The 288358-nt window shown below is 37.2% G+C and overlaps 1 long non-coding RNA gene and 1 pseudogene across 1 annotated transcript, besides 7 other annotated features; both read right to left on the minus strand.

The window, feature by feature from the left end:
• Positions 10636 to 11162: an enhancer, noted in NCBI's record as "NANOG hESC enhancer chr2:14337206-14337732 (GRCh37/hg19 assembly coordinates)". NCBI's record gives its function as "activates a minimal SCP1, AML or CMV promoter by ChIP-STARR-seq in primed H9 embryonic stem cells {active_cell/tissue: H9 hESC(primed)}" and the evidence as "EXISTENCE:reporter gene assay evidence [ECO:0000049][PMID:30033119]".
• On the minus strand, positions 42428 to 214512 carry LINC00276 (long intergenic non-protein coding RNA 276). The gene is made up of 4 exons (NR_103814.2): positions 214397 to 214512; positions 130523 to 130657; positions 49444 to 49504; positions 42428 to 45618 (listed from the first exon to the last, which is right to left on the minus strand). It is a non-coding gene; the product is annotated as a long intergenic non-protein coding RNA 276 (long non-coding RNA).
• Positions 45302 to 45938: an enhancer, noted in NCBI's record as "OCT4-NANOG hESC enhancer chr2:14371872-14372508 (GRCh37/hg19 assembly coordinates)". NCBI's record gives its function as "activates a minimal SCP1, AML or CMV promoter by ChIP-STARR-seq in naive H9 embryonic stem cells {active_cell/tissue: H9 hESC(naive)}" and the evidence as "EXISTENCE:reporter gene assay evidence [ECO:0000049][PMID:30033119]".
• Positions 45939 to 46574: an enhancer, noted in NCBI's record as "OCT4-NANOG hESC enhancer chr2:14372509-14373144 (GRCh37/hg19 assembly coordinates)". NCBI's record gives its function as "activates a minimal SCP1, AML or CMV promoter by ChIP-STARR-seq in naive and primed H9 embryonic stem cells {active_cell/tissue: H9 hESC(naive and primed)}" and the evidence as "EXISTENCE:reporter gene assay evidence [ECO:0000049][PMID:30033119]".
• Positions 68359 to 68973: an enhancer, noted in NCBI's record as "NANOG-H3K27ac-H3K4me1 hESC enhancer chr2:14394929-14395543 (GRCh37/hg19 assembly coordinates)". NCBI's record gives its function as "activates a minimal SCP1, AML or CMV promoter by ChIP-STARR-seq in naive H9 embryonic stem cells {active_cell/tissue: H9 hESC(naive)}" and the evidence as "EXISTENCE:reporter gene assay evidence [ECO:0000049][PMID:30033119]".
• Positions 68974 to 69587: an enhancer, noted in NCBI's record as "NANOG-H3K27ac-H3K4me1 hESC enhancer chr2:14395544-14396157 (GRCh37/hg19 assembly coordinates)". NCBI's record gives its function as "activates a minimal SCP1, AML or CMV promoter by ChIP-STARR-seq in naive H9 embryonic stem cells {active_cell/tissue: H9 hESC(naive)}" and the evidence as "EXISTENCE:reporter gene assay evidence [ECO:0000049][PMID:30033119]".
• Positions 88176 to 88279, minus strand: RNU6-1288P (RNA, U6 small nuclear 1288, pseudogene; annotated as a pseudogene).
• Positions 146344 to 146543: a silencer, noted in NCBI's record as "fragment chr2:14472914-14473113 (GRCh37/hg19 assembly coordinates)". NCBI's record gives its function as "represses an EF-1alpha promoter that drives an FKBP-Casp9 reporter gene in an ReSE screen in K562 erythroleukemia cells {active_cell/tissue: K562}" and the evidence as "EXISTENCE:reporter gene assay evidence [ECO:0000049][PMID:32094911]".
• Positions 215357 to 215914: an enhancer, noted in NCBI's record as "OCT4-NANOG hESC enhancer chr2:14541927-14542484 (GRCh37/hg19 assembly coordinates)". NCBI's record gives its function as "activates a minimal SCP1, AML or CMV promoter by ChIP-STARR-seq in naive H9 embryonic stem cells {active_cell/tissue: H9 hESC(naive)}" and the evidence as "EXISTENCE:reporter gene assay evidence [ECO:0000049][PMID:30033119]".

Consider the following 288358-nt stretch of genomic DNA (forward strand, 5'->3'; position numbering starts at 1 on the left):
GGTCTAGTTTAGTTAGGGCAAACCTATGCACCAGGCTGCCAGGGACTGTCCTAGTTTACGCTTCCATCCTTCCTCCCAAAGGTTTATGTTAAGCGCTATGGTGAAACTAAAATATCGATTCATTCCTTCATTAAATTTTCAAAAATGTGCTAAACACTTACTCTGCCCTTAAGGGAAGTGCAAGAAAAGACATTTGACATAGATCCAGGCTTTCCATCTGTCCTTCACTATTAGTGTGACTGTGAGAAAATTCAGTAAACCTCCAAATCTTATGGGTCTTGGCTTGATTATTAACACCTTCATTGCTTTAAAAAATGTCCCAGTTTAGATGATAAATTATATTGTAGGCCTAAGCGTGGTGTCTAAGGATGTGTGTTCAACAAAGTTACGTTAAATTAATAAAGCAGTAGTGAAATATCCTGAGCATATTGTGACCTTTGAAAAAGAATAACCGGGGTTGAGTAGGGGCAAAATCAACAGAGAACTCCTCACTTGGGGAAGGGTCTCTTGGTGAACTATGCTGTCTAGAAATGGAATGATTCTTCCCTCTGAGCTAGCTTCCTGTAGTAATTCAGTTGGCATCCCTTGATGTAAGTGCTATTTTTATAATTATTGCAAATACACACACACACACACACACACACACACACACACACACAGGCCTACAAGCTAAAAGAAAGAAATAATTTTGAAATAATCACCTCCAAATCAGAAACCGAAACATGTTACTATTTATATCAAAAGGAAAAAACTTGTGTTAAAATCCTTGATTTGCACATTTGTAATCGACTAAAAAATAATGAGATATTTCCCACTCAAGCATCAAAATATATCAGTCAAAAGTACGGTAATTTGTTTACAGTTTAATTATGTTTTGACAAATAAATTAATAGCACCTCATACAAGTTTCAATATAAACAGAAATTTCTTATTTTTCCAATTAATAACAGAAGCTGTGTCCCAACATGTCCATGTGTTTTCTTGTTGAAATGGTACAGAAGCTCGCAGAAAGGAATGGCATTTACGTCTAAGAATGAGCAAATAGCTAAAATAAATGAGATTCAAATGAAATTATTACAAAATTCAGACTGACTTAAATCTACGTCTTTATCCAGGCAAATATGCTAAAAAAAATTGGCTTTACTTTTTAATGTCAAAATACCCTCCCCACATTCACAAGTTGCTCGATTGCTTTGAGTGAAGTAGTTCTACCGTACATTTATTATTTATGTCCTGACTGCTTCTGAACTGGACTAGAGGCAGCTTGCCCCAAAAATGCAAGTGTAAATGTAGTTTTAGAAACAGACAGAAATGTAGATATCAATGTAGATATAAAAATACCCACAGGAAAGTTCAAATAAAAATAAAATAAAATAAGAGAATTTATGAAGAAAGGAGGTGGTAGCTGTATCAGAAATCAATTTAAAATTTATGCAGGACTCCCCAGCAGCCAAGATAAAAAGGGAAAGGGAATTGGTTACATAACAACTAGGTCTCCCAGATTCATTCTGTAGAGTATTAATCATAATCAGTTCTAACAGGTTGTCCATCACATACTCCATGCTGTGTCACAAAAAAGGCAAATTTGAGTTGTCAGTCTTGGCTTTAGTGTTCTTTTTAGGATGACAATGACAAGTCCATGCATTTTCACTCTCAGAAAAAACAAAAGACAGAAACGGGAACTTAGATTCCCAAAGTGATTATAATTTGACATGAAACAGGCGCCTCTTCTGTCCTTACTATCTGGATATTCTTAGGAAAATCACCCAGTTTCTCAAAATAATTATTTTCCTCTATTCAAAAGTAGTGGCTAATAATAAAAATTCAATGGATTATTATCAAACCTATTCATGGAAATGTACCAGATAGCACTTTATGATCTGTAAAATGGTATGTAGATTTCAGTTGCCATTATTTTTATTGTTATGTTTATTAAGTTGCACAGAGGGGGAAGATCAGAAAGAGGATTGACGCAAATGTACAACTGACACAAATACTAGCGGTCGTCTCATTCAGCTAGGGCCCTGAGAACACTTGAAAAAGCTCAGATTCCACCAAACCTCAGTATGGAATCATCTCACTTAACCTGTCAGCTACACTCTTCTGTGAGAAGACTCCAGGCCTTACTTACACAGATCAGTTTTTTGAGGACGAATCTGGAGCTCCAGTCAGCATCTGCAAAGTGCAGAAGATGAAGGAGCGAGATGATAATCAGAACAAAGAACAACCTCATCAAGCCTGCCTGCCTCTGTATGCCTCTGGTATCTGTCTCACGCTGTCTCTGCATCTTACTTTCTCTCATGTGGTTCTTGCATTGGAATGAGCTGATATAAGTTAATTTGCCATTTTTTAAAGCAGCAGCAGGCCATTTCTTAATTTGATGTTCCGTATCCTAAAGTTCTGGGAGGAAGTGGATTTTGAAAGTGTACAGTCTTACTTCACAGAATGGGTGTACCTAGGTAAGCTTCATCAACCTTTACTGAAAACAAATGTACAGGGGTATATTCTGTAAGTAACTATTTTAATACTAATAAGTACTAACTGTCAGGTACTACGCTTGGTTCTTTATGTCCATTATTTCAGTTGATACTCTCAAAAGTTCTATCAGAAAGGTACTATTTTTCACATCTTACATGTCTGTAAACTGAGACTTACCGAAAGCCAGCTTAAATGTCACCTGTTAAGAAAGGCTTTCTCTAATATCTTATCTAAGGTGACATTCCTAAATTATTTCATATCACTCAGTTTACTTGCTTCATAGCAGTTATTAGAAGCTGTGTTGGTTCATCTGTTGACACACATTGTTGTGTATCTTCCCTACAAGGATTTAGGCCCCAGAAGCAGGATATATGCCTGACTTGTCTGCTGATACTTTGGTGTCTTCCACTGTGACAGTGTAGGCACAAAACAAATCATCAAATTATTGAATAAATAAATAACTGAATAAATGACTCCAAAGTGCAGGCACTTAAGAATATTCTTTCCACTCTAATTTATTAGTTTTTATTTTTTTCCTGCTGCACAAGGCAGACATTAAGCAAATTATGAATGTCTCTTGTGTGCTAGCAAGAGTATATTTTAAATTGGGAGCGAGAGCATAAAATAATTTTCTATAGGTCACCGAAGACACTCTTAATATATTCCTAAAATGAAAGATAGCTTTGGAATTTATGTGGCCACTTCATGATATTTAGCCCTTTGATCCTTGAAGTCTTTTAGCTCTATTTGATCCAAAGCATGACTGAGAGCTTAAAAGAAAATGAATTGTGCCAATAAATATTTACTTTCATCTCTTTTCTATATGCCCAAGGGCTTCTTCTTCTAAAGTGTTTTAAAGGTGGAAATTAAGTTTATCATTTGAATGGCTTCGTGAAAAGGCAAGCTAAAGAAAATCTTTTCAAGGTACGAATCTAAGTGTTTTTTGTTGTATTACTATGTATGAATTACTTCCAGATTGGTTTAAATGTAAGAATCTGATTTTAGAAATTCAGATGCTTAAGATAAAAAATCAACAAGCTCAATGAATGTGTTGTTACACAGGTAGTAAAAGCACATTTCTCTCCCATTATCTTTTGGTACGGAATGTTCTGTGTTACTTTTTGCCTTTGAGCTTTGTGCTACCTTTCCCATGACTTGTACATTCCTGACAACTGCCCCCCCCCCAACACACACACATCTTCCTGTGAATAAATCCTACTGTAGTTCAGGATATGATTCATATGTCACTTTCCCAAGAAAGTCTTGCCCTATTAGCTCCCTTCCCACGTTGTTTAGGCTCCTCTTCCCTCCTATTTCCATAAAACATTTTTATTGCACTCATAACACCTTGTGCCTTTATCTGTTTAACCCTCTTACTTATGCAAGATCACTTACAGCAACAATTATATCTTATGCATATCTGTATCCACAGTACCTAGCTCGATGCCTGATGAATAATAGGTTTCAATAAATATTTGTTGAATAAGTAATGAATGAGAAGGCTGAATCTAGTTTCTTTCTTGGAGAATGATGGATGGCCAATAAGTCTTGATAGAAGACATCCCATGAGATGCTATTGGGATGGCTCTGGCATGATTCTGGCATAATTCTGGATCCTGATCTTGAAATGAAAATAATCAAATGACAAGTGCCAGTTAAAAGGGCAGCGTGGGGCAGTAAAGTCACAGTGAGGGCGGAGGTCTGTGGAGGAATACTTATTTGAGTGTAGAATATAGGAAGTAAAGGGATCAGTTACTCCTGAATGGCAAAATAAATTTTCGGGTAGCTTTTAGCCTAGGAAAATTATTTATGTGACTGCTCCTCTCAATGCCACCAAAACAGGATAGCCTGTTGCTCAGAAGAGTGTCATTAGAAGAAGAGTGAGCATCTTTAAACTTCAACTTCTACAAAGTTCCCTGTGAAGAAGTATAGGGAAATAAGTAATAAAGGCTTAACCAGAATTGGGAATGTTTGTAGACAAGTTCAAACAGAAGGAATATGAATTCTTCGTGGTAATTTTCCAGTCTCATACAAAGAAGTATGACATCCACAGAGTTTTTACATTTTTTGCTATTACAAATAAATCTGCAATTAACCTGCTTATAACTCATATTTTTAAATATTTACACAGAATCTTCTGTAATAGCTTAAATGTCATTAAAATCACTGCTTCTTGAAATAATTTGCCTGTGAGTATTTCTGGGGCTCTTTATGTTATATTTGCCTCCATATTATTTTGGAAGTTGAAGTTCAAAGTCAATTGTGGTTACTATAATTCATAGAAAATTATGTATATCATGTAGGCTTTATCTGTTCAATGAGATTGTGTCTGTGGTTATCTTCTCATTTAATTCTTAATTTTATGTATATTTCACGCTTCCCTTTTACTACTTGCTTATATATTTGTTTTACTAATTGTGGGATTTATTTCTCAAGTCTCCTATTTTACCATTTCATAACTTATTATTATATCTTTATTGATTTTCACATTTTGTTCCCAATAGTCATTTTTACTCTACTATAAAATTCTTTTTGGAAAGTCAGTTAATTCATTTTTATTCTTTGTTATTATGAAATTAATGTTAATGTTAAACATTTTCCTTTGAATAATAACAGTTTAAATTGTCTCTTTGACATTAATGCTTATGATACTTTTAGTATTCAGTATTGTTTCTATTCCTTTCTATTTAATTTAGTATATCTATTAAACTTAACTTTTAAGTATTGTTTATTAGTACTATAGTTTTTTTTTTTTTTTTTTTTTTTTTTTGAGAAGGAGTTTCACTCTTGTTGTCCAGGCTGGGGTGGTACAATGGCTTGATCTTGGCTCACTGCAACCTCCGCCTCCCAGATTCAAGTGATTCTCTGCCTGCCTCAGCCTCCCGAGTAGCTGGAATGACAGGCATGTGCCACCACACTTAGCTAATTTTGTATTTTTAGTAGAGAGGAGGTTTCTCCATGTTGGGCAGGCTAGTCTTGAACTCCTGACCTCAGGTGATCCGCCCACCTTGGCATCCCAAAGTGCTGGGATTACAGGCATGAGACACCGCACCTGGCCTTGTACTATAGTTTTGTTCATATTTTAACCAACTGTGATTTCGAGAGTTAAGCTTATACTAACAACCTGCTTCTCATACACAAACACACACCTACACATGTTTGTGTAAGTGATTATATGTGTGTACATACATGGGCAAGTCAAGCTCTGTGTAGTGATTTAGCAATAATTGTGTCTGAGAAGTCAAATAAGATTGTACTTTTTCCTAATATCTTGCTTGAAGAATTATTACTTCTTTAATTGGAGAGCATACTAATTTTGTGTAATATTTTAAGACATTTTCTGAACAAAGATTATTATTGCAACTACTTACTCTTTGCAGATATAATTACCAATGCTATTGAGCATTAAATCCTGTTCCTCATATGTTAATTTCTTCAATAAGTATTTATTGAGTACCTTTAATCAGACCAATACAACGTACAGGGGACAAAATAATAATCACAAAAGACATTGTGGATCCAGTGCTTATGGTTAACCATTCAATGCCAGAGATTCCACATCAATGAGGAGTTATTTGGTTTCTGAGAGTTGATTTTTTTCCACTATGACATTTATTAGACATATTTATTTTACTACAATACTCTGGAAAACTCTCTTTTTGTTTTATGCCATTCCATGTGGAAATGGGGGTTTCTCTTCCCCTTCCATAGGCGGCTTTTTCCCCCAATGTGTTTGTGCAATATTTTCTTAATTCTTGAATTTTAATTACCTCACCAAATTTAATCTCAATCTCAATTTTTTAAAAATTATTTTTTCAAAAGCTAATGACGCCTTGCCCAATATCCTTTTGCCATATCTGAATTTGTCTGTCAGCACCGACAGTTTTCAGTATGCTTTCAGTTTCCCACCTCAATAACTTGGGTTTTTTTTTTTCCTCCTCTTCTCTTTCTAAAGGCTTTTGCCAGTGCCGGGAGGTGTTTGGCAACATGGGAAAGTTAATGTTCCCAGAATTCACCTCTGTCAATGGAGGATGGGAATCAGGTGCTAAATGGCTCAGTCTCCTTTCTGGTGGGATTATGCCAAGGTTTGTTGCACATTGCACTTCTGAGCCCAAGGGGTCCATTGTGGAAACATGCTCATTATAACACCTTTCCCCTGTCCTAGGTTCTCCACTTCCCTCCTTGTATCCTGAGATAATTTCTCCAATAAACTACCTGCACGTGTTTTTGTTTCAAACCATGATAAGTATCATGTACACGCATATTTTAGAAAAAAGCCTTATCTATTTGATATTTTCTACTCTAATAGTATTTTGCTTATATTATTTAATACTCACAATCTTTGTGGAAGCACCTAACTTCCAGGTAGTATGTTTTGTCTCTAATTGCTTTTCTTTTGGCTCATTTCAACTTCGTTTTTCAGAATATTTTAAAGCTAGTTCTCAGCATAACTGACTATATTTTCTTCAAGTCAATTGTAGACATTGCTGGTTCTGATTTGATTTTAAACACTACGGCATAATTTGTTTTAATTTCTTTCCTTAGTGCTGCCATTTTTCACTTCATCTGGAGCTCTTAATTTTGGATCTGCTATTGGATGTCTTGCATTTTGTCTCAGGCTGGATTCTTTAGGAAGCCGACTCTGAGTCAAGTTTAGCACAGAATGTTTATTGGGAAGTGATCTTGGAATCAACACCTGTGAAAGGTGGAGGAATAAGTCAGTATTGGGCAGAGGCAGAATTCAAGCTCTGCTGTAGTTTAAACAATAGTGTCAGCCAATCTCACAGGGAGCTCTGGAACTGAAATAATTCATTAGTGAGGACCCGTGTAGGGCCATATTGGGCAGAGCTTTATATTCTGACCATGGTTGGTCAGTGGATGCCGGCCACCCTGAGAACAGCTTGGATTTGTGCTAAATGGTTCTCTGCAGCCGAGGCAACCCCAGACTGCCAGCTCTTTGCTGTCATCATGACAGCAGCAAGTCCTGTCGGAGGGAGATCTGAGGGGCACATTTTCAAATCCATTACGAATCATCCTCCAATTATTAGTTTTAATTGATATGGATTTTCATTTCCTTGAGGGTGCAGTTAAGTGTCTGTTTAACATTTTCGTTTGTTTATTTGGATATTTCCTTAAAGAACTTCACCTTTCATCATTATTAGGAATTTGGTGTTCCTTTCTGTGTGGAGTGACATGTCTAGGATACTCCTCTAGACTGGTCACTTCTGCTTGTTATTTTATACTGAATAGGTAGGTTTTTATTATCCATCTCTTGTCCCAAGACCATTGTGAATCGACTTGTCTTAATTTTGCTCTCTATTTGCTTGGGCACCGGTTCCAATTGTTTTCTCTTGAAATTCATATTGAAGAGCTGGATATTGACAGTTTGGGATGTATGAGTAGTCATTATATCTGTGAGTGGACAGTGTGCTGTGAGTATCAAGGGATGGCCAATTGTACCAGTGACCAGCTGCCAGGAGCTTGTGTTGTTTACAGAAGCCATTCCCCTTGCCTGAAGCACTCTTCTTTCTGGTATTTACCTGGGACTTGCAGACTCATTCTTCAGCTCTTGGATCAGAAGTCACTCCTCAGGGACATTGTCCTGATCTCTCTAACCAGCTTAGCCTTCCAATTATAAATACAAACAATCTTGATGAAAGGTGGAAATGATTAATTAAACTGACCTTTAGTGAAGAAGTATTTGCCAGTCATTTGGTTGTCTTTGGGAATATAAAGCTGACTAAAACACAGAACATGTCTTCCACATTTTCGATTTTATTTTAACATGTTTTCACAGCACTTACCACAGTTCCCCTTTTACTGATTTTGGCGTAATTTTTTTAATGAATATATGTCTGTCACTGGACATGAGGTAAAAGACCAGCTCTGTTCACTCACCCTTGAGTCTCAGCATCTAACAGTGCCTGGCACTTAGGCGGTACTTGATAAAGTTCAGCTGAATGTAATATTTGAAAAAATTTGTGAATTTTAAAAACAAAATAAAACCACAAAAACAAGATTGTTCTGGATACCAAAAGTTGGCTAATTAGACTTCCAGATTCATATACCATCTTGCAAATGCTTGTTTCGTAGGCTGTGAAATGCAAACCTGTTTAAATGTACACTAATAAGGACATCATCAAATATCTGATAAAGACCTGTGGTATTCAATACTACTATTGGAAAAAGGTAAAAAGCATAGTCCTGGGCTTTGAAGAGCTTTCAACCTGAGATAAAACACTATCTAGACCAACGACACATCTAAAGAAGTGTGTGTCAGTCACAAACACCAGACAATTCATGCATATTCATCACACTGATGAATGTTTAAGACGGGTAGTGAGAAAATGTACTTATTTCTTATCAATATTTTCAGACTAATAAGAAAAAAATTAGATTATATGTTAAACCAATTTATCACAAAAGTGTCAGTGATTTTTTAGGTGATTGAAAAAATATGCTTTTGCCTTTTTGTTTTGTTACAGCTTGTGGTAAAACATCGCAAAAATCACCCAAGGGGAATTAACCCTTCAAATTTTAAATTTTGTGTTGTTAGATTTAAAATTTTTTTCATAGCCTTAAAAGAGTTTTTATTGGTGAAATCTGCACAAATAAATTTGTTTCTTCTAAAGTTGCATGTTTTCAAAATGGTAAGTTTTGCGCACTGTAAGATATATGCCCAATCTTAAGAAAGCTGAACTATCTTTACTGGTGAATGTTTTAAATATACGTATGTTCAGGTGACCTGAAAAAATATCTCACATTGTCCATAAAGGTATGTAAATGTCAAATACTCTGAAATATTTTCCAGAAAGAAACTGATGGTCTTAAAAAATCTTTATTTTGATCTTAAAAAAAATTCTTGAATCTCCTTCCCCTGGAAAATAATGGAATGCTCAGTTTATATGTTCTGACTATCAATCCTTTTTCCCCTGGAGCTCTTTTCCTTCCCAGACAACATCTCAAACTCCTTTTATTATATCACTCTGCATATTTCAATTACCATAAAAAGTGTTATTTTGTTCAAAATGGCAAATTGTACACCCCTTTAAAAATCACTTCTCATTAGAACTATAATCAAATCCCTTTTAAAAAAACATGAATTTCTTACTTCTGTGATTAACATATTTCTAACTTAATCAGAAATTCACTGAGTGGAGTAAGAAGTTTACTGTCATGTCATTAATCATCTGATATTAGAAAATCACTAATGAGTGTGAAATAGTTTCTGAAAAGTTGGCATGAGCCATTCTTTGCTTTTTTTTTAAATTCAAGGAACTCTTATTCTTATTGAAATAATTTCTAACATGAAGAGTCTTTAATGAATCTTACTATGATAGACTATTTTACTGCAATATATAGACGAATCAGCCAATTTCACAAGAATGAAAGTCCCAAAAAGAAAAAGTGACTTATTCAGTATATGAGAGTTATTAGTTACAAGCAACAGAGGCTAAATAGGAAAAATTTATGCAAAAGAATATTGAACTGTTCTCTGGAAGAGTAGGATCCCAGATTTTGGGGTAAAAAGTCAGGAAAATACCTAAAATCATGTCACAAAACTGGTTCACTAGAAAACTACCGTCTCTCCTGTTGGGCATATGTTACATAGTTTCCAATGCCAATCCCAACCCCTGGACACTGGGCAGGTCCCACTAGAATCACAGCCATTGCCATCTCTAGAAATTCAGTGCATGACAGCTGCTCCCATTCTCACTGAAATTGATTCTTTCTGGTCTCTGGTTCTTTGCATCTGCAGAGGATGATTCAAAATATGGGAAAGCAAAATCTGTCCCAGAATTGCAAGAAAAACCACAAAAATGGCTAGGCAGGTAATAATATAGAATTTTCCTGTTCTATAGTGAGTGGCAAGTTTTGTCTAATAATTTGGAAATTTCATGCAGTGCAATTCTACCAGTATATTAATGCCTATAGAAAGGGGGTTAATACACCGGATAGAATTGCACAGTAAGAAATATTCTTTCTTTCTCTCCTCCCTCCTTTCCTCTCTGTCCTCTTCTCACCTCTCCTGTCCTCTCTTCTGTCTGTTCCCTTCCCCCGCTTACTCTCCTTCTCTGTATCTACTAATAAGTTGTAAGAATGAGGCATGCTATATAAAGAAATGTCTTGTGTTATTTCAAGTTCCTGACGAAATTTGCAACGTTGATATCCAGAGGCTCCTGGAGCCCTGAATACACTCACAGCGCTATTTGATTGCCCTGATAACTACTCTCAGAGATGCTTTGTGAAACTAGAGAGGTAAAGATGTTTTAAACCTGAGAGACTCAGTATGAAACCTGGCCACAATACCAATAAAGAATACAAAAATGGGGGACTATACAGGATGAGAACACTAAGTATGATGTGAAAACTCAGGGAAGGAAAGCAAATTCATGCAGGAGAATCACCTTCCTGAAATACAAAACATAGCGTTCCCTAGGAGAAGTCAGGAGGAAGGAAAACTACTATCCATACCAATGACCTTGATATTCCTGTAGGAATTTTCACTTCCTCTTGTAGTGTTATGTTTATTTAATTAAAGAAGGGATTTCCTTACAAGTCACAGGGCTAGCAAGCAAAGTAGAGACCTAAGTAGGCCCTGTCGTTTTGGTTTCTTCCTCACTCCTTCTCTCTGCCCTCTTTTGTCAATGCTGGGTTCAGCCCATGTATAATTCCTTAGGCCTTGAACTTGTGTCTCCATCCTCTTTTACCAGGTTAACTCCTACTTACCCATCACCTATCTACAGCAGACTTTACTAGCATACCCCATTCCTTATTCTGGGTGAATGGCCTACACAAGACTAACAGCAGTGGAATGTTTGCAGAAGTTGTGGAGGTGAAATGACAATGCAGTTCATTTTACTGTGTCCTCCAATTTGTCAAATCATGTCAGAACAATTTTTGCCAAAGCCATCCTAAGTTTTGCCAAGGCTTTGGTTGAGTGAGCACAGGAATGCTGGCTGATGGACTGAAACACTAAAATAAGACAGTTTTGCCATTTGTCTGAGAAACAGAATATGTCGGTTCATCCAGAAACTAGCTTCAACGGATAAGCTAAATATCAAAAACTGTATAGAGAGAACAAAGCTGTAACAGCTTTCAAAATGGTACTAGCTTGGCAAAATGAGGACATGCATTTGCTTTTTCTCCAACTCCAAATCTAAAAAAATTCTTTTTAAAAAATTAAAATGACAAAAAAATAGAAATCCAGACTGGATAACCCTAGAATATGGAAGACCACCTGACTTTATATATTTTTACATATCTTATCCCTCCCCCAAAATAATTCTACATGGGATTAGCACTAGGCACAAATAAAACGGCCCATGATACAGCTTCAGCAATACTAAGAGATAGAGAAAGATTTAACATATTTAATAGTAAGTCTAGAATGGTAGGAACATGAATGCCATAGACAGTAGACACATATTATATGTACTGCAAAAGCAAAAAGATTGTATCTTTAAAAAGTCAAAAAGGGGATAGAACAAAGACAATAGAAAATGAGATAATTCAATACTGTATACATTGTTAAGTGGAATCAAAGGATGATATTTAGAACTAACAACCCAGATAGTAAATGGTGAAGGAAGAATAGAGGGGATTCAGGACACTTATAAAAGGCATCAATATGAAGGTAGCTGCTAGAACAGAAATACAAACATGACTAAATATCAAAAAGTAGAGAGAGAGAACAAAGAAGACACTCCACACAAAGAAAAATTAATATGAATAAAGAGAAATTATAAAATAAAATATTATGGTAGAGCTGGGACCAAATACTAGTCATATCAATAAGGATAAATGGGCTTACTTTCTCTACTAGAAGAAAATAATTTTCACATTTCTAAAAAGTTAAACTATCATCATTTATAATTGCAAAGTATTAGAAATGAATAACTGCCCAAATGTTGAAAAATTGTTGTTATAATAATAAAGTGTTATGCAACTGTGATCTCCAGATTGAGAAAAAAAATCTGTAAATTAACTGGCCTGCAGATCTCCAGGATATAATGCTTTTAAAAAGTTAAAAGAATATAGAAATAATTCTATTTTTACGCAAATAAAATCAAAAATAAGGAAATATATGTATTAGTTTTCAATGCTAAGAAAAAATACCACAAATTTAGTGGCTTATGCTTTTTTGTTTTTCTAATTTCTTATTTTCCATGGGTTGGGCATCTGGGCACAGCTAAACTGAATTCTCTGCTCAGGGTTTCACAGGACTTAAGTAGAGGTGTACTGTGGGCTGCATTCCTTTCTGGAGCTTGAGATCCTCTTCTAAGTTCATGTGGTAGTTGGCTGAATTCCTTGTGGATGACGGACCGAGGCCCTTTCTTTCCTGCTGCTGTCAGCTGGGGCCATGCCCAGCACCTAAAGGTCTCCACAGTCCCTTGTCGAGTGACACTCTCACAGGTCTTCTCACAATGTGGGAGGTCCTTGCCTCAAAGCTAGCAGGAAAATCTCTCTCTCTCTCTCTTTCTCACTCTCACTCTTCAGTTTTATATAATGTAACATAACCAAGGGAGTGACTGTCCCTTCGTCTAGCCTATGTTTATTGACTGAAAGCAAGTTAAAGATTCCTTCTGTACCTAAGGGGATGGGATTATATAGGGATATGACAGACTCATTGGGGGTCACCTTAGAATTCTGCCCATCCTAAAACATATCTCTTCTTAGTTCTGCTATGAACTGCACGCACACGTGTGCATACACTCACACACACACACACCCACACACACACACACACACACACGGAGAAAAGATAGATAAACCAGAAATTAATAATACTGGTCACTCAAAAGAGGCAAGGAAGGAGGGAGAGACAGAGTGAAACACAGAAAAACAGAAATACTTTTCCAAGTATACCTTTTATGTCACTTTTACTTTGGGAACCATGTTAATAGTTGACTTATTTGAAAAATAAAATTAAATCAACAAAAATGGGGAAGTAAATCCTAGAGCCAGATGCTACCAGACTCAGATTTAGTTTTACTTCAAATGAATAACAATTACACTGTGGAGGCAGAGGGGCTAAGCCAGATAACTTTGGAACTCCTAACTATGATTATATAACTTCAGTCCAAATAAAAGTATAAGAACATGAAAAAATCATGGACTCTTAATAGTAGTTTTATTTTTTGCACTGATATAGGTAAAGCAATTATGGTATTATTTGTATGTGTCAGAAGACTGAGAAATAAATATGCTTATGTTATTGAGAATCAAGGATTTTACTACGATAGAAGGAAGAGACAATATAGAAGGAGGGAAAAGATGCAACAACACTTTGGGGTTAAATTAGAATTAAAGGGAGTTCTCCGACTTCTGAACTCTGAAAGGGACCAGAATCAACAAGACTCCCATAGTAATGAGCACAGATACTGCTCAGATATTGGTTTCTTTTCTTTCTTTTTTTTTTTTTTTTGAGATGGAGTCTCACTCTGTCGCCCAGGCTGGAGTGCAATGGTGCCATCTCGGCTCACTGCAAGCTACTCCTCCTGGGTTCATGCCATTCTCCTGCCTCAGCCTCCCAAGTAGCTGGCACTACAGGCTCCTGCCACCACGCCCGGCTAATTTTTTGTATTTTTAGTTGAGATGGGGTTTCACTGTGTTAGCCGGGATGGTCTGGATCTCCTGACCTCATGATCTGCCCGCCTTGGCCTCCCAAAGTGCTTGGATTACAGGCGTGAGCCACCATGTCTGGCCTCAGATATTGGTTTCTATTAATAAATACTATTCCCCAGTAAAAGGAACCAGGAGTCTCAAAAAAAAAAAAAAAAGAAAAAAAAAAAAGGCTATCTCCATGTTCGAGGAACAAAATACAAGATGAACCTGGAACATGTTGCACCATTAGAAAATAAAAGAAAGCTCCTGAATGAACGAATAAATCAACAAGGACATATTTTTAAAACACAGAAGTCATTCTGGAGCAGTCCTCACTGGTAGCTGGTTCTGGGAAAATTTTAGCATAAAAATAAGGAAAGTAATAATGGATTATATCCTATTGTATCAAGTAAGAATCCAGAAATAAAAAGAAAACATAGATGATATACAACAAAAATCTCTCCTTTTTATATTTAGAATGCCAACTAAAAATATGTAAGAATGATAAATTTGATATTACTGTTTCGTAGCTATCATAGTAAGCGTGAATCAGGCATGAATCACTAGATACTAAGTCCAGGGAAAATAAAAGAGATTTTTACACTTATATATTTTATATTTAAATGTAATTTATATTTCTATATAGCTCTCAGTAAATTACTTTATAAAAGGAAAATATTAACTATACACTGAAGAAAATGGACAACAACACTCCTAACCATTTAGAGGAAAAAATATCATCCAGTACCCCCTGACATCAAACCCTGAGAAGCACATAACCTCACTGACGTGGTACCTCAGCCAAATACACCAAAATATCCAATCAAATTATAAAGAGACATCAGACAAACTCAAATGGTGAGACAAATACAAAAACAACTGCCATGGTGTCTTAAAAATGTCAATGTCATTAAAGACAAAAAAGGCTGAGGAATTTTCAGATTAAAGAAGGATTAAAAATATGCAAATATTATATGAAATGTGTAATTTGGATCAAATATCATAATGGAGGGGGAAAATGTTATAAAGGACATTAATGGGAAGTTTTTTTAAAATTGGAACGTGGACAATAGATCAGATAAAAGTTTTGTCATGTCAATGTTAAATTTTCTCAACTACACTTTACTGTATTTAACTAAAAGGATATCCTTGTTCTTAGAAAATACTGAAGATCAATACAATGTAGTAATAAATTGGTAAAAGCTATAAATATATATTCAACCTATATTCAAATAGTAAGAAAAAAATACAATAGAGGACCAAGGGTAAATAAATCTGGTAAAAATGTAAATGGGGATGAGATCTCTTAGTATATTCGTTCAACTACATTGCAAATTTGAAATCATTTCAAAATGAAAAGTTTTTAAAAGAAGGGCTAGAAAATAAGAGTGCCATCAGAGAAATGGAAATTTTAACAACCTTCTGCAGTATAGATTGATAAAGTAAATGTTATAAATACATTTGGATAAAGCAAACAAAACAACACAGCAACCTCTTAAAGGAAACCTCAGTCTAGTTCAGGCACAGGGGAATCTTCTGTCACTGGAGGAATCTCTTCAGAAATACCAAGGTAAGACACCCTGGAAGGAAGAAGGCAGGCTGGGTGTTTCAGAAAGTGATTAATTAAGGAGCAGCTTTTGGACCAGCTGGGTCATCAGCCCTTTCCCGTAACACATTTTTCCTCAGCATTGGAACTCAGAGGAGAACAGTGCAATGGGCAAAATGGCCAAATAAGTAGCACCAGTGTCCCGAGTTGCTATTTACTTTCAAAAGTGTGACTAGTCACCAAACCCAGGGAAAAAGCAACCAGAGAGCCATACACTGCAGCACAGACTGCACTCTTTGGAGACTGAATACAGCAACCAGCATCTAGATCCACACAAAAATTAGAAGGCGATCTCAAATAAAATGGTGAGCACCAAATCAAGACTAATCTAATATTTAATAAAAGAAAAAATACTTTGAAAAATGTACAAAATTCAGTAAACAGAAACTAAGACACTGACAAGTTGGTTTATTAGAGAAAAAAATATATGGCTTTCAAAGAACAGTATCCTTAAAGGGATAAAGAGGTATCTTCACTGTAAACAAGAATAAGTTGTTATAAAAAAAAGAATGAATTCAAGTTGGTAGAAATTACGAATATATACATAAAAAATAGGTGCTGAATAGCTGAATCATAGACTAAATATTTTAATGTCATATTATTGATCAGGAAGGTGAAAGATAAGATTCTCCTGGAGTATGAAAAATGACTTAAAAAAGACAAACTTAAATGATAAGAAAAGTTAAGAATTCAGTATTAACTCATAAACCCCAGCAAATGTTAACAGAAGTTCCAGGAAGGTAAAATAAGAAAGAAGGTGGGGGGGGGGGGTGGGAGAGAGGGAGGGAGGAAGGAAGGAATGGAGGGAGGAAGGAAGGAAGGAAGGAAGGAAAGAAGGAAGGAAGGAAAAAGGAAAAATGTAAGTGGGATAGAAACTCTATATTATTTCAACTATGTTGTAGATTTGAAATCATTTCAAAATAAAATTTTACAAAAAGAGCTAAAAACAAGAGTGTCATCATAGAAACAGATATTTTAACAGCCTTCTGCAATATAGATTGATAAAGTAAATGTTGTAAGTAAACTATATTTGGAAAAAAAAAAAACAACACAATAACCTCTTAAAGGAAACCTCCAGAAGGGAAAGGAAGGAAGGAAGGGTGGGAGGGAGGGAATAAGGAAAAAGGGATTATTCAGATATGGAATTATTATGACAGAGAGAAATTTTCCAAAACTTTCAAAATATCAAAAGACCTAAATTTTCAGACTAAAAAGACCCACTAAATGTCAAGTAGTATACATTTTTAAAAAGGCCGTGCCTTGCAACATGCATGTGACATTTAAGAACACCAAAGATAATATAAATTTCTGATATTTGGCAGAATATTAAAAAAATACAATTTGTGGGGACTTACCAGCAACACTAGATGCTAGAAGACTATGAAGTAACTTCTTCCAAAAAATATGATTTTTTTACCTGAGATTTTCAGTTATACCTAATTGTGAGTTAACTGTGGGGGAAAAATAAAAGACTGTTGTACATTCAATAACTCAGTAAATGTACCATTCAAGAAATACTACTTGTAAAATATGTAGTTCTCAAGGATATACCACCATAAAATGGTGGAAAAAGTCAACAAGCAAAGAGAAGTTATACAATAAAAGAAACAATAGATTAATGAGCTAACAATATTATAAATTATTTTCAATATAAGGAATGGTTGATGTATGATGTTAAAAATGTAATAACACTCTAAAATCAATTTTCAGATAATTTTAATGAGAAGTTCGATTAGGAGATTCCAGGGAAATGAGAAAAAAATCAATTCATCTTGTTTTATTTTTAGTTAATTTTAACTAAAGCTTTTATGTGATAAAATTCTGAAGGTAGCTGGAAGAATTGAAGAAACACAATATATAATTTTCATAACATTAAAGGTATAGGGGCAATGATGAGAAACAAAGTTAGCATAATCAATAGAGCACCAGAGTCCCTTACTTAGTGATCCACAGACCCCTGAGACAACAGCCTGGTAATGACGTATCTTTAAAATTAGCCATGTTATTTGCTCATTAGTTGGTGAATTTCATCTATCCCATTGCCTTGGGGCATGCTGTCATGCCCTTCCTATGTGTTCCTAGAGAATCTTATTTTCCCCGGGTTTATGATAGGGACAGGAGGCAGAGAAATTCTAGGCAGAAAAGAGCAGGTCCCTGGTGAAAGCCCCACCCTCAGGCCGAAAAGCCTGAAACCATGGCCCAAAGTGAGAACTTAACATTCCTCCTGTTCCTGCCTCAAAGTTGCCTTTTCCAAAACCACCCATGGCCCACCCCAGCCCCCATCCTGTGCCTATAACAGCTGGGCGAGAGAGGAGAAGCAGCTGGACATCGGAGGCTAAGGCTGGACATTGGAGAGAAGTGGCTCGACTTCAGAACGATAGCTTGATGGTGTAACTTCAGAGAAGAATCCAGCCAGAGACAGACAGACTGCAGGGGAAGATTACCTTCCCGCCCCATCCCCTTTTCAGGTCCCCTTCCCACTAAGAGCCACTTCTTTCATCAGCAATAAAATCCCCCACATTTACCATCCTTCAGTTGTTCATGTGACCTCACTTCTCCTGGATGCTGGACTAGAACTCGAAAACCATGAGTGAGGATGCAAAAGGCTGTCACACTGACCCTTTGCACTGGCTGGCGGAAGGCAGCCGACTCACGCAAAAATGCAGAGCATCCACTGAGCTATTAACACTTAAGCCATCCACAGCTAAAAGCACTGTAACACTCTTTCTGGGGCTTCAGGGGTCACAGGCATCCCCAGATGCTGCTACTTGTATCTGCATGGAGTTTGCTCCTGCGAGTGCCCAAAAACGCTCACCTTGGCTCCTGCACCTCTCACCTGTGTGCTCCCTCCCACAAGGGGTTGGAGTGCAGTGGTCCCAGTGAGTGGAGTTCACCTCTGCCAGTGCCGAAGTGGCCAGCTAGTTCTAGCATGGGAACCGTGCATTCCAGTTCCCTTGTTGTTTGCTTACGTGTTCCCTCCTGCGAGAATTTGAGGGCTGCGGGCTGAGTAAACGAGGCACCGCCTTCATGAGTCCGCCGAGGGGTCAGGAAAATATCCTGCTTCATTTATACTATTTACCATTCGACACTGGTTATTCTGTTTCCTCAGTAGACTGTAATCTTCATGAGGGGAAGGAGAGAGCCTGCTTACCAATCTTTTTCTTCAGTGGCCAGCCTTGTGCCTAGTAAAACTTTTTAAAGATGGAGAAATCAAAGTCATTCTATCTTAGAATCTGGCCAATGTGGATTGGAATAACAATTTTGAAACTTACTAACTGGATGACACTAACACAGCTGTGATTCACAGAAGGCATGTAAGAATTCTAGCTGCCACGACATTATGACCACAATCTTATCCGATTTCAGCATCTTCTCTGATCCATGCCACTCCTATCTTTCCTGCTCTTCTCTGGGTGCGGGACCTCCCTTGCACCCTGCTCCCAATACCCTGCATCCTAATGGCCTTTTCTCTGACATTTTCCCTAGACTATTCAACTGTGACTTCAATGAGGGCTTCTCTCACTAGAAATAATTGCTAAAAGTTCTGATTTTGAGAGGATTCTTGTAATAATTAAAAAATGTGTTTGCTTTTTGTCCTTGTGATAGTTTACAGAGAATGATGATTTCCAATTTCATCCATGTCCCTACAAAGGACATGAACTCATCATTTTTTATGGCTGCATAGTATTCCATGGTGTGTATGTGCCACATTTTCTTAATCCAGTCTATCATTGTTGGACATTTGGGTTGGTTCCAAGTCTTTGCTATTGTGAATAGTGCTGCAATAAACATACGTGTGCAATGTGTCTTTATAGCAGCATGATTTATTTAACTATCGCAAGGACAAAAAGCAAACACCGCATGTTGTCACTCGTAGATGGGAATGGAACAATGAGAACACATGGACACAGGAAGTGGGACATAACACTCTGGGGACTGTTGTTGGGTGGGGGGAGGGGGGAGGGATAGCATTAGGAGATATACCTAATGCTAAATGACGAGTTAATGGGTGCAGCACACCAGCATGGCACATGTATACATATGTAACTAACCTGCACATTGTGCACATGTACCCTAAAACTTAAAGTATAATAATAATTAAAAAATAAAAATAAAATGTGATGATCAGTGATCAAGTTTAATACTCCATTTGACAACTGGAGTACAAGGAATTAGCAAAGGAAACAAATTTCAGCAGGTTATGCAAACAGGATTAGATGCAGTAGATACAGTAGTCTATGTTCATATCTTAGCCCAGCTCTATATACTAGGTACTAAATGCAATTCCTATTATCACTTTTATTATAAGTGTTCCTCATGTTTATCAACACACAGGTACTCTGATTCCCAGTCTAATTATCTTTCTACTTGAACATCCCCCGTACAATTTCACCCGCTGTACTTGTTACGTTAACATCACCTAGAGAGATCTAAATTTTACCTATTCTTAAAGACCCAAATTAAACCTCCCTACCCCAAGGAGGAAATAGAAATAAAAACAAACAGAAAAGATTTTATTCATAAGATATTTACATATATCAGGCAGTCTTATAAGTACTTTACATATATTGTCATTAAATCTTCACAATAATTTTATTAAGTGGGGGTTTAATTATCATTACCAATTAAAATGAAAAATTGAAAGAGAATTTAAGTAATTCGCAAAATGGAAGCAAAGAAGTAGGAAGGCTATCTTGATTTACATAACAGCAACACCAAAAATAATTGTTTGGAGAGGGGAAGGCACCTCCTCAGATCTAGTTTATAATAGATACTTAGTAAATAGTTGTTGAATTAATAATTATGATAGAACAACATTATAAGTCATTTTAGTTATGAGCCTGAGTAAAGGCATAATAAAGGAAGCTGTAGCTTGTAAAAAGGAATATTACTTACCGTATGGAAGAAAAATTTGGGTTCAGCTAGGTTCCATAACATACTCAGAGCCAGGTCATGCTCCTGAAGCTTGCCTATGAAGTCCCACAGAAGATTTCACAGTCATACTACGTATGAGCTGGATCATTCTGCACTGAGACTATAGGTGTCTTCCAAACCTGGGGCACCAATGGGCAGCCACTGTATTTGTCTGTTTCAGTGAGATTCGGAAAGCTTGTGATAGTCTATGAGTGTCTCTTCTATTTTGATTAGCCACAGACCTCTCTCAACTTCTTATTCCAGCCCCAAGATGTAATATTGAAAATCACTTTGATTTTTAGAAGCATGTTTAAAGATTCAAAAAAGTAGAAAAACAACTGGTTAAAAGAATATCAGAAAAATGAAATAAATTTTGGCACAGAATATAAAAACACTCATTTTATTGTGGTTCAAAAGTTATCCCACAAAGAATCAGAAGAGAGGGTTTTTGATTTACCATATTGACCAGTTGTACCGTATAGTAAGGCCAGCTCAAATTGCCTTTCTGTGTAATAAGGCCCAGCTCTCCTCTAATAAACTTCTCATTTTTCCCCAATCAAAATCAATTTATCTTTACTTTGCATAGTGTTGGCTCTTTGCTTATTTTTTATGTTATAATAGTTTTTATTATCTCTTATTTTATACATATATGTTTGCATTTCTTTAACTTCTGAATACCAGAAAGTCGATCACATCATTTAAGAATTCACTGTTATTTCTCCTACACTACCTACACAAAATTATCAAGCTCCCACTACCATCCAAGACAAATTGTAGGTATTTAGTAAATGTATGATGTAAAATATCCTTAGAGAAACTTTGAAATCTCCATGCATCTCACACCAAAAAAATAGAGTTGTTTCCACAAAATTCACATTTTCCTGCTTCATAGCTGCAAATTACCAACTGCTTCATGCTTCCAAAAATTAATGGAGCTGATATTACCATGAAGTAACAGAAGAAAAAAGAGGAGAAAGGGGAGTAGGAAGATGACGGTAACAGGAATTGGAAAGTGCAAACCAAACAGGTGAAAACTGTGGTAATACTCAAGACAATGGCTAACCACCCGCAACCTCCTAGGCTTGCTTCCTGGGGTATGAGTTGTGAGAAAGGTAAAGAGTTGCCTTCACTATAAGCTCACCGTATAACTGAGGAACTGAAGAGATAGATAGCAGAGGAAAAAACACCACCACAACAATTTGAAGGAATTATATCAACACTAGAATTATGGCTGCGGTAGAATGGCATAGACACTTCTATCTGCAGAGGTCTGGGTCAGTTGCATTCTCTCTGCTTCAGTTTCTTGCTCAAAAACAATAGACTTCAAAATATTCACCTTTCAAAACTCTTGAGAGGATAAAATGGAAAATATCGAGGAAAAGAACAATCACAGGAGTTCTGTGCTGCTTTCTTTCTCCAGCTTCCTTCTATGTCAGGGGTACATTTTTCCATAAGGCACTGATTCCTCAAAAGCCACAGACTCTGTTTCTTGGCCCTTACCTTATGTTTTTATTGATGCACACATGCCAAGAGTATCTTCAGTCATTATCGCTAAAAAATATTAAAATGGATAAACACTCACCTGACATGCCACATTTTTGGAGGGCTGTGGGGGACTCTAATTTCTGTTTTCCTCTCAGTGAGACTCACTTATTCCTTGTCCCAAGAACCTTTCTGTGGGAGGCAAGAACTGCAGTAACTTCTGTCTGCATGTTGGCATGCTTGACTTTCAGCTTTTAGATCATTGATAAAAATCACGTTGTCTTTTCCCAGGAAGACTTTCTATTTTAACCTCCTCTCAAGAAAGTTCTCAGGGGCTCATTTCTAGCCTCTTCAAAATGTTCACTCTGCAAGGCGGCAAATTTTTCTTTAAAATATTTCCTAATATGCCATGTTGTCTGCTCAGCCCGGGATGTGATAACTCATTAAGAACTGCAGCTGGCAGTGCCACTGGGGGAAAACACAGCTACAGTCTCTGAATCCACGCAGAGAGAGCTCACAAGCCCATACCGGCAACTTTATCACTCTCCTGGACCTTAACAACCAATCCCCCCCCTCACCTTCCTAATCAAATGTGCTATTATTTGGCCACTGCAAGTACTTATATTTTATTAACCTACCTGGGAGTGTCTTGCAAGACTGCTAATACTGTAATCCATTTTTTTTTTAATTGTGTGCCCAAGAGCTTTGAGCAATGGAGAGATTTTTTTTCCCCATTTGCTAAAGCAAATAAAATCACAGTGGGCCAGATTCCCCTAATGTCTACTAAACTCGCTAGAAAAATCTTACCTGGGGAGCCCTAGATTTATAGCATCATATTTACCCAACATACTTTAAAGAATGATACTTTCCATCAGAGATACATGAATATTTTGTGTTCATCGGCACATCAATATATTTCATAAACTTGCGTTTAATAAGCCTTGGGGGTTTGCCATTCTAAGGACCATATTTTTTACATTGCTATTTACACTCACATATAAGGATGGATACACACACAGATAGTGCAGCTGCTGTGTTTAAAAAGACTTCCATCTCAGTAAGTGTCCTGTTTCATCATCAGCCGTGTAATACAAATCCAAGCTTTCCTTTGCTTTATGAAACTTACACACGTTAGAAATCATGCTTGGCATCAAGACATTTTTCCTCCCAAGATACTGCCTGCTGCTTAGAGTAGCGATTAGTAATGAGCGTAATAAACCAGGCTACAGTCGTGCAGGAGATGAGAATTAGCCAGGCTTGTTTTCTGTGGAAGCTGTTGTTTAAGAATAAGTTGTGGCCGGGCGCGGTGGCTCACGCCTGTAATCCCAGCACTTTGGGAGGCCGAGGCGGGCGGATCACGAGGTCAGGAGATCGAGACCATCCTGGCTAAAACGGTGAAACCCCGTCTCTACTAAAAATACAAAAAATTAGCCGGGCGTAGTGGCGGGCGCCTGTAGTCCCAGCTACTTGGGAGGCTGAGGCAGGAGAATGGCGTGAACCCGGGAGGCGGAGCTTGCAGTGAGCCGAGATCCCGCCACTGCACTCCAGCCTGGGCGACAGAGCGAGACTCCGTCTCAAAAAAAAAAAAAAAAAAAAAAAAGAATAAGTTGTTAGGTTTGTCTTAAAACCAGGAAAACATGGCTCCCACTCTGTTCTGCCCCCCTAGCTGGATGAGTGATGTTAAAGAGATTTAATTCACACCCCTTTACTTTTCTTGTCTATAGAATGGGATGACTGTCATCATCCCAGGTTTATTGTGAGGAACAGATGGCATGATAGATCTAAAAATATTTTCAAAGTACAAACTTCCTAATATGTATCTTTATGGATTATTTGAACATATATATATCATAATGCAAAAATATGTTTATTGTATCAAATTATATCAGTTTCTTTGTTCATACACAATGTTTTTGTTGCAACTATTTATTACTGTATAGTTTAAGTAGATGATGTTCAGCTTTTATTGTTGTGAAAAGAAACTAAAATGTAAAGATCCATCACAGACTGTCACCAATGCCTAGGTCTACCAGACAGGCTTGATTTCTTTCCTCTTCTGCTCAGAACATGTGATACCAAGTAAAAGACCAAATACCCCCCACTGCTCTGTGTAACCTGGATGGAGCTGCTGACTTTTCTGCTTTAAAAGGAAACAAACATAAAAACATAGCATCAGAGAAATGACAACTTCAGGTCACTCGGGACCCTGTTTATATTTTGCGGACTATAATGTTTCTTTCCCCAATCATTAGGAAAATGACATAGTGCAGTAAACCCAAAGGGAACCCCACTTATGACCAATGTACCACAAGCATCCATTTCTTTCTTACCAACTAAGGAAGAAAATACCATCATCTAACCCTATGACATGACAAAATTCTGTTCCACATTGCTAACTAACAAAAAAGCAGAAAGGAAAAATGTAGAACTCCTGTCTCCATAGTAGAAATAAGGATTGGTTTTGCTTCTTGCAGTGCTTCAGGGCAAGTTAATTATCATACATTATACCTCGAGTTTCATTAACCACTACTAGGTATGCTGAAAAGTTAACTTAGACCAGATAAATTTTTCTTAATAAGAGTAACTACAAAACAGAGTTTATAATTCTACAGATTTGCTCTTATAAGATACATTAGGTAAAATAAGTTCTTTATTTATCAAAACCAATAGTGTATGCAAACCAGAATTTTGTCACTAACAATTTGAGGGAGATATTCTGAGAGCCTTAGGGTGGCTGGAACAACCCAATGAGTCAAAAAAATCATTTAGTTCCTAAAAAAAAAAAAAAAAAATTGCCAGAGTGAATTGTTTAGGTCTTGGAGGAGAAGACTGTGAAAGAAAATACTTGAAAGTTAAATCTGAAAAAATTGAGGGAGGGGAATAGGTTTAGATAAAAATCTTGTAGTTTTAAGGCATAAAGTATGAAAAGAGAGCAAACAAGGAAAAACCTCAAAGTCATCATTTTATTCTAATGTTGACTTCCATTGAATTAATCTATTTATTAATTTGGAAATGAGTTACCTGTTTGCTCAAATCTCACATCTGGGTAGTGCCATGATTTTAGCAAAGTATTTAAATTTAATTGTTACAAAAAGTAGTTCATTTTTACCTGCATTCAGACTTAGTCTGAATCTTTGTGAAAAGTATATCTTCAATCTGATCAAGCTCTGAGGATAATGATCTCAATTTTCCTGGGAATAATGGAGTCCCCATATACTTAATAATTATGTAGAGACAAACAGTATAGCTAATATTTGTGGACTAAATTGCGTTTTACAAAACACCCCTCCTAACCATTACTTTATTTAATTGTGAAGCCTGTAAGAGAGGTACTTCACTGGCCATCAGAGAAATGCAAATCAAAACCACAATGAGATACCATCTTACACCAGTTAGAATGGCAATCATTAAAAGTCAGGAAACAACAGGTGCTGGAGAGGATGTGGAGAAATAGGAACACTTTTACACTGTTGGTGGGACTGTAAACTAGTTCAACCATTGTGGAAGTCAGTGTGGCGATTCCTCAGGGATCTAGAACTAGAAATACCATTTGACCCAGCCATCCCATTACTGGGTATATACCCAAAGGACTAGAAATCATGCTGCTATAAAGACACATGCACACGTATGTTTATTGCAGCACTATTCACAATAGCAAATACTTGGAACCAAGCCAAACGTCCAACAATGATAGACTGGATTAAGAAAATGTGGCCCATATACACCATGGAATACTATGCAGCCATAAAACATGATGAGTTCATGTCCTTTGTAGGGACATGGATGAAATTGGAAATCATCATTCTCAGTAAACTATTGCAAGAACAAAAAATCAAACACTGCATATTCTCACTCATAGGTGGGAATTGAACAATGAGAACACATGGACACAGGAAGGGGAACATCACACTCTGGGAACTGTTGTGGGGTAGGGGGAGGGGGGAGGGATAGCATTGGGAGATACACCTAATGCTAGATGACGAGTTAGTGGGTGCAGCGCACCAGCATGGCACATGTATACACATGTAACTAACCTGCACGTTGGGCACATGTACCCTAAAACTTAAAGTATAATAGTAAAAAAAAGAGAGGTACTTCAATCTCTATCCTATAGAGAAGGAATTTGAGGCTTAGAAATGCAAAAATGAGAAAAAGCATTCTCAGTCACATAGCTAATAAGAGAAAGAAATTAAATTTCTTGTCCACAGATTATACTATCCTTGCTATCCTTGTCCTTTTGAATACAAAGCAAATGTGGGGTCACAGGATGAAGGGGCAGGAGGAATAGCTGAATTATGCAGCACGTTAAACTTGCATTACCCCCATCTTTGCAAACTAAAATATTACCTCTTCTTCTCAATGCTTACTACTGTGTTATGCCACCTGTAATATCCTCAGATGGAAGTAAACTCGGCCTCCTCTAAATTCCCATGCACTTCACTAGTACTTTATTGGGCCTTTTATATCATCATTATTACAAACTACTTTTACATAGAAACAGCTAACATTTACCTAGCATTTCCTGTGGTCCAGAGTGTCCTACGTGCTTTACAGACTGTGGTAAGCTCAACAATGTCCCCTAAAGATATCTACATCCTAATGTCTGAAACCTGTGAATACCACCTTATGTAACAAAGGGACCTGGCAGCTATAATTAATGTAAGGATATTGAAATAGGGGGATTATCCTAGTTTATTCAGGAGAGCACTAAATGTAGTTATAGGTGTTCTTCTTACAAGAATGAGGCAAGAGGTGATTTCACAGAGAAAGACAGAGGCAATGCGAAGACTGAAGCAAGATGCTATGCTACTGGCTTTGAAGGTGGAGAAAAGATCAGAAGCTAAGGAATTGCAAGAAATGCAGTTCTAGGAGCTGAAAAGGCAATTGATTCTTCCTTGGAGCCTCCAGAGAGAGGCCCCAACACCTTGACTTCAGGTGATACATATTTGGACTTCAGGTGATACATATTTGGACTTACAACCTCCAGAACTATGAGAGAATGAAAAAAAAAAAACCGTATTAAGCCTTCCAGTCTATTATAATTTGTCATAGCAGCCACAGGACACTCATACATTGACATTAATTAATTTAATCCTCCTAGGATACAAACCCCAGATAATCTGCCTCCAGAATCAATGTGCTCAACCACAATACAATACAGACTTTTTGATAAATTATGGATTTTGTTCTATGATTATGTTAATTATTTTATCTTCCACACTTGCAATACTGTATTGAATCCTGTAGCAGTAACAGAATGTAACAAAAAATCAGCAAAGGATCCTAAGTTGTAATTCACAAAAGGGTGGAAGAGAGGTAAACAAACAAATGGAAAAATATGGGACTGCTCTATAATTAGTCATACATATATGCTTTTTCTTAAAAATAAATGTATTCATTTATGCTTTTAGCAACATTTTTGACAAAGTATTTTTTCTGGTCTTCGATGAAATTAACACTACTATACATTGCTTCTTTGCTGGGAAATTATTTGGAAAATAAGAAGAACCTTAAAAATGTGTATCTCCCTTAACCCCAAATTGGGCTTATCATTTTTATCTTAAGTATGTAATTTAGAATAGCATAAAAACATTTTGCAAAAGGTGTTTATACCATAATTTTTTCAATATTGCAAAAAATAGCATTCAATAGTTAAACCATTCATTGGAATGTTTTACTGTGATTTAAAAAGATAAATATAAAAATGGCCAGAATATTTGCACATCAATTTATACAAAAATGAATAATACATATATGAAAATGTGCTCAAACTATGTATTGTTCTGAGAAACATGATAAAAATATAGAGTTCTATTTTTATTATATTTTCAAAGACTAAGAAACAGAGTATAATATCTGGTGTTTTTAAGACCATAGGAAATATGATACTCCATGTATTATAGATTGAAGAATAAATCGGTACAACATTTTTAGAGAGTAATTTGTCAGTACCAACCAACTAAAAAATAGCTGAAACTGCTGACCAGAAAATTCTTAAGTTAACTCTCATTAAAAAAACACTCAGAAGAGTAGACAAGAATGTCTCTTGCAGCCTTGGAGCATCAAAATATTGGAGAGAACTTAAATGCCCATTAGTACATCAATTATAATATAAATGTTGCATATTTATTCAACAGACTAAGCTGTTTTGCTTAGTAAAATTGAAGAATGTCCATTATATGTTATTGAGTCAAAAAGCAAATTACAAGCCAACATATTGAGTACGATCCTATATTTGTGCTCTCTCTCTATCCTAGCTACTGCCCCACCTATCTTTTTACCCATTCTTATCTGAGAATCTGGAAACATACACGAGGAATTAGAAAAGTTAAGAGGTGAAAGCTTTCACATTGTAATTCTGTACTTCATATTTTCACTTCCACATATGTAAATTTGTGATAAGAATAAAAGAAAGGAAAAAGCTATCACATTCTGATGAGAAATTTATAGTATATTGAAAGCTCATATTGTTAAGTTTAAATAGAGAAGAATGAAAAATTGCTAAGTATGTGTAGAAGAATACACAATTCTGTATTGTATTAAGCCTGAAACTATATAAAACTAACAAAGAAATCTATAAGCATGAAACAGTACAGAAGAATATACACCTGAATACTAAATGAGCTTATTTCTGGGATACGAGGGTTAGAAATAATGGGTATTTTTTCTTTCTGTATTTTCCAAATATTGCATAATGTGTCACCATAAATGACTTTTTATGATGTTAAAATGTATCTAAAATGGTATTTTTAAAGCATTTAATTTACAGGAACTGTTACATTTATTTTTCAGAAAAATTATACATGTATGACTAATTATAGAGTGGTTGCACATTTTTCCATTTGTTTGTTTACCTCTTTCCCCCCTTTTGTGAATTACACCTTGGGATCCTTTGCTGATTTTTCGATTACATTCTATTACTGCTACAGGATTCCCATTTTTGTAGTGTTCCTGGGCTTTTTGGATACTGGATCATCAAAAGAAAAGAGCAGTTGTTCTGATAAAACTTTATTTAAGAGATGGTCAAGCAAATGCTCTTTAGCGGCTACTTCTGCTTTTTCCACACAACATGCACAGATAATCTACGTTTTACATTAATGCAGTTGGTTTATTTAAGAGGGATTTAAGTAGCCCTCTTAAAATAGCCAGGTGTCTAAAATTACTTATTGGGAAAACAGAAAACATCAAAAGACTGTATACACGTGTCCAGACCTTCAGAATTACCAGCTCTAAGGAGAACGGGCCTCCCTCCTTAAACATCTTCAAAATGCTATTTTTTGTTTTTAAATGTTCAAAGAATACTTCATAAAGAGATATAGAAAGGAATGGATATGGCATGTCAGCAAAGGAATCAAGCCCTTTAATGGCCATTTCATCTAAGAAGCAGCAGCAATGGCAGAGAAAGCCATTTCCCTGAAGTCATGGGACAGCAAAGCTACAGCCACAGAGCATTGACTTGAATCAGCTTATGACTTTGAATCTAGCATATTAAGCCTAGGAATTACATATATAATTAAAGAACCAGTTATAAACTATATGAGTTGAAGTCCTGATATATAATCATACAATTACAAAGTGAAAAACACATCTCAAGGCCCACTTGACTTGGTTCCATAAAACACTTAACTTGTACAGTAACTTGGTTTGGCATTGTTGGGTTAAATCTGCCAAAGTAGTGAAAAATGTCAGAAGAAACGGGCAAAAAAAAAAATTAAAGTTAATAGCCACTACTTCACATGATAAATATGTCTATCATCTTATCATTAAATAAACTTTAAAACACATCATCATAAATGCAACTTCAGGAAAGTTGCTCCTAAAACCCCTTAGACTTGTAGTGTGTGGGGAAATATAAGTTTCATTTCAAGTTTCCAAAACTAAAAAAGGTTTTCTTATTTAATATGACTTTATGGTTTTCAAATGTCAAAAGGAAAACACTCATGAAATGATGAAAAGCTATAACAATTTGAATATTCAAATTAAAATTGTAACTATTACAAGAGCAAAATGGGTAAATGAAAACAAGTGTTTTAAGCCAGTATAAGCCACCAAATAAATATATACAAGTTGCAGGAATATCATTGTCTTAAAGCAACACTACTCTATGCCCTATGATCCCAATCCCAATCATTTGTGGCATAGTAATGGGAAATACTGGATATTTCTCTCTCAATATGAAAATTGATTCTACAATTTTTGCTTCATTCGCTCCATGACCTATCTACCAAAGCAAGAGCCAGCCACAAAATTTCAAAGATCTTTTAATTGTTGGAAATACATGAACACTCACTGATATGGTTTGGCTGTGTCCTCACCAAAATCTCACCTAGAATTGTAATAATCCCTATGTGTCAAGGGTGGGGCCAGATGGAGATAATTGAATCAGGGGGCAGTTTCCCCCATATTACTCTTGTGGTAGTGAATAAGACTCATGAGATCTGATAGTTTTATAAATGGGACTTCCCCTGCAAGAGCTTGCCTGCTGCCATGTAAGACATGACTTTGTTTCTCATTCACCTTCCACCATGATTATGAGGCCTCCCCAGCCATGTGGAACTGTGAGTCAATTAAACCTCTTTCCTTTATAAATTACCCAGTCTCAGGTATGTCTTCATTAGCAGTGTGAGAACAGACTAATACACTCACAAACATGTGCATGCAGTGAATCCAGTATAGAAAGTGCAAGGACACTTAATGATGGTTGACTTGAGTTTGAATTGAGCTTCCCCATGTTTTTTAACTTGTAAAATCATGTGCAAGACTACTGAATTCAGTGATTCAATTTTCCAACTGTAGAAAGTGAAGATTAGTAGTAAAAATTATTCAATATGACACCATTGGAGTTTCTAAATACTAAGTAAATAAGATATATTAGTGCCTGAAGAAGTGTACAGAACTATCTGAAAAATAAGCTATTACTATATACATAATTGTAGATTTCAGTTAAAAGTACTCCTCTTAAATTGGGGTTATTTATAATGAGAAATATGTTTTCCAGTTCCATTTATTTTCTTTCAAATACGGTTGACCCATGAACAATATGAGAGTTAGGGATGCTGAGTCTTCATGCAGTCAAAAATCTTGCATGTAATTTTTTACTCCCCCAAAACTTAACAATTAATAGCCTACCACTGGCTGGAAGACTTACTGATAATGTGAATAGTAAACACGTATTTTAATATTCTATGCTTTATATACTGTATTCTTAAAATAAAGTAAGCTAGAGAAAAGAAAATGTTATAGAAAAATGTTATAAGAAAAATTATAACGAGGTGAAAATATATTTACTATTCATTAAGTGGAAGTAGATCATTATAAAGGTCTTCATTCTCCTCCTGTTAATGTTGATTATCCTGAAGAGGAGGAGGAGGAGGAGTGGTTGGTCTCACTGTCTCAGGGGTGGCAGAGGCAGAAGAGGTAAAGGAGGTAGAGGAGGTGGAAGGGGAGGTAGGAGAGACAGGCATACTTGGTGTGACTTTTATTAAAAACAATCCAAGGATAAGTGGTCCTGCATGGTTCAAAACCATGTTGTTCAAAGGTCAATTGTATGTATAATTTACTTCCTCAACTTTTTTTTGATGAAACGCAAACTTAAAGTTGAAAGAGTAGTACAATGCTTATGTACCCCTATTAGTATTGTAAATTCACCAATTATTAATATTTTGCCAAATTTTCTTTCTATAGCCTCTGTATCTGTATGTATGTTAATATGTATGTATGTAAAATTTTGTAAAAGTTGCAGACATTATTCTACTGTACCCCTATATCTCCTAAAAATAAAAACATGCTCTTGCTTAACTATAATATTATATTCACAACCTTGAAATCTAACATTAATACAATGATATAGTTAAGAAATAATTTAGGCACAATTTTTTTATCTAGAATCTAATCAAGTCTTTTGGTGTTTTTTTTTTTTCTTTTTTTAATATAAAATACCCCTCTTATTTTTATACCATTGATATTTTTTAGAAAGACAGGCCATGGGCATTGTTAGTATCCCACAGTATATACTTGTCTGATGTTTCTTTATATTCAGATTAAACATAAGCAAGGATGTTTCTCAGGAGATGTTAACTTATTCCCAGAGTGTTTCATCAGGAGGAACACAGTTCCAGTTTTCATTATTAGTCATATAGTATTTTAGCCCTCAGTTGTAGTATCTGCTACATTTCCTTCACTTGAGCCCAGGAGTTCGAGGCTGTAATGAGCCATGATCACACCACTGCACTACAGGCTGGGTGACAGAGCAAGACCCTGTCTCAAATTAAGAAAAAAAAAAAAAAAAAAAGATAGTTTGAAGACCTGTATTATGACCAAGCAGCACAGAGGGTCATGGAGGCCAGGGTCGAAAGAGATGTCGTTTGTCTTCGTATAGACGGAAATAGGGGGAAATCAAAAGATATTTCTTCATTTTAATTGGCTTTATTTTTAAGGAAAGGTTATTGTACGAATGACTGTGTTTTCAAAAGACATAAAATATTTTAAGTAACCTTGGGGAGTTTTGTTACCATTTTAGATAACTCAAATTGACCACCTAAATAAGAACTCGTGAGAAGTATGCAAATGAATCTATAGGTATCCATAAATGGTAGCAATGGACTGCAAATGTTTCTGAAAATTCTCTCAGCTGAATATATACAGACTTATTATGTTTCAAACCTTTGCTCCTAAGCATTCATGTAGGCTGACTTTTCAATTTCAAGGGATTTCAGTGCAGTTCCCTGCAATTTATCATGTGAAAGGAATTAACAAGAAAGAAAATTGGAAGCACATTTACACTTGCCAAGACATTTCCCTTCAGATGGAGAAAAACTACTGAATGAATAATAAAAGAAAGATGATTTTCGAGCATCAAAAACAGAAAAATTACTTAAAGTCCCAGTTAGTAAAGCCAGGCTTCCCTTTCCTACAGAGCATGAATAAGCACCAGGTACACAATAAAAATCCGTTATGATCCAGCTCATAATCACACAGGTTCAGGCATGCTAAGGGCTGCCTTCAGTGCCCTGCCCCCTTTACAAAACACTCTGATTAGCTAGGTACTACCACATGTCTCTACACATAAGACAAATCCAAATAAAATTGATCCCCTATTTTCCCAATTGTCCAATGGAAAAATTTTCCAAAATAAGGCTTTTTTTTCAGCCAACGTGAATATTTAAACTTGTTAAGCATATTTGAAATCTTTCATGTTGTCATTGCCCAGGGCTAATTTTTGGTTCTCTCATCTGTATTCACTCCCTGGTGTTCTATTGCCCTTTCATGGTTTAATCATAGGATATCTATATTCCAATGGCTCCTAATTCAATTAGTAACTTTCCCCAACCGAACGTAGATATCTCATTTCTACTCAACCTTTTCTGTTGGATATCTGATAGTTCACACATGCACCAGAACAAACTCTTCTCTGTGCCATTCCTAGGTGTTCTTACTTGCTACGCCCAGCAATCTTATGCCTCCTCTTCCCCCATGTAGCTTTACACAACTCAGGTAATGACAATTCAGGAAGCAAGCAGAGGGGAAAAGGTTTTTGAAAGATAAAGAAGGGTCATAAATATAGTACTCAGTCAGAAGATAATCTTGGTTTATCAGACTGTATACTACCATGATAATGTTAAATTCCACCTCCCAAATGGCAGAGAACCTTTTGTCATTTCAATGTCTTTCAAGAGATTTATACCAAGACTCAGTGAACAAGAAATCCAGAGCTGAATCAAGAGACCCAGGGCAGGAGAAATTCATCATAGGCAGAGACCGCCTTATGCAAATTCCTGAACCCTGAGCAATAACAGGAAGTCAGAGAAATCATAGCAATTAGGATGAGGTACCAGTAACACTGGTAATCTGGCATGCAGCAGAATGTGACAAGAAAATAGATCAAGTGGGTCAAAATCAAGAATATTCAGAACAATATAGCAAAAGTGCAAGAAGATCCAGGCCAAATCATTCAAGAGGCCTTTCCCTATCCACTGTTAATTAGCCCATCAAAGAGAAATAAAAATTTAAAATTGGAATTACATTTATGTGATTCTAGTGTATGTACTAATTTGTTATATGAATCTCTGCTTAAATTAGTGCTTACACTACTGTTCTACAATGTGAGTTTAGCTCGTCTCATTTCATGTTTTGTTATTAATGAACAAAGACCTTCCATTTTATATAATCTCCTTTTAGATTATCCAAATACCATCACATGCTATATTCATATAACTATGATCACAGAACCAGTAAAAGATATTATACATAAGAGAGAACACAGACCAATGTCCTACATAAACATAAAGATTGCTTTCAATTATTTCTATGTTTCCCTATAATTTTGCAAATAGAAGAGTTCCTCCTAGCATTGCTAAGAAGAGATACATGTCTAGGATTATAATAATTAGTACTTGAACAGCACCCCAAAATTAGGATGAGATAGCCCAAGTAAGAAACACCCGTGAGTAAATTCAGCTATTATCATTGTCAAAACGAAACACTGGTTTTTGGAACCAAGAAGTTTGAATAATCCAATCCAGAGTTCTTAAAAACTACTGAGATTTTAGTTTTTAAAAAAATTGTTGGGGAAAGAAAGGATTAAAAAGCAAACAAGTCAATCCTTGGCTCAGTTTCTGCCTCATATTTATGCACCCATCTGCCATAGCCTAAGGTTAAAAAGTACTCATTTTAATCATGGAAAACATATCCATCACAAGTTAGCCTGAAATAAATCACTCCCCACAGGAAAAGCAATTTAAACATGGATGGCTCTACAACAAAGTAGAAGAAAAAAAGAAAGAGAGAGAGAAACAATAGTTTTGTTTTTTTTTTTTTAACTCCCCAATTTACTGAAAGTTAAATCTCAAATCAGCATTCTCCAAACTCAACTTCCCCAAATATTTGATGAACAAAGCAATTACATTTGATCTTCTCAAACAGATCTTTCAAATTTGGGGATTGACATAATATTGCAATGTCATATAGCTTGCAAGCAGCATTTGAATGTGGTAAGGAAGCCAAAGTATATATTAAACGCACTAAAATTTATTTCCTTCAGCCTAAGAATGTTTGTTAGTTTGTGAAATAGACCCACAGATAATGTAAATATTTTGACAGAAAATTGGTAGTGGTGACTACGCGTAAAACTATCTGAGGACAAATGTACTGTGACTTGGAACATAAGATACAATTTTCTTTGCATAAAGGCAAAATGAAGTGATGACAGAGTTCACAAAACCTATTCTCCTCTAGAAATTGCATTCCGACTTTTTCTTTCATTGGGCATCTTTCAAAAAGAAAAACTTGACACTCCAAGCAATCCCACTGGCATTGGTTTGCAAGTAATCACAATTCCATAATTTACTTTTTTCCTTTTTTATACTCTTTTTACCTTCAAGAGTATTAAAAAGACATTCCTGCTCCTCCTGTGTTTAAGAAGTTTACTGTAGGGGAAAAAAATTAAGGTAGCCTAAACTGTACATCCCACTTATCTCTTCCATTTCCTTTATGATTCTGCATGTTCTGCTTCCTTCTTTCCTATCAGATAAATCCAACTGAATAATGCCAAGCACAGTGCTAGTGTGAGAATACAATTTTGGATTAGATGTTATTTCTGCTAACCACTTACTTCCTAAGTAGTGTCTCCCACATACTTAATTATCCTTTTTGTCCTAGAATTTCCTAGAATTCCTCTTTACATGATTCACATTCTAATGAAACTAAACTATCCCCAAATTTCAAACCATACCCTACAAATAGAGGCGCCCATTTGTGCCTCTTCTTAAGCTATCCATTCTGTCTCAGGTGTCCTTAGTCTGAATTTTTCCATGTCCACATTTGATACATTTTACAAGTTCCAGCCTAAATATTAACCTACTTGCAAAGTTTTTCCTCATCTGTCACCTGGAAACAGTTTTACTTTCCTCTGAACTCTCAAAATGCTCTATGAATCTCTCAAGTTATGTGACACGGTGACTTTTGCATTCAAGTAATTTACGCGCATCTCTTCTCTCCCTATTTGGATGGCTGCAATTTGGGCAATCTTGTTGTCTTTCCTTTGAATCCATCCCTGCCTGTCTCCCAGTACCTAGGCCCATGGAGCATTCTGTGCAGGCAATATGATATCCATGATTCTTTGATTTAAAAAAATGATCATTTATACTCTCCCAAATAAATGCAAAAGGCTTAGAAAATCTACTATTGACTAGGCCCCACTTCATAAAGTAGACTATAAAAAATGGCACTAAAAAATTCCATTTAAAAAAACAAAGAAGTTTAACTTACAGAAGATACTTGACTTCTGTTTAACGTTTCAGAAAGAATGTTTCTCAAAAGAAAACTCAAGTATGAACTATTGACTAAGCTAATTTGCGGAAGAATAAAACAACAGGCCAATTGCAGTATAACGTCTTAAGCAACTCAGTTCATTTTGGATCTTGGTATTATCACTTTGATCTTGGTTTCAAGTTAATATAACTTGAAAACAGGCTGGGATAAGAAGACAGAGGCACATGTTCTCATTGATTCCGTCATATGCTGGCTCGATGTTAAAATGTGTGGCATATGGTGGAAAAGTTTGCAGCAAATTCATTCTTCTTGAAGTCTTTAGAAAACTTTTGCATATAAAAACAATAAAAATTAAAAATCCGTGCATTACCAAACAACTGATGTGCACTTCTTATGTCCTTTGGTACTACCTGGGAACAATAAAGGGTATATAAAAAGCACAGAGAGTTTGTACAGACATACCTTCATTTTATGGAGAACAAGGTTCTCACATTTGAGACTCTCTGCAGTGCAAAAGACTTGGATTTTTGAGCAAATGTTCAGATAAAGCCAAAGGATGCATATTTCAATAAGAAATCAGCCAAATGAGAAGTGGGCCCAGGAAAAAAGCATGTTTGAAACCCCAGACCTTTGGTTGATAATGCTATGTAATTTACAACGAACATGAATATTTAACACTGTACCAAGCACGAGATTAATTATTAGTTAACTGATTCCTCAATGCCTGCTCTAAAAACCCACACTAATGAGAAAATTAATAATCAAAGATTTCAGAATATCATAAAATGATTAAACTTTGAGGAATATTAGAATTTCTCTAGTCCAATTCTTTCATTTTGTGATTTTAGATAGAGGCACAGACATTGGAAATGTCTTGTGTAAAGTCACTAATTACTTCTAGTGATGGGGCCATTACTCATTTCTTACCAGGGTATGAAGAGTTTACTTGCCACTTTCTTAAAAGGGGTTGCTGATTCAGAGCTCTCCTTGGAGTGGGCCAGTTGGTGAGTGATCAACAAAGCATATACTTTCTCCAGAAGCAAAGCTGCTAATATGTTCTCTGCATCTGCTCCTGGAAACACAGCGTTTCTATATCCTCTCTTTGGTGAGCTGCAGCTATGAGTGATCCCTAATGAGCTTATAAGTAAATTATGTCTTTAATTTATGCATCAATATAATAGGATCTTCCCCTTGATTTTTAATGTAACGATCACTTTTCAGGAGATGTAGAAAGAGGCACAGAATGAGTCAGTGGCTTAAGGTTTTAATCTGTATTTTCTCATGATGCTACCTTAGGCAATTATTTAAATTCCCTGAGCCTTGTCTCCTCCCACCAATAACATCAGGGCACACTGATAACTATGAGATAATAAAACTTACATTTATTACATGCCTAACATGAATCATAAATTTAAATGCCTCCTTTATTAAATCACAGATACCTATAACACAGGTATGATTACTATCTTCATTTTCCACGTGAGAAAACAGTGGTTAGCAATTTTAGGGAGGCAGTATAATACAGTGGTGATGAATACAGGACTTGGATGCAGAATGGGTTTAAATTCTGGCTTCACTACCTTCTAGCTATGTGATCTTAAGGAAATGACTTAACTCTTTATGCAACTGTTATCTGACCTGTAAAATGGCAACTATATTAATATAAAATTCATTTGGTTGTTGTAGAGATTAAATGGAAAAATATACACCTCTTAAAACATCCCATGAAACACAGTAATTATCAATAAATGTAGACTAATTGCCATCATTGTAATATATTGTCCAAAATCATAGTACCACAAAGTGGCAGACGCCAAATCAGCCACTGCTCTAGTTTAATAGGAGGAGCCCTGGATTTTACCTATCATGCTGTGCTCCTTAAAGATCTTCATTGTTTCTTTCAGATTTTATGACCCTGATATATAGGCTATATTAGGGAGACATTGACCCTTTCAACTTTTATATAATATGTTAGACATTTAAAGCTATGTGAATTTACTAATTGATATCCTATTGCTTAAGAGTATGATTTTTTTGCTTTTTTTAGTTATAAAAACCACAAAAAATACATATATAATTTTTATTCACCCAAATCCCCAAAAAGGGGTAAACTGACAATGTGTGCATTCTGATATGATGGACTGAGAAGGACACAACATCACTTCTGTGGGATTCTGTATACGTCACCTAGATGCACTCTTGAGGAAGCAATCAGTCTAACCCCATTGAGGCACCATACAAAACAACTGGGCAATGCTCCGTAAGTGTTCCGAGCCATGAGAAACAGAGGGTACTGAGCAGCTGTTCTAGAATGAAGTCTTGTGAGACATGAAAAAATTCAATGTGTATTTCTGATTGGATTCTGATCCAGAGCAAGGACAATAATGATAAAATCTACTCTATTCTGCACAGATTGTCTCATGTCCTGCTGCTGATCCTGAATTCAATTCAGGAATACATGAATCAATGTTATTTTCCTTATTTGATATTTCCTGATTGAATATTTGGAGATTTAGAAACTGTAGGATTACATAAAACCTCCTTTAGGTAAATAACATGAGAACATGAAGGAAAAAGTCCCAGCAACCATCCTGCAGATAGAAGACCTGGGCTCCAAATGAAGATTGGGTCTGGCACAGTGACTCACACCTGAGCCACTAATCCCAGCACTTTGGGAGACTAAAGCTGGCAGATCACTTCAGGCCAGGAGTTCACCACCAGACTGGCCAAAACGGTGAAACCCCATCTCTACTAAAAATACAAAAATTAGCCAGGCATGGTGGTGCATGCCTGTAATCCCAACTACTCGGGAGGCTGAGGCATGAGAATCACTTGAACCCAGGATGGGGAGGTTACAGTGAGCCGAGATCACGCCATTGCACTCCAGCCCAGGCAATAGAATGAGACCCTGTATAAAAAAAAACAGGTAGTTGCTTATGGTAAGTGGCAATTCTGGATTCTGTCTCTCATCTCTCAGACCAGTGCTCTTTCAGCTACATCAGACTGTTGAAAACATTCATGCCTTTAAAATATTGCCTTAGTTTCCTACGACTGCTTTAATAAGTTAACAAAAGTGGGTGGCATAAAACAATACACATTTTTTATTTCACTTATAGTTTTGGCAGACAGAAGTTCAAAATCATTTTCACTGGGCTAAAGTACAGGTTGTTAGCAGGGCTGTGATCCGGCCAGAGACTCCAGGAAAGAATCCCATTCCCAGCCTTGTCCAACTTCTAGAGCAGCCACTCATGCAGTCCTTGCTTGATGATCCCTTCCTCCATATTCAAAGCCAACAGTTTTGCATCTTCTTTTTCCATCATAACTTCACCTTCCCTTAATCTGCCTTAAGATCTCCCCCTGTCTCACTCTTATAAGGACACTTGTGATTTCACTTAAGGCTGGCTCAGATGATCCAGGATATTTTTTCAATCTCAAAATCCTTCGTTTAATCACAGCTGTAAAGGCCACATTACCATACAGTGCAATGTTCACAGGATCGATGGATTAGGACCTGGATAACTTTGGGGGTCATTATTCAGCCTACCACAAGCATAGAAAGTCATCTCCATTTTTGCTAGATTTTATTTTTATTCATATCCTCAAGTAGGCCTTGATTCCTGTTCAAGCTGGAACTGAAATTAATAGTTGGGAAGCAGTTAATTCTTAATCATCTTTTTAGCAACAAAATACTTACTTATGCTCTCAGAGTGTGTGTCTCACATATTTTCTAAGCTTTTGGTAATCTTATGTGTCTCTCGGGTGAGCTTCTTCGAAGGTAGAAGCATATTATATATTTGGCATATCTCCAGTGTGGTAGGCTGAATATTGGTCCCTAAAGATATTCAGATCCCAATTCCTGGAACCTATGAATGTCACCTTCTATGTGAAAAGGAACTCTGTGGAGGTTATCGGAGGATTTGAGATGGGAAAATTATTCTGGATTATGTGAGTGGGCCCTAAATGCAGTCACATCGGACCTTAAAAGAGCGAGTAGAGGGAAAATTGACACAGAAGAGGAGAACACAATATGACAATAGGAACAGAGAGTGGAGTGAGTGACAGGGCCATAGCCAAGGAAAATCGACAGCCACTAGAGTCTAAGAAGGGCAACAGAAAACAAATTATTTCCTGGAGATTCCCAGGGGAGCACAGCTCTGCCAACACCTTGATTTAGCTATGTAAGACTTAGTTTGGATTTCTGGCCTCTAGAACTGCAAGAAAATAAATGTTTGTTATTTTAAGCCACGAATTTCGTGGTAATTTGTTACAACAGTAACAGGAAACCAATATATCTAGTAACCAGCTCAGTACCTGACACATAGAAGGAACTCAACGAACGCCTGATAAATGTTAGAAAGGAAAAAAAAATGGAAGAAAGGGAGGAAGAGGGGGTGGAAGGAAGGATTAAAGTTATAAGAAAAATCAACATTTTGGATATTAAATTAATATTTGCCCTGTTTTCCTCAACTGGGGAATGTTACTGACCTCCCAATTGAGAATACTTAAGACTTTTTTTTTTTTTCCTTCAGTTAAATGTCTTCTATCGAAGTCTCAGGAACTGTATTTTTTAAATCTACATTGGGACAGGAAGACTACATGACATGTTTCACCTTGAGAGGATTTTTGCAGTTGAGTTATAAACTTCTGCAAGAAGAAGTTATAGTAAAAGCCAGAGGGGTTGTTTTCTAAGGGAGAGCTTGCAGGCCTGTTCCTGTAATTGGAAAGTGGTTGGAATTTAGAGGTGAAGGTACATCCTCTGACTGCCTTAAGAGATTCATTCATTTCTGTCTGAAATTTTTAGGCTGAAAACCACATCACTACAGGCAAAGCCACTTTAAAAAATGTTCTAACGTCTATTAGCCCCAGGCAAACAATTATTACTTGTTAGATTTAGTGATACATGAAATATGAAAATCCAGATATATGGCTTCACAAATAATATATCCTGACCCATATTGAACTCCTTAATTTGTGATATTTAGTGAAAACCTGTAAATGACTTAAAAGGAGCTAGATCTGTCTATAATAAAACACTGGGTGGTTTACTCAAGTGTGAAATTAAACAAAACTGAAGATGGAAAGGTTGCAGCAATTAAGCTATTATCCTGTAGACATTTTTCTGTGAGTCCTAAGCTAGGATTCAATTAAAATGAAGATGTGTTTTTTTTTTGTCTGAAATTATCATTGACTTATTGAGTTTGACAATACTCAACAATGCCTTAATGTTTCCCCAAGTGAAAGAAATCACTTTGCTCTGTCATAGAGATAAATGAGGTAAATACATCAGGAGACCCAACTCAATAAGAATATTGATGAAGTTCTGCTTGGATGCATAGACCCTTCAGTCATGAGAGACTTGTCAGATATCCAAAGTGAGTTCTGTGTTATTGTTTACCAAAAAATGTCTAAAATGAATCTAACCCCCCTATGCTGTAATTTCCTCAATTATTTTTCAGGTTATGCTACATTTTTCATTGCGAGCTGCATTAAACCCGAGCTTGAATGAGAAAGGTTTTAAATAAATAAAGTAAAAACAAAATAACTATCCAGCTGAATCCAGCTCTGTATTTGCTGACTTTTTACTCAAATAATATTTGTCATTTAGATTTTAAAACTAGGCTAATGAGTTATATGTAAAGTATTTCCCCTCATTTTTCAGGAAAATATTTTATACATTTTTCTTTACACATATGTAATTTTACACAGTATTCAATTACAGAACCGTATAATACACACTGTTTACTTAATGAGGCTAGCATTTATTTTGCTTTTTAATTGCCTGCTTCCTTCCTCTTTCCTTCATCTCTTCACCCTTATCACGACCCTTCTAGGTAAACCATGTTAACATCTTCCATACTTGTCTCTATACTTAGGTGTATCCAAAAATGCATTATGTATATATGCATACGTGGACAAACACATAAACCTAAATTTTAAAATATGTGCACATATTTGAATCATGACTTACAAAAATTAAAACATGTCATACACATTTTTCTTCACCTTGTTTTCTCAATACCTGATAAACATTCCTTCCAATAAACAGCTATAATTCCAATCCATTCTTTCTAATGGCTTTTTTTTTTCAATTTTTATTTTAGGTTCAAGGAGTACATATGCAGGTTTGCTACATGGGTAAACTGCCTGTCATGGGAGTTTTGTGTACAGATTATTTCATCACCCAGGTAATGAACATAGTATCAGATAGGTAGTTTTTCAGTTCTCACTCTCCTCCTACCCTCCACCCTCCAGTAGGCCCGACGTCTACTGTTCCTTTCTTTTTGTCCAAGTGTTCTCAATGTTTAACTCCTGCTTAGCAGTGAGAACATGCAGTATTTGGTTTTCTGTTCCTGTGTTAATTGACTTAGGATAATGGCCTCTGGCTCTATCCATGTCCCTGCAAAGGACATGCTTTTGTTCTTTTTTTATGGCTGCATAGTATTGCATGGTGTATAAGTACCACATTTTCCTTATCCAGTCCACCATTGATCAGCATCAAGGTTGATCCCATGTCTTTGCTGTCTTTGCTACTGTGAATAGTGTCGCAATGAATATATGTGTGTTCTTTGAGGAAGTTCTTTGAAAGATCTCCAAACTTCTTTACACTGTGGCTAAATTAATGTACATTCCTACTAGCAGTGTATCAGTTTTCCCTTTTCTTCAGGACCTCACCAGAATGTTATTTTTGACTTTTCAGTAATAGCCATTCTGACTGGTATGAGATGGTATCTCACTGTGGTTTTGACTTGCATTTCTCTAAATATTTGTGATGATAAGCATTTTTTTCTCATATGTTTTTTGGCCACATATGTCTTCCTTTGAGAAGTGTCTGTTCGTCTTCTTTGCACATTTTTGGATAGGGTTGTTCACTCCTTGTTTGTTAATTTGTTGAAGTTCTTTATATATTCTTCATATTAGACCTTTGTGGGATGCAAAATTTGCAAATATTTTCTCCCATTCTGTAGATTATCTGTTTACTCAATTTTTGTTGTTGTGCAGAAGCTCTTTAGTTTAATTAGGTCCCATTTGTCAATTTTTGTTTTTGTTGCAAAGGCTTTTGAAAGCTTTGTCATAAAATCTTTGTCAGGGCCTCTGTCCAAGGTGATATTTCCTAGGTTTCCTTTTAGAGTTTTTACAGTTTGAGGTTTTCCATTTAGGTCTTTAATCTATCTTGAGTTGATTTTTATAAATGGTGAAAGGAAAGAATCTAATTTCAATCTTCTGCATATGATTAGCCAGTTATCCCAGCATCATTTGTTGAATATGGAGTCTTTTACCTGTTGCTTGTTTTTGTCAGTTTTGTCAAAGATCAGATGGTTGTAGGTTTATGGCTTTCTTTCTGGGATCTCTAACCTGTTGTATTAGTCTATGTGTCTGTTTTTGTACCAGTACTATGCTGTTTTGGTTACTGTAGCCCTGTAATGTATTTTAAAGTTAGGTATCATGAGGCCTTCATCTTTGTTTCATTTTTTTTTCCTTAGGATTGCTTTAGCTATTCAAGCTTTTTTTTGGTTCTATATGACATTTGAAATAGTTTATTCTAATTCTGTGAAAAATGTAATTGGTAGTTTGATAGAAATAGCATTGAATCTGTGAAATTGCTTTGGGCAGTATGGCCATTTAAAAAATACTGATTCTTTCTATCGAAGAGCATGGAATGTTTTTCCATTTCTTTATGCCATCTCTGATTTCTTTCAGCAGAGTTTTATAATTCTTATTCTAGAGATGTTTCATCTCCCTGGTGAGCCATATTCCTAGGTATTTTTTGTATGTGGCTATAGTGAATGGGATTTCATTTTTGATTTTGCTGTCAGCTTGGATGTTATTGGTGTATAGAAATGCTACTGATTTTTGTACATTGATTTTATATTTTGAAACTTTGCTGAAGTTATTAGGCCTAGGAGCCTTTTTGCAGAGACTATGAGGTTTTCTAGGTGTGAAATTATATCATTTGTGAAGATAAATAGTTTGATGTCTGTTATGGTTTGGCTGTGTCCCTAGTCCAATCTCATTTTGAACTGTAGCTCCCATAATCCCCATGTGTCATGGTAGGGACTTGGTAGGAGGTAACTGAATCACGGGGATGGGTTTTTCTCATGCTGTTCTCTTGATAATGAATAAGTCTCATGAGATCTGATGGTTTTATGACGGGGTTGTATCTAATGGTTGCATTCATGAACATCCATGGTATAGATGTACCATAATTTGAATAACTACTTTATCATGTTTGGGTATTTTTCTAATATCTAATGCAAGAAAATTATTTATTCATAGGTCTCTACTAGTAACCCTTTGGTTTCTATAACATACATTTCTAGATATAAAGTATTGCTTGATGAAAAAGTGTATGTACATTAAATTTTAATACCCTCTTTATCATGGCTTAAAAATTAAAGATATAACAATGCATATTCACTCTAGGAGTTTTTAGAGTACTATTTTCTCTGCATCCCCAACAAAAATAAGTATTGTCATTTTTGCATGTGTTTCTATTTTGATATATATCAGTGATATCTTTTAATTAGCTTAACTTGTGCTATACTACTACATAACTATACTTCCACCTGATATTGTTACATTTCTGAAAATCATCATTCTTTAGTGAATTTAGAATAAGACAAAACAATTTATAAAGAGGAAAATGAAAGCAACTCCTATGCAGTAGATGTACGCCTCTGGATGTGAGTGGGAGGGGCACTATTCTCCTTTGGTTTGGGGGAAGCCCAGTGTCTTTCTGAATCCAAAGGAGACCTATGTAATATGGGAACAGGAATCATCTATGAGCTTTGTACTACCTAATCTTGGCAGTTCATTGTCTTTCTGAATCCAAAGGAGACCTATGCAATATGGGAACAGGAATCATCTATGAGCTTTGTACTACCTAATCTTGGCAGTTCATTGTTTATTCAATGTTTGCACATCCCTGGGAATTTGGAACTCATTTTATTTGAGTGAGTCCAGCTGGAGCAACTCTACTATTAGAAATCCATGTATCTGAAGAGTCTACTCCTTACTTCTACTTGTTGATCTTCAATTGTTTTCTTAACAAAATAGATGAAAAAAATCTAATCTCTCTTCAGTAGGAGTTCATTTAAACATAGTATTTGATGACACTTAGCACTTATTAAGAATTGTTTTCTTCTCTATGTATCTTCATGTATTTCAACCATTCCTCAGAAAAAAAAATAAAGTCTCACCACTGGCACTTCCATTTTCTATTACAGCTCTCTTCCTTCAGCAAATATTTAACTTATTACAAGATACTAAGAGAAAAAAACAACAACAAAATGAAAACGTCATATGATTCCATTCAAAGAAATACTTAAAATAGTATTTTACCAATTGTGTTTCTAGATATGAGGAACTAGGAAACAGTTTCCATGCCTGTCACAAATGTGAATTCTCCCACTAGAGAAAGCAGAAATTGCAGAAACTGAGCCCAAGAATCTGAAAGCATTTGAAAACCGCTTCCCCAGGTAATTATTCACAATCTCAGCATAGAGCTAGTGCCTTTAAGGCCTTTATCTTGTTCTTACCACCTGGATTGATTTAGGATGTCAGTCAGTTGTCAGAAACAAAGGATAGGAAATGCGCTAATTACCTATTAAACACCTCCAATTGGCTCGTAAGAATAACTTTCTTTTCTTCAGTCTGAGAAGCATGCATTTGGCCTCCCTTGCAGGAACCTCAATCCCTTGAGTGCTTTATTCATGCTGTGAGACTGTAGTTGAAATAAAGGTTTCCCTGAGCCTTAATTGACTTGCTCCCACTTTTCTCTTGTAACTGTCTTTCTTTCTACAAATTCGCTTCTTAAAGATGTCACATTTTTCTTTAAGAAAAGTTGACATTCAGTAACCAAACTCTTTGGAGAGCAAACCAAATCATAATGGCTTTTTCATAAAAAGGAAAGCCAAGTTGTTTATTTAAAAGAGAATGGATGAATCTCAATTTGAATATGAAGACATGTAAAAATGTCTTCATATTCATGTTTTCATTACCTATAGGCTATGGTATTAGAAGAACTTGAGTAAAGATCTTGTTCAGTGTCCTTTCAGCTTTGATTCTTTGGAATATTAAGGGTTTAGATATCTTAAAGCCCCGTATTGACTTATCTATGCTCCCTAGGTGCCCCAACGATCATATCTTAGCTAACATTGGAAAGCTTCTCAGAAATTCAACATGATATTGAGGCTGTAGTGGAGGTCATGCAAAACAGACAAGGAAACCAGAGAATCAAGTGGTTTCAAGAAAAACATTTACCTACAGCCTTGTCTGTACTTGGAGAGGACTTTGAGTTCAGAGCTGGAGAACTTGGGTTCCAGTGGTACAACCAAGTCCCCTAGGTATATAGACAAGTGATGTGTCCTTTCCAAATTCCTACTTACTTGTCTAAAAAATGCAATAATAATTATTTCCCACCAAAAGTTATTGCTATGGTGAAAGAAGTATCATAAAGTAAAATGGTAACTTATTTTTCACTGAAATCTGGACCTCAAGGGCCAAAATCTACCCACCTACACTAACCCAGGTATGTAGACTGATGGTCTGTATAATCTCATTATATAAACTTACCTAGGCAATATTTAAAACACTATGAGAAATAGTAAAAACTATAAATCTGGGTTGATCCTATATTTAGTTAACCTTTAACAACTGGTTAAGTGAGGTTGAAAGGGTTTTGCAGAAGCAGATCCTGAGATGAGGGTTTATGTGCAAGTGATTCTTAACGAAGTACTCCCTGGAGAATCACGTGAGGATGTGGGAGGAGGAGTGCAGGGAATGGGAGAAGTCCAGCCAGGTTGGGGCTTTAGGTGCAGTCGCAGCAACAACCTCAGAAACAGTAGAATATAACTTACACCTCTGGAATTTGTTCACCCTGAAGGTAAGGCAAATTATTTTTCATACCTCTGTATTAGCTTGTCCTTGGGTAAAGGCTAGGGGTGCCTAATGAAGATGTATAAACCCTCTGGCACCTTGGCTGTCTGTGAATAAGGGTGAATGAAGCAGGAGGCTCAAGGGATCCAAAAATAGTCCCCTGAAGAAAGTCACTGGTACAAGCCAGTAGAGGCAAAGCACAGAGAAGGTGAGGGAACTGGCATACAGAAGAATAAAAGGTGCATGAAGGGATCTGGGGAGAGTACCAACAGTAACACCTTCATTTGCCAATGCCAGTGCTGAGGCTCAGCAATAGTAAGAAGCATGCCCAAGATCACACAGCATATCAACGGCAAACTTGATTTCCCAACCCAAAACTCCCGGCTCAGTATCCCTTTCACATCGCCAGAATGCTGGCAGGTCTTTTCTAAGTCCTGATATTATTGTGCACATTCTTTATCCTAAACTGATTTTTTATTCATGTCAGAGAAAATTCCCCACCCCCATACAAATTGATATGTACCCACCACAGCAAGAGTCAATTATTTGTCAGACTATAAATAACTTAGGAAGCAGTTGCTGATAACAAATCCCTTGCAAACACTGCAGTGAGTGAAAATGCTGTCCTTATTTCCATAAGGAAATGATAAAGGGAATGAGGAGTGAGACACACTCCCTCAAATGTAAGAATTGTAGAGAAATCAGTTTTTCTGGGATGTTTGCAAGATTTCATATGTATTGGGCATTTCCATTAATACAGGACAAAACATTTAATGAAAAATAAGAATAAAAATAAGAAAGGACTTCCTGTCGTGCCAAACCCTGTTGACTCCAGTGGGGATGGCACCATGTTCAAGAGGCCAAGGAAGAGCCCTGGAGCCAGTGAATGTGACATGGGGTTTTATTGGGGGCTTACGTAGAGGGGAGAGAGTCCAGCAGTGGCAGGCTGGACAGGAGAACCATAACCCTTATAAAAGCCGTGCAGTTTATATAGCATCTTCACTTAACATCCTCCCCCTAAGAACCTCCACCTGACAACCTTCATTTAACCCACAACAAAGGGTCTTGATCCCCTTTACAGACCACAGTCCATGGGAATGGCTAGGGGCTCAGATGTTCCTCATAGATAGGGAATAAATCTCTGGGTTGTCTACTCTTGGATTCTCTCGCTCGGAACTCTGAACACACATTCAAGGGCATCTGCCATACAGAGTAGTTCTCAAGGTGAGCTCAAGTCACGTTATCACTTTGAGATGTGTTTACCACACAATCCCTACCATGATGAATGTGAACAAATTGCCTAATGATCTTGCTGCTTGGAGAAGGCAAATCTTGTTGCTTCATATTCAGAAAAGAATGCAACACACCCATCAACACAGAAGTGAAAAATACAGGGTTTCCTCTTTTATGATATCACCAAGAAATCAGTGACCAACACTGGTCTGAAACGAGGAAAAGCAAATTGTCAAAGGCTTACAGGATTTGTTAAGATGCCCATGAGAATCCACATGAAAGCGACCACTGCAACGTGGCTGTGGGAAAGCTGCCTTCTGCCGGATGCCTGCTTTAACAGCTGCTTCCTTCTGACATGGCCAGCAAATGTTTGGGCTCTTCTAGGTTCAACAAAATGGTAATTGGCTAACCAGAAATAAGAAATGATCATCATTTTATATTTTGGAATTTTATCCCCAGATATTCACAGAAGAATCACAATTAAAAGAAACCCACTTGAAAAGCATGGGCCATTTTCCAGTAATGTGCTGGCACAACCATTTTATTCTACCCTTATTTTGCCTTCACTTTCCTTTGTCCAGTGATGTTCCAAAAATAGAAGAGAATGACAAATAGTCATCCTGAGAGATTCAAAAGGTTACTACATCAAAGAGAAATTTGTTACAGTTTATTTCACTCCAAAAGGCAGCAGAATCAATAATGTAGATATTAAAGGATTCTATGCTACATGGCTTATATATCTGATATGGTTTGGCTCTGTTTCTGCACCCCAATCTCATGTTGAACTGTCATCCCCCAGTGTTGGAGGTGGAGCCCGGTGGGAAGTGATTGTATCATGGGGGTTATGTCTAAGAGTTTAGCACCATCCTCCTAGTGATGTCTTGTGACAGAGTTCTCATGAGATCTGGTTGTTTAAAAATGTGTAGCACTTCCCCTTTGCTCTCTCTCTCTCTCTCCTGCTCCACCATGGTTAGACTTACCAGCTTCCCCTTTGCCTTCTGCCATGATTATACGTTTCCTGAGGCCTCCCAGCCATGCCTCCTGTACAGATGGAGGAACTGTGAGTCAATTAAACCTCTTTTCTTCATGAATTACCTAGTGTCAGGTAGTTCTCTATAGCAATGTGAGGACTACCTAATACAACATCGTTACTCAATAATTCTGCAAATTTTGTGTCTATTTATATAACAGGTATAAAAAATACAACTTGTAGAGATTACAACCAAAATTTCTTACACATTACCAGCCCAAATCCCAACATCCTAATAACCCCCACAACCCTTCACACACATACACACCCGGGTCAGGAGACCATGTACCTGCTGTGAGATGACCTTCCTAAAAAGAGACTGATAGAAAGAAGTACAAAAGGAGACTGCAGAAGAACAGAAAAAGTGTCTCCAAAACAGATTTCAGGTGAAAAATAGGGACATTATTGTCTGTTTCTGAGCAGGGAGGCTCCTTAAGGAGGAAATGGGGAGAGAAAGGAGGATGTAGCTATCAGGTAGGAAGCAACTAGGTAAGCATCCTCACAGCCTTCCCCTCAGAGGCTATCTGGTCATACCTTAGCATATATAAAATTGATAAAGTATTTTAAATGTGTTACATCACTGCTCTGAAACAAACAGGGCAAGGGAAACAAACAGGAGAGCAAGTTTTCCTGATTTTTCCTGACTATTCATTCAAAAATATTGTTGTACTGGGTGACATTCCTTTCTGATTCTACCTCAAATCAAGAGTTTGTTAGAAAAGCTAATCTAAGCTAAATTTCTCTAGCATAACACACGTCTTAATAGTAAAACACCCTAGGGATTTTAAGCAGGAAGAATAGCCCACGGTGGCACTGAATTCAAACATTAAAGCTTTCCTTAAATTTATGTGCTTTCTTATAGATTCTTGTGAACTCTCTTAGTCATTGCCTAAATTCAGCCTCAAAATATGTCTGTGGAGTAATGAAGATTATTACTTTGTTCCAAAAAAGGAAAAACTGGAGCTTAAAGATGTAAAAGGGGAAACTTGTAACATTCAAAGTTGAACAAAGGTGGGAACAGTGAATGCCTTATTTAAGAAAAAATGCAAATAGACTAAGGGGAGAGGGATGGCTCCTCCCAGTGCTCTGGTTGGTGACCATTTAGTCTAACATTTTAGTCACAAGGTGAGAATTCATTTGGGTGTCATATGTATAACACCATAATTTGTCAACCCCTGAGTGCCTGTCTCTACTAAGTTACTTTATGTGTTATGATAATGATGAGAAATAGCAGTGCTCTCTAATAATATTGCACTTATTTAACAAGTTCCAGATGGGCAATTTTGAGTAAAAACTCTTATATATCTTAGACTATTTATCAATTGCTTCAAGAGAATGGCATATTTAAAGCTAGGGTGTTCACTTAGATTTCCTTTAAGAATTTCCAAGTTAATTATCCTTGTATAAGTGAGATTAGTGAAAATATTGGCTTTGCTCTTAATACTCATTGATGCTGTATAACAAATAAAATATATGAAATTATTGAAAAACGAATGAAAATTAGCATTAATGACAATTATATTTAAAAAATATTTCATTAGAGCAAAATATATGAAGATATATAAAGATCTAACTTTTATTTAAATGTGCTTTCATCATTGCTTGAATAAATGAAGCAATATCCTGCTTCATTTATTCCTGGGATTTTCCTCAACATAAAGAAGCATGATACTTTTGAACACATCTTGAATTTTATCATAGAATGAGGTATATTGCAAGACAACCTCTGGAACATAGGTCAAGGAGCTTCCTAAGATGAACTAGTTACCAAAACCACTCTCCTATAATAACAATATTTTTAAATTCCTTCTTGTTCATTGTTTATATAGCTTCATTTTTATTACTGGCATATGTCAAGGGAAATGAAGTGGAAATTGATAGCAATAAGCACCTATATAAGCAGAGAAGAAAGTTCTACAATGAATAAACTTAACTTCTGCTTTCAGAAACTGAATAAAGAAAAGCAAACTAAACACAAAGTAAGCAAGATAAGAAAAGAATAAAGATCAAAACAAAAATAAAGAAAAAATCAAAAACAGGAAAAAAAACAGAAAAATAAATAAAACCAAAAGCTGAATTTTTAAGACCAATAAATTGATAAACCTGTAACCAGATTGATCAGGAACAAAAGAGGGAAGAAAGACACAAGTTTCCAATAATTGATATAAGAAAGATGACATCATTATTGATTCTAAATATATGAAAAGAATAATAAAGTAATATTGTAAACAAAGTAATGCCAATGAATTTGATAATTAAGATAAAATGGAAAAATTCCTTGAAAGATACAAAGGATCAAAGCTCATTCGAGAAAAAACAGTTAACCCTAGTAGCTCTAGGCCTATTAAAGAAATTGAATTTGTAGCTTAAAACCTTTTAACAAAGGTAACTCTGGGCTCAAATGGTGTGACTGGTGAATTCTACCAAACAGGAAAAAGCACTATTGATTATAGATGTAAGAGACAAGGAAATAGTCTCTATGACTGTTACAAATGCACAAACTCTTCCAGGAAATAGAAGCAAAAGGAATACTTCACAATGAATTCTGAGGCCAGTGTTAACTTAATAACAAAAGCAGACAAATACATTGTAAGAAAATAAAACTACACATCAATATCCCTTGTAATCATAAATATAAAATCTTTAAAAAAATTTAGAATTAAAACAAAATTATTTTTAAGGTATATGATATGGTTTGGGTCTGTGTTCCCACCCAAATCTTATGTGGAATTGTAATCTCCAATGCTGGAGGAGGGGCCTGGTGGGAGATGATTGAATCATGGGGACAGATTTCCCCCTTGCTACTCCTATGGTAGAATTCTCACAAGATCTGGTATTTTAAAACCATGTAGCAACTCCTGCTTCACTCTTTTCCTCCTGCTCTGACCATGTAGGATGTGCCAGCTTCCCCTTTGCCTTCCACCATAATTGTAAGTTTCCTGAGGCTTCCTCAGTCATACGTCCTGTACAGCCTATGGAACCATGAGCCAACTGAATCTCTTTTTTTTTTTATTTTTTTTAAATTTTATTATTATTATACTTTAAGTTTTAGGTTACATGTGCACAACTTGCAGGTTTCTTACATATGTATACATGTGCCATGTTGGTGTGCTGTACCCATTAACTTGTCATTTAGCATTAGGTATATCTCCAGTGCTATCCCTCTCCCCTCGGACACACGAAGGGGAACATCACACACCATAAATCTCTTTTCTTTATAAATTTCCCAGTCTTAGTTCTTTATAGCAATGTGAGAACGGACTAATCCAGCATATCATAACCAATTTGGGTTTATCTCAGGGATGCAGACTTGATTTAACGTAGTCAACCAATGTATTCACCAAATCAATAAACAAAAAGTAGAAAAATATAAATATGATCTTCTCAATAGGTACAGATAAAGCAATTGTCAAAACTGAATATCCATTCCTTATAAAAAAAGCTCAGAAAACTAGAAAACTAGGAAGGACATGAAAAAAATCTATAGCTAAACACCATACTAATGTTGAATGGCTGAATGCTTTTCCTCTAAGGGCAGGTATGAGACAAACATGTTTGCTCTCACTGTTTCGAAGCCAATGAAACAGGGCAAAATAATAATAATAATAATAATAATAACAATAAATAAATAAAACATCCAAGCTGAAAAGAAATAAAACTGCTTTTATTCACTGTTTCTTAAAAATTGAAGCATACACCTATCATATATTCCACCCATCTCGCTACTAGGAATTTACTCAAGACAAATGAAAGCGTATGTTTATACAAAAGCTTGTATACAAGTGTCACATAGCACTTTAATTTGTAGTAGCCCCAAACTGGAAAAGACTCAAATTTCTATCAACAGATGAATGGTTTAAAATATCACGTGATGCACATAAAAACATAGGTGAATCTCAAAATAATTATGCTGAGTGAAAGAACATAGACCATAAACATTGCATAAAATATGATTCCATTTTTATAAAATTCTAGAAAATAAAAGCTGATCTATAGTGCCAGAAGGTAGATTAACTGTTACTAAAAAGTACCAGGTACTGGTGAGGGGGAGGAGTTCAAAGGGACAAGAGGAAATTTTGGGGGCGTCATTTATATGCTCACTATCTTGATTGTGGTGATAATTTCACAGACTTATATATTTGTCAAAACTAATCAAATTGTACACTAAATGTATGTAGTTCATTGTATGTCAGTTATACCGCAGTAAAGCTACTCATATTTGTTTCTGCTAATCAAAAAGTTGAAATCAAGGGAGAGGGAAAGATGAACCATAGGCATAAACAGAGGAATATAACAGCACATGCCTTGACAATTCATGATTATTCTCTCCTCCAGATCAAAATAAGAGGTCTTTTTAGGTAAATGAACCTATTTTTTATATTTTAAGGAAAGTTATATATTAGCTTGCAATGTTATATACTAGCTTAATATAATATTACAAATAATGAATATCCCTGTGATTGGACTCTTAGAACATTAGTTCATTTAGAAAACAGCACTCAGGCCGGACGCAGTGGCTCACGCCTGTAATCCCAGCACTTTGGGAGGCCGAGGTGGGCAGATCACGAGGTCAGAAGATCGAGACCATCCTGGCTAACATGGTGAATGAAACCCGGTCTCTACTAAAAATACAAAAATTACCCAGGCGTCGTGGCTGCCTGTAGTCCCAGCTACTCGGGAGGCTAAGGCAGGAGAATGGCATGAACCCTCGAGGCGGAGCTTGCAGTGAGCCGAGATCACGCCACTCCACTCCAGCCTGGGCAACAGAGCGAGACTCTGTCTCTAAAACAAACAAACAAACAAAAAAGCACTCAAAGAGTTGATTGTTATCAACAAGAACAACATGCAGTTAATTTTGCAATACACTGAAGCGCAAATAGGCTTTTTAAAGAATACAAAGAAGTTAAAATTCACTGACTAGATGTCTTTAAGTTACGACATTTTTCACAATATTCTAGCAGGAAAAATTATATTACCCTCTGGCATGAAAACGTGGTTTCTTAAGAATTTTAGACCTGACCTGAAATGTCAAGGTTACTCTCCAGATCAAATGATTTTCTGAATGATGGTCTCAAATGAGAGTGGCAATGGCCAAAACATCCTTTTATTTGTTTAAAATGCAAGCTAAGCATTCCAGAACCCGCTGCAATCTCTCCACCAGTTCTCTCACCTTAGTACATACATTGCACTGATTCTTACTCTCAACTCTTCACCACTGTGTATAGTCACAGGACTTTGGAATTGAAAGGGATCACGGGAATCAACTTGCTCATATCTTTTATTATTTTTTTAAGAAAAGAGATCAGATAGTCAGAAAAGAAAAGCGAGTGCCTCAAGGTAAATGGTTCAGTTGGAAGCAGGTTAAAATATATAATTTAGATCTCTTTATTCTCAGTCCAAAACTTTTCTTGCACCACTGGATTTCTTAAAATCCTCAACCCCTATCACACCTACACATGTGTGCATGCGTGTGCACACACACACACACACACACACACACACACACACACTGAGATACTAACATTTTCAGGATAGAAATCTTGATCTGAAAATATCATTATTTCATACCCAGTAATTTCATTTGACAGAACCCCCACTATTTTGTTTTTCTTCTGCAATTGATTCCAAGATACATTAAGCTCAGGTCTTGAATAGAGCCAGCTTAATTTGAGAATTAATGTTCCTGTCATCACCAATATGCTTCTTTGCAGTTTTGTTCTCTATATGGGAATACATATCTGACAATTATCATGTCTGATATCTTACTTTAGGTATATGTGGCCCAGCCTGAAGTGGAAACACCTGTGAAAGCATGGACAATGTTGGCAAGTCCTGGTGCATCTCCTCTATTTGATTTAGCTGAACTGAGACATATATGCAAGGTGATTAGAGTCTTACGATTACTCTCAGTGTGACAACAATTTTTAAAAATCACACCTTCATAAGATCTGTGAAATTTCACTGAAGACCACAGCCAAGATACCATCTCATCAATAAAATTCTATTTCTGAAATTTAATTTATTTTTTAAACCCTCTTTTATACGAGAGATGAAACAAATATGAGAAAGTTGTCATTGGCTTTAACCTAATACCTTTACACCAAGCTAAATTGCCTATAGTCTCTGGTGGTTGCTGCCCAAGAGATCCAGCCTTTTCCAGTCTGGCTCCTTTAAGCAATTTTCTTGACCTTTTGGATTTCCTCTGACTTTGTTATCACAGTTTGTCTTATTTAAGGGTTTACATGGAAAAAGAATCTTGGTGTTTTTTCTTTAGTCCCCATATCTACAGATATAACAGGTTCGATTTCCTTAGATTTATTGCCATGTGTTCCCAAGCACAGGCATGTGTATATCTGCTCCTCAACTTTGACAATTTGGGGAAATATGATCCAACATCAGCCTTTAGAGCCTAAAACTCGAAGTATAATAATAATAAAATAAAAATAAAATAAAATAAAAATATTTTTATTACACTATAAAATGGACAAAAATTTACAATATTGGTATTTGTTGTAGAGTAAAATAAGAAAACTGATGGTTTCAGGATTTGATTTTTTTTAAAGTAGTAGGTGACCTGTACAGAAGTCCTATGTGAGCTCATCATACGAGACTTACAAAAGACATTAGGATGAAAAAATAAGTGTTTTATCCTTTATTGGCCACCAACTTTTACCTTCTAAAGAAGTTAGAGAAGCTGAGAATAGAACAGAAGAAGAGGATATGAGGGCCCACAGCACCCCAAGCCTAGGGAAAGTGGCTTTCAGTAAACAACATGGATAATAATAACATGCTTGTTTCCTGAAGTTTGGAAGGCAGAGGGGATGAGTATTAGATCCACAGGCAGAGACAGAGAAATCTACATGGAGAGAATACATCTTGCTAGTTAGGCTTATAACAAAGCAAGTCACTGAAGTGGGATTGTCCAGAGCTCTGAGTTTGTCAAAGAAAAAAAAAGTGAGAATGTCTGTCATGAATCAGTTGTGCTCTGTACAAAGGGCAGAAGATTCCATCCAAACAAGGCACTTGGTGGGCTGAAGGACCTAAGCACACAGAATGTGCCCTGCTGAATGTTTAGAAGCTACAGAAGGAGTAGTCCGTGGCCATACAGAAGGAAATATATTTGCCAGCATTAAGAGAACACTACATGTGTTCCCTGGTGGGGAAAGGTTTAAGAAGATCAACAAACATGCTCCTGTGTGAGAAAGAGTAACCAAACACCTGCTAAGCCCAGGGAGACTGAAACCAACTCACACCACCAATCAATTGGAACTTTCTGACACCGTTTGTTGCCTCCCATCACCATTTTCCCATCAGAACCATTAGATAAGCCCACCTTTAAAACAAGTTCAATTTTTAAATTTACACCAGAAATGGATTGTTTATTATATTTAGGCTTTTCCTTTGGGGGTTGTTGGATTTAAGTCATCAGGCTTGTTGGTAGATATGTATCTACTTGTAACTTTATTTTTTACCATAATCATGTACCATTTTGTTTTCAAATATAGCTTTTAAAATATTGTAAACATTGCCTGGAAAAAATGTGTAGCACTGCTTTACTATGTATGAGTTGGTTAGTCACACCATTCAAACACCCCTATGTCTTGTCTCTCAGTCAAATATTAAAAAAACAGTACACACACAGTTACTACTGGTGAAATATGTACATATGTTGAACACAATCTAATCATATTTATTAGAATCAGGCTAAATGTAATAGTTTTTAATTTTTTGAATTAAATTTGTCAATTATTAAGTATTATCATTTAAATTATCTTATTTGATAGTAGCAACAGCCCTGTGGAAAACTGTATCCCTTTCTAGGCTTATAATTTGTTTGTTTCTATTCAGGGACCTAAAACTCAGAGATATTAGGGACTGTACAATGTTTGCTATTGTACTGTGTCCTTTTGATACCCAATGCAGATTTCTATCTTCAAAAATTTTGCAATATTGCATTAACTGTATTAATGTGAAGTAAAACAATACTAAGGAAATGTATTGATTTTATTGTCATATTAAAAATTAAGTGGTTATTATTATACATACCCACTCAGTTTTTGTGCATGTGTATACATATAGAGTATATTTATAGCAAAGACAATTCTTTAGGTTTTTAAAAATTGGTTTTGCTTTTTTCGTGTTGTCTTAACTTTGTATCATCATTTCAGTGCTCTTTTCATAAGATAACATCAGCTCTCCACAGAGGAATCCTAATGTAAGTTGTTCGTACAACAAAAATTTTATTTGGAGCAATCTGAAACTTGCATAGCAAAAGTGTGAATTCAGAAATAAGAAAATAGTTATCTTAAAGCTTGTATAAATTTGATATATTAAAGGGATCCTCATTCAGAAATTACTGATTCTTTGTTACTACAAATTATAATAACTGGTTTCCAGATTTTCTAAGCCATATTACATTTAAAGCACAAAATATAAATACTATTTGATAATTGTTTTATTAACTGAGTACTTATTGCTTAGTTGATACAGTTGAAGCCCTGTAGTAAGCTTCAAGTCTACAAAAACTTAGAACAGATGGCCCATGTCTTCAAATATCTTATATGTTTATAATTTCACATACACAAAATCTGTCAATCAGCATGCAGTTCCTCCATTCTGAACACATAAAAACCACAGACTCAGCCAGACTCACTCACTCGATGGAATGACCTGCCTGCGGATAGGAGCTATACATTTCAGATCTTCTGAGAGCTGTTCTGTCACTCAACAAATGTCCTCTCCACTTTGCTCACCCTCAAATTGTCTGCATACTTCATTCTTCCTTGATGTGAGACAGGAACTTGGGACTCTGAATGGCAGGACTGAGAGAGTTGTGACAAAAACAGGCTGACACATATCCCCCACCACTTGCTACATTGCAGGTGACCAGAAGCAGAGAAGATCTACAGCCCTCCTGGGAGCCCAAACCTAGGGGTTCCCTGAGCCAGGGTTGTGACATGCTGTAACTATCTCTTTGGGGCTCTGTGGTTGTGGGTGTCTCTGAGCTTTTGGACACCACTATGTTCCACTCATCCAGATGTGGGTGCCTGCAGTGGAAGCCACTTGTGGTACAGCTGGTCCGACTGCAGCCTTGCACAGAGCCAGCACCTGTGCCAGTGCCTAGAGCTGCCCACCCCACAGCAGCAGCCAGCATGATAGACTGCGCACAGTGTCCAGACCCCATGCTGGCATGCTTAAACATGCCTCACCACTCTGTGCCTGGCTTGCCGTTGGCAGGTGTGGAATCCATGTCAGTAGTATGGGCTGAGCACAGCCTGCCAGGTCAAGTGGGAAGAACAAACCCACCAGCCCAAGTAAAGTCTTCCCCAGCTACAGAGGTTTCCAGCTGGTGAAGTAGCAGAGAACAAATGCTGTGTCACTTCTATTACATTAGTCAAAGCCAGTCATGTGGAGAAACCTAGATTCAAGGAGTGAAGACTCCACCTCCTGAAGAAAGAAGATGCAACATCAATTGCAAAAGGGCAGGCATACTGGCATAGGAAGAATTTGTGGTCACTTTTATAATTTGCCTCAACAGACTGTAGATGGAATAGAGTATTCCTTGGTCAGTTGGACTAGGTGACATGGAATGTCTTCTGCACCCTCCTGATTTGTCTTTTCACTGAGTGTTCTGTTCTTTAATGGCAGAATCTTTCTCTTACTTTACTGTATCCTCATATTACTTAGTGCAGGGCTAGTCTTACCTCTTCTACACACACAGTGATTGCTGACTTACCATAAATATTTCCCACAGTTTCAATTGAGCTATTTCTAAGAGAATGTGGTCAGAAAGATTTATAAAAGTTTACAGAAGTCCATAATAAAAAGTTTGATAATTTTTATATGAATCTCTGTTAGACTATTAGAATATAATAAAGGTAGAATATTATAGACCATCAATAAACTAGAACTTATGTGTAAACTATTCACATTTAGACCTTATATGATGAAGGGACGCAGCAGAATGAAAGGGAGAAGTAGCTTCCTTCAAAAAAGAAAACAAAATATTTAAAAATACAAAATTCTTTAGAGTTGATCAGAATTGAGAGATAAAGCTCTAATTCTCAGTAATAAGAGTTTCTTTCTTTTTGTTGACAGAGGATAAAGAGATGAGTGTACTTAGATGGAACTCATATTGTCTGGGGACTTTCTGCAAAAGCCAGATGTGGCATGGAACCTCTCTGAATTACCACTTATGCAATATTACAACATATTGTCAGGGAATGCTGTGCTACAAAATTAAAACAGTTTAAAAAATTCAGTAAGGAAAGATGCCAAGCATGCTTATGCTGAAGCCAAGGGTCACAAGGAAAAAAGATCAAAACATAATGGCAGGTCAATCACTTATTTTTTTATTTAATCATTTGTTTATTGTTAATTCATATATTCCCTAATTCATCCAACCAATATTTATTGATAATCCACAATATATGAGATATTAGAGATAAGGAGATCATAAAAGAACAAATAGCAAAAGCAAATAGACAATCATTCAACAAAACTACCGCTGACCTATGCTTTCAAGGAGGCAAACAAGAAAACAGATAAAAAATGTATCCATAGCAAAGACACATACTTAATTATATATTTTTGGACACGGATAATGCATGTAAGCTGTAGAACAATACCTTTGTTTGTTGATTTGAAATGCATTTTTCTACTACAAGAGATGTCACTTTTTCTACATAATTTTTTTTAATTAATTTTTTTCAAATGCTTAGTTATATGTTTTTAATACATCTCAAAGGAAAACAGAAATACCACAAGAAAAAAGCATTATGAACAGTGATCCTCAAGAATTTATAATCATTAGACATAACTCTAATGGGCAAAATTTTTACCCACATGGAAGTAACTTTAAGCAAGTCATTTGTTCTTGTTATGAAAAATCTGTTCTGGGTGATCTGAAAGAATCTTGGGTTTTGTGGTTAGGCTGCCTATTTAGAATTTAAATAAATGTTTTCACTCAACCGTATTGAATTTTAAGATAACAGACAGAGAGCCAAATCATGAGTGAACTTCATTCACAATTGCTACCAAGAGAACAAAATACCTAGGAATACAACTTACGAGGGATGTGAAGGACCTCTTCAAGAAGAACTGCAAACCATTGCTCAAGGAAGTAAGAGAGAACACAAATAAATGGAAAAACATCCCATGCTTACGGATAGGAGGAATCAATATGAAAATGGCCATACTGCCGAAACAAATTTGTAGATTCAATGCTATCCCCATTAAGCTACCATTGAATTTCCTCACAGAATTGAAAAAAAAAAAAAAAAAAAAACTACTTTAAACTTCATTTGGAACCAAACAAGAGCCCACATAGCCAAGACAATCCTAAGCAAAAATAACAAAGCTGGAGACATCAAACTACCTGACTTCAAACTATACTACAAGGCTACAGTAACCAAAACAACATGGTACTGCTACCAAAACAGATATGTAGACAAATGGAACAGAACAGAGGTCTCAGAAATAACACCATACATCTATAACCATGTGATCTTTGACAAACCTAACAAAAACAAGCAATGGGGAAAGGATTCCCTATTTGATAACTGGTGTTAGGAAAACTGGCTAGCCATATGCAGAAAACTAAAACTGAACCCCTTCCTTACATCTTATACAAAAATTAAGTCAACATGGATTAAAGACTTACATGTAAGACCTCAAACGACAAAAATCCTAGAGGAAAACCTAGGCAATACCATTCAGGACATAGGCATGGGCAAAGACTTCACGTCTAAAACACCAAAAGCAATGGCAAAAAAAAGCCAAAATTGGCAAATAGGATCTAATTAAACTAACGCGCTTCTGCACAGCAAAAGAAACTGTCATCAGAGTGAACAGGCAACCTACAGAATGGGAGAACATTTTTGCAATCTATCCATCTGACAAAGGGCTAATATCCAGAATCTACAAAGAACTTAAACAAATTTACAAGAAAAAAAATAAACAACCCCATAAAAAGTGGGCAAAGGATATGAACAGACACTTCTCAAAAGAAGACATTTATGCAGCCAATAAACATGAAAAAAAGCCCATCATCACTGGTCATTATAGAAATGCAAATCAAAACCACAATGAGATACCATCTCATGCCAGTTAGAATGGCGATCATTAAAATGTCAGGAAACAACTGATGCTGGAGAGGATGTGGAGAAATAGGAACGCTTTTACACTGTTGGTGAGAGTGTTAATTAGTTCAACCATTGTGGAAGACAGTGTGGCGATTCCTCACGGATCTAGAACTAGAAATACCATTTGACCCAGCAATCCCATTACTGGGTATATACCCAAAGGATTATAAATCATTCTACTATAAAGACACATGCACACGTATGTTTATTGCAGCACTGTTCACAATAGCAAAGACTTGGAATGAACCCCAATGCCCATCAATGTTAGAATGGATAAAGAAAATGTGGCACATATACACCATGGAATACTATGCAGCTGTAAAAAAAGATGAGTTCATGTCCTTTGCAGGGACATGGATGAAGCTGGAAACCATCATTCTCAGCAAACTAACATAAGAACAGAAAACCAAAACCATATGTTCTCACTCATAAGTGGGAGTTTAACAATGAGAACACATGGACACAGGGAGGGGAACATCACACACCGGGGCCTGTCAGGGACTGGGGGGCTAGGGAAGGGATAGCATTAGGAGAAATACCTAATGTAGATGATGAGTTGATGGGTGCAGCAAACCACCATGGCACGTGTATATGTATGTAACAAAACTGCACGTTCTGCACATGTACCCTATAACTTAAAGTATAGTAAAAAATAAAATAACAAAATAAAATATACACACAAAAGAAGCAATTTAGGTAAACTTTTCAATGTTGTTTATACATTGTGTAACTATTACAAATTTAAGATTAAGATAATTAAGAGGATATTAAGAAGGTAATTTCCATCACTCTGTACATACTCTTTGTGTGACTTCACAGTCTCTAGAAATTACATTTGCCTTTTCTAGAGTTTCATATAAATGGGTTCACAAAATATACACTCTGGTCTATGGCTCCTTCACTCAGCATGTTTCAGAAATTCATCCATGTTGTTGTTATCATTCACTACCTCCATTATTCAGCACATTCAGTTGCTTATAGTTTTGGGATATTAATCCTCCTATGGACTTTTATGTATTATTCTTTGTTTAGACATATGTTTTCACTTCTCTTGCATAAATATTTTAATAGATTTTCTCTGTGTGTGTAGTGGTATCTCATTGTGACTGTAAGTTGTATTTCTGTGATGACTAATGACAAGGAATTTTTTAATAAATTGTATAAAAAATTGTTGTATTTCTGTGATGTATAAGTTGTATTTCTGTGATGACTAATGACAAGGAATTTTTTTAATATGCTTATTTGCTGTATCTTTTGTAAAGTGTCTTTTCAAATATTTTTTCACAGTTTTAAATGGGATTGATTGTCCCATAATTGAGTTGTAATTTTTTAAATTAAAATCTTTTATTATATGCACATATGCACACACACTTATGTAGCAAATATCAAAATATGCAAACTATTGCAACTACTTTTTCCAGATTGTGGTTTTTCTTTTTATATTTTTTTGGTGTTATACAAAGAGAAAATGTTCTTAATTCTAATACAGTCCTATTCATCAATCTATTTATTTTATGATTTGCACATTTTATGTCCTGAGCATATATGACTACCTCCAAGATCATAAACATCATTTCCTATATATTCTTCTAGAAGTTTTATAGTTTTAGATTTAGGTATGAGTATATTATCCATGTTGAATTGATATGTATGGCATTATTTAAGGATTGAGTTTTATTTTCAGGTGGATATTCAGTTGTTCCAGTAACATTTGATAGAAAGGCTTATGATTTCCAATTGAGTAACTTTGGCATCTTTTTGGAAAATCAATTGCACATACATATATACATCTATTCCGGGAATCTTTTTCTGTGCCCTTGTCAATGCTTGTTTCAATAAACACTTTTTTGCTTGGTGTAGTTTTATAATAAGTCTTAAAGTTAAGTAGTGTGACTCTTATTTTGTTTTTCTTATTTAAAATCACTTTGACTAACCAGTCTTGGTGGCATACACATGTAGTCCCAGCTGCTCAAGAGTCTGAGGCAAGGGAATCCCTTGAGCCCAGGAGTCTGAGGTGGCAGTGCACTATGATTCCACCTGTGAATAGCCAGTGCACCCCAGACAGGGCAATATAATGTGGGACTGTCTCTTAGAAACAAATGATTTGACTATTACAAGTCCTTTGCATTTCTACATTTATTTTATAATAGCTTGTCAATGTCTCAAAATAGACTGCTGAAGTATTTTCTGAGTTTGTATGAATTGATAGGTCAAACTGAGGAAGTGTGCCATTTTAGAAATATTGAGTTTTCTAAGCTTGGTACATGATATTTCTCTTAATTTACTTATATCTTAATTTCTCTCAGCAATGTTTTCAAGTTTTATTATAAAGGTTTTACACAAGTAGTGTTAATTTATCTATATGCATTTAATTTTTAATTGTATGTTTCATTAATGTTTTAATTTGAATTTCCATTTTTAAAAATTATTGAAAATAGACATACAATTGATATTTTGTGACCTGGTATCCTAAAACCCTACTAAATGCAGTTTTGAATTCTATTAGAATTGTTTTGTAGATTTCTTAGTGTTTTTTTTCTTTCTTTCTTTCTTTTTCTTTTGTTTTTGATGGAGTTTCGCTCTTGTTCCCCAGGCTGGAGTGGTGCAGGGGCATGGTCTTGGCTCACTGCACTCACTGCAACCTCCACCTCCCAAGTTCAAGCAATTCTCCTGCCTCAGCCTCCTGAGTAGCTGGGAGTACAGATACGCCACCACACCTGGCTAATTTTTGTATTTTTAGTAGAGACAGGGCTTTGTCTGCAAATAATGTCAGTTTTGTTTCTTTCTTTACAACTTGTTTGATGTTGATTCATTTCTCTTATTTTATTATGCTGATTAGGATCTCAAATATGGCATTTGATAGAAAAGGTAAAAATGAGCATCCTTTCCTTTTTTCTGACCTTAGAAAGTATTTGGACTTTCACAATAAATACAATATTAACTGTAGTTTTTTGTTTATTTGTGTTTTTGCTTTTATTTTTTGTTTTTTGAGACAGAGTCTTGCTCTGTCTCCCAGGCTGGAGTGCGGTGGTGTGATCTTGGCTCACAGCAACCTCCTCTTCCTAGGTTCAAGCGATTCTCCTGCCTCAGCCTCCTGAGCAGCTGGGACTACAGGTGCCCGCCATCATGCCCAGCTAATTTTTGTATTTTTAGTAGAGACGGGATTTCGCCATGTTGGCCAGGCTAGTCTTGAACTCCTGACCTCAGGTGATCCTCCCGCCTCGGCATCCCAAAGTGCTGGGATTAAATGCGTGAGCCACCACGCCCAGCCTATTTGTGTGTTTTTGTTTTGTTTTTGTAGTTGCCTTTTACCAGGTTAAGGCAGCTCCCTTTCATCCTTTCTTTCCTGTTTTCTCAGAGGTTTGTTTGCTTTTTTATGAATGGGCGTCGAATTTTGTCAATTTTTTTTTTTGCATCTTTTGGGATCCTACAGTCTTTTATTAGTCTGTTATAAGTGATATTTCATTGATTGTTTTTTCAATGTTGACTCGGCCTTGCATTCCTGAAGTATATACCATTCGGTCATGGTGAATCTTTTTACATAATGCTGGATTCAGTCTGCTTATATTTTAGGGATCGTTGCCTCTATGTTCACAGTATGTGTTTCTGTAGTTTTCTTGTGATGTCTTTGTTGGGTTTTAATATCGGGTTTTAGCTTTGTGAAAAGTTGGGAATTATTCCTCTTGCTCTATTTTCTGAAGGTTTAGTAGATTCAGTATTCAAAAAATATTTGATTGAATTCATCTGTGAAACAATCTAGGCTTAATATTCATTGGTTGGTTTTGTTCTTCTGTCTATGTCAGGGGACATGGTTAATTACTATTTCAATTTTAAAAATATATGCAGAGTTGTTAAGATTTTAATTTTTCTTTCTTTTATTTTGAGACAGGGTCTCACTCTGTGGCCCAGGCTGGAGTGCATTGGTGTAATCTTGGCTCACTGTAACCTCAAATTCCTGGGCTCAAGCGATCTTCCCACCTCAGCCTCCGGAGTAGTGGGGACTGCAGGCGCACACCACCGTGCCAGGGTAATTTTTGTATATTTTGTAGAGACGGGGTTTTGCCATGTTGCCCAGCCTAGTCTCGAATTCCTGGGCTCAAGCAACCCATCTGCCTCAGCCTCCCAAAGTGCTGGAGTACAGGAGTGAGCTACTCCACCTGGTCAATTTTTCTTAATTCAGTTTTGTTAAACCATGCTCTTCACTGAATTTGCCTACTCTAAGTTGTCAGATGTATTGAGATAAATATTTTCATAAAATCCTCTTATTGTGATATCAGTGTGTAAAATCTCAGTGAGGTTTTTTCATTCCTAATGTTGCTACATTTTATCTTCTGCCTTTTCATTTTGTTTCAATTCATTGAAGTTTTATTGTTATTCTTGCTTTTGTGTGCCGTTTTTAGTTTCTATTGCTTACGTTTTCTAGTTCATTGATTCCTGTTAACACACACACACACACAAACATACACACACACACACACACACACACACAATGCACACAGAGTTGATCTTGAACAACATGGGTTTGAACTGCATGAGTTCACTTACATACCAATATTGTTCAGCCTCTGCCACTCCTGAGACAGCAAGACCAACCCTTCCTCTTACTCCTCCTCCTTAGCCTACTCAATGTGTAGATGAGAATGAAGAACTTCATGATGGTCCATGCTTCAATTTAATTAATATGTTGTCTTATGATTTTCTTTATAATACTTTCTTTTCTCTGGTTTACTTTATTATAAGAATACAATATATAATGCATATAATGTACAAATAATGTGTAATCAGCTGTTGATGTTATTGGTAAGGTTTCTGGTAAACAGTAGATTATTAGTAGTTAAATTTCTGGGGAGTCAAAAGTTACACACAGATTTTCACTTGAGGGAGGGAGCCTGGCTCCTCTAATACCTGAATTGTTCAAAGGTCAAATCTGTGTGTGTGTGTGTGTGTGTGTGTGTGTGTGTGTGTGTGTGTGTGTGTATTTATAATTTTATTTTTTAAACTTTTTTAAATTTGCTTTTCTGTTTCTAATTTGTTAAAATGGAAGTTTAAATCATTTAATTTAGAATTTTATTTTTTTCTAATGTAACTTTTTGAAGTTACAATTTCCCACTAAGCACTAATTTAACAGTTAAATTATGTTATGCTATGTTATGTTTTCATTATCATTCAGTCAAAATATTTTCTAATTTCCCTCATGATTTTTTCCTTTGGTCCATGGTTTATTTAGTAGTGAACTGTATAATTTCCAAAGATCTTTGGCTTTTCCATGTGCCTTATTGTTGTTGCTTTCTGATTCAATTCTTACATAATTAGAGAACATATTCTATGTTATTTTAATCTTTTTAAATTTATGGAGAATGGTATTTTTCTATTTCTCCTTTTAGGTATGCTAATTTTAGCTACATGCAATTAAAAACTCTTTTATAGCATATTCAGAACCTAGAATTGTGTATCCATCTAGTCTATATCTCCTTTTGTCAGTAAGAAATTTCCCACTCTGTGGCTAGTAATAATTCTTTTTCTAAAGTCTACTTTGTGTTATACTAGTATAGGCATTTCAGCTATACTATTGGTTAGTGTTTGCACCATCTTGTTCTATTTGTTTACCTTTAGATTATGTGTAATTTTATATTCAAACCACCTTTTATGTAGTCAGCTGGTTGGGTCTTGCTTTTTTATTTAGTTTGTTAATATATGTCTTCTAACTAGAATGCTTAGATGATTTTATTTAGTGCAATTATTGATATGATTTGATTTATAACTAACATCAGATTATTTGCTTTCTCTTCATCCCATCTGTTCTTTGTTTCTTTTATTTTCTTGACCAAAGGATTAATTTAATATCTTTAAGATTGTATTTGATCTCTACCATTAACTTATTACTTGTAGCTTTCTTTTCTTCTGGTTGCTCTGATTTTAAAGAAATCCACCTTTAACTTTTAACATTTGCCTTCGAATGACATTATACTACTTTCCCTATAATGGACTTTCAAATCCTCCTCTGATTTTTAGACTATTGACTTTTCAATACGTTATAAGCTGCATAATACATTGTTATTATAATTGCTTCTAAAACTGAGTGATCTTTTAAAATAATTTTAATATGAGAAACGTATTATATACTTACCAGCGCATTTATTGTATCCCACACTGTAATTCTTTTGTATAGACCCAGGTTTCCAACTGATAACACATTCCCTTTTATTTAAAGAACTTCATTTGATGTATTTTTTTGTGGCTTAGATTTGTTGTCAATGGCCTCTTGCCTTTTGTTTGTCTGATTCACCCTCATTTTTACAAGAGATGTTGACAAGCTATAGAATTATAGTTTAATTTTATTATTTCAGCACTTTAAAAATATCATTCCATGTCTTCTTATTTAATAGTTTTCAGTCATTCTTATTTTTATTTCTCTGTACAGAAACAAAGCCGTTTTTAAGATTTTTGTCTTTATTATTGGTTTTCACCAATTTGAATGTAAATGCGCTTTGGTGTGGTTTTCTTTATGTTTCATCTTAGACTTCATCAAACTTCTTGGATCTATAGTTTCACAGTTTTCACCAAATATTTCAGCCATTGTTTCTTTAAGTATTTCTCTGCTCCTTCTTCCTTTCTGAAACTCAATTACACATTCCGAATGGCTTCACATATTCTTATATCCTACTTCCACAAATTATGTTTACTTTTGTTGTTGTGTGGTCTTTTTTTTCCTAGCATTTCATTGTCAATAATTATTATTGCCCCATCTTCAACTTTGCTGAACTTTTCTTTTGAACTATTTAATCTGCTGTTAATACAACTTTTTAATTTTTAATTTTTGAAATTTCAGATATTGTATTTTTATTTCAATAAAATAAAATGAGTGGGTAGCTCCTATCTGCAGGCAAGTCGTCTCGTTGAGTGAGTGACTCTGGCTGAGGCTGGGGTCTTATGTGCTCAGAGTGGAAGTGCATACTGATTAGTCCATGGGTGGCCAACAGTGGGCCTGGAAAAACCACCATTCAATTGGCCGAAATGTCATCAATGAAGTTCTCACTCTGGGCGTGGACTTCACTGGAACTGGCGGCCTGGCCCCCAGGCTTCAGGAGGTTGCTGGCTTAAAGGAGGAGTTTCACCAGGGTCCCACCCCTTTCCATCAAGGAGCCTGTCTGCTTCCCGCAGCGGCCATCAGTATGCTGTCCACAGCGCCCCGCCCCTGCTGATGGGCGCCTGCAGGCCTGCCCTGCCTCTCTCCAATGCTTGTCAGTGCCGGGGCCAAGGCAGCAGGGGGCTGGTGTGTCAGTGCCGCCTCAAGCACACGCACACCCAGCTGGGTGACAGCAGCACTCGCGCTCAGCCACAGCTTTGCTTCCTAATGGAGCTGGTGCTGTGAGCAGAGAGAGACCAGGGAGCAGGAGCCAGCACTTCTGAACCTATGGGGGCAGGGGACTTCCTGGGTCCCCGAGAGCACAGGGATGCCCGGGTCCAGAGCTGTAGCTGGGTGAGTGCAGCTGTGCCCAGGCTGCCTCCAGCCCTACCAACTCAATAGGGGGCAAGGCTTCTGCTGGGATTACTTGTTCTTGGCCCCCAACCAGCTCCGTGGTGGCGCCTCCCCCACAGCAGCCGGCATCTTTGCAGCGGCTGCTCCAGACGGGCTGAAGCTGTCACCAGAAGGAAATATAATAAAAGCAGAGACTTGAAAAGAATATATGCATTATTATATGCCCTCTCTTAATGATCTTGAGACTTTAGGAACAGGAGAAAAAGATCAGGCTACTCTGTCCGACAGTGAGAGAAATGTCAACCAGTCATCCCTGTCATCCTGATCGACAGCTTAATGGCTGCCTGATAAGTACATGAGGCCATCATATATCATACAGCCACAACCTGACCTGCCAGTTGACCACAGATATATGAGGAACATTAGTAGATATCTGTCAAGATAGCCTAGACCCAAGGGACAATCTGGCCAAGGGCTGAATCACAAGCTAAATAAATGCTTAATTTTATTTTTTAATTTTATTTTTGAGATGGAATCTCGCTCTGTCACCCACGCTGGAGTGCAATGGCACGATCTCGGCTCACTGCAACCTCTGCCTCCCAGGTTCAAGCAATTCTCCTGCCTCAGCCTCCTGAGTAGCTGGGATTACAGGCGTGCGCCACTACGCCCAACTAATTTTTGTATTTTTAGAAGAAACGAGGTTTCACCATGTTGGTCGGGATGGTCTCAGTCTTCTGACCTCGTGATCCACCTGCCTCGACCTCCCAAAGTGCTGGGATTACAGGTGTGAGCCACCATGCCTGGCCAATAAATGCTTACTTTTAAAGCCACTAATTTAGCGGCAAAAGCTATTTGATATAAATAGAAAAGAGTCAAAAATCTCGATTGTCTATGCATTTCCAGTTAAATATTTAAGAAACATTTATAGAGCCTAAATTCTTATAAGCTCACCTCAATTTAATAAATATGTATCAAGTGCTTATTTTTACCTAGAAAATAAAGTCATAAAGGCAGATAAGTACCAAGCATTCTATTTACATTAATATAACATGAACAATCCATCATTTTATGAACTATGTTTCCAAATATATTCTAATATGATTTTCAAAGTCACTATCCGTGTTAAAGATCTGCATGAGACCCCAGTGAAAATGTTTAAGTAGCTCATGGCTTTGGAAGAGAGGAGGTAGAACACATGATGTATTGAAGATATTCTTCCAGTAGGACAGAATTTCCATTTCATGTTTGCATTGTTTAAACATAGTGTGCACTAAATACAGAGTGCATTATTACTATTGTTTTCCCCTCATTAATAAGCAAAATTATCTTGTAAGAAATTGGAAAAGCTGTAAAGAATGCAAGTGTGCCAGATTGTGCTCAGTGAAGCCCCACCATCACCTCTTTCTGGGTTCTTCTTGGTATCACAGGAGAGAAGCCAGGAATGTTAATTCTCAAAATCCCTTGTACTTTAGATTCAGCTAATGAGTCGCTAGAATGCTATTTAGAAACAAGTGAGAAAGAAACGCTCTTCCCCCACAGAAGCTGCAGGCCGCTTGTAATAGTCACGTTGGATTCCTTGACTTACTGGAGTCCTCTCTGTTGGCAAGCAACAGAAATCATACCTATTGCTTGTAGGAAACTAAAAACATAGACGGTGGCTTCTCTTGGCTTCCAGGGACCTCCTGAAGAACATCCACTTTAGTCCTGGGAGCAGATGGTATCACCAACTACCTCTGATCCCTGTACTTCTACATTTCTTAAAGGCAGATTCCTAACCTTTACATCCCCAGCCCTCCAAATGACTGTATGAATTTCTAGTTCCATATATTAAATCTCTATCCAATAAAATTACCTATTATGCTTTTATTCCTGAAATACTTCAACTGATAATTTTTGTAACTGCAAATGATTCCAGGAAAATAGAGCCCCTCCACAATGACTGTGGGACTAGATTCTCAAATTCAGTTTGAAATGAAGGCAGAAATGACCACAACACCCGCAGAGAATGGGGCATATAACTACTTATAATATCACGGAATATAGTTACTTATAATTTCCCCTGTATTTACTTAGAAAGGAGAATCTATTGAAGGCAAGGTATAGAAAGAGCACATGTTGTTAAAACAGAATGTTATAAAGTATATATTAAGTGAGCTGCTTCTTACTGCTCTGAAGAGCTTGGAGAAGAAAGAAATGACATGGAGTTCTGTAACTTCTTGACCACATGTAGATCTACCGAGTCTCATGACTAATGTTAGAACTTGCAGGTAAGAAATATGAAAATTTTGGGAACATGAGAATTCAGAAGTTTAAGTAAGTGATAAAAATTACAACTTTTTTAAAAAACAGAGGATTGACCAGTCTTGCCTGAAATAGAGACAGCAAATTCTGATTCATGTTTTGCCTCTGTTACTAATTGTTGCTGTATGCCCTTGAACAAATTACTCAATCATCCTGTGCCTATTCAAAGGAAGTACAGAGATGAAGCTGGAGAAGTCCTCCTTTGAGCTCATAACAGAGAGCTTAAAATGAGTGAAAGCTTCACTCTAGTCTGGGTCACAGTGAGACCCATGTCTCAATCAATAAATACATAAATTAATTAATTAAATGGAATGAAAAAAGTAGCCTCTGTCATGTGTTTGAACTTAAGTGATACTATAAAGGTTTTCCACAGAAGGTCAGTTCTGTTTCTCATACACTCATAATTGGTTGTCTGCCCCTTTGTTCTAACTTGCCAAACCTGACAGATTAATCCTCTAGAAAGGCAGAACCTTTAAACCATTCCTCTCCTCAATACATGTCATGCTTTCCTGCTGCATACTAAATTAACCTAAACTCATCATCTTGGCATTCAAGGCTTCTAAGATGGGAATTATTGAATTAAAGTGCTATTATCTAACCCAGTTTTTTTTTTACATTGGAAAACAGCTGTTTTATTAATTGGTTCATTCAGTAATTCATTCAATCATTCAACAAACCTTTATTGAATGCTTTCAGTGTGCTAGTCACTGTGTGAAATACTAGAGAACAATGTAAATAAAGCACAGTTCCTACTCTCAAAGAGTTTATATGTTAGTAGAGAAGATATAAATATTGACAAAGTAGTATCACATGGTGTGATAGATGCTAGGATGTAGGCTTCTGCAGACAGGTATGAAAACCAAATGGAAAGCTAAGCAAACTAAAAAGACATGCAAAATGAAATTTTCATAAGGTCCGTAAGTTTTAGGTAAAGGAAAAGGGGACTAAAGATTTTTTAGTAACTAGGATATGACATATGTAAAACACAAAGACCAGAAGATCCTGGAATGTTTGCAATCTACCTCCATATGGCTAGAATTCAAAATGCTAAAAGGGACATAGTAAGATAAACTCATTAGGACATAAAACATAAAGATTGTAGCATATCATGTTAAGGTGTTGGAACATTATTGTGAAGATAATAAACAACCATCCAAGGGCTGTAAGAAGGGGAGAGAATCATGAAGACAGTAATTTCAAAATACTTGATAGCAATATGAGTAAACACAATTAGAAATGACAAACATTGCAATTGATCCCACAAAATTACAAAACATCCTCAGAGACTATTATGAGCACCTCCATGCACACAAACTAGAAAATCTAGAAGAAATGGATAAACTCCTGGAAACAAACAATGTCCCAAGATTGACTCAGGAAGAAATTGAAACCCTGAACAGATGAATAATGAGTTCCAAAATTGAATCAGTAATAAAAATAAACCTACCAATTAAAAAAAAAATCCCTGGACCAAATGGATTCACAGCCAAATTCTACCAGATATACAAAGAAGAGATGGTACCAATCCTACTGAAATTATTCCTAAAAAATCAAGGAGGAGGGATTCCTCCCTACTCCTTTTATGAAACCAATATTATCCCGATACCAAAATCTGGCAAAGATACAACAAAAAAAGAAAACCACAGGCCAATATTCCTGATGAACATAGACACAAAAGTCCTCAACAGGATACTAGCAAACTGAATCCAGCAGCATATCATAAAGTCAATTCACCATGATCAAGTAGACTTTATTCCTGGGAGGCAAATTTGTTTCAACATACACAAATCAATAAATGTGATTCACCATGTAAACAGAATTACGAACAAAAACCATATGATAATTTCAATAGAGGCAGAAAAATCTTCAGATAAAATTCAGCATCTCTTCATGTTAAAAACTCTTAACAAACTAAGAACCAAAGGAACATACCTCAAGAAAAAGAGACATCTATGACAAACCCACAGCCAACATCATACTGAATGGGCAAAAGCTGGAAGCATTCCCCCTAAGAACTAGAACAAGACAAAGTGCCCACTCTCACCACTCAACACGGTACCAGATGTGATAGCCAGAGCAAGTAGGCAAGAAAAGGAATTAGAAGGCATCCAGACAGGAAAAGGGAAAATCAAATTGTTCACTGATGATATGATTCTATACCTAGACAACCCTAAAGACTGCCAAAAGGCTCCCAGACCTGATAAATAACTTTAGTAAAGTTCAGAACACAAAATTAACATTCAAAGTATTTGATAGCAATATGGAAGGTAAGTGGGGGAGAGGGATAATGAAGACAGTAGGAGAAATTGGGACGTTTTACAACCTAGAAAATAAATGAAAAGCCTTGAATGAAGAAAATGAGAGTGAAGATGGAATGAAGAGGTCAAATTCCGTGACACTTCCCTGTACACATGGTTTTCAGTAGTCACTGGGCTACACTGCTGATGACATGGAATATCAAGGTAGATTTTCATTTCACTCTAATGCTAGATAAGACAAGCACTTCTTTTTTGGATCTCCAGAACTTTCACTGGAGAAGGCCCTGTGCCTTAAAATATATCATTCTGTTCCTCATTCCTGCCAAGGTATAATAAGTAATAAAGGAGGACCTGTACAATTTAGAGGCCTCAGCTTAGAGTGTTCAGGCTCCCAGATTGTAAACCTTAAATCATCTGATTTTTCCTTCTGCTTGCTAAATTGTGTATGAACATGTTGTGGGTGCAGGATTTCAGAACACTAATCTCTATCCCCACTCCAATTGTGAAAATAGCAGCTTGAGGAAAGGGATGAGGGGGAGTCAAGTAGCAGAAATTCCTCAGTTAGAAAGAAGAAAGTATTTGAAGGAATAAAAAACTTTACATTGTTTAATTCCATAAAAGGAATAAAAGAATCACTTGCAATTTTTTAAAATAAAACGTTATGTATTAAGCACCAAGCAAAGTCACTAATTACCATGTCACATAATATATTAACTTTAGAAATGGTCAATTAAAAAAAGCATTACTGTTGAGAGGTGATATTGAAATAATACTGCCATTTATTTATTCTTCTAAAGGAAATTGGGAATCTTAAGCAAACTTATACTCTTATTTTTATACACATACTATTATATTTAGTACTTAATCTGTGCAAATCCCAGAATGAGTTTTAAGCCTGGAATTTGAAAGCTTCATGGCCAAGAGCAAGGAACTGAAGAATGGGCTCTTGGGTCCTCAACTGAAACGTGGATATTTGAAGTAGGTAATGAACTCCAAGAGCCAACTTGCGGCCTACCCAGGTCTCATGTGTAATTTCACTGTCGTAAAAAGATGTCCTTCCTCCATATTTTCTTGAAACTGAAGGTGCTGTATGTCCAACTGCATTATAACCAAAATAATGTCCAGAAGATCAAATGTCTGGCCAGAGCTTTCTGTGATTGAGGGCCAGACAGTTGGATAAGTCCCTGAGTGCTTTAGTAGACTAAGCTAGAATATTCATACACTTCTGGGATAAAGATAGGATTCTTATTTCCAGAGAGACCTATGAAGAAAGTATAGGTCTCTGAGAGGCCACCTCCCATATCTTGCCGAAACCCCAGAGTCTTTTTCCTCCCATTTACACCCCGAGAATCCTACTCAGACCTTTACATTTTGTCGATAATTGTGACGTTTTTCACCCTTTTTGCATTTTCCTTGTCTAAAAAAACGTTCAGAATCAGATATGAGTCTGTTAAATTCCCTGGGAAGCTATCAAGATTCTTCCCAGTCTCCCTTTCCACCTGTACTAACTATATGGTCATATACATTACAGAATATTACAGAATGACATTTATAACTATGTTCTGAATGAATGTATAAATAAATACATCAATTCATTAAAGCATTAATTTTAAAGGTTGGTGGAGAAGTACTAAAAAATGAAAATAAAGTAAAATAGAAAGATACTTATTTCACTCCAATAAGACCCCTCAGAGGTTTATGAGCTCATTTCCTCATAGCAGTCATGGGGTCTAGAGTATCTCAACCTCATGTTAAGTTACAAATGCAGCATGCAATATCTTTTCTTTTTATTATCTTTGGCTGGTCTCATTGGGGGAATGCCTCTTTTAGAAAATATTTTTTGAAATTTTTCTACAAAATGTCACTATTTGGACATCAAACAGCCACATTCCAAAGCTAGTTTGTCACCTCAGAGGTGCAGCTATTTACAGTAAAGAAACTTCTCAATGGGAAAAATGCTTTTGAGTTGTCTAGGTCTTTTTGAGTTAGTTTATAATTGATCTTACTAATGAAGTATTGTGAACTTTGTAGGTACAGAAGAGGGTACAGAGAGACTTTGTGTCTTTGTAACACTGTAAACCTACCTTTTCTGTAGCACTTCTCATTTCCTACTATGATTATACATTTTTCTTTCTATCACCATACACTGTGAGTATGTGAGAAACATCTGCATGTCTTACTCCTCTCTTCCCAGCTCTGTAACCGAGAGAGTCAATGCTCAGTAACTGTTGAAGGAATGAACAAACTTGCTTATTTAGAAGAATACACATTATGGGATATTGTGATAGCACCAAGTATAAAAAGCAACATGTTCTCAGAGAAATGCCCTTTTTCTGAAGATGATTTAATCTATGTCTGCTTTGAGGGGGAAGTAGTTAAGGGAGAGGATGGAGTTAGTTTTGATGGAAAGTGTATTAGTCCATTCTCACCATTGCTATAAAGAAACACCTGAGAAAGAGTAATCTATAAAAAACAAAAAAAGAGGTTTAATTGGCTCACGTTCCACCGGCTGTACAGGAAGCATGACAGCATCTGCTTTGGGGGAGGTCTCAGGGAGTTTTACTCACGGCAGAAGGCAAACAGGGAGAAGGCAGCTTATGTGGCAGGAGCAGGACCGAGGTTTAAAAGTGTTTACATACTTTTCAACAACGAGATCTCATGAGAACTCCATCATGAGATAGCACCGAGGGGATGGTGCTAACCATTCATGAAGGATCCACCCCCATGATCCAGTCACCTCCCGCCAAGCCCCACCTCCAACACCGGAGATTCCAATTCTCCATGAGATTTCAGTGGGGACACAGCTCCAAACCATTTGAGAAAGATTCTGTTTTCTGACTTCAAACAGGAAAGTGATGATTAAGATGGTGACTCTGAGGCAGACCATCCACCTTCAAACCCTGGCTCTGCTGCTGATGACTCTGGTCCTCCAGCAAGGTTTTTAGCTTTTCTGTGGATTAATTGTCTTATTTATAAAATGAGATACTAATAGTAACTGCCTCATAGTATTGCTATATCAGTTAAGGAGATAATATATGTAAAGCACTTAAAATAGTGTCTGGTACATAATTCAGTACTATATGAAGGTAGTTGTTACAGTGGTGGTGTTTGTGGTTATGGTCAGGGTGGTTTTTATTATTATTTCACAGGTTAAAACTTGTGACATCCAAGAATACATGAGTTGAAAGGGCCTCAAAATTTATCTCATCTGAAACCCATGTAATAGGTTTGTTTAGTCCTTAAGATCTGAAAAATGTTTTGCATCCTCAAATTCTGTGGGTCCTTCAGGCCCCAACATCCAGTTTATTTTTTATCTGGGAATAGTTGGTCAGAATCACTTCCAGAGACTGAACAGTGAATGCTTATTTCAGTGTCTGTCTTTCCTGGAAGGATCATGACACATCGGTCCATGTGCTTTCTCTGTGGCCATGCTCTAGGGCTGGTGTAGGATAATTTGAATAGAAAACTAACAACTTCCCTTTACACTCTGCCCCCGATCTTGAAGAAGATCCTGCAAGTTGGATCTTCTTCAAGATCGGGGGCAGAGTGTGATGAGAAGTTGTTATTATTACAGTAAGTAGCACAGTAAATTTTACCCATTCTATACTGAGCACCCTCTGCTACTTACTGTAATAACAGTTAACAGTGTTAACAATCATCAATAGCTTTCAAAGTTATACAAAACTTCACTACTTTCAAAGTGCATTTATATAATGATCATATTTTGTATTCAAAGCCTTTCTGCAAACCTATGATTGGATTCCTAGTTTTGCAGAAGAAGGAATGAAGCTCTGAAAGAGTAAAGATTGAAGACAAAATGGCAGAGCCATATCTACCTGCTCCCTATCCAGTGCTCTCTCACTATAGCATATTTATTTTTTGATAACCCGAGAAAGAAAAGGAACCCATTGCCTGAATATTTCTTGGGCATCTGGGATTTGGAAAGCACTAATGAAAGCCTGTGATATGCACAGTGTATGCTCCGACTAAAGATAGAATACAGCCTCATGTCCACAGCAGGGAAGATCCATTGCAAATCCTCTAACTGATCATTTGTGCACATTTTCTTCAAGGACAATTCGTTGCATATATGAAGGCCTCCTGCCAGGGTCAGAGGTGATCCAAAATTAACATATTTGATGAGTCTGATGCCCTGGTGGGGAATGCCAGACAGGAAGGAAAAAGACCAGGAAAATAGCAGGAATCGTTCTAAACACTTTACATATGGGAACTCCTTTATTTCTCAGAGCACCCCTGTATGGTACTATTGTAGTCTCATTTTACAGATGAGAAAACTGAAGCACAAAAGTTAAGCACTTGCTCAAGATAATATTCTATGTAATTGGCAGAGTCTTACAGAATCCTTTAACTGTGGCTATTTCTATAACAGAACTCTAAATAGAAGCACAGCTGGAATACGCTGTCTTTTGGGCTTCTGTGATTCAGACATGGCCATCACATGCCATGTGTCCAGCCTGTTTTCTTTGGTATTTTAATTTTTGTGGGTTTTTTTAAACATTATGGGTAGCCTACTGATGGAGGTATCAAAAAAAAAAAAAGAAACTTCCCAGAGCATTTCATTATCATATTCAATCGGTATTATAATTAAGTAATTAAATGTTAACATTTTAAATGTATTCTAATTAGAATATCTACTTATATAACAAAATAAAATATTACATAAGAAAGCCTTTTCAGTTTGAGTTCCTTAATTGCTCTTAAGTGTCTTGTCATCGGTCATTGACAACATCAACTCTCTATGACTTGCTTTCCACTCACTAAGCCCCCAAAACCCTAGGATGCTCATGCCAGTCCTGAGAGCTTCACCTTAATTAGAGATGCGAGATGCATGTGCTGAACTGGTGAGATTTTGGCATATGAATTTAGATTCCCTCATCTGAGCTGAGACAGTGCCTTGCAGGGTATGAGTTCATTCATGCTGCAGCTGCGAGTGAGGCAACAGGGAACTCACCCCAAGATATTGGACAGTCAGGGAGGCCAGGCTCCAAAGAAGGCAGGGCACAGGAATGGTGTTGAAGAGAAAAGCTTAAAGGGTAGCTCTGGTTATGTCCCCCTTAGAATTCTGAATATGTAGAATAAACACGTAAAAAGCAAACAAAATGTTACTTGGAAGGTAAGAAATGAATTGATGAGAGCTCCAAGTGCCTTAGGTCGGAGGATCCAGATTGCAGCAGGCAACAAGCACAGGTTGATGTTGTCATTCATCAACAGAGGAGCAGTCGGGTAACAGACAGCCAAGGTAGCTAAGCAATGTGGGAACTGCTGAAAGCCAGTTGAGCCCACAAACCTTGAAGTCAGAGTCATCAAGAAGAAGACCTAAAGAAGGGCTGAAATATTGACAAATGAACAGGTAAATAGACAGTCCTTTTTATTTACAAGGACTACCTGCCTAGTCAGGTGTCTGTATGTGTATCTGCAAACTCATATATATATCATATATTTTATTATATACATATTATATATGTTACATATATTATATATTATATCTATCTTAATTATATACAATATACATAGTATATTGTATATTACATATACATATAAAAGTAATGTGTATATTATACATATTGTATACTATATATACATGTTTTATAATCATATAATATACATATAATATACATATTATGTATACTTGTAAATCTTAATATATACAGATACACATATTATATATCTTGATATGTACTGATACACATATTATATATTAATATAATATATTATATATAAATACTATATTGTCAAGCATATGATGAAAAGTAAACATACCTATGGCTACTGAACTATTGAAGTAAAATGGTCTGTTGGCAGAGACAGAATAATTAGATAATTACACCATAAACTTAAGGTAAAACTGCAATGCTGATAAGTGCTATACAGGAGAGGTCAAGGTGCTGTGAGAATACTTGATTGATAGAAGATTTGACCTAGGCAGAAAGGTCATGAAAGTGTTTCTAGAGAGAATAAGATTTGTGCTGAATCAGAAGCATGATTAGAGCTTACCTAAAAGGGGGAAAGAGGACCCTTGGATAGAGAGACATTTAAGTGCAAAGCCCGAGTGACAAGAAAGGGAGCAGGTGGACGGCTTAGACTGCTGGAGCAGAGAGATAAGAGGGCTGCATGGTTAAAACTGAAGCTGGAATCATATCTAGGGCCCTAGTGGGCACAGTAAGTTTTTCATACTGAGGAGTTTGTTCTTTATTTGAAGTGCCATGGAAGGCATTTAAGTGTAAGCAGAAACATGGGAGGAGGGGAAAGACAACTAATAAGATATGTGATTTGAGCAGAGCTCTCTGAACTGTGCATGCTGGACTGAAAGAAACCAGAGTATGTGTCCAAATGCAAGTTGAAAGGCAATCGATCTCGATGACAGGAGCTTCGCTAGGAAGACGAAAAGAATTGGACAGATTGAAAGCAACAGAAATTCTGTCATCTCTCAATTTCTGATGTCAAACCACCACAATTTAAACTAGCTGATACAATTTGATCTTATTGAACTTCCCTTCCCTGTAGTTTAGAAAAAATGTCATGGCAAAAACATGGAATTATGACAAGAATTTATGAGAATAATACTTCAGGAGCTGCATGGGTCATCCCAGACCTAGAAGGAAACTGAGAAAGAACAGCTAATACTTACGTAGCCCCAAGAATGACAGAGTGAGTGCTGTGAATAGTTTGAGAAAGGAAAAAGAAAAAGGAAATTGCTTTGAAACACTTGAGACCTTTGGCATTACTTGAGGGTTGAAGAGATTAGATTACAAGGAATTGAGAAGAGAGAAATTAATAAAACTATAGAGACAACATGGATAAACCACCCTCGGGAGATAATACTTTAGGGAAAGGGAGAGCTTAGTGAAAGGGCATCAGGTCAAGGGAAAGTAATAGGAAGGAATATTATCTTTAAGTCTAAACAGAATCTTTATTAAGTATGATGTTAGCCATAAGCTTTTTCATAGATGTTCTTTATTAGACTGAGGAATTTCCCCTTTATTCCTATTTTGCTAAGAAGTTTTATCAGGAATGAATGTTGAGCTTTTTTAAATAGTTTTTTCTGCATCTATTGAGATACTCATACTGGTTTTCCTTCTATTCTGCTAATATTATGAACTAAACTCATTTATCTCTCCAAATTTAAATCAGGCCGTATTTCTGTAATAAACCCTTTCTGATCTTAATTTATCTGCTTTATATATATTCATTACTTTGATTTACTATTTTCTTGGATTTTTAAATATGTGTTCATGAGAAGTGTTTGCCTTTTATTTGTTTTCTTTTACTTCCTTTTGTTTTATAATGTCTGTGTCAGGTTTTATTATCAGAGTGGGGTTGGCCTCTTAAAATGAGTTGAAGAGTGTTTTTCTTTCTTTCTCTTTCTTTTTCTTTTCTTCTTTCTTTTTCATTTCATTTCCTTTTTTCTTTTCTTTTCTTTTCTTTTCTTTTCGATGGTGGAGGGGTGGGAGTGCAGTGGCACCATCAAAGAGTGCTAAACCTCAAACTCCTGGGCTCAAGTGATTCTCCTGCCTCAGCTTCCTAAGTAGCTGGGACAATACATGGATGGCACTGCATCCCACCCCTCCATTTCCTGAAAAGTTTTCTGCAGACAAAGAATGCCGATTCTTTCTTCCTAAGATGTTTTATAAAATCCACCCATTAAAACTTCTAGGCCTTGAGTTTTCTTTATGTAAGTGTTTTCTCTGTAGAATATTAATCTATTTGATATGGTTGAACTTAAGTATTTCAGTTTATTATTAGTCATTTGTGATTTTCTTCCTCTATTCTTTTTTCTACCATCATTGAGATTTGAATATTTTTATAACTGCATTTTATTTTATTGATTTGACTTTTATCTATACCTTTTATTTTGGAATTTTTTGGTAGTTGCAAGATGTGAAATATATTGAGTTTTCAGTGTCAGCTTACAGCTAATTTTGTATCACTTAAAGGAAAAATAGAAACTTTCAATCACATACATTAAACAGGTCCATGTATCCCAACCCTCTTCTTTATGCTGTATTTGAAGATTATCTGGAGGTTTCTGGTAGGCATCAGCTTAGGAAATAAAGAAGAATATTTTTATAAAATATAACTGTAACAGTCATCAGAGAATTACATATAATTCTCCCATGTCACGATTCAGAGATGTAGATTGATTTTTCCAACACAAAACAATTAGCTGCTTGCCAGTGATGATTTTGAATCCAACCTTTATCAAGCTCCAACATTTGATAAAATTCTGTGGTGGCAGTACCTCCTCTGCCATAAGAGGAAGTAAAGGGTAAATAAAGATTTGGAAATATCCTGAGGTGGAGCAGAAAGGGAAAGAGAGACTTCATCTATCTGCCCTGATGCAAGGTGACAAAAGAATCATTCCCAACTCACACCTTAGGGAAGAGTACAGGCTCTGGAGACTGACAGGTTTTGGTGAATTTGTTGATGTAATGATATTTTTACTTCTCTTTTGTCCTCAACAGCATCAAGAACAATTCTTTATACAGGTCCACAAAAAGGAAATGTTCTTGGTTAGCTGACTGTGACAGATTCTCATGGGACAAACTGAAATGATTGAATATATGTATTTTATTGTTCTCAGAAGGTCAAATTTTGCTTGTTTCCAGCTACTTTGAATGAATGAAACAGACACTCTTCAGAGCATATTTTTTTTTCCTCTTTTTTCAAATTATTCACAATTCACAAAATCATTCAAAATGAAACAAGAAGAAATATGAATAGGACCAGCCCTCTTTGACTCCTACAGAGGGTATCGTTAAGAACCAGGGCTATAAAGAAGCATGATGCATTACAGGAAACAAACTGTCCAGTAACAACTTTTTTCATTAAGTTTAAGTGGCTCCCCATGTGGAGGTTTTCAGTGAGCCTTGCAGGCACCCCAGCAGTTAGATCCCAAGGAGGGATGTTTCCTGCCTTAATATTGACTATTGATCAGCTTTGGCCCGGAGTAATTCAGGGAATTTCTGAACTATGCAAGGAGCTAAAACTATGCTTTGTCCAATTACATCTGAATCCTAGTTTTGGAGAGGAACTGCTCACTCCTTTCCAAGTTTGTTCTTTCCATGTTCTTCCCATCAAGTGTAAAATATTTTAAAGTTCTCTTTAATTCTGTGAAGTTATTCTTGTTATAGTCATCAATAGTAATCCTTTATCTTTTTTTTTTTTGATGGAGTCTCTCTCTGTCACCCAGGCTGGAGTGCAGTGGCATGATCTCAGCTCACTGCAACCTCCACCTCCCAGGTTCAAGTGATTCTCCTGCCTCAGCCTCCTGAGTAGCTGGGACTACTGTCACGTGCCACCATGCCTGGCTAATTCTTGTATTTTTAGTAGAGACAGGGTTTCCCCATGTTAGCCAGGATGGAATGATCCTTTATCTTAAAATTATCTCTTTCAATTGCTTTGTAGTTTCTTTATCTTTATTGGACCCTGACTGATACAGAGCCATAGAACTGAGATTAACAGAAAAAGTCTTGATTAAAACTAGTGACTGCCAAGCTATTTACAGAGAAGCATTATGGGGAAAAATCAGAATATAAAATTAATTCAAGATTGGGGAAAAAGAATCAGATGAAATCAGAGGCTCTTGGGATACAGCCCAAGACTGTAGCATGAGCAAGAAAAATCCAATCAAGCCTGGGAGAATTGCAATTGATAGATATGTCTCAGCAAACTGATGATGTATTTCCAAATCTCAAGGTTTTTCAAACTGGCAATAATAAGATTTCCTATATTTGCCTAGGACAGGTATAAATAGCATAAAAATTAACAATCAGATTAAAATTGTCTGGCGTAAAAAAATAAAAATGGAATTAATCTCTACTAGAGTGTGTAACAGTTAAAGAAAGAGAAAAGAAACATGAAAAGCAGCTCAACAGTGAAAGATAGATTTATTTTGGAGAATAAACCTGAGAGGGGCTTCTGGCCGATTTTGGTTGGGACCATTCTCTCTTACAGACTAAGAGTATTTATTGGTGAGAGAGCTTATCACAAGCTTGGAATGTTTCTATTTGGGGGAGAAGTTTATGGCAGGATTGGAATGTCTCCGGTCAGAGGGGAGGTTATCTTGGAGCTGACATCTCTCTGGCCGGTGGGGGCGGTTATCTCAGGGCTGGCATGTCTTGGGTCAAGGAGGTTGGAATGTATCTGGTTGGAGATGTCATTTGTGGTTTACGGTCATGATGACCTTAGCCATTAGGCTGATGCCCTTTGGATTTAGGCAGTTTTTGATCAAGGAGGACTTTGGAATGGCAGTGCTTGTCCAAGATGGCAATGTTCCTGCTCTGTCAGAGTGCAAAGGAAAGCATACAATGCTATAGAAATCACTAGCAATAGGGAAGATTCAAACCAACTCAGGAAGGAAACATATAAGCAAGTAAGTCATAAAACTCAGCAATACAAAGCCTGTGTTTTATATTTTTGTTAGTTATCTGATTATTTAATTCTAGAAGAGAGAGCACTCATAGCATATTGTAACCATGACAGAAATCTGACTTAGGTGATACAGAAACACTGTGGTGATTTCAGAAAGGGTAAGGAAAGATAATACAGTCCAAGATGGGGCCCCTTCCTATCACACAGAGGAAAATCTTAGAATGCATAGCTGCAAATTCAGAAAGGTGGCCTCTGAAGATTGGGGAACTTAAGAACATTTATATTCACAAATAACACATCTACCTCCTGGAGAAACTCCCACTGCTGGTTTGAATATCACCTGAAGAACAGAAGGCTAAAGATTCCAATGTGTGGATTTGTAAAGTGACAACTTCCAGAGCTTCATCAGAAACTGAATGAATGAACACTAGCATAATAGGCATGCTGAGAAAATTCTTAAAAACATTTTTAGGCGGGTGGTCACCTGAGGTCAGGAGTTTGAGACCAGCCTGACCAATATGGTGAAACCCCATCTCTACTAAAAATACAAAAAAAAATTATCTGGGCATGGTGACACAGGCCTGTAGTCCCAGCTACTAAGGAGTCTGGGACAGAAGAATTTCTTGGACCCAGGAGGTGGAGGTTGCAGTGAGCCAAGATCGTGCCACTGCAATCTAGCCTGGGCTATGAAGTGGGACTCTGTCTCAAAAGAAAAAAAAAATAAGATTTTTAATGGATTCTTATTACCTTGAGTAAAATGCACTTCCAACTCCTTTTCAGCATTATTTTTTTAATTTGAAAAGCACTGTCCTTTAGTGTCATCAAGTTTTACAAATATTCAGATAGGGGCTTTAAAAATACCAGCTTTCATATATGACTTCTTGGAGTCTTTCAAGTGCGTGCCTGATGTAGGTAAATGCTGGAAATGTTCAAAGCTGTGATTTGTGTCAGAAGAGATACTGTTCCCCTAGCCAATTTCATTCTGAGCTGCTCAAACCCTTGTCCCTGGAGCCATCAGGTGATCAAAAATAACCCAGATGCTGAACCTCCACTTAATAACTCCACAGGGTATACAACTTGTCAAAAAATCAACCAGAATGATCCTTTTTACTATTTCTTTGCTTTTTATTCTTTTGCTTTTTAAAAACATTGACAGATATGTGATGAAATAAACATTAACCCAAATGTCAAGAGACCTAGGATTACATCTTGGCTTTGTGGCTATAGTAATCTGAGACTTTGGGGTTCACCTTACTTCTCTGGGCCTTAGTTTTCTTAACCAGAAATATGGACAGTGATGACATTTTCACGTAGCTATAGGTAGAAAGTCCCTTTAAAACACATGGTAGTGTGGAGAGAAAAGATAGTACTCATTTTTCCCGACAGCAAAAGAGAGTACAAAATAAGTCATTTAAGAAGACCTCTATTCTTCAGCCAATCCAAATTCAGTTGCCGAAGGCTCATTATGCAAGAAGAAATAAATAGTTTGCAGAGACAGAGACTTCACAAGTTTACAGGCTGAAGAGTTACCACTCTCTCCTTACACTCAGGTCATGGAAGGATGGCTAACTATGATTAGTGGAAAGAATTGGAGGCTGCTTTTTTCACCAACCAATAGAACAATGCCCGTGTTCACAGAGCTTTGCTTCTCACATGAACGTCGTGATAACTGACAGGTGGTTTGCCCTGTGTGGTAGCTCCAGACACAGCCCCACGTGTCCAGTGCCTGTTTCCATTCAGATTTAGGCTGAAATGTACAGGTCCTCCCCTTGAGTCTGCTCAATACCATCACAGGTCCAATCTTTGTGTTGGTTGGTCAATACAGCGGCAGATCTCTGTCCACTCAGAATATCATGGTAACCTTTACTTCCTGTCTGATACTATCCCACTGCATTCCTCAAGGTGAATTTCACCTGTGATCCCCTTCCACACTCATATGTATGGTAAAATCTTTAGAAAAGTACCTAGGAAGTATCATTAGCAAAAGAGGAAAATGGTGAAACTCACACATACACACACACACACACACACACACACACACACACTCCAAAATAGAGGAAAACAGCAATCCAGAGACCACATCCAGAAAGTACAAAGCCCAGGCACAAAAGTAAAGAAACTCTTACTCAAAATGTCCTGTGTTGTCACATGGTAAAAAGAGCAGAGGCTTTAACTCAGAAAAGATTTAGTTTCTACCCTTACCAGCTGTATCCCCTCAGATAAGTTAATTAACTTACAGAGCTGGTTAACTCGTCTATAAAATAAAGACGATAATACATGCTATAGGGTCATTTTGAAGATTACATGTTTTGTAAAGCAACTGGAATAGTTCCTGACACTTAGGGAGTGCTTGTAAATGTTTAACCTTTCTCCATGTTTTAGTACTCAAAGCAAACAGCAGTCTATGAAAAAAAGCAAATAGACCCTGTTATAACGCAAAGCGATAAGTGACTATATCATAAGTAAGAACAAGGTATTATGAGAATCAAAAATTTAGTCTTGAAGAATAAAGTCTCACCAGTGAGAGAAAATACATCTAATAAAGGCCATAGCAAGAGCCAAAAGTCTTTGGCAAGGCTAAGAGCACCGAGTTGCAGGGTAGTTGAAATGAAGGTTTTGTTTGAGTTTTCTCATAATGGGGTAGGGGTTGGCTTGGGGGTGGGATTGGAAAGGAGATTGGCTTGCCAAGAGATGACATTGCAATGTGGCATCCTCTACCGGGGCTACCCTGTAAAGGATCTAAAACATACCTCAGAGGCGTGGTAAAAAGAGGCTAAAAATGTGGATGTCCTAAGTTTATGAAACAAGATGGGCTAGAAGATAAATACCTTCAAATTCTCCATTATTCTCAGTGTTCTAATCACTGAATTTTTGGTTTGTGACCTCTATGATTAATCTTTAATACAGTCTTGGTGAGTTGTACATGAATTATGTATTTCCTTTTTATTTAAACATAACCACTTGAAAAAAATTTAGGTCTCAAATTTTACCATCGCATTGTACCTCTAGGAATTTGTCATCTTTTCTTCAATTTTTCCCCAGTTTCAAAGAAACCCCACTGAGTGTCATAATCAAAAATCTTTGTATTTTTAGGACCTTGAAAAAGTGGGATTGATAAAATACAATACAAATACAACTGTATTTTATTTCTCTTTTTTCTTATAACAATATATTCAGCAAGGAAATTCTTCAATTGCCCTGTATAAAAATCTCAGGAAGTTCCACAAATTTTCTGATTACTCACAGATAATATATAGATTCCAGGGTCATTTTTAACTGTCAGCACAACTCCAATTCTATTAAAAAGTCATTCTCTTCCAGGTATTTATTATAATTAACTACTCAGCAGTTTTAGGCCTCTTTCCTTAGCTTAAACTGAACAAAAAAAGAAAGGAATTTCATCTTTTTCTTTTCTCCCTTACTTGCCCCTCAACTTGCTAGGGGCTACAACAGACACTTCCGGGGCTAAAAAGTGAGAAACAAAGAGGTAAAGGAAATTCAAGTTTTTCCTGCCATAATATAACCTCATGAACTCCAGGTGTGATAGTCATTTATAGCCTACTATTTCTCTGGTTGATTCTCAAGTGAGTTCTTTGGAGGATCTCTTCCTGAGCCCCTCAACTTGCTACTGTCAAAATGTGAGTGAAGCAAACTTCTTCCAGCCTCTGCTTCTTCTTCAGCCTCTGCTGTTGTGAAAATATACTAGGAGTTCACTAGGCAAATTATGCAAATGAAAGAACTTCAGGAAAGAGATACATATGTGGAAAAATACTCCAAGTATGTTGAAGTCCAAGACAAGGGCAGCGAGAGATGAGGTTGAAGGCTAGCCAGAGGACAGCCCATGAAATAGTAAGCAAAAAAATAATGGCCACTCTCTGTTGAAGACTTACTGTATCTCAGATACTCTATTTAGATTTTTCACATATAAAATCCATTCAGTTCTTATAAACACATAAAAATATGAGGAGGATGAAGACCTTTATGATGATTCAGTTCCACTTAATGAACACTAAATATATTTTCTCTTCCTTTTTAATTTTTTTAAGTTTTATATGCACATATAATAGATGTGCTTCGTGATCCATGTGATATTTTGATGCAGGCATACAAAACTATAGAATGTTTCAAGAATGTGTCTGTCATCCTTGTGCAAGAACCATGCTAATCTCTGTATCATACTCATTTTAGTGTATGTGTTGCTGAAGTGATGACATAATTTTCTTAATAACATTTTTTCTCTAACTTATATAATTGTAAGAATATAGTATGTAACACATATGACATAAAAATATGTTAGTTGACTGTATATTGATAACGCTTCCAATCAACAGTAGGCTATTTTTTTGTTAAATTCAGGGAGAGTCAAAGTTATTCTTGGATTTTCTTTGTTTAAGTTTAGGGGTACAAGTGTAGGTTTCTTACATAGGTAAACTTCTGCCATGAGAGTCTGTTGTACAGATTATGTCATCACCCAGATATGAAGCCTCATACCTATTGGTTATTTTTCCTAATCGTCTCCCTCCACCCACCTTCTACCGTTCTGTGCATGGGTCAGTACTCTTCACTCTCCACATTGTTCAAGGGTCAACTATATATTAATTCTCTCTCTTTTCTACTCGTTCCCCTTTATAAAGTGCTGGAGGCAAGAAATCATCGATATTAACTGTCAAACAAGTTGTCTGGACATTGTTGATCCTCATTAAATGCTGGTTTCAATTCCCATAAATGAGGGGGGATTTACGATCCCAGAGTGTTCTTTAACAGCTACTAAGTCTTTACTGAAGAGTATTAAAGGTAAATTGGCCCAAACACTTGTATCAAACTTATCTAAATAAATGTTGGGCGACAGATTTTACAGCTAAACCTCAGATGTTCTATAAAACTACTCGTATGTGTGTGTGTGTATATACACATATTTTAATAAGAAAGAGAGAGCAGCTATTTGCTTTTTAACAAAGCTCATTTAAACAACTATAAGCTTTGGCCAATGTATTTTCATTGCATTGAGAATATGCAAAATCTGCTTTATGCTATATTCTAGCTGGTAAAGTATGTATTGAATATAATTACAATACTAAGCCTGAACACACAATGTTTCCCTTGGTTACCTTTTAATTATCTTGCCCATTACCTTTAATTATAAATCTGCACGAGCATTCAAAGCCCTGATCATCCCCCTTGACCCTGTTTATATAGAAGATGGGATTTCCTTAATGCCACAGCTACTTCTTGACTCTGACTTTAAGTAGCACCTAGAAGCAGTGATGTGCTGATAGATTGTTTATAAATAAGCTGGAGGGGAGGAAGGGGAATGATTTGTAGCATTTGCTGATTTCTGTGGTGTTAATATCCTCTCCTTGGCCAATTTCAAGGTACCAGTATGATGCCAATAAGCACAGAGTTGACAAAAGATGCCCAGCAGTACACATGTATGGCATTTTATCATATGGACACAATAACTGAAATTATCTAAAGAACATGTAAAATGATGCATGTAATATAACGTTTAAAAAGTGATGAGTTTTGAGTATCTGTTCATTTTATTTATTTATTTATATTTTGAGGCAGAGTTTCACTATTCTTGCCCAGGCTGGAGTGCAGTGGTGCAATCTTGGCTCACTGCAACCTCCGCCTTCCAGTTTCAAGCGATTCTCCTGCCTCAACCTTCCAAGTAGCTGGAATTACAGGCACCCGCCACCACGCCCAGCTAATTTTTGTATTTTTAGTACAGACAGGGTTTCACCATGTTGGCCAGGCTGGTCTCAAACTCCCGCCCTCATGATCCACTCGCTTTGGCCTCCCAAAGTGTTGGGATTACAGGCGTGAGCCACCGCATCTGGCCTCATTTTATTTTTAATGTAATTTATTTAACTGTAAGTTTATATAACTTACGTTTAAATAATGGTTGTATTAAACAACCAGATCACAAAATTCCTAAAAATTTTACAACTGGATCTCAGATCCAGCATACAAAAGCCTACAATTGTGACCTGGACATTGTAGGTACACAGTAAATACTTACAAATGGTTTGTTGAGAGTACTAAATAAAAATATTTAGCAAGTTGGCTCTATTCTCTTTCCTAGGGTATGTAATATAGATCAAATAAAACAAAGTCAAATGACTGAAGACCGTATAGAAGGTGAACCTCAAACTTCTACAAACGAAAAGAGACTGCAAATGCTCTGTAATTTGTCCAATTTTTTGACACCTAATTTAAAAAAAACACATCAATTTGACATGGAACAACTAGGTATACAGAAAGCATGATGCATAGAAGAGACTCAGAGCTTAATAAATAGAAGACTATGAGAGAAGTCCTGAACAGGACTCAGATAGGCCTGTCCTTTAGCTATACCTGAAAGTGAACATCTACAAATGCTTAAGATAGATATAAAAGTTATCAACAAAATCACACTATACATTATAGTTTATATTTAAATGTAAAAGAATATATGTTCTATTAATAAATTAGAATTTAATCAATTGCATATAACTTAAAAACCTTCTGGTACATATAGCAGATATATATATATATTTTCTAACTTTTAGTTTAGGTTCAGGCGGTACATGTGCAGGTTTGTTACGTGGGTAGATTGTGTGTCACAGATTTTTGTGTCCGATTATGTAGTCACTCAGTTAATAAGCACAGTAACAGATAGGTAGTTTTCTGATCCTCACCATTCACCCTCAAGTAGGTCCTGGTGTCTATTGTTCCCTTCCTGGTATCCATGTGTACTCAATGTTTAATTCCCACTTATAAGTGGAATATGTGGTATTTGGTTTTCTGTTCCTGCATTAATTTACATAGGATAATAGCTTCCAGCTCCATCCATCTCACTGCAAGAAACATGATCTTATTCTTTTTTATGACTGCATAGTGTTCCCTGGTGTATATGTACAACATTTTCTTTATCCAGTCTATGATTGATGGGCATTTAGAGTGATTCCATGTCTTTGCCATTGAGAATTGCGCTGCAATGAACATGTGCATACATGTGTCCTTATGGCAGAATGATTTATTTTCCTTTTGGCATATACTCAATAATGGGATTGCTGGGTCAAATGGTAGTTATATTTTCTTTGAGAAATCTTCAAACTACTTTATACAGTGCTGTACTAATTTATACTTCCACCAGCAGTGTATAAGCATTCCCCTTTCTTTGCAATCTTGCCAACATCTTTTTTTTTTAAATAGTACCCAATCTGACTGGTGTTAGATGATATCTCATTGTGGTTTGAATTTGCGTTTCTCTAATGATGTATGATGTTGAGCTTTTTTTTCTATCCTTGTCTGCCTGTGTTTCTTCTTTAAGAAATGTCTGTTCACATCTTTTGCCCATTTTAAAATAGGGTTGTTTGTTTTTGTTAATTTGTTGAAGTTCCTTACACATTCTGCATATTACACCACTGTTGGATGCATAGTTTGCAAATATTTTCTCCTATTCTGTAGGTTGTCTGTTTACTCTGTTGATAGTTTATTTTGTTGTGCAAAAGCATTTTAGTTTAATTAGGTCCCACTTGTCAATTTTTGTTGTTGTTGCAATTGCTTTTGGAGTTTTTGTCATAAAATATTTGTCAAGGCCTATGTCTAGAATGGTATTTCCTAGGTTTTCTTCGATGGTTTTTATAGATTGAGGTTTTGCATTTAAGTTTTTAATTCATCTTGAATTGATTTTTAATTAAAGGAGGGGGCCCAGTTTTAATCTTCTGCATATGGTTAGCCAGTTATCCTGGCACCATTATTGAATAGGGTGTCATTTCCCCATTGCTTGTTTTTGTTGACTCTGTTGAAGATCAGATGGTTGTTAAGTGTGTGGCTTTATTTCTTGGTTCTTTAACTTATTCTATTGGTCTGTGTGTCTGTTTTTGTACCAATACTGTGCTGTTTTGGTTAAAGTAGCCTTATAACATAGTTTGAAGTTGGGTAATGTGATGGCTCTGGCTTTGTTCTTTTTACTTAGGAATACTTTGTCTATCTGGGCTCTTTTGGTTCCATATGAATTTTATAATAGTTTTTTTTCTAATTCTGTGGATAATCATTGGTAGTTTGATAGGAAGCGTATTGAATCTATAAACAAATTGCTTTGGGCAGTACGGCCATTTTAACAATATTAACTCTTTCTATCCTTGAGCATGGAATGTTTTTTCATTTGTTTATGTCATCTCTGAATTCTTTCAGCAGTGTTTTGTCATTATCATTGTGGAGATATTTCACCTCCCTGATTAGGTGTACTCATAGATATTTTATTTTTTGTGGCTATTGTGAATGGAATTGCACTCTTGATTTGGCTCTCAGCTTGGACAGTGTCAGTGTATAGAAATTCTACTGATTTGTGTGCATTGATTTTGTATTCAGCAACTTTGCTGAAGTTGTTTATCAGATCTAGGAGCTCTTAATTTTATGTTTAAAAAAAACTTCAGAGCTAAAAAGAACTTAAGAGGTCATCTAGTTAAACCTCTTCTTTTTTATATAAAAATCAATGATTAGAAAAGTGAAATGATTTGTCTAAACACACTCAGAATTGAGCTAAGCTCAGAAGTGGAGCTGTACTAACTATGATAAGTCTCAAGTTATAAGAGGCTGAATCACTTCTACATATACACTCCAGATTTAAGGAGACCAAGTAGCTTATTATTATTAATTAATTTATTTATTTATTTTGAGACAGAGTCTCACTCTGTCGCCCAGGCTGGAGTGCAGTGCTGCAATCTCTGCTCACTGCAACCTCTGCCTCCCGGGTTCAAGCGATTCTCCTGCCTCAGCCTCCAAAGTAGCTGGGACTATGGGTGCATGCCACCATGCCCAGCTAATGTTGTATATTTTTTAGTAGAGACAGGGCTTCACTGTGTTAGCCAGGATGGTCTCCATCTCTTGACCTCGTGATCTGCCCACCTCAACCTCCCAAAATGCTGGGATTACAGGCATAATCCACCACACCCAGCCCCAGGTAGCTTATTTAAGATGGCATAGTGGATTATAGCTTGAGTCAATGTTAAGGGCCAAAAATCTATATTATACTTTTCTGATTTCTTGTTATCACGAAGTCATTATATATGTCATCTTTCCCCTCAGTGAGAGTTAGTGTTGCTATGTTGCATATGCATGTATTTATCCATTGAGTACACATCATTGTCCACCTATCAAGAACCAGGGAATAGAAGTTGGACAGGAGCAGAACCTGCCCCTGTCCTTCATTGCCATGCAAGCCTGTAATGGGGTTTAAATGTACATTGTCAGTAAGGGCTGGCAAGACTCCCATCCATCCTCCTCTTTGAGACCCCCAATCTGCAAACAAACAAACCTGGTCCTTGAAACACTCACTGGTAGTATCTCTCCTCCTAACCAGGCTCTAAATTTCATTGTATAGTCATTGTAACTAGAGCTTGTCAACAGGTCTTGGGACTGAAAAGGAAAGACACATTGCAATATTCTTCTCATAGCTAAGGCTCTAGCTTCACCATCCAAGTACATAGGCCATTGTTAACTGCTAGGCTTTGTCTCCCCTATAGGAGTCTCCTGGAAACCTAGCAGAAGGTAGGGATGTTTAATCTCCCATGTTTATAAAAAGTGTATTCTAGACACAGGGAGAAAAAAATATGAGACTATATTAAATCAGGGAATGAACACGTTTCACCCCACTATCCACACCCTCTCTGCCTCTTGCTCCAAGATTTTTGTCAGCCTGAGATACTCAAGTAGAAGAATAATTTATTCAAGCTATAGCACAAGATATAACAAATTTGTTTCTTTAATAAAAATCAAAGCATCCATCAAAAGCAATGAATGAAGTTCTATATATGTAGAAGCAGACTACTTCATGTCAAATGTTAACCTTAGAAGTAGGTAAAATCTATTGATGAGGGGATAACAAGTGTGAAAAAAATTCATACTGTAAATAGTTTCCATTCCTATTTACTGCTCATATTCCATGTTTCAGGAAGTGTGCTAGATTAGGGAAACTTTCTTTACTTGACTACAGTTATACCCTATACATTGCCATCCTTTGAAACTTATCCACCTAAGAAATCACAAATTCAGACTTTCATGCTCAGAAAACAATTGCTATACTGCAGACTTATTTTCTCAGTCAAGTCCACTGCACCCGAACTAGGCTAAGCCACCCTGACATATCTCTTTGCATACCCTTAATCTATTTGTAACGCTCACCAGAATTATGTCATACCCTTAATCTATTTGTAACACTCACCAGAATTATGTTCCTACTGCATTTTCTAGTAGACTATAAAGCATGATGAAGTGGAGGAATGTGTTTGTTTTGCCCTCATTGTAATTTAGCACTTAGCACAGTGCCTGGCACACACTAAGTGTTCAAATATACACATATGTATGATAAGTAAATAAGTAATGTATATGTATATGTATAAGTATGTATATGTATATGTATATGTATGATAAGTATATGTATGATAAGTAAATGTATACATGTATATTACATAGTCCTTCCCTCAAGATCCTTATGGCCTTATAGTAGGATACAGATAGATAAATGTAGGTTCTCCAATATGTAAGAGATACAAAGTAGAACTTCATAAATCTGTAACATGAGCATATAATTCACATAGAATGCAGAGAGAACTAATTTGACCTCAGTTAGTGAAAGGATCAGCAAAAGTGTTAAAAAGAAACTGATGCTGGAATCTAGAAGGAGTATTTGATGTGCTTTAGAGGAATAAAGAGTGGAGATAGATTCTTCCAGACAGAAGCAGAATCATGAACTTAGATATCAAAATATGAGAGCACTGTTATATCAAGGGAAATGCAAGCGAGTTAGCAGAAGCCACTAAAATTCATTAGGCAGCAGAGAAGCACGAACGGTGTGGATAATAGAAAAGAGCTAATAATTATAACAAGAATTATTAGAGAAAGTTTTATATGCAGATAATCTTTGAGATGAGTCTTAAAGGAGAAATCTCTGGAGAAAATGGGTAAAGGCATTCTAGAGAACAAGATATCATGTATACAGAAAGGAGGGATATGGAAATTTATGATGCAATTGGTATGAACCAATCAGGAAATGGTAAATAGATTGATGGGTAATTTAGGGTAGACTCTGTTTGGGTCAGGAGGTATGAATGAAAATTGAGCCTAAACTTGCAGAAGTATACAAATTGTGAAGACCTAATATAATGTTAAATTGTCTGTGTTCTAACCTACAGGTACTAAAAATGATCAGATAATTATGAGCCTAATGGGATATACTATATTTAGATTCTCTTATGGACTATGTTTGAGGTGAGAACTATATAAATCTGGAGAAGAGAGAAAGGGAAAAGACAATTAAGAGGAGAGTAAAGTTGAAGGAGAAGTGTACCCTATCCAACAAGATAACCCTGGGGGTAAGTTGAAGCAGAAAGAAAACTGTAGAAGGGGAGATAGGGGAATATGGAGAAGTACACTAAAAAGCACATAAGGGAATATGGAGAAGTCAACAGGAAAAGTATGTAAAGGAACAAGGAGAAGTGCAGAGCAACACGGAGAAGAGGAGAGAAGGCTGAGTTTTGGAGGTGGATACGTTTGAGTTTTACACAGAAACAAGGTCATATTTGTTTTTGGAAATATAATTTATCCAATACCGATTCTTTTGTTGTTTACTATTTTCTTCTTTGTTGTTGTTGTTTTCTTGAGATGGAGTCTCACTCTGTCACCCAGGCTGGAGTACAGTGGTGCAATCTCGGCTCACTGCAACCTCTGCCTCCCAGGTTCAAGCAATTCTCATACCTCGACCTCCCGAGTAGGCAGACTACAGGTACACACCACCATGCCCAGCTAATTTTTGTATTTTTAGTAGAGATGGGGTTTCACCATGTTGGCCAGGCTGGTCTCAAACTCCTGACCTTAGGTGGTGATCTACCTGCCTTGGCCTCCCAAAATGCTGGGATTATAGGCGTGAGCCACCGTGCCCGGCCTGTTGTTTACTATTTTTGAACCTAGTGTCTTACCGTCATGTGTACTGAAAAAATACTATTTTCAATAAATACTGTTTCTTTTGTTCCTTCAATTTATTTTTCTCTTTACATTTCCATAGTAACAGTTATCTCAACATCTGGGGTCCGTGACTAAGACAGTGACTTTCTTATCCACTAGTGTATTCTCAGTACCTCAAGGAAGTATCTTTCATGTGGTAGCTGATCAATAAACATTTAGTTTATTAATGAATGAAAAGATGTGAGCAGTTGATGGAACTGGTCCTAAATCCATATTTTGTATAGAAAACTCTGCAGAAATGTCTCATTTGAATTTATTTGTTGATGCATACTGTGTTAAGTAGAGCATTATCCCAAAGAAATGACAGTGTCAAAATGGGATAAAAACCCCAAAGCAAAAGTCCCTACCAGTTTAAGGCTAGATGATGATGATGGTAAATACACCAGAAAAGAGCTCAGAGAAAGAGAAATTGAGGCACAGTCTATCATTCTCAAGTCACTGGATGGACAGGGATCTTCCTGGTTCTGTTTGCCTGAGTGAATTGGCTGCAACCCAGAAAGAACACTCAAAAATGTACTGAACAAGGTCGGGGGTGGTGGCTCATGTCTGTAATCCCAGCACTTTGGGAGGCTGAGCTGAGCAGATCACCTGAGGTCAGGAGTTCGAGACCATCCTGGCAAACATGGTGAAAGCCCATCTCTACTAAAAATACAAAAATTAGCCAGGTGTGATGGCAGGCACCTATAGTCCCAGCCACTCGGGAAACTGAGACACAAGAATTTCTTGAACCTGGGAGGTGGAGGTGGCAGTGAGCCAAGATTGTACCACTGCACTCTAGCCTGGTTGACAGAGTGAGACTCCATCTCAAAAAGACAAAAAAAAAAAAAAAAAAGTACTGAATGTAAAAGAATGAAATATATATTGAGAGAATTTGGGGTGAGGAAAACAAAGCCCCCAGAAAGAGCAATGCAAAACTTAAGATCCAAATTCATTTTATACCTACCTGTAGAGAACTTCTGAAGATTTGTTAAATCTACTAAACAGTAGATTTAACTGCAATCACTAGACAGTCAGAAAATTAGCTTCTTCAATAGGTACCATTTTTATCTTCGCTCAAAAAAATGAAATGTTCTTCTTGTTCACTTTATAGATTCCTGACTGCAAATTCAGCAGGTTAGTGTGCCAAGTTCCAAAATACAGCGATCATAATCATTCTCTATATTTGTATAACACCTTTGTTTGGATGGAAACACATATATGAATTTTACATTTATTATTACTTCCCCCTGTGGTAAGGCAATATTTTATTATTAATCACACTACATCACTTAGAAGTAAAGGAGAAAAAGAGTTACCAAAAATGGAAAGAAAGAGAAAAAAAAGACACTTGAAAAGGAAGCTCACCAGTGATTTTTGATAGCAAGGGCATTTGATCCCAAGAACACTCAATTTAATAAGCAATAATGTGATTAATCAGAAGCTCTGCATTTTAATTTTCAGGACACCACCAAATTCACTGTAATGTTAAATTATTATTTAACCAGGACATGTTGCATAGGTTAAATATGTAAGATCCTAAAGTCTTTAGGAAGATTAACTAAAATTTTGAACTTAAAATACCTCCTGTTATAGAATCATACGTCTTTTGATGGAAATTTTTCTCAAATTATTTAAATACGAGTAACATGTGGAGATTTTCAGGATTCCCAAAACAGCTAGTCATACATGTTCTCTTCATCTATAAACTGTTCTCATTAGTTATTTATATAGCCCATTCATGTTTTTATGGAAATAATAAATTCTCTAAGATTAATAATTTATAAATGCATTCAGGATATAAGAAAGAGATGAGCAGAATCTGGTAGTTTCCTTTTAGGTTCTACTAAAATAATAATCTTTCCATTACTGCATCTATGATTTCCCCTGTGTCCTTGGATTAAGCACCTATGCCATCCATCCCATTAAATCTCCCCCATATATCACTTCTTGACCCTTTCACTAACTCTGCTTGACTATTATAACTGCTAATTTATAACCTTGCCTTGCCCTTCTAATTTAAGATGTGATGAGTCACTGACATTAATTTCCCTCCAAAAGATTTTATTTATCTCTTCATTGATTGATTGACTGGTTGATTCAATAAAAGTGAGTAAATGCCTTTATGTTCATCAATAAGAAGGGAAGAAGATAAATGGGATACTATCCCTCTCCTCAAAAATTTCTTACTGTAGATTGAAGTCCTGCATATAAACATTGCCAGCAGAATTAAGTTAACTTCAATATACTGAATTTCTAGAAAGTATTCCTCCCTCAAAGGAAGGACAGTAGAATGTCTTCATCTGAGAAATGGCATTTGAGCTGAACCTTGAAGAACTAGTATGAATTTTCCAGGGGCAAGAGAATTTAACTAGAATATTCTGCTTAGACAAAAGCATGAACTAAGGCATCAAAGCTCAAATTTCACCTTGTCTGGGGATATCTGAAGTTTCTTCTCTGGTTGTTGGGACAAAAAGTGGGGTAATGAACACTATCTCTGATGAAGTTGCAAAGGTTTTTGCAAAAAATAATTCCAATGAATGTGTGATATAAAACATATACGCCAGCCTTCTAAGCCCCCTCACCCCAAACTACATGTTTACTTGCAATTTCCATTGTCTTCCTATGCACATTGCATAAAAATTATATTAATTAGGAGAAAGAGTTATCTTTTTGAAATCAATGTCCAAAATTTTACCCCAGACTAATATGCTTGTTTATGTGACACAGGAATCCCTGTCAAATTTCACATTTGGTTGTACAGTCTAAGAGTCAATATTTTAAGTACCACAGCAAAGTTACACATAGGAAGTTCCATATGTGGAAATGTGATGTGGTAAACTTCTTAACTGTGTTTCTTAAAAGTTTGTTGGGAAAAAAACACATGGATAGCCAAAATAACAACTGCAGCTACCATTTGTTGAGGTCCACATTAGGCATCATATGACTTAACAGTAAAACCTCAAATCCTCAAATCCTTTCTGAGATAGATATCATTAATTCCATATTTTTTAATTAAAAATAACTGAGGTTCTAAAGGTTGGAATTGACCTACATGACACAGCTCGCAAGAGACTAAGGCAAGATTTGGAGGATGTTCTGACTCCTTCTACTATGCACCAAGAGCTCACTGACTTTACTAGACACGTTTTTATGTGTTTGTAAGAATTACAAGCTGAGTTAAAGGCTTGTCAATACACATTTACTTTAATATATTATTCTCAGTCAGTTGACCAACATTTTTGGAGGATACTAACATTCATTCCAAATTTAGTATGTGCCTGGTTCTGTGATAGATAATGTTACCTCTTGGATACCATTTTATCTTTATGCCAGCCCTGTTTAAATAATACTGTCTTATTTCATTCTTAGGAAAGAAATCAAGCTCAGTGAATTTAAATATGACTACATACACCTGAAGCTGAAATTTGAAAATATGTAATTGAATGGATCTAGCTTCTGAAGCTAGATGACTCATGGCTAATGAGTAGGGAATCACCTGCATTGTTGGCCATTGAAACTCTTATATAAAGAAAGTACTTGTTTTTCAAGGATTGTATTTACATTCTCTATTTGAGAAAGTACTGACCTTTGATAATGAAAGACTGCAATTGTTATATTCTATTAAGGAACTTTAGTCAACAGTCTGGCTTACAACGGACTGGTAATATTTTATGAAGGAAATGTACCTGATTGCTCTTCTTTCTGTACTGAAAGTGGCACAGGACTTATAGTCAAAAACCCAGGACTGGCTGAAAGCAGTGGCTCATGCCTGTAATCCCAGCACTTTGTGAGGCTGAGGTGGGCAGATCACCTGAGGTCAGGAGTTAGAGACCAGCCTGGCCAACATATAAGGAAACCCCTTATCTACTAAAATAATACAAAAATTCACTGGGCATGGTGGTGCACACCTGTAGTCCCAACTATTCAGGAGGCTGAGGCAGGAGAATCGCTTGAACCAGGGAGGTGGAGTTTGCAGTGAGCCGAGATCGTGCCACTGCACTCCAGCCTGGGCGACAGAGCAATACTCCATTTCAAAAACAAAACAAAACAAAACAACAACAACAACAACAAAAACAGGACTGAGCTTTTATTTAGCTTACTGTTAATTATTACTAGCATTAATTAACCTCTTCAGGGTACTATTCACAACGTTACATGCTTTTATACTTTTTGTCATTTAATCTTCAAATTCAGGTTCCTTTGTATTGTGTCTTTCCATCCCCATTTTCCAAATACAGAACTGAAGAAGAGACGTGTTAGTAGCTTGTCTTAGGTAAGTTACCCATTGACAGGCCAAAAAATTTATTTCAAGCCTGTCCTTGGAGACCCCATTGCTGCATCTCAAAATATTCACGGTTACCTTGAGCAAGCCACTTAACTACTCCAACCTTTTGTTTCTCAACTTATAAATTGGTAATAATAATATCTGATCTGAAGCTAGAATGAAATGAGGTCATTCAAGAAAGAATGAAATCATGAAGGAAACAGTTAATATTATTATCAGATACAGAAGTTGTTAACAACAAATCTTGTCATCTCATCTTGTATGAGAGAGAGAAGGCAACAAGATGTGCCTCCGAAAACTTGAGAGTATCCTTCAGATTCTCCTACAAGAAAACTGCTGATGATGGAAGAACTCCACCTTCCATGAATCTGCTGCTGATTTAGGCATTAACGATGTGACTCAGGCCTATGAAAGAGGAGCAAGAAGCACTAAGACAGAGAGGCATGGAAATTCTCCCCTGGGCCCAGCACAATTGTATGGGATTTCCATGTGGATTTTAAGTCTCCTTTTATCTTCCATGACACATAAAGCATCTCCTGGACCTATCTCCTCTAAGACATGTAACCTGACCCACTAGATCACTATTTACCAAATTCCTAAAATCTGTGGTTAATTTGAAAAGAAAGTTATCTCGTGGTGGCACAATGGGACACAATGCTAAAAAGTCTACATATAGCATTTATATATAGCTCAAAGCCAGAAATTGAGCTATATTGTATCAGCACAATTAAGTGGTTATTATAACTTTTTTTAATAAAAGAAAGGCAGGGAATATCACAGAAGTGTGTCTAGAAGACAGGAAGGGGTGTTGTGGGACTTCCCAGTGTTGGTAATCGTCATGGTTCAAAAAATCCCCCAAAACTCATGTTAAAATTGTATTGCTAGCTGGGTGCAGTGGCTCACACCTGCAATCTCAGCACTATGGGAGGCCAAGGCAGGTGGATCACCTGAGGTCAGGAGTTTGAGACCAGCCTGGCCAACAGGGTGAAACTCCATCTCTACTAAAAATACTAAAAATACAAAAATTGCAACGCATGGTGGTGGGCACCTAGAGCCCCAGCTACTCGGGAGGCTGAGGCAGGAGAATCACTCGAGCCTGGGAGGCAGAGGTTGCAGTGAGCCAAGATCGCACCACTGCACTCCAGCCTGGGCAACAAGAGCAAAACTCCGTCTCAAAAGAAAAAAAAAACTTGTATTGCCATTGTTATAATATTAAAAGGTGGAACCTTTAAGAAGTGATTAGGCCATAAGGACTCAACTTACTTTTCCTTGAAGAAATCTAAAAAGGTATTTATCCAATATTCACTGCTGCTTCTCTGCTTTCACCACCCCCAGGCACTAGGGAGAGCTCTGCATCTTCTTCTAAGGTCTCAGTAAGATCACCAAACAGGTTCCCTCTGTGTGTGCACAGTGAAATCCAGTGCCTTTGCCTGGACATGCACAACTGACAAAGAATAGCCCAGTCATGCCTCAGACGGTCCTGTCTCCAGGGAGCGAATGAAGGCAAACCTGTCTAGCACTCCAGAAGACTTGCAAAACCCTGGGATCCTCCTGTAGCAGCGTCTAGAGGACTTGCCACTGGGGGCTGAAGGCTTCATTGGTCTTTTGCACCTCCCAGTTATCACTCTCCCATGGGAATCCTTCAGGTCCTGCTGCGGCAGGTGGGGTTTTGAGAAAGACGTTCATCTGGAGATTAGCCAGTACCCCAAGCATGTGCATACAGGTCAGGTGCTGTCTTCCAGCAATGGGTGGCTGGGAGACCAGATTATGTCAGCCTTCAGTGCCACATGCTGGGCCAGGTCCCGTGAAGCTCATCAGAACCATGTTTATCCACGCGATGTGGGGAAAAGGAAACTCAGTCTCACTTTCACAGCTTCTCCCACAGGTTTTGACAACACAGGAAATGGGAACATACGACATAACCGAAGTTACTTTTTGACTCAAAATATCAAGGGTTGGTGGGGTAATCCTGATGAAATGTCTTCTTTCAGGCCCCATATCCTTCCTGGTCTTCAAAGTGCCAGTCATTTTTCAGTGATTCTTGTCCTCTGCCATCCTTTCCCTGCCCCACTGTCCCCAGAATCACAGGAAACTCAGCACAGCAAATTCCACTTGTATCCTCTTTTTTCATTCATCCTCAGCTCAAATTTCACCCCTATTATCTATACACAATCTGGACACAATCTTTGCTTCTAGTCTCACCACATATGAAATACAGCAATGCTTTCATCCCTGCAGAAATCTTGCCATCTCCTTCTCATACTTCCATGTCATTGCCCACCCAGGCATGGCTCTCAGCTTGGAGTTCTATTCACCCTTATCTCCATGTTACAAATCTGGACCATCCTTCACACACATGTCAAATGCCAGCTTCTCTAAGATGACCTCTCAGATCCCCCAGATAAAAGTGGTCTTTCCTCCTTCTGCCCTCCAAGACTATAGTGTCTGTCTCCCTCATGCCACTTCCTTCTAGAAGAATGTGTTATAGTTAGTAGTTTAATTATTTTTATCTTCTATATTATAATATGCATTTCTGTTGGATAGGGAGCAAATGTGAACTTTGTGAAATGTTACATTGAACAGGTTGTTAGAAATCATCCTCTTATGTCCTGTCCACTAATAGATGAGAAGGCTGAGCTCTAAAGAGAGTATAGAGAGAGAACAAAAGCACAAGTGCTCCCTTCCCATTACTCATCAGTCTTCCTCTCCAGATCTCTGCATAGAAGACAAAGCATTGAACACATCATTTTGAACTTGTACGAGAACCCCGAGTGATTAACAAATTTCTATATGGGGTTTAGAATAAATGTCCTCTGTTCTGTACATATCACCCATTCCCCCATCAACACATATAGCACAAACACAAACAAGGCCAATTTCATTGCACCATCTAGGGTAATATTTTTGAATTTTAAATATCATTAAATCATCAATTGAGCACCTAGTTGTGCTAGTCACAGTATCTGTTGACTTTGGTTTATTAACCCATTCCCTCTTCCTGACAATTCAGCAATTAGAAGAATTATTTCTGTTTTATAGCTGAATAATCTGAAGTTTAGAAATACTAAACAAATAAGCAAAAATCAACTTACACATTCCATGAAACCCATCAATGTTTCAACTACTCCATTCATGAAAGCCGGTTTATTTTTACAGAATTAGGTGTATAAGAGATGCTAAATAATCGCAGCAAGGAAAATTTCAATATTTGTTGAAAAAGTAAATCAGATCAGCCTTCTCTGTGGTCTACATGCACAACAACATCTGGATAAAGTTAACAACCATTTTCCCCTCAAGTCTTGGAAGGGGGACATGCAAATCTGCGAGAGGATCACTCTGACAAGCTAGAGAGTATGGTATCCTATCTATAAATGCAAATGTGACTCTTCTGGAGATGCTGAATCAGATCAGCAGTTAATGAAATGAAGGACATTTGGAAATGCAGAAATGATGAGCATTACTTTGCTCAGAATATCATCATTAAGATCAATTTTTGGTTATTTATGCCTCTCTATTTCCTTCTTGGACTTCTCTGGAGTAATTCTCATTAACTATGTAATTGGTTGCTACGTCTCTTCTTAAGGTAGACAAGCAGACTGCTTCCTGGAAAGGCCATGATCCACTCATTCTTTCTATTCTTCAAGTTTTTGCCGATTTGGGGAGGTTGCGTCATTCCTATTTTAACTCAGATGGACACTCCATTGAAGAGAGAAAGCATTTGCTGCAAAGGGGAGGCTACTGCGTTGGAAAGAAAACTCATTTGACTTAGAATCAAAACACAAAGGAGACTGCATAGACTCTGGGTGACGGGCAAGTTGCTCGACATCTCTGAGCCTCGGCTTATTTGACTTTAAAATAGATGTTATGACGCTGACCTCCAAGGATATTTTGAAGGAAATGCTGTGAACATTACGTAAAGCAGTGCTATCTAATATAAATATACAAGCCACGAATGAAATCTTACATTTTCTAGTGGCTGAATTAATTTAAAACCAGCTAACTTGATTTTAATAATATACTTTATTTATTCTAATATATAGCCAAAATATGATCACTTCAGTGTACAATCATGAAAATATTAAGTTCCATTTCCAAGATCCTTCCAGAGGTGTCTGTTGTAATTGGTGGTGATCTGAATTTAGTGCTTTCTACAATCTTAGTGGCATTGTCACACAGAGGTTTGAGATTGAACTTCGACCAAGTCAACACAAAAAATGGATGCCCTCAATCTTCTGCCTTTTCCAGTGCGGCTGATCCCTTTCATGTTGACTCCAAATGTAATTGTGTTTCTCTCTTTTTCATCTGAAGGCCTCCCTGTGGTGGTTTTGACATTTTTTTCAGTTATGATTTCACTTAAAAGTAAAAACAAAACAAGTATACAACAAGAGAAAAACATCTAGGAAGAGCTGGAATTAGGCAACACCTTCTGAAGCACAGCAGCATGTGTGACGGGAAAGGAAGGTAGACACTGGCAGGGAAATTATTCTGCAAACTTTACCTTGTGAGAAAAGTCCCCAAAACTTTTTTTTTCTTTTTTTTTTTTTGCCACCCAGAAACAGCCTTGCAGGCAACAGGAATTCTTCTACATTTAGGCAAGAGATTAACCAGGTTTTTCTAATTAACGCTTCGCTATTGAAAAAATGTATTAACCTTTACAAGATTTTCTTCCAAAATATACAAAGAGAACCTGGTGGCTTTGGGGGAGGGTGACATAGTGATGGGGCATAAAGCACTTCCCACCAAGCTAGCAAATCACTGTTTCAGTCAGGAAGACAAGAGAGTTCCACGGCAGGCAGAAAACACTAACACAGTCCCAACATGGAGGTCAGACACACTGAAAAATCTCAAATTTTTTCTCAGATTTTAAAAAGTTGAGCTGCTTGATTTGGCGAATCCAAATTGCATTTGCTGTCTCTGTAAGGGTCATATGAAATGTTCAGCTCACTTTATTTTAAATTATGAATAGAGGACATAATGCTTTCTTCAAGAAATGAAGTAAATTTTAAATGAAAGACAACTTTCAAATCCAAATTATAGTCAAATTGAGATGGGCAGTGGGGGAGGGCATGGGGGCAGATAGTAGAGAAAAGGAATGACCCAGGGACAGACAGACAGTAAGAAAGAGATAGCAGAAGGTGTTTTCGTACACATAGGTTTATATTTAATTATGTTTATTATTATTTGAATGCAGTATTTGCATTATGTGTTTCATACATGTTTATATTTATTATTTGTATGTATGTTTACATTTATATTTACACATGTATGTATATATTACATGTATATACATATGTGCATGTGTTTATATATGCATACATGCATGGGTATGCATGTATATACATGCATACATATATGCATAAATATAAATATAAACATACATGCAAATAATAAACATGATTAAATATAAATATACACACATACCAACTTTTTTCAGCCTTCTAGAGGGATAGAGGGATGGGTCTGTAAGGTAATAGGAGAGATTCAGGTTCAAAAACAGAGAATGCTGTTCTCACCTTCTCGCTGCCCAGAAGGCCCACGTTAATGCCCCTCTTTGCAAATTTCCACTCCCTTCAGGTCTCAGCAAAAGTTTCTTTCTGCATAAAATTTGCCTGATTTGCCCCCACTCCAAAATGGCTCCCTTGTCTATCACCCTTATTATCTCATACACGAAAGTGGTTTCTTAACAGTTACCACATTCCATGGAAACAGACACTCTTCATAGCAAATTGCACTATTATTTTTTGTAACCCTGAGAAAGAAAATCCCCACCAATTAAACTATGAAATAATGCTTTCTTATCATTTAAAAGTAGTATTTTAAACTTACTGAAAGAGGCTTTAGACTTATTTAGAGCTAGAAGAAATGACAAAAGGAATGGCTGTGGGTGACCATGTCCGTGATGGTGCAGGTCACCATAGCCACCTGACTGCTTGCATTTTTAAAAACAGCATTAATTGTAAGATTTTAATTTTAGACATATTAAAATGTAGATCAATATTGTCTCAAAATTGACAAAACGTGGTATTTTTCTGCTGTAATAAAATAGATTCTGAGCTTCCTGAGAGTATGGTTAGCGTGTTTGTCATACATACTACAAATTTATCCCTACAGTTCCTTAAAAATGCTGCTTACAAGGCATCATGATGTAGTGGAAATCTAGGCTTTGGAGCCACTCACTATCTGAGTCCTTTAAGCAAAGTCTACTTAATAGTGCTAATATGTAGTTAGCTGAAACAATGTACCTACATAATTTAATTCAACGCCTGTCACATGGTAGTCACTCAAAAATTATTAGCTTGTTGAAAAAACTGAATTGACAATAGAACTCAGCTGGGAGGGGGGAAATCATCTTTCTTTTCACCCTTCTCCTGTCACCATGTCTTGATATTTCTGAGGCTGAGCTGCTGAAGAGCTTGTTCCCAAGGGCATGTAGAAGGATAATGGGGTAAATTAGTCAGGCTCGAGCAATCCCTAGATAAACTTTAAACCCAAGGCCACAGGTGCCTTGTGGCTCTTTTGATCTCATGGAAAGGAAGAACAGAATATGCAGTAAACATAAACTATCCGTTGAAGCTTCCAAGGTCTGTGGACAAGAGTCCAGCAGTGTCCAGTGGCAAAAACAGGACCAGAGGAAGTTACACAGAAGGGTAAGGAACAAATAAAGGTCACTTTCCTGGCTTAAAAATAAAAAATCTCCAGCTGTCCTGATGTGATCCAATTTAACGAGGTGTAGAAATCCAGAGCTCTTTGAAATTTTAAAGCAATTACAACACAAATGACTCCAAAGCAGGACGATCTTATTATGGTGAGGCCATAAAATGCTAACTTCAGAATGTCAGGAAAGCAGAACTGTTCTTTGCTGGCATGTCAGAATATATGGGAAGTTTGTGGAATTGTCAGCACCTGATTATTCTTGGAGGCTTGTTTATTGCACCAAATGCAGGATTTCTTTTGGGACTGTTTTTATTATTATTACCAAGGATGGTGGGCACCTGTTTCTATGCATTCTGAAAAGTTTATTTCTGCATGGTGCATAGTTCAATGGAGGGAAAAACAATGACATTAGAGAATTGTATTTTCTGTTGATACATTGGGCTAAATTGGCTTATGAAAACACCTATCAGCTGCCCCACCCTTCAGGTGGTTGCACTAATAAGGTGGTTCGCAAAGTGTGGTCCTTAGCAGGATCAGCATCATATGGGAACTTATTTTAAAAAACAGACAATTGGCCTCACCCCAGATGTACTGAATTAGAAACACTGAGGGTGGCACCAAGCAATCAGTGTTTAAAAAAAAAAAAAAAAAAATCCCCTTCCCCCCCAGGGGATTCTGATGCCTGCTCAAGTTTGGGAACTACTGTATTAATGCATCCACAGTAAGACCAGCCTGATTACCAGACCCCTAAGCCTGCTTTGTTTAAATGAGGAACAGGCTCTTGGTTCCTCCACAGATGTCCAGTTTCTCCCTGGGGTCTAAATTTACCCCTGACTTCAAATGGGATTTAGGGATTTCTGGTGCATGATATCAAAACCAAGATTGTGTTTTTGCAGAAGAAAGAAGCCTCCTCAGTCACCCAGGGCCATTTAGAAAATGTTGCTGGAATAGGTAATATAAAAGTTCATAATAAAACATAACCTGAACTGTTTAAAGAGAATATTCTTCAGGAATTGTAGTGTTGTTCTGGTAACAGAATCTCTAACTTATGCCCTGTCTGAGATTCCCTTCTGATATCCAGACTAGAGTTTCTGTTGCTGTAAAGTTGGGAACTCCTTTCTCTTTGCAATTTATCTTCCAAATCCAAAACAGAACCACACGAAATTAGATAGGACTCGGCCCTAAGATACCGAGCTGTAGCCGCCCCTTGCACCTGGCCCTCTGAGGCTGTCTGATGCACCTGTGAGTGTTGCTCATGGCTGCCCATGAGTGTCCCACACCCAGACACTGGGTGCCGTTGTCACCCCCTGAGGACCCTCCCGGATGATACAGCTCACTTGAAAGACCATTTGTTTTCTGTCATTCACAGATATCATTTCTGTTATCTGTGGATAATGTGTTCTGCCTTTGAGAGCACATGCTCTGGTGTGACCTCTCCTCTCTCAGGTCTGTATTCAAGGCAGGAGTTAGTACTCAAGGCAGGAATTAGTCTGAATCCATCCATGTGCTAGGAAATATTTAACAATAGCTTTCCAGAAAAAGAAAACAAAGTCACCAGTCCCAGTTTGTAGCATTTGCTAGTAGTAGCATTAGTTTCATGTTGTACAAACTTCTATTATGGCTGATTTTAAGTAACCGACGGGACTAACTGACGGGACATCACAGCAACAGAGCTGGGAAGAGAACAGCACATATGGCAATCCCCAGTACACCCACATACCCAACCCAGAAATCTGCCCTGTCACATCACAATTAACCTTTGTTTGCCTTTATGTATCAACACATAGAACATGCAAAGCTGGTCCCTAAAAAAAATACCCCAATTGGATTTTCTGAGATTATCAAATGCATAGCTTATTTTTGCCAAAAGAGAAGACAATGGAATTCAGTGGTACCAGAGCAAGAGTTTTTGTAGCCTAGGCACTGCGTACAGCAAATGTTTATTTAAGTCTTCATTTTCCTTTGTTTAGCTGGCAGTTTTGAAGGGCTTGTGCTCACGTTATCACTGAAATAGGTTTGCGAACCCTGAAAAAGACCTGAAACTTTTGGTTTTCTTTTATTCAAAACTGTGTGGGGATGTGAGGAGGGAAGAAGCAGTTCTGATGGGAGGCAGGAAGTAAATGTGCAGCATGCATTGGGTACTCCTCTCCAAAAGTCTTAGCAGGGGCTGTTGAGGATAATCTCCGTATCGGGCCCTGTTTGTCCCTGATGCTATAAATGGCCAGCTCATATTCAGGTGTTGTCAGATTGAATCTATGATAAGAATGTAGGCATCTCACAAAGAGGCGATACTGCATAAGAGTCAGAGCATTGGAGTAGAGGCTATTGCAGGGAACAGGAAGGTTATATAGTTTCAAAGTCTCTCCAGCAGATTACTTCGTATTCAGAAAGGAAAGGTGTGCCTTTGCAATGGAGAGATTTGATAAAGCCCGTCTTGACCAAGTAATTAAATAGCAATAATAATGAGACTCTCTGACTTAGGAGCCTCCTGGTGATGAACAAGTATATGACTTAATTTATAAAATATTGTTGCCAAAAATGTTTAAGCTCAGTGGAATCAATGGGAAGCAAACAGATGCATTCAGATTGTGGGACAATCCAGAAGACAACCTGCCTGGACTCAAGAAACCAATGTCAGAAAAACAGACATGAAAAGTAGGAGAACTGTTCTAGAATGAAAAAGATAAAGAGACTAGAGACTGGAGACTGGATTGGAAAACAAACAAACAAACAAAAAAAACGGCTTGAGAATATTTTGAGATAATTTGGGAAATTTGTATGTGAACTCCGTATCAACTGATATCGTAGAGTTATTGCTAACTTGGGAAGGGATCGCATAATGGTTTAGTGGTCAAGTGTGAGATGGCCTTATTCTTAGGAGATACATGCTCAAGTATTTGGTGGGGGTTGGGGGTGGGTGCCAGGGATGGGGTGAGAGGAGCACGGCCTGATGTCTGTGAATGTTTCTGCAGGGAAGCCTTTCTCTAGATGAAGTCAGGCTTTTCAGCTACTTATTATTCATTATTCATTATAGTTATTCATGGTGGGATGCATCACATTTAGCGCACTAGAAGGCAAACGCGAGGAGGGCAATGTCGTAGTTTTCTTCCTCACTGTGCTCTTGGCGTTTGAAACAGTGCCCAGCAGAAAGTGGACACTCAATCAATATTGTTGAATCACTGAAGACATCATATTGCTGTTTCAGATATTGACCCTATGTTTGACACTGGCACATACTTTGAGCCTGATCAACATCAGAGGCTTTCTGGATGAATTAGATGAACTTGAAAAGAAAGAATTAAGAGTCAAGATGGAAGACTTAAAAAGGTTTTAGTTCATTCAAAGAAATCGTTGGCTTCTGCAGCTCCCACGGAAGTCCAGGAGACAATAAGCTCTCTTTTTGAGGTCTCAGAGATCCAAAATATTTTGCCCCCAATGAACACATGATTTAAAATCCATATAGGTAGCAATTATTTATTCATAAACCCTTTTTTCCTTTGAGGAATGTAAAAACAGAGATTTTAAATGTGATTTTAGATTAAACAAAAATATCTTCTAAAATTATTAAACTGGAACAAAGTTAGATCAGTAATATTTTCAGTTCCAGGTAAATATTGCATTTAAGAGTTGGAAGGAAAGTCTGAAATTGTTTTAAAATATTTCAAATTGTTCGATTCAGAACAAATGAATTGTTTAAAAAGTTTGAAATATGTTGAGCTGCAGTAGCCAATAATTTCTTTGAAGAAACTAACACCCTTTTAAGTCTTCCGTTTTGACTCTTACGTCTTTTCTTTTCAAGTTCATCTAATTCATCCAGGAAGCCTCTGATGTTGATCAGGCTTAATGAATTGTGTCATTCAGCAGTTTGCAAAGTGGATACCCTCCTTACGGATCCAGTAGTTCTTTTAATACAAACTTGTTTGGTTCGGACTTTTTTATAAGTCAGCAATATGACACTTCAAGTACTGTTTGCTCTATTAACTATTGTCTTTTGAGATGATTAAATTGTAGGTGTGTATTGTTTGCATTTTTGTTTGAGGCTGATGTATAAAACAAGGCTGAGCTTGTTTATAGAAAGAGTTTTTCATCATGAACTCTTCACACACCCTGGGTTTCTCAACCTGAATGTTTCTCAAATCCTTTGTTACATCATCTACCACAAGCTGGTAAAACCGGATTTAGGTGTATGTTGCATGATAGGTTAGATGATGTAGTCAAGTCAAAGTTTATAATCATTGAGACTGAAATTTTTATTCATTTATTTGAAAACTCCTTATCATGCATGACATGATTTATTAAGTTTTATAAGGCAAATAATGGCTTTGTAATTCACCTTTAAAAATATTTTAAAATTTTCAGTCATGATAGCATAATTTTCTGAAACATGCTTTTAAAAAATAAAGAATTAAAAATGTTTTAGGAAATCAGTCCCAGTGTGTGAAACATTTTAGCAAAATAGCACAAAAATAATTAATTTCCCACTCTTGGTTGGGTTTCTCCCAGGACAGAGTCTAGGGTTGAGTGTGTCTAGTTTTGGGATTGAGATTCACAAACACAGCTAATAAGAGGAGTATTATTAAGTTGACTACCACCAGCTTAATCCGACATGGAAGTTCTGCATTGCTGGAAAACACATGATTTAGAATGATCCCCATCAAGAGTAAGAGAGCTGGGGTTTTACATTCCCAGTCACTGACTAAGAGTATTTCCTTGAAAGAGACTATTTTCAACCAGTTCATGCATTCTGAGGACAGCTATCAGTCAGAGACTCAGATGGAGGTGATAAAAGAAAAACTTCATTCAAATTAAATTTAAAGGAGTTTAATTGATCAATGAATGATTTGCAAATCTGAGCAGCCCCCAGAATCACAGCACATTCACAGATACTCCAGCAGAGCCATGTGGTAGAAGAGGTATAGACAAAACAAGGGAAATGACATACAGAAATTAGAAGTGAGGGACAGAACGGCTAGATTGGCCGTTGTGCTGGGCTTAAGAGGAAGAGGAGGAGATACGATGCCTACTTGGTGCCCAGCCCCTGCAAAGTCTCAACTATTCTCTCTTAGGCTGCCTGTTCCTCTGTGAAATCTCACTGTCTGAAACTCTGGGGCCAGGAAAAAGTTCTATTCTTCATGAGGGTCAATTTAAAGATTTGGTAACTGTACAACCAAGGGGCCTTGCTATCTTCTCTGCCAGTTTAATAACCAGCCTCTGTCTCTTCCTTGTGCCCTAAGTTCCATTCTTTCACTTGGCAGGAACTTTTATCTGTCCCCTGCCTCCTGCTCCTAGTTTGGCTAATTATGGTCAGACACTGTCCTCTGTGCATGACTGGGCCTAGACTTCCTTGTATTTCTAGACCTGGGGTCCAGCTCTCTTATAGGACTCCATCTATCACCTCTGTTACCTGGTTTTCCTAAATCTTGCATTTCCTCTCAACAAGAAACTCAAGGCAGATTCCACACTGCAGGTCCTACCATATCAAACCACTGCCAATATCAAAGGTTCAGGGCATCTGGTGATCAGACACCAGCAGTACAAGGAAGGCTCAGAAAAAAGAGTAAACAGAAACCAGACCATTTTGGGACCAAGCTTAGTGGAATGGGATTGGCAGATTTTTGCCCTTGCATGGATGCAATTAGATTCCACCTTTCCCCATTCTTGTATTAGAGACACCTTAAGGGAAAGGCATACGCTAACATATGTTTGGGGTGAGAAGTTCTGATATGATTGATGTAGGCACATACTTTGCATTTGACTTTTATTCCCAGGATTAACATATCAGGTATAAATAGATTTTCTTTTGAAAGCTTTACCTTGACAGCATATGCTCATCACTAGAACTCTTAAAAACATGAGATTTTATGTCTCCCATCTAATAGTCGCAAGCAGCTCAAAGACCAAACTCAATGGAATAAATGTTATATTTTACATTCATCTAAGAAGTTTTAAAACTTACCTGCTTCTCAGTCTAATTGACAAAACTGTGAGACAAGAAGAGCACAATTTCAAGACACCAGTTAGGCCTAAATGCATTTAAAAAAGAAACTCAACAGTTTGTAAGCCTTGAAATTACCCTCCTGCGAGTGCTCCCTCATACCTCTGCTAAGGCAGCCAGTTCAGGTCAGACCTCTGGAGTCCCTGATTGTGTCCCCCAGTCCCAGAAAGCAGTAGGCTTTTAGCCTGAAGGCTTCATCCTAGTAAGTGTCTTAGCAGAATTAGATTTAGCTGGATTATTTCTTTAGGCAGCTCAAAACCACCAGAAGACCTTGTCTGGAATTAGTCTTCTTGTACCCAGCTGGTAAAAGGTGTGTTTGGATGAGCCCTTGGGTACATCTGTGCCCGATGAGCTGCACATTCCCTTTTACTCTAGTCCTTCATGGTTCTTCCTTGGCTCCTGACCACATCCAGGTCTCTCCTGGTGTTGGGTTCCTGTTTTAAATTTCATTTCCTTTCCTCTAGGGCCTGGGATATATTACCTGGCCTTTGCTATAATAGGTTCTCTTTCTGAGAGCTAGGATGTTCTGCATGCTTGTCTCTCACTAGCTCCCAGTTTCTTCCTTGTCTCTCCCTCTCTCTCCCCACTTCTCTCTGACCCCTTCTTCTCCCTCTGTCTTTCACTCACTCATAAGCACATACAGACTCACACATATACACCCACACACACATACACACACAACTCTCAGGTGCTGGCTAGGATGTTGATCAAAAGAGACAGGCTAACTGGAAACACTCTGCAGATGTCCAGACACGTGCAACCCATGAGCATGACAGCATGATTACATCCCGAAGGGCGTTGATACTGTGCACCATGATCTTGACTGGACTCCCTGGAAAGTGACCCAAGCTCAAAAGACACTCAACTTCTGTGCCTCCTTGGAAACAGTAATTGTGACGGTTGGTCCCTACTCATCAGCCAGTAATAGAACCAGGACAGTTCCTCCCGCTCAGGTCTGATTCTGCCTCCTCCCCATCAGCTGCTAATGCAACACCAGAATTCCTTGTGGATAAACCCACATGCACTTCAGTTGCATCCTTTCTCTCATTGCATCCACTGCAAGAGCCTGACAGGACATAAGAAGAAGTCTTATCAGCTTTACAAGTAATGCAACTGAGGCACAGAAGAGTACTCCAACATGCCCAACACCATTCATTGACAGTATGTGACCACAAACTGGATTTGGAAAAATTAAACAAAACAATTTCTTTTTTTTTTTTCCCCAGAGCCACCTGGGCCCTCAAAGTCAGTAGGAGTAAGAACCATTCCCTCTAGCAAAACCCACAGACACCAATTACTATTAAATATTTACAGGTGAAATAAAGTCTGCCCAAAAGCAGCCAGCCATTTCATATGCAGAAGCAGTTTAATTTAAGTTGGTTTATATCTTCTTTCCCATCAACACCTGCTCTTTCTAGGAAATATAAATCCATATGTCGGCACTGACTTGTGTTCATACCTAATGACAGGCTGGAGAAGAATAGCTAAAAAGAGCTCTATTTCATTTTTTAATTATGAAGCAAAAGTGACAGTTCATCTGGAATGTTGTCAAGCCAAGATAAAAAAAAATGATCGAGATTTGGTCTCTAAAATTATTTTTGGGAATGAAGAGGTTACTCTGAAACACACAAAGGCATTAAAGCCAAAGAGTCGTGCAGCAAGTTGTGCAGAAAAGTTTATTATTTGTTTGCACATGTGTTGTTTTGTTTGATTTACTTGTATTTTTGCATGACACAAACATCAGTTTCTTCCTGATCAAAGATTTTGCAGCCTAATGACTTAATGTTATACAGAGTGATAATGGTCTTGAAATATAGAAGCAGAATAGTGAGGCCTTGTGTTGTTTTATGCCTACTTTTACTGCTTATGCTCAGATTAAAATCTCTTAGCCAAGGCATCGGACACCATTTGCCTATTAGTGACTGCTGTTAAATGAGGATTGATCTAAAAAGATCTCCTGCCTGTGGTAGGTGCAATTCTCTAGCCTTTGTTAACAAAGTTAATAAAGGGTCTGTGCCTTCAAAAAATTTAGAGCTTAGGAGGAGAGAAAATAAGCAGCCTGGTGGAATGCGAAGCTATGGTGTGAGTGCATTCCTGGGGTATGTGGTGAGAACACAGAGAGTTTCAATGGAAAGTGAATGCTCAGCCACTGGGGCCAGGAAAGGCATTGGAGGAGGTCATCCTTGAGCAGCTTTTCCACTTTCCCTTAAAATCTCCATCTGTAAAAGCAGGTGGCAATAGATACTATCAAAATTCACTTCCAGCTACAGGGTGATAGGACATCAAGATTATACCTTGATGTCCCAACAGCTCAATCTGAAAAGACCTCTCCTAGTAAAAGAAGAATTGCACCGTTTTTGGATTTTACTTCTCGACACTTGATTCAGTTACTGACTCGACAGAAAGAGGGCCGTAGAGGGAACAGGGAAAAAATGAAGCCTAAAACAAATTAGAGGTGGTAAGAGTGAAATGTATGTAGATTTTTCTGTAATCCTCCTTATGGGAGAAGCTATGGTTGGCCATCTCCCCAACTCCTTAAAAAAATCCCCGTTAAGCTCTGAAGTTAAGTACATGATTTAGAGTATATGAGAGGGGGTCTAGGAGGAAAATAGAAGTTTTATACTGTGAGAAGGATTTGCCTACCATTTAAAAATACAAATATGCCCCCCTTTAAAAAGTCTATCTCTTAATACATGCGTGAATATAAATAAGCCACAGTAATAGGATTTATTGTGTTTCCTAACAGGACACCACAGCATAGTTGCCAGAAGTGGTACAAGGATTGCAGAGTGAGAGATGGAGACTGCCATAGGTTACGATGGACCACCAATAGCCACAGTAGCTATTATCTACAGGCCAAAACTCAAATTTGTTTTTCTGTGAATAGGTCCCGTTGCTATACAACAATATAGACAAATATGGCAATAATGCAACATCTCAATTTTCAAGACATTGTTATATCAATTATCTGAGTTGTACTTCACAGTTACTGTACCTCAGAGCAGCGTAAATCTGAACAGGACTCAGTTACTCTATCTGTGATATTTACTGAGGACAATTCTCCTGAGTAAGTAACACAAGTAGAGTAACTCTGAGTCCCCTACAGTTAGGGTGATTTGATTGAGTTCAGAGGTCCATATTGGGAGTACATAGTCTCTCGATATGAAGCCTAGAGATCATTTGACCAGAACTATCTCTAGATTTTTCCCAGGGGATGGTAACAGGTGAGAAATTCAGCAGATGTGTACCTGCTGAACACAACAAATTGAAATTTGGTTTACCCAAATGTGCAGCCTCTGCCAGAGACAAAGAAAGTGCCTTTAATAAATAGTTTCCTTACCTCATTTCTTTCCCCTTTCAAAAATGTCTACTCACTAATATCAGACTAAACATAAAATGATTCCTTTGGTATGTTTGCCACCTCCTTCACCTTTTGGAAATTAGAGCATTTTATACTGTCATCCTATTAATATGTTTTCATTTCCCTTCCTTTTTTAAATAACAGTTTTATTGTGATAAAATTCACACACCATAACATTTACCTACTTAGAGTGAAAAATTCAATAGTTTTACATTCCATAAAATTCACTCCTTAAAGTGTGTAATTCAATGGTTTCTATCATATTTACAGAGTTGGGCAACCATCACCATAATCAGTTTTAGAACATTTTCATTACCTAAGAAAGAAACCTTATACTCATGAAAAGTCACTCCTTAATTTTCCCCACTTTTTCACCTCATCGTTTGGCAATCAGTAATCTACTTTCTGTCCCAATAAATTTGCCTATTCTGGACATTATATAAATAGGATCCTACAATATGTGGGCTTTTGAGACTTGCTTCTTGCACCCAGGATAATGGTCTCAATGTTTGTCTATTTTGTAGTGGGCATCAGCACTTTGTTCCTTTTCTTTGATGAGTAACAATTCATGGTGCGGATTGACCCATTTTATTTACAGCCATTTATCAGTTTGTAGACATTGTGGTTGTTTCTACATTTTGACTATTATGAATAGTGTTGCTGTGAACCTTCAAGTAAAAGTTTTAGTGTAGATGTGTGTATCCATTCCTCTTCAGTAGATAACCAGAAGTAGGATTATGAGATCATATATGAAACTCTATATTTAGCACTTTGAGGAACTGAAAAACTGGTTTTGAAAATGACTGCACAATTTTACATTTTCATTAACAGTGGATGAGGGTTTCAAGTTTGCGACATCTCTATCAGCATATATCATTATATCTTTTTTTATTTTAGACATTCTATTATGTACAAAGCAGTATCTCATTGTGGACTATCAGTTTTTAAAAGTTTACCAAAAATCTGAACACTACAGGATACTAACAATATTAATTATCACTAATGTTTATAGGCTTAGTGATGATCTCAGAAGTTTTCTTTTAATAATTGGGAGAAAGGGAAGAGGCTGGGAAGAGGAGTTGAAATGAAGCAAGATGGATCATGAGTTATGAATCATTGAAGCCAGGTAACAGTCATTTAAGCACGCATTATACTATTGTCTCTGCTTTATTCAAGGTTTAAAGTTTTCTGCTCACAAAAGTATTTTTCTAAGTTGACTGGGATCTCTTAGTAAACACATTCAGTGACCTACTGTAAAATTCTTCTAGATTTGGAGAACTGGGCTTATTTAAAATGACTATATTCTCTAACATATTTCTTATCCATCTCATGTTAAATTTTTCTCCCCTAAAGCATTTGTTTTCTATTTCCAGCAAGCTTATCAAGTTATTTAAAGAAGTTAGTGGAAACAAAATGAGAATTGAATATGTTTTCCTTATTTCATTATTGTCTTTTTTAGATCCCATGGTCTATCTGTAGTTTCAAACCTTTGAAAAGATAGTGTTGCATGGATGATATTTAAGATAGGCAGAAGCTTTTATGCTTCTAACTGAGATGACTGTTGGAAATGCACTGTTCCTCACAACCCAGTACTCAAAGATACATATATTAACATAAAAAACATTTTCACATTGCTTTTCTATTATTTTATGTTCTATTATGTTCCATTCTAATACATTGTTTTTTTCTTAGCTCTGGTTATGACACACTAAGTTGACTTAATAAACAGAGTGACTCATAGTTCCAAAAACAGTGGCTTAAAAAACATTGTCTTAGATGGAGTAACAATCTATTCTCTTCTTGAAAAATCTAGTAGAAGTTTCTTGAAATTTCCCAAAATAACTGGGATTAATTAACATAATGATCAAATAGTTTTTCATAAATCAAATTGCATTATTTTGTACTTTATTTCACTCACATTTCTTCCTTCACTAACACTGATGTCTACGTTCATCTCTTGGTATTTAGAATTCTATTCAATCTTTGATTTAATTTATTTTCATGAATGGTATAGCATCAGAAGTAGCATAGAGACTCCAAGAATACTTATATACATAATCCAGTAAACTATCCCTCTGTGGCTTCAGTAAAACACCGTGGCCCAGAATTATCAAGTGATTTGCATAAAGAAGACACAATTAATGACAGCATTGGTACTAAAATCAAGGACTTCTCACTCCTAGTCTAAGACATAGTCTACTATACCAAGCTTTGATGAATTAGTTCCTGATAGGATAGACAATTAGGAGATGAAGGCCATTTTCATAGGATGGGATTACTATTGATGTAGATGCTTCAATTACTATTTCTTCTTTAAAGTCTGTTTGCAGCAGTAGCTAAATGGAAATCAACTAATTTTCAAAAGCATAGTCTGCCATAAGGCGGATTTATGAGAAAATGGTGAAAAAAATAATGTATTATTGATCTCAGGAAGCTATTTTTACATTTTTCTCTTTAAATAGTAAATGCACCATTTTCAAACTCACTTTTGCCATTTCGCCATCATTGTTTATGGGGAGCTGCCTACATCTTTAATAAAGTCTGATTTAATTCTACTGATGCCTTAATACTGATAAGGTGCCTACTATGGGTTGTGTCACCCCAAAAGATATGTTGAAGCCCTAACTCCCAGTACCTTAGAACGTGGTATCATTTGGAAAGAGAATCTTTATAAAGGTAATCACTTTAAAATTAGGTCGTTAGGGTAGACCCTAATCCAATATGACTGGCATCCTCATAAAAGGGAGAAATTTGGAGACAGAGGCACAGATACAGAGAGAACACCATATGAAGATGAAGGCGAAGGTCAGTGTGGTGCTTCTACAAGTCAAGGTATGGCAAAGATTGCCAGCAACTATCACAAGCTGTGGGAGAGACATGGAAGTCTCCCTCACATCTTTCAAAAGGAACCAACCCTGCCAACATCTTGATCTTGGACTTACAGCCTCCAGAACTGTAATACAGTATGTTTCTGTTGTTTAAGCCAGCTACTTTGTGGTGCTTTGTTAAGGTAGTCCTAGCAAACTAATATGGGACCTCTGCTAGAGAACAGAGATATTCCTGAATGTGTTCATTCTCCTTCACAAGTTAACCCTTGACTCTAAAAATTTCATGGATGAGCTGTGAAAAAATGGCAGTGGGTATTCAGTACAGCCTCAGGGAACTCTGTACCTCTCATATCTTCTCTCTAGCCATAATGACTGCAGCCTCACCCTGTATACCTGGGCTCCATTCCTTAGTCTTCAGCTGCCCCCCAACTTTCCAGTCAAATGTCCTACCATCATGTGTAGGTAATTAAGACTCCGTGTCCGTCCTTTTGTAAGAAAAATGAATCTTTGATTCCTTATTTATTTATTTTTTTGAGATGGAGTCTCACTCTATTGCCCAGTCTGGAGTGCAGTGGCACAGTCTCAGCTAACTGCAACCTCTGCCTCCTGGGTTTAAGTGATTCTCTTACCTCAGCCCCCTGAGTAGCTGGGACTACAGGCACCCACCACCACTCCCAGCTAATTTTTATATTTTTTGTAGAGATGGGGTTTCACCATGTTGGTCAGGCTTGTCTTGAACTCCTGACCTCTGGTGATCTGCCTGCCTGAGCCTCCCAAAGTGCTGGGATTACATGTGTGAGCCACGTGCACCTGGCCTTGTCTTTGTATCTTTAGGGAAATACCCTAAGCTTTACCAATTAGCCCAAGCATTCAAAAGTGTTTATAAAAACTCTCACGCAAATCGACTTTCAGATTCCTCATTATCACTTTCATTTTTAAATTGAGTAGCTAAGAAAACTCTTCTTTTTCCTACACTCTGTACTTCCATAAATGCAATTACATATGTAAAGTTCTCCCACTCAGTTTTATTTTATGCTCTCCTTCTATAAATGGGCCATGTATATTTTCATACAATTTGTCAATGCAAACATTGCAAAGGAGATAGTCCTGTAGCATGTCATTAACAGAGTTTCTCTAGGATGGCAACTGTCCATTTGCTGCCTTCACTGGATGAATGTTTAACCAGCTTTTAATCTACTGTCTTCATCTAGTCAATAGACATAGCCTGAGTAATGTTGTCAAATTCCTTTTCCTTGTTGGTGCTAAGATTCACCATGTTTTTGGTATTTTCTTGTTTCACTGAACAGAGAGAACATGAGAGAGAGAGATTTAAAAACTGTAGAGATGGATTTAAAAATGTATCCCCCTTGCAATGACTCTTCTGTCAGATGCCTCTCTGACCCTCTTTTCTTAGTTTTTCAAACATTTAACCTTGTGAATTCAGATGGGTTCCTTCTTCAGACCCACATGATGTTTTAAGGCAATTAATAATCTCTGTCATAGTGACAGAAAATTGTTTCTAGGAAGGACATTGATTTAAGTGTCTATAGTCTATTGCATAAAAATCTTACTAAATTCCATTCACTTAAGTTTAATCTCTTTGTGTTAAACAAGTCAGATTTTCCTTCTTTAAAAAACAGATTATTATATCTGCCTGTTATTTGGAGAAGAGACATGTGAAATCACCTATATAATCTCACTATCAGAAACTGCTTCTTTTCCTGCCACTGAGATATATAAATCACGTTTAGAGTTTTCTGAGAATCTATCAAAGCTGAAAAGATTTCATAAAATTGCTAGCTGCCTCTAATTGACTTCTACCAATATGGAGATGGTACAGTAGCAATTTTGTCAAAGATCATTATACCTAAATGTATCTACCTGTTCATTCTAATAATTATGGAAAACATATTCAGAATTGTGCTCTGTGCTGTGAGAAATATAAAGATTTACGAGACACTGATTATGTCCTTGAAGAGGACATAGTTAATTAGAGAAGAGGATATACATTTAAATAAGGTGATACAAGGAAGACCCTATGTGTCCATGAAGAAATGGTTGCATACAAGCGCCAAAGTTAGGTGTAAAAGTGAAATAACACTTGAATAATTAACAATGTGATAAATATTCAATTAGTGAGATAGAAAGAATAAAGTCTCCTGTGGAAGAACTCAAACCACTCATGATAGGAATATCTAGGAGCTCACTCTGGTTGGTATAAGAGCTACATGATGTTGAGTAGTTGGATCACACTGCTGTCATGCATCAAATCACATCTGCATGCCAAATAAGAAGGACGGCTTCTTTGTGCAGGAGATGGGTTTGCAATGAGGACATTAGAGTGGTGAAATTTATGACAGAAACATGAGAACATATCTCTGCTTATTCTTAGAACTTCTAATGAGCAACATCAGACAAAAGTCCAAGTTCTTTAGAGATTCCATTAGTTGAAAGCAAATTAGAATATTTTTATGGGTGCCTCGAGTAGTGCCATGATGGCCCTAAATATTTTTTTAAACTGTGGAGCCCTTACAAAATTAAAATTCCTACTGGGAAGAGACTGAGTGTTGGGGTTGGTGAGACCAGATTTCAAATGTGAACTCTGACTTTATGAAATGTATAGATTTGGGCAAATTACATGACCTCATCTGTAACACAGGGAATTAGCTATCTCTTTGGTGTGTGTGTGTGTGTGTGTGTGTGTCTATGTGTGTTTAGGTGTGTGTTTAACATATATCATGATGTAATGTTTTAAATAGGCCAGGTGCCGTGGGAGGTTGAGATGGGCAGATAGCTTGAGCTCAGGAGGTCAAGGCCAGCCTGGGCAACATGGTGAAACCTTGTCTCTACAAAAAAATACAAAAAATGAGCTAGGCATGGTGGCTGGTGTGCCTGTGGTCCCAGCTACTCAGAAGGCTGAGGCTGGAGGATTGTTTGAGCTTGGAAGTGGAGGTTGCAGTCAGCCGAGATTGCACCACTGCTCTCCAGCCTAGGTGACAGCTAGAACCTGTCTAAAAAAAGAAAAAAAAAAAAAGAAAGAAAGAAAAGAAAGAAAAAAGAAGGTATAAATAATATAATATGCCAGAGATAGCAGAGATGTGAAAGATACCAAAAATGCTCATAAATTCAAACTAGCTGACTGGTGTAAGATGCATGATATGCAGAAAATCTTAGAAGAAAGTGGTAAATTCCCCCACATTTTCTTTCCAGGAGTACTTGGAAAGAGAAAAAAATTGCATACATAGATTAATAGATCAATTATTTCAGATCCTGTTGGGAAGAATAGCAGCAAAATGTATGAGGTCTGGTGACATTTTTTTTCATATACAACAAGTATGGAATACAGGCTCCAGGAATAAAGGAATGGTATTGACATCTGTCTAAACACAGGATATCTGGCACACTTAAAAAACGAAAGCCCCCTCTCCTGCCTTTGTGTCTCCAACCATCCTGCCCCAGTGGATTGGTCCCCTTCCAGGAGCAGCCAGAGGCAACACTGAGGATATGATAGGATTGTCAGAAGGCACAATCTGTTGCTCCTATATAAAGTGAGAGGTAACAGCTTTCCAGAAGCAGACAAGGGACATCTTTATACAGGCCAGCTCAGCCCGTCTAAACTAGGTTTCTATTTGTTTTATGGTTCTGTCACTTTTCTTTCTAACAAAGCAAGTCTCTCCTTATCCTCAGAATTTATTTGAGAGTAAGGGTGCTTTATACCAATATTCACCTTCTATGAACCAGCAGAGAGTTTACCTTGAACCTAATGAACCTTAAACTCAGAGCCCCTCACTTTCTTTCTTTCTTTTTTTTTTTTTTTTTGAGATGGAGTCTAGCTCTGTTGCCCAGGCTGGAGTGCAGTGGTATGATCAAGTGATTCTCCTGCCTCAGCCTCCCGAGTAGTTTGGATTACAGTTACCCACCACCACGCCCAGCTAATTTTTGTATTTTTAGTAGAGACGGGGTTTCACTGTGTTGCCCAGGCTGGTCTCGAACCCCTGACCTCATGATCCACCCACCTTGGCCTCCCAAAGCGCTGCGATTTCAAGTGTGAGCCACTGTGCCCAGCCCAGAGCCCCTCACTTTCACAGATCTGCATTTAATTTTGCATTAGTACAAAATACAAATATAAATATTATTTAACTCATCAAAAATACCCTCAATCATATGAGCTTTAGGCCCCAGGATTCCCCCGGACATACAATATTGGAGTGACCAAGTAAATTCCCACTTTCATATCCTCCATCAACTCCACTCCCTATACATGAAGTACCAATGACTCTGGCCAACTTCCTCCACAAGACTCATCTGTTAACACTCCCTTTCATTCACCATTTACCCTTGTATCACTACTTGACCATGTCACTTTACATCCTGGGATTTCTACACCAACTTTTCTCTCTAGCTAGAATGCCATTTTCCCTGAATCAAACTGGAGGAGCCTTTCTTACCCTTCCTAATCTAATTCAAATGTTCCCTCTGCAGGCCAGGCACAGTGGCTAACGCCTGTAATCCCAGCACTTTGGGAGGTCAAGGAGGGCAGATCACTTGAGATCAGGAGTTCTAGACCAGCCTGGCCAACATGGAGAAACTCGTCTCTACTACAAATACAACAATTAGCTGGGCATGGTGGTGTGCACCTGTAATCCCAGCTACTCGGGAGGCTGAGGTTTCAGTGAGCTTGAACTTGGGAGTCAGAGGTTGCAGTGAGCCAAGGTTGCTCCATTGCACTCCAGCCTGGGAGACAGAGCAAGATTCCATCTAAAAAAAAAAAAAAAAATTCCCTCTGCAAAGTTCTCCCAGATCCTCTAGAGGAAAGCCTTCAATGCCTGATGTGCTTCCAGAGCACTCTTTACTCTCTATTCTAGCACTTGCCACATTGCCTTGTAATTAGCTATTGTGTGCCTTTTCCACACAGAAGCTCCAGGAGCAGGTAGCACATCTTGACTGCTTCTTCATTCCTGGAGCCTAAAGCAGTGCTCGGCACAGGCAGTGTTCAGTAAGTAGTAGCTGGTGGAGTGCCTGGTTTCAGAACCCCTCCAAGGACCTCCACACGACCTCATCATGTCCTACAGGTTAGAGTCAGGAGGAAAATTACTCACTGATCTTGCTCTCTACCCACAACCAAATTTTCATATTCTCTTAGGTATCAGCATTATCAAACCCCTTACTTTCATCTCTCCTCTATTTCAGTTGCAAAATCCTATTTCAGAATAATTTTACAACTTCATCTCCTCTTCTACAAGGTAAGGGCATATGCAAATTTGAGTTTAAAAAGTAAATGCTTTGAATACAAGTTTTCTGCAGCACAAAGGCCAATTGGTATTAGCTTGGCTTATGTTTGACCTAAAAGAAGTTGGGCAACTTCAATGGTCTTTCTAATGACCACATCTATCCATATATCTGAATAAGTCAGTAACCTTCCCATGTGTGGACATGGGCAGACACTGAACTCAGCAGAAGAAAAGGGATAGGGGATGCTGACCTCTATTTCCCTCACCGATTGATTTCTTCATCCAAACATTTAGCAAACATCTGTTAAATATTCAAAAAGTACATGCCAGGTACTGTGCCAGAAGTTGTGAGTACAGAAATTAACTAGACACAGTCCTTGCCTAATCAAGAAGCCTACAATTCAGAGTAAGGAGAAAGGACATGTATAAATAGGTACAGTGCAACTTAAGAAATGCTGTAATAGTGCTTCAGGGTGGGTTGATGTCCTAGTTCATTTTCTGTTTCTTATAACAGAATACCTGAAATGGAGTAATTTATTTTAAAAAGGAATTTATTTCTTACAGTGATGAAGGCCAAGAAGTCCAAGGTTGAGGGGGTGTATCTGGAGAGGGCGTTGTGGCCAGTGGAGACTCCCTGCAGAGTCCTGAGGAAGTGCAGGGCATCAAATGGCAAGGGGATTGAGTGTGCTAGCTAAAGTCTCTCTTTCTTTTCTTATAAAGCCACCATTGTCATTCTCATAGGGAGTCATTAATCCATTAATCAATTAATCCTTTAATTTATTAATCCATGAATAGATTGATCCATTCATGAGGGTAGAGCCCTCATGACTCAATCACCTCTTAAAGCCTCCACTTCTCAATACTGACACATTGGGGATTTTCAACATGAGTTTTAGGGACTCAAACCACAGCAGGTGAGTTGAGAAAGACTTAAATCTAAAGAAAATTTCTATTGAGTTTTGAAAAATGAATAAAATTTGAACTATACATAAGACAGATACCATAAGGGGTTTGGACTTTTATCTTGAAAGCATGGATATCCATTCAGAGGCTTAAAAAGGAGAGATACAATCTTTAGGAAGATCACTCTGGTAGAAAAGTAGAATACAATATACGGCTGTCATGGTGTGGAGAACAGTTAGAAGATATTTTCATAATCTACATGATAATCATGAAATTCAAAGGTATTTATAGGCACAAGAATCTATAGGACAATGTCCTGGTTGAATGGCAAATGTAAAGAAGGAGTCATCAAAACTGCTTCTAAGATTTCTAGTTGGCTCTGAATTAGAAGGTAGAGGGGATGAGGAAGATCTAAGCTAGTGATCATTCAGATAGGTGGAAGACAGTAGAGCCAGAAAGATAAATCAAATAATATCTAGGAAGAAGCTTACAGTCACCTTGGAGGAGCTAGGGCAGAAAATGAGGTTGAACATAGAAATGAATTTATGAGACAAAAAGCTTACACAACAGAGCAACAGGAGATGGGGGAAAGAAATGAATCTGAAAAATCAGTCCATGAGCAACATTGTGAGGTGTGAAGAGTCTGGTTTTATGTGATGCTAGCTCTGTGAAAGAGAAGATCTCACAAGCATGTCATTCCCCATCGTAAGCATATACATCTACCCCATCTCTCAGATCAAGACAGAGGGGAGGGAGCCTTCTGGTGAGGGCAGAGAATGGTGGGGTCCTGTTCTCATTGGTAGATCTACTTAATAAAATATCTGGAGTCGATGATTCATAAGATTTGGGAGTTAAAGTCAGCTTTATATTAGATATTTATCCATAAGTAGCAAACTGGAGACTAGGGGAAACCATCCTTGAGAAACCAGCTTCATCTGTAGAAAAACTGCACCTAGAGTAGGACACATGATGAGGGAGCCCACAGTTCATGACTGGGGGTGAGGATTCTAAGCATAAAAATTACTATTGTTAATGCCCACAGCAATGTTGATTAGAATGTTATAAGAAAGAGCTATAGAATTACACTACTGTGTAACTGGCCCTTTCATGATTTAGCTGTGTAACATTAATATTGCCACTTATTTCTGTTGACTTGGTTTTCTCATCTGTATATTGGCCATAATGTACTTTTTCTGAATGGTAAACAGAACTAAATGAGACTTAAAGGGCCTAATACGATGCCTCGTCCATAGTGAGTACTCAATGCTGACCATTAGTCCTTTTTTTTTTTTTTTAATCAATTGTTCATTGGTTTTACTATGCTTTGTTTGCATATGAACCAGCCCAGGCTGGGGTGTAGAGATGAGCTTTGCATTGGAACAATTCATAGCTCTATCTATGAAAGGCTGGGGATAGAATGACAAAGGCAGGGGAATTCAGTTCTGGGGTTGACAGAATTGGATTACTCACAAATTAATGTTTTCTTGAACTGAAAATAGATTTTCATGGAAGAGAACAATGAAAGACTGGATGTTTCTGCCAAGTCTTCCAATGATGTGCAATCCCTGAAACCTGAGGCTGTGCCATTAGAGAAGATTCAACATGGCCAGGGATGGCCCTTGAATATGACCAACTTCCTAACCATCCTGAGATAGGGCAATTACTTAATTTTTATGGACAGCTAATGCTAACCTAGCAGCTTGCTTGAAAGAAACCTCCTTTTCAATGCAAGCTGTGTAATGAGGGAGTTGCTTGACTAAGCAAATTTTGGGTTAATGAAAAACAGACGCTTCTGTCACCATGAACAGCGTCTGCCTGTGTTAAGACTAAATTGTGTATATTGCTGACTGCCCTACATTTTTGCATCAAAAAGAGAGTGGAGAGATGACATTTGCAGTAATTTGGCTAAGGGCTATAGCAACCTAATTAGAAATGTTCAGTTCTACAAGTTTACAAAATTGTATTGTGGCAATCGCTCTTGAAAAATTCAATTCTGAAAACGCAATAAACAAAACCCAAAACGGGTAGATAACACACTTTCTGAGGATAAGTTCTGTAATAGAAGCAAGAGAACAAAAGCTCTATGCCCATAAAGCAGTGAAAATGGAGCCTCTTTGTTCTGAAAGCCAGACTGTCCTGCCAGGTCTGCCTGGTTTCTGGCCACTGCAGCCCCTGTGCCCCCAGCCTGAGCCACTTTTATCTGCACGCAGACTTTCTCTCTATTTCCCATTTAACTCTCCTTCCCTTCCACATTCTCCCTGGGACACTGTCCCATTCTCCCAGGGACAGCGGTGCCTAAACTTCAGTTACAGTACTTGTGAATGACCTGGAATACTTGATTAAAATGTTCAGCCTCTTTGGATAAGTTTCTCCTCTTGTTCACTCAATGTATGATTTTGAATGTCTACTCTGCCAGGCACTATCTTCCTATCAGATTTCAACATTTTAAGTTACATTTAAGAAAGACCACTATAATTTTAATCACTGTGGCCACTACAACACCATGGATAATATCTCACACATGACGGATACACAGTAACTGTGAATCAATGTTTTTCTCTAGACCAATGATTCTCTGACTGATTATGCATGAAAATAAAAGTAGGAAACTTCTAAAACATACCAGTGCTTCAGCCCCATTTCAGATCAATCGAATTATAATCTCTGGGGTGAAGCCCAAGCATCAGTATGTTTCAAAAGCTGCCTGGATTATTTAATGTGTAGCCAGGTTTGAGACACACTGTGCTGCATCTCTGGATCTCAAATTTGAGTGTGCAGAGAGTCATCTGGAAGGTCAGATAGTTTTGCATACTCCCAGGATTCAGGTGTAGAAATTCCAGTTCAGGAGGTTTGACAACACAAGATCTGTTTATGTTATGAAGCTGCTTCTGGTGCAGGTGACCAATGGACCGTACTCAGAGAACTTCTCTTGGACAAATTCTGACTGCACAAGAAAGATTTAGGGAACTTGGTCTGATCCTTAAGCTTCTTTGCTGTTAAACATATTAGTCCCTCAAGCTAGACACACCTACTCATCTTCAAGACCCAGAATTTCCTGTAAACACTTTATGATGTACCCTCCCCATGAGTAATTAATCTCTCCCCTCTTATATCTTTATTGTAGCTATAACATAGTATGTAATCTACTCTGGGAAATTTGGCTTATATGTGAATCTTCCTTCCTAATCTTTGAGGCCCCCAAAGATTGAGGTATCTCTGTACCCTTACCTCCTGGTGTGTCTTAGAATATAGAGTAGGTGACTCTTAATACACAGATAGATGATTAAATGACTCAGGTTGGGGTCAGGGTTTCTATGGTCAGCTGTAACCTTGTGACTCAAGGAAGACGTATTTCTTCAATCTAAATACCTATCCTGGCACCCTGTCAAGCATCCTGGGACTAGGGTCTTTAGACGTCATGTCCTGGCTTATTTTTATCATCATGGAGACTGGAGCCCTGGCCTTAACCCTTAACTTGGTGTCTGGAACCTGACTATCCAGTAACAGACTTCACCAATACAAGCCTCTTTTCTGCATTTCTAAATTTTACCTGTGAGTTAGTCATCTTTGCTGCAGTAACCCATTACCTCAGAATCTCAATGGCTTATGAAAACTGAGTCTTACTCTCCACCTCAAGAAATGTGGGCTAAATGGCAGTGTGGGCCTGAATGTACTCCACATCTGAAATAAATGAGTGTAGACATTCTGTTAGCAGAAGATAAAAGGGAATTGCTGACAGAAGCATGAAATATTTCAGAAAGATTTTGATCCAACCTAGCATTACATCATGTGTGCTTAGATTTCATTAGTCAAAATACATCCTTTGGCTGAGCCTGATAATGCGGCAGGAACCATACTCCCATGGAAAGGTCCCAAAATTCACCAGGCAATGAACAAGGATGTGTAATTCTTTCACATGGAAGGGGAAGCAAATGTCTGGGTAATACAGTGAGCTACGTGTGCTTCTGTTTTCCCGGTCACGATGAAGTCTCTGCCTAGGACTCTCTCCTCATCCTTCCTATTAATGCTCATGGTGCCAATCATTTGGTCTACAACTGCAATTCTGCCTTTTGGACTATGCTCATTTACCTGTAGCTGGAGCTATCTTCACAGCTTTTTTGTAGAAACATCTTTCTCCAGTTTCTACCTTCTTCCAGTGTGTCTCCTTAAGGTAATCATGTCAGGGTTCAGCCAGGATCTAAAACAGAGGTTGCCTGTGGACAAAATCCAGGCTTCTCTCTGTTTTTGTACAGCCCACCCGCGCTGCTCCAGAGGACTAGCATTTTGAGTTGTGGAAACAAAGCTGGGTTTCCCTTTCATCCTGTTCCCCATTCTCCCCAAGGCTTTGCTACCCTGGCCAGTAGCTAAGCCTCACCATTGGTCCACACCTGCCCTAGTTGCCATCTACATGTTGAGGTCTCTGTCACTGGCAACGTCAGGCATGGGGCAATGAAATCTCTGTCTAGAAGTTGGTAACTCACTGAGTCTCCTTGCTCCAACCAGCTTGCCTAGTTAAGAAGGCCAGACTTCCCAAGAGAAGAAAGAGCATGCCTAGATCTGGTTGTCACTGGGACAGAAGCAACTAGGGACAATCTCTTTCAACCCAGGCCGGCATTCCATCTCCTCTGAAGAACGTCAGCCAATAGATGGACCCAAACCATGCTCACCAACCCAGAGGTCTGTGGACCACCCAAGGGAAAAAAGCCAGCAGGGCAAGCTTTGTCTCTGATCTCTCTTGTTATACAGCACTCATAGAGTATCCTCAATGTGGCCTCTTGGCCCACAGATTCAAAATATTTAATATCTGTTCCTTTAGAGAAAAAGTTTGCCAATTGCTTCTCCCAAGTACCATAGGCTCTCCTTTAAAAAGTAAACTTCAAAAATTGTTTCTGAAATTGGTCCCAAAGACTCATTGTGTTTCAATACCCTATCTGGTGCAATTGTTATGAAACAAGTATGAAATAGATTTCATCTAGGGCTGCTGGCTTCTTTTTCATTTTCAACATCTCCTGGGAGAATAGCTCCAGGCCTGTGGAGTCTCTGTCTGTTTTTCTAAGTACTGATTGAGACACAGGGTTTGAAAATGAAGTGGTGAGGAACAACAGAGGCTTTATTTGTGGTTACTAACATTTGCCAAAACAGTTTCAATTTTGTCTGGATTTGCTGAGGACCAAGTGTAGCTCTCCATGAAAGTAAATAATTGCACCAACCTGTCTCGAGGTGTTCTTGCTTCCTGCTCTCACTGGTTGGTTTCTTGGCCATCAATTGGGTGGATTAATCCTTTGCACTGGTAAAATCCCATGACCAGATTCTTGTTTCATTGCTTTCTAGAGAAGGAAATGAGTCTGCAAGGCATAAAAATGAATGGACCTAGTTAAGCTCATATATTTCCTTCAGGATATACCTGTGAGTGAAGAGTGATTGCAAGTGTTGGTGTTGGGTGAGGGCAAGCTTTCTGGCTCATGGAGAGCATCTTCTCACAGTATGCTCACATGGCTCAAGGGGCAAAAGAACTCTTTAGGGCCCTCTTGTAAAAGAGCATTAATCATATTCGTGAAGCTTCCACCCTCCAGACCTAACCATCTCTCAAAGGCCCTGCTTAATACTATCACCTTGGGGGTTAGAATTCCAAAATTCATGTATTGAAATCATATAAATTTTGGAGGAACACAAACTTTCATACCATAGCAGATCCCATCAGAATTTTTGAGACAGTTCAAAGAATGCTATTTCCAGAAAAATTTTTAGTATCCCTCTTCATTATAAGTTAAAAAAAATCACATTTACCATAGGTATCATGCCTGAGTGATTCATTTCCACAATGGCTTTTTATTTTTTTATTTTATTTATTTATTTATTTATTTATTTATTTATTTATTTATTTAATTTATTTTTTTGAGATGGAGTCTCACTCTGTAGCCCAGGCTGGAGTGCAGTGGTGCAATCTTGGCTCACTGTAAGCTCCACCTCCTGGGTTCATGCCATTCTCATGCCTCAGCCTCCCAAGTAGCTGGGACCACAGGGGCCTGCCACCACACCCGGCTAATTTTTTGTATTTTTAGTACAGACAGGGTTTCACCGTGTTAGCCAGGATGGTCTCGATCTCCTGAACTCCAGATCCGCCTGCCTTGGCCTCCCAAAGTGCTGAGATTACAGGCGTGAGCCACCGTGCCCAGCCTCCACAATGGCTTTTTACCCTTTTCTGTTGATCAAAAACTTATTCTTACAACCAGAAATTTCATTAATCAGCCAATCAACTAATCAATAAATTACCTGCTTCTGAGTATTTGCCAAAGTCATTTGTGTGATCTGTCATGCTGGATTTGGGTAGGATGAGGAGGTCTGTATTAGATGTTGTGTGCTGATGTTAGAGGGAAGACGATGGACTAATGCCTGAAGCAGGATTCATTCTGCCTCTGATACAGAAATATCCATCTCCAATCAGTTGAATATTGACCACCTGCTTCACTTGTTTCATGGGTCTCTGGAGAAAATGTCAGGGATAGAGAGCTTATATGCTATTTTCTCCCACTTGCACTGGATACCACTGAACCTGAGGGGCTATTTGGGTATCTAGACAACACTAAAATCTTGGGTGAAATACACAATGCTGTCTGTCAATTGCCTTTTTAAATTGAGGGAATAAGGGTAATCCATGAGTCTTCCAACATTTTGGCATTTATATTTCAGGGTTTGTATGACAAAGCAAACCCCAAGAAGATACATTCAATTTACAATCCTTACCAGCATTTTTAGAGTGCAATTATATTTACTTTTTCCATGTAGTTCTTGTAATTTGGTGTCTCAAACTTTAGTGATGAGGACATAATAACTTGATACATTCCCAGTGCCTGATCTCAAAGTGAAAATGCAATAAATATTCTTAAGCACCTATTGCATGCATTGAATGATGCTATGTCTTGGGCTTACATAGTTAAAGAAGCTGAAGTTTTCTCTATCAAGTAATTAAATGATTCATTGGATAAAGTTAGAAGATCTAGATCTATTCGCAAAGTTTATCTTCCGAGTTATTCTGCACAGGCTGACTTTATTATAAAGGCGACCTTTCACTTTCCAAGCCTTAGTTTCCTTGTCAATGAAATGAAGATAATAGTACCTCCTACCTTAATTAATTGTTGTTGGCTTTAATGATAATGTATATGTTATGTATCAATTCGGCAACTTTCACATTATTGGAACCTGATTAATATCAGGTACTGTTACTAGTAATCATGTTATTAGTAATATTATAGTGATCACAAATGCCATTTTGGTTTTTCAAAAGTATTTAGTAAGAAAAATGTTTCAAAAAAAGATATAAATTTAAAAATATAAAATTATCACCTCCCATAAAGAGAGTTATTTTGAGATTAAAAAAAAAAAGTGCACAACATATTCCAGGAGGGTTAGCACAATGAACTCCTACCAGGTAAAATAGCTCCAATTTCCCGGAGCTTTCACACCTGTTTTTCACAATGGCAAAAAGATTAAGACAGCTCAATCTCTGAATGTGCCAAGTGCTTTTTACTTGGAGGCTGTGGAGCTGGAATGTCAGGAGTTGGGGTGAGGAGTAGTCCAGGAGCCAGGAACAAGTGAGTTCTCCAAAAGTACACACGTCTAAGTGTACCCAATGGCAAACCATTGCTTTCCTGAGCCACATTTTTAGGTTCTTTTCTATCCCACACTCCATCTTCCATATACAAATGCCTGAGAGACAGCACAAGGAAAGGAATGTCAAAATGCAGTGCCTTTACTCCTGGACAGAGTATCTGTCTAGATCTTCCAGTTTCCCTAGCCCGGAAGGCCAGAAAGTAATCCGAAAGATGCTGTCTTCTGTTTTATGAAGCCCAAATCCAGACCTGAGCCACCAGTCTCTGCTTCTTTACTACTTAGTCTTGCCCCAGCCTCTTCCTGTGTCAAAATGGCCTCCCAATATAGAGTTTCTATTTTCTCCCACCATGTGTCTACTTCAAATGATAATTCAAGAGCCTTTCAAGACCAATTGTGTATCTCAGAGGACATCGTTGGACTTCCAATAAGAAACCCATTGAACAGTGCTGGGAACTACTTTTGGTACTCAATGAGTATATGGATGCATTAACACAAAAAATATGAAGGATTAAATTAAAACACGGCCTTATACCCTAATAGGAAGGTAAAACTGAGTTACTTAAGTTCTGTGTTTCTTCAATTACTTTTCTTTAAAACATACTACCCCTTCTCCTGATGAACCTATAGTTTTCTTGTTTCTGCTGGAGCAAATTACCACCAAATTAGTGGCTTATAACAATATAAATATAGTCTCTTAGAGTTCCAGAAGTCACATGACTAATAGCAAAGCATCCTCAGGGCTGCCTTCTTTCTGTAGTCTCTAGGAGACAGTTCTTTTCCTTGTCTTTTCAAGCTTCTAGAGGTCACCTACAATCCTTGATTCTGGGTCTCTTCTTTCATCTCCAAAGAGCATCATTCCAACTTCTAGTTTCATCATATCTTTTTCTGATGTTAACCATATGCCTCCCTCTCATAAAGACCCCTGTAAATTCACTGGGCTCACCAGGATTGTCCAGATGGTCTCTCAGTCTCAATATCCTTAACTTAATCATACCAGCAAAGACTTTTGGCCATAAAAGGTAAGATATTCGTAGGTTCCAGTAGGGTGTGGAGTCCTGCTGGAGTCTATTAGTTTACCTACCAAGGTCCTCTGTCTTATTAGAATTCTGTGAGAGTTACAAAAAATATAAGAATTAATGGTAATTGATTTTTTTTTATTTTGTACACCTATAACCAGAATGGATAAAAGATAAAACATAATTAACCTTTCTCCAACACATCTGAGATTGGAATATGGAAAGAAAAATATGGATTTTGCTTCCAATATTCCCAATACTTTTTTCTCTTAGTCCACAGAAGTGTTTAGAAAATTCTACTTTTAGCCAAGTTGTACGTGTTTACTCTGTCCTTGGAGAATAAGCCCCTGCTTTGGGCTTTACAAGGTCACTGCCCCACTATATGTCTCTGATTCTTATGCATCCTCTGGGGTCCAGAAATGGGCAAATCAATCCACTAAGAACTACATATCTAAGAGAGAATTAAGAAAAAATAAGAAGGTAAAAAAGGAGTTTTATCAGAAATGTTCTGTATTTTCTCTTGTATTGACTGTTGGGAGAAAATGTAAATAATATACTCCTTACCACTGAGTGAAGAAGGCTTGTTTATGCTTGACTCAGTGAACAATACATAATGGTTCAATAACAAATAATAAATATGATGCACAATTTTCATCTCAAATGGGAGGAAACTGTTAGAAATGGAAAAACTCATAAATTATGACTTGAAATACCTGGCCCTGGGCAAATCATTTAACACTTTTGAGTCTTGTGTTTTTCACTTGTAAATTAAAGTCATATTTTCCTTAACTTTCTTATATAGTCATTCTTCAAGTTGCCTAAGAAAGTAAAGAAAACATTTTGTAAATTATAGTAGTTTGGATACCATCTCCTTACTCATGACAGCATGAAATTTGGAGCAATATTCTTCCTTATTGGCCACTCTTGTGGGGTCTCTGAGGTGATCCTCCTGGATCTATTCCCTGGGCACATAGAAGCCATCACTTTGGTTTTTCTAGAACTGAAAAAAATACAACTTCTCTGAAATGAGTGTGTGATTCTCAAATCGAATGCTCCTGCATCATGATTTTAATGTAGAATCAGCAGAGGATGGGAGAGGCTGGGTAGCAAAGCCATTTTAGCCCTTCGTTGGAGTGGTAGCTGCTTTCTTTCCTCTTTTTTTGCTTAGTCATCATCTCATGCTGGGGTATTTTGATAGGCAGAACATGACTTCCAATCTAACTTGGAAGCTCTCTTCCCAAACAATTTGCCATCCTTCTTCCCTTTCGAGAATACATGATAAACATTCAACATTGGCATGCCACGGCACAGGGTGGAGCTCTCTAATCTATGCCTAATGAAAGCTTAGATTTACTCTACATATTCCATTTACTTACTTCATATTTGTTAGGAGTTATTAATTAATAACTCTATTTTCTGATCACCTTCTGGCAAAGTGTTAGAAGTTGGAGCAAGCTGTGTTTGTTCTTTGTTTCGAGTGTCTCTCAGAAAGAAGGGGTGACTATGAACACAACAGCCATGGCAAACTCACAACAGTTTTGGTTAGGTTAGACTGGGACCAAACTCCTTTGCCTTGAAAAGTCCAGCAGCTTGTAACATATGTAAGACTCTTGACTTCTATCTCTAGGGATGTCCCAGCCCTCCTTCCTTATTACCTACCATTCACCTAACAAATATTAAAAGAAGCATGCAATGATACTTATATTTTTGTTTCGGCATTGTCAGATCAAACAATTCTCCAGTAAAGAAATTTCTGTATCTCACTGTTAATAATAATTTTATTGGAAAAAGGGGCAATCTAAATGAGAAATAGCTGAAAATAACCACAGTATCAATATTTCATTTATTTTTTTTAATAATTAAAGTTAAACTTTTAAGGTAGATTAATGAGTAGAAATAACACTGATCTGAAGCAGAAAGTATTTTCGTCTTGATTTAGCTAGTTATTACCATTGCAACATAACACTTGATATTTATAACAGTCTAACCTTCTCACTGGCTGATAATACATATGAAATTAAGTGCTATGTAAGTGCTTTGTAAACTTTAAAATAAAATACAAATATAAAAGACAATTATTAAAAGAGAGTGAAACATGCTGTATGATTGGTTTTCTCCCCGTCTTGTTCCCCTTCCCCAGTCAAGAAAATATTTCTGGACCTCACATTTCACATCCATAAAAAGATGCTTGTAGAAAGTGAAACTAAGGTCCTTTCCATTTCTAACATTAGATCATTCTAAGTGGGTTGGACATTTCATCCAAGAGATTTTAAGGGAACAAAGCACTTTCTTAGTCTAAGAACTTTTCAAAAGAGAACACTTTGAACCTTTCTTATGAGTCATTTCACAGTTGGGGGACACCTTCTAATTTTATTTCCAACCATCACCAATCAATCACTGAAGGAAGGAAAATAACTGGAGTTAGAACTTTTAAAAATCCTTAACAATTCAGCCTAGCAGAAAATATCTCTAAGGTTTAGGGAAATCACTTATTTCCATAAGATTTGGAAATTCAGACTGTCCACTAAGTTGAGAGCATTTAAGGGCAAATGCAACTGAACAATTTGCCAGAAAAGTATATAAATAAGATATCATAACTGCTTCCCTTAAGAGATCATAATCAGCCCTAATTATAGCAGAATTATCCTCATCCTTGTCCTAAGGCAACTTTAAAGAAGGCATAAGGCTTCCAAGAACGCATTTAACAACACCTCCATTAATGTTATAGATAAGGAATAAGATTTAGAAAGATGAAGTGACTTATCCAAGGTCATACAGCAATTCAGCAAATGGAACAAAATTAGATACCAGTTATAACTCCAATTCTAGTACTGTTTTCCTATATAACATCTTTAATGGGAAATTGCATTTCTGGAAGATCCATATTCCCCATGCCTCAGAAATTGAATAGTAGCCAAAACCCCACATCTTAGAGTTTCCTGAGCAGCGGGTTTTGAATAGTCTGACTTGATTAAAAATGCTTTGGTGATATCTCTTCTCATGATGTGAATTTGGGGTAATTATAAATTATAGTTCATTGATTGATAGATCTCTTGTGTATACTGCAGAATTACAGAGAGCAGCTGCCTTCTAACCTTAGACTTTGGCTCTCCCACTGAACAACCCGGAGATCTTATATAAATTAGAAACTGTCATTTCCAGTTCTCATATCAAGCTAGTTATACTTGATATTGAAAGTGCAAATATTAGAAGGGACCCCAGAACTTTCTATCAGTTTTCTCACTCATGAGTCCCTACCCAACTCCTTCAAATCCTGTGATAATGATGTTGACACAAGTTATCGGACCTCAATGATTCTTAAGAGGCTCAATTCAGGATGCTGCTCAGTTCCTAACACTCTTCACTACTTTAGGAATGAGTTGTAGTGAAATAATGACCTCTACTTATGACTTCCCATAGTCTATTTTTCAGAATATCAGACCTGGAAAAAGAAATTTCTACTGTACCAAGGGGCATCAACCTTGTTATAACCAAGCAACTCTCTTTTAGTTTTGCGGAGAATTTTACATACGACTTTTAGAAACCAAATGTCTACCAAAAAAACTGCATTTATTCTATAATGGTTGACTCTTTTTAATTTCCATTTGTTATTGGGCAAATAAATATATAACAGCAATCAGCATGCTCTTGCCATTTGTAACCATTTCAGCCAACTTAACATTCCAGTAAATTTGTGTAATTTCATTGAGAGGTAATGCATAATATCCATCTTAGTATTAGACATATTGAAAAGTTGAATAGGGCTTCTCATATTACTATTAGCAAGTCTGAAGAATTCCTGCTAAAACTAGGAATTATGTCCCTACATCTCCTAGAGTTGAGAAAGTCGACTATGTTCTGATACTTCACGGAAAGACCTAAGTAGATAACTGGAATATATTCAGAATAAAAGAAAAAAAATTAAATACCAGGAAGAAACTGAGATATTCAGGTTTTACTCATTTTTAATTAGACTATACACTTTCAGGTGAAACACAGTTTCTTGGTTACATTTTGTGGGGGTGTTAATGCATTCTTAACTTATGATGAGTCAATAGTATATTTTAGGAAAATGTTGAAATTGTCTCCAGTAAAACTTGGGAACTTGGAGAACCCTGCGGTTTGAAGAGTCTTCTTTTAGAACTCCTGCCTCTAACCATATGGGTTGCTGAGTAATATATATTTTTATGAAGACAGCACATACTATATAACCATTTCAATTCTGGTAAAAATGAAGTGACTAACTCTTCACAGTCATACATAAGCAGCATTTAAAAGTCCTGTGCTCGCTCTGAGGGGCTTAGTTCTGCAACTCCAGGAAGCCCCTCAACATCTTCAGGACAGTTTCTCCATCTATCAAGTGAAAAGTTGAACTAAATTCATTTGAACACTTTAGGAAATCTGTACAGTCCTTTGCAGATCTAATGTTTTCAGAGTCACAGGTCTATATATTTTGTCCTCCAAATTTGGTTTTTCAGACATCACAATTCTTGCTTTCTGGAGCTGAAAATCATTTGACAAGCAAATATTATCAGTTATACAGTGTTTCACTTTATTTCATGTGTTTATGTATTCATTCCTTCACTCAATCATTCAACAACGTTTTATTAAAAACCTACTCTTTGCCAGGTACAGAGCTAGAAATTACAGACAAAGGAATTGTAAAGTCACAGATGCTGTCTTCAAGTAGCTTAGGAATAGTAGTTATTAACTCAAGTAATCAGGTAATTACAGTGGAATGTGTTAAGAGCCCTAACAGAAAGTCACTGGTGCAGGTGATCTACATGGTAGACACACTTACAGCAGGAAGGAAATCCCAGGAAAAAAAAAAGTGAGTCTCAAAGATGAATACCAGTTAGTTAGATGAAGAAGGGATATGTGTCATGGACACAGCCATACAGATATTGAAGGAAATGGTGAGAAGTTTACTGAAGTTGAAGGGTAAGGTGTGTGATGGGCAGGAGGGAAGTATTGGCTGAATACAGAGCTAAGGAATCAGACAAGGCATCTTGGGGTTAGAAGTGACTTTGACTTCCAGCTTAAATCAGAGGAATTCCAGCTTAAAGCTGAGGAATCAGACATGGCATCTTGGGGTTAGAAGTGAATTTGGCTTCCAGCCTAAATGTAATGAGGAATCATTAGAAATTTTAAGTGCATAGTGGGCTGACATGTCATATTTGTATACTGAACAGATCACTTGGGCTGCAAAAGAAAGGTAAAAAAAAAAAAAAGGGAGGAAAGAAGGAGAAGGGAAAGAGTGGTTGACAGCAGAGAAATTCATTATAAAGCTTTTGCTGAAATTCAAGAGAACGATTGAATTTAACAGCTGCAGGAAAAAATAAAGCCTTGAAATTTGAGATATATTAAAGGAAAATAATGGATAGAACACAAGGACACTAAAGGGTGAATGTTACAGTTAAACTCTTTGGATCTAAAACCTAGTCTCAAATCACCTTATAAATTAGAGCAAATATAATTGACCACATATTAAGCTTGTAGATATCCACAGCTGCACTTTGCATCTTTCTCTGTGGTCCTTCTACTGAGTTTTTAATGATTGGGAAAAAGCAGCATGACAAAAATCGTTTACTGAATGAAAATATTCCCAATCCCCATTAGACAGTATGTAATGAAATGTTCCAAATGGAGGATTACAAGGAAAAAACATAAATGACCGTAAGTCCAAGGGGAATCAACTCTTCTTTCCAGATTATAGTCAACTTTAATAAAGAAACTTAATAAGCTCATGCATTCCTGCCAGCTTTAGACATGGCTACTGCTGATCAATAGTATTTATTTCTAGAGAGAAAGGGGGCTAGGGAGGATGTCAGAGCAGCTTGTTGATGCTAAAACATGCGAGTAATGACACAGTGTGGTGGATAATGAAGATTTGATAGAGGAAACAGCCCAGCAAGCCTGTCTTTGGCTCGGAATATCAAACTGTGTGCCTCTCCTCCAGATCTTATTAACACCTCTTATTCTAACAACTGGGTTTTGAGCTTCATGTCATCTCAAAGGAAAACTAAAAAGAGAAAGCTGTTTATTTTTCCCTGGGTTTATGATTCTAAATAAAACCTAAAGCTTTGAATTTGGAAATGAAAGTTTTTTCTGAGATACATTTCACCTAACAGGAGGATGAACTTACAGATAATCAGAGTTGTCTCTCAATAACACAATCTGTCTTGAGAGAGAGAGACTGATTTTCTTTTCTTTTTTTTAAATTTGACTTAATAAGTTCTGGGATACATATGCAAAACATGCAGGTTTGTTGCATAGGTATACACGTGCTATGGTGGTTTGCTGCACCTATCAACCTGTCATCTACGTTGTAAGCCCCACATACATTAAGCATCTGTCCTAATGCTCTCCCTTCCCTTGCCCCCCAACCCCAGCAGACCCCAGTGTGTGATGTTCCCCTCCCTGTGTCCATGTGTTCTCATTGTTTAACCCCCACTTATGAGTGAGAACATGTGGTATTCAGTTTTCTGTTCCTGTGTTAGTTTGCTGAGAATGATGTTTTCCACCTTCATCCATGTCCGTACAAAGGACATGAACTTATTCATTTTGAAGAAATTTCTAAGTGAAAAAGAATTCAAGTTCCAGCATTATCGCTTACTACTTTTGTACCTTCAAAGCAGAAACTTAATCTGAGTTTGTCTTTTCATCTCTATAAAGAAAATGTTGATACTGCTTCCCACTTTGTTGTGAGTCTTAATGAAATGATGCAAACTAAAATGTTTTGTAAATTGTTATGACTCATGCACAAGTAAAGAGTTATTGTTTCTACAGCTTGTATATGAAAAAAAAAAATTTTTTAAAGTCATTGGGATTCTCACAATCAAGCTACCAATTAAATTCCCAAGGGAGCAATGCCTTTGAAATGTGGACAATATTTTTCTTATACAGAGCCATGTTCCATAGTAGTCTCAAGAATGCAGTAGAGAAAGAAAATATAGGAAAGAAAAACGGGCATTGCTACTTTTTCTTTACCTTTCTGAAGATTTCTGAAAAAAAAATCTAGAGATAAAGAATCACAGTAAAAGGGAATTCTGGTTATAGATACTAGTAAAATAAAAGAGAGAAATGTCATAACCCAGGTAAATCAACATACTGGAGGAATCCAGTCTAAAACTAGAAGTAACCTTAATGTCATTCCCTTATTTTCACAATTAGACTTTAAGATACTAGTAAAGTGTTTCTAGTGGCAAAGGCTAGAGAAGAAAGGTCTAAGATAAAATAAATTATCTAAGGCAAGGTAGAGTGAGGAAATTTTATGGCTGATGATCAGAAAAAGTGTTATTGTACAAATAGAGAAAAACTTCAAATAACCAGAAATTTCAATCAGCCAGAAATTATTTTACTTCACAATATATTTATGTAGAGATATTAGCAATAAAAGAGAATATACCAGATTACAGTCTGGGTCTCATGTCACCCTCATTCCAGGTTTCTAAATCTTCTATAGAACTGAAGCAATTGTATTTTTTTCATGAAGTCTTTCTTGATGCCAGAAATTGTTTTCTTCTCTTGTCTCAGAGACATGATTCATTGTTTCATCCCTCTCTAATGATCTGTATTCAATCCTGCCTATCTCTTTAAGTATGTGTACATTTCATTCATTTGGTCATTGACTCAAAACATTTTACCACACATATTCTATTATATCTTAGAATATCCCTATACCATATTGAGGCATAGAGAGGATATATTGCTTAGGAGAAGATTAAGGTATTTGTTCAACCAATATTAGAGGTGTACTGAGAGACACATAGGTTGTGGTAGAGAAACAAGGTCAATTCTATTTAGGGTGATAAGAGATCATAAAATGTTATACAAAAAAAGGTGGTATATGAGAGATACAAGGTATCTTAAAAGCTAAGTGTTAGTCAAGGAAGTTTGTATAGAGGTAGAAAACTTCTTGGAGAAGGAAAAAACAATGGAATTACTTCAGGCATTGAATGAGAAACATCTATGTGATTAGAAACTGCAAGAAATTAGATGGTGACTGATAAAAGAGAAAAGGCTGAAAACAAGGATTATGACATATAATGGGGATTTTGAACGTCATGTTTAAGAATTTAGGGTTTAAAAATGACAGACATGAGTGGAGTCCACCAGGAAGGTGATCTGATTTGTATTGTGAACATGGCAACCTACACCAAATGGATTGGAAGGAGAGCAAAACGAGTGCATGTGTGTATGTGCCTGTGTATGAAAGAGGGAGAGATTGAGGAGAAACGAGAGAGATAGGAAGCAATGAACCAGTTAACAGGTTATTGTAATACAGGTAAGAGCAAGAGCTAAAAGTCATATCTATGCATGAGTTGTGAATAGAAACTACAGGGCTAGGTAACAGATTGGATTGATTATAGAAGAGCATATGAGAGAAGAAGGGTGCCAGGATGACTCCAAAACCTCCAGTGAGGTAGCTGCCTGGTTCTTGGTGGCAGTCACCACAGGCAGGAAATGCAGAAAGAAGAGCAGACATTCCTTCTACCTGTGCAGATCTTATGTGCTATGAAGCTCTCAAATGGAGCAATCTCTCAGGCAGCTGGATGTTGAGGTCTGGTGCTCAGGGAGTTTGGGCTGAGAAAACAGATTTGCAAATCATCAGCATTTGGCTGAATTTCAAGTTATAAAAGAGGCTCTATGAGGAGGCTGAAGGGTAAGACAAATGCCAAGACAGACTTCAATGTAAAGTATCAGAGTAAAAAAGAAGACCGGGCAAAGGAGCCATAACCAATGTCAGAGACAGGAGGAGAATCAGAAGAGATACACGAAACATGGAAGAATGAATCAAAAAGAGTTGCAAATGGAGTCAAGTTCATCAAAGAGGAGCTTAGAAAAGGACGAAAAAGTGCTCTACGGATTTGGCAATTACAAAGCCCCCGATGGTATCGAATGAGGGTGTTCTGGAGGAGGGAGAGCCAAATGCAGATGAGTAAACACTGGATCCACATTCAGGGTATGGAGACCAGGGTTTGATGAAGGAGCTTGTATGTAAAGGGGAGAGATGAAATGGCATCTCACAGGGAATGGAATGTTAAATAAAGGATATTTTAAGAGACATTTGTGATGTTCCCAGTCCACAAATAAGAAGCCAGCTGACTGACAGTGTTTAAAATAAAGGAAAGAAATGTCAGAACCAAGGTAAATCAACATTCCAGAGGAACCCAGTCTAAAAGTAGAAGTAGTCTTAAACAGAGTCATTGCCTTATTGTCGCAAGTAGATTTTAAGATTTCTGAAATTTAACTCTTTTTACCTTCAGTCACCAGAAACACTTCTTAGTATTCAGAAAACATATGTCACATTTGATGAAAATTATACTAAAATCAGTATAAATGACACTCAGATATTTAAATCAATAGAGAATTTGTATGTTCTTGTTACTTTATTGAATGGTGTGAAGAAATATGCCCACAATTTTTAGAAAGCCCCATTTTCACATCAGTTTATTTAATGGCTGCTGTATTGTAATTATAGTAGCCACTGCAATTACATAATTGTAAGTGTTGCCTACAGATAAAATTGTATAATGGGCCAAATACACCCTTGGAACGAAATCCTACATATGTGAAAGGCACCTGAGTAAAAGGCCATACAGCTGACAATTCACACATATGCCTTCATAGTCACTTGTATTTAAGAACAGTTGTTATTTTATTTCACTTAAAAAGTTGAAAAAAACTATCTGCCTCCAAACTGACATGTTCTGAAAGTGAAACGTGATACTTGAATAAAAGAAAAAGGCTACTTCATTAGCTCATTAGGGGAGCTTTTATTAGTTGTTTTGTTTGTTTGTTTGTTTCTTTTCAGTTTTCCTTTTTTTCCCTATGCTTCAGTAAATTACTGGGTTAACTCTTTGAGTGTATATAATGGCTCATTTACTCTCCCAGGATGCAGTATTATCAAGGGCAGGAATCTGGCTGAAACGGTGACATTAGAGACTGATGGCATAAAGTAGGTGTTGTGCAAATTCAGGAATTCTGAACATAAGTCACCTGAGAAACAAAGAAGGTAATTGAGAAGTCAAGGAAAGGCATCTAGATATTGAAAGGAGCCAACACTGCAGAAATATCAAACGTAAATAAATTTCTTTCTCCCCATGTGAGCTTGGCCAGAATATCTTCTCTTCTAAGTCTATGTAGAAAAATAATTGAATCTATAACATATTCAGTTGAATATTACATATAACGAATATATAATAATTTAATATATAAATGAATATATGAATCATTGAATATATAAATAAGTAAATATATAAAGGACTATATATATCATATCTGTGTTTTTATTATCAGACTAAATTTATATGGCACTTTATTTAATGTAGATCAGTACAGGCCACTTAAAGTTCTAACATATATCAACAATGCATTTCCTCCAGATCTATATACTCTAACAGACTGAATTGTGCATCCACCCCACCCCCAGTCTCTACGTTGAAATCCTAACACCCTAATGTGACTGTATTTGGTAATAGGGCCCTGAAGGCGGTAATTAAAGTTAAGTCACAAGGGTGGGACCCTAATCCAATAGGACTGGTGTCCCTATAAAAAGATGAAGAGATACCAGAGGACTTGCTTGTGTTCTCTCTCACTTTCTCTCTCTCATTCTAGGAATGCATAGAAAAAAGGTTATGCAAAAACACAGAGAAAATGGCCATAGACAAGTTGGAAAGTTGATGGAGTGGGATGCATTGTGATTCCAAACAAAAATGCATGACAATGGGCAGGAATGTATAGTGCTCTAGCAGGGAAGTGGAGAAGGAGCTAACTGTAAATGGCAACATAACCTGCCCCAAAGTTCTTACAAGGATTGCCAGACATAACACTTTCTCATGTTACATTCTTGTTACTATTTTAGTAAGAGCTCAGATCAGATACTATCCCTTCTTAGGAGCCCTTCATGACACATCTCTACCTACCCAGGACCCCTAAAATGGTGAGTTACTCCCCGCTATAATAAAGTTTTTCATTCATACATGCTGCTTTGCAGTTCTCTTCTGTTCATGTTTTTTTCTCTTCCTTGATTTTCAGCTTCAATATTCAATGACTGCCGTATTGTTTTTCTGGATGTTTAAAACTTTAAAAAGATTATAGGTGACACCAAAGGGAAATTATTTTACTCGTTTTAACATTTATTCTCCAAACACTCATGGCTCCACCAATAATGCTATGAGGCTTCACGTGACCTGAGAGGATGTGGCTGAAGTAAAATAAATGTTCTGGAATACACAGGGTACGGGAAATTCCCAGAAAGGTTATTGGTCAAAGCCTTCTGATAGGCTTTTTCTTAAAACCAGGTTCAAATAAGTAATATCTAGGGATTTGACAATTTACTTGATAAATACAGCTTAGACCTAGAGATTCTGGAGTTAAAAAGCTGTAAGGTAGCTGGGGTATCATTCTCAATTCTTTTGTTTGTTGTTTTTTAATTAAAAAAATTGTGGGTACATAGTACGTATGTATATATATATTTATGGGATACTTTAATATATCCCATAATGGGATATATTAATATGGGATATTACTACATCCCATATATATTTTAATATGGGCATGCAATGTGAAACAAGCACATCATAGAGAACGGGGTACCTATACCCTCAAATATTTATCTATTGAGTTGCATACAATGGAATTACACTCTTTAAGTTATTTAAAAATGTACAGTTAGGTTATTCTTGACTATAGTCAGCCTGTTGTGCTATCAGATAGAAGGTGTTATTCATTCTTTCTATTTTTTTGTACCCATTAACCATCTCCACCTTCCTCCCAAACCCCACCACCCTTCCCAGTGTCTGGTAACCATTCTTCTTCTCTCTGTTCATGAATTCAATATGTTATCATTCTCAGTCTCTATGGAAAAAACACAGGTAGAGAGTAGATACCTTCAATCCTACTTTCCTAAGGGTTTTCTAATTGTGTTGGGGTGGAACAGGTGTACTTCGTTTTGAACTAAACTAAATTAACCCAATTTCTTCTGGGTCACTCTTTTATATACAGGCCTGACCTACTTTATGAATTCTGACAACAGTCATGAGTGAATGTGTATGCACCTATGCAGTTTGTATGTGGAGGGGGAAGTAAACTAACATTTACCGAGTCAAGATTCATGGCAAATAATTGTATTTATTTGGGGGACAAGACTAGGGAAAAGCAAATGAGACACTTGCTTTAAGCTCAAAATTTAAGGGGGTGCCAAAAAACTCAGTAATCACAACAAATCATAGTTTAGTGCAATATTTTTAAAAAATCAAATCAAGGCCAGGCTTGGTGGCTCACACCTGTAATCCCAGCAGTTTGGGAGGCTGAGGCGGGTAAATCATGAAGTCAGGAGTTTGAGACCAGCCTGGCTGACATGGTAAAACCCCATCTCTACTAAAAATACAAAAATTAGCCAGGCATGGTGGCCGGTGCCTGTAATCCCAGCTACTCGGGAGGCTGAGGCAGGAGAATCACTTGAACCTGGGAGGCGGAGGTTGCAGTGAGCCGAGATTGCACCATTGCACTCCAGCATGGGCAACAAGAGCAAAACTCCATCTCAAAAAAAAAAAAAAAAAATCAAATCTAAATTAATGAAAAGATGTGTGGTAAACAAAATATAATTTTAAATAAAAATAAGATCAGTATTACTGATTTTTCTATTTTCCTCAGGTTCCAATTATGACTCAGTGGAGCACTGATGTGTGTAATCTTATTCAATCTCAAGATGCCTTCAAAATGGTTCTATTGAGCTCATTTTACAGTGAAGGAAATAGCTCTTGAGGATTTTATTGGTCAGTATCCCACAAACTGAAACCAGAACACAATCCTAACTCTCATTTTGGTGTCCTTTGCTGTACTCTGTGATAATCCTGCTTTAGTGACACTATGGGTCAGGTCAATACAACACTCTATCAATTAAAATGTTCATTCATTTAACCCTTTATTTTCACACCATGGGCAAAGCCATTGTGTTATTTACATCTAAGAAACTGGCATTTTATTTGCACTCTTTTCTCTAAAACACAGAGAAAATAAGCACATTATAATCCTACCACCTGAAAAGGCAAAAATTTCCTGGCTTATCCATAGAAACAGCCTCACCTGACAGCAGGAAAGTAACTGTGTAGATGTACACATTAGGATTACCTGGAGGACAGAGGAAAAATCTGAGACCGATTTCTAGGGCTGAGGCCTCCCTGATAATCAGGACCTCAGGCCTAGCCTACAGTCTCTGTCTTCTCTGTATGAGAAAAAATTCATTCATCCAGAGGGCTGGTAATGTTTAGACCATCTGTGAAAAAGAACATTCCTGCTTGTTTTCTGTTTTATTTTCTTTACAACAAAAAATGAATATGCATTGATTGTAACAACTAAAACATTCTTTTGTAGAAGCAAAAGTTAACCATCTCTCCCTGCTTTCATCCATTCCCTGCCCACAGAGGTAACCAATTAAATACGCTCTTAAATAGCCTTCCATAATGTTTCCTTAATCACACAAGCTTACACAGAAATATATGCCTTATGTAGAGTTTTGGTTTTGACTGAATATTTTTACCAAAATGGGATCATATTGTACATGATTGTCCAATGTGCTTTTTTAAGTTAATAATACATTTTTGTTGTGGCAAAATGTTACAATAGATGCATCTGAATGAGTGGTGTATGAGTGTACATCACACTATTATTGTAGCTTGTTTTTGGATTTAAATTATTTCTTAAACAGAGGGAAAATAAAGAGATAGAAGAGACCTCAAAGACACAGGTTTTATAAAAATGTCTTTTCATGAAATAGATACTGGCAAAGAAAGAGAAAACCAGAGGCAAAAAAAAGGATTAGAGAAACTAAAAGGATAGCAGAAAGCTGTGCAATATGCTAATGACTTCCCTTGGAAATTACTAACATTTAATAAAATTGTATCATTCTCATACATGAATAAAAAACCATATATATATGTGCACATATAATTGCTATTATTGATGTGTGGATGTGTAGAATTGACCTCTTTGTAAAACAGAAATAGATCTAATTTATTAGATTTAATAGCTGCACAATATCCCATGGCATGTAAACACCATATTTACTTCCATCATTTCCCTTTTTTAGAAATAAAAGTTAAATCACCACATTTTGTGCTTTTATTTACATAGATTTGGGGATATTTTGTTTATTGGAAAACCACATAACGTTGCAGTGAATATTGCTGGCCTTGGAATGTTCTTATATATCAGAGGGGGACAACCACCAATGTGACTGTGGTAAGATGAGAACTAAAATTGATGTGCAAGGCAAATCAGCAAGAAGATGAAATCTAGAAAACTGGGACTTGAGCCTGTGTTTGAAAGATAGGTAGTGCTGTGCCAGGTGACCATGGTACTAGGGAGTGCCAGACTGGAGATTAAGAGTGTGTACAGAGAGAGCTTGAGCAAAGGCCTGGAGGGAAAGGAACACAGGACCTGATCAGGACTGCTGAGCAAATATGGCTTCAGCTGATGATATACTCAAAATGGAGGGAAGTAAGGTGAATTAAATGGATTGGAGCTCAACTGCAGGATAAAATTGCACCTTTTTTAAATTACCATGTCCAGAAAAGGTGTCAAGATGGTATAATTTAATAATTCTACTCAGTAAGCATTAACAACTCAAATTTTAATTAGGAGGAAACTGGGAAGCTGAGAGGTTTAAATAGCTTGATCATGTGAACTAGGCCAGACCACACAGTCTGAAGTGGGCTAAAGACTGGCCAAAGTGAGTTCTAAGCCTCAGTTCAAGGTGGCTTTCATGCTGTTTCCTGTAGAACTAGCAAATAAATGGTGCAAACATTACACATAACAGAGAGAAGACTCCCTCTTATTTGTAGTGAAGCATTTGAACTTCATTGATCAATATAATGCTTGCAGAGAGTGAGTCCATATGGTTAGAGGGCCTGAGGTCATAGATCCTGTGTTTTATAACATAGGCTAGGGAAGGTGTCACATCAGCGCTAAAGGTCGCTTATGAATTTCTCATCACATAGGGATTACATAACTCTGCGCTCCATTTGTTTCTGTGTTATTGGGCCTATAGCAGGCATGGTCTAGGTCTGCCTGGACCACAGGAAGGAATTGCAGCTAGTAGTTGATAAAACTAAGATTTCAATCTTTGTCTTTTGAAGTCAAAGTGTCGTACTGTTTCCACAGCATCTTCCCTACTTCGTGGAGCTAGTGCAATAAAAATGATATTACAGACATTAAAGAACCAATCAAACATTAGAATAAATTAGTGACATAATTCCATCCATATTTTAGACAGATCATTTTGGCCATCACATATATGATATTCTAGAGTAATACAAAACTAGAGACAGAAAAAACCTACCAGAAAACTATTCAGAAATTTCAGGCAAGAGAAGACAGGGCCTAAAATATGGCATTGACACTCACAGTGGAAAAGCAGGAATGGGCTTATTTCTGGTCCAAATGGCAAAGCTTTGCAACTTACTGATTGTGAGGCATGAAGATGAAAAAGAAAATGAAGACATTTCAAGTATCGTAATATTGAATAGACTGGATAATGACAACGTGACTGAGAAAAATTATGATCTGTAACTAGGAAATTACTGATCTTTTATTTTCAAGCTTCCCAGCTTACGTAGCCTGAAGCAGCTAAGGCCGTGCATGATAGCAGTTCAGCAGGTGTCTCTCTATGTGCGACTCTGTGCCCCTTCAGATAATAACCTTCCTTAACTTTGAAATCAAATGTATTTGTGTTGACCTCAGTTTCATGTGCTATCCTATCCTTCTCCCATGAAAGCCCCAAGATATTCCTTGAATTCCATAGAATAAGTTTGACCATTCTGAAAAAATCTACTTATCATATTTGGTAATGGTTAATATTGATTGTCAACTTGATTGGATTGAAGGATGCAAAGTATCGTGCCTGGGTGTGTCTGTGAGGGTGTTGCCAAAAGAGATTAACATTTGCCTCAGTGGCCTGGCAGAAGCAGACGCGACCTCAATCTGGGAGGGCACCATCTAATCAGCTGCCTGCACAGCTAGAATAAAGCAGGCAGGAGCAGATAGAAGACCAGACTTGCTGAGTCTTCTGGCCTTCATCTTTTGGACCTACCCCAGCGGTTTGCCAGGGGCTTTTGGGTCTTTGGCCACAGACTGCAGGCTGAACTGTTGGGTTCCCTACGTTTGAGGTTTTGGGACTCAGACTGATCCAGTACTGCTTTCCTTGCTCCTCAACTTGCAGATGACATATTGTGAGACTTTACCTTGTGATTGTGTGAGTCAATTCTTCTTAATAAACTCCCTTTACATATATGTGTATATATATATATATATATATACACATAAAAATATATATACTATTATATATATAATATATATACATACTTATATATAATAGTGTATATATATATAATATATTTGTATATACTATTAGTTCTGTCCCTCTAGAGAACCATGACTAATACATATTTAGAAGTTGTAATATGTACTTCTTAACCAGGCAATGCAATGCCCTCCATAGTTGCCCCCTACTTACTGTCTGACCTCATCTCTTGCTTGCATGTTCACTCACCTCCTCTTCCCCAACAATAGCAAATAAAACAGTTTCTGTGACACATCATTTGCACATTCCATGTCTCTGCTTTTACTTTTAATGCTCTCTCTGGACAGCCTATTTCTCTGAGGTATGATTGATGGTGCGGTGGGTAATCTTCCTAGAAACATAAATACTTCAAGACTTATTTTTCTCAAGAGAGTTTTCCTAATGTTAGCCTTCTCCAGGAAATACTAAGCACTCCCTTTAGAGCACACTCTGTTACTTTACACTTCCATCTCTCTATCAGTTATGCTTCACTGTGTGTATGAGTTACACGTTTCCCTCCCTGTCCAGCAGGTATAGTATTAGGCCTGTTAGCCTGTTCATTTTCTGGAAAAGCATACTGCTTAGAAAATAATTATTCTTTTATTTCTAAAGCATTTGTTGTACTATCTCCTCTTTGATTTATTATTCTATTTATTTGAGTTTTTTCTCTTTTCTTCCTGGTCTAGCTAAGAGTTTGACAATTTTGTTTATCTTATTTAAAAACCAACCCTTCGTTTTGTTGATTTTTTATATTGGTTTTCTATTCTGTATTTATTTATGCTCTTATCTTTATAATTTCCTCCCTTTTGTTAATCTTGGGCTTAGTTTGTCCTTCTTTTTCTCATTTCTTAAGGTATATATTGTTTATTTAGCATGTTTTTCTTTTGTCAATGCAGGCATTTTTTCTATAAACTTCCTTCATACTACTTAATACTGCTTTTGCAATGTTTCCCTTAAGTTTTAGTATATTGTGTTTTGTTTTACTTTCATTTCTCTCAAGATTGTCAAAATTCCTTTTTGATTTCTTTTTTGACCTAATTGTTGTTGAACAGTGTGTTGATTAGTTTCCATGTGCTTGTGAATTTTCCTTTTTTTTGCAGGGGGCGGCTGTCACTGATTTCTAGTTTCATTTCATTGTCCTTGGAAGAGATACTTGGCTTGATTAATCTTCTTCAATTTGTTAAGATTCTTTATGTAGACTAACATGTAATCTATTCTGGAGAATGTTCCATTTGAGTTTGAAAAGAATGTGTATCCTTTTGTTATTGGGGAGAAAGTTCCATATATATATATGTTATGCCAATTTAGTCTATAATGTTGTTCAAGTCTGCCATTTATTTGTTGACTTTATATCTGTATGTTCTATCAATTATTGAAAATGGGATATGTAAGATTCCTACTATTATTGCATTGCTGTCAACTTCTGTCTTCAGATCAGTCAATATTTACTTTACATATTTTGCTGCTCTGATGTTGGGTGTATATATATATATATATTTATAATTGTATCTTTTTGTTGAAGTAAAATTTTATTAATTTTTAATGGCCTTCCTTTTCTCTATAAACAATAGTCAAGGCTTAAAATCAATTTTGTCTGGTATAAGTAGAGACATTCCTGCTTTTTTGTTGTTTTGTGTTTTTCGGGTTTTTTTTTTTTTGGTTACCATTTACATGGAATATCATTTTCTCAATCTCTTCACTTTCAGCCTGTGTCCTTAAAGCTGAAGTGAGTCTCTTTTAGACAGCATATAGCTGAATCTTAGTATTTTTATCCACTCAACTACTCTATACCTCTTTATTCAAAAGTTTAATTTATTTTCATTTAAGGTAACTGTTGATAGGAAAAGATTTACCATTGCCATCTTGTTAACTGTTCTCTGTTGTGTAGTCCCTTTGAATTACAAGAGACTATTATGAATAATTATATGCCAAAAATTTAATAAGCTAGAATAAATTGGTAAATACCTAGAAATGTAACCTACAAAGACTGAATCAAGAAGAAATAAAAATACTAAACAGGTAATTAATAAATAAAGAGCTTGAATCAATAATCCAAAACTTTCAACAAAAAGGCCCAGGACCAGATGGCTTCATGGGTGAATTCAAACAACCATTCATAAAAGATTTAATACCAATCCTTCTTTAACTCTTCCAAGAAAACAGATGTAGAGGGAAAACTTCCAAACTTATTTTATGAGGCCAGCAACACTCTGATTCCAAAGCTAGGCAAAAATATTATAAGAAAAGAAAACTACCACCCAAATCCCTAATGAACAATGATGCAAATATCCTCAGTAAAGTACTGGCAAACAAAATTCAACAGCACATTAAAAGATTTATATGCCGTGATCAAGAGAAATTTATCCCTGGGTTGCAACAGTGGTTCAGCATATATAAATCAGTTAATGTGATATATCACATTCACAGATTAAAAGCAAAAAACACATATATACCTCAATAGATACAGAAAAATATTTTTTAAACTCAACATCCATTAATGATAAATAATATTTAACAAAATAGGTATAAAAAACTTACCTCAATACTAACATAATAATTAATAGACAAAGAAGCCTGAAAACTTTTTCTCAAGGACCCAGTAGAAAACAAGGATTTCGGCCGGGCACGGTGGCTCACACCTGTAACCCCAGCACTTTGGGAGGCCGAGGTGGGTGGATCACGAGGTCAGGAGATGGAGACCATCCTGGCTAACATGGTGAAACCCCATCTCCACTAAAAATACAAAAAATTAGCCAGGTGTAGTGGCTGGCACCTGTAGTCCCAGCTACTCGGGAGGCTGAGGCAGGAGAATGGCGTGAACCCAGGAGGCGGAGCTTGCAGTGAGCTGAGCTCATGCCACTGCACTCCAGCCTGGGTGACAGAGTGAGACTCCATCTCAAAAAAAAAAAAAAAAAAGGATTTCTGCTCTTGCCACTTCTATTCAACAGAATATTACAAGTCTTAGCCAGAGCAATCAGACAAGAAAAAGAAATAAAAGGTACCCAAATACAAAAGAAAAAATCAAAATTATATATATGTAGAGGACATATATATATATAATTAAACATATGCAGAGGACATAAATTATATATATGTAGAGGACATAAATTATATATATGTAGAGAACAAAATTATATATATGTAAAGGACATATATATATAAAATATATATATATAATATATATGTAGAGGACATGACAAACCATATGGTTTTCTATATGTAGAAAACCGTAAGGAATCAATAGCAGCAAAAAGCCTGTTAGAACTTATCATTGAATTCAGTAAATTTGCAAATACGAAATCAGCATACCAAAATTAGTGTCATTTCTATACAATAGCAGTCAACTATTTTAAACAGAAAACTTTAAAATTCCATCTGCAATAGCAACAAAAAGAATAAAATGCTTAGAAATGAACTTAACCAAAAAGGCTAAAGATTTATACACTGAAATTTATAAATATTAGTGAAGGAAATTAAAGAAGACACAGATGAAAAGATACCACGTTCATGCATTGAAAGAATTAATATTGTTAATATGTCTATACTATGCAAAGTGATCTACAGATTAAACAAATTATTCATAAACATCCCGTGACATTCCCTACAGATATAGAAAAACAGATGCTAAAATTAATATGGAACTGCAAAAGATCTCAAATAAACAAAGCAATTTTGAGCAAGAACAAAACTAGAGGCATCACACTTCCTGACTTAAAAATATATTACAATTCTACAGTAATGAAAAAAATACATAATACTGGCATAAAAACAGACATACAGACCAATGGAACAAAACACAGAGCCCAGAAATAAGTCTACTTATTTATGGTCAACCGATCTTTGAGAAGAGTATCAAGAACACACAATGGAAAGGAATGGTCTCTTCAGTAAACAGCTTTGGGAAAATTGGATATCTATATGCAGAAGAATAAAACTGGACCCTTATGCAGTAGTTCCCACTTATTCAACATTTTGCTTTCCACAGTTTTAGTTATCCACAGTCAACTATGGCCTGAAAATATTAAATAAAAAATTCCAGAAATGAACAATTTATAAATTTCAAATTGTTTACCATACTGAGTAAGATGATTAAATCTCATGCCATCCCACTCAACAAAAGCATCTGTCACCCAGAATATGAATCATCCCTTTGTCCTGCAGATCCACACTGTATACACTACTCGCTCATTTGTCACGTAGCCATCTTATCAGATCGAATTTCACAGTATCACAGTTTTTTATCTTCAAGTAACCCTTATTTTACTTAATAATGCCTTCAAAGTACAAGGGTAGTGATGCTGGCAATTGGGATGTGCCAAAGAGAAGCTGGAAATTGCTTGAAAAAGTGAAAGTTTATTATAGGTGTGTATGTATAGAAAAAACATAGTATGCATAGGATCTGGTACTATCTAGGGTTTTGGTGGCAGCAGCAGTCTATCTGGAGCAACTGCTGCCATGATGCCAGCTGCAGTGGGGGATGTATGGCAGGGGCTGTGTGCTCCACAAAGCCCACAGGAGCTGGGAACAGGTGAAAGCCCCACCCCCTTATGAGTTGGCAGGGCAGAAGCCTTGCCCTCCTGGGCACGGATGTAGCCACTGAGCCACAGCTGCAGACCTGGGCATCCCTGTGCTCTTGGGGGCCCAGGAAGCCCCCCTACCCCCACAGGCTTGGAAGTGCCTGCTCCCACTGCCTGGCCAATCCCAGTGCCCACACAAATTTTGGAGCAAAGTTGAGACCAAGTCCAGATGCTGTGACAACTCGGCCAGGTGTGTGCATGCTTGGGGAAGCACTGACACATCAGCCTCTGCTGCTTTGGCCCCCTCCAGACTTTGGGTGCTGACCAACACAGGAGGGAGGTCAAGGGGATGCTGAGGGTGGCTTGGCATGGGCCTGAAGCCACCCCTCATCACAAACAGCCTGGACACTGTAGCCACTGTGGATGGCAGGTTAATGGTGGCAAGAGGAAGACAGGCTCCTGGGCAAAAAGAGATGGGTTCCTGGTGAAACCCCACTTTCAGGGCAGGGACAGCCTGAGACTCCCAGTTCCATGCACCGGAGTGAGAACCCACAGGCTTTTTCCAGGCCTGCCATGGCTGCCCATGGACAAATCAGCACACAGTTTCTCCTCTCTGAAGCCCATAAAAACCACAGACTTAGCCAGGCTCAAGCAGACAATGGGACAACCTGCTTGTGGAGAGGAGATACCCACTGCAGGTCTCCTGCCTGCTGAGAGCTGGGCAGATGACAGGACTACCCGCCAACAGAGAGGATCTACCTAATGTCAGTCTCCGCTCTGCTAACAGCTGGGCAGATGAAAGGACAACCTGCCTGTGGAAAGGAGTTGCCCATTGCGGGTCTCCTCTGAGCTGTTTAATAAGGCACCTCTTTGCCGTGCTTACCCTTCAGTTGTCCATGTACCTAATTGTGTCTGGGCATGGAACAAGAACTCAGGACTCACCAAACGGCAGGGCTAAAAGAGCAGGGGCTGAAATACACCCCTTGCTTGCCACATTGCAGGCAATGAGAAGGAGAGAAGAGAGAAGGAGAGAAGAACTGCAGCCCCCTGGGGATCCCAGACCAAGGAGCTCCCCAAGCCAGGGTTCTGACACCATCTTTGGGGTTCTGCAGTTCCTGGCATCTCCAAGCTTCTGAGCACCACTCTGTGCCCTGGTGCCAGCAGTGGAAGAAGCTTGTGGTATGCCTGGTTCAGCCACAGCGTCACAGGGAGCCAGCACCTATCTTGGTGCATGGAGCTGCCTGCACTGCCACAGCCAGTGTCCCTAGCTGTGTGCAGTGGCCAGACCCCATGTTTGCCTGCTCACACACCCCTCACCACTCCATGCCTGGCTCACCCTTAGCAGGCATGAGATCCAGGCCAGTAGCGTGAACGGAGCACAGCCTGTCAGGCCAAAGGGGTGGAATGAGCCCAGTGGGCCTGAGCAAAACTCAGGCCAAGTTACCACCAGCCACAAAAATTTCTGGATGGAAGGATGGAAAAGTGACACCTCAAGGATCACATGACAGTTTCAGGCATCCACCGGGATCTTGAAACTTACACTCTGTAAATAAGAGGCAACCACTCTATCACACCATATTAAAAAATCAGCACAACATATATTAAGGCTTAAAAATAATACCTGAAACTGTACAACAAATAGAAACATAAAAGATAAAGCTTTTAGGTATTGGGACTTGGAAACAGATTTTTGGGATATGACAACAAAAGTACATGAAACAAAAGCAAAAAATAGAAAAGTGGAATTGCATTAAACTTAAAATCTTCTGCACAGCAAAGGAAACAACAGAGTGAAAACACAACTTATGGAATGGGAGAAAATATTTACAAGCCCTATATCTGATAGGAGTTAATATTCAAAATACATAGTGAACTCATACAACTCAATAGCAAAAACACAAATAACAATTTTAAAATGGGCAAAGGACCTAAATAGACATTTCCCCAAGGAAGATATATAAATGGCCAATGAGTATATAAAATGGGTGTTCAATATCACTAATCAACAGGGAATGTAAATCAAAACCACAGTCAGATATCACCTCATACGCTTCTTAGAATGGCTATTACTAAAAACACAAATGGTAAGTAAGTGTTGGCAAGAATGTGGAGAAAAAGGGATATTTTTACACTGTTAGTAGGAATGTAAGTTGGTGCAGCCCTTATAAGACACAGTATGAAAATTCCTTTAAAAATTTAGATAGAACTACTATTTTCTAGTAATTCTAGTTCTGAGCATATACAGAAAGCAAATGAAATCTCTATCTTGAAGAGATACCTTCACATCCATCTTCATTGCAGCATTGTTCATAGTTAAGATATGGAAACAACCTAAATATCTGTCAGTGGATAAATAAAGAAGCTGATAATATATCACAGTTTCTTTAACTATATATATATATATATATATATACACACACACACACACACACGTGTATGTGTATATGTGTGTGTATATATGTGTATGTGTGTATGTATATCTGTGTGACTTTATTTTATATATATAAATGTATACGTGTGTATGTATATACATATGTGTGTATATATATGTATGTAAAGGTGTGTCTATATATATGTGTGTGTATATAAATTTTATCTTTAAAAAAATCCTGTCATTTGTAACAACATGGATAAACCTAGAAGACACTGTGCTAGGTAGCCCAGACACAGAAAGACAAATGCTGTATGATGTCACTTATGTGAAGTCTAAAATTCATAGAAGTCAAACTCATAGAAGCAGAGAGCAGAATGGGGATTGCCAGGGCAGGAGATGGGGGAAATGGAAGATGTTCATCAAGGGAATAAAGTTTCCGTTATTTAAGATTAATAAGTTCTGGAGACAGAATGTACAGCATGGTGACCATAGTTAAAAATATTGTATTTTATACTTGAAATTTGCTGAGAGATTATAATAAGTGTTCTCCTTTCTCCCTCCCCACACAAATTGGTAATTGTGTGAGGTGATGGATATGTTAATTAATATAATTGTGGTGATCATTTTATAGGGAATGTATACATCAAAATATAAAGCCGTATACCTTAAATATATACAATTCTTGTTTGTCAATTATCAGTTATACCTCAGAAAAGCTAGTATAAAAGGAAAAAGAAAATAAGAAATAATGAGTGGATAAATGGATTGATGGGTGGATAGATGGATAGAAACATACAGTTTTAAAAAAATCCTAGAGATTCTGTACACTCAGTGGTTTCTAATTTCTCCAAGAGAAAACATCTTGCATAACTATAGTATAATATCACAGTCAGGAAATTCACGTTGATACAATTCACCAACCTTTCAGGTTTCACCAGTTTTATGTGCATTTGTGTATGTGTGTTGGGGGAGGTGATTAGTTCTATGTAATTTTGTCACATGTGTAGATTAGTACGATCACCACCGTAGTCAAGACGTAGAATAGTTCTATCACACAAATTTCATGTTTTGCGGTACTTGAAAATCTCTCCCTCAGCCTAGTCCTTTGATCCCTTCTCTTTTCACATCTCACTGAGCCTACTGCTCTCTTTCTTCAGAAACATGTATATCACATTCTGAATTGTTTTTCTTATATTCTCTTCTATAAAATCCAAAATCAAACCTACTTTAGGAAAAATGGAAAAGACCCAAAGTGTGTCACTACCGTGGATTCACACTGCTCACACCCCTTCTTTTCCCCTCTACTAAAGTGTTTACCACAGTGATACATTTTCTGCTCTAAAGTCAATATAAAAATTGTCAAATACTTATATTGGTTAGAAATAGTACCATGGTATGAAATACATATTTACAATGCCTACACAGGTATGAGCATTCAGCTAATTCTCTACCCCCTGGTGTTTGTAGATAATTAACACTCATTTTTATATACTGTGTAGTGCTTCCCTGTTTCAACAAGAAAACAATCCCAGCTCTCTTGAGCACAGATGTGATTTTCTAAATTAATTGATAACCTTAGCAATGATCTTACTAAGATATAGAAAACAAAACAAAATTGACTATAATATACTTTTGCTTAAAATTACACTTCACTCAAAAAGTAATCTTTTAATTATTTATAGAAATGTATTTTATGAAGTATAAATACTGAAATGTTCTACTCTAAAACATTTTCTACTGATTTTTATATGAAAGTATAGAAAATATTTCTTGAGATCATATTAAGTACCTATACATAACTTTACCATGAAATCCTTATATGTTTAAATCAATTTTATGAGTCATTATTTATGTATAGTTAGAAATAAACTATTTTTTAAAATCCCAGTACAATTTTATTTGTATAATAAGAAATTCCTTGGCATTTTTAGAAACAATCATGCATTTAGGCAACAGATATTTAGTGAGTGCCTTCCATTGGCCAGTAACTGTGATATTCTCCAGGAATAAATAAATAGGAGTTGCTATCTATCCCCATGGAGTGTGATGGTTACTAGTGAGTGTCAACTTGATTGAAGGATGCAGTATTGGTCCGGGGTGTGTCTGTGAGGGTGTTGCCAAAGGAGATTAACATTTGTGCCAGTGGGCTGGGGAAGGCAGACCCTCCCTTAATCGGATGGGTGCCATCTAATCAGCCACCAGAGAATATAAAAATCGTGAAGTGATGAGACAGGCCTAGCCTCCCAGCCTACATCTTTCTCCCATGCTGGATATCGAAGTTGGAGTCTGATATTACTGCCCTCGAATATTGCACTCCAAGTTCTTCAGTCTGGGGACTAAGTCTGACTCTCATTGCTCCTCAGCTTACAGACAGCCTATTGTGGGACCTTGTGACTGTGTAAGTTAATACTTAATAAACTCCTCTTTATATATGTGTGTGTGTGTGTGTGTGTGTGTGTGTATGTGTATGTATCCTATTAGTTCTGTCCCTCTAACAGAACCCTGACTAATACAAGGAGTTATGTTTCAGTGAGAAAATAGATATGTACATGGTAACTATAATAAAGGCTTGGAAATAAGATGAAAAGTTAGAGAGAGAAGAGTGGGAACCAGAGGGAATGAGTCGAGATGGCTACTTCATAGAAGTAAGGGAAGTATCCAATGAGAAGTCACAAGTTGCATCTTGAATTTTGCTTGGCTACAACAAATATCCCTGTAAATGAAGGAAACAAATATTTAAATTGTGGGTTTTTAAAATCTACTTAAAGAAGAGTTATCTGAATTTTCTTCAAACAAGGGGAAATTATGGGTCAAAAACTGAAAAATCTACCATTACCACCTCCTATGACTATGTTCTGCAATATTCTAATTGTAATAAATAATCTAAGATGTTTGTAATGTTTTATAATTCTTCAGCCATTTTACATAGGATTATATTGAATGATCACAGCAATTCTGTGAGTTAGGTGTCACTATTTTCTCCTATTTTATTTCCTTGTCATGAGTCTTTCAGAAAAAAAAAAAAATGGCAGGTTTTAAAAGCAGGTCTACATGTTTCTTCAGCATATGCTGCTTCTGCATAATTATGTAATGTTTCCAAATCAGCCTCCATGGGAGCATCTTCAGGACCACAGATGACAGTTATTTAAACATTCAAACATTTTGAACTAGAAGTAAAAATACAATTGCCTCTCATTTCTGAGTAAAGAAGTAGCAAATTTCATTGAATTTACAGTTCATGGGTTCTTACAGGTCACATGACCTTTTAAAAATATCAGTGAAAATAACTATTCATCCTAAAATATTATCAATAATATATTACATAATTATTGTGAAAATATTGTGAGTAATATTAATCACAATTAACATTATGATTAATATTATGAGTAATATTAATCACAATTAACGATATTGTGATTAATATTATATCACACTTTGGAGATTGCAAGTTGCCCTCATATACATCATATTTTATCTTGACTTTGAGAAGTTGTCAGCATGGTTATTTGTGTGTTATATTTCACAAATGAGTAAACAAATGTAGAACGGTAAAGTATTTAAGGACGTACGTCCAGGTAACATGGCAGAGCTAAGACTGATCTAAGGTGCTTCTTTAACTTCTGAAATAACCAGTGCGTGATAATCTTGAATGTAAAATGGATAAACTTATTTAAAACACGGAGAAGGTCAAAGACTCCCAAAGGCGGGAATTGCCCTGTTATCAGTTTATTCCTAGTCCATAGTGTATTAACTAGTAGGTCCCTAATATTTATTGGATGATTAATAAATGATCAGTGAACAGTGAAAACATGAATACATACATGCTCTCCTTCCCTCAAACTAGACATACAACAATTCTTTGATATGTATTAGGGTTGTAAGCTAAAAGTTAGCAATCCAAAGATTATTTCTAAATACTTAGCTGGTAGCAAGTTCAGTATCGAAAACACGCCCACATACACACACATACACACACAGACAGATGCATGTACATAATCAAGCTACTCTATACCAAATTGCATTGCTATCAAAATCTTCAGTAACAGTTCACTATACATTTCTAATGATTTGCCTTTATTTTCAGTATGTCACAAAGACATTGGAAACAGACATCTAGGTAGTAATAAAAGACTCCTATCCAGTACTTGTGTAACTGGAAAAATCAGTTACAGCCTCAGAACCATAGTTTCCTCATCTGTAAAATAAGGCTATGATACTTTTTTGAAAGATCATTGTAAACAATCAGGACAGACCGGGCGCAGTGGCTCACGCCTGTAATCCCAACACTTTGGGAGGCCGAGGCGGGCAGATCACAAGGTCAAGAGATAGAGACCATCCTGGCCAACATGGTGAAACCCCGTCTCTACTAAAAATACAAAAATTAGCTGGGAGTGGTGGCACGCATCTGTATTCCCAGCTACTCAGGAGGCTGAAGGAGAATCACTTGAACCCAGGAGGCGGAGGTGGCAGTGAGCCGAGATCGCGCCACTGCACTCCAGCCTGACAACAGAGCAAGACTACGTCTCAAAAAAAAAAAAAAGGACAATGTTTTAAAAGCACCTAGCACAGTGTGTACATATAGTAGGTGCTCAGAAAAGCTGCCACTTATTTGCTACAGTTCTTAGAATAGGCTTTTGTCAGGGAAAAACAATACCTCAATCTTTCCTCCTAGAAGCGTTTAGTAACAGAATCAGGATTGCCCATACTAACGAAAGCCATCATCCTGCTCAAAAGAGTCAGAGCTGGGAATCACTTAGAAACATGTGTGCAGTACCAGAAATGATGCCCATTTTGTGTTGTGACGTCGTGCACCCAGAAATGAAACCACACAGTCCTGCTAGCTGAGACCATTTACAGCCACTATTGGCACCGAGTGGAGAGCGTTTCTCAGGCAGATATGAACAGACGGTGGTATTTCTCAACTACAAGCCCACAGCCAGGGAACTCAGCATATGTAGGCATCCTTTTTACCCCGAAGAAAAGTGACTTTTAAGGAAATGAAATAGCAGCTGTATGAATCCCAACCAGGAGATGAAAGGGGGAAAGAAGAGAAGGGAGAGAGTGAGAGAGAGAGAGAATGACTTGGAGAATCATTTGTACCCATCTCGAGCACAGGCAGTGCACATTAAAGACAAAATACTTGGGTGTTAAAAAGCCAAAATGTGGGTGACAAAGGGCAAAGTTAAAACACTAGGAAAAGACAGAAAAGCTTCAGTACTTAACATATATTGATCTTATCCAAGAAAGGGCACAACATAAAGCATTTCTGACGAGTAATTGGATTATGAGTAGCTAAAATTAACATAAAAGTTACGATTCAAAAAAATTATTAAAAATCACCTTCAAAAAGATGAGGAGAAAAATATGAGCACAAAATCCTACTACTAATGAGTAACGAAAGTGAAGCTCAGTTCTTAAACAATACTTGTCCATTTAATCTTCATCAAGTAGGTATTTTATCAATAATAATAAATTATAATAGAGGCTCAGAAAGATTTATTATTTCAACCAAAGTCAACTGCCTAACTCCAGATTTCTGACATTTTTATTCTTGTGTTCCTCAAACATAAATGTGTATTAGAATATCCAGGAGGGATTATTAAACCATAGATTATGGGCTCTATTCCCCGGGTTTCTAACTTAGGGCCCAAGAGTTTAGACTTCTCACTCATTCCCAAGTAATGCTGCTGGTATAGACAACACACACTTTGAGAAGCATTGTTCTGCTGGAGGATGCTATAAAAGACCAAGGCTTATCATTCAGTGTTAGCCCCTTGTTCTACCCCAGATCCAACAATTCAAAGGAGGAACAGCCTGGAATCATCATTGGAATGATTAATCTCAATAAGAACTGCTAGAGGGTTTTGGAAATATGCATAAATTATGAGTTGTATTAAACAGTTCACAAGGCTGGGCACGGCGGCTAATGCCTGTTAATTCCAGCACTTTGGGAGGCCAAGGCGGGTGGATCAGGAGGTCAAGAGATCGAGACCATCCTGGCCAACATGGTGAAACTCCGTCTCTACTACAACTACAAAAATTAGCTGAGTGTGGTGGTGCACATCTATAGTTCCAGCTACTCGGGAGGCTGAGGCAGGAGAATCACTTGAACCCAGGAGGCGGAGGTTGCAGTGAGCTGAGATCATGCCACTGCACTCCAGCCTGGCAACAGAGCGAGACTCCTCCTCAAAAACAAACAAACAAACAGCAATTAAAAAAAAAACAAAACAGTTCACACTAAAATGTATGTATCACTCTTTTTGGTTGAGTAGATTCCAGGAACCTGAGAGATGGAGGGGGAGAGAGAGAGAAAATGAGAGAGAGAGAGAGAGAGAGATTGAGATTCAAAGATCTGATGGAAAGGGGCTGAAAACAGAGAAATTAGAGACAAAGACGCAGGAGCTGTGGAGAGGGGGCAATTGAGTGCCTTGGTGTGTGCATGCATGGTGAGCTAGAGAGTGTCCAAAGCACAGGCCTTGCAATCTAATCAGAGAGCCATTGGAAGCCCAGGGACTTTCCAGGAGTAATACAGGCCAAATCGTATTTTTGAATCAGAATGAAAAACCATTACAAAGAATGGGGTATGTTACCATTGGGTCAAGTGGCTGTATTTCTATTTTGGAACTAATCTAGCATAGTAGGGAGTGTTGATGTTTATCTAACATCTAGTTGCCCTCTACTTGCCTGCTCCCAGAATCCTTACTCTATTCAAACAGAACTGTATCCAGACCCCATTCTCAGCATAAATCATGATTTATCTAATAGGGATTGTTCTGGTAGTAAGAACATATCTCCTAGCCCGAGAGACAAAACCAGTCTACAAGGTGACTTTTGGAAATTATTTTCCTTTGTGATAAAAGAAATGGTTATATGAGAAAAATATGCCATTCCTTCTTTAGACTTTGTTGTGTGAGAACTTGATGCTTAGATTCACAGCGGTCATCTGGTAAACCTGAGGGGAAGACTACTGACAGCTAAAGGCAGTGATTTCAAGGGAAGGAGACAGTTGAGTACTTGAACTACCTACCTCCAAATTTCATGTTAAATGGGACAATTAAATGCTGTGTTTCTTCATTTGTTTTTTCTTATGGTTTAAGAAACTAATTATTGCAACTGGGAAATGAGATGTGATCTTTCACTGTACTTAGCAAAACTGAGGCCAATTCTATCAATGACTGCAGTGTTTATGCCATGAAGCAAGACAATTTTGTATAACGTTTGAGAATATGTTCAACTTTCTAAATTAAAAATGTGACCATTCTACTCCTCTAATTAAACCCTTCAATTAAATGCCACATAGGATTGAGTCCAGGTTCCTATAAAGACTTTCACTTTCTACCCTAGGTTTCCAGCCTGTTTTCTTCCCACTGGCTGCCTCCCACTTTATGCTTCAGTCATTCCAAATATCTTGTTCTTGCTCACAAATCTATTGTGCAATCAGTGCCTTGTGATGTCTTGTGCATTTCCCCACCTATATTACATTCTCCTTCCCTTCCTTTCACATCCTCATCTGGATAACTCCAACTAATCACTCTAGCCTGACATAAGACCTCATCCAGGAAGCCTTCCCTAATGCTCCTTATACAAAATTATAGGCCAGCCTCTGTGTTCCCACTGTACCCCTGCCTTAACTCTCACTGATGTATTCATCATATAGTATTAAGATAACCCACTAATATGCATGCCTTCTTTATTACACTAGATGGTCTTTAAGGAAAGGTGCAATAGTTTTAATTTTGTATTTTGAGTGCCTAGACAAATAATTGGCCCTTATAGAAAAAAATCTAGATTAATATTTTAAACACCTATCATGACAACATATTCTGCTGCTGGTAGCTTGAAATAAGAGACCCTTTAATCTATAAGTAACACTGAAAACCCATGATTTACACATGACTGTGATTACTATTACTTCTCCAGCTGTCACTAACAGATGAAGGATTATCCAGAGGTAGAAGGAAACCAGGAGGTTGATTTAAATTGTTTCCACTGGCATTCAAAATATTTGACCCTTCCAAAATGAATGTTAATAAGAATAATATTACCTGTTATTATAATGTGTATTGTAGTTCACAAAGCACTTTGTAGGTGCTTTATATTATATAATATTCACAATAACCCCAGATATAACTATTCTATTTGGGATATATGAAAGATCAGAATCCCTATATAGTCTTAAAAATTACAGATGATGCCTAAGAGATTTCGTTATATGGAGTGTCTCCATCAATAACTACTGTATTGCAAAAACTAAATTATTTTCATTTAAAATAACCATAAACCCATTTTATGTTAATGTATTTTATAAAAATTACTGTTTTACAAGCAAATATGATTGAGAAGATGGCCATTATTTTACATTTTTGGTAAATCTCTTTAAGACTTGGCTTAAAAGAAGACTGATGGATTCTCACATTTGCTTTTGCATTCAATTTTTGTGCAGTATTATGTGTCATGTAGTCTCTGGGAAACTCCACTGTACACTTATGAGAGACAGAGAATAGAATTGGCAAGTAATGTCAGTGTTAGTGTGAATATAGTTTTTACTTTGCTTGCAGATCCTCTGAAAGAAACTGAAGAGAGACCCTCAGGAACCTCATAACCACACTTTGAGTCTAACTGCTAGGTTAGACTAACCACAGATTACATGACTTACAGAAGTCAAACAACTAATGAATGCCTGACCTAGGATGTGAAAATGAACCATTTACTATCAAGCCAGGGGCTGAGTTACAGGTCTTGTATTAGCATGTTTAAAAGTGTGGTGCTTATATCTGATGTGACAATTAGGTGGTTATTAACCAATAGCTAATCCAGAAACATAGTCAAACTGTTTTTACCAGTACATCAGCTAAAGTGATAGTGTGGCATGAGATTGAATTTGGCTCAGTCAACTGAGGTTGAGGTTGAAGTATTTCTGACATGCATGGGATTGGTTGTGATGCACAGGTGAAATTAGGCAGAGGTCAGGTCTACCATTTCCTGTGAAGTTGAGGGTTTTTAGTGGAGCCACTGGTTGGTTGGTTTCTAAAATATAGAAATTGAGAATGAGGTTCCAGTAAGAAAATATTGATTAGAATCCAAGGAATTCCATATGCACTGATTATGCAGGTATTTTAATTGAATTGTTCTCAAACATAAGGAGAAAACCCTAAAGCGGTAATAATTTAAATCTCAAAAGAAATCTCTCTGAAATGGTCTCTAAGGCATTATGCCATCATGTATATAATGCCTTAGATGAAACAGTAAACCTTTCATTCATTCTAAACTTGTCTAGAAAAAAAAAACATAGTTAAGACAAACATGTAGAGGACAGAGAGCTTAGATTAGGATATTTGATTTGTGCTCATATTTATTTCGATTTGGATACAATCTTAAGTCAAAACATGTAAGCTTATTTTAATTAATTCTATTGGCCAGCCAACACAATTAATGTTCATTATTTCAGTAAATATTTCAATGACAAACACAGTCAGGGAAAAGGAAAATCCCTGAGGATTTTAAAATAGGTAAAAATACAGTTTATCTAGCCAAGACTGATCATTACAATAACCTTGGTTGGGGAGGAGAGGGATAAGGAATGAAAGCTTGTTTTGAGAAGAGGGTAACCTCAGCTAATTCCTGAATGATGAATAGAAGTTATCCAGATGAAGAAAAATTGAACATATTTACACAATCCATATGTGTCATGATAAATAATGAATGTTTGACATAATGTGATCTCATTAAAATTTAATAACATAATAGCTTCAATACTTTTGGCCCCCATTTTAGAATTGGCAAAAAAAAAATGAAAACATACCAGCATTGTCTAAAGTGATGCATTTCGCAAATGGAATGATTAGTATTTGAACATAGTCTGAGTTCAAAGCACTTCAATAAGGCACACCAAGATGGCATGACACAGTGTGGGGATACCTGGCATATTCACTGCAAGACAGTGAGCATATATCCAGGAAAAATTGTAAATGGCAAAGGATTAGAAGATACCACTGAAGAGGTGGGTAGGACTAGATCTCTGAGGTGACAGGAAATTCCTCCTGTAAGAATGTGGGTGGCTACCTTTGCATTTTAGAAAGGGCTTTCATGTAGATAGCAACACATTGCCAGGAGATAGTTTAAATCTAAAATTTAGTGTTGGAAAATGCTCAGAGATCTCAAAAGCAACAAATTAAATTTGTAAACACAAACAAGTAAAAGATTATTCCAATGCTCTGTTCAAACAACAAAGGGAAAAACTGTGTGTTAACAAAAGACCAATGAGATCTGCAAAAGCAAAACAACTTTATTATTTTCTTTTTATTATTATTATTTTAAATATTTGTGGGTACATAGTACGTGTATATGTTTCTGGGGTACTCGAGATGTTTTGATACAGGCGTGCAATATGAAACAAGCACATCGTGGAGAATTGGGTGTCTTTCCCTTCAAGCATTTATCTTTTGAGTTACAAACAATCCAATCACATTCTTTAACTTATTTTAAAATATTCAATTAAGTTGTTATTAACTACAGTCAACCTACAACTTTATTTTCTAAAAGCAATCTGCAGATTGCGGAGATGAAAGTGCACTTTGAAGAGGGTCTGGAATGCAGGAGATTATGAAGGTAAAAACTGCAGGGCAGGGAAGGGGAGGCAGGGGAATGAGGAACAGAGTCTGGACCAGATGACCTTTAAGCCCCATATCATCAGTCTTTCTTGATTGGCTGGTTCCAGGTGGTCAGCTGGTTGGCTCCAGGTGACTTGCTAGCGGTCAGCTGGGAAATTTCCAGCTGCAGTACTTTTCAGGAACTGTTCTTTGACTCAGTTGCAGAAAAACAGGTTCTGCAACACTTTCTAAGGACACAACAGAATGTGACTGCCCTCTCACCCTGCCATGGCCTCTTGGTTCTGCTTGTAACTTTTGAGCCACAGGGAATCCATCTTGTCTGCTAACTGGAGGCACAATTTGAAATGTTCTTCTGATCCACGTTCTCAATTTGTAAATCCACGTTTTTAATGTTTTATAATTATGGTTTGGACGGAGCTATAAAAAGTTGAAAGAGACTCTCAGCTATTTATCAGAGCTTTCCCTTTATGATAAGCACTCTAGGGAGAGGCTCATCCTAATTTGAAATAAAGTTAAGATCAGTTGTTCCAAAGGCATCCCCACTGCAAAATATGCTAACTTAACCAAAGCCCTGCATGTTGCTAAGTCAGGTTCATGAAACTGGCCCATACCTGCTGTAATAACTTCTTTAGGAGGGAAAAGCCACAATGGCAAAAGGCAATAACAACTCAAAAAACAAACAAAAAAAAACCCAAAAAACTAGTGGGGTTTTCATAGGAAGAGTAAAGCAGTGAGGTTAATCGCAGCAATAGGGTCAATCCAAGCTTCAAATGTAAGTACAAAGTTGTAAATAAAGAAGAAATACTCAAGTATCAAAGATGCCAATATTTGGGGGTGTTAAACTTGAACTATTATAGCAAATGAAAGCTCAGAATAATGTAAAGAAAACCAATATGGAGCAAGAATTAATGGTTAAAAGTGTGTGGAGAATCCCAATGTGCTTATATGAGATACCCCAAGTAAGGGTGATTTTCACATTTTCTACTATTTCTATGCCTTGGACAGATTCTGTATATCATGTGGTTTTTCAAGAAGGCCAATGCTAAACACTGAGCCATAATTTGGCTGTGGTCAGCATTATATAGAAAACAGACCAGGCTACACAAATATTCACAATCCCAGAATTAGATTATTTTCTCACCTTTTAACCACACGGTATTTACACATTGTTAAGGTTAGAAAATCATGCCCTAATATATGGTGCTTTGACGTGATGAACTAAAGGAGCAAATGTAGAGAGCCTCAAGGTCTCTCTGATCCCATCCCTCAATTCTCTCAATCCTTTGTCTCTCCCAAAGCACAGGATGAAGCTCTTCTCTGAGGTTCCCTTATTTACCTAGAAACTGGACTCCCAAAGAGGAACAGAATCGCCTTCCATCCCCTCCCAGAAACCTCATTACCAATAGCAAGAAAGAAGATTGAGGAATGCAACCACACATGGATGGACTTTCACCAGATGATGTCTTCCTTTCAGTCTCATTCCAATTATAAAGATAATTATTTACAAGTTAATTTCTGTCTCCTGATGTCCATTTATTCTTCCTAGTAATCATTTATCCTTCTAAAGAATTGAGCACATTTCCCCTACTTCCATCTCCCTATTGAAGTGGGTATATAAACATCAAACATTTGGCCTTTTCTTTGAGATTTTATATCATGTGTGACTCCTGTGCATAGATGTATATGTGATAAAGTTGTTATGCTTTTCTCTTGTTAATCTGTCTTGTTAAAGTGGTGTCATAGAGAAAGAGATCACCTTCTTTCTGCCCCTACAATATAAAAGAAAGATTTTTTTCTATCATATGAGAGAAATTAGATATAAAACCCTGACAGCAAAGAACACACCTATCACCCAGATCTTGGTTTCTAACATATTCTCCAATAAAAGGAGCCAGGACTACATGGAAAAATGGTTAATTCTAAGATTGGGACAGAAAACATACACAATGAGCCTGGGATACATGCCAGAAAATAAGTACTAAAAGGAGGAGAGAGAGAGAGAGAGAGAGAGAGAGAGAAAGGAAAACCCATATTGACGGCAGTATGTCAAAAGGACACAGGAGTCAACTGAATGAACTCCCAAGCACCAAGGTTAGAACAATTTGAGCAACCAAATAAAGCCGTATTGTATTATCACACAAAGTATAAAATAAATACACATGGGTTTGTACTAGTATAAATAAAATATTGAATAAATTAATAAATGAATGAAGGGAAAAAGACAAATCTCCCATGTAGAAAAATTCCATGTAATTTATGTAAATATTCTGTCCACTTCTTAAGTATGGATTGGGTGTAGTTACTAATTTCCAATGAATTTAGCATGAAAAGGAGGAATGCAAGGAAAAAAACATGATAATGGAGACACCTGACAAAGGCTACCTCAACCAAGTGATCAATGTTATCATTAACAATAATGGTATGGGTCAAGTGAGGTGGCTCATCCCTGTAACCCCAGAACGTTGGGAGGCAAAGGTAGGAGGAGACTTTGAGGCCAGGAGTTTAAGACCAGACTGGACAACATAGCAAGACCTGTCTCTACAAAAAAAATTTAAAATGAGCTGGGCCTGGACCTAGGAGGCTGAGGTGAGAAGATGACTTGAGCCTAGGAGTTTGAGGCTGCAGTGAGCTATGAGCATCCCACCACACTCTAGCCTGTGTAGCAGAGTAAGACCCTGTCTCTTATAAAACAGAAAAAAAATTAGTGTGTACGCTTGATATTATGAGATGAAAATACTCACGCTTGATATTATGGGATAAAAATACTTAACCCCTTTTCACTTCCTTCCCAAAATCCACAACTCCAGTCAAAGCATGAGAAAAAAAATAGACTTTCCAATTGAGTGATATTCTACCAAATATTCCTTAAAACTATCAAGGTCATTAAAACCAAGGGAAACACAAAAAACTGTCACAGCCAAGAGCAACCTAAGGAGACATGAATAAATGCAATGATGGTAGCTTGGATGAGATCCTGGAACAAAAAAAGAATATTAAATAAAAACTAAGGTAGTCTAAATAAAATATGGACTTTAGTCAATAGCAATATGTCAATATTGGTTCATTAATTGCAACAAATGTACCGTATAAATACTGTTAATAATTGGGAAAACTAGAGTTTTTCTGTAAATCCCAAACTGTCCTAAACATATTATTTAAAAACAAAAAAAAAGAGAAATTTTTTTCCCACTCACACAAAATACCAATGTTAACTTTCCTTTCTCCTTCCACCTCGTTTTTTGCCACATGCAGATAGGAATTTGGTGGAGTTCACAGCTATAAAGGAAGTATAGATTTTGTCAGTCTCTTGCCAATTTAGTTTTGTAGACTGAATAATTCTCCAGCAATTAAAATACATTTAAAACAGATTGTACTTTTAATGTAAATTTAGGGTACAGAACAAGAATATGAAGTCATCAAGAAACAAAAGAAAGGAGAAGGGCACACCCCAGCTAACTCAGAGCTGCCACTAGAAGAAAAAGGAAATTTCCTATATTTCTACTCCTAATTCGCTCCTCCCTTGTATTCCACTCTCTACCGAAGCTTCAACAGGATACAGCCCCCTAAATCTCACCATCAAAAGCTGAAGGATAGAGCAATTAATAATGGAGAAGTCATCAAGTACTTTAAAAGGCAGGCACTCCACCGGCCTCCTACATTAGGCATGGTTAGATTGTCACAACTCCTTATTTGCTGTAGGCAACATATAAGGAAAAGAGGCGTGTGGTTACCCCCAGATTCTGTAATCACTCCAAATCTTAGAGGAGACTCTCTGGCCAGAAGAAAACAATAGAGTGTCTTCACTACAGAAGATAGAGTCTATATTATCATTGAAACTGGTCTTTCCAGATATTTATAAATATAAACCAATTACAACAATAACACAATATTCAAGAAATATAGAAAGCAGCAGCCGCTCAAAAGACAAAAGGGAAAGGTAAGCTTAACATATAAAACATTAAAATGCCAGACATTAATAAAATTTAAGTAGATATTGGATTAATTAAAATAATAGCTTGGCAGGTCTGAAAAGGAGGAAACAAACAGAATCATGGGATAGAGTTCTTGAAAATAACAGAGTTTGTTTGCAAAATCAATAAACTCCCAATACATACCAGAATGTACATTGGCATTTAGAAAACCAGTGCAAACTCCTCAAATGTGGCAAAAAGAAAAATGAAGGAAACTATGAGAAAAGATGAGACTTAGTTGATACACTTATTTATTCTTTTTTTTTTTTTTGAGACAGAGTTTCACTCCGTCACCCAGATTGGAATGTGGTGGTGTAATCGCCCAGTTATTTTTCTTTTTATTTTTTGTAGAGACAGAGTCTCACCATGTTGCCCAGACTGGTCTCGAACTCCCAAGCACAAGTGATCCTCCCGCCTCAGCCTTGCAAAGTGCTGGAATTACGGTCCTGAGCCACAATGCCTGGCCAGTTGATACATTTAGGGAAGTCATTACTGATATAATATGACAATGTAAGAAGAGAATGGAGATATTCTTGGATTAAGATGATGAATAGGAGGCAGAAGTAGCTTGCAGCCCCGGCTCAGACAGACAGAGCAGCGTGTGGAGACTCACATCGTGAACTTTTGCTCCAAGAACTACCTCAGGAACACACCAGGAAAGCTGAGAGAATCCACAACCCTTTGAAGAAACTGAATTACTGCTGCAGGCTCTCGGAGATGCCAAAAAACTGTGAGTTGGCTTGCTTTCTCAACGGCGAGGCTTGTGGTCTGGTGCAAGTTCTCAGCTCTGATCTCCAGCTTCCTGGAAATAGACTCAGTGCTGTTGCAGGGGCACAGTGGGAGTGAGACCAGCCTTTAGGCACATAGTCATCAGGTTATCTAAAGTCAAGATGAAGGAAAAAATCTTAAGAGCTGTGAGGCAAGAACATCAGGTAACCTATAAAGGAAAACTTATCAAGTTAACAGCAGATTTCTCAGCAGAAACTCTACAGCTAGAAGGAATTGGGATCCAATTTTTAGCTTCCTTAAACAAAACAATTATCAGCCAGGAATTTTGTATCCAGTGAAATCAAGGTTCATAAATGAAAGAAAGATATAGTCATTTCCAGGCAAACAAATGCTGGGAGAATTCGTCACCATAAAGCCAACACTACAAGAACTGCTAAAAGGAGCTCTAAATCTTGAAGTAAATCCTCAAAATACATCAAAGTAGAACATTGTGGAAAACACTATGGCTATTCCTCAAATAACTAAAAACAGAGTTACCATTCAACCCAGCAACCCCACTACTGTGTATACACCTAAAAGAATATATATCATTCTACCACAAAGACACATGCACACATATGTTCATTGCAGCATTATTCACAACAGCAAAGACATGGAATCAACCTAAATGCCCATCAGCAGTAGACTGGATAAAGAAAATATGGTCCTTATATACCATGGAATACTACACAGCCATAAAAAGAACAAGATCATGTCCTTTGCAGGAACATGGATGGAACTGGAGGCCATTATCCTTAGCAAACTAACTCAGGAACAGAAAATTAAATACTACATGTTCTCAGTTATAAGTGTGAGCTAAGTAATGAGAAAACACAGATAGAAAAGGAGGAACAACAGACACTAGTGCCTACTTGAGAGTGGAGGATGGGAAAAGGGAGAGGTACCAAAAACAAAAAACTAGGACACTATGCTTAGTACTTGGGTGATGAAATCATCTGCACACCAAACCCCCAAGTCATGAGTTTACCTATTTCACAAGCCTGCACATGTACCCCTGAATCTAAAATAAGCGCTTAAATATTTAAAAATAAAATAAAACTTAAAAGTGCATACCATCTTTACTTTCAATACATCTGCCCACAGAATTCCTACTCAGGACCAGCTACATAATTTGTGGCACCCAGTGCAAAATAAATATCCAGAGGCCCTCACTAAAATTGTCAAGAATTCAAGACAGCAGAGCATTAAACCAAGAGTGCGAGCCTTCTAAGCAAGGAGCAAGAGTGTGAGCCTTCTGAGCAAGGAGCCCTGTGGAACATGAAGGTTGCCCTTTCTGCTGAACAACTCTTCAGGGCTCAATTCAAATTCCACCTCTTCAATGAACTCTCCCTGGTACTCTAGTTGGCATAAATCTCTTCCTCCTCTGATACCCATAAAACCTAGCTCATTCTGTCTTGAGTTCTGAATAATTGTGAACACAAGTGCTACCCTAATTGTACCACAGGTCTTAAAGAAGCTTTCATCTGAAGCATGTGTATATCACATGGTGTTTGGCATATTGTCTCACACATAACAAGAGCTGAAAAATGTTGATCAAAACTGAATATCAAAAATCATTGCTTCAATTGCAATAAACACCAAAGGGCCATAAGAATGACTTAGACAGCCTTTGCATTTTGGCATCAAAAGACTAACAATTAAACTTCAACTTCCCATTGGCTGATATGTAATTTTAAATAATTAATTTAAACTCATTCAGTTGTAAAATCTTTATCTGTAAAATAACAACTGCTTTACAAGGTTGACAGTAGGTACTTAATGTATTTATTAATAAAGCAGAAGAAAAAGTGCTAGAAAGCACTTTATAAACTCAAAAATGATTTGCAAGCCCATGATATCTATAGCAGTTATTTTCAAAGGGAGTTTAAATCACAAAATTCTCCAGAATCTTTCAGTAAGACTTGATCACAAATTATTACTTTTTAGTAATAATTCCAGTTAATACTAACAGATTTGCTTTTTTCCTAAGACAATTTCAATCATAAATGTATGTAGTTATGTATTGATTAAGATTTCTTAATTGTAGATAAAATTCATTCTAACCATTGCAGGTGAAATTAAAACGGTATTGCATGAAATTTCCAGGAGGTCCAGGGAACTAAGGTTAAATGTTACACAATAAGGAACAATGCAGCTAGAAACATTGTATCAAGAAAAATGCCCAGTCTAACCACGGGATTGTTGTAGCGAAAGATTTTTGTCAGGCTCCGTTTTATCATCAATGATGCTAAGGCTCAAATCCCAGAGACTCCTGATCCAGAAGTACTGAATGCCTCTATCACCACGTTTTTGAAAGCTATGATCAGCTGGGGGATTACTGCTCCCATCTCATATTGCTCATTTCCACCCTAAGACTTCAGTGTGTGTAGCTCCTTGACAGAACCACAGTCACAAACGTAAGCATGGCTGGGTAGAAATACTTGTGAAACATTCAAATTCTTGGCCCTAATTTTCAGGGATTCTAGTTCAGTTAGACGTGTGTGAAGTCTAGGGTCTACTTTGTTAGGAACAGCCCTGCACAATTCTAAAGCATCTAGTCTGGCCATATATATATTCAGAGATCACAGCTAAGGCACTGCACCAAGGAACATCACTTGCATGGTCGGAATCTCAACTGAAAAATGTAACAAAAAGTAAAATATGCCTGTATCACTCCCCTCCATAAACCCTGTAAAGTTTTCCTAATACATCTTGATAATGTTCAAACACTAGCTTGGTATATGAAAAACTCACAGAGGCTTCCTCCTCTGCCTTACTAACCATTCCTATCACCCATTCAACATTTCAACCAGATCAAACTACTAGCAACTCACTGAAGAACTCAGATACTCTGAGGTCTCCATGTTTTTCCTCATTTGATTCCCTCTCCCTTATCAGGGGAAATTCAGCCAGATATCGGGCGAAATTCACCCCTGATATTTCACATAGGTTATTTTCTATTTTCCTTAAGTGTTGGCCGGTCTGAGAAATAAAGAGACAGAGTACAAAGAGAGAAATTTTAAAGCTGGGTGTCCAGGGGAGACATCACATGTCGGCAGGTTCCGTGATGCCCCCTGAGCCGTAAAACCAGCAAGGTTTTATTAGTGATTTTCAAAAGGGGAGGGAGTGTACGAATAGGGTGTGGGTCACAGAGATTGCATGCTTCACAAGGTAATAAGATATCACAAGGTAAATGGAGGCAGGGCGAGATCACAGGACCACAGGACCGGGGTGAAATTAAAATTGCTAATGAAGTTTTGGGCACGCATTTTCATTGATAACATCTTATCAGGAGACAAGGTTTGAGAGCAGACAACCGGTCTGACCAAAATTTATTAGGTGGGAATTTCCTCGTCCTTATAAGCCTGGGAGCACTATGGGAGACTGGGGCTTATTTCATCCCTACAGCTGCAACCGTAAAAGACAGCCGCTCCTGAAGCGGCCATTTCAGAGGCCTACCCTCAAGGACGCATTCTCTTTCTCAGGGATGTTCCTTGCTGAGAAAAAGAATTCAGCAATATTTCTCCCATTTGCTTTTGAAAGAAGAGAAATATGGCTCTGTTCCGCCAGGCTCACCGGTGGTCAGGGTTTAAGGTTATCTCTCTCTCGTTCCCTGAACATTGCTGTTTTCCTGTTCTTTTTTCAAGGTGCCTAGATTTCATATTGTTCAAACACACATGCTCTACAAACAATTGTGCAGTTAACGCAATCATCACAGGGTCCTGAGGCGACATATATCCTCCTCAGTTTACAAAGATGACAGGATTAAGAGATTAAAGACAGGCATAGGAAATCACAAGGGTATTGAATGGGGAAGTGATAAGTGTCCATGAAATCTTCACAAATTATATTTAGAGATTGCAGTAAAGACAGGCGTAAGAAATTATAAAAGTATTAATTTGGGGAACTAATAAATGTCCATGAAATCTTCACAACATATGTTCTTCTGCCATGGCTTCAGCTGGTCCCTCTGTTTGGGGTCCCTGACTTCCCGCAATACTCCCTGGAATTTTCTTTTTATCTTACACCATTCTCAAATACCTGCTCAGAAGCTCAAACATCATCTGCTCTGTGGAGCAATTCACGACCCACCAACATCATTTATTCCTTTGGGGTCTCTTCATAACTACTACATGTCTACCTTATAGTACCAACCACATGGCAATTAGATTTTACAGGCTTGGCTTCCTTTCTAGCCTGTCGATATTTTGACTATTATTCAATGCTGGATTTCCTGTATCTAGCTCAGTGACTAGCATGTAATAGAAACTCACAAATGTTGGATGAATGAATCCGTGTATGCTACTTATCTAACCTAAATCACCATATAACCCGTGTATGAGTTAGCTTCCTGGAAACAAACTTTGAGAGGATAATTTGCATTCAGGAAGTTAATTAGTAACACCCTCGGTATCAGCATCTGTAAAGGGGTAAGCAAAGCAGTCCCCTGCAGAAGAGAAGTTGAACTGTAGTAAAATTTCAACAAATACCAGCCAATCCCACAGGAATCTCTGGATAGTTGTACACTGAGGGAAGGGGGCCAGGGATGTTCCTCCACCTCATATTGATTGACTAGTCACTGGTGTTAGATAGCCTCATGGAAAGGGCATTATTTGGGGCCAGGGAGCTCTTTTTGGCCATGAGCAATTTTCAGCTCTCAATAACCAGTACTCTCATTAGTTGGGTAAATGAGTGCTTCCATTCTGAAAGTGGTATCTGTGTGGTGTTCACTAAATGCCCCATGTACTAATTTGAATTAAATTAAAGTACATTCTTTACAACAAATTTATTCTTAAAATGCAATCCCAACCTTGAATTTACATTTCTATGAAAGAGTAATAGGGTTTCCATTAATACCCACTAGCCCTTCTGACATATCTTCCTCGTTCTTTATTTTTCAATTGTTTACATTTTATGCTCTTACTTGCCACCAGTGACTGTTTTTCTCTATCCTTCCCTCTCTGATCTTCAGCTTTTTATCCTCCCTTGTCCTTCTGTTACTAGCAGTGAATCTTTATAGGTCTGAAGCAACCTCAATTCTTGCTCCTCAAAAGAAAGAATTCATCTGAGGGGCATAAGGCAGAGGGAGAAACTGAGACAACTTTTAGAGCAGGAGAGAAAGTTTTTTATAAAAGTATTATAGCAGAAATGAAAGGAAGTAAATTATACTTGGAAGAGGGCCAAGCGGGTGACTCAAGAGATCAAGTGCCTGGTTTGACCTTTGACTTGAGGTCTAATACATCAGCATGCTTCTGGAGGGTTGCACCCCTTTTCCCCTGATTCCTCGCTTGGGGTGGGCTATCTGCATGCACAGTGGACTGCCAGATCTCGGGAGGGGCTGCATGCACAGTGTGTTTACTCAAGTTGTATGCATGCTCACTTGAGGCATTCTTCTCTTACCAGTCCAGTATTCTTAGAAGAAGGTCATTTACCAGTTAAACTCTGTCATTTTGCCTCTTAGTGTGCAAGCTTGAGCCCACTTGCCCAGTTCCTGAGATCCTATTAGGAAGCTCCTGATCACCCGTTTCAGGTGTTTCTATCTATCGGAGATTGCCTTCCCTGGCACCAGCTGCGACCAATTATTATTTTAGCGAGGTACTGTAACTACCCGACCAACACCTGGTGGTCACTTGACATTCCTGATTGTAGGGGGTGGAGGGTTGACACTCTCCTGCCCTGCCCATATATGAGTAACTACCGACTGTAACAGTTTCACTTGATTACGTGCCTCTCTCACCGTGTTTATACCTCTGTTCTCTGTCTCTATATCACAAAACTCCAGGGTACAGTCTGACCAAGCTAGAGTCTCCTCTAAGGATAGGCATTGAGGAGTGAAGCCAAGAAGAAAAAGAAATCTCTTCATGCAGTAGAGAGGAGAATAGAGGAGACTAGTTGACCTTGCATTTTTTAAACCCATAGTATTTTGAAGTTGCAGCTTAAGACTATACCTCTTTCTCTGTTCCTGGCTCTCTCTCTCTCTGGGGAAAAAATCCCCAATGCCAATGTTTTTGAGCTTCCTAGTTCATGTACCCACCATTTAATTCCCCAGAATTGCAAGCCCATGAAACCCTTCTAAATAGAAAACTGGCAAGCAAAGAGTATCTCATCAAAAACTAACCGACAACAATAACAAACTTCTGTAACTGAACATCACGATTTGTGTCGTTTAATAGAGGAAAGACAATAGATTCAGGATAATTGGCATCCAAACATTAGTGTGGGTGTTGGAGGGGAGAGGTGAGCAAGTTTTTATTTCAAAGGACAAGAGTTCTTGAATCAGCCCTCTGTATTGGAAGGAGGGATCCTGTGTGAAGTCGTGGAGACTATTTGGTTTCCCTTTAGTTAAAGTCTGTTTGAGAGTAAGGAGATATGCAGAAATGGCACTTCAGCTTAGCAGGAAGGCATATGCATGTCTCCCTGACACTATATTTCTTCAGATCATTTATGTTGGCTATCAGCGTGTTAAGTTCTTGATCTTATTTAGCACTACGGGGTGTCATACACAGGAGACTGCCTTGGGTCCTACTTCTTCCACTAACTCATTCTCTGAGTATGCCATTCCCTCTGCTTTTCTACCTCCCCAGAAAAAGAAAATGAATTAATTCAAATTTACTCCAAGCGTAATAAATATTACAAAATTCCTACTTGAAAGCAGATTCTGGTTGGGGAAAGGAATCAGGACAAGCCTTTGTAAGTCAGGGAAAGGGAAATTTGCCCTCATTGCACAATGTTTCCTATAACCCATTTTTACCTTTGACACAACTTTATCTACTGCATGTTTATACCTTAGATAAAATCTGAGTTCTGGTTATTATAGTTCAGATAAAGTTAAAGCCTGGAAATTCCCAAAGGTCTCAAGATGGTAGATGGGTTTTATTGCTGTGGTATTCACTGAATCACAGAGCCCTACTATGTTATTAGAACACGAATCCCCTAAATTAGTCATAGAATTTCTTTCAGCCCCAATTTCATTCCTTCTCCCTGAAATTCAGTCTTTGGGTTCTACTGCCCCCACCCCCACCTCAGTATATATAGGTCTGCACTGGTGATAGATTTCACCATTGTCCTATCTATTTTTTCTCTCAGTTTCCATAGTGATCTCTGGTTACTCCCAACACTAACATGCTGGTTACCAACCATATTAACTGGATTTTTGCCATGTTTGAAGGGATAAGGGATTAGGAGTGAAGGAAAGCCCAATAAATAATATAACAATGGCAAACACTATGATGGATCTTTTTATCTAGACGCCACTACTCTCTGGCTGTTTCACTTGAGGGCGTATTTTGCCCCTTTGATGGGGTATTTTGCCCCCAATTCTTCCCCCTGTTTGGGAAATTAGCTTTGATAATATTTTCTGATTTATAAGATAACATTCTATATACCTAGTTCCCCTAACATTTTACTGGTAGTAGAGGAATCTTGATGTACCCACGTGGTTTTTTTTTTATGTCCTCTATAACATTGTGTCTAGGAACTAATTTTCCAACTTTTCCAAAAATGTAAAAGATAGATTCTGGTTTCAGAGGGCAGTTGAGTTCTTGAGAATGTTTTAAAGCTATTTTTCAGTCTCTGGCACTGTTTTATAATTGGAATTCTGCCTTCAAAATATAGACTGTAGACTAGCATTTCATATTATTTTTAATCATCTAGCCTCTATCAATGTTGCTAAGTTGAATCTTGCAAAATCATTGGCTTGACATTTCAACATCAACATAGGATTGTTATTATTCTCAGTACTCCTTATCCAGGCAAGGAGTAGGAGGTTTAGTTAGCATAATCTAAATATAAAGTACCTTTTCTGCAATTGCATAATCTTAATCTCAAATGAAACTAAAGTTCCACAATTTTATTTAATACCTAATATGTACCAAGGGCATGAGCTACATAACATGGAGTGCTTGCAGATAGAATTTTGACTTTTTAAGACAATATTCTACAGAATGGCTTATTCCTTGGCCAATTTGGATAACAAAAGCCTTACCGCAATAATTAGGTAGGGTCAAGCTATTCACATTTTTGCTTTTAACAATATGTGTGTCTTGTTTATTGGCAACCTGAAGTTGTGTTCCTAATAAAATACAATGTAAGTATTTCTGATCTGTACAGTTTATTATAAAAATGATATAAATATCTATTTATACTGAAATCTCCAATTCATGTACAATAGGATGTCTTCCAGTATATAGTCACAAAGAATTTACTAAAAAAGTTTAATTATGTTGATCAAATAATAATCATCATTGCTGATCCAACTGGATTCCTCTCTTTTCAGTATGAAAATTGGGGGAAGCTTTTTAATGTACACTGTGTTACTCTTGCACCATATTGGCATTTGCTGAAACCAATTCAGGAGAGCATACATTTTTTAGACAATATTTATTCCATGCCTTCTATATGCTAGGGCTGGGACAGGCTCTGGTAAAACATAAGTGAATAAGAGAAATAGGTCTCTATCTGAATGGAGCCTATACTCCAACAGAAAAGGGAAGGAGTAGTTGAATTATGAATAGGTTTATTCTGCTAGTGTGGCCTCTAAGCTTCATTCGAAGTCAAGTAGAAGGAGATAGGAATGAACACAATTAATTATGAGATAATTGTTGTATTCTGAGTTATAATCTTACAAGTGCGTAAACAAACTATTAGCCAATAAGATATAAAAAAAAAATCCCAATTAAGCAGAATGGGATTGACTTATAATAGAGGTGACAATTTAACTGGCCCTTTTAGGATAGATGAATTTCAACACAGAATGTCAGTCACAGAGTAGATTCTTAAAAAATTTGTGTTGATTAAAATAGGGCAATTATTCTAGAAGAGAAAGCTACAAACACAAAGAGTTAAGATGAGAATATACAGCCTGCATTTGAATAAATAAATAATTTTGTTTTGCTTTAAGTGTCCCTCATGATACCCAATGACAGTTGATAAGGAAGAATTTTGAGGAGAAAAATAAGATCAAGGCATTGAAATAAAATATGTTTAATTATAACAAAGGCCATATCTTAACCACAGAGATTAGAAAAAGCGTCCTTTATAATTTAAGGCTACACAAATTTAAATACTCGGCTTCCAAAGAGTATGGATCAGCTCACCTGTATTTTACTCATGTAATTTGGATTAATGCTAAATTAAGTAATTATTTTCACTGCCAATGACTTTGATGAAACCCAAGATCTAATTTCAGCAATAAGTGATAGGATGAATTATTAAAAGGAACCTCATACCTTTTTATACTTCCATAAAATCAATTCTAAACACATTTAGAAGGAATAAGTTTAGAAACTAATTTATGGTTATTTGCCTATCTCTGCTGCACTAGTGGTATCAAGTGAGAAAAAAATAAATTATTTATTCAAAGAGGTCAGCCATAAGATAGGGGATTCCTTAGGCTTATAACAAAGTATCCATGTCTTTACTCTGCCCTCCAAATCATAAACATTTTGGTCCTCAGAAGGGAAATCATCACTAACTTGAAGATAGGAGAGTTTCACTCTCAGATGCTAAACTTACTGTACAATTACTGAAGAGGTGCTTCCATGTGCACCATATTATTCTTGCCCCACATTAGAAGAGGAGGGCTAATTCCTCCACACAAAAAAAAAATCTCCCTCCTTGAAAGTGGGTGGGTGTCTTGTGAATTTAAATAAATATTTCTATAGTTAACAATGATGTAATGTATATCTCAAAGTAGATAGAAGACATGAATTGTTTCCAACACATAGAAACAATAAATACACAAAGTGATGGATACCTCAAATACCCTGATTTGATTGTTATACATTCAGTGCACAAATAAAATATTAAGTGTCCAATAAAGATGTAAAATATGATGTATCAATTTCTTGAAAGAAAGAAGTATCAAAATAAGAGTAAATCTTAGAATGTCTGTAGTACTGTGTGGTCCACAACACTTTTACACTGCTTTTCTTTTTTAATCTGCACAACATTATACTCTAGAGAATACTGAGACTTGAATGATTAAATAATATTCTTAAAGTTACAAAACCTAAAAACAGCAGAGGTCAGACTTAATCTTGGGTCTCCTGAAAGTAAGCCTACCCTTCTATAAACTCTACAGTTTCATGTCATCTAATTCTCTTAGCATCAGCTTTCTACCACCACTTTGGGGCATGAAACACAAGCCCAATGTTACCAAAGAACTGAGCAATATTTGAGGAGAGAGATGTTGAGATGCGTAACATGTATCACCTAGATTTTGAAGACTACTGCATATTCTTCATTGAAAGAGTCTGGATATGAGAACTGCCTAGAACTGCTCTGACACTAGGATGAATAGAGACAACTGCAGCAGGGGCACTGCACTTAGTCTCACAATCTGATATTAATAGATGTTAACCACTGACGCTATAAAGCAACCACACAAACAAGCCAACATAATAACCAACTAACAATGAAATGACAGGATAAAATCCACACATATCAATACTAAGCTTGAATGTAAATCAATACTAAGCTTGAATGTAAATGGGCTAAATGCTCTACTTAAAAGGCACAGAGTGGCAAGCTGGATAAATAAGCAAGACCCAGTGGTATGCCATTTTCAAGAGACCCATTTCACAATGACAGCCATAGGCTCAAAAAAAGATATGTGTGTCCCGGGGGTGGATAGAGGAAAATCTACCAAGCAAATAGAAAACAAAAATGCAGGGATGGCAATTATAATTTTAGACAGAATAGACTCTAAAACAACAAAGATTTAAGAAGAAAAAGAAGGGCATTATGTAATGGCAAAGGATACAATTCAACAATAAGTCCTAACTATCCTAAATATATATACACCCAACACAGAAGCACCCATATTCATAAAGCAAGATATTACAGACCTACAAAGAGACATAGAGTCCCACACAATAATTAATAGTAGGGGACTTCAACAATCCACTGACAGTATTAGACAGATCATTGAGGCAGAAAATTAACAAGGATATTCAGGACCTGAACTCTACATTGGACCAAATGGATCTGATAGACCTCTATACAACTCTCCACTCCAAAACAACAGAATATAGATTATTCTCATTGCCACAAGACACATAGTCTAAAATTGACCACATAATTGGACATGAAATAATCCTCAGCAAATGCAAAAGAACTGAAACCATACCAAACACATTCTTGGACAACAGTGGAATAAAAATAGAAGTAAAAACTAAGAAAATTGCTCAAAACCATGCAATTTCATGGAAATTAAACAACATGCTCCTGAATGACTTTTGGGTAAATAATGAAATTAAGGCAGAAACCAAGATGTTCTTTGAAACCAATGAGAACAAATATACAACATACCAGAATCTTGGACAAAGCTAAGGCAGTGTTAACAGGGAACTTCATAGCACTAAATGCCCACATCAAAAAGTTAGAAAGATCTCAAGTTAACAGCCTAACATCACAACTGAAAGAATAAGAGAAGCAAGAATAAATCAACCCCAAAGCTAGCAGAAGACATAAAATAACCAAAATCTGAGCTGAACTGAGGGAAATTGAGACATGAAAAGCCATTCAAAAGATCAATTAATCTAGGAGGTTTTTTAAATAAGATAGAGAGGCCACTAGCTAGACTAACAAAGATAAAATGGGAGCAGATCCAAATAAACACAATTAGAAATAATGAAGGGAATATTACCATTGACCCCACAGAAATAAAAATAACCATTCAAAACTACTATGAACACTTCTATGCATACAAACTAGAAAACCTAGAAGAGATAGATAAATACCTGGACACATACACCCTCCCAAGACTGAACCAAGAAGAAATTGATTTCCTGAACAGACCAATAAGGAGCTTTGAAATTGAATCAGTAATAAATATCCTACCAATCAAAAACAAACAAACAAACAAAAGTACAGGACCTGATAGATTCACAGCTGAATTCTACCAGATGTATAAAGAAGAGCTGGGACCATTCTTATAGAAACTATTGCCAAAAATTGAGGAGGACAGACTTCTCTTCAATTCACTGTATGAGATCAGCATCATCCTGATATCAAAACCTGGCAGAGACACAACAACAACAACAAAACTTCAGGCCAATATCCTTGATGAACATTGATGCAAAAGTCCTCAACAAAGTACTTGCAGACTAAATCCAGCAGGATGTCAAAAAGCTAATCCAACATAAGCAAGTAGGCTATATCCCTGGGATGCAAGGTTGGTTGAACATATGCAAATCGATAAATGTGATTCATCACATAAACAGAACTGAAGACAAAAACCATATGATTATCTCAATTGACACAGAAATGCTTTTAATAAAATTCAACACTCCTTCATGTTAAAAATCCTCAATAAAATAGGCATTGAAGGAACATACTTAAAATAATAAGAGCCATCTATGACAAGCCCATAGTCAATATTATACTGCATGGGCAAAAGATGGAAGCATTTCCATTGAAAATGGGTGGAAGACAAGAATGTCCTCACTCACCACTTCTATTCAATGTAGTATTGCAAGTCCTAGCCAAAGCAATCAGGCAAGAGAAAGAAATAAAGGGCACCCAAATAGGAAGAGAGGTAGTCTATCTGTGTGTGTGTGTGTGTGTGTGTGTGTGTGTGTGTGTGTGTGTGTGTATCTCCCCATAGTATAAATCCAGAAGCTCCTTCAGCTGATAAACAACTTCAGCAAAGTTTCAGGATACAAAATCAATGTACAAAAGAGACTAGCATTTTTATACAACAAAAACTGCCAAAACAAGAGCCAAATCATAAAGACAATTCCATTTGCAATTGCCACAAAAAGAACAAAATACCATTATACAGCTAATCAGAGAGGTAAATGATCTCTACAATTAGAATTACAAAACACTGCTCAAAGAAATCAGAGAATACATAAACAAATGGAAAAAAATCCCATGTTCATGGATAGGAAGAATCAATATTCTTAAAATGGCCATATTGCCCAAGCAACAAAGCAATTTACAGATGTAATGCTATTCCTTTCAAACTACCAATGACATTCTTCACAAAACCAGAAAAAAATTATTTTAAAGTACGTATGGAACCAATAAAGGAACTGAATAGCCAAGGCGATCCTAAGCAAAAAGAACAAATCTGGAGACATCACGTTACCCGACTTTGAACTATAGTACTGGGTTACAGTAACCAAAACAGTGTGGTCCTGGTACACAAATAGACACATAGACCAATGGAACAGAATAGAAAGCCCAGAAATAAGGCTGCACACCTACAACAACCTGATCTTTCACAAGGCTGACAAAAACAAGCAATGAAGAAAAGACTCCTTGTTCAGTAAATGGGGCTGGGATAACTGGCTAGCCATAAGCAGAAGACTGAAGCTGGACCCCTTCCTTACAGCATATACAAAAAATCAATTCAAGATTAAAGACTTAAATGTAAAACCTAAAAGTATAAAAACCTTGGAACACAATCTAGGAGATACTGTCCTGGACATAGGAACAGGAAAAGATTTTATTGACAAAGACACCAAAAGCAATTTGCAATGAAGGCAAAAATTGAAAAGTGGGATCTAAGAGCTTCTGCACAGCAAAAGAAACTAACAACAGAGGAAACAGACAACGATGGAATGGGGGAACATTTTTGCAAACTATGTATCTGACAAAGGCCTTATATCCAACATCTATAAGGAACTGAAACAAATTTACAAGGAAAAAAACATTAAAAAGTGGGAAAATGACATGAACAGACACTTCTGTAAAGAAGACATACATGCAGTAAACAAACATAAAAGAGATCAATATCACTGATCATTAGAGAAATGCAAATCAAAGCCACAATGAGATCTATCTCACATGATTAAGAATGGCTTTTATTAAAATGTCAAAAAATAACAGATGCTGGCAAGGTTCCAAAGAAAACACTTACACGCTGTTGGTGGGAGTGTAAATTAGTTCAGCCATTGTGGAAAGCAGTGTGGAAATTCCTCAAAAAGCTAAAAGCAGAACTATTTGAGCAATCACATTTCTGGTTATATACTCAGAGGAATATAAATCATTCTACTATAAAGACACATAAACATGAATGTTCATTGCAGCACTATTCACAATAGCAAAGACGTGGAATCAACACTAATGCTCATTAGTGACAGACTGGGTAAAGAAAATGTGCTATATATACACCATAGACTACTACACAGCCATAAAAATGAATGAGATCACGTCTTTTTGCAGGGAGGTGATAAAGCTGAAGCTATTATCCTCAGCAAAATAATTCAGTATCAGAAAAAACAAATACTGCATGTTCTCACTTATAAGTGGGAGCTAAATTATGAGAAATTATGAGCACAAAGACAGAAACAACAGACAGCAGGGAGTACTTGAGGGTGGAGGGTGGGAGGAGGAAAAGGAGCAGAAAAAGTAACTATTGGGTAGTGAGCTCAATTCCTGAGTGATGAAATAATGTATACAACGAACCCTTGTGACATGAGTTTACCTATATAACAAAACTTCCCATGTATCCCTGAACCTAAAATAGAAGAAGTTATAAAAAAAACTTTTTAGAACTAATTTAAACAAAAATGGGATCTTTAGAATGTGTATGTGCATGTGTGTGTGTGTGTGTGTGTGTGTGTGTGTGTGTATACACACACACATTCCATCCTTATCCATTACCCACTGCTTGGAGCCTAGTGAGGTACACTGGAAACCTTCCTGGACTTGGATATTGGAGACTCATATTTTAGACTTAACTCTACCACTACTACATGAACTTGGGCAAGTTCATGTCTGTTGGGCAAGTTCATGTCTGTGTGTTACATATTTGTCATCTTTAATAGAAGTGTTCTGTACTTTATATATATATATATGTAAGCAAATTTTGAATTTCTGTACATTACTCTGTTGTCAAATATTGCCTTTAAGGAATCATTTTATCCAAATTTTACTTACTAAAATGAAAATATGTTATAGTTATTTATTTTTTATTCCTAATGTATTGAGTAGTATATGCTTAGCCCTGTCCCAGATACTTTTGGGAAATAGAGCAGACAGACCACGCCATTCCATAGCTTACAATTCATACATTTACACATTACCCTTTTTGTCCCCTGAGGAAAGCAAAATATATGACCCACTAATCTGTACAGCTAATGGTTCTATTCTCTCAAATAAATGGGAGAACTAAAATTTTTAGAAATTGAATCACACAAAAACAAAGAGTTGTAAATCTTTGTTTCCTTCATCTAAAGTGAGGGTTTATGCTATTTAATATACTACACTCTTTCTTTATTGAATATCTAAACCAGGTGTGGATGTGGATTATCTACTTAATAGCATATCCAAAGGCTTTTTTATTCTTTTTCTCCTTCAAAAAAGCCCACACTTTCCTTATTTTAGACAAATATGTCCCAAAATCTCAAATTAAATAGAACTTCCATTTGAAAAGCACCCTTTAGTTAGCCCAGTGTGTTGGCCTGTACCTGTAGTCCTATTTACTCAGGAGAGTTAGCTGGGTGGGAGCATCACCTGAGCCCTGGGAGGTCAAGACTGAAATGGGCAGCTTGGGTGACAGAGTGGGACCTTGTCTCAAAAAACAATAAAAGAAACGAAACAGAAGAAAGAACAGGAAAGGAGAGGAAGAGGGAGCAGGAGAGGGGGAGGATGGGGAGGGGAAGGGGAAGTAGAAGAGGAAAGGGAAGGAGAAGCAAAGGAGAAAAACACTGTTTGTGCTCCCTAACCACGCACATTTGTTTAACAAACATTCTAACATTTTACCTAAAGGGACAGGATCACACTTGGGTATTTATTTAGTCAGGATCCAACACATCCTAGGCTGCCTACACAGTGAGTGGCAGGAACACTGGAGAGTGTAAGCTCCAAAAAAGAGAATCTGCTTATGTAAGATATTTGGGGATCAAGGCGTGAATTGGATTTATCTATGGAAAAGTTGAGAGGGTTAGAAATCTTGCCAAAAACAAGAAAATGCAGAATGATGGTGGAAGGGGTACTTTCTTATACTACTCCCCTCTTTAAAAGCCACTAAATAGGGAAAAAATAAGAGGGATGTAAATAGAGAGGGTAATAGCATCAAAATGAAACTACAATAAAATTGAAATCACTTCTTGTTACATCTTCTGGATATTTTTCAAAAAGCTAAATAAAATTTGGGTGAGCATTTATTAAATAAAGTGTGCTCAGTGCTAAAATGCAATGATGAACAGGGAAATCATGGACTCTAAATTCACTTGGTTTATTTTGAAGCACTAAATTTATAAACCAATAAATAAATTGGACCTAATGCCATAATAGTTACAAATTTCATAAGAAGACAAACAAAGGGTTGAGTTAGAAATAGAATGGTTTTAAGGAACAGGGATTACTCTGAATAAACTACTCCAGGAAATACTAACAGAAGTTGTGAGGCTGGGAGTTGAGCATGAAGATGTAAAAAAGGTTTTGTGTAATGTATTTCTGACTTTTTGACTAAAATTCTCAGAATTTTAGAAGAAAAGATGAGAACTGTCAAAAGCAGTAAATTAATGACCATGCTTAGGGAACGAAAGAAAGCTAGTAAGACTGAAATTTACTCTGAGTAACAGAGTAGTGGTGATTAGATCATGCCAGGCATCTGAATTTATTGAAGGACAATGGAAAACCATTGGTGGGAGATGGTTAGAACAAGATGGAAACTAAGCATTCCCTTAGTGTGCATGCATACCCTCATACAAATATTTGAAGTGCTATGCCATATTCATATTTCTATAAATTTTCACCTATGAAACTATAATTCATAGAAACAAATATGCAGGCAAATGTAGCTCAGCCTCTCCCCCATAAATTGAAGACTATATACCAACAGTCATCAAATTCTTATTTGAGCAACCAAATCTGGGTAAAATCATTTATTTCACAAATTCAGAATCCCACCAATATCCTATCCTCTTAAGACTAAATTATAGAATAAACTATCACCAAGAAACCATAATAAAACACAATAAGAGGAAAAAGAGAAAAAAAAATACTTAATTTTTAGAAATGTATATGATTTACAAACAAGTTAACATATACAACTATATATTACACAATTACACATACACATATATAAAGAGAAAGAACAAGCAAGAAAAAAATGTGTGAAGCTTCTACAGTTATCTTCTCCTTAACTGATCAGAAAAGATACAGTTATTGTTTCTGTAACTGATTATCTTTTCTGTCAACTTAGTAGACAGTTGTAACTTGCTTCTTTCTCTATCAATTCCATCTACCCTTTGTTCTCACCCAATTCCTCACCTGATTAGGGTTCTTTGTCCTAAAGGATGTGGAATCACAATGCTCTTGCACTTTTTTTTTTTGGTAACTTTTCATTAATTTTGCCATTACATGTAGACATACTAAGACATAAACCAAGAACTCTTTTTTTTCCAACAAAATATTTCTTGCACTAATTAGAAAACAAAAAATGAATTTTTTTTTTTTTTTTTTTTTGAGACAGAGTCTCACTCTGTCACCCAGGCTGGAATGCAGCAGTGCATGATCTCAGCTCACTGCAATCTCTGCATCCTGAGTTCAAGCGATTCTCCTGCCTCAGCCTCCTGAGTAGCTGGGATTATAGGCAGGTGCCACCATACCCAGTTAATTCAAAAAATCAATTTCTTATTGGTAAAGGAATCCATCACCCCAGACAGTTGTTGATTTATTGGTGATATAGAGAGTTTGAAATGGCCAGGTAGCAGTCTTAACTTCCAAAGTAATGGAGCCACTGTTTAGTCCCTTGTTGAAAGCATTCTCCCTTTGAACTCTAAGACCTACAAATCAGGAAAGTATGAAACTGTAGAATAAAAAAGAAACTTAGCAAATTAAATTACAAGAGCACATACAACAAACCTACAGCCAACATCACACTGAATGGCAAGAATTTGAAAGCCTTCCGTCTGTGAACTGGAACAGCACAAGGATGCCCACTCTAACCACTCCTATTCAACACAGCACTGGAAGTCCCAGCCAGAGCAATCAGAATAAATAAATAAATAAATAAATATCCTCTAAATTGAAAAAGAGGAAGTCAAATTATTTCTATTTGCTGATGACATAATCTTATATCTAAAAAAACCTAAAGACTCAAAAAAAAAAAACTCTTAAATCGGATAAATGGATTCAGCAAAGTTTTGGGATACAAAATCAGCATGCAAAAATCAGTTCCATTTCTATAAACCAATAATGATCAAGCTGAGAACTAAATTAAGAAGGCAATTCCATTTATAACAACTACACAATAAATATCTAGAAATATGTTTAACCAAGCAGGTGAAAGATCCCTACAAGGAAAACTAAAAACAATGATGAAAAAAATTATAGATGACACAAATGGAAACACACCCCATGCTCATGGATCAGAATTAATATCATTAAAATGACCATACTGCCCAAAGTAATCTACAGATTCAATCCAATCTCTATCAAAATACATTATTTTCAACAAATGGTGCTGAGAAATTGGGTTTTTCTGTATCTTACCAGATACAAAAAGCAACTCAAGATGGAATAAAGACTTAGATGTAAGACCTGAAACTGTAAAAATGCTAGAAGAAAATGTAGGAAAATCTCTTTGGAACATTGGCCTCGGCAAAGAATTCATGACTAACACCTCAAATGCACAAACAATACAAATAAAAATGGACAAATAGCACTTAATTAAACTAAAACAGTTTCTGTACAGCTAAAGAAATAATCAACAGAATGACCAAACTACCCACCCATTGGTGCACACTGTTCATCTGACAGGGGACTAATACTGGGAATCTAACATGAACTGAAACTAACAAAATGAACCCATTAAAAACTGGGTGGAGGACATGAATAGACGCTTGCTTGCTTGCTTGCTTTCTCTCTCTCTCTCTTTTTCTTTCTTTCTTTCTTTTTTTGTTTCTTTCTTTCATTCTTCCTTTTTCCCTTCCTTCCTTCCTTCTTTCCTTCCTTCCTTCTTGCCCTCTCTCTCTCTTCTTCTTTCATTTTTGAGTCAGGGTGTCACTCTGTCATCCAGGCTGAATGCAGTAGCATAATGATGGCTCACTGCAACCTCGACCTCCTGGGCTCAAGCAATCCTCCTGCCTCAGCCTTCCAAGCAGCTGGGACCACAGGTGCAGTCCATCATGCCCAGCTAATTTTTCTGATATTTTTGCAGAGATGGGGGTCTCTGTTGCCAAGGCTTCTTTAGAACTCTTGGGCTCAAGCGATCCTCCGATGTTAGCCTCCCAAAGTGTTGGGATTACAGGGATGAGACACTGAGCCGGCAATAAACGTTTTTTCAAAAGAAGACATACAAATGACCAACAAGCATGCGAAAAAAAAAAAGTTCAACATTACTAATCAGAGAAATGCACATTAAAACCATAATGAGACATCATCTTACACCAGTCAGAACGGCTATTAATAAAATGTCAAAAAATAACAGATATTGGCGACAATGTGAAGAAAAGGAAACACATACTGCTGATGGGAATATAAATAAGTAGAACTTCTACGGAAAGCAGTGCGAAGATTTCCCAAAGAACTTAAAATAGAACTACCATTCAATCCAGCAATCTCACTACTATGTGTCTTTCCAAAGGAAAATAAATATTTATATCAAAACGATAACTGCACTGATATGTTTATCACAACACAATTCACAATAGCAAAGACATAGAACCAACCTACGTGTTCGTCAATGGATGACTGGATAAAGAAAAGTTGGTGTAGGCTGGGTGCAGTGGCTCACGCCTGTAATCCCAGCACTTTGGGAGGCCGAGGCAGGCGGATCTCAAGGTTAGGAGATCAAGACCATCCTGGCTAATACGGTGAAACCCCGTCTCTACTAAAAAATACAAAAAATTAGCCAGGCATGGTGGCGGGCACCTGTAGTACCAGCTACTTGGGAGGCTGAGGCAGGAGAATGGCATGAACCCAGGAGGCGAAGCTCACAGTGAGCCGAGATTGCGCCACTGCACTCCACACTCCAGCCTGGGTGACTGAGCAAGACTCTGTCTCAAAAAAAAAACTAAACCAAGACTAAACCAGGAAGAAGTTGAATCTCTGAATAGACCAATAACAGGCTCTGAAATTGAGGCAATAATTACTAGCTTACCAACCAAAAAAAGTCCAGGACCAGATGGATTCACAGCCGAATTCTACCAGAGGTACAAGGAGGAGTTGGTACCATTCCTTCTGAAACTATTCCAATCAATAGAAAAAGAGGGAATCCTCCCTAACTCATTTTATGAGGCCAGCATCATCCTGATACCAAGCCTGGCAGAGACACAACAAAAAAAGACAATTTTAGACCAATATCCCTGATGAACATCAATGCAAAAATCATCAATAAAATACTGGCAAACCGAATCCAGCAGCACATCAAAAAGCTTATCCACCATGATCAAGCAGGCTTCATCCCTGGGATGCAAGGCTGGTTCAACATATGCAAATCAATAAACGTAATCCAGCGTATAAACAGAACCAAAGACTAAAACCACATGATTATCTCAATAGATGCAGAAAAGGCCTTTGACAAAATTCAACAGCCATTCATGCTAAAAACACTCAATAAATTAGGTATTGATGGGATGTATCTCAAAACAATAAGAGCTATCTATGACAAACCCACAGCCAATATCATACTGAATGGGCAAAAACTGGAAGCATTCCCTTTGAAAACTGGCACAAGACAGGGATGCCCTCTCTCACCACTCCTATTCAACATAGTGTTGGAAGTTCTGGCCAGGGCAATTAGGCAGGAGAAGGAAATAAAGGGTATTCAATTAGGAAAAGAGGAAGTCAAATTGTCCCTGTTTGCAGATGACATGATTGTATATCTAGAAAAACCCATCGTCTCAGCCCAAAATCTCCTTAAGCTGATAGGCAACTTCAGCAGTCTCAGGATACAAAATCAATGTGCAAAAATCACAAGCATTCTTATACACCAATAACAGACAGAGAGCCAAATCATGAGTGAACTCTCATTCACAATTGCTTCAAAGAGAATAAAATACCTAGGAATCCAACTTACAAGGGATGTGAAGGACCTCTTCAAGGAGAACTACAAAACACTGCTCAAAGAAATAAAAGAAGACACAAACAAATGGAAGAACATTCCATGCTTATGGATAGGAAGAATCAATATTGGGAAAATGGCCATACTGCCCAAGGTAATTTATAGATTTCATGCCATCCCCATCAGGCTACCAATGACTTTCTTCACAGAAGTGGAAAAAACTACTTTAAAGCTCATATGGAATGAAAAAAGAGCCCACATTGCCAAGTCAATCCTAAGCCAAAAGAACAAAGCTGGAGGCATCACGCTACCTGACTTCAAACTATACTACAAGGCTACAGTAACCAAAACAGCATGTTACTGGTACCAAAACAGAGATATAGATCAATGGAACAGAACAGAGCCCTCACAAATAATGTCACACATCTAAAACTATCTGATCTTTGACAAACCTGACAAAAACAAGAAATGGGGAAAGGATTCCCTATTTAATAAACAGTGCCGGGAAAACTGGCTAACCATATGTAGAAAGCTGAAACTGGATCCTTTCCTTACACCTTATAAGAAATTAATTCAAGATGGATTAAAGACTTAAATGTTAGACCTAAAACCATAAGAACCCTAGAAGAAAACCTAGGCAATACCATTCAGGACATAGGCATGGGCAAGGACTTCATGTCTAAAACACCAAAAGCAATGGCAACAAAAGACAAAATTGACAAATGGGATCTAATTAAACTAAAGAGCTTCTGCACAGCAGAAGAAACTACCATCAGAGTGAACAGGCAACCTACAGAATGGAGAACATTTTTGCAATCTACTCATCTGACAAAGGGCTAATATCCAGAATCTACAATGAACACAAACAAATTTAGAAGAAAAAAACAAACAACCTCATCAAAAAGTGGGCAAAGGATATGAACAGACACTTCTCAAAAGAAGATATTTATGCAGCCAAAAGACATATGAAAAAATGTTCATCATCACTGGCCATCAGAGAAATGCAAATCAAAACCACAATGAGATACCATCTCACACCAGTTGGAATGGCAATCATTAAAAAGTCAGGAAACAACAAGTGCTGGAGAGGATGTGGAGAAATAGGAACACTTTTACACTGTTGGTGGGACTGTAAACTAGCTCAACCATTGTGGAAGTCAGTGTGGTGATTCCTCAGGGATCTAGAGCTAGAAATACCATTTGACCCAGCCATCCCATTACTGGGTATATACCCAAAGGATTATAAATCATGCTGCTATAAAGACACATGCACACGTATGTTTATTGAGGCACTATTCACAATAGCAAAGACTTGGAACCAACCCAAATGTCCAACAATGGTAGACTGGATTAAGAAAATGTGGCACATATACACCATGGAATACTATGCAGCCATAAAAAATGATGAGTTCATGTCCTTTGTAGGGACATGGATGAAGCTGGAAACCATCATTCTCAGCAAACTATCACAAGAACAAAAAACTAAACACTGCATGTTCTCACTCACAGGTGGGAATTGAACAATGAGAACACATTGACACAGGGTGGGGAACATCACACACCGGGGCCTGTCGTGGGGTTGGGGGAGGGGGGAGGGATAGCATTAGGAGGTATACCTAATGTAAAGGACGAGTTAATGGGTGCAACACAGCAACATGGCACGTGTATACACATGTAACAAACCTGCATGTTGTGCACACGTACCCTAAAACTTAAAGTATAATTTAAAAAAAAGAAAAGTTGGTGTATATACACAATAAAATACTATTCAGCCATAAAAAGAATGTAAATTTGTCTTTTGCAGCAACATAGAAAGAACAGAAGGCCATTATCTTAACTGAAACAACAGAAAGTCAAATTTTCTCACTTATAAATGGGAGCTAAATAATGCATACACATGGACATAGTGTATAGAATGATAGATACTGGAGATTCAAAAAGTTTTAGGTGGCAGAAGGGGGATGAGTGACGAGAAATTTCTTAATGGATAAAATGCACAATATTCAAATGATGGATCTGCTTAAAGTCAAGGCTTCATCACTATGCAATAATCCATGAAACAAAATTGCACTTGTACCCCTTAAATTTATACAAATAAAAAACAAAGGAGTCAATTCCTCTTCTACCAGTTGACTACCTGATCATGATTCTGGTTATTTGTGAAGTAGTATCATATATTTTTGATTTAAACAATATGCTGCATCGTGAATGTTGTCTCACAGTTGGCACCAAAACTGGGCCTTTAATGAACTATTCTGTGTCCTGTCAAGCCAAATGATTTTTAAGTGATAGGATATATGAAAAGAGCAGTGAATTTTGAGTGTGAACCCATTACTTGATGTCTTAGGTTTTGAAAAATCCATTGACCAGAATAATATTGTGTAGGATATTATGTCAGTGAGCAAGGCATTCTGAATTCACGTATAATAAGGCTGGCATAACTATAACAGTAAGTAAAGGCACATTTATATCTCAAATTAATAATTATTTCAATGATAGATAAGTAATAGCCACTCCATGCAGGATAGGGTCCACTAGAATCAAGCTGTTACCAGGTATCTGGCTGGTTTTCCTAGGGAATGGTGCTACTTACCAAGGCTGGCTTGTTTTCCTAGGGAATGGTGCTACTTACCAATATGGTCTCTGCTGTTGGAAAGCCAGGTGTTCATCACTGGCAGTAGCCCCTCAGTCTTGGTGAGGGGAAGTCCATGTTGCCGAACCTTTGCATAACCTCTATCTCCTGTTCTATGACCACTATATACATAGGCCCAGTGAGTAAGTGCTAAAGGAGTTGGGGGCAGAGAATGACCAGCATCCACACAAAGGGGCATCTTGCCCATTTGATGATCAAGGACTCCTTTTACAGCTGATGCTCTTTGGTAAGCAGCCACATTCAACACAAATACCTTGGCATTCTATGCCCATTCTAAGAGGTCCATGCTTTAGGCTACTCATGAATCACACCATCCTTCTGTCCACTTTGAACTTTCATAAAATAACATCATGCTTCCATTCAACAACATGTAATTTTTTTACAAAGAGATTCTCAGAACTGGACAAATAAAGAGAAAAGTACTCATTGTTACAGAACATTGTGATAATTTACATAGATTATCCAAAATCTAATAAAAGAAGTTAGAAGTATTGCTTAAATCAAGATCAAAATTAAAAGATAAATGTCGCCTTATATATCAACAATAATAGATTTCATAGAAAAATATATCACTCACAACAGCCACTGAACTATAAGAGATGTAGAATAAATCTATCAAAATATGTAGAATACCCACAAAAAGAAAATTATAAAATGCTATTGAAGAAGATAAGAGATTTATATAGATGAACTTGTATAATTTGCTCATGAATTTAAAAAACTCACTCTCCTAAGTAGATTAGCATTCCCACAAATAATCCATATATCAGAACTATTTAAATCAAAATTTCAACATGATTTTTCATGGAGCTAAACAGACTAATTCTAAAATGAATTGAAAGCAATTATTTAATATTCTCCAAAATAATTCTAAAAACTAAACAAGAAGTAAGGTAACTTTCGCTACTAGACTTAAGACTTTATAAAGATATGGTAATTAAAATATTTAGACAGAGGTTGAGAAGTAGACCAATAAAGGAAATCAGTAGAGATACTGGAAACAGACTCAAGCATATGTGGGGATTAGTACCTGCTGTCCATAGCATACAAATCAGTATGCAGTGGTAAACTCTTCATAAAAATGTATAGTGACTCAGTTGGCTTTCCTTATGGAGAATAGAGTCTAGAGCACCACTTCATATCACACATACAAAAAAACTTCCACATGCATTAAACATCTGAATTATAAAATCAAACTTGTAATGCACCTATAAGAAAATGTAGAATGTTTTTAAGCACTGCTGAGAATGTAAAAATTTCTTAGCTAAAACACATTAATAACAACAAAAAGAATAAATTAATAAATGTGATCATATGAGATTTTAAAGTTCTATAATATAAAAGTGCCATATACAAAGTTAAAAACAGATCAAATTGGCAGAAGATATTTCCAATATATATAACCAAGAGTTTTAGTCTACAGAAAAGAAAAAGAATGCCTACAAGTCAATATTTAAGACAAAAATAATCTACTAGAAAAAATGTGCAAAGTAACTAATTTAACTGAACAGGCAATTCCCAGTGGAGAAAATAGCGAATAAATATGAAAATGCATGCAACCTCACAGAAAATCAGGAGAGTGTGAACTAAAGCACTGAGCAGCTATTGCACATCCACCAGCTGATTGGCATAATTCAGGAAGTTTGACATTACCAGTTTATAAAGCCAATTTGGAGAGCAAGTAGAAATCTAGTGAAATTGAAATGAACACACTTGAGTATACAGTAATTGTGGTTTTTGGTGTATACTTAGCAAAATTCACATCATCTACTAGAAAAACTTGAAACAACATAAATGCCTCCAAAATATGGTATATTCATAAAATGAAATACTATAGAAACTAAAATAAACTAACCAGATCCTTGCTTATCTTCATAATATTGAATTAAATGATTAATTGTGGCATGATAGCTTTAACAATAATTTGCAAAATAAAAGCACATCTAAAAGGTAGAGTGGAAGGAAACACATCAAATTCAAGATAGAAATTTACTTTAGGGAGGGAGGCTTAGAAATACACTTGAGTAACAGAGATTTATATCTATTTATAGATAGCTATATTACATGATTGGTGAAGAAATGATAACATATTTTTATTAATTCTGTATGTTAGGTGTATGGGTATCTATTATTAACCTCTGAATTTTCTTTTAATTTTCAAAATTAAAAACAAAGCACACACAAAAACAAAGCACTCAGTGACTGCTATAATAAAGTCCAGGGAAAATACGGGTAGAATGGCTCATGAAAAAGAAATGGGGAAGTTTCTGGAATAAAACTGTGGGGGATACAGAGTTTGTTTTTTTCAGGTGGTTGATGCTAAAGAATGGTCCTAAGACACTGGGGAAGATTCATCAGAGAAGCTAAATACAAATGACGCAGGGGAGTAACTAGCCAAAGACAGAGGCTATTGAAAAACAAGATGGAAAGAAATTTACTACAGCAGTAAAGTCACTAATAGTGAAAAAATGCTTTCTATACTAAAAGCAGGAAGAAGGAAAACATGGGTTGAATTGTATATAGGTTGGCTGGGTGAAGAATGTTAAAGTGTTTCCCAATCTGAGCAGCTATTTCTCCTGATAGATTAGAGGAAGTCAGCCAGAGTAGCTTCTTCCCCATCACCACTGGAGGCCAGAAGCTGCCTGAATATGCTGTTGTTGTCACTGAAATCTGGTCGTGGTAGAAGAAGTGAGTCTGCAGGATGCTGTGTTCGTGTATAATATATCACAGTGGTTGCTGGAGAAGGGAACTTCCCAGAGGGATCGCTGACTTTAAGCTGCAACATAGCTCAACGGTCAGGTACAGATGTTTTTTGGCTTCCTCTGTTGTAATTACTTCTCCTTCCAAATGTCTACATCTGGCTATATATATATATATACATACACATACACACACACACACACACACACACACACACACACAGAGGAAGGATAGAGGATCTGCACAAAGAAAGCTAACTTTTTTCTCCTCTTTCTCAGAAACTTGTCTCGGGAGGAATGTTGAATGGGGCATATAAGCAGCTCGGAAGCTGTGAAGGGAGGCACGTCTTAGCTTTAAGATTTATGATCCTAGACATATACACCTGAGAGATGAACACCAGCTGTCACATAGTATATATTAAGAGGGCTCCCATGACAAAAATAATAAAGCAATTCACATCTGATGGCTTGAATTTTCAGTTTGAAATATGAAGCTAGGTCATCAGCTGAGTGTGATGAAGAATGGCATGAAAAGAGAATTAGCTTTAAGACAGTCATTTTGGACCATGATAAAAAGGTTTATTTGAGACACATGGAATAATTTTGAAGCAATTCTCCTTTCATCTTAGTGACGAGATAGGGAAACAAAACTGGTTGGCTCACTTGTGTGACATTCTGAGCAGTGTCTGTTCAGGTGCAGACCCTGAGGATATGGATCATAACTTCCATCTGATGTGGGCAAAAGAGAGGAAGACAAAGACAATGGCACTGATGATATTTTCAAGAAAGTAATAATAATAATGGCTTAATCCATGACTAGAAAGCTGAAAAGTGACGGACTTATTGAACACAAGAAAGTAAAGAGATCCTTGCATTAAAATCTTTGATGTGGTTTTTAAATATTCAGGGAAGGAAAAAATCAGGGTTCTTTAGACCAAAACTAATGGAGGCTATGAAAAGAAATTAGTATGTTTAGTGCTGTGGCCTCAGAGATGATCCAGTGTTAGCTGATAACAAATTCTAGAGTATCACCTGTGACCGAGTTGCAAATAACAATGATGATTTGAAGAAAGAAAGAACTGAGAGGCTACTGAATGATTTATCCATGTAGATGAAGTCCCTGACAATGGCAAGTGAAGTAACAAGAAAGAGTATAGTGCAACACATTCAAATAAAGAAGGAGAAGGAAGAAAAAAGAAGAGGAAGAGAGGGAGAAAGAGAAGGAAGAGGAGGAGAAGAAAAAGAAGAAGAGAGAAAGAAGAAGCAGAAGCAGAAGGAGGAGAAGCAGGAGGGGGAGGGGAAGGAGGAAGAGGAGGAGAAGGAGAAGGAGGAAGAGAATGTATTATTTGCAGAAGATAGTAACCAGGATGGGAAAAGAGGTCTAGCCAGAAAATATGAGCTCCAAGAAAGCAGGAGAACTGTCCAAAACCCTCCAAAAGAAGCAAGGATATACATATCTGAAAGTGGCAATGAAGAATAAATGAACACCTAGACAAATTCCTGATCATAAGATGAGAGAGAGTAAAAAGAAAGAGAAACAAATAAACCAACAAACAAAACTTAATTAGCTTAATTTTGAAAGAACAGCAAGAAATGTAGAGTCCTTGTAGGGCAGCCTTATTTTACTTAAAATGAAGTAGTGAAATAATTTTTTTTAAAGTTTAGAGCATAAGAAAATTGACAGTCTGGAAATTTTGAAGAGCTAGTGAAATAGTTTGAGAGAAAAGAGTGGGAAATTGTATCTGATGAAGGGACATGTACAGAGCAATAGGGGAAGAGAGCCAGGGTGATGGTAGCTGAAGTAGGAGACATAGACCCCAGATTAGTAGACAAGGTGAGTCTGATGAGATTCTGTGTTTTCTTGGATCTTCAGAAGTCTTCAGGAAGCAAATAAGGACTTCTGAAGAGTCCTACTGAAAAAAACAAACTTGAGGGAAAGGACAATATGGGCTATAGGGAAAGTGTGCCTTCCCTACACATGGACCATTTTCCCACCTCAGAAAAGTATAATAGCAGAGGCAAAGCTGATAGAGAGAGTCATCAGTTTTAACTAACATCTTTACTTCCTAGACTGCCTTCCAACAAGGAAAAGCCCAGTTCACAGGTGTAATAAAAAGACCAACATTCATGAACCTATAGATCAATAATCTGGCAGTAGGCTTAGGGCTGCAGAGTAAAGTCAATTCACCAGAAATAAGCAATTGCCAATGCTCAAAAAACAATTAAAATTTCGAAAAGGTGTCACGTGACTGCGTATAGACTCAGCTTCTCTGAAGAATGGCATATTTGACACAAAGCCAGGGAATATTTAAAATCTCAGGGGGTTATTAACACACTCTCCTCAGGAGGACAACATTTCCTGATCCTAGACAGAAACTTCTCTGAGACCGACTTTTCACTGCCCTGCTCACTCTTACTGCTATGCTACCATCATCTAGCACAGATCAACTTAAATCCAGCACATTTATATGCATACCTCCAGTCCAAGTTCTAAAAGAATTCTTCAGATTGTGTACCAGTCATCGAAGGAGAATTAAGGAGTAATCCTCTCCATCCATTTTAGGACAAATAACTCCAGGTAGAACTTTTCTATTTAAAAAATAGCGGTCCAGGAGAAAACCAGTTTGGGACAAATACAGAAGAACATAGAAGTAGAATCATCCTCCTTTCTCTTTCCCTCTCTTTCTCTCATCTCTCTCTCCTCCTTCCCTTCTCTTTCCCTTTCCCTTCCCTCCTACTCCCCTTCTCCCAATCTATCTCAACTCTGTTCCCATCACCACATCTTCTACCCCGTCTCTGATGCTCCTCTTAAAAAGACCCTTGTTATTACATTGAGCCCACCCAGATAAGCCTTAAAAATCTTCCCCTCTCAAGATGCTCAATCACATTTATAAAACCCCTTTGTAAGGTAGCATAGTCACAAGTTCCAGGGATTAGGAGGTAGACACCTTTGAGAGGAAATTATTCTGTTTGCCACACATGATAGTTAAACTTCTGAAAGTAAACTAACAAAATATCTTGAAAGCAGAAGGGGAGAAATGATACTTTACCTATAAAGAAAAAAAACAGTTGACTACCGGCTGATTTCTCACCAGAAACCATGGAAGCCAGAAATAAATGATACCTTTTTTTTGGCAGGGGGCAGAGGCTGGACTTCTCAACCCAGAATTTTACATCCAGCAAAATATTCTTCAGGAATAAAAGGGAAATAAGCATGTTTTCAGATGAAGAAAAAACTAATAAATTTTGTTGCCAAAAAACTTTCCATAAAAAGATAGCTAAAAGTCATCTATTATTTTGTTTTTTTTAAAAAATAAAAGGATTCCTGAAATATTAAGAAGGAAAAAAAGAACAATGGAAGGAGTAAAAAAAAAATAGATAAATAAAATGAATTTCCTTTGTCCCTTGAATTTCTAAATTATATTTGATGGTTAAAGCAAAAACATAACACGTGTTGGTTTGGTTCTCAATGTATATGCAGGAAATAGACTTCTATTATAAAATGGGATTTGTAAAGGCAGGTAAGGCTTCCATGGCTCACATGAACTGGTAAAATATCAACACCAGTAGATAGTAATAAGTTATATGTTTAATGCAATACCTCATATAACCACTAAAACAGTCATACAAATAGATACATTCAAAAACACCACAGTTAATTAAAAATGGAATTCTATTAAACAGCAACTATCCCACAAGAAAGCCAGAAAAATAAACAAAATGGAGAAATAAAAAACACAGAGAATAAAGATTAATGTATACATTTAAAAAGTATACCCTAACAGGCCAGACATGGTGGCTTGTGCCTGTAATCTTAGCACTTTGGAAGGCCGCAGCAGCCAGGTCACTTGAGGCCAGGAGTTTGAGACCAGCCTGGCCAACACAGTGAGACCCCGCCTCTACTAAAAATACAAAAATTAGCTGGACATGGTGGTGCATGCCTATAATCCCAGATACTCAGGAGGCTGAGGCACAAGAATCGATTGAACCAAGGAGGTGGAGGTTGCATTGAGCTGAGATTGTGTCCCTGCACTCCAGCCTGGGTGATAAGATGAGATTCTGTCTTAAAAAAAAAAAAGAAAAAAAAAAAGAAGCAATTCAAATCAATAATTATATCAAAGGTAAATAATCCAATTCACCAATTAAAATAAGATTGGCAGAGTGAATTTTAAAATAAAAGATAATTATATGCTGTCTACAATAAATTCACTTCATATATAATCATATAGCATGTTGAAACTAGGATGATGGAAAAACTATATTATGGAAACATTAATGAATATAAAGCAAGAGTGGCTATATTAATATCAGATAAAGTAAGCTTTAGAGCAAATAAAATTACCAGAGACAGACAGGGACATTTTCAAGCGATAAAAGAGTCAATCTACCAAGAAGGTGTAGCAATCCTAAATGTGCATAGACCAAATAATGGGGCTGCAACACATGAGCAGCAAAATCTGATAAAACTGAGAGGACAAATAGCAGTAAAATCCGCATTACAGTTGGAGACATCAACAACCTTCTCTCAGTGATTGACACAGCTAGGCAGAAAATAAGCAAGAATATAGAAGAACTCAGCAGTATCATCAACCAACAAGATCTGACATTTATAGAACATTCCATGCAAGAAAAGCAGAATACACATTATTTTCAAGTATCTGCAAAATATAGACCAAGACAAATCACATTCTGTGTTATATAACAACCTCAGTGCATTTAAACAGAACTGAAATCATATGAACCATATTCCCTAATGACAATGGAACCAAAGTAGAAATCAATAACAGGAAAACCTCCAAACACATAAAAACTAAAGAACACATTTCTAAATAATCCATGGGTCACAGAGCAATACCTAAGGGAAATTTTTTAAAAATTGAACTGAATAAAAATAAAAACCAAACAAATTGAAATTTGTGGGATATAACTAACACAATGCTGAGAGAGAAGTTTATAGCCTACATTAGAAAAGAAAGGAAATCTCAAGTTAATAATATAAGCTCCAACCTAAGGAACCAAGGAAAAGAGGAGCAAAATAAGCTGGAAAACAAGCAGAAGAAATAAAACAAAATGAGAACAAAAAAAAAATGAATTTGGAATTTATTATAATAAACATCTATTTCTTATATTATCAGAAAAGCCTGTATGTCAACAGTATTGTTGAACAAATAAAATTCAAAATAGTCATATAATAAGACCAGCATGGACCAAATCTCAAATTTCAGAAGGAATTTTTGGTAGAAATTTTTTCACTTCATGTCCATTCCTGACTTATATTTCTCTCACTCTTTTTTTTTTGTTTTGGTACGTGCTTGGCAAACAAAGCTCCACTACTTTAAAGATTTGCTTTAAACCTTTGAAGCTCTTTATTCCTTGCCAAACCAAGCAAATAATTACCCTCCAATTGGTAGGAAATCCATTATTGCTAATGTGGAACTTTTTCTCCATTCACAATGAGAGTACTTCTTCAACATGTGAAACTTTTTTCTCTATTCACAAGTCCAAATATTTATTAAAGAAACTCACAACTGAATTAATGAAATACAATTTATAAGAAGTGAGTATTCTCTAATTTCAGATTACTTTGAAAAGTTTTATGCAATTGCAAAAGTACAAATGTAGCATCAACAGTTACACACGAGAAAGGAGAATAAGAGGAGAATCAGTCTCAACTATAGTGAAAGGGAAATATTTTTGAAATTTGTTTCTACAGTAAATATGTCCTTTAGTAATCTTTGATCAGAACACCCAATCCAAAGTCAGATCAAGGTCACTAGAAATAAGTTTGGTCCTGTCTTTACTGTCCCTCTTCCTAATGACAGCAACCCACATGCACAGTCTTCAAAGTGAACACCTGTCTCCCTCACACTCTCTCCCCACTGTGCTCTGCAAGTACACTACACATGTGCAGGCCCCCTACCACAGCATGAAGTACCCTGCCCATACACAAGGCCACATGTAATTTTCAAAGTTTGGATTGGCAGTAAAATGTACACCAGGAATAGGACAGGTCATTGAAAATGGAAATATAAGAGAAAGCATACTGTCTAAATGTAACCAATATAAATGTCTTCCCAAACTGAGGATGCAAATCAAATTACACTTTTCTTCCCCACACTCATTGCTGGAACCTCATCTCATTAGCAGGAAGTTGAATAATTTTCCCTAGATATTAATACCTGTCCCCTATTCCTTTAATTATTCAAGTACCACAATGTCATACTTGACCCAAAGTGCTAAAGTATTCTTTTAATGTCAAGCATGGAATAAACTGGACTCCAGCCAGTCTGCAATGTGATAGATCTCAATGGTCACACTGTATCTTTATGGAAGTTTACCTTACACAGTCTATCCACTGTAATAATGATGTGTCTGCTTGTTGAATTCCACCTTCAAGTATAGTACTTCCGTCATTAAAGAAAAAAATAAAAATAAAAAGTTGATCACCTCCAAAGCAGCCCTTGGTAAAAGATCTGACTACATTACAAAGAGAATATTTTGCTTTCCCTGTCTTCTGACAACATAGTACTTTATCAAAATGTTACTCTTTACTTACTGTTTTATGCTATATTCTAGTCCCCACTCATTTTTATCAATCTGTCATATCTCTATACAATAGAGAGAAAACTAATAGTAATCAATGCATCTCTTCTGTGCTGGCCATTTAACTTAGAAAACTCACTGAGCCTGCCCCAATATTAATACCATGAGGTGACTTTATGGGTAACAGTGACTCATTCAGGTTTTTTGTTTTTATTTTAAGACAGGGTCTCACTCTGTTGCCCATCCTGGGGTGGAGTAGCATAATTCTAGCTCAATAAGGCCTCAAACTCCTGGGCTCAAGTGATCGTCTCACCTAAGCCTCCAATGTAGCTGGGACTATAGGCATGTGCTACCATATCAAGCTAAGTTCTTTTTTTTTTTTTTTTTTAATTTTTTGTAGAGACAGAGTATCACTATGTTGCCCAGGCTGATCTCAAACTCCTGGGCTCAAGCAGTCCTCCCACCTCAGCCTCTCAAAATGCTGGGAGTATAGATGTGAGCCACCGCACTCAGTCTACTCATTCAGTTTGACTAACATTCTCCAAAACTCCAGCCCTACAGATTGTAGTCAGGATGTGAACTGAGTTCTACTTGACTCTAAGGCCCATGTCCTGTCTCTTACTCCAAATTATGTAATTATCCCCAGCTGATAAGCGAAGACAATAAAGCTCAAAGACATTCAATAACAGGCCCAGACCAAGGTCTCACAGCTGAGAAGAATCAGAGCTGAGTCGAACCCAGATCCTATGCCTCCAAGTGCCGGGAATATGTTTTGTAGCAGCTCTCCCCTTTCTAAGTGTAAGAATGAATCACATTGCATTAGTGCCTGTGTCTGGCTCTAAGATGTTTTCTTTTCTTCTGTCAGTATCAGAACGGAGAGAGGTGATGCAAGTGAAGGCCATCAGTCACTTGGAAAAACTCTGAATAGAGCCCATTAGCCATAAGAACAAGATGTTTTGGGATACCTTTCAGAAATTCTCTTCCAGGAACCTTTTCAATACAATTATAACCTTGTCCCTGTTATCAAAGGACTGTCAGCAGCACTTAAGGAACTCACCTGTCTGCTAAAATGTCCCACAGGCCAATAGAAAATCTTTCTCAATCAGGAACAGAAAGTCAGAGGCTCTTCCTGATTGTCACGGGTCAGCAGGGACCCACCGCCCTGTCCCTCTGACCTTTATGAGGTGGAGATAAAGAACGTAAGAAGCTCACTCCTGAGGTCTTTTCCTTCATTGCCACCGAGGATATTTAACATTTTTACTTTCAGGTACAAAAACAAAGATGGAAAACAAAATCTCCCTTATTTTAAGAGTAATTCCTTTAGAGAAGACTTAGAGAAAGTTGAAAACCTTCAACCAGAAAACAAATAATAGAATCTGCCATTATGAGACATTATGCTGCATGTGTTATAAGAATTATTGCATTTCAGCCTTAGAGAAAATCACAGATGAGAGCCTGAGCTTAAGCACGTGTACCTGGTTTAAAGGGCTTACCCTAACACGGACAGCTACTTGCGGGCAGGGATGTTCTTTCTGCAGCACAAAGCTCTATCCCACAAAAACCTTTTTTTGCCTGAAACACAGGCAAGAATGGTGACAAGTGCTGGGACAGAGAGGTGCAAGTCTTCCCATTCACCACTAAGGAAGCACAATCCTCGCCTCCCACCCACCTTAGCTGTCCCCCTCCCACTTTCCAAACCCATGGTGGACACACGGCCTGTGAATTGTGAGGCATGAAAACAGGGCCATAGTACTGGTGCCCTAAGTCAGCCTGCAGCAAGCTGGTGATTCGAGACAAGTGACTCACCCTCTCTGAGCCTCAAATCACACACACCTAAAGGAGAACTTTGGTTATCTGCAAAAGTTCTCTAGCTCTAATGATCTTTGAATTCATAATCTCCAAATATGAGTGATTATAATACTATAGATAGACATAAAATATTAAATTATCTGATTCAATAATAAATGGAGGTAAAATTGCATGATGTTTTAATTTCTCATAACTTTCGACTAAATTCACAGAGGATTAGAGAAATAACAAACTCAATTTACAGATTTTTAAACCACAAATTGTTCCTGCTTTTGGAAGGGCAGAAGTAAATATTAACTAACATTGACATAATATTTTAACGTTTATAAAATCCGCATATGTCACTAAATCTTCACAGGTCTTGGAAGCAGACGCTGATGTTCCCAGGTCACTAAGACCCAGCGAGGATAAGCGAGTTTTCCGGAGAGACAGGGTTATTAAGTGGCAGAGCCAGGACAGAAATCTTTGTCTCAACTCCAAGTCTCATGTTTTTGCCACTAGCACACCTTTCCACGAGATTAACAGTCAACAAAATCCATTTTTAACCTTACAATGAATTAAAATTCAGTGGTTATCCTCAAAGGTATCACTAGACCTATTTAATGCAACTATTTGGAATGTGATAAAATTTCTGAATAAAATTTGGGTTATTTATTTATTAAAGTTGCAGCTTTTCATTTTCTAAGAGCAAAGGTGATGAGACAAAGAAAAGATGAAATATTTCCACATTTTGCCACTAAAAAGTAAGTCATTTTTAAAACCAGAGATTCAGCAAGTTCTCATTCGCAGGTTTGACTCAGTTCTGAGCTGTCAAAACATGTGTTGCTGCCTAGAGCTAAAACTGTTTCTAATGTACCTTTCAAATATTGCGACCAAACTGCCATAGTTTTCAAGTTCCTTTGTTGTTTAAATGAAGCAGAAGTATCATTTCCTGACAAATAAAAATGCATTAAAGTCCATAAATAGACTTCTTCCCCGACTGAGGGAAAGAGAGCCCCTGGGGAGGTTTGAAAAATGGACACTGTTTCCTACAACACAGGGAAGTCTAAGCTAAGGTTTTAGAAGCTGTTCAGGTGCTCTCCGCAGGGAGGTGAGAGGTTTCAGAGGCCTTGTGTGGCTGGGATGTACACACAGAACACAGACACTCCCTCAGGCCCCGAGTGCCCTAAAAATCTGGAGGGACACCAGGGAAGATGGAGTAAACTGAAACCTGGAGTTCTAGGAGGGGTAAAGACAGAAACAGATGAAGTCAGGCCTTCTCCGTCCTGTGCTCCTCAGGTTCAGGTCCTCATCTTGTGAGTCTGAGCCTGCTGATGTTGAAGACAGAGGGCTCACACACTGCAAAGTTGCCAAAGCAAAGGGAGTGGACTGGTCAACTGGGTCTCCTGCTGAAGCTAGGGAAAGAGAAGCAGGAAATGTTGGACTGCCAGGCTGGGCCTTTGGTGGGCACTGCTGCAAAGCTCTGTTATCCCTGCTGCAACCATAACCACAACCATGTCTGAGAATCAAGACAACCATCTTCTAACCCCAAGTAGTGACATTAAGCTCTATGACATTCAGCGTCTCCTTTTGAGGGCCTCAGATGCCTTAGGTTTATAAGGGAGAGGTGATCACCTGCCACATCTTCCTTTCTGAATTGTTGTGAAGGTGCCCTAGAAACGAACTCTTAAAAATGTTTGCAAAGATGCAGGTAGTGCAATACCATAAATTTGAAGCTTAAATATAAAAATACAACCTGTAGTGCAAGGATGAAGCCAAAGTTTTTATGTGGGGAAAATCATCTATATAAAGACACTGAAAGAAACAGAAACCTTGAATCAGCACTCATTCGGTTTCCACTTGGGGACAGGGTTTTGAAACACCGGGCTACAGACCTCACTGTTATCAGTTCAGAGCATAAAGAGCTTTCATCAATGTGCCCCTTTAAGTGCAGCAGGCTCGAAAGCCCCCGTGAAATGTTCTTTAAAAATTGAACAGACTCAACTGAACAATGAGAACACTTGGACACAGGAAGGGGAACATCACACACCAGGGCCTGTTGTGGGGTGGCGGGAGGAGGGAGGGATAGCATTTGGAGATATACCTAAGGTAAATGACGAGTTACTGGTCATTTACCTTAGGTATACATGTATACATATGTGTACGTTAGGTATACCTTAGGTATACATGTATACATATGTGTACGTTAGGTATACCTTAGGTATACATGTATACATATGTGTACGTTAGGTATACCTTAGGTATACATGTATACATATGTGTACGTTAGGTATACCTTAGGTATACATGTATACATATGTATACATGTGCCATACACCAACATGGCACATGTATACATATGTAACAAACCTGCACGTTGTGCACATGTAGCCTAGAACTTAAAGTATAATAAAAAAAAACATATAAAAAAAATTTAACAGACTGTGAGTAGGTCCCTGGGGGAGGATTAACCAGTTCTCCCTTTAAAAAAAAAAAATCAGACATGCGCATTTATAATACAGTCTTAAATCTAGCCCTGATCTCACAGAGCCATTTTAAAATTTCCCTCAGACAATGGCCAGGAAAACTTTTTCTTTTCTTTTTTTTTTAATAAAACCTTTGTCATTCTTTTTATTTTCTTAATTTTATTCTTACTGATTATGCCATTATATATACTACATATATGTGACATATATGATATCTGATACAGGTAATATACATGTTATATACATTATATATATATGAGAAACAGATTGGTTTGCTGTATGGATATATGAATATATTTATGGAGGAAGAGGCCCACAACCACAAAGGTGTCTAGGGTTCATAAAAGTTGTAATGTACCCCTGTCCTCTTCTTTCTCCAGCCTTTCCCCTGGTTATTTCCTGCCCACTATTTAAGGCTCAGTTGAAGGGACAACTTCTACAATAAAGCTTCTGTGAAATAGGAGACAAAAAGCAAGAGAAACTTAAAAACTAGAAATCAGAATTATTGCAGAACACCAGGCTTGCATTGGAATAACCTGGTCCATGCCATGGGGAGAGAATGGAAGCTTCTATCCTTGCAAGGCCTTTAGGAGAGAGAAATGCAAAATGAACAAAGCTGCATGTGTAGGCAGGAGTCAAAGAAAAATGACTTTACAAACATAATGAGGAATGAAGGAAATCCATAGAATCTCATTTACTCCCCCTGGTTATGAAGAATACTTCTTTGCCAATCAATTCTCATAATTGATTAGCTAATAAGAAGCTGCATTCACAGCAGCAGGCAACAGCGAGTTCACTCTCACTAGGGAACAGCTTTCTCTAGGGAATAAAAGAGCCAGCTCGGAGACTGGGTTGTGAGAGCATCCTTCCATCCAGAGAGTCACTGAAGAAGCAAACACTCCCTGTTGTGCTATGAAAATACTTTTGACGTGTTAAGAACTTATACTGGTCTCTTTGCAACTCATTCATACTAAGGAAATGTTCCTAGACGTGAAAAAACAACATTACATATAATTATATGTTCAGAACAGATTGGTTAGTTTTGTACTCAAATTTCACCCTTTCATTTTTCTTTTACTGGAAATGAAAAAAAACTAAGAAATATACATATACATATATATGTGTGTATATATAATTTTATACACACATATATATATATACACACATATATGTGTATAAAATTAAAATCTGGTACCTATCTACCAGACTATTCATGGAATTCTTTAATCAGTAAATAAGATTCACTTATAATTATCACTTTTTTTTTTTTTACTACAGAAGCTTTGAAACAGCTCCTACTCTTTAAGCAATCTCCTATGTATTGTGCTGTTAATTTAATGAAGAAATTAAATCTTTCTTAGTATATTTAGGAATAAAGTTCCCAAGTTTTGCATAATCTCATGAGTTCCAGTTAAGTAGAATGTAGGTATAAATGGTTTCACAATATTTGTGATAATATTTGAGCTAAGCGTTCAAAGGGTTCAAATGGCAATTTGTTACCAATCATAATCTTGGTAAATGGCTAGTGTCTGTTGAACAAAAGGAAAACTAATAGTGAGAAAATCTAAATAATGTAACCAAAATTAAATAGTTAGAAATATTTTAACAGCAAAGTTTCAATCATGAGATAATTGGGCGCTTGTTCACTCCCGCTGATAAAATCAAAGAAAATTTTATAATGTCACTATGATTTTTCTATGGTTATAAACTTAAGTATTTATCTAACTTCTCCTAGTCTCTTTTCTCATGTCGAAAAGAAGGCTAGTAACTACTCATTTACACAGTCATCACTATTTCAGCTAATATTTATTGAGTTTCTGCTACCTTCACGACTCGTTTTATATACTAAACATGGATGAGTACCTGGAACATATTGGATAATATTATTATTTTTGTGGGATAAAGGAAGTAAGCATAGTCTTTTATAGGCTGCATTCACTCTTGAAGTTTTTCTTTCCTACACAAAGTCAAGAAGCTTTATAAAATTCTTCCCAATAAAATAGCACTGAAAGGTGGCCCTTTGCAGCAACCACTGCACATTCACATAGGAAGAGAGATAGACCTCTAGTCATTTCCTTTATTTGTATCAGTGTGAAGAAGGGTGATAAAAGTCAACTCACCTGAGCAATAAACCTGAGAGGAAAACTCATTAGAGTTAAGGAAAACTCTAAAGCTTGAAACTTTGCAGTTGTAGAGACAAAATATTTTACAGTATATATTAATATCATGAGCAGTACAAAGGAGGCTTATTAGGACACAGAAATAGATCAGCCAACCACAAGGTCCAAATGACAACAGAAGAAAATCAAAACCAGAACAGAAAAAGACTCACCAATTAAACCCAACTAAAGGTTTCACTAAAATCCTAATTTAGAGGATTTAATGGTATAAATTAGAGGTGCTCTTTTGCATTGAAGGGATATCAAGTGTTTATGTTGTGTAATACACTGAGTAGAATTTATTTCAAAGCCTGGTTTCCATCTACACTATGTTTTAGTTGACCTTGGAGTGTAAAAAAGAATCATGGACATACTGAATCATGGACATACTGAAAAAGAATCACTGACATACTGAAAAAGAGATACAGTAGGGTCATCAACTATCTGTTGCCTAAAATGAGTTCACCAGCAAGAAATGCCTCTTACAAAATTAGAGAAGAACAAGGCCAACCCCTGCTCTGTTTGGACCATCCCTAAAAATAAATGTCATGAGCTTAAACACTGCATATTGAAAAAGAACATTTGCAAGCATGCACCTCTCTGTTGGTGCTTTTTACATGTGACTCATTGAGGAATGCATTGTCTTCAAATTGTTCTGCTTTTTTTTAATATATCTGCAACTTTTTTATATTTCAGAGGTGATGTTTCCACCCAAAATCTAACTGTGATTACTGCAGGCTACAAACTTATTTGGTAATTGTTTTGCTTCTTGTAATTTCTTTTTATAAAACCAGGTTCTAAACTCCTCTCACTTCCCATCATCAAATTGGTTCAGTTTGTTTTAGAAAACATTTTGGTATTTATAGCTTAATTTCTGCTGAAATTATACTGCACCAAGTTAGAGTTTAATTCATTTCTTTAAAGGTTGCTACTAGTTTAAACTTCATTATGTTTCAGAGGTAATTTGTCCACCAGATTTGTTTTAGACACATTGTTTTTAAATCACAGGTGCATTTTTAAAAATCAAGGTTTTACATAATTTCAAAAAATTGGGTCATGTTACATTTACTTTTTGTACACAGTTCAGTTTGATTCTCCTTGCTATTTCTAAAAGGACTACTATTCAACAGAGCTCTCAAATCAATGCAACTCATTCAGGGAAGAGGTATTTATGCTCTATCTTTTGCATCCAGCTACAAAGTAGAACTACAGATTGCTACAGGAATCATAATACTACAGAACAATTACATTGATCATGCAGTAGATATAACTGGGCAGGTTTGTTGTTTGTTTTGTTTTGTTTTTGAGACAGAGTCTCACTCTGTCATCCAGGCTGGAGTGCAGTAGCACCATCACAGCTCCCTGCAGCCTCGACCACCAGAATCAGGTGATCCTCCCACTTCAGCCTCCCAGGTAGCTAGGACTACAGGTACACTGCACCATACCTGGCAAATTTTTTGTGTTTTCTGTAGAGAAGAGATTTTTCCATGTTTCCCAGGCTGATCTCAAACTCCTGAGCTCAAGCAATCTGCCCACCTCAGCCTCCCAAAGTGCTGGGATTACAGGTGTGAGCCACCACACCTGGCCTAATTGGGCAGTTTTAATTTCAAACTAAAAGTTACAAATTTCACTAAGCACTAATAAATGCTAAAACAGCAATCATTCCCAAAACCAAAACTAAACTATTTTAACTAAAATAACATCTTTTTAGTTAATAATTCCCCTGGCTGTGCCAAACAATGAAGGATCATGCTTGAGAAAAGAGAAGAAGAAAAAAGCACTGTGATTTGATGAGATGTGTGCTACCCAACTCAAACGCAGTTTTGCCTCTTTGCTGTGGGTGCTGGTGTAAGGAAAGAATCCCTCTGGGCCCCATGCATATCCTCATATGTATCCTCACAAGCCTGGCCCAGATGATGTTCCAGGTTCTTTCCTAATGACTTTTTACAACTATTAGTTTACTCTTAAATAAAGAGCAGAATTGGGTTCATTTCAGACCTCTGCTTTAGATCTGCTGAGGAGGAAGTTTCTTAGTCACATAAGTATCTATAGCTAGGTGTATTATCGCCACATTTGGTATTAAGTTGTGACTTAATAACATAATGAAAATTTAGAATAGATTAGGTTTATTAAATAAAATGCATCGGCCTGTTATGTCAAGACTGTCTCTGAAACTGCTAGGATTCCGAGCAATTGTTTGATGGTATACTCTTACTTGAATGTGGAATTGTTCCTGATTGGCTTACAAAATAGCTCCCCACCGTTCAGAGACCAGGGAGCTCTATTAATGTAGCTCTGGGAATGTGAAAGGTCCTACCTGCCAAGGCCTTCACTCTGACCACAGTACCTTCACTCTGACCTCCATCGGCAAGATGCTAAAAGCTGCACGGAGAACTATGTTCTCCCACTTCCCCAGGCACCTCTGATAATTTATGATCTCCCCTAGGGCAGTTTATTCCATGCAGCTTATCTTTGTTCCAAGTGTTTTTCATTTGAAAATTGCAAACAGATTGCTAAACTAACATTGCAAGTCTTTAGGGTCACTTGCCCACACCCTAAAGATCTCTACCATTACTTACTGGTTATTGCTGCTGAATGATGCCTCCTTTATCTTCATCCTGCTCTTCTGAGTGAGTTTTCTGAAATCCTACATCTTGACTAGACTCACTTACCCATTGGCAAGTCTGGGCTCCCCAAATCCTCCCCTTACAGCCTGTGCAATTTGTAAGCAGTCACCCTCCCTTTATCCTCTTTGCCCAAAGCTTCATGTGACAGATTAAATTCTTGTAATCGCTTTTCCTGTGTCATTCCTCTAATCCTTTTACCATTCTATTTTGCCTTTGTGGTGTTTATTTCTACCATTTTCAAGTTACTTTACTTTGTATGGCAAATAGCAACAGATGCAATGTTCAAATAAGGCAGAGACCTGAATAGGAATTTCAGAGACTCTGTGATAAGGTCAGAGCTCCCAGTAGCATGCTGTGTGACCTTGGACTAGTCAGATATGAGATACCTTCCAGGATTCACTTCAAACCTCCCTGTGTCTTTAAAGAAGCACAGAACAGATTTCTCATTCATGGAAGAGTTTCACATAGCAAGTGGTAGATGCAAATGCTTGGAAATAAATCGTAGGCACTTATTCCAGCCGTAATTATTTATCTTTAATAGTTAATGTTTTCAATAAATGACCTTATGGATTTCTCCATATCAGAGTTGACTTATTTATTGATCCTGATTATTAATATGCATTTTGGTATCAGCATGTCATTTCCTTGAGGGATCAAAGCAAAAGAACCCCAATAAATGTAGACTCATTCTCACAACCTTGCTGAAGTCCATCAAACTAAGGGAGGGAAGTAAAAATGTTTAAAAAAATCCTGGAAAAATTAGTCTGCTTCATTTGTCTAAAACCAGAAAGAAAAAAGTACTAAAGAAAAATGAGAGAGAAAGAAAACCATATTGCCATACTGATCATTCAAGGTTGTTTACCAGAGCTTTCACACCTGCCTCTAACCACTGCCTCCCTCAAGCCCTCCATTTTCCAGGGATCAGAGGAGGGCAAATGAGATCATATATTTGAAGTGTTTGGTCTCCTAGTAGGGAAGGGGTCATATAAATCCTCAATGTTGTCACTTACTATTCTCCCCATGCCTTTGACCTTAGCTCACTGAAAGTAATTTATAACTGGTTGTAAGGGCTCCTGAGAACAGCTTCATCCACCTCAGGGGGAAAGAGGCCCTAGACAGGGAGCACCTGGCAAGTCACACTCCCTTGACCACAGGACTCCCACTCCGCTGCTTGAGTAAACATAATTATCAAGACAATAGCAGCTGTGACTTGTCTTCTGGTGCCAAGAGGTGAGTTATTGTCCGCCAAGGTGGGAGGCTAAATCAGAATGCAGGCTTCCCTCCCCACCTGCCCACGTTTACTCCAGAAAGGGGAGTGAGGGGGAGTGACTTGTGCTGCTTCCGAGTCCTATCCTATAAGCCAGCTCCACAGAAAAATGTTGCTGCCATTGTTTTTATTCTTTAGGTTCAGGGAGGCAAGAAGGGAAAACAGATGCAGAAACTTCCTTTGAGAAGGCTGATAAAATGATTAACAAGCAGTCAAATTAAAAAAAACTTAGTTATATCAATTACCTGCCTCATTTTTTGTAATCATCATTTTGTTCTGAGTCATCCAGCCCAAAAACTCCATCTCTACCTATAGCCAGTTACAATTCTCTATCAGTTGTGCCTCCTAAATAGTATCTAATTCATTCCTTTTTTTCCGCTGCTGTTGCCTTTACTAGGAGCCTAGTATCCTGATTTTAAGAACTCTTCAGAAAACTTCAGGCTGGGCATGGTGGCTCATGCCTGTAATCCCAGCACTTCGGGAAGCTGAGGCAGGAGGATCACTTGAGGTCAGGAGTTCAAGAGCAGAGCCTGGCCAACATGGTAAAATCCCATCTCTAATAAAAAAAAAAAAAAATAGCAGAGCTTGGTGGCATGCACCTGTAGTCCCAGCTACTTGGGAGGCTGAGGCAAAAGAATTGCTTGAGGGTGGGAGGTGGAGGTTGCAGTAAGCCAAGATCACACCACGCACTCCAGCCTGGGTCACAGAGTAAGACTCTATCTCCAAATAAATAAATAAATAAATAAATAAATAAATAAATAAAAAGGATCAGCCTAGAGCAAAGATCCTAATATTGGTACCAGCATATAATGAAGGGACAGCTATGAAGAGGACATGAAAGCCTGAGAGCATCCTGCTGTCATAGACACAGGAGTACAGGGATGGGAACTCCAGCCTGAGGATGAGGAAGAAGGTGTTTAGTTATATCACTAACCAGACACCTGCCTAAAGTGTTTCCTTGGCTCCAGGTATCTGTTCAGCATGAGGCACTTCAGCACACACAATCTAATCTCCAAATATTTTTTCAGTCTCACCTTTTATTCCCCCTCCCACTGCAGTCATCCTATAATCTAAATAAAATATAAAGCAGAGACTTCAAGCCTTTGCTGCCCCATGTCATACCCATTCCCAGGAATACTGTTCAACCCTTACACAATTGGCAAATCCCATTTGGTCTTCACAATTTAAAGGACAGCTCCCTCTTTTGAGATCTTCTTTCTCTTTATAGGCATCTGCCTCTGTACATCAACAAATGGTTTTTCATCTAAATATTATGTTTTTACGTGACAATATTGTAATTATTTATTTTTTTGTTTTCCCCACTAGACTGGGTTTTTCCTCCAGGAAAACCCTGGGTTTTAATAATCATTTTATTTCTAGCATCCAGCACTATGACTGAAATATGTTTGTATAACACATATTTTACTGAATTCAAATTAAACTATATAGAAGGAGGAGGTTACAAGGTGGACATAAGTGAGAATGAGAGAAAAAAATAAGCAAAAGAAATTTAGGAATTAGAGATTTTTTACTCATTATCCTAAAATGTGAGTTTATGTTTCATAATAAGAAGGAGAAGGGAGATGTGATATGATTGATGGGATAGGATGGAATGAAATGGGATGGAATGGGATGAGTACATCCTTTTCATTATACCTCACCAAAAATAATGCTATACTGTATTTGTGCAAAAAAAATGTGTGTATCACTTACTATATGTCACGCATTGTTTTAAGGGTTCAACACACATTAAGTACTTTAAATCTCGTAACAGCGCAATAAAGTAGGTACAATGGTTTGGAATCTTTTACGTTCTTTTGACAACTTCTGACAACTTTTACGTTATCAATTACTAAGAATCCACCAGAGCTTAATTTCTGGGGATTATATCTATAAATATTTTACATATTAGAAATTAAAAACTGCAGAATATAAAAGAATTCATATGTATTAATTTTAAATAATAATATACATCTTAACATAAATGACATTTTATTTTTGAAAAACCATTTTGCAAAATAGAAAAATTATTGAGAGAAGTAGCATTGCTTTACATTTTCCAAATCTTTAATGTCTAGTTACTGGAATTCAGCTAAATTTCCACTTCTGCTTCTGCATGCAATCTGTTGTGATGTGTCATTTTTGTTGAAGTATATGAAGAAAATCTGGCCTTACCTAGGAATGTGGTTAGAAAGAGAAGTTTTTAATAGGCTTCTCACATAATGGTTTATATTTTTTATATACCAAAACTGACAAGTTGTAGTTTCTTAAAGGTTAGTAGTTGTGTGGAATCTGAAACTATATCAATAATCGTTTTCTGCTCTGTTACATTAAAGTCCTTTGATCTACCTTATAGAGTAGAACTATTACTCATGTTTGATTTTGAACACCATGTATTGGTAATTTGAAATGTATGGGCTCATTAAATTATGAAGATCTTTCAAGTGTTGAAACATAGTATCAAATATAGCATCCCCCAAAATCATAGCCATTAATATCACCACCAATCTCATCTGATATATCCTTAAGTATTGGGAAGCTGCCAAGCTCATAGATGAGTTTTCCAAAACTCTTTCACTTCAAAGCTTGAGTTTTATCACTGGCAACAAATATTACCAATTTTTTTTTTTTAGGTAATCAGCTCACTTTATTCACTTTTGAGACTATGCCTGCCAAATACCAAAGTACAGATGAGCTTTGTTCCATCTGTTCATTGTTCTTTTATATAGAAGTAATATTAATGAAAGAAAAATGGCTAGTTTAGCTCACAATGGAAACAATCACAAGAGCTTTTGTAGAGACAACCGTTGTGCTCTACTGTGCAGCAGAAATGCTTTATAAGGACTTCCCATTTGTTAGACAGAATTTTCTTAAAGTGTACTTAAGAGGTTGAGATCTAATACTATTAATATTTACTCTTTTATCAAAAACATTCTTACATTAAACTCTTTTTTTTTCTGCAAGTGTGTGATGGTAAAGAAGGAAACAACTACTAGTGCAGTCTAGTGCCACCAACCTTTTGCAAAATCAGTACAAAAGTAAACACAGTGAAGAAGGCAAAATGTGTCTGTGTTGACTCCTAGATCCATTGAAAGAATTTCAGGGACCCCCAATAGTCTACACTTGATTGAACTTCTAACTTAACACATTTTAGGGATAAGGAATTAGAGTTCATGAGTTTTCACTCACTATCACACAGCTTGTAAATGGTGGACACAGAATTCAAACTCAGGCATCTAAGCTCTATAAGATCTGTAGTATGTACTGTTGTTTCACCATATCATGCTTTCTTTATTCTTTGGATGATTCAGAGCATTTTCAGAAGCAATAATCAAATATGTGATGTTCTTATCTGCTATCTTTAGAACCTAACCCCCAGTGAGATGAAACTCTACCATAAACATGTATTCAACAAATGACAGACAGAACAGTTCTGTAGGCAGATGCCCAGACATGCTAATTTCTTCAGAAGAAAGCCATAAAACAGAAAGGAGCATGGAGATTGTTGGGAGCTTAGAAGAGGCATGAATGGTTTAACTCTGCTGATGACATAATCGGGAACCTGCCCAGTTAGAGGCTTGATCTCCAACCTAGGGATCTTAGGTCAACAATCTCTATCCAGGCTTAAACTCCATCCTGACCCCAGGGCATGTTACTACAAAGAGAGTCATAGTGGACAATTTGCTATATCAGGGACCAGTCATCAGAGGAGAGTTTCTTGTCTTCCATGACCAATTCTACCTGCCTGTTGTATTCACCTTCCTCATTAGTATTTGTCTCCCTCTCTCGACTTCCCAAAGACTGTGCTCCTCTGGCCTTTCACTCTTACCATCATGCGCTCCTTCTTTACACTGGATCATTCTTAACATCTTGTCAACTCCATCTAGTTTCACCCATCTTACAAAACAACAAAACACAAAACTTCCCTGAAGCCACATTGTCCTCCAGGTCCTGCCCATTTCTCAGCCTGTTTCACAGTCAAACATCTTGAAAGAGCTATGTACACACTCTGCATCCACCTCCTCACCTTTCTGTCACTGCACAAACACTCTCCTCTCCTACAGACTGTATGGAAATGACTCTTTCCAGGGTCTCAATCACCTAGTGTTGCCAAACCTGCACTCATTTTACTCAATGTCCCTGGTGCATTGAAACTTCTTGAAACACTCTCTTCTCCAAGCTTCTGTGATCCTAATCTCTATTGTCCCCTCTTACTCCCATTATCAAATGCATCTCCCTGGCTTATGCCAGTGTTTCTTAGCACTCAAGCTTTGCCTACATTACAAGGGGATCTCATCTATTTACACAGCTTTCAATACTCTCTGTGCTAATCCTTCCAAAAGCTTATCTATTCCTGACCTCTTCTTAGAATTCAATCTTGTTTACCCAACTATTTCCTGGATGATTCCATGTCTTTGTCTCATTGGCATCTCAAACTTAACATATCTGATAATGAATTCTTAATTTCACCTCTGAAAACTTTTGAAAACTTTCTTCACCATATGTCCTCACAATCTCAATAAATGGTGCCACCATCCACCCAGCTGTGCAAGTGAAAAATACGGGAGTCATTAAGTTACTTAACCCTCTGCATCACTTCCAAAATTAAATGTATTATCAAGGACTCGTGGTTGTATTTCTAAGGAAATGGGAACGTGTGTATCCATGTGTGCGTGGCCAGGGGGCAGGGGGAATCTGAATTCCGCCTACTCTTCTTCATCTCCACTGCCACCACCACCCTTGGTCAGACCATTGTTTCTACCCACTGTCACCTGTTCTGTTACATGACATCTCTAACTGGTCTCCCTGCTCTCAGTTTTGCATTTCTTCAATCTCTTTCCATTTAGCCACCAGTGATTCCATAAGCATATACATTGGATTAATATCGCTCCACTACTTAAAAGTCCTCAATTTATTTTCCATTTTAGCATCATATTGAGTCATGTTACCCATTATCAAGGAGGCAACAATTATTTAACTTCTTCCTAATTTCTAGAACACGCCAAGACATTTTGTTTTAGGGCCTTGGTCACACTTGTCCCATCTGCCTGGAAGGCTCTTCATTTAACCCAAAGCTTTGGCTTCTTTCTACCCCTCAGGCCTCAGCTCAAATGTAACCTACCCAGTGAAGTCTAATACTTTATTCTTCATCATGGAAACACATTCATGTCTATTTTGTATCTTGTAATAATTTACTTATTTGTTAGTTATCTTGTTTATTTTTGTTTCCTCCAGTATCCTTAGCTCTATTAACTCAGGAGCTAATACTCTGTTTGGTCTGCTTCTTTATAACTGAGGTCTTTCACAAGACTTGGCTCAATAAGTACGCATTAAGCCAGTGAATAATATTCTATCCTATCTCGTGATGTCTAGTCTACTGTGTGAAATTTAGAGAAAACTTTCCTCTTAAAAAATTGTATACTATATATGATGGTCTAAAATAGAATCAGGGAGCCTGGTGCGGTGGCTCACGCCAGTAATCCCAGCACTTTGAGAGGCCGAGGTGGGCAGATCACCTGAGATCAGGAGCTCGAGACCAGCCTGACCAACATGATAAACCCTTTCTCTACTAAAAATACAAAAAAATAGCTGGGTGTGGTGGTGCATGCCTGTAATCCCAGCTACTCGGGAGGCTGAAACACAAGAATTGCTTGAGCCCAGAAGTTGGGGGTTGCAGTGAGCTAAGATCGTACCACCGCACTCCAGCCTGGGTGACAGAGCCAGACTCCATCTAAAATAATGAATTAATTAGTTAATTAAAATAAAATAGAATCAGGGTCTAAACCCAACCACTGTTAAAATTATGGTTGGGTTTCAAAGAGCTATATGTTGACTTTTGGATTTCAAATGTTCATTGTTACTCTGATAGGTGAGTTTAAATTTGTTTTAATATGTGTCACACTCCTAGGTACTTTTCTAAATACTTTGTATATTTTAATTTATCTTTTCACCCAATAACCTCATGGAATAGTGAAAGAAACCAAAATGTTCACCCCAAAATATTGAGGATTGCTAATGACACTGAAAACTCAGGGAAACACTCTGCCTCCACTTCTATTTGCCTGATCACAGGACATAAATCCTTCCTTACTGAAAACAGCACTTGTGTGTTGTCCCAGAGAAGGCACCAGCAGGCACCAACAGGATCTGGAAACTGATTTTACCATCTTTCCACATTCTCCCACCTTTTAAAAGACCAAAATTGCTCTCTCCTTTGCCTTGCCACTAAGTAGGATTTCTGGCTCTTTGTGAAAATACTATTTAAGCAAACCCTCTAAGCTACCACCTTGAGAGAGAAATACTTTTGAGTAGAGGCCTTTCCCACACAATTGGTACAGTGTACATTAATGTATTTCTGCTTGTTTTTGTTTTGTTAATCTGACTTTTGGTTTCAAGAGAGTATCTCAACTGAGAACCTAAAAAGGAAAAAAATATTATATTTTATCTTCTACAATAGGTATGTATTTTATCCCTATCATACAGATGAGAAAATTGAGGCACACAGGGTTTTTTTTGTAAGAAAGTTGATTAAAATGACATAACTAGGAATCCCGAGAGGACCCACACACCCTTGGAAAAAAGCAGACTGCTCTGCAGGACCCGGGAGACACTCCAAATACTGTGCTGGTATCCACGGCTGAGAGACCCATAGATGGTTCACATCACAGGACTCTGTGCAGACAGCCCCCAGTACCAGCTTGAAGCCAGTAGATTTGCTGGGTGGCTAGACCAAGAAGAGAGATAACAATCACTGCAGATTGGCTCACAGGAAGCCACATCCTCAGGAAAAGGGGGAGAGTACTACATCAAGGGAACACCCCATGGATCAAAAGAACCTGAACAACAGCCTTCAGCCCTAGACCTTCCCTCTGACAGAGACTACCCAAAAGACAGGGAACCAGAAAATCAACTCTGGTAATATGACAAAACAAAGCTCTTTAACACCCCCCAAAAAATCACACTAGTTCACCAGCAGTGGATCCAAACTAAGAAGAAATCTCTGATTTATTTGAAAAATAATTCAGGAGGTTAGTTACCAAGCTAATCAGGGAGGCATCAGAGAAAGGCAAAGCCCAATGCAAGGAAATCCTAAAAAACTATACAAGAAGCAATGAAAGAAATATTCAAGGAAATATATAGCATAAAGAAAAACTAACCAAATCTTCAGGAAATATTGGATACACTTACAGAAGTGCAAAATGCTCTGGAAAGTCTCAACAATAGAGTTGAACAAGTAGAAGAAAGAAATTCAAAGCTCAAAGACAAGGTCTTCAAATTAACCCAATCCAACAAAGACAAAGAAAAAAGAATAAGAAAATATGAACAAAGCCTCTAAGAAGTCTGGGATTATGTTAAATGACAAAACCTAAGAATAATTGGTGTTCCTGAGGAAGAAGAGAAATCCAAAGTTTGAAAAATATATTTTAGGGAATAATCGAGGAAAACTTCCCTGGCCTTGCTAGAGACACAGACATCCAAATACAAGAAGCACAAAGAACACCTGGGAAATTCATCACAAAAAGATCATCACCTAGGCACATTATCATCAGGGTATCTAAAGTTAAGACGAAGGAAAGAATCTTAAGAGCTGTGAGAAAAAGCACCAGGTAACCTATAAAAGAAAACCTATCAGATTAACAGCAGATTTCTCAACAGAAACCCTACAGGCTAGAAGGAATTGGGGCCCTATCTTTAGCCTCCTCAAACAAAACAATTATCAGCCAAGAATTTTGTATCCAGCGAAACTAAGCATCATATATGAAGGAAAGATACAGTTGTTTTTCAGACTAACAAATGAGAGATTTTGCCAGTACCGAGCCACCAGTACAAGAAATGCTAAAAGGAGCTCTAAATCTTGAAACAAATCCTGGAAACATATCAAAATAAAACCTCTTTAAAGCATAAATCACACAGGACCTATAAAACAAAAATACATGTTAAAAAGCAAAAAAAAAAAAAAAAAATCAAGGTATGCAGGCAAAAAATAGCACGATGAATGAAATGGTACCTCATATCTCAACATTAACATTGAATTTAAAAGGCCTAAATGCTCCACTTAAAGGGTACAGAACTGCAGAATGGATAAGAACTCACTAACCAACTACCTGCTGCCTTCAGAACACTCACCTAACACATAAGGACTCACATAAACTGAAAGTAAAGCGGTGGGAAAAGGCAGTTCATGCAAATGGACATCAAAAGCGAGCAGGGGTAGCTATTCTTGTGTATGACAAAACAAACTTTAAAGCAACAGCAGTTAAAACAGGCAAAGAGGGACATTATATAATGGTAAAAGGCCTTGTCCAACAGGAAAATATCACAGTCCTAAACATATATGCACCTAACACTGGAGCTTCCAAATTTATAAAACAATTACTAATAGACCTAAGAAATGAGATAGACAGCAACATCATAATAGTGGGGGCTTTAATACTCCACTGACAGCACTAGACAGTTCGTCAAGACAGAAAGTCAACAAAGAAACAATGGATTTAAACTATAACTTGGAACAAATGGACTTAACAGATATATACAGAACATTTCAACTAACAACCAAAGAATACATATTCTATTCAACAACGCATGGAACTTTCCCCAAAATAGACCACATGATAGGCCATCAAATGAACCTCAATAAATTTAAGAAAAATTGAAATTATATAAAGCACTCTCTCAGATCACAATGGAATAAAACTGGAAATCAACTCCAAAAGGAACCTTCGATACCATGGAAATTAAATAACCTGTCCCTGAATAAGCATTGGGTCAAAAACGAAATCAAGATGGAAATTAAAAAATTATTCGAACTGAACAACAATGACACAACCTCTCAAAACCTCTGGGATACAGCAAAGGGGGTGCTAAGAGGAAAGTTCATAGCCCTAAACGCCTACATCAAAAAGACTGAAATAGCACAAACTGACATTTTAAGGTCACACCTTAAGGAGCTAGAGAAACAAGAACAAATCAAACCCAAACCAAGCAGAAGAAAGGAAATAACCAATGTCAGAGCAGAACTAAACGAAATTGAAACAACAAAAATACTAAAGATAAATGAAACAAAAAGCTGGTTCTTTGAAAAGATAAATAAAAAGATAAATAAAATCAATAGACCATTAGCAAGATTAACCAAGAAGAGAGAAAATTCAAATAACCTCATTAAGAAATGAAATGGGAGATATTACAACTGTCACCACTGAAATACAAAAGATCATTCAAGGCTACTATGAACACCTTTATACACATAAACTAGAAAACCTAGAAGAGATGGATAAATTCCTGGAAAGATAAAACCCTCCTAGCTTAAATCAGGCAGAATTAGATACCCTGAACAGACCAATAACAAGCAGTGAGATTAAAATAATAATTAAAAAATTACCAACAAAAAAAAGTCCAGGAGCAGACAGATTCACAGAATTCTACCAGACATTCAAAGAATTGGTAGCAATCTTTTTGACACTATTCCACAAGATAGAGAAAGAGAGAACCCTCCCTAATTCATTCTATGAAGCCAGCATAACCCTAATACCAAAACCAGGAAAGAAGATAACTGAAAAAGAAAAACTACAGACCAATATCCTTGATGAACATCAATGCTGAAATCCTTAACAAAATACTAGCTAACTGAATCCACCAACATGTCAAAAAGATAATCTGCCATGATCAAGTGGGTTTCATACCAAGGGTGCAGAGATGGTTTAACATATACAAGTCAATAAATGTGATACACCACAAAAACAGAATTAAAAACAAAATTCACATGATCATCTCAATAGATGCAGAAAAAGCATTCAACAAAACCCAGCAACCCTTTATGATTAAAACTCAGCAAAATCAGCACACAAAGGATATACCTCAATGTAATAATAGCCTTCTATAACAAATCCACAGCCATCATAATGATGAATGGGGAAAAGTTAAAAGCATTCCCTCTGAAAACTGGAACAAGACAAGGACACCCACTCTCATCACTCCTCTTCAACATTGTACTGGAAGTCCAAGCCAGAGCAATCAGACAAGAGAAAAAAATAAAGGGCATCCAAGTCAGTAAAGAGGATGTCAAGCTGTCACTGTTTGCTGACGATATGATCATTTACCTCAAAAACCCTGAAGACTCCTCCAAAAAGCTCCTAGAACTGGTAAAATATTGAGCAACGTTTCCTAATAGAAGATCAGTGTACACAACTCAGTAGCTCTTCTATACACCAACGACAACCAAGCTGAGAATCAAATCAAGAACTCAACCCATTTTACAACAGCTGCAAATAAAAAAACAAAATACTTAGAAATATACCAAATCAAAGAGGTGAAAGACCTCTATAAGGAAAACTACAAAACACTGCTGAAAGAAATCATAGATGACACAAACAAATGGAAACATATCCCATGCTCATGGATGGGTAGAATCAGTACTGTGAAAATGACCATACTACCCAAAGCAATCTACAAATTCAGTGCAATCCCAATCAAAATACCATCATCATTCTTCACAGAATTAGGAAAAAAAATTTTAAATTCATATAGAACCAAAAAAGAACCTGCATAGCCAAAGCAAGACTAAGCAAAAACAACAAATCTGGAGGCATCACACTACCTGATTTCAAACTATACTATAAAGCCACAGTCACCAAAACAGCATGGTACTGGTATAAAAACAGACACACAGACCAATGGAACAGAATAAAGAACCCAGAAATAAAGCCAAATACTTACAGCCAACTCATCTTTGACAAAGCAAACAAAAACATAAAGTGAGGAAAGTACATCCTTTTCAACAAATGGTGCTGGGATAATTGGCTAGCCACATGTAGGACAATGAAACTGGATCCTCATCTCTCACCTTATACAAAAATCAACTCAAGATGGACTAAGGACTTAAATCTAAGATGTGAAACTATACAAATTCTAGATGATAACATTGGAGAAACCCTTCCAGACATTGGCTTAGGCAAGGATTTCATGACCAAGAACCCAAACACAAATGCAACAAAAACATAGATAAATAGTTAGGACTTAATTAAACTAAAGAGCTTTTGCACGGCAAATGGAATGGTCAGCAGAGTAAACAGACAACCTACAGAGTAGGAGAACATCTACACAACCTACACGATCTGACAAAGGACTAATATCCAGAATCTACAATGAACTCAAACAAATCAGTAAGAAAAAACAAATGAACCCATCAAAAAGTGGGCTAAGGACATGAATAGACAATTCTCAAAAAATGATATACAAATGACCAACAAACATATGAAAAAATGCTCATCATCACCATTGATCAGGAAAATGCAAATCAAAACCGTGATGCCACACCACCTTACTCCCGCAAGAATGGCCATAATCAAAACAATCCAAAAAACAATAGAAGTTGTCATGGATGCAGTGATCAGGGAACACTTCCACACTGCTGGTGGAAATGTAAACTAGTACAGCCACTATGGAATACAGCGTAGAGATTCCTTAAAGAACTAAAAGTAGTATTACCATTTGATCCAGCAATCCCACTACTGGGTATCCACTCAGAGGAAAAGAAGTCATTATACAAAAAGGATACTTGCAGATGCACGTTTAGAGCAGCACAATTCGCAATTGCAAAATTGTGGAACCAACCCAAATGCCCATCAATCAACGAGTGGATAAAGAAACTGTGGTGTATATATATGATGGAATACTACTCAGCCATAAAAAGGAATGAATTAATGGCATTTGCAGTGACCTGGGTGATTGGAGACTATTATTCTAAGTGAAGTAACTCAGGAATGGAAAACCGAACATCGTATATTCTCACTGATATGTGGGAGCTAAGCTAGGAGGATGCAAAAGCATAAGGATACAATGGACTTTGAGGACTTGGGGGGAAGGGTGGGAAGGGGATGAGGGATAAAAGACTACAAATATGGTGCGATGTATACTGCTCAGGTGATGGGTGCTTCAAAATCTCAAAAATCACCACTAAAGAACTTACTCATGTAACCAAATACCACCTGTACCCCAATAACTTAAGAAAAATAAAAATAATAAGAATAACTAAAAAACAAATAAAATGGCATAACTAGTATGTGGTAGACACATGATTTGAACTCAGGGAAGCTGGCACAAGGGTCTATGTTCTTAAGCACTGCTCTCTGCTGCCTTCCATGGGGTACCTTCCCTAGTTGCATTGGAAAGAACATAGGATTAGGAATCAGAGACTTGGCTGGGTCTAATTCCAGGTTTTCTACTAACACATCTGTCAAGGGAGGTGAGACTTTCTTCTCTTTGTGTTTGTTTGGTTTTACTCTCCAGCGAGTGTGGGAGGTGCAGAGATAATAACAATATATTCTAATAAGCAGTATAATAGAGTTAAGAACCTAGGCCTGTGGGAATATGGAAAAGGCAAGCAGCTAATTTACCTGGGGACACTCCAGAAGTTTTCATTTAAGAAGCTAATTTTTGAGCTGCAAAAGAGGGTGGAGGTGATAAGTATAAGGAAAAAGAAGAAAGATGATAGTTAACACTTACTGAGTGCTATCTGTGTACAAGGAACTGCTTTATTATCTTTTAATTATCAATTATTTAAATGATCACAGTAACTCTATAAGCTATGTATTAGTTCGTTCTCACACTTCTATAAATAACTACTTGAGACTGGGTAATGTATAAAGAAAAGAGATTTAATGGACTCTCAGTTCCACAGGAGGTATAGGACACATGGCTGGCGAGGCCTCAGGAAACTTACTATCATGGCAGAAGGTGAAGAGGAAGCACGCACATCTTCACATGGTGGCAGGAGAGAAAAGGACGGAAGTGTGAAGTGCTACATACTTTTAAACAACCAGATCTCATGAGAACACACTCACTTTCATAAGAACAGCAAGGGGGAAATCCGCCCCCACGATCCAATCACCTTCCACCAGGTCCCTTCCCCAACATTGGGAATTATAATTTGACATGAGATTTGGGTGGGGATACAGAGCCAAACTACATGAAGCTAGATATTTTCATTATTCCAATATTTTAAAAAAGGAGAAATTCAGCTTCAAGATGTATGATAATTTTCTGAAAGCCACACAGCAAAGGCCAAGCTAGTGTTCAAATCTTAACTACTACATATAATAGAAAGCCTTCAGGTATGAGTCAGTGTTTTGGGGGTAGAAAACTGAGAAAGGGAATTCTAATCAAAGGAATAACCACACACAAAGGCACAGCAATGAGGAAAATCTTGAAGTGTCTGAAAAAGTGAGAAGTTTATAATCTTTGAGGTTTATTCTTCACAAAAAGTACCATCAGGAGATGGGGCTTAAGAGGAAAATCGGAATATGATGGTGAAAACCTTGGGTTTAGATGAAATGAAAGTTTATATGGATTGGATCTGTGTCTCTGACCAAATCTCATGTCAAATTATAATCTCCAGTGCTGGAGGTGGGGCCCGGTGGGAGGTGATTTGATCATGGGGGCAAATTTCCCTCTTGGTACTGTCTTCGTGTTAGTGAGTTCTTGTGAGATCTGGTTGTTTAAAAGTGTGCAGCACCTCCCCACTCTTTCTCTTGCTCCTGCTCTGGCCATGTGAGATGATCCTGCTTCCCCTTTGTCTTCTGCCATGATTGCTGGCTTCCTGAGGTTTCCCTAGAAGCCAAGCAGATACCAGCATTATGTTTTCTGTATATACTATGGAACCATGAGCCAATTAAACCACTTTTCTTTATAAATTACCCCAGTCTCAGATATTTCTTTATAGCAATACAGGAATAGACTAATATAGTAGGCCATTAGGGTATTTTTAATCATACAGTGGTGGGGAAAGGGGTTGTTATCAGACTTGCATTTTAGGAGCACGGCTTAGGCAGCAGTGTTGATGAGGTACTGGAGTAGTGAGTGGTCTGAGAAAGCAACAGAAGTGAATTATAGCCCTTTATCCACTCCACCTGGACTTCTGGCAGGCTAGGACCACACTCCACTTCTCTCTCTAGCTCTTACAGCAACAGATGTGTGAGCCTTGAAAAGAGATCTAATGAGTAGAATTAAATGTTTAGAACTACTTCTCAAAGATAATTCTATTGCTTTTGGATAGATATAGATCTACTTTTATTTTTGCATATGATTTTTGTATAGCATCTATGTTTTAATAAATTAGTATGTAGTTCCCCTTTTTCTCCAAGTTAATGGGTGTCTTTTCCAATATCCAATTTAAAATTATTTATCCTTTTACCTCATTTAATGGATTGGCTGAAATAGAAAGATTTTAAGTTTATGAAACTCTGTATAATTTGCCAGAATTTAAAGATCAGAAAAATTTAAACTTAAGTTGGAGGCCTTTAGTTGGGTTCATCATCCTTTCAGACTTATTGATCATAAAACCCTATTATTGATAGTATTTACACATACTATAAAGACATTATGCTGGATAATTTATATAAAACATTTAATATGAAATTTTAAGTGATGGCAATCTCCAACTTTACAATAAAACCAAAGTTCAGGAATATAAATTCACTTGCCGGCTTGGCACAGTGGCTCACACCTGTAATCCCAGCACTCTGGGAGGCCCAGGCAAGAGGATCTCTTGATGTCAGGAGTTTGAGACCAGCCTGGCCAACATGGTGAAACCCCATCTCTACTAAAAATACAAAAATTAGCCAGGCATAGTGGTGCATGCCTGTCGTCCCAGCTACTTGGGAGGTTGAGACAGGAGAATAGCTTGAACCTGGGAGGCAGAGGTTGTAGTGAGCCAAGATCGCACCATTGCATACCAGCCTGGGCAACAGAGTGAGACTCCATCTCAAAAAAAGGAAAAATTAAAAAATAAATAAAATCACTTGCCCAGTTTTGCACTACCAGTCAGCAGCAAAAGCAAGAATCAAACTCAGACTGTTCCCAGCACAAACTGTGCATGCTTCCCCTTTCCTTCTGCCACCTCCCTCCAACCAAAACCAATGCCAACCCTTATGTCTTCACTCTTCCAAAATCACAATCAGTAACATGATTCACTTCAACTTCATTGTTTTTTAAAAATGCAGTTTCCATGGAAAAACTTTCCTCCCACTCCAGGATTTATAATCCTGCTCTCAGGACCAAAGCACATTTTTTCTTTTCTTAGCCAAGTTAATTACCAGCTTTGATTGGGAGCACCTGAAAATTTCCAGCTCATATCTGCTTAACAGGAGTGTGCTATGTAGTTGGAAGACCAAATCGAGTCAATACTCCAGGGTTTCAGAACTACTAATCCGTTAGCCAAAGTCACTGAATGATGGAGAGATTAGCATATAAGTACTTTTCTAAGTGCTTTGCATATTTGACAGTATTTTATTCATTTAGAATATATTTTGAGATATATGGAGATAGTTTTATTGTCAATGTCAGTGAAATCTACCTTCCTCTGTTTCCATTGTTGCGGACTTACTTCAGGGCTTTGCCTCTTGCATAACCATTCTTGCATGGCCAATAAACATGTGGCATTTATCAATTATTAATTCACTTAGCATACACTACTGAGAGCCAGCTTCCTGTCAGACTTGTTCACATATGTGCTACCATTTTGCCTTCAAATCAATGTGAGAGATGTTTCATTCTCCCTCCTCCATCATATAAGTAATATGGAAGCCAGAAAATAACTTACCATATGACTCAACACAGTGGAGACAGAGCCAGACTTGAAAACCAGCATTCTCCTAGTTTTTCTTTATACCTTAAAGCAGGAGAGCTCTGAGCTCGTGGCTGTGGGAGGAATCCATGCGGTGAAGAGCAAGGGGAAAAAGAGCACCGGAAAATACTTTCCACTTTTACCACAGCCGTAGCCAGTCACCTGTTTCTCTGGTAGCCCCTGTATTTCCCCTAAGAGGCATCAGCTGTCAGAGGCTAGAAGCGAGAAGGATCTCTGAAGGTGGGAAAGCTTGGCCTTGGAACAAGAGTAAGATTTTAAAAAATGAAGAGAACAGCAGAAGGAAACTATGATTTGATGAAGTGTCAATAGAAGGAATGTGACATTATTGAGTGTTTAAGATCTTTACAGGCATTCTGCTAGACATTTTCACTTGCATTATTTCATTAAATCTTACAAAACTACTACATTATTAGTCCCACTTTAGATATGAGGAAACTGAAGTTAAGGGGGAGTAAATGTCTTGCCTCAAATCACACAGCTAGAAAGTGGTAAATGCAGAAGCAAAACCTGAATAACTGAGTGCCCACAATGAGTCAATTTCTGAAGACTCTGGAATGAAAGACAAAACATACTAGGAAGCTTTGGGTGGGGGTTGGGGACAGACACATACTCTCATATAAGCAAAAATAGTTCACTAGGAAAACAGAGAAGGGACTCCAACCCAGGCTGGGAAGTCATGAAAAGACCTATTTTATATTTTTAATTTGCTTTATTTTTAAATTTTAGATTCAAGAGGTATGTGTGCATGTTTGTTACATTGATATATTGTGCGATGCTGAGGTTTGAGTTTCAACTGAATGCATATCTCAAGTGGTGAACATAATAGTTGACAGGTAGTTTTTCAACCCTTGCCTCCTTCCCTCCCCACTTTTGGAAAAGATCTTTGGATCCTTGAAGAAAGAGGTAGCTGAGGCTAGTTTAAAGCAACACTTGGGTGAAAGAATCAAGCCAGACACCCAGGAGAATTAGAACGTTAGTTTGGGCAGGTGTTTTAGAGTTTGGAATCACCTGCTAAGAAGTTTGGGCATGATTCTAAAGGCAGTGTGGTATCTATAAGTCTATCTATTCATCCATCTCACTGGTTCTATCTCTCTGAAGAACCCTAATACAAGGGGTTAAGAGCTAAGCGGGTGTGTCCTCTCCGCTGGAGACAGGCTTCAGTCTGATTCCACCTGGAAGCTCCAGGGTACAAGTTGCAATGTGAATTCCACCTACCTGGAGGTGTTTGTGTTTGGCTGAGAGCAATTGTCAAAGAAGGGTCAGCAACGAATTGCTGTCAGTATCTGGGAGACAGGTCAGCAACTGGTAAAGATATCAGGATGAGCACCAAGAGCTTCCACTACAGTAGTGGCTTTCAAAGTGCATTACACTGGGGGCCAGACACGGTGGCTCACGCATGTAATCCCAGCACTTTGGGAGGCCGAGGCACCTGAGGTCAGGAGTTCAAGATCAGCCTGGTCAACGTGGAGAAACCCCGTCTCTACTAAAACAAAAAACAAAAAACAAAAAAACCTAGCTGGGCATGGTAGTGCGTACCTCTAATCCCAGCTACTTGGGAGACTGAGGCAAAAGGATCGCTTGAACCCAGGAGGCAGAGGTTGCAGTGGGCTGAGATCATGCCACTGCACTCCAGCCTGCATGACAGAGTAAGTCTCTATCTCAAAAAAAAAAAAAAAGTGCATTACACTGGGAATGTCTTAGAAATGCAATCCTTTGGGCTTCACCCAGGCATACTAAATCTGAAATTCTAGGAGATTAAGAGGAAAAAAAAGCTGAGGCTTAGACAGCTTTATTACTGCCAGAGGCCACCTAGCTAGTTAGTACTCAAAATTAAATTTAAGTTTATCTGCACTCTAATCCTATGCTTTTTCCTCCATGCAAGTGTTTCTCAAAATGTAGTCACTTGACCAAATGCAACTACATGACTTACAGCATTTCTAGGGCTTGGGCACCAAGAATCTGAACTTGTAGCAACTTCCCCAAGTCTTTGTGTTATGCCCAATCTAATTTTTGAGGACCACTCATCAGTTCCATGTGCTTCCCTAACTCTGAAAACCAAAGTTGGAGCCTGCAGAAATATGCTTCATTCCAGCCCAATGTCAGGAGTAGACAACACAGGAAAGACAGGAAGGGGCAGTGCTTGCTCTGAAGACCCAGCCATAGGGCTTTAGGAGTTGTTGAAGCCAAATGTATTGAATAGCTATTATGGGTTGACTCGCGTGTCCAAAAATCTATGTTAAAGTTCTAATGCCCAGTACCTCAGAATATGACTTTCTGTGGGTTTTTATAAGTGTTAAGTAGTTAAGATAAGGCCATAGATGAGGTCATACTGGAGTAAGGTGGCCCTTAATTCAATATGGCTGGTGTCTATATTAGAAGAGGGAAGACAAAATGAAGACAGATACACAAGGAGAGCCCCATATGATGACAGAGGCAGAGATTGGAGAGCAAGTCAAGGACATCAAGGCTTGGCAGCCACCACGGGGAGCTAGGAAGAGAGGTGAGGAAGAATTCCACCCGGAGCATCAGAGGCAGCACAACCCTGTGGACATCTTATTTCAGATGTCACAGCTCTAGAACCATAGGATACTAAAATTCTATTGTTTTAAGTCACCTAACTTGTGATACTGGGTGTATAAAAACCCCAGGAAACATACAAGAGCTGATGAGTTAATGATGGAGAAATTTAATGCTCCTTTCCTTCTTGTCTGGAGCTTAAGCCGTTCTTATTTCTCCATAAGGAAAGCTTGGGTTTGAAGTCTCTGGGACTGAATATATGCTATCAAACCTTAACAGTGTTTATCTTCACAGAACACTGATGAAAGCTCTTGGGCTTCCCCTCCTCCATTTCCATCATATGAATATAAATCTTTGCTAGGGATTGTCTGTCTCTCCCGTTGCCTTTACCGTGAGGAGAAGCTCTTAGGCACACCCTTGCTGCAGTCCTTCTGCAAGGTTGCTACATACCACATACCCAATTCCATCATAACTAGCAATTTCTAGAACAGGGTTATCAGTTTTCTGAGAGGAAATTTTAAAAATTTAAAACACACACACACACACACACATACACACACATGCACATGACATTTTAAAAACCTTGCCTCTGTGGTCAGTATAAACGGACAAATATCAAGGCCGGACGCCCTTTGATGTGGAAATGTCTGTGATGCCTGACAGGACCCAACATTTGTAAATCAGGAATTGAAGCTAATACTGACTGCAGGAGATAAGGCAGAGCCAAACTTCCACTTCCATCACCTCAGAATAAGTGTCAGTCCTTCTAAAGGCGCATTTTGAGTGCGAATCACAGGATGAGTCAGACCAAGTGTTCTTATTTAGATAGTAGTGAAATCAGGCCTTAGAGAATTGTTAGTCAGCAAAACTAAATTTTAGTAAGGCCATGCTCTGGGAAAGGAAATGAAGAGATCTGAAACCAAATTTAGACCTTCCAGAGACCAAAAACAGCAAGGTATAGAAAAGAAAGATCCAAGCCTTGCTTCTCCTGCCTAATGTGAACAGGAGAGAGGCTGGAGCAGGTGGCAGGAAGAGGAAGACTCACTCACTTTGCAAAATTCTGTGAGCTCCTTACAACCACACAAACAGCATCAAAACACTTTCTTACTGGATTTAGAATGGCTGAAATCCAGAACATTGACACTACCAGCCCTAGAAAGAATGCAGGGCAACGAAAACTCTCATTCATTGCTGGTAGGAATGCAAAATAGTACATCCACTTTGGAAAACAGTTTGGCTGTTTCTTACAAAGCTAAACATACTCTTACCATAAAATCTAGCAATCATGCTCTTTGATATTTACCCAGAGGAGTTAAAAACTTATGTCTACACAAATGTTTATAGCAGCTTTATTCATACGTGTCAAAATTTGAACAACCAAGACATCCTTCAGTAGTTTGATGAATAAATAAACTGTGGTACATCCAGATAGTGGAATATTATGCAATGCTAAAGGGAAATGAGCTATCATGTCAAGAAAATACATGGAGGAAACTTAAATTCATGCTACTAAGTTAGCCAAGTCAATCTGAAAAGATCACTATTGTACATTTCCAGGTATATGACATCTAGAAAAGGCAAAATTATGGAGATGGCAAAAAAAATTCTACGTTTGCCAGAGATTAGGGAAAGGAATGAATTGGCAGAACACAGAGGATTTTTAGAGCAGTGAAACTAATTTTTATGATACGATAATGGTTAATATATGTCACTGTACATTTGTTCAAACTCAGAATATATAAAACAAAGAGTGAACCCTAATGTAAAATGTGGACTTTGAGTGATTAAGACATGTCCATGTAGGTTCACCAGTTATAACAAACGTACCACCCTTGTCCAGACATTGATAATGGAGGAAGTTATATCTGGGTGGGGGAAGATGATATGCAGAAAATCTGTACGTTCTGCTCAATTTTGCTGTGAATCTAAGACTGTTCCAAAAAATGAAGACTATTTTAAAAACACATACACACACTGTCTTATGGTATCTTCCCTCAGTTATTAGGCTTCTTCCACTGCCAAATAATCTTCTTTTTCACCTTAGCCACAGCCTCACCTTCAGTATGCCTTCTGTCTCATCCACATGGTAGTCATTCCCTTACTCCATGGTCTCAGAAGTTTAGTTCATCATGGCTGGCTACTGTCTAGGTCCATAAATGTAGATGTAGCTCTCCAACAGAGACCCTGGACGGTAGGGGTTTGAACTTCTCCTGTAACTAATTCTGTAGGATGATGGATTAAAAACACGCTTTGGATGAAGAAAGATGCCTCAGGACATCCTATCTTAGTCACCCACCAGATGTGAGACAAAAGAAAGTTATGGTAAAAAAATGTCAGTTCTGCGACTTCTGTAACTTTCAACAGTTATTTCTGCCCTCTAGCATAATCCTAGTAATGAGTAATATACATTAAATCGCCAGTGAACAGGGGCATTGACTGCATTTTTAAAAATTATTTAACTTAAATACCCTCTAGTCTTAAGATAGATTTCTTTGAATCTGGCCTCATTTTATTTGCTGCCTTCCTTTGCTTTAAAATTCCGACCTAACTCACTAAGCAAACAACAGAGGCTCAAAATGTTCAAGAACCTCCAAAATTAGGTACGTTCATTGTGGAAGGATACATCATATCATCATTCTTTCAAGTAATTATGAAATTCTATATTTTACTTGATTGACTATGTCTGAAAAAAGATAGGAAATATAAAAGAACTAGAACTCTGTTTAGTTGCATCCTCACTATCTTCCAAGCACTGTGCCAGGCTGTGAGAATAAAGTCTTGAAAATGATACTGTATTTGCCCTTGATGTGCCAGTATTAGTAGAAGGAAAATGACTGTTATGACAATTACTAGGCTGGAAGTGAGAAAGGAAAATAAAGAGGTAGACAAGTGCCTGAATATAAAGAAAGAAACTAACTTTGCAAAGATTATGGCAGAGAAATCTAACACAGCTGACTCCATCTTGCTTATAACCTTACAAGTTAATAGCCCTTGCTCATTTCTGGGCACAGGCCAAGCTAACTACCAGAGGAATTTAGTTTACACTTTAAAGGAAGGACGATAATAGCTCCTTCCTGAAACTAACTCTCCTTGTTTGGGGAATGAAACTGCCTTTGTAAAAACTGATGAAAGGTCACAAGTTTAAAATTATGATAGGGGCTTGAATTCTGCTAAGCTATAAACATAGTTAAGTGATAGCCAGCCATTGTTCCCTATCTTGATTACTGCTAGGAGTTTTGTAGCTGGAGGTCACAAGATTTGTAACTTCCCCAATTGTTCCTATAGATAACAGCCATATTGTCAAAACCTAAGTTTGGTCTTTGAGATATTTTTCAGATGTTTGCATTCAAGCAGACCAACCAAGGCCACCTGAACCCATGAGTCATACCAAGGAACTGACTCAAATGGTCCAGTGACCCCTACCTAGAAATTGACTCAGTACATGAAGACAATTCGGATACATCTATGATTTCATCCTTAACCAATAAACAGCACCCATTCCCTAGCCCCCTGCCCACCACATCATTCTTTTAAACTCTAGCCTCTAAGCTCTCAGGGAGATGGATTTGAGAAATAGCTCTTATCCTCCTGCCCAGACACCTTGTGGTAATTGAACTTTTTCTCTGCGGCAATGCTACTATCGCCATGTATTGGCTTTTTTTCTGCAGCAGGCAAAAAGAACATGCTGGACAATTACAATAATATTTTAGAATAAAAAGCTGAAACTTGATTTTACAATAGAGAGCATTAACTTCTGTGTTTAAAACACAGATAAAGATAAGATAAGTTGAGGAAATTTCTCAGGTAGAAATATAGGAACTGTTTTAGAAGGAACAAATCTGGAAGAGGGATGAAGAGACTTCTTAGTTTACTGTTGCAATTATCTAAGGAGCAGATGATAAATCTTAAAAGTTTATGGTAGTCATCTGAAGAGGCAGTGAGGGTAAGCCTGGCTCTCTGCAAACTCTGTGCAAGATGAACTAATCTGGTAACAATTTGCTAGTTGAATAAGAACAAAAAAAGTTAATAGGATATCTCCAAAGACCATGATAAAAATATCTCCAGAAAAATGCTTTTCTCAACCCCTACCTCTGTACTACACTGTGTAAAGCTGGCAGGAATAAAATGCTAGATTTTTAGAAAATAGTAATTTTGGGATAGCATTTAGACAACTTTCTCATGTAGAGAAAAATAATTTTAAATATTAACTGAAATATATATTGCTTGTGAATTTTTCTCGTCATCATTCCACCATTCAATTATCTGTAAAGCTGAGACTTAAAGCCCTAAAAAAGAGAAGTCATAAATGACTCTAGTGGTAACTACAAGTTAATCTTTAACAATGACTTCATAAATTGGTTCTTAGAAGTTTATGGCACGGAGGCAGTAACCCTCTGTTGCTCAGTCTATAGAAATGAGTTTTATTGTTTCTCAGATATATTCCCTACTACTCTTCGATGACAATTCAAGCTGAACCATGACTTGCTATTCACCCTTGATTTTAAAAGCAAACCCTGTTTTCGTAATTATTTCAGGCACTAAAACTAGTCATCTGAAAGTAAATCAAAAGTGATTTCTCTCATCCCAATGAAAGTTTCATACTCTGCCCCAACACAAACTCAGTTGAGGGACTTAAAGTGAATAGCATTTCCATCTACCTCTTTAGGCTCTTCTCAAAAAGGGGAAAAAAAATATTTTTCATTTCTCAGGTCCTGCTCTCATGGTCTCTTCAGGCTAGTGCTGACTATCCAGTGATGTTCTCGGTGCAGCAGATGTCTACATGCTTATTCTTTCCAGATAAAGCATCTGGGTTTTCCAGAATCCTTGTGATAACCTCACATTGCACAGATTCCTGACATTGACACCTGGACCTTTAGTCAATTCCTCTCACCTCCATTTCTGCCCCTGGGAACACATTTCACAGATTCTGCTGGCTTCCCTTTGCCCCAAAGCACACCCTATTGGGCAACTAAAAGATGGCTTGATTCTAGCTACTTTCCACAGTATCCATTTGGGCCACTCTCAAACATCCTGCTGTACCAAACAGCAAAGGGTAGTCTTCCCTTGACTGCCTCTTTCCTTGCTCTCCCAACAGAGTTGCTCCCAACAGTGTTGCTCCAGCCACCTACTGCTGCTGAGCTAGAAGCATGCACCATATTCTATGGTTACCAGACCACCTGTAATAAGTTCTCCTAAGAATTGCTTCATAGTACTATACTCTGATGTGCTGCACTGCACTTATGACTTATGAATTTTACAGCTCAGCAACATCCACCTGGAGAGGGTGATCCCATTCTCTTTCCTGCTGACACCCTAGATCTCTCTAAGTGAAATTCTTTTGGAGAATCCCTTCCATATCACTGAACAATGAAAATAGAAAAGCTTCAAGTATGATTACTACCGACAATTTTTTCATGTCCTTTAACCAATTTCCTTGGAATTCCTAGGCTCCTATTTGCATAGGTTGTTTGAGGAGGGAAGGATAGGGATTGTAAGATGGGTTTGGTAACCTCTCAGTAAGCACTGGAAGAGGTAACTGGCAGCAACTTTGTTCTCTATTTAAAATTTCAGGGTACTTTTTGTTCTCAGGTTTGGGGTTTCAGCCAAAATTCCAAAACAATGGAAAAAGCCTCATTTGGTATCCGACTTTATCAACTTTGAAACTGAAAGAGACTTTTGTCACTGTCACTGTTGTTTTTAGCTCTTTAAGAACTCTAGTACTGAGAATACAGAGTTCAGCTACCAACCATGGAGTGGGAAGGGAAAATTGCTGACCTAAGAGTTGTACAACAACCATGTGTGGAAATGATAAGAAAAAGTTCTGCATTAAACATGGGTGATGGGTATAGCTTGGGATTGAGATGTAAGTGTGTCTCCGTGTGTGAGAGTTGGTGGGGGAGACTTACTTTATGCTCCATTTTTGGGGTCAAAACCTTGGGAATGAAGGGTGGTAGAGAGAACTAGAATACCATTTGACCCAGCCATCCCATTACTGGGTATATACCCAAAGGATTATAAGTCATGCTGCTATAAAGACACATGCACATGTATGTTTATTGAGGCACTATTCACAATAGCAAAGACTTGGAACCAACCCAAATGTCCAACAATGATAGACTGGATTAAGAAAATGCGGCACATATACACCATGGAATACTATGCAGCCATAAAAAAGGATGAGTTCATGTCCTTTGTAGGGACATGGATGAAGCTGGAAACCATCATTCTCAGCAAACTATCGCAAGGACAAAAAACCAAACACCGCATGTTCTCACTCATAGGTGGGAATTGAACAATGAGAACACATGGACACAGGAAGGGGAACATCACACACTGGGGCCTGTTGTGGGGTGGGGGGAGGAGGGATAGCATTGGGAGATATACCTAATGTTAAATGATGAGTTAATGGGTGCAGCACACAAACATGGCACATGTATACATATGTGACAAACCTGCACGTTGTGCACATGTACCCTAAAACTTAAAGTATAATAAAAAAAAAAAGAAAAGAAAACCTTAAATAAGTTTAGAGGATCTCAAAGCTGAGAAAGTTTCTCTCTCCTTGGGCTATGGCCTGCAAATATCACAAACCACTTAGCTACTGGGTAGAGCAGCAACAGCTACAGGAAGACCTGAAGAAACTATCTTTGAGTCTCCTGCAGTGCCAACTGTCACAGGGGAGCATCTGAAAGTGTCTGAAGTGCAAGCAGATGAGAAGAGCCCTCCAGGTTGGAATAGGAAGGAGACAGAGTATGTTACAACTGGAGACCATGGTGAATCAGGCCAGCAGACAATATAGCTCTCTCAGGAGCAGGGCTGATGATCAAGACCTGGCAGGATGAGACACAGCTCAGTAGTGGTCTGCAAAAATACACAATGGGCTGGGACTACATGCCCACCTCCCATCCTACCCTGTCCCCACTCCAGGCCAAGAGCTTCCAAACCCTGATACTGCCACAGGAAAAAGAAGGAAGCGGGAGGAACTGAGATAAATGGGTTTGATGAAGTAGTTACTTAAATGAGATTAGATTTTGGAAAATTTACCTTAACTTGTGAGATTTAGTTTTCTGCACCGGAAAAAAAAAAAGGGTGGATCATGAGCCAAGCTGAATCAGATATTGAGAAATATAAAGATATTCTTTGTGTACTCTGAACTTCACGTTCAGTTTTAAAGATAAATACATTGAAGACAGGGCTGGAGGGTGTGCCTCTGAATTTAAATACAGTTTGGGATGAAACTAGATCTCCACTCTTGATTTTAATTACTATCTTAAACCAAAAGGGATAATTTCCAGAATCACCATGGAATGGTTTGGAGCATTTAAAGAAGGAAGCATTTTGCCAATACATTTCCTTTGGATGTGATGAATCCTGCACTGCCACAGCCAAGTTGTGTGAATAAAGCCAAAACCAAAATCTCTAAATAATGTGTTCCTTTCCTTAATCCCCATCTATTTGGACACACGTCTATGTGCATTCAAATTGGCATCAGAATACTTGCAAGGCTTTACTCTCATTTGAAACAGTTGAGATATACTACCTAGATACACAGGCAGCATACTATGGCCATTTAGCAAGAAGGCTTTAGAGTTAGCTTGACAGGGGCCAAATCCTCAGTCTATAATTTATTAGATTTGTAATCTTAGGCAAATTCTTTAAATTCAGTGTGCCCCAGTTTCCCTTTTTTATAAAGTAAAAATAATTGTAGTATTTATCTCATGAGTTGTCATAAATCTCAAGCCAACATTTATATACATGGGCATGTATAAAGGAGTGAGTTCTCCATCATTTCAAATATTCAAGTTTAGGCTGGACAGCCACATGGTGGGGGTGTTGCATTGGACTGAATAACTGCTGAGATCCTTTCCAAATATGACTATCCTTTAGAAAAGAAGGTCCAGTGCCAAAGAACAAAATTCACTTTGAGATAAACCCAACTGATGGCTCTCATTTTGAAAAGGAGGCCAAAGACACACAAACTATTTCAAACTAAGATAGAAATAGGCCAAGTCGCCTTGCTGTTGACTCAGCAGCCAGAGAATCACGGAGAGTATGCTGGAGTTAAAGTCAGGAGAACTGGGCTGGAGTCCCAGTGCTGCTCTTGGCTGTGTGGTCATGGGTTAGTTAGGTAATGGATGTGGTTTGCAGTTTCTTCATTTCTAAAATGGGTGTACAAGTTTTTTTTTTATTATTTTCCCTCAAAAAGTATTCATGAAGATTAAATGAGCCAATGTAAAATTGCTTTGAAAATGGTAAATCACAGTATAAATACAGGTATTATCATTTGAAGAGCTCAAATTACACTACATTACACTATACATCATTAGTTCTGAAAATAACATACATAACCTCAAACCCTGGCTGAGAATAAGCTATTACTTTAAATATCATGTTGGGTATAGAAGCTGAAAAAACTGCCACTTTGTAGATTCCTGCATATTTTCTCAACTACTCAAGAGTGGAGACTTTAATTTACCTTTAAGGCAGGTAATGACTTTATTTTGGGGAAAAACAGAAAACACAGAACCATGCCATATATTTATGCAATATAAGTTAGGTCTTACTTGCTGTTTTTAGGAAGCCAGAGGTCATCTTCCACCTGAATACTGATGTCTTAGACCCAGAACTTCTCTGTTTCTCCTCTATAAAAATGAGATGTATCTTTTATCAAAGATTTTCTCTACAGATTTTCACTCAAATATTTATGGAACCTCCTCTCTATGCCAGGAGAGTTAGAGTGTTAAAAAGTCTGACCTACTCCTAATGGTGTTCACCAGTTACTACAGGAGACAGAAAAAATAAGCAACAATTACACAAATAATTAATGATGATAAATGTATGAAGGACAATGAGTCAGTGAAAAGTACTATGAGGATCTGTAAGAAGAGGACCGATAAATGTGGAGTTAGGATGAATTTAAGTGAGGAAAGAATATTTAACCTGAGTCTGGAAAGATAAACAGAACTGACCCAGCTGGGAGACACCAGGTGAAAGCAGAATATTCTGGGAAATATTTTTTATTGTCTCTGTGAAAATGAATGTTATTTTGTCTGGGTTTAGACTATGGCGTCTATAAATAATTTCTTATTCTTAGAGGGTTTTGTATGTTCTTTTCTGGGTAGATGGTATCAGGAGTAGCACACTGAGATGGAAAGGACTTTAGTAAGGTGAAGGCTATTACACCATAATTTTTCTCTTATCCTGGAAAAGGTGCTGTGAAAAGAATAAGATGAGGCTCAATATTGACTGGACATGAGACACTTCATATGTGGCATTGTGGAGTGTAGTCTTGTTAGGTTGATTATATTAATAGCTTCACTTGGTGCCTGTCCAAAGGCAAGATTACTCTCTAAGACTGGATTTTTATCTTAAGTAAGAGGACAATTCAATTGTATCATCTTGTGAAAAGGCTGATGCTGGGACAGGAAATGAAGACTCGCATTTTGCACCTTTAACTAGAGTGTAGTCTGGCTTTAAACTTGGACTTAAAATTACGATGACCAGATGTGACTGTTTTGAGTTGTTCTCTGTGATGTACTGTCCTTCTTCTCCAAACTTTCAATATACTTCTTACTAAAATGCAAAGCCTGACCTCAGCTGTGCACCTTGAATCAATGGAAATTTCTCTTCCATACTTGGGAAGGTGTGTGGACAGGAGGAGAGTCAGCCTCTGGGGCCTAGAGCAGTGGCAAGAGCAGCATCACCCCCAGGAGCCAAGTGTGCCCAGCAACACAGTGATCATGCATCAGTCCAAACATAGTGACAATGTTGAAATTTGCCTGAGCCCTGAGCTCCTGTAAAACAGGGGTCCCCAACCCCCAGGCCATGGACTGGTACCAGTCTTTGGCCTGTTAGGAACTGGTCTGCACAGCAGAAAGTGAGCAGTGGGCGAGTGAGGATTACCACCTGAGCTCAGCCTCCTGTCAGATCAGAGGGACGTGGCATTAGATTCTCATAGGAGTGCAAACCCTACCATGAACTGCACATGGGAGGGATCCAGATGCTCCATATGAGAATCAAACTAACACCTGATGATGATCTGAAGTGGAACAGTTTCATCCTGAAAACCATCCCACACCCACCTGCCATGTCCATGGAAAAACTGTCTTCCACAAAACTGGTCCCTGGTGCCAAAAAGGTTGAGGAAAACTGCTGTAAAACAGGGATGGCTAAGAAGTACTCCACCTAATCTTTTGTGTTCTGGAAAACAGCTAACTGCAAAGAAACACCCTTCCCCATATGACTCTGATGATTCACGGATGCCCATCTTATTTACATGTGGTAAGACACAGACACTCCAAATTCCCATTGTTTCATAAATGATTGGCTAAAATGCTTGTTCCCTAGGTAATCACATGGTCAGAGAGTTCTCCTTATTTTGCTAGTCCCTTTCTCCTTCTTCTAATATTCTTTTGAATAAAGTATCTCTTTACTAAGTCTGGATTTTTTATTTGACAGTGATGAGATGAAAATTCATCCTCAGTGGAAAAATGTGGGGCCCCTTCCTTCACACATGAGTTAGCACCCCAGAGAACGCTCAGAGAGTTTAAGAAGGCTAATTGGTAACCATTAGGCCAGCAGTTCTCAAGTTATCATAATTTTGCTATTAAATATGAAATGTATTCTTATTTTGTGGATTGATTTTGAGAACAGAACATCTGGGTTACATGAAAAATACTTTTTAATGGGAAAGACACCACAGGTATCACAACCAGCCAACCTGGAATAAGCAATTCTTGCTTAGATATTAGAAATTGCTCCAGCATTAAAATCTAGTCTATTATAAGAAATATGCAGTTACAAAAAAAAATCCTTATCTCCAAAGGCAAAGATTTTGCCTCTGGCTGGACATAGCTAGAAATAACTCCTCTTTCCCCACATGCCAGGAAATGCAGTCCCTGATCTTTTTTCAAAGGTGACCCCAAATACCTCTGACACACTTCAAAACTCAACACATCCTTTCTGTCTTCACGACTTCTGATTTTCCAACCTTCTTTAGACATTGAGGCCGTGCCAATCTTTAATCAAGGCAACATTATTAATACTCCAACTCTTGTATTTACTTATGAGTTAGACATGCAATCCTTTAGAGTAAGAATGGTAGAAATAGAGAAAAAAAAAGCAAACTTTTGGAGTCAGACAAATCTAGGTTCAAATCAGCCAAAGTAATACATTTGCTTTGTTGTATGAAAGGCATGTTAATTGAAGTTAACTTGCTTATCACTAAAATGGGAATAATGATAGCTACATGAAATTATTAATATCAAGACTGATAATAACTAAAAACTTTATGAAAAGTGGTTAGTCTTGAGTAGATGGTCACTAAATATTACTTCCTTCTTCTTTTACTCATGCTGAGCACATTTTTTTTTTTACCACATTTTCCATTTTCTCTATCTCAAACTTAAAGCAATGATTAGCACCCAACACTTATTAAAGTCTATTATTTAGCCAATCTTAAATTATTTTGGTTAGATTAAATTGATGAAAGAACACAATTAAGCTCTAACAATTTAGAAAAACATCTAAGCCCAACACTGAATCAAAAATACTTCTGCTGATACTCCTTTTTCTCTCTTGCTCTGTCTGCTTTTCATTTCGATTTTCTTCAAGAATTAACTATTGGCTCCCATCCAGACCTTTCCATGAGGCAGTGGTGGTTACCAAATCTTGGCTAAGCCAGGGCCAAATGGCAGCTGGGGGTGGAGGGGAGGCTGGGGATGGAAAGGTATATAGAATTGTGGTCAAGGAGGAAACGGGACCAAGGACAGTGACCAAGACTTGTGAGTCTGTGGCTGAAGAGGCAGCCAGTGGGGTCAATATACTGACTACCTAAAGAGGGAATGAACATGTAAGTAAAGATAATGGAAGCTATGTTCTTCACTACAGAAGGAAGTTCAAATGACTTGACTAGGATAATTCTTGTGTTTTTTTGGATTGGAATTGGAGGTGTTGGTGGAAACTCATGCTATATAAATTATACACACATACTCATGATTTAAACGTATATGTATGTAATATACATATATAATATCTACATATTTTTATACTCTTAGGATTGCTTCAATACTTCTAATTCCAATAAAAAATATAGATTAATAGTTATAGAGATATATCTAAATATGTATGGTGTGTACATACAAGATATAACCATATGTAAATATTCATATACTTGTGTGTATATGTACATAGGCATGTGTGTGCTTGTGTATGTGTATGTGTATAAATATATTTATTTCTTAGTGTGTCTGCTGAAAATGTCAATAAGCAATGGGATCTCAATAGCAATGAGCATGTCAAGAACCCAAATCTTGACTTCTAAGTGTCATTCTTTACTAATGTTCTATGGAAAAATGGCTGATTTAGAGGGATGCAGTATAAACAGTGCAGAACAAAAGTAGAATATTTTATTATGTTAAAGGGAAAAGCATAAATACAAAATGATGAGGGTTTGTCAAACAGGCACAGGGTCAGCTTGAAAGGTGTTCTGCTGGCTAATTATGAGATAATTTAAGTATTAAAATAAAGATAAAAATAGACTGTAACTTGTTTAATATAATATAAATCCATAAGTGTATACTGAAATAAATAAGTAAATATATACATAAACTAACAGAGAGAAACTCTTTCTTACAATCAAATGTCAACTAATGTAAAATAAATGATGAAATTAGAGTAACATTATTTATATTCATATTAATAATTGATTCACACAAGAATCCTAAATGGATGCTAAACCTATAAGAAAATGTTTGGCAAAGAACAGGATAATTATATCATCTCAAAGTATTACCCCCACAAAATATGTATAATTACAAGGAGAAAATAGTATGTACTGTTCTTGTTCTGGCTACTCTTCAGGATGAAGCCCCACCCGAAATTTGGTTTAGATGTCAAGACTGATGATGACACACCTCCATACCAAGTGGTATGAAAAGGTTTATTACTCACATAATGAGACTTTTGGGGAGCAAACTGGGAAGGCACCCCAATTCTAGTTCAAAAGTGGCTTGAGAGAGCAAGAAAACTAGACTGAGCCAGAGTTTTTGTTGTAGTCAGGGGATGGGCTTGGGCTGCATCTTTCTACCAGGGGCTTGTGTGGTTTAAATATTGTCCTGGCACTAAAGGAAGGAGCACCCTGTTCACTTATCACCATGCTCAGATGTAGGGCAGAATAGGAAAAAGGAGACATGAACTTGAAATACGCTAGCATTCCGTCATCAAAAAATGGAATCAGACTCTTTATGATGGTTCACCCCTGATGTTTGAATGGTGACTAAAAGGTACCATGTTTCTTGAATTTGAACTTGTTTAAGAAAGCCATTATGGCATCAGGTGAGGCCTGCAGCCTGAGGCTAATAATGGAGGTGAAAATTCCATCAAATGCCCTTGTTCAAGAGCTTCAAGAGCTTGTCATTGTGAATTACGAGATATGAAATTAGTGCCTAGGACACTATCAATGATGTTTGGAACTTGAGGGGATAAGAAGCATTTGGTGAGGCTTCGTGTTATGGATTTAATATGTTTACAAACATATATGACCTTGGTTTTGTATCTTTGGGGCAAAAGATCCCTAGAATTCTCTATTCCACAGGTGCCAGTTCTTAGACAATAGCCTGAGAGTCTATACGAAATGTGTAGATGGCTTCATTACTGGCCCAAGCATCCTGTGCTAAAATAATTGCCTGAAGTTTGGCCAAGTGTACTGGCCCTTGTGGCCTGTCTTTTATCAAGGATGTCCTGTTTAAAGGATAAAAAGCGGCAATGTTCCACTGAGCTCCCTGATACGTGACAGTGGCAACACTATCTGTGAGGTGCACAAACTCCCATTGCTGTTTACTCAATTCATACCCAGTGACTCCCCAGGAAGCAATGAGGCCTGGGAAAGGGGTGACCTTACCAGACACATGGTGTCTGAAAAAATACTGAGAAGAAGGAAGGCCACTCCTTCCTGCAGCTGGGACATACCAGAGAGCCAGTCCGGCTTCATCCTGTAACAAGGACACCTTTGTAGCCATGCCGAGCTTGCAGGTTGCTGCTTGCATGATCTGAGACATAATTGGCAGCTAGGAAACTGAGAATTATTAGTTCAGGGCCTGTGACAGCCTCTATTTCAGGGAGTGCTCACTATGTGACCAGCAATCGGCTCTCTAAGGGCATAAAGCATGAGACTGAGGAGGGCAGCTTTTTGGCACTTGAGGACCTTAGGCAAGTTACGGTTGTCAGGGATGACCCAAAGAGGAGTCTCTGGGACCACTAATGATGTAAGAGTTTTTCTTGACCCCTTCATCAGACTTGCGACGGGTGTGCCCTGTTCATTCGGTCCACTGTGCTCAACCTCTTGCAGGAAGAAGTATGTGAGTGAGCGAGGGTGAGATCCGGCTGGCTGCTTTGGGTGCCCACAAGAACAGGCCCCGGGCAGGCCTCACAGCCAGACCAGGGATGAGCAAATGAGTGTAGGATCTGACCAGCTGCTTTGGGTGCTGGCAGGAGCAGGCTCCATGCAAGCCCCTCAGCGGTACCCAGGTGGGGGTGCCTGTGACCCCTGAAGCCCCAGAGGGCATGTTACAATGTTCCCTTAGCTCCACCATTTGTGGGCAGCAGTGTGTTATCAGCTCATTGCACCCCTTGCTTCATTGCGTGGGGCAGCTGCCCTCCACCAGCAAGGGCAAGGGCCATGTGACAGCGTTTTTTGGGTACCCACACTCAATGGATCCCAAGCTCTTGTCCAGTGTTCAAGAATAATTACATCACATGGACACTTGAAGGATGCTGAAGGCAGAGAATTGTATTTAGCAATGGAAGTGGCTTTCAGCGGAGAGGGGAGCTGGAGAGATGAGACAAGCAGATAATCTTCCCTGAAGGCTGGGTGTCTCTGGCTGGCTCTTCTCCAAAGTTAAGCCATCTCTCCACTGAAGTCCAGCCGTCCCTCTGAAGTCAAGTCACCTCTCTCCAGTCAAGCCACTTCCCCTTCTACTAACTTAGTCTGAGGTCTTTATAGGCACAGGATGGGGGGTGGGGCAGGCCATAGGCAGTTTGGGAAAAGGCAACTTTTGATTAGTATAAAGACTTTATTCAGAAAGAAGCAATCGGGAAAGAGCAGGCAAACAGGAATAGAAGTTCTCACTTTGGGCCACGGGCTTCAGGATTTTTGGCTGGAATGTGGGGTTTCGTGGGGGACCCGCCCTTACCTGCCTCTATCACTAATAAGAGTGCCTTATGAACTGCAATTTGAACAGGTTCTAGAGCCTTTTTGTTGGATGAGGCCCCACCCAAAGTGGGCCGATTTGCAAATAACAGCATAAATGGACTTAAGTACAACTTGTAAATGAGAAGTATGTTGTCTCCAGGACACCAAAAGACCTAAAAGACATTTAGTTTATTTTAATGTTGTGGAAACCGAGAGGATCAACAGCTATTTCTTGACAGCGTGAGAGATGATGCATGCTAGAGAGGCCTACCCCACTTGTTCCAGAGACCTCAGTTTTATATGAAATAAAGCATTTTGTACTCTCTTGATCTGTGTGCAGTACCATTGGTCTTGATGTATGAACAAATTTGGGGTGGGAGTTCACTGTGCCTCTGCAGTAAGGTCAGGGCATTCCAGTGGAGACAGCAGGCAGATCCTACCTTAATTATATGATCAAATTTGACAGCCACAGCAGCAGTACAAATCAACATCATTTGCCTCCTGACATGATGTACATAGAAGGAGACAACACTATTCCTGTGGTATTATTGCTAAAAATGCATCACCTCCATCTAATCTTAAGGAAAGATCGGAAAAATTCAAAGTGAGGGATATTCTGATTTGATACAAAAAAACTGGCATGTATTCTGTGAAATAACATCATGAAAGAGAAAAAAGATTAGGGAACTATTCCCGATTGAAGGAGATTAAAAACATAACTAAATGCAATTCATGATCCTGAATTATATCCTGGACTAGAGGAAAATTATTCTTATTTGTTTGTTTGTGTGTGTGTTTGGCTAAAGGGAATTATTGGAGCAATTTCTAAAATTTGGATGGGTTCTGTGTATTGGTAAAATTTTACCAAATTATTGATTTGGATAGCTTTACTTTGGTTATGAAGAGTGTATATGAAATACATATTGAAGTACACATTGAAGTACACAAAATAAAAGGAGAGAGAGAGAGGAAAGGGAGAAGGGAGAGGGGAGAGGGAAGGAAAGAAGGGAAGAGAGAGCATAAATGTGATAGAATGTTAACAAATAGAACCTGGGTAACTATTATAGGAGTTTTTTGTACTATTCTTGCACTTTTCCTGTAAATTGTGCTTATTTCAAATTTGGAAGCTTCATCTATATTAAATAGAATTTTAACCTCATCAGAAAATGTGTCTTAATTAAGCTCTCTATTAGAAAGAAACAATTCTTAAACAGGACCCTCAAAAGCAATAATCATAAAATTTTAAAAATGACAAATATGATCTTTTAAATTAAAAATCCTTCATCAAAATAAAACACTAAGTGAATAGCCAATATCTTGACAAGGATAAAATAGTCACAATATATGTATATGACACAACACTTATATCCAGAATATATAAAGAACATCTTTAAATAAATAACAAAATAACAGCCCAATTTCTAAGTACTAAAAATAATTTGAACAAGTGCTTCAAAAATACACTCTCTAGATGGCCAGAACTCATTAGTCATCAGGAAAATAAAATTGAAACCACAGTTAGATACCCCTACACACCCAAGAGATGGCTAAATACGAGAAACTGGCAATACCAAGTGTTAGAGATGATGTCGAGCATTGAATTTTTCGCACATTGCTATTGGGAGAGTAAATTCATCTGCTCCATTGGAAAACACTTCTGCTTTTACCCAATAATTCTATTTCTAGGTATATACCCCAGATAAATGAGTGCATACATCCACCAAAAGACACATACAAACATTTTGTAGTAGCTTTTTTCATATTACCCAAAAACTTAAATGTTCATCAAAACAAAAACAATAAATAAGTTGTAAAATAATCACTTAAAAGTTGAATAAAATGCACAAATTACTGATAAACACAGAAGCAACAGTTAAACACAAAGACATTGCCTGGAGAGAAAGGAGCTAGAAACAAAAGAGTACATACTGTGATTCCATTTATAGGAAGCTCAAGGAGAAACGAGACTACATATTTAGTGATAGAAGTCAAAATAGTTGTTACTTCTGAAGGAAACTTGATTTGGAAGGGGCATGAGGGAAAAGTCTGGAGTGATAAAAATATGTATGTCATGACCCGGGTGGTAGATATAAGGATATTTACATTTATAAAAATTTGTTGCACTTTACACTTAAGTGTACACACCTCAATAAAAATATATAAGGCCACAGAGACCATCTATTTTATAGATTACCATTTAACTTGAAACCATTATGGGGCTTATAAAAAGTCTCTGCTTGGACGGGCACGGTGGCTCACACCTGTAATCCCAGCACTTTTGGAGGCCGAGGAGGGTGGATCATCTGAGGTCAGGAATTTGAGACTAGCCTGGCCAACATGGTGAAACCCCATCTCTACTTAAAATACAAAAATTACCCGGGCGTGGTGGCAGGCACCTGTAATCCCAGATACTCAGGAGGCTGAGGCAGGAGAATTGCTTAAACCTGGGAGGCAGATGTTGCAGTGAGCCAAGATCACACCATTGCACTCCAGTCTGGGGGACAAGAGTGAGATTCATCTGAAAAAAAAAAAAAAGTCTCTGCTTGACTTTGACTATATTTCATTCCTTCTATACACCTGTATCTCCTAAAAAGATCCTATGAATAAGGCCAAATCTCAACAATAGGTGGAAAACTCAGCCAAGGAGTCAAATATTTCTGATGTGGGTTTCACATCTGTGGCACCACCTATTCTCTGTATTGAATAATACACATTTATACGTGTCGTGACTGACAACAAAGAAAATGAATGAGAATGTTTCTATTTGAAAAGGTAGTGGAAACAAAGCCAAATTGAGTTCTACTAAAGTGCACCCTGGACTTCCGTATAAATTGATGTTTTAAGAGTTGGAGAATTCAAGGTGTCCTTCACATGCAAGCTCCATCCTACTTACATCTTGAGTTAATTCTGTCCCAAACTGGGTGTACGTCAAGAGCCTCCAGTCATAGCTGATTCCAGAGTTAGCTGTGCTACCCAGAATCTGGCATCTGGAAGGCTTGAGAGAAAACTTAGATGTCCCATGCATCTTGTGTCCCAGGGCAGCGAACAAGGATTACAAATAGTTTTCATCTAGGATGTGAGTTTACTTAGTGGGAGCCCTGAAACCCTGACCAGCATCTGCCAGTCCTTTCCCTTGGGAAAAAGAGTCCCCTCTCTCATCTTCCTGGATGCTAATGTTCATATTTTAAATTGCCATTTTATTACCTAAAACAATGACTCTTCCACCTCCATCATACATCTAGAAAGCCCTGCTGCTTGTAATGCTACTCTAATCATGTGATGAATTGGGCCTCCTTGAACGATAACCCTGGCCTGAAAAAAATCTCATGCCCCTGGACACTGTGTGTTAGAATACTGTAAGAACATGGCTTTTGAGGATAGATCTTACAGGTAGGTCATTTTTCTAAGGCCCACCCCGCTCAGACAAAACTTCTTTTTATTCTTCATCACACTACTCATCTGACAAAGGGCTAATATCCAGAATCTACAAAGAACTCAAACAAATTTACAAGAAAAAAACAAACAACCCCATCAAAAAGTGGGTGAAAGATATGAACAGACACTTCTCAAAAGAAGACATTTATGCAACCAACAGACACATGAAAAAATTCTTGTCATCACTGGCCATCAGAGAAATGCAAATCAAAACCACAATGAGATACCATCTCACACCAGTTAGAATGGCAAGTATTAAAAAGTCAGGAAACAACAGGTGCTGGAGAGGATGTGGAGAAATAGGAACACTTTTACACTGTTGATGGGGCTGTAAACTGGTTCAACCATTGTGGAAGACAGTGTGGTGACTCTTCAAGGGTCTAGAACTAGAAATACCATTTGACCCAGCCATCCCATTACTGGGTATATACCCAAAGGACTAGAAATCATGCTGCTATAAAGACACATGCACACGTATGTTTATTGCGGCACTATTCACAACTGCAAAGACTTGGAACCAACCCAAATGTCCATCAATGATAGACTGGATTAAGAAAATGTGGCACATATACACCATGGAATACTATGCAGTCATAAAAAAGGATGAGTTCATGTCCTTTGTAGGGACATGGTTGAAGCTGGAAACCATCATTCTCAGCAAACTATCACAGGGACAAAAAACCAAACACCGCATGTTCTCGCTCATAGGTGGGAATTGAACAATGAGAACACTTGGACACAGGAAGGGGAATATCACACACCAGGGCCTGTCGTGGGGTGGGGGGAGTGGGGAGGGATAGCATTAGGAGATATACCCAATGTAAATGACGAGTTAATGGGTGCAGCACACCAACATGGCACATGTATGCATATGTAACAAACCTGCATGTTGTGCACATCTACCCTAGAACTTAAAGTATAATAAAAAATAAATAAATAAACAGCCTCCTGACTTGTCCTCTTCCAAGGATCTCCTTGCTGCGACACATATTCAGTGCAGCAGTCATGTTGAGTTGTCCAAAATTAAATTCGACCACATTACTCTTATTATTAAAATCCTCCAGTGACTTCTCATTTTTTATAGGCAAACATCCACACTCCATAGCAATGAAAGGTCCTTCCCAACCGTATACTTGTTATGCTCCTTCATTAGAGCCTGATATTAAATAAGTAAATACTGAGTTAATGTTTGTTGATCGAATGAATGATTAATGGATAAGTAAATGTACTGATGTCATTAATACAGCTGAATATTATAGATATATTTTGAATCATTTTTAGTTTGCAACAGAGAGTTAGGGGAGCAAGAAACTGCCTTTGACTAGATTGTGTATTCACTGCATTCAGCGTTCACATGACTGGGAACAAAAGACTATTCTGCTAATATGTAAGTTTTCATATAGATGTTGGTTCTAGAGAAGCTTTTATTCAAATGAAACAAAACAAAGAAACCTTGAGTCTAACTCTGTTGCTTAGGTTTCCCTTTGTTCACATCTACAACTGAACAGAGATAAATATGCCTTTTCCCCACATAAACATAATTCCCAGGAAGCCAATGTCCACCTCAATTGATTTCAAGCCATAGCTATGGAGAGACTACACAGCAGTTCATTACTGAGTTTCCGTCTCTTCCTTATTCCCAATACGTCTTACGGTCAGTAAGATTTATTTTCCCAAAACACCAATCTTCTTACCTGCTCTCCAATCCTGCTTTAATATTCCCCCTCTCAGTTAATAGTATTTTGATAGGACCATGCTAGTATTTAACAATAGCCTGAATTTCCAGCCTGCATTAGAAATGAACAATGGTGAAATTTCAGGAACCAAGGTAAGCTGCTGTAAGAAATCACTGGAGACAGAATAGTCAGAAAATGAGATTTTTGCCTCATATTACTGTGATCTTCAATAGTTACTCCTAGAACATTTAGATATTTATGTCCTGTGTGAGTCTTCTCCAAAAACTGTAGAAGTAACGTGCCCTTGTTTTACAATGTGAATGGTATTAACTTTGGTGCCCCTGTACAATTGACTCTTCCCCACTAGAATATGGGCCTGGTAATAAAAATCCTATGGTCTTGGCTATTCAGTTTCTCTCTGAATGTTGGCATTTGTTTTGAAACCCATTTTTTTTCTGAATGTAACCAGAGCTGCTATGTTTATGTATAACAACAGGGAGTGAGAGAGATAATGAAGCCAGGATCGATTGCCTAGTAATAGCTGTGATTCCATAGACATTAAACGGTATTTGTAATTTAGGCCCCTAATATGGCGTAATGCCCTATCTTGTGTAGCTATTGATTTTTCAATAGTAGAATAGCCCCAGCAAACCTTTCAGGGCTAAATTTTCCCTGTTATATCTAGCAAAGAACAAAAGGCCCCTTTTACAGGAGCCTAGCCCAGAGAAATGTTTTCTATTCTGAAAGCTTTAAGGGCTCTCTGGTTTATGGACTTAACTTTCCAATGTGATTTCTGCATGCATCTCTTTCTTTGCCTCCTACAAAACTAAAAAATAAAGCAATATTAGGAAAAGGTCTTTTATTATTTAGCAGCTACCAGCAAGGAAGCAACAAGAAGCAACAATGACTTATCACTGACTGCTCTAAGAATGATGTTCTGAAATGACCCATTACTCAAAACAGACATATAGAGCACTGGAATAGAATACGGAGCCCCCAAATAAATCCACATAACTTGTTAACTAACCTTGGATAAGAGTTCCAGGACCATACAATGGGGACTGGATAGTGTCTTCAATAAATGATGCTGGGAAAACTGAAATCCACATTCAGAAGAAAGAAATTGGACTCTTATATCACAACATATATGCAAACTAAATCAAAAGGAATTAAAATTTAAACATAATCCTTGAGGCCATAAAACTATTAAGGAAAACCATAGGGAAAAGGCTTCTTGACATTGTCTGGACAATATTTTTTTTGGTATGACACCAAAAATACTGGTAACAAAAACAGAAGTAGACAAGTGGAAAGACATCAAACTGAAAAGTTTATGCACAGCAAAAGAAACAATCAACAGAATGGAAAGGCAACTTATGGAATGGAAAAAAAAAACCTGCAAACCGTATATTCAATGAGGGGTTAATATCCAAATATATAAAGAACTAACACAACTCAATAGCAACAAAAAAACTGATTTAAAAATAGACAGAAGACCTGAATAGACATTTCTCAAAAGAAGATATATAAATGGCCAAGAGGTATGTGAAAAGGAGCTCAACAACACTAATGATCAGGAAAATGCAAGTCAAAACCACAAATAAGATGTCACTTCACACCTGTTAGGATGGCTCCATTCAAAAAGACAAAAAAGAACAAGTGTGCGCCAGGATGAAGAGAAGAGAGAACTCTTGTATGCTTTGGATAGGAATGTAAATTAGTACAGCCATTCTGTAAAACAATATGGAGATTCCTCAAAAAATTATAAATAAGACTACCATATGATCTACCAGTCTTACTTCTGTGAATATATATCCAAAGGAAATGAAATCAGTATCTCAAAAAGCTCCTTGTACTCTTATGTTCATTGCAGTACAATTCACAATAGCCAAGATAAGGAAACAGCCTAATCGTCCATCAACAAATAAATGGATAAAGAAAATGGTCTAGATAGAGAGCCTTATTTAGCTTTTAAAAATAAGGAAATGCTATCATTTGCAAGTAATATGGATGAACCTGGAGGACATTATGCTAAGTTCAATGAACCAGACACAGAAAGGCAAATACTGCAGATCTTACTTGTATGTGGAATATAAAGTCAAATTCATAAAAGGAGAAAGTAGAACAGAGGTTGATAGGGGCTGGGGTAGAAGAAATAGGAAGATGTTTGTCAAAGGATACCAGTGTCAATTACGAAAGATGAATACTTTCTGAAGACCTAAAGTACAGCAACATAAATATGGTTAACAATAATATGTTTTACTCTTTAAGTTTACTAAGGTTAAATCTTGTGTTCTCATCATACATACAAAAAGAAAAAGACAATAGTAACTATGTAAGGTAATGAACATGTTAAATAGCTACATTGTGGTGACTATTTGACAATGTATAGGTATATCAAAACATCAAGTTATATACCTTAAATATATACTGTTTTTATTTGTCAATTATACCTCAAAAACAGTAGAGAAAAAGTCAGTTAGACTGGATTCAATCAAAAGAGTGCACATAGCAAGAAGAGATGATTTGAACAAAATAATACTAATTTTTTTGTCACTGCTTTGTCTAACAACTTTCCAAGAGTAATCTACCCTAAAGGTCTCCACCACCTTTCAGGAATATATCCACAATCTTGGAAAAATAATTTTCATAGATTAAAGATAACCATTACTTTTCATTCTTTATAGATTGAGTAAAATTTGAAAACATTGCTATACTACATTTCTTTTGTAAAAGAAGAGGCAATAAAACCAATGATTTAAGAATCGTGTGTAAATATCAAATGGTAACTATAATTAGATGACATTTTTAGAACAAGAATAAGAGAATGAAGAATTGTAATAATCCATAACCAATCAGCAAATAAATAAGCAAATGTATATTTATTATTACAACAAATAAGCAAAGACACACACACACGCAAACAAACGTATAAACATGACTGAGACCTTTCTAGAATAACCCAGCAACTGCCAGGGCTTCAGAAAGCATGAAGCATGAAGACAGACTGCAATTTATTACAGGTTAAATGTTGCTGAAGGGTGACCTTTTAACCAGATCATCCTCCACTATGTTACTCCCGATGAGTTTTTCAGAGCTATGCCCCTTTTCTGTAATTTCAGAGTTCCAGGCCATATTCTTATTCTGAAATGATATTACCTATCCTTGAATAGCTTGATTAGCTCTATTCTCCATAGTACTATAACCACAGAACTCAAGCTTTTGGCTTTCACCTTAGATTTGTTTAGATAAATACTATCAAGGCCAATCAATGACTGAATAATAAGTAGTTCTCACTGCTGCATTCATGCTGGCCTTATTTTGTGTTTCCCTAAATGTTGTTTACACACTGCTATAAAGAAATATGTGAGGCTGGGTAATTTATAAAGAAAAGAGGTTGAATTGGCTCATTGTTCTACAGGCTGTACAAGCATGGCACCAACATCTGCTTGGCTCCTGGCGAGGGCCTCAGGAAGCTTACAATTATGGCAGAAGGTGACGTGGAAGCAAGCACATCACATGATGAGAGCAGGAATGAGGGAGAGAGAGCAATAGAAGAGGTGCCATACTCCTTTAAACAACTAGCTCTCAGATGAACTAACTAAGCAAGAACACACTCATCACCAAGAGGATGGCACTAAGCCATTCATGAGGGATACACCCCCATGATCCAAACACCTCCCACCTGGCCTCATTTCCAAAATTGAAAATCACATTTCAACATGAGATTTGGAGGGGACAAACATTCAAACCATTTAATTCCACCCCTGACCCCCCTTGATCATTAATATTGAGTGTCAACTTGACTGGGTTGAAAGATGCAAAGTATTGTTCCTGGGTGTGTCTGTGAGGGTGTTACCAAAGAAAATTAACACTTGAGTCGGTAGACTTGGAGAAGCAGACCCACCTCAACCTGGATGGGCACCATCTAATCAGCTGCCAGCACAGCTAGAATAAACCAGACAGGAGAAGATGGAAGAGCAGACTTGCTGAGTTTTCCAGCATTCATCTTTCTCCTGTGTTGGATGCTTCCTGCCCTTGATTATCAGACTCCAAGCTCTTCAGCTTTTGGACTCTTGGACTTACACCAGTAGTTTGCCAGGGGCTCTCAGGCCTTTGGCACAGACTGAAGGCTGCACTGTCAGCTTCCCTACTTTTGAAGTTTTGGGACTCGGACTCATCCACCACTGGCTTCCCTGCTCCTCAGCTTGCAGATGGCCTATTGTGGGGCTTTACCTTGTGATCATGTGAGTCAATTCTCCTTAATAAACTCCCTTTCATATATACATATATCCTATTAGTACTGTCCCTTTAGAGAACCCTGACTAATACACCATCGAAATCGTATGTTCTTCTCACATTTCAAAATAAAATTATGCATTTGCAATAGTCCCCAAAAGTCATAACCCATTTCAGCACTAACTCAAATGCCCCAAGTCCAAAGTCTCATCTAGAGATGAGTTCCTTTCACCTATGAGCCTGTGAGATCAAAAATAAGTTATTTACTCCCACATATAACGTGGCACATTCCTATTCCAAAAAGGAGAAATTACCCAAAAGAAAGGGTCAATAGGCCTCACACAAGTCTGAAACCCAACAGATTGTCATTAAATCTTATACCTCCTAAACAATCTTCTTTGACTTCTGTCACACATCCTGGTGTGAGAAGTGGGCTTCCAAGGCCTTGAACAGTCCCCCACCATGTGGCTTTCCTAGATTCATACCCTGTGGCTGCTATCATAGTTTGGTGAGTGCTTGTGGCTTTTCCACACTGAGGTTGCAAGCTGCCGGTGGCTCTATTATTTTCAGGTCTAGAGGGTTGTGGCCCCCTTCCCACAGCTCCACTAGGCAGTGCCATGGTAAGGACTAGTGTGGGTGATCAAACACCATCTTCGTCCTCTGCACTACCCTAGTAGAATTTCTCTGGCAGGGGGTTGGTGGGGGAGCTCCACCCATGTGGCAGGCTTCTGCCTGATCACCCAGGCTTTTCCATACATCCTGTTAAATCTAGTTGAGAGTTGTCAAGCCTCTTTCACTCTTGCATTCTGTGTGCCTGCAGGCTTAACACCATGTGGAAATTGTGAAGGCTTACAGCAGCTTGTGCTCTCCAGATTGTATCTGGGACACTTGTACTTTCCCTAGCTGTATCTGTGGCTCACTGAGCCATGACTAAAGCTGGAGCAGTTGGGATGCAAGGAGCAGTGTCCCAAATCTATGAATAGCAGTGGTTCCCCTGGCCTGGTCACTGGAACCATTCTTTCCTCCTAGGCCTCTGGGCCTGTCATGAGAGGGGCTGCCTTGAAGACTTCTGAAATGCCTTCAAGCCCTATTCTCATTGTCTTGAATATTAGCACTTGGCTCTCTTTTAGTCATACTAATCACTTTAGCAAAGTAGTTTTTCCATAGGCTGCTTGGATTCTTTCTCTACTACAGGGCTAGGCTGAAAATTTTCCAAACTTGTACACTCTGATTCCCTTTTAAATGTAAGTTCTAAGTTTAAGTCATTTTTTTTTGCTCCCGTATCTGATCATAGGCTTTTAGAAGCAGCCAGGCCACATCTTTAACACTTTGTTGCTTAGAAATTTCTTCCCCCAGATACCCTAGGTATACCCTACTTGCTAAAGCGATTCTGCAGCTTTGCAGAAAGCATGGTGCTGACATCTGCTTCTGGTGAGGGTCTCAGGAAGCTTACAATCATGGAAGAAGGCAAAGAGGCAGCAGATGTGTCACATGGCAAGAAGGAGAAAGTGGGGCAAGGTGCCACACACTTTTAAACAACCAGATCTCACATGAACTCACAGCTGGAACTCACTCATCACCAAGGGGACGGCATAAGCCAAGAGATCTACCTCTATGATCCAAACCCCTCCCACAAGGCCCCAGCTCCAACACATGGGATCATATTTAAACATGAGATTTGGAGGGTACAAACACCTAAATCACGTAATTCCATGTCCTATTTTAGTTAAGCTTTTATTTTCTCATAAACCATATTTTACAAACCCAAAGACTACAAGGAAAATATCAATTTGCATTCTGACACCACTACTGGCATACTCTGTGACTTTGGGCATGTCCATGTAACATTGATGAGCACAGTTTTCTCTTCTGTAGCAAGCACTCCTCTGCCTAATTCATATGACTAAAACAGTGCTTCTCAAACATATGGTCTCAGGAACCCTTTAAAATCTTAACAACTAGTAATGACCCCAAAAAGGTTTTTTATAATATGAATTTTATATATAAATATTTTATTGGAAGTCCACTTTTATGAAAATAACCTTTTTTCAAAAATTTCATAAGAAAAAAATAGTATTATTTTACATATTTGAGGCATCTTTTTAATGCCTGGTTTAATAGAAGACAATTGAATATTCATGTCAACTTCTGGATTCGATCTGTTTCAATATGTGTCTTTGGTTGAAATACATGAAGGAAACTTGGGATCATCAGACATATAGTTAGAAAAGGGTGGAGTATTTTAACAGCCTTTTTGGACAACTGTGGACATTGTGCTTTGATATTACAACAAAACTGGAGAAGTGGTAGGTTCTAAATGATTAGTTGCAACATGGAATCTGAAACCACATCATGAACTATTTGTAATCTGGCATATTAAGATCTATTTATCTATCTTGCACTTTGAATGGATCCTTTGCTCATGCATCTTTTTGTAACATGAATCATCTCAAACACGTTGGTTCATTGAGTTATGCAGGGCTTCAAAATGTTAACATATTTCATTATACAATATTAAAAATCACATTTGTTAATATGATGATGGTTCTCATTAACGGAATCTTTAAATTTTGAAAAGCTGTCAAACTCATGGTGGTAGACACAAGTTTTACAAATTTTAATATTTATCAGAAAACTTGAATTTTATTATTGGCAAAGAAAGCTGTTAGTTGTTGTCCTTGATGAAACAGGCTCACTTTATTTTCATTCATTTTGAAGGAAACATTTGCTAAATACCCAAGCTTGAGCAGTCATTGTATGGCAGTTGTTCCTTGAAATAAAAATCCTGTTTTTTGATAAAAGCAGCTAGTTCAGCTTGCAGCTCAAAAATTGTACTAGTGCTTTTCCTTGAGAAAACCACCATACTTCGGTATGGAAAAGAAATATTTTATGCCTGCAGTTTCCAAGCTGTGTGCCAGAGCACCCCCTAAAGCACCAACAAAAACTCACAGGAGCACCACAGGGTACTTAAAAATTTCAAGGGAGACACGGCATCATTTAGCAAATACTGGGCAATCTACTAGCTAGAGGTAGTTCAGTTTCAACATTAGATCGCACCACATCCCTTTTAAGGATGCCATAGAATTGCCAAGTTGCATTTTCTGCAGTTGCTGTGATAAAAAGCAAGTTACTACTAGAAAATCAAAGTGCAACAGGACATGAAGGCAGCTTCAATCTGATTCCAAGGTTTGAGAAATTTGGGCAGTGACCAACAAACACGTTCCATTAGTAATTGACTTCTAGAATGACATAACATTATTTTTTCAAATGGCTACTAAGTGGAAGACAGTAATATTGATCATCCTAACCATGTATAGGCCTAGGATAACATGTATGTCTTAGTTTTTCACAAAAAATTTAAAAAGTAAGAAAATTTAAAAAATTAAAAATAGAACATAAGGTATAGATTAAGGATATAAAGAAAATATGTTATATATCTGTATACTACATTTCTGTATTAAGCTATGTGTTATTTACAAAGACTCAAACAGTTACAAAAATGTAAAAGTTTATAAGATAAAAAAACTGACAGCAAGCTAAAGTTAATTTATTATTGAATAAAAAATAATTTATAAATTTAGTGTGGCCTAAGTACACAGTGTTTATAAAGTCTACAGTAATGTACAGTGAATGTCCTAAGCCTTCACATTCATTTACCACTCACTGATTGAGTCAACCAGACCACCTTCCAGTTCTGCAAGCTCCATTTATGGTAAGTGCTGTATACAGGCATATCATTTTTATCCTTTACATCATATTTTTACTGTAACTTTTCTATGTTTAGATACACAAATACGTACCATTGTGTTCCAACTACACACAATATTCAGTAGAGTAACAAGCTGTGCAGATATGCAGCCTAGGAGCACTAGGCTATACCATGCAGCCTAGGTGTGTAGTAGACTATACTATCTAGGTTTGTGTAAGTATACTCTATGATGTTTGCACAATGATAAAATTGCCTAATAATGTGATTCTTAGAGTGTACCCCTGTTATCAAGTGATGCATGACTGTACTTAATAAATACAACTGGTAGGATAGGTTGTGTTCTGAATTTTCTTTGGTATAGGGGCCAAAATAAAAAAAAAAAAAACAATCACTAAGGCACTATGGAGAAAGCTTGGGAACCTATTATTTATGTGTGCTTTCTATTTAATCACACAGAATATTAAACAGGTATGTACCCAAGGGTTGAGATAGTTAATGAAAGTAATATGTTTTGCCATTTCATCAAAGATCCTCTTAAGCAAAATTGTCTCCTTTTTTCCCCCTGAGTATTTGGTGTTGAAAAACTACAATAACTACTAGAATAGTTTGGCGCCATTGCCTTGATTCATGCTTTTAACTAAATTGTTTTTCCTTTACCAGTAAATGTCAACAAGTGAAAAAGGCAAATAATTATTCAGTGTTGTTATGAAAATAGTTTTGACCTTACAGAACTATTGAAAAAGGGACTCCTAGGGATCTGTTTACCATATTTTGAAAACCATTAAGTTAAAGGAATGATTAAATATAATCACTGTGATGATGCTTCACATAATGCAAATTGCTGGACAAATTCTACTTATTAATTCCTTGCCTCTCTTTTATCTTATTGCATGAGTCTCTGCCTTAGAAACCAGTGGCCAAATTCTCGGTTTGTGAAGCTGTTCTTTGTTCGTAGTTCTTCTCAGAAGAAACTGTCTCTTCTTGAACTCTAGTCCCAGGCTTCTTGCAAGCTACTGACAGTGGTTCTGGTTTTTTTTTTTTTTTTTTTTTTTCATTTTGTCACTCTCAGACTCCTGTCAACTTAATCCACTCAATGAAGCAGTAATATTGGTTTCAAATAACAGAATATGATATTGGATAATACAGGCACAAAAGAAACTTATTGAAAAGAAACGAGGTAGTTTACAAAACTGACTATAAGGCTGGCATGCCAGGCACAGGTATAAACCAAGGTAGGAAAAGAAGAGCCAAGATCAAGCCCAAGATAACTGCATTTGAAATGTCACTGCTGCTTCTAAACACTCACCCTCTCATCACTGAATTCTCGACTCCACCACAGCTGCCACACACAGATAACCTCTGACAGACTTTACACCTCTGTGTAATTCTCTCAAGATTCAATTCTCTGAGTGGGAACAAGTGATTGACTGTAGTTTAGCCATGGACCCATTCTCCAGCTGTCAGGAGACAGGGAGAATAAGTAGCTTTCCCTTTTCAACTTCTGACTCCTATCTATATAGATCTTTAACCAAAATAGACAGCAGGATGTTTGGTGCTGAGCCGTTAAATTGACAAATGTCAATACTATTCACTCTTTTAATGAACAGTATTTAAACACACACTTCTCACTTACAATTTTTAAGAATGCTTAACCTATCAAAAAAAATTCCCTAAGGAGATATATTTTTTAAAAAAATCAGTAATTCCATCTGGCTACAAGTTCAACATACCTGGTGACATCTGTTTCTCCTATCGGTATTTCTTTGTGATTATGCCATAATATTCTGAATCTACCACCCTCTATCCCTTATCAAATAGTTTGGGGGAATTTGAGGACAAAAAAGATACTAATTAAGTTACATACTTATTTAATTAAGCCATAAAGAAAGAAAACATATGTCGATTCAATAGTACGTAGCTGTGCAACTGATGACTTTATTGTAGTTGATATTTATGATTTTTCTTTGCATATATGTACTTCTTATATTTTTCAAGTCCAGCAAGTACTTTTAAGTTCATTAAAGGCAATCTGCAGGTAAGTGTCTCAAACTTTTATTCCTGATAGACCTGAGAATGGGAGGTTCTGATTATATAGGACTGAAGTGGTTTACCATTACCTTTTAACAGCAGTAGTACAAGGAGATGTTCCATGTTTCAGGGGAATTCTCTGTATGTCGTTCATAATCTTTATTACTCCCATTAGGTAGCAACGACTGTGTTTTCCCTGGAGAGGTAGACTCAATCACACTAGCCAACACTATAATCCCTGTTTTGGCTTGTTTTCTTAGTGATAAGAGGAGCCTGACTTGATCAAGTGAAAATCTAGGAGTCTAGTTCAATGGAACTGTTATTGTGTCCCCTGATAAATGCATTCTTCCTTTGGCATTAAAATCTGTAAACCAGTAGAGCCAAGAGTAACAGGGATGGAAAGCAAAAAGTATGCAAGTGATTAATTAGATGGAATTATGACAGGTACCATTTTCAATTCCATCTCTTATTTACCTATTCTGTAATTTATAGCTGTGGGAGAATTAGCACCACATATTGACTGCTGGTTTAGAACATATACTGTATCCAGAAGGACAGAAGTTGTTTTTCTAGCTAGCACCGTAACTGATCTTTGATGGCTCATTCCACTGTAGGATAGATAGGCTAGCTTCTTCAAGATGAAGGGTTACATTTACGCATTCATTCAATGTCTTTTTTTTAAACTATACAGTAAATTCACTTAAAAATAAATACTGTATAATTTACTGTCTTACTCCTTTTGGACTGCTGTAACAAAATATCAGCCTGGCTAATTTATAAACCATAGAAGTTGTGTTTTTCACAAAATTTGTTTTCTAGAGGCTTAAAGTCAAGGGGCAAGGGATGGGCAAATATGGTGTCTGTTGAGAGTTGCTTTTTGCTTCTAGTGTGGAGACCTTCTGCTCTGCCCTCAAGTGGTGGAAGGGCAAAATAAATTAACTCTGTGTCATTACACGATAGAAGAGAAGGACAGGCCAGGAAGCTCTCTGAAGACTCTTTATAAGGTCTTATTCATGACCTTATAAAGATTATTAAGTCATGCTCTTACGACTTAATTACCTCCTCAAGGCCCTACCCTTTAAAACTATCACATTGGTGATTAAATTTCAACCTATGAATTTGAGCGGACACAGTCATACCACAGCATTCTGCCCTGGCCCCCAAAATTTATGTTCTTCTCACATGCAAAATGCATTGTCCAGAGTCTCATCTAAATCAGATTCACATGAGACTCAAGGTACAACTCACCTTGATGAAAATTGTTCTCTAGCTGTGAACCTGTAAAATCAAACAAAGTATGTACTTCCAAAATGCAATTTTGAGATAGGCATAAGATAGACACTGCTATTCCAAAAGAGAGAAATAGAAAATTTAAAAAAGGCTAATACGTCCCAAGTAACTCCACAACTCAACAAGGCAAGTAAATAAATAAATAAAGATTGAGGCTTGAGAATAATCTTTGACTCCATGCCCTGCCTTTTGGACACAATGGGACAAGTGTTGGGCTTTGCTGGGCACAGCCTATGCAGCAGGTCTTGGGTTGGAGTTGGGTGCCTGTGGCTCTCCAAGGATGGCATTGTATGCTGGTGGCTCTACAGGTCTGGGACCTTGGGGATAGCCCTGCCCCCATGGCTCCACTAAATATTGCCCTAGTGAGGGTTTGTGGAGGTGGCCCCTCCCATAGCTCTGCTGGGCATTGCCCTAGTGAAGAGTTCACAGTGTCCCTGCTACCCTGGATTTACCCCAATACGGGCTTTCTGTAGTGGCTCCATCCCATGGACCTGCTGGGCATTGCCCTAGTGGGGGTTTTCTGCAGAAGCCCCACTCCTGTGGCAGTTCTTCACTGAGACCCAAAGCTCTCTGAGGTAGCCTTTAAAAGCTAGATGGAAGTAGCCATTTCTCCAGAGTTTTTGTACTTTGTATACTTGCAGAGTTGGCATCATGCAGATGCCACCATGGTTTATCGCTTGTGACTTCTGGAGAGACAGCCTGAGCTACATCTGGACCCTCTGTAGCCACAGCTGGGGATGCCAAGGATCACATGCACTGGAATGCAGAAATATAAGACTTGAGGTGGTTCTGGGCAGCAAGTCCCAAGTTCTGGTGGACTCCCTGAACCCCTTCTTTAAAATATTTCTGCCTTCAAGGCCCTGGAACTCTGAATCTGTGATTAAAGTGACAGCATTTCGAAGATTTCTGAAATGCTTTGGGGGTCTTTCTTCCACTGTTATGATGAATGTCAGCTGGCCTGTTTACATTCATAGTAATCTTCTTATCCAACTTTCACTTTGCCACATCCTTGGTATTGTCTCCCAAGCATGTTTTTTTGTTTTCTTACATGGTTAGGCTGAAAGTTTTTCAAATATTTAAGTACTACTTATATTTTGATTATGAATTTAATTTATTATTTTTTTTTTATTTTGAGACAGAGTCTCACCCTGTCACCCAGGCTGGAGTGCAATGGCATGATCTCGGCTCACTGCAACTTCCACCTCCCAGGTTCAAGCAATTCTCCTGCCTCAGTCTCCTAAGTAGCTGGGATTACAGGCACACGCCACCATGCCCGGCTAATTTTTTGTAACTTTAGTGGAGACAGGGTTTCACTATTTGAGCAGGCTGGTCTCAAACTCCTGACCTCGTGATCTACCCGCCTCAGACTCCTGAAGTGCGGGGATTACAGGCATGAGCCACTGCGCCCAGCCTGAATTTTATCTATAATTCATTTCTGTCTTCCTATGTTTTACTCCAAACAACCAAGAGAAGCCGTACAGCTCCTCAACCCCTTGCTTAGAGATTTCTTCCACCAAATATCCTAGTTTATCACTTGCAAGTTCTCCTTTCCACAAAGCACTGGGAAATTGGCACAATTCAACCAAGTTCTTAAGTAATCTTTAAGAAGACTAAGGCTTTCCCTACAACCCTCTTCTTCTTCTGAACCCTCAAACGAATCTTTTTTAACTCTCTGTTCATGGAAATGTAGGCTTTTTCTATCATTCACTTCTAAATTCTTTCTGACTTTACCCATTACCCAATTCCAAAGCTGCTTCCACAATTTTATGTATTTGTTACAGCAGAATGCTACTCCTGGTACCAATTTCTGCCTTAGTTTTACTTCAGACTGCTATAACAAATACCACAGCCTTGGTGATTTATAAACAATCAAAAATTATTTCTCATAGTTCTGGAGGCTGAGGAGTCCAAGATAAAGACATAGGCAGATCTGGTGTCTGATGAGGACTACTCTCTGCTTTCAAGATGGCACCTTCATGCTGTGTCCTAAAATGACACAAGGGCAGAAGAGATAAATTCTGTGTCCTTACATTGCAGAAGAAATGGAAGGGCCAAGCAGCCCTCTGAAACATCTTTTGTAAGGTCACTAATACCATTCATGAGAGTTCCACCCTTATGACTTAATCACCCTCTAAAGGGCTTAACCTCTTAATACTATCATATCAGTGATGAGGTTTCAACATATGAATTTTGGGAGACACATTTAGAAGATAGCATTACCATATATGAGAGACCAAGATGTTACAAAAAACATACAGTAAGCCCTTGAAGTACTGACGAAACTGAACTAAGAGACAAGCAGGACTTATTTTCTGGTCCTGACAGGATGAAGTAAAGAAATGCAGAAGCCACCAGGGGTTGCTGAAAACACCTCTAGTTGTCCTCACTGCCCATTAGCATAAGACGCTCCCAGCAGTTCCATGACAGTTTACAAATGCCATGGCAATGACCTGCAAGTTACCTCCCCTTTCTATGGCAACAACCGGGAAGTGACACCCTTTTCTAAAGATTTCTGAAATAACCCACCCCTAATTTGCATGTAATTAAAAATGGGTATACATACTGCTGCCAACAGCCCATATCCTGCTGACCCTGGGCACATTGCCTAGGAGTTAGCACTGCTCCACAAGGAACAGCTCTGGTTCAATAAAAGATTGTTGTCTAATACCACTGGCTCGCCCTTTAATTCTCTCCTGGGTTAAGCCAAGAACCCTCCCAGGCTAAGCACCGATTTCAGGACTCACCTACCTGCTTGCATCATCCGGTGACCACAAAGATAATGAAGACGTCAATATGGCAAAGATGCCAATATGGCGATCAGCCATCAGTGAGATGGCAAGACAGCAGTTGGCTAGACAGTGAGAGATGGTGAGAGGGCAATCAGCTAGATACCCAGAGATGGTGAGATAACAATTGGCTAGACGGTGAGAGATGGCAGCAGTAACAATAAAGAGGTGCTAACACTGCAGAGCTGTAACACTAACCAAAGGCTCTTTGAAGAGCCATTATCTTTCCTGACAGGCTGTGGGGCCAATTGGATGGGTGAGCAGCCACAATGCTGCCTCCTGTGAGACCCACCAATCCAGTGGGTTGTTCACAGGACCACGGGCTGGTCCCCTCACAGCAGCCAAACCTACCCAAGCTGGGGGAACCTGGGGAAGACCTCCACCTTAGCCCGAAGTTGGAGAATGATCAGTGACATTTTGGCTCCTGTGGACTGGTGAGTGTCCCCTCTACCCCCACCAATATCAGGTGAGCCAAGATATTAGGGGCTCTGGCTAGGTAGTCAATTCAAAGTCCCCTGTAGCGTGCCTGACCAACTATATCCTTTGTCGTCCCTTCTCTTGGTCCTTTCTTCTCCAAAGCCATTACATTTTTCTGTCAGTCATTTTATTTCATTTTCTTTTCTGCTCTGATATTTATGTTTTGATTGCAGGAATTTTTTTTTCTGGCTTTAGCTCCCTGATAGTTTTATTTGGGTAATTATTTAAGCAGGACACCAGGTTGTAAGAGATCCCCAATTGTGTTGACTCTGGAATACCAGAGTCATATTGCTGTGTGGCCCCAATCAAGTGTTTGGGGTTCACTCATGGCTGTCCCCTGGATGTTTCAGGGTTTTCAGCATGGTCAGCCCCTAAATACTACAGGATTTTTGTCATTTGGTTTGAGGACACTCATTGACTGATATTCAGGTGCTCCAGGTTTCTTGGCACTGAGTATCTTTGGCTGCCCCCAGATGCTCCAGAGTTCTCAGCATTTGCATTCCTTCTTGGATTGTAGGTTAGAGGCCCACTTGAGAGGAATCCCAGGCTTGTCTTTTCCTGATTTCTGCCCTAGAGTTTCATCACTCTATTTTCACTTTTCCTTTTATACTTTGCCTAGTAAAAATATCTCTTTTGTCATATTTCATTTGCTGGCAAGCACAGTACTCTAATGCCTGCCTGTATCTCACAATCCATTTTTGTAGCACTTTGCTACCTATACTTACACCTTCTCTGCAGGAGGTAAAAATCTGAAAGAGAAGAATAATGAGAGCCCAGTTGCTTTTCCTCTTGCTAGACTTAGAAAAACTTCTGTGTCTCGAAAAGATACTTGTTACACACAAGGACAATGGCAAGCATCCCAGAGGATTCACCATTAGGGTGTCTTCTGGGTAACTGGAGCAAATTCAAATTAGGCTTAAAGAAAACAAACTCATTTTCTAGTGTAACACCATTAGTGTGCAGTACACATTGGGAGACCAAAAAATTTATTCTAAAAATGGTTCTTCATGTCAAAATACTATTTGACAGTTGGACTTATTTTATTTAAAAAAAAAAGGAAAATCAGGAAGGTACCGTCTGTACAGACTTTTATGGCCTTTTACTGGCTTATGTTACTGCCAGGCACCCAGAAGCAACACCTAAGGGATCTGCTTCTAGCTGCTCCCTGTAGAAGGCCTACACCCTCCTCAGAGTCTCCTCAGTCCTCCAATCCTGAAGGGGGGTCCCATTAGTTCTATAATGCAGGATTCCACCCCTAGATCATCAGGCATCCCTCCCTCTTATCCAACTAGCCCCAGCCTATACCCCTTGTTTCTCAAAGAAGTAGCCCAATCAGTACCACCAGGAGTGGGGCCCCATATCAGCCCCTAAAATTAAATCTGTGTCCATTGCAGGAGGTAGCTAATGGAGATGCAGGAACACTTTGAGTACAGATGCCATTTTCTATGTCTGATTTGGCTTTATGTGAGGAGAAATTTGGCCAGTTTTCAGAGAATCCAGGAAGTTTATAGAAGAGTTTGTTAAGTTGGCCATGTTCTTTGATTTAACTTGGCATGAATTGCCAGTATTGACATCTAATTGTTGTGCTGTGGAGGAAAAGTGGAAGATTCTGAGTGCAACCTGTGAACGTGCAGATGGAGTGGCCACATGTAACCAAGTCCATTCCAATGATCACATGAGAAGAGATGCATTTCCAGATCTAGACCCTCCTTGAAATAACAAAGGGGGTTCCCAAGATCTTGAACACAGAAATTACATGGTTACTTATTTAATAGAAGATATAGAAAAGTGTATGATTAAGCCAGTTAATCATGACAAGGTTAGAGAAGTAACTTAGAGAAAGAATAAAAATCCCACTCTGTTTCAGCACCATTTGGTTGAGGTACTTAGGAAATATACTAATGCAGACCCAGATTCCCTGGAAAGGCAAGCTCTCCTGGGTATGCATTTTATTACTCAATTTGCCCCTGACATTAGGAGAAAGCTACAAAAACCAGTAGTGGACCCCAAACTCCTATAAGCCAACCATTAAACTTGGCCTTTTTGGTTTTACAGCAATAGATAATAGCAAAAAAGTGGGAAAAAATAGAAAATGTAATAGGTAGTGGCTGCTTTAAGCCCCCTGCCACCTAGGGTTACCCATTCTGAAGTGGTGTCACAAGATCCATATCGGAGATGCCCAGATGAGAGCCCCCAGCTTGACAGCCCCTGGGCCAGAATCAGTGTGCCTACTCTGAACAAGAGGGCCACTGGCAATGAGAACATCCTAACTATTCTTGATGAGAAATGGAGAAAGCTCTCCATCAATACTAGAGCTAAACTTTTTCCATTTACCCCCAATGTGTTGCCTTGCTCAAGTAAAAATACTTGGGGGTCCTGGAACCTTGATCCAACAGATAGTTTCCTATACTGGTAGACAAGCAGCCACCCAAACATTTTCCTTCAGTATCTCCATTACTGGGTGAACTCTCTGGTAGCTCACCCAGAGAGGTCACCCCTTAAGCAACATAGTTTGCCCCTTCCCTTTCTCATTTAATACTACAGGATCCCCCTTCTCTGCCTCTGCTTGTCTTTCATAGCTATCATGGCACACAAAATTTGGCCAGATAGACAGGTCCCAATTATGTAAATAATTTGGACGCAGCTATCTTGTATAGGTAGCTTTATGTGTTTCTGTTTATGTGTACACACAGGTATTGTGATATGTGTTGTGTCTCGTATGCTATCAAATGACTTATACATAAAAGGGTGCACATAAACAAAACAAATAAGATTAAATGCTTCTCAGGCACATGTGACTTGGTAATCTTTGGGTAAATGAGCCTTGTATAAGATTATTAGTTTGATGGGAATGTTGTGTCTTTTACAGTTTAACTTTAAGACTCTTACCTAGGTGAACCACTAATGTTCACAGGCTTTATAATGGCTAACAGAAAAGTGGCTTTACATAGTGATTGGTTTTATATGGTCTTTTAGTTATAAAATAAAAAATGAACCAGCGCATTGAAAGACAGATGTGAAGAAAGTTAAAGAATATAAAGATGTATTCTTGGTAAGAAAGCATATAAAAAGTAATGTTATATGAGGAAAAATCCGGTATGGTAAATTCTTGTCCTAGAATAAAATGACTGGCTATTTAAGGAAGAGGTAGTGTAAGACAAGTCAGAAAGTCCAAGCATGTCATAGATAGTCTATATGAATTGTGATAATGTTTGTAAAGATGAATTCACGAAAAATAATTGTGTGTAATTAGCTATAATTAACAAAGAATTATTTATAATAGTCTTCCTAAAAACAGTCTTCATATTAAAACAAGATTTTAAGTTATTGATTTCCTGTACAATTCTGTAAACTGTTTCTTTAAAAACGTTCTCCAATTTATATCTCAGAGGTTCAATTGTTGCTTTATCTCACTGCTATCAATTTTTTCTCCTTTTGATAAAGACTGAGCTATAACTCTCTTGAGCTTTCGTCAGCACTTGTAACTTTTTCTCCTCTGGTTCTAACTGTTGTTATAACATGATGATAAAATATTTTATCTTGGAGTTCTATAAAAACAATGTTTTCCCCCAGTATAACTTGACCTTTTTCATATGTCACCTTATTTTTGGTTTTTGGTTTTTCAATCTTTTATTTCTTTAAAAAAGTTTATAAGGAGTAATGACTGCCTTCCCACCTCCATTTCAATCTGGTCTAAAATGTTTAATTTGCTATAGAAACCAAAAATCTTGGCCAGGTGTGGTGGCTCACATTTGTAATTCTAGCAATTTGGGATGCCAAGGAAGGTGGGATATTTTAGGCCAGGAGTTCTAGACCAGCCAGGGCAACATGCCAAAGCCCTGTTTCTACTAAAATTACAAAAATTAGCCAGGTCCTGTAGTGCACACCTGTGGTCCCAGCTACTCAGGAGGCTGATGGAGAAGGATTGCTTGAGTCCAAGGGGTGAAGGTTGCCATGAGCCAAGATTGCACCACTGCACTCCAGCCCAGGCAACAGAGCCAAACCTTGTCTAAAAAACAATACAAAACAAAACAAAAGAACCTAAAAACCTAATTTGGGTCATGATGACAAACAGGGTGATGGACATACTTCACTTGTGTCCCTTTTAGAATTTAGGCCAGGTTCAAAAGGTCTTTCAAAAATATAAAAATAAAATATTGCCATTTCCCCCAAAGAAAAAGAATATCTCCCCTGTTGAACCAGGAGACGTAGTCCTATTAAAAACTTGGAAAGAAGGATCCCCTGAGGATTAATTTCACCTGGTTACCTATATATAACCAGGGAACTGACCTCAACTATGTCTAGTCCACTATCAAAAGTGTCCTCCCAAGTCTCACCTGTTTTTTTACCCTTCCTGGGACCTGTGATAGCTATCTTTTTACTATTATTTTTTGCCCCTTGATTGTTTAACCTCCTTGTGAAGTTTGTATTTTCTAGAGTACAGCAATTCCATGTAAAGACAATTCTAGCATACGACTTCCAACTCATCCTGTCTTTTGACTTAGAGAATGAAAATATCCTGTCCTTGGGGCCCTTATATCAGGTATCTAGAGATTTTTACTCATCCAATCAGGCAGGGCCTATGTCCGTAAAGTCAGCAGAAAGTGGTTACAGAAGATGGGGTCCCACCCTTTTGTAGCTTCCTTAAGATTAAAGAAGAGTATCTAATCTCTGAGGGGGAAATGAGGTAGGAGACTGACAGGACTTATTTCCTAGTCCCAACAGGATACAGTGAATAAATTGGCAGGATTCAGCCGATGGTGCTAAAGGCAACCTCTAGTTGTCTTTGCTGTTCATTGGCATAAGACAGTCCCACCAGTGTCATGAAAGTTTACAAATGCTATGGCAACAGTCTGCAAGTTACTTCTTATTTCCATGGCAATGACCTAGAAGCTACCACCCCTTTTCTAGATATTTCTGAATAACTCACCCTCTAATTGCATGTAATTAAAAGTTTCTATAAATAGGTATACACATAGTTGCCAACTGCCCATAAACTGCAGACTCTGAGCACACTGTGTATGAATTATTCCTTCTCTGCAAAGAGTAGCTCTGGTTCAATAAAGTTTACTATATAACACCTCTCACTCTTGAATTCTTTCCTGAGCAAAGCCAAGAACCCTCCCAGGCTAAGCCCCAATTCCCAATTTTGGGGCTCACCTGTCCTGCATCATAACCATAAGATACAGGGAATGCATATCAAGAGAGTTAAAGGTTTATTCTGGTGAGTACTGCTTCTTTCATGATTGGGGTCAAATATAAACACAAAATCTACTACTAGGTATCTGCTCCTGTAAGAACAGGGTAAACCTCCTGGGGCTCAGAATTGATTGCTGCTAATGAAAAATTTGACACTCAGTGGTAGAGGAAGACAGATTTGAAGTGCAGTTGTGAACACATAAACAGACTCCATCCTTGCCTCTATAACCACTTAGTTGAACCTATTGGGAAGCTGCTTGGATGGCTAAAGAATGGGGCTGGACCTACATCTATTCCATTTAGATAGTAAATTTCTCTTCTGGAGTGGTTTCCTTTCTGTTGGTTGATTTATTTTACTTTGGTTTTGGTCATCCCCATAGACAGTCTTACATTTTAAGCCTACTTTGGAAGATTTCTCCATGTGTCTTCTGGCTAGATAATTAGCCACTGCTAATAAACTTCTAATAGCTTATTACTTCAAGTCATCTCTTCTCCAAGGAAATGAATTTTGAGATATATTACCAATTTTCTACTCAGTGGGAAGAATATCTCCTCACTCCTCTGCAATATCCTCCCTGAGTGAGACAAGAACACTCTTTAGACCACTTCTGGTTATACCAATCTTCTGTGCAGAGCCATGGATAAACCAGGCTTGATTTATTTTCCTCTTGAATGAGATATTTACAGTTAATTTTCCAGGTGACCATAGATGTAAGCTGAAGGGTGACATAATCCTGACATGTAAGACAATGGGAATATGAAATAACTTATGCAATTTACTTGCAAAATCAGAACATGCATGAGCAGTTATGTAAATACATTTCCAATTGGTAATGGACAGCTGCTAGGAACTCTCAATTTTACATCAAAGTGAACCAGAAAACAGTCAAGACATAATAGGAAAACTACTTAGTAGAATTACCTGATGACTCATAACCAGGCATCTGCATCTAGTCAACAGGTTGGCAAACTTCTGAAAGGGGCTACATAGTAAATATTTTAGGTTTTGGGGACTAGACAGTCTAACAGCCTAAAGTCAATTCTACTATGGTAGTGTGAAAGCAGCTATAGACAATAGGTAACTGAATGAGTATCGTCGTGTTGTAATAAAACTTTATTTACAGACACCACAATTTTAGTTTTATGTAATTTTAAGATATTATAAAATATTGTTCCACTTTTTATTTAATCCTTTACAAATATGAAAACCATTCTTAGCTCACAGGCTACATAAAAACAGGCCAGATCGTCTTGGGGACTGTAGTTTATCCATACCTACTCTAGGCTCTATAACAAGGCCTTAATAAGAAGCCATGAATTGCTTTGAAAACCAGAACAGTTGTTTGCCAAAGGGGTTATAAATTTGCTTCAAAACCCTAGGAGACTTTACTGTGATTCAACCTTCAAAGGTTTGCCACAAGCTACATACAGCTTTCTGGTCGGCTGTCAACACATTGAGTGATACTAGATATGCAGGTTCATGAGGGCAAATGTGGATGAGCTGCTTTAATTGCAGCTGAGACCTGCTGGAGAGTCATTACCTGCTATGAGATCTTCTCAAAGGACGGCAGTATTTTAGGTCTCCCAGTAAATCCGTGAACAAAACACATCAAACTTTAGTTATCCTTTGTTTCCAAAATTCAAGAGACCTACCAAGTGTGGTGCCTCATTAATAATGGTAAGATACAAGAAAAGGTACAAAAGATATTTCTAAAAAGAAAAGAAAAATTGTTTAGCAATTTGATCATCTTAAATCCCATTAACTCTATTATTTTACTCAGTAAAAATATGGCAGTTGGAAAGAAGATATAATTCAAACAGTGAATTTCTCATATCTTAAAAGTATAACTTGATATGTTTTACATGAGTCAGTCCATGTAAATACCATAGGGATAGAGACATATAATATTTGCTTCTCCCTAGAAAGTGTTATTAATCCAGTTTAATCAACATTGATTAGTTTATCTTGAGTTTTATTTAAACGGAAACCTATTTGTCTTCCTTCACCTGACAGCAGGCCTATGATATTATCCATGTTGCTGAGTGTAGCAGTTCCTTCTTTTTTACTGCTATTATTCCATTCTGTGAATATAAAGTGTTCAGCAAATTAATGAAAACTGATGAAGAATAAGTGTTCTGGTGACTTAAAGACACCAGACAAACTTAAATAAAGACAAACTCCAAAAGTTAGAAAAAATTAAGTTAGCTACATACTTTGCTTCCTAAACACTAAACATGGAAAAGAACACCCATGGAGCTTTTTAAAAACAAAACAAGCTGGGCACAGTGGCTCACACCTGTAATCCCAGCACTTTCGGATGCTGACGGGGGGGTGGATCACCTGAGGTCAGGAGTTCGAGACCAGCCTAACCAATATGGTGCAAACTCATCTCTACTAAAAATACAAAAATTAGCTAGACGTGGAGGTGAGTGCCTGTAGTCCCGGCTATTTGGGAGGCTGAGACAGGAGAATTGCTTGAACCTGGGAGGTGGAGATTGCAGTGAGCCGAGATCGTGCCACTGCACTCCAGCCTGGGTGACAAGCGTGAGACTCCATCTCAATACAAACAAAGAAACATAAAATTGTACACTACACTAAGAACTCTATACTGCAAAAAGCAACAGAAGAAAGGGCCACATATATGCAAATGCCTGGTCACTATGTCTCTAAGTATCAGCTCACACACTATTAAGTAAAAATAACATTGGCCAACTAGATGCTGAATTTTAAAAACACGAATAAAAAATTATGGTTAAACACACACACACAAAAAACAAAAGAACTAATAGATAACATTGAAATCTCTTGAGCATAGTTAATTATAAACAACTATTGCAAATATGGCATTGGTATATAATATTAATATTAATTATGTGAATCTTAAAACCCAGATTATATCAGCAAAATGCTGGGTAATAGTAGAGGAGTTTTGTGGATGAAGAATAAAGAAAGCTAAGGTAGAAGTGAATTCCTCAACTCACATATGAAAAGTAATTCATGTTATTTAAAACTGAATACAGATAATTTGACTACAATAAGCTTAATTAAAATGCTGTTAAAAACAAAAGTTGACCAATAATAGGATTTAAAACATGGTTTATACTTCGCACAGGCTTTGGGTTTGGGGAGCTTTCCATGTTACTACATAGAGGTCTACTTTATTTTTCTCAGTCCCTACAGAGTATTCCCTAATAAAGATATTTTATAAATAATTTAAACAGCTTCTTTGGAATGACATGTGGATTGTTTCTAAAGTTGGCTATTACAAATGATGCTTAAAAAACAGGTGTGAAAATATTTCTTAAAATATATGTATTTTAAATTATGATACATAATGACTATTTAACTTCCAAACAGAATTCACTCATTTACATTTATGAACATTCTGGGTATAATATCCAGAGGGAATTAAACCACTATCTCAGAGAGATATCTGCATTCTGATGTTCACTGAAACATTATTCACAGTAGCCAAAATACAGAAACAACCTGTCTGTCAACGAATTAATGGATAAATAAAAGAGATAAGGAATATATATATACACACACATACACACACAAGCACACACACACACATACAATGGAAAATTATTCATCCTAAACGGAAATAAAATTCTGCTATTTACAAGAAGAAGAATGAAACTGGAGGACCTTCTGCTTAGAGAAATAAGTCAGACATAGAAAGACATATACTGCATGATCTGACTTGTATGTGGAATATAAAAAAGTAGAACTCATGAAAATAGAGTAGAAGGGTGGTTACCAGAAGTTATGGGGTGGGAGAAATGGAGAGCTATTGGTCCAAGGATGCACACTTTGAATCATAAGGAATAAGTTCTGGAGACCTGATGTGCAGTAGGATGACTATAGTTAATAATCATGTATTATATGCTTGAAATTTGCTAAGAGAATAGATATTCAGTATTCTTACAACACACACAGACACACACACACACAGGTATGTCAGGTGATGGATATGTCAATTAGCTTGATTGTGGTGATCATTTTTATAATATATACATATATCAAAATAGTATATTTCCAGTTTTTCACTTTTCTTTTAATTTTTATTATCATATATTTTACTATATAAAATATTTTTAACTAACATGATGTCAGTCCAGCCTGACCAACATGGAGAAACCCCATCTCCACTAAAAATACAAAATTAGCTGGGCATGGTGGTGCATGCCTGTAATCCCAGCTACTGGGGAGGCTGAGGCAGGAGAATCATTGGAACCTGGGAGGCGGAGTTTCTGGTGAGCTGAGATCACACCATTGCACTCCAATCTGGGCAACAAAAGCAAAATTCTGCCAAAAAAAAAAAATTCTGGACAGAATTTTGCATAGAAAGCCCTTTTTCATCCCCAAATTATAATAATAACATAGTACATTTTCTTTTTGTAATTCCAAGGGATCTATTTTTTGTTTATTTTGACATATAGCTCTTAGGTTCTTTTGGCATTATTTAGTGTGTAAGAGTAAGTAAGGATATATTTTTATAGTTTTCCAAATAATAGCAAATATCCAGAAATAACTTATAAAACAGGTCATCCTTTCACCATAAATGTGAAATGCTACCTTTATCCTATGTATTTGAATATATATACATATATATTCAAGTACATTCTCTCTATATATGTGTGTTTATAATATCATATATATACACACACATATGTGTGTGTGTGTGTGTGTGTGTGTGTTACCTCTTTCAATTCCATAGTGTTTTAAGTAATCTAATTTTGGCATACTGAAAATACTGATAAGAAAAATTCTTATTTTTTCTTTCAAAATTTCCTTTGCATTTATAATACATTAATTTTCCAGATAATCTTTAGAATCAGCTTATCAAACTTTGTTAGAAGTGTATTTTATGTTAATCGAGACAATACTGGAGCTTGTAGAATAATTTCAAGAAGAAAGACTCATCTAACATATTTGAGTATTTTCATGCAAGGGCAGAGTATGTTTCTTCCTTTATTATTCTTTGCTCTCCTAAAGTAAAGATTTATAAGTGGTTTATAATCCTTTTTTACTTTATATTAAGTTTATCTCTAGTTTTTTATAGTTTTTGCTATTATTATGGCTATAATTGTCTTTAATTGCTATTTTTAATTGAATGTTAATGTGTTAAAGGAAAACCATTAATTTTTGTATACTGATTTGTGTCCTGTTAAGTTCATAAACTAGATTACTACTTCTAAAAGTTTTATTTGATTGTTTTGACCTTTAGGTATAGAAAATCACATTGCTTGCACCTTACTGCAAGTTCACAAATCCTTTCCATTACTTATACTTTGTAATTTTTTATCTGTATTTAAATTAAGTAGTCCAGTGCAGTCAATATTGAATAAATGGTACTAGTTATAGCAGGCCAGTTTTACTTTTATTATGAATTCTTACAGTATTATCAAAGACGTTCTTTATCAAGTGAGGCAGTTTTTCCTATTTGCAGTTTGTCAAGAGTACATTTTTAGTTTTACTATAAATTTGCGTTGAGTATTATCAAATGACTTCTTTCATATAGTGTCATTATCATGTATTTTCTCCTTTCACATTATCAAGTAGAGAATTACATCAACAGTTGTCCTAATTCATATCATCCTGAACAAATTCTACTTAATCATGGCACACTAAATATGTAATTTTTTATAATAGTTTGGAATCTGAATTTATATTTTTGAATAAAATTTGTCGATAGTTTTTATTTTTCTATATGTGATTAATTTGCATTTTTGGAACAATGATTTTGCCAGGTTCATAGACTGAGTGAGAAAGGTCCATTAAAACTAGATTCATGTATTATTTGCTGATTAATAAATTAAATAACTTAGAAGTTATCTGTTAATAAATAGGTTACTAAAACTTGCCAGTGAAATTAGAGCTAAATTTTTATTTTTGTGTCAAGTATTTGCCGAAATTCACTTTCTAAATTGTTATTGAACTATTTAAATTTTCTACCTATTCTTGAATCAAATTTTGTAATGTATATTTTTGTCAGTCTTACATGTTGTTATAATTTTTAATATTATTTCATGCATTTGCATAAAATGTCACAAATTTCTAAAATACGTTATGTTCCTGTAATTATGCTCATTATTTCATACTAACAATTTTCATTCTAGTACTCTTTTTTCCCCTTTCATCAGACTTAACAAAAGAGTTGTCTATTTTATGAATCTTTGCAAATAAGTAGCCCTTGATTTTTATTTTTAAGCCTATTTTTTATATGGAATTGTAATTGGAAGATTTAAAAAGTCAATATTGCACTGGAAAATATAAAATAAAAATTAATGTTTAATTCTATGTGTTTCCCAATCTCCCTCCTCTCCCCAATATAATACTTAACTCTGGATTCTGTTCCTATTCCAAAATTTTCTAAACATTTGAGAGCATTTTAAAAAATTGAATGGATTCATACAATATATTTTGTATTGTGACTAAGTATTTGTTTAATTTAACACAATATCTTTGGTCCAGTTATGGCAACATAACAAACAATTAGAATGTGCACTATATCTTCTATTATAAATGTACAGAAAACTGTGTAAACAGATAAGAAAAAAAGTGTGAGAAACCCTACGAAATTCCCATATAAGCATGTAAGGAGAAATAAAAGCACCTGAGATCTAGAATAAAATGAAATTTAAAGCCAGACTATTAAATTCAATGTATGATACCACAATAGACAGGAGTTGAGGGTACTGAGCATCAGTGTTTTGACTGTTTTTCCCCTCCTGGGGTGTATGTCACAGAGGTTGGCCTTCAATTTTAATGCCTACACAGAAATAGATGATATAGCCTTGGCCCTATAGAAGCATACAAATGGAATTGAAATGACTTGATAAAGTCAACTCTATGGAGACACTGACCATCATTAATCAGGAAGGTATAGGAAAAAACTCCACAAATTAAAGAAGAAAAACAACCTACTCTAGTAACAACAAACTTCAGAAACTAAAGAGAAATAAATTTTGCAGGCAACAAAAGAAGAAAACTAATATATACATAAAAAGTAATTATAATACTATCTTATACAATCAAAATGTGTAAGGAATTAAAAATGCTAAGAACAATAAAGTAAAATACACAAAGGAGGTAGAAGGACAAGGTGTTCTAAAGTCATAGGGCTGTCTAGTAAGTGGTTAAAGCTATCTATATTCGACTGTCATAAGTATGAATTTTATGATCTATAGGATATTCAAAGATGAAATACTGAAGAATAAATACTAAGATTCTAACAGAGAAGACATAGTAAATGATTAAAACTTATACATACAAATGAATGGAGAGAAAAAAGTATAAAAGAAATGGAATATGTATCTATAATCTATCTACCTAAACCAATAATAAAATAGTGTAATGCAAACATTCATTAATTACATTAATTGTAATTAGACTAAATATCTGAGTGAAAGATTATCACACTGCATAAAGTATTTATAACATTCCATTCTCTTTCCAGATAGTTACCATTTTTGTTGTCTGGTATTGGATAATTTTTGCTTTCCAGTGTTACACATATTTTGAAACTTTGCTTTCTAGTATTTTAGTGACATTTAGGATGCAACAGAGTTAAACCTATTTACTTATGTAGCATACATTTGAATCCTGAGGGCTACCAAGAGTCTACTGCTAACTTCCTGAACTCTCCTGGAAACATGAGAAGAGAATGAAGTTTTCATTGTCTAAATAAAGACAAACAAAACCCAAATCTTCTCATCTTTCCAGAAAACACAATAGAAAGAAGAAACTTGGGTTCTATTTAGAAAAGCAAATAAGAGAACAAAAAACATAATGCACTTTCAACTTGATGTCTAGGGATTTGGACAAATAGACACTTTAAAAGAGATTTAGATTGTGCTTATAATACCCAATCAAGATAGCCTTGCCCTGCAGAGTAATGCATTGATGAAAACCAAAGAAAATATATGGATCATTTTCATTTGTGTAAATAATAGCCTTGATATTCTTTGGTCTAAATAGAATATAGTACTTAAAATATGTTCAAAATTGGATTCATCCAGATAAATAAAGGAAGAGCACTGTGAATCATGAATTACTTGACTTCCAACATCCCTTGTAAAGACATCTGGAAAGCATACCAGAAAACTCACCAGTCTTTTTTTTTTTTTAATTGACAAGTAAAATTGTATAAATATATGGTGTACAACATAATATTTTGATATATGTATACATTGTGGAATGTCTGGCTAAAGCAAGCTATTTAAGATATATATTACCTCACAAACATCATTATTTTGTGGTGAGAACAATTTTCAAATGTATAATACATTGCTATTAACTGTAGTCACCATGTACAATAGATATCTTAAACTTATTCTTCCCATCTAACTAAAAGGTTATGTCCTTTGAACAACATCTTCCAAATCTCTGACTACTCTGTCTCTGGTAACCACCACTTTACTCTCTATTTTGATCAGTCTAACATTTTCACTCCACATATAAGGGAGATCATACTGTATGTGTATTTCTGTGCCTGGCTTATTTTATTTAACATAACATGGCATAACATAATAACCTTCAGGTTCATACATGCTGTCATGAATGACAGGAATTCTTTTGTTTTTTAAAGCTAAATAGTATTACATTGCATATGTAAATATATATATAACATATATAAAATATATATAACATATATATTATATATATATATAACATTTTCTTCATGCATTCATCCATTGATGAACACTTAAGTTGATTTCATAGTTTGGCTATTTGGCTATTATAAATAATACTACAAACTGCAATCAACATGAGAGTGTGGCTATCTCTTTGACGTATTTATTTCATATTCTTTGGATAGCGAGATTGCTGGATCATAGGGCACTACTATTTTTAATTTTTAAGAGACTTCCATACTGGTTTCCATATTTTCCACCAACAGAGGTACAAAGGTTGCTCTTTCTCCACAGCTTTGCCAATACTTGTTATATTTTGTCTTTTTATAAAAACTATTATAACAACGATGTGATGTTTCTTTGTGGTTATAATTTGCATTTCTATGATTAGTGATGTTGAGGAACTTTCATTTAACTGTTGGCCATTTGTATGTCTTTATATGAGAGATGTCTAGTCTGGTCCTTTATTTGTTTTTTTACTATTTAGTTGTTTGAATTTCTTATATATTTTGGATATAAGTCCCCTATCAGATTATGATGTGCAAATATATTCACATATTTAGTAGTTTGTTTGTTCACTTTGCTGATTGTTTCCTTTGCTCTGCTGAAGCTTTTTAGTTTAATCCCATTTGTCTATTTTGTTTTTGTTGCCTCTGCTTGTGGTGTCATAGTACAAAAAATATTTGCTCAGACTAATGTCATGGAAATTTTTCCTTATGTTTTCTCCTAGTAGTTTTAGTTTCAGCTCTTATGTTTAAGTGTGTAATTCACTGTGTGTTGACTTTTGTATATAGTGTGGGAAGGATTAATTTATTCTTTTGCCATGTGGATATCCAATTTTCACAGCACTATTTATTGAAGAGATTGACCTTTCTCCATTGTGTACTCTTGGCATCATTGGCCATATATGACTGGATTTCTTTCTGAGCTCTCTATTATGTTCCGCTGATGTATATGTCTGTATTTATTCCACTACCATACTGTTTTAATAACTTTAACTTTGTAATATTTAATAGATTTTCAAATCAGGTAGTCTGATGCCTTTACTTTGTTCGTTTTGCTCAAGATTACTTTGGCTATTCAAGGTCCTTGGTTGTTCCATATAAATTTTGGGATTGTCTTTTCTATTTCACAAAAAGAAACTTAATTGGAATTTTACAGAGATTGCATGGAATCTGTAGATCACTCTGGGTTTTATGGACATTTTAACAATATTAAGTCTTCCAATCCACGAACATGGGATATATTTCCATTTATTTGTGTCTTCTTCAATTTCTTTTTCAATGTTTATAATGTTTAGAGTATGGGTTCTTCACCTTCTTGGTTAAATTTATTCCTAAGCACTTTATTTTTCTTTGTAATCATTGTAAATAATTTTTTGATTGTAAGCGTTTTCTTTATTTATTTTTTTGGCTGGTTCATTGCTAGTGTATAGAAATGCTATTAATTTTTGTATATTAATTTCTATTTTGCAACTTTACTAAATTTGATTATTGTAACAATTTTTGGTAGAGTCTTTAGGGTTTTCTATATATAAAATCACTTCTGCAAACAAACACAATTTAACTTTTTTTGGTGATCTGAATGCCTTTTATTTCTTTCTCTTGCCTAAATGCTCTGGTTAGGACATTCAATACTATGTTGAATTGAAGTGGTGAGAGTGGGCATCCTTATCCTTTTCCTGATTTTCATGGAAAAGCTTTCACCTTTTCACTATTTGATATGATGTTAGCTCTGGGCTTGTCACGTATTGTCTTTATTGTGTTGAGGTACATTCCTTCTATACCTAATTTCTTTGGAGTTTTTATCATAAAAAGATGCTGAATTTTTTTGCATGCCTCTCCTACATCTATGGAGATGATTTTTTTTGTTATTCATTCTGAAAATGTGATGTATGTAATCACATTTACTGATTAGCATATGTTGAATCATCCTTGCATACCAAGGATAAATACCACTTTATCGTGATGAATGGTACTTTTAATGTGTTGGTGAATTTGGTGTGCCATAATTTTGTTTAGGATTTTTTCATATATGTTCATCAAAGATCATGTGCTGTACTGGCTTTTAATTTATTTTGTAGTACCGTTGTCTGGCTTGGGTACAAAGGCAATGCTGGCCTCAATATGACTTTGAAAGTTTTTCCTACTCTTCAATTTTTTGGGTGAGTTTGAGAATTGGTATTGGTTCTTTAAATGTTTGGTAGAATTCAGCATTGAAGCTAACTCTGGTACTGAGTTATTTGATGGGAGATTTTTAGTACTAATACAATTAATATTGGTCTATTCAAATTTTTAATTTTTTCATAATTCAGTTTTAGTAAATTTTATCTGTCTAAAAATTTATCTATTCGTTTTATCCAATTTTCTGGCATATAATTATTCTTTATGTGATCATTTGTGTTTCTGTGGTATCAATTAAAATGTCTCCTTTTTCATTTTTGCATTTCTGATTTTATTTACTTGAGTTTTCTGTCTTCATTTTTTTATTTAGTATAGCTAAAGTTTATTGATTTTCTTTCTTTTCTTAAAAAATTAACTCTTGGTGTCATTGATCATTTTTAGTTGTTCTATTCTCTAATTTGTTTATTTATGCTTTTAACTTCATTATTTACTTCCTTCAACTAACTTTGGGCTTGGTTTGTTCTTTTTCTTTTCTAATTTCTTGAGATATAAAGTTAGATTGTTTATTTGGGATCTTTCTTCTTTTTTAATGTAGACATTTGTTGCTATAAACTTCTCTTTCAAAATTTCTTTGCTGCATCCCATAGTTTTGATATGTTTTATTTCTATTGTCATTTGTCTTAATGTATGTTTTTGAGTTTTCCTTTTAATTTTTTCTTTAACCCATTTTTTTGGGGGGAGGAAGTATGTTGTTTAATTTTCATGTATTTGTGAATTTTTTGAAGTTCTCCCTATTGTTGATTTCTAGTCTCATACCATTGTGGTTGAAAAAGTTACCTGATATAATTTAAATCTTATGAAATTTGTTAAGATGAGTTTTGTGGACTAATAAATCATCTATCTTGGAGAATGTTCTGTGTGCACTGGAAAAGAATGTGTATACTGCTGCTGTTGAGTAAAATGTTTTGTATAAATCTTAGGTCCATTTGGTCAAAAGTGTAGCTCAAGCCCAATGTTTCCTTATTGATTTTGTGTCTGAGCAATCTGTTTATTGTTGAAAGTAGAGTACCAAAATCCCCTCATATTATTATATTACAATCTATTGATATTTTCTTTATATATTTTGGTGTTTTGAAGTTGGGTGCTATGTATTTATAATTGTTATATTTTCATGATGAATTGGTTTCTTTAACATTATATAATGATCAACTTTGTCTTGTCTTACAGTTTTTACTTAAAGTTTATTTTATCTGATATTAAGTTAGCTATCTGCTGTAGTTTGAATGTTTTCCAAAGTTCATATGCTGGAAACTTGACCTCCAATTCAAGTGTTGAGAGATGGGACTTTTAAGAAGTGATTAGGACATAAGGGCTCAGCATTCATAAATAGATTAATATTGTCATCTCAAATTGGGTTCATCAAAATTGAGATCCAAAAATAAATACAAAGGATCAATGAAACCAAAAGCTAGCTCACTGAAGGGATAGACAAGGTTGATAGACAGCTAGCCAGATTAACAAAGAAAAAATAGAGAAGATCCAAATTAGTGCAATCAGAAATGACAAAGGTGACATGACAAATGATCCCACAGAAATACAAAAAATGCTCAGAAATTATTATAAGCACCACTATGCACACAAACTAGAAAATTTAAAGGAAACAGATAAATTCCTAGAAGCCCACAACATCCCAAGCCTGAAATAGAAAGAAATCAAAAGCTTGAATGACATATTGAGTTGCAAAATCAAATCAGTAATAAAAAAACCTACCAACCAAACTGGGCCTGAAAAAGATTTATTTACAACCAAATACTACTGGACATACAAAGAAGAGCTGGTACCAATCCCACTGATACTATTCCAAACCATTTGAGAAAGGGACATTTCTTACTAACTCATTCTGTGAAGCAAGCATCGCTCTAATACCAAAATGTGACAAACACAGAAGAAAACTACAGGACAATATCCGTAATGAGCACAGATGCAAAAATCCTCAAAATATCAGCAAACAAAATCCAGCAGCACATCAAAAAGCTAGTTCACCACTATCAAGTAGGCTTTATTTCTGGGATGCTTGGCTGGTTCAACATATGCAAATCAATACATGTGATTCATCACATAAACGGAATTAACAAAAACTACATGATCATCTCAATAGATGCAGAAAAAGCTTTTGAAAAAATCCTAAATCTTCATGATAAAAATCATCAACAAACATGAGAAAATAGATCGAAAGAACATACTTCAAAATAATAAGAGCCATCTATGACAAACTCACAGCCAGTATCACACTGAATAGGCAAAAGGTGGAAGCATTTCACTTAATAACTGGAATAAGACAGGGACCCCTGCTCTCACCACTCCTATTCAACATAGTACTGTAAGTTCTACTCAGAGCAATCAGGTAAGACAAAGAAATAAAAGGCATCCAAATAGGAAAAGAAATAAAGTTATATGTCTATACTGATGATATTAATGACTTCACCAAAAGACTCCTATAGCTGATGAATGAATTTGGTGTGAAGTTTCATGATACAAAGCCAATGTACAAAAATTAGTAGCACTTGTGTACACCAATAACATTCAAGCTGACAGCCAAATCAAGAATGCAATCTCATTCACCATAGCCAGAAAAAAAGGAAATAAAACACCCAGGAATACATCTAACCAAGGAGATGAAAGATCTCTCTAAGGAAAACTACAAAATACTGATGAAAGAAATTATAGATGATAAAAATAAATGAAAAAATATTCTATACTCATGGATTGGAAGAATCAATATCATTAAAATGGCTGTACTGCCCAAAGGAATCTACAGACTCAGTACTATTTCTAGCAAACTACCAATGTCTTTTTCTCACAGAATTGGAAAAAAAAAAATACGCTGAAATTCATATGTAAAAAGGCCTCAATAGCCAAAGATATCCTAAGCAAAAATTAAAACTGGAGGCATCATACTACCTGGCTTCAAACTATACTACAAGCCTATAGTAAACAAAACAACGTGGTACTGGTACAAAAACAGACAAATAGACCAATGGAACAGAACAGAAAAAACAGAAATAAAGCTGCACACCTACAGCCATCTGATCTTCAACAACATCAACAAAAATAAAAGATGGAATAAAGGACCCCTTATTCAACCAAAGGTACTGGAATAGCTGGCTAGCCACATGCAGAAGTATGAAACTGAACCCCTGTCTTTCACCATATACAAAAATTAACTTATCATGGATTGAAGAGGCAAGTGTGTGGCTCATGACTGTAATCGCAGCACTTTGGGAGGCTAAGCCTGGAGGATTGAGCCCAGGAATTTGAGACCAGCCTGGGGAACATAAAGAGACCTCGTCTCTCCAAAAATAGAAAAATTAGTCAACTGTGATGGCATGTGCCTATAGTCCCAGCTACTAGAGATGTTGAGGTGGGAGTATGACTTCATCCTGGGAGGTTAAGATTGCAGTTAGTCGTGATGGCACCACTGTACTCCAGCCTGGTTGACGGAGTAATACCCTGTTTCAAAACAAAAGCAAAAACAAAACAAAACAAAAATCAAAAGTGGATTAAAGGCTTACATATAAGACTTAAGAGTATAAAAATCCTTGGTGAAGACCTAAGACATACCATTCTGGACATTGGCCTTGGCAAATAATTTATTACTAATTCCCCAAAAGCAATTGCAAAAAAAAACAAAAGTT

The sequence above is a fragment of the Homo sapiens genome, chromosome 2, assembly GCF_000001405.40.
Source record: "Homo sapiens chromosome 2, GRCh38.p14 Primary Assembly".
Classification (NCBI taxonomy): Eukaryota; Metazoa; Chordata; class Mammalia; order Primates; family Hominidae; genus Homo; species Homo sapiens.